At 37.9% G+C, this 288358-nt stretch overlaps 4 protein-coding genes and 1 long non-coding RNA gene across 15 annotated transcripts in view; 1 reads left to right on the plus strand and 4 right to left on the minus strand.

Annotated features, from left to right (window-relative positions):
- Nucleotides 1–15168: 15168 nt before the first annotated feature.
- On the minus strand, nucleotides 15169–18400 carry Myf5 (myogenic factor 5). The gene is given in 3 exon segments (NM_001106783.1): nucleotides 15169–16417; nucleotides 16877–16952; nucleotides 17671–18400. Coding segments are annotated over 3 exon segments (768 nt in total). The 5' UTR covers nucleotides 18172–18400; the 3' UTR covers nucleotides 15169–16226.
- Nucleotides 18401–25230: 6830 nt separating this feature from the next.
- Nucleotides 25231–27075, minus strand: Myf6 (myogenic factor 6). Its single transcript, NM_013172.2, is given in 3 exon segments — nucleotides 25231–25847; nucleotides 26136–26226; nucleotides 26513–27075. Coding segments are annotated over 3 exon segments (729 nt in total). The 5' UTR covers nucleotides 27032–27075; the 3' UTR covers nucleotides 25231–25728.
- Nucleotides 27076–27476: 401 nt separating this feature from the next.
- LOC120093580 (uncharacterized) lies at nucleotides 27477–228801 on the plus strand. 5 transcript variants are annotated; one of them, XR_005486917.2, is made up of 7 exons: nucleotides 27482–27656; nucleotides 65265–65407; nucleotides 82260–82315; nucleotides 103566–103706; nucleotides 104296–104494; nucleotides 104936–105097; nucleotides 105392–128274. It is a non-coding gene; the product is annotated as an uncharacterized LOC120093580 (long non-coding RNA). The 5 variants fall into 5 exon arrangements; XR_005486915.2 differs by lacking the exon at nucleotides 65265–65407 and having other exon boundaries at nucleotides 27485–27656; XR_005486919.2 differs by lacking the exons at nucleotides 65265–65407; nucleotides 103566–103706; nucleotides 104296–104494; nucleotides 104936–105097; nucleotides 105392–128274 and adding exons at nucleotides 135174–135228; nucleotides 224206–224516; nucleotides 228058–228801 and having other exon boundaries at nucleotides 27481–27656.
- Ptprq (protein tyrosine phosphatase, receptor type, Q) lies at nucleotides 46678–229053 on the minus strand. Its single transcript, NM_022925.2, has 45 exons — nucleotides 228931–229053; nucleotides 228499–228610; nucleotides 227626–227852; nucleotides 225318–225387; nucleotides 221390–221589; nucleotides 220047–220296; nucleotides 218079–218207; nucleotides 215472–215618; nucleotides 209266–209438; nucleotides 198508–198688; nucleotides 197026–197187; nucleotides 196744–196923; nucleotides 196026–196133; nucleotides 195494–195775; nucleotides 185281–185463; nucleotides 184482–184583; nucleotides 180761–180881; nucleotides 167997–168157; nucleotides 167148–167293; nucleotides 161391–161559; nucleotides 158983–159276; nucleotides 158459–158734; nucleotides 157938–158089; nucleotides 154109–154250; nucleotides 151443–151712; nucleotides 128237–128560; nucleotides 112122–112243; nucleotides 108524–108710; nucleotides 104265–104509; nucleotides 102196–102262; nucleotides 98285–98443; nucleotides 97338–97560; nucleotides 94951–95024; nucleotides 87403–87502; nucleotides 84432–84560; nucleotides 74109–74135; nucleotides 73363–73444; nucleotides 69812–69902; nucleotides 65761–65837; nucleotides 58080–58214; nucleotides 57763–57888; nucleotides 56301–56449; nucleotides 55604–55739; nucleotides 50170–50293; nucleotides 46678–49680 (listed from the first exon to the last, which is right to left on the minus strand). Exons 1-45 carry the CDS (start codon nucleotides 228985–228987, stop codon nucleotides 49643–49645), a joined length of 6909 nt encoding a protein of 2302 aa, NP_075214.2. The 5' UTR covers nucleotides 228988–229053; the 3' UTR covers nucleotides 46678–49642.
- A 49341-nt stretch (nucleotides 229054–278394) lies between these two features.
- The window catches only part of Otogl (otogelin-like), a 145237-nt gene continuing 135273 nt past the window's right edge, over nucleotides 278395–288358 (minus strand). For 6 of the 7 annotated variants that reach the window (XM_039080122.2, XM_039080120.2, XM_039080118.2 and 3 more), the window contains 6 exons: nucleotides 288250–288358; nucleotides 287708–287812; nucleotides 286144–286263; nucleotides 285016–285061; nucleotides 281335–281414; nucleotides 278395–280362 (listed from right to left, as the gene is read on the minus strand). The exon at nucleotides 288250–288358 is cut by the window's right edge and continues 70 nt beyond it. In XM_039080122.2, the coding sequence (XP_038936050.1) occupies nucleotides 280162–280362; nucleotides 281335–281414; nucleotides 285016–285061; nucleotides 286144–286263; nucleotides 287708–287812; nucleotides 288250–288358 (661 nt within the window). In that variant the 3' untranslated portion in view covers nucleotides 278395–280161. The other variant, XM_039080123.2, reaches the window with a different exon arrangement.

Here is a 288358-nt window from a genome sequence, read left to right on the forward strand (position 1 = left end):
AGATGGCAAAGTCAGTCAAGTGCTTGCCCTGTGAGCGTAAGAATGTGAATCCAGATCTCTAACAGCCACTTAAAGGATCAGGCTTGGCAACAACATCCCCCTCTACACACACTCACACACACACACACACACACACACACACACATACACACACACAGGCATATGTGTGTGCAAGCACTTGGTTATTTTCGTATTTATAGCTCTTTTTTTTTTTCATGGAGCTTCACTTTTACGGTAGACAGAAATGAAAATGTACAACTGGGTCAAAATTTAGACAACAACTGACCACGGAGTACCCATCATCTGCTGATACATCTACAACACAAACCCTATCCGTTGTGTCCGGGGTGGCCTAGGAAACCTCATGGAAGAGGGGTCAAAGGTTTTTAAGAGGAGAGTGCTTATGTGTTAAATTCTCAAAAAAATTAAAACTCAGAAAAGAGTTTTAAATTTTATTATTATTATTAGGGGTGTGTGTGTGTGTGTGTGTGTGTGTGTGTGTGTGTTTGAGAGGCAGAGATAGAGACACAGTGAGATACAGACAAACAGACAGATAGAAAAATGAGATGTTTGAGGATGTGGGTGCCATGGTGCATGAGGGGAGGTGAAAGGTCAGCGGGTGACAGCTTTGTCACCCATTCCTTCCACCCATCTTTACAAGGGTTTGGAGAACCAAACTCAGGTCATCAGCCACCTTGCTGGCTCTGAGAAAAGCATTTTAAAGAATAGCAGACACTGCTACTCTGCTGCCAACAACACAAAACCCATTCGTGTGAGCTGCGCTGCCATTTCCCGGGTCTGTATGCGTTCTCTCTACTCAGAGCAAGCTGACCTTAGCCAGACACGGGTGTCCTGGAAGCGCAGAGCAAGAAGTTCCTGGAAGGTCAAAGCTCTCACGCAGGCTCTTACTCAGTCACTAACTTGAGGCTCGAACACAGAAGTCAGGTCCTTTGCCTTAGTAGGGACAGATTCTCGATCTGCAATTCACACTTTGGAGCTGTCTGCGGGACCAGACTGACACAGGCACAGGAGCTCGGTCTGCAATTACATGATTGCTCGTCTTTTTTCTCCGGATCTGTTGACCCTGGAACCAGGTTTCTATGGGAACAGGTCTTTAATAAACAGCTTCTACACAAATCTCTGTCTTGGGCTCTCCCTGGAGGATACCTGGAGGAGTGGCGAATTCTTAATCTAAGAGATAAAGGGTGGGATCTTTCCCACTTGTGTGAAGCACGAATCTTGATCTTTCTCTCCTATCTGTGCTTGGTGTGTGGGCTACTCTTTTGCGCTGAGTGAGTTTTCTCTTGTCTACAACCAGATTCACACAGCTGCAATGCCTTTATGCATTTTCTTTACCTGTTTTCTGGGTTATATATAACTTGTTTTCCCTACCTCCCGTCTACAGACAGAATATCAAGTCCGGCTACTAACGAAAGCAGGGACAGCAAATGAGATTCTATTGTAGATTCTATTTGTAGATAGAGAGGAAGGCTTGTCCTGTTTGACTATTAAATTAGATGTTTGTCCTTAATGTTTTATGCACCTGACTATCAGGATAATATCAGTGCTTTTAACCCTGCTTTTCTATTTTTTTAATTATAAGTGAATGTCAATGATGTAAAATGGTGACTTGAGGTTTTCCTCTTTAATCACAAAGCATTCACATTTCCAAAATGTGGCAACATGGCTTTTTTGAAATAAGCCTGCCTAACATTTAGTTTGCCAATCCTTATTTAGGGCTCATCTTTATACTCATGAATGAGAATGATCTGTATTTTTTTCCTTTATGATACAACTATTATCTCTCAACCATATAACACTGATCAGGAGGGACAAACTTTGTGCCATTAAATGAAAGAATATGCAACACTGTAAGTTTGATAATTTGTCATTCGATACTAAGTGAGCACGATATTTTCTTCCTTGGGAGATTTGTAATTACAGATTTAGTGGAACACAAGTTGTCTGTATTTTTCATCTGTTTTGAGAAGTCATGCTCTAGGACATGACCCATGTCATGCACTACAGTTACTGGAGCAAGTTCCTGAACAGCAAACTCTAAACTTACAGTGTCCTCTGGAATCCATCCTCATTTCAAATGCTTGTGACAGTTTTCATTGCACTGTAGTGAGTAAATATCTATTTGTTCTGTACTTGGTTTCATCATTTGGCGTTGTTATAAGTTGAGTTTTGAGGGTTTGAAGCTTTTCTATTCTTTTTATAATGTCTTAATTTGTATGAATAGCTCATTAAATTTATTTCTAATATGGTATTTTGAAGTTGAATGTGTCCCACAAGTTTAGCATCAAATTTAGTGTTTAGTATTTCTCCAAATTTATTTTAACCTTTCCTTTACCTTTCAATTATTTAAAAATATGGTTGTGGAATCCTGTAATATGTGGTTTTTATACATGTATAGTATTTATTTAAAATCTAAATAAATTGCAATATGGTCAAGCAACATGATCTGTTACCATTTCTTTCGAATTGTCCAAAATTCCTTAATTTATCTATTTTGAGAAGTCATGCTATAGGACATGACCTATGTCATGCATTACATTTATTGGAACAAGTCCCTGAACAGCAAACTCTAAAATTACAGTGTCATCTGCCTTCATTTCAACATCTGTACAATAATGCCCACAAGGGTCCATTACAGTGCCTATCTGAAAATAGGTTCAAGAAATAATTATCCTTAAGATAAAGCACTACTTGTAAAGTCCCACATATAAGTATACAAACATATTTGAGGACTGAAGGCAAACACATCTTCAACCAACATTTTAGAGCAGTGGTTCTGAGCCTGTGCTCACAACCCTCACGAGGATTGCATATCAGATATCCTGCAGATCAGATATAGCATTATGATCCACAACAGTAACCAAATCACAGGTATAAAGTAGCAACAAAATAATTTTATGGTTGAGGTCACTCCATCTGTTTTGTGAACCACCAGTTTAAAGGGACAGTTTAGAGTTGATTCAGATCAGATGCCTGCTCTGGGGTGAACATCTCTTTAACATTTCACTACTGACTTCTCAAAGGGGTGGAGCACTTCTCGCACTATCTTGGATGCAGAAACCAAGAGTAAGTTAAAGAAAGGAAAGTGTTCTTCAGTGGTAGCCAGGGCCTTCTCACTCAGGTCACATCCTGAGCTTTTGACTTCCTGAACACTATGCTAGTTCATCTCTATCATCTGCTAAATGGAAGAAAGAAAGAAAAAACCACCAACAATAAACCAAACACCCAAATCCAAACACCCGAAGAAAGCTGCTTTGAGGGTCTTCTGCTCCAGAGAGACATAGCAGACATGGCAACTGTGGAATCCATTACTCTAAAATGATGTGCCAGTCAACCTCATTTCTGTGAACCAGTCATACCTTCGGGTAATTCCCACTGCCTTAAGAACATTACTGTTTTCTCCTTAGAAAATATCACACAGCATATACACTTATTCAGATACAGGCAGCATCAGAAAGGTGGGAGAAGGAAAGAGTGAGACTTCATAGGCTGGGATTTGCTTACTAGTTCTCCTTGATTTAGCCAGTAGGTTATTCCTTTTTCTACAAAGACTTGAGTTCCTCAAGGGCAGTCTGCTTTGCCTGGTTTTATTGTCCCTCCACACGATTTCTGGAAAGTCCTATGCCCACTGACGACTCAATAAAGGCATGATAAGAGGTTGTATTTTAAACCCATATATTCCAGAGGGACGCATAAGCAGATGAACTCTGACTAAACCTAGTGCAGGCTTCTGTAAAGGAATGTTGAAGAATGTATTTGTTAAAGAACATTCAGGAGTACTTCCTTCTAAAAGGGCACAGGAAAACCCCTGAAGCCAATTGTATATCAGAAATAGCATCCATTAATCTTTTGCCAAGCAGCATGAAGCGAAGATTCCTTTGAAAGGAATTGCCCTTAGAATGGAGTCATGGTTTAATGTGCTTTGTTTAGGAAACCTTCTTTTTAGGAACCAGCACCTGCAACCAACTGACAATCTCTGCTTCTGAGCACGGAGTGGAATGGATTATGATACCGATGACATTTACGGTCCAATGTTTTAAGAATTAATTTACAATGGAGATGGTTCTTTGCGCAGTGAATACATCACTACCATGAAAGGTTGACGCCTACTTTATCAGCTATAAACCATCAGCTTAAGCCCTTCAGAAGCCAAGCACTGCAGACATGACTCACCATAGTCTGTGACTCAATAATTCACTGGGAAGATCCTTGAAATATGGAAGTTATGTCACCTTAGTGAAAACAAGAGCAAAATCCTACATAGAGATTTAGAGAGAGAGAAATAACAGAAAATGCTCTTGGCCTCTTCCTCCCATGGTCACACTTCATATTATTTTTGATATTTCCATACATTCTACTTAAGCTACAATGCACCAAAGTAGTTTTAATAATTGACTTTCTCTTCATCATAGCTTATAGCCAGGCCATCCATTTTATTAGAAAAAAAATCTTTCTGAAACTCTTAGAAAAATTTACTTGAAATACGCTTTTGTATTCTACCGGTGGTCTTAAAATGTTGCTGGCCACTTGTTGTTATATAAATAATGATAACCTCTTCTTTTCCACTTTTAGAATATTCATTAAATGACTGTAAGAACCTATTAAATGACTGTAAGTTGGTTTCCACTCTAAAGTTACTGAAATATACTGTCAAAAAAAAACCAACCCCAGGTATAAGTATTGATCATATTTTTGAAGATATGAAAGAAATATAATTGTAAAATTGATGGCGGAACAGAAAAAGAACATTTTTGTCAAAAGTACCGGTGCCTATTTTTAGTTATGAAACAGACTGCGGATAAGTTCTTTAATTGAAATTAATATTTCTGTGTATTTAAATTAGTGTCTCTCCCAGATTGCCTGAATATAATCAATATGTTAGGGGAAAGGGTAGTCTGAATGAGGAGCAACATCAAAATAGATTCACTACAATTAGCTTTCACAGGCCTTTCTTAGGTTTTCCCTGGAGCTTAATGGGTTTTTAGTAAGCGTGGTAAATAATCCAGTGTCCACTTTGTATTCATCTCCTTTCTCTCACATCACAGCCTTCATCCTCAAGGTCAATGTAAGGGCATTTCATATATCCACCTACGGCAAGCATTAGATCCACTTTGGGGAATTAGCTACCTGAAAGAGAATTTCACAAGGACAGTGCGGCTATTGGATGTGCTCTACGAGTTGCTTCCCACTAGTGTTCTGTTGCTGCTGCTGCTGTTTGAAGACAATGTCTTTCTATGTGGTCCAGGCTGTCCTTGAGCTCACAGTCCTCCTGTCTCAGCCTCCCAACTGCTGGCATTACCGTAATATGTCACTACAGTTGCTTTGTTTATATTATTTCATTGTTCACTTAGAATACATGTGAAAAAATAAAATGAAATATCACGGGGTAAGGATACCCATAGTTTCCTCATCCAAATAGACTAAGTAAGACTGCGTATGGTCGAGGGAGTATCATTACCTTTTACTGATTATTTAGTGGGAGCTGATAGAGTAGTTCATTGGAAGATATTACAGGAGATCTACTGAAGAGATGCCTCAGTAGTCTAGGTCATGTACTGCTCTCCCAGAGGAGACCAGAATTGGGTTCCTAACACTCACGCCAGGCTGTTCTTACCCACCTTTCCAGCTACAGCCTCACGAATCAGACGCTCTCCTCTGGTTGCTAAGATTATTGCACACACGTAATGCTTACCTGCCTTACCTTCAGGCAAAGCCTCATACATATAAAATTGTGTGTGTGTGTGTGTGTGTGTGTGTGTGTGTGTGTGTGTGCACTATAATGGAAATCTTTCACACATCTTACCCGCAAGTGAACAGACCCATCGAGCAAAGTCATAATCAAGTAGAGATACTCAGTCTCTGGTCAGTGTTTCCAGTACAAGAGTAAATCTGACACAGGCAGATGGTAGCCACGATTTAAGCTCTCAACTTCCAGGAGAGGGACGCGGTTAGAGTCCCATGTACTTGGATATCATGTCATGAGCTTTGGCACAGCGCTTTTCTACTGTTGCAAAACTTTTCTTTCGAAATGAATGACTTCACCAGTATGTTCCAGTAAGAATTAGAAAGGACGATCTCACTTACGCTTCAGTGTCCATAGTGTCAGGATACAGTAAATAACACTGTAATAATAGCAATACAGATTCAGTCCATCAAATCCCAACACTGGTACATTTTTTCAGAATTTTTTCTCAAAATGTGATTAGAAAATAGTTTTACAATACTTTTTATCGTATGTGATTATGCATTTATTGATACTTTAGAAAGTTTTATTGTAGCAGTGCTTGAAATTCTAGCATCTTCAGTTATTAATTCAGAGTTGGGGAGACAGTTTACATGTAACAGTCTTTTACGTTGAAGTAAAATTAATCAAGTCCTTCAAACTAATTGAATAAAAGAAATAATTTTTAGATAATGTATTGAGTAAGTTTAATAACAGGACAGGTTATGACTTCTATGAGCCCTCACATTTGACCAGAAATTCTAGAGTTCTCCAGATTCTTTTAAACCATTCATTTTTGAATTTTGGTCATAGATTTATTGCTGACAGAAACAAGGAAGGGGAAACATTGGTATTCTATGTTCCTCTCCATCCACCCAATTTCTGCCTACAGTGCTTCTCTTTTTGTTCAACCATCTAAAAACCGTATTATCTCTTGAGCCTTTGATTTATCAGGTTTCTAGGTGAAGAATAATCCATTGGGTTGGTACTCTTTCTCTAAATCTTCTCTCGCAGGCCTTAGTATAAATTTGTCTTGCTATGCAAGTCTCCTCCGTCTAAGTAATTCTTCTGGATATTTATATGTGTGATGTATTCTCTCCTCCCATGCTATTCTTCTTGCTAGTTGCACATATAACATTTTCGTCTCCACCTAGGTTATAAATACCTAGGAATTGGTTTTGGAGCCCAAAATACATGATTGCTAATCCTCCAGTGAGGATGTGAGTATTGAAGCCCGGCTGTTAGGATCAAGGAAGACTGCATGTGTGTGTGGGGGGGAGTAGGTTGATTAATTTACAGGGACCTAGTAACTTGACCTGGTCACTGTGACTTCAGAGTTGATTCCCGTGAGCTGTTCTACCCAGCGCCTCCCACGCTGTCCAAGTGTGGTATTATGAGCACCTCAAGGTCAGAATGCAGGTCTTGAGTATTAGCACGAGACATGCACTTATCAAGGATGCTAGGAGTGGAGGCTCTTTAGGTTTTGTCATGACCACGACTTTAGTTTGAGCAATTTTACTTTGAGGCTCTATTTCTGATTAGTTAAGCCAGTCATCCTGGCTGGCACAGTTGTGCCGTGTTGTAATGCTTCCTTTACCCAGCTGTCACATTCTGCCCCAGAGGTGGGTGAAGTGACTCTGATTTAGATGTAGTTCTAAAAGGATTCTTAGATGCTTTGAGTTGGCAACATGTCAATTCAAGACATCTCTCGCTCACACACAGCCAGCACAAAATACTTTGAAATTCTTTATCTGGCTTTAGAGAAAAATTCTTCCCATCCCTCACCTGTTCATAGGCTATTTTTATGTAACTATTTCTAACTCCGTGATTGTAAAACGACGTCTTGTAGCAGATCTTTTTTTCATGATGAGTAGATTCTAAATTTATATTAGACTATTGATACAGTGTATCCTGTCTTTCTGAAAGAGGTTATACCATTTCAAACAGGATGGAACTTTGATCTACATTCACACTGAATTAATTTAAAGAAATTACCATTTTAATATTCATTTGCTTTATTGTCTAGAATTCTTGTATGCATGTAATAAAATCACCCCGTTACTTCCCTATAATTTCTGCCAAATTTGCTCTTTATATGTCCCCTCTCTCTGTGTTTCTCTCTGTCTTTCTGTCTCTGTCTCTCTGTGTCTCTGTCCCCCTTTCTTTTAATAATCCACTAAGTCCAATTAGTGATGAAATGCAGTCTTCCACTGGAGTATAAGAAAGCCATAAATTATCTTTGATCATAATTTCTCATGTTTTCAAGTTTTATTTATAGATTTTTCCCTCAAAGGGAAATATATTTACATCACTAGTAGTGTTTAATTTTAATAACATGGTTTTGTTGAATCGAGAAATTTCATAGCATACTGTTATTTTGGTTACTTTGGAAGATGACACATTCAATGAGGGGCAGACAGGCGAGCGCGATGTGATATGATGTTTTCATATCACATTTTAACTGAGTACACAACATGTTAACCGAAGGAAAGTGTTAACATTTAATTATCTGTGAAATATTTCCAGAGTGAGCTTTGATGTGAAAAGAAAAATAATACTCTAAGAACTGTAAGCCTATAAGCTTGAGGTACAAATCCTACCAACAGAAATTCTTTGAATTAGAAGACAACAAATTATAATAAATAATCTTTAGAATAACACTTTGATAATATTAATTTTTCACTTTCTTCATTATTTAGTGGATCTCTTACTTTGATTCCCCATTCTTTTCCTAGTGATTGTTAGCAATGGCAACTTGGTTAAGCATTCACAAGGAGCAGGCAAAGGATTGTATGTTCGATACTGGCTTAAGTGGAACTCCATGCACTCATCTGGATGGAGAGCAAAAGGATAGTCACTCAGTTTGACGTCTCTAAAGGTTTGATGGAGACATGTCCTGAAATTGTGACAGCTGGATGTCACCCTCTATTTTCAGATGTCTAGAATCATGCAGAAGCTACTTCGGTGGCCAAACCGTCAACTTTCAATGAGGAACACCCAGTGCTAGACACTCAGTGCAGCTTAAAAGACAATGTTACCTCATGCATGGGGTATTATGAAATCCCCCTCCCATTCCTGGGGCATCAGAAAACGGAAATACCATTTGCAAAGTCTCAGTCACTTGATTCCAGGACTTGGTCTTGCCTCAGACTTCCACTGAGCCCTCAATGCTGAATAACACAATAATAGAAGAATTTAAAATGTCTCCAATTGCAAACTAATCATGTTACATACATTCTAAGTGCTTCCTCAGCAAAAAGTAATACCCAACTGGGTAATTGTAATTACAAAGGGAACACCAATGGGTAATACCCAGGTCTTTAAGCAGTTTTAATTCTCAGCTATATGTAATATGTATCAGACCTCATGATAGTTCCATGGAGTCTTGAAGCATAAGACAAGTGAATTTTTAAAAAAAGGTTAATAGTCATAGCTCCATGGAATTGAGATAATTATCATTTTCTGCTTATCAACCAAACATAAATCACGCTTTGTAGTGAAGAGTGTGTGTTCAATGAAAATGCATACCCATTGCTATTGTACTTCATTTCTTTCACTACAAACTCTCACTGATTGTAGGATGTCCAATTTGAAGAAAAAAAACCTTTTGAGCCCCCAAAAATGGTACTCCACAATGTAAACAACCAGGAAAACCCCCAGGATGATTTCACACGTGACGCCTGCTGATCCAGGCATGGTGGTTCTTTAATCCCAGTAGAGGAAGCAGAGACAGAGGCAGGCAGATCTTGAATCTATGTGATTTCAAGGCCAGCCTGGTCTATATAGTGAGTTACAGGACAGCTAGTGATACATAGTGGGAGAGAGAGAGAGAGAGAGAGAGAGAGAGAGAGAGAGAGAGAGAGAGATTGATTCTGACACAGAGAGACAGGAAGGAAGGAAGGAAGGAAGGAAGGAAGAAAGAAAATGATATTTGTTTGCTAAGGATGGTGCTATTATTTTTGTTTCTTTTATCTTACGCTCCAGATAATTAAATTAATTGTTCCAAACACACTGAGGAATTAAAAACAACTCCAATTGTCCTCATTTCTATCCTGTTGTGATCCTATTTTCATCTGCAACTACATAGTTCTCTTCCAATGGTGAATGGTCTAATGAAGAAAATCCCATAGATCAGTATTTGGAAGATACCAAACATGACCCGTTTCCCTAAGGGTCTTCTAGAGCTGGGTCATATGCAGGATTTAAAGACCAAGCACTGGTGAACTAAAGACCTGGGTGTGTATTTCAAGAACAAGGAGACTGGAGCCTGCTCTGTGCTTGATATCTAAGCTATATGATGTGGTACACATCTGCAATCTAGCTATACTAGATAGACAGGAAAATTATTTGAGTTCAGGACTTCTGGGCCATAGAGTACCTAACCTAAATTTGGCATTCATATGGGGATCTCGAGGAGGAGGAGGAGGAGGAGGAGGAGGAGGAGGAGGAGGAGGAGGAGGAGGAGGAGGAGGAGGAGGAGGAGAAGGAGACGACGAGACGACAAGGAAGTTGCTTAAAGAGGTCTGGCCAAAGTCAGAGAGGAGTAGTCCAAAACTGATTCCCGAGCTGAGATCTCTAAAAGAGTGTGGATTTTATACATAAAGTAGAAGGGTTTACAGACAGAAGAGAAAGTGTAAAGAACCATTGTGTCTGAGAAAAGCCCATGCAGTTACAGGAGTGAAAGCAAGAGGGACTGGAAAGCAGTAACTCACGAGAGGTAGACAGAGGTAGAATTGGTGACATTTGTTACGAAGTTTGCTTTGTTGCTATCCTGTGTGCATTAAACTGGAAAGAAAATTAAATGATACAGTTGGATAATTATTCTGAGACAATTGCTAAGAATATTCAGACAATGGAATTGTATAAAACCTTGTCTGTTTCAGTTAGTAACATCCACACTTACTGATTTAAAAAAAAATTGTCTGCTCCAAAAAGCATAAGATATGGGAAAGACCAGACATTGAGACATTTTCAGGTCTGTTTTGCCCAATGAGCACTTTCAGGAGTGTATGTACTCCATGGGGCAGGAGCTGCTCCCATAGGTGTGAGAAGACAGATGCCTGCTTTGAAGAAAATAAAAATCTCATATATTAGTACTCCGGCAGAAAGAGACTTCCTTTCCTCGTAGTTCCAACAAGGGTTAAAGCTGTAGCTCAGGGGAGGAGCACTTGCCTAGCATGCATGATGCCCTAGGAGCTACCCACAATACTGTCAGCAGAAAACAAAGAGAGGGAGGAGGGGAAGGAGGGAGAGAGGAAAGAAGGGAGAGAGGGAGGGATTGAGGGAGATAAAGAGGAAGAGATATCCCAAGACTGGCACTAGTCAAGCAACTTGGGTCCCATGTTCACCCATAAAATGATCACTGTTACCACAGAAGGATAAACACATGGGCAGAGCTGAATGACTTGCTCACTTTTTCACGATAGTGTCAATCCCATGAACTTCACGACCGGAGAAGAGGAAATATCAAGTCTTTATCACAAAATGTGCACACTACAACCAGAAGTAGATAACCATGGAAGGCTAACAAGGTTCCAGAAAAACTTTGGAGCGAAAGAGTCATAGTATAGGGGTAGATTTGTAGAGTATTTAAGGAAGTAAACTAATAGCATTATAGAATGAATTAGACAAGAGTGTAAAAGGACAGGAGAGAGAAATGGCAGAAGTAACCTATGGTGTCATCTACTTTATGGGTCGGTATTGGGATACAAGTTTGGAAACAAAGAGTGGTGTCTTGGTGCACGTCATGAATACTGCATGTAACCTGGCTCCCGAAGCCGTGCAGTGCACTGAGTTACGTTTGATGATGAGCTGAATTTGAAGTATGCCGACTTAGAGATATTTAGATAGAGGTTATCTGCCAGAGCAGGATAATACTGACCAGGACATATTTCAAGACTGTCAAGTGCCATGGGTCATGATAGAAACGCGTCAGGAAATGAACTGAGTACAAAGTAAGAAGGGAAGCGTTCTAGTCACTGTGATAAGCATGGATACAAACTCGTAACTCTTCCCATCACCAAAAGAAGTGGGTTAACTTCCTTCTTTCTAACTCTTGCCTGGCTTTTATAACTTGCTTTACTAGGAGAATTATGGTTTGGATGTACAATAGCCCCCACAATTTCATATGTTGGAACGCTAGATTTTTTTTTTTTTTTGGTTCTTTTTTTTTTTTTTTTTTTCGGAGCTGGGGACCGAACCCAGGGCCTTGCCCTTCCTAGGCAAGCGCTCTACCACTGAGCTAAATCCCCAACCCCGGAACGGTAGCATTTAAGAAGGTTGGTGACAACATTTAGAAAGAAACGCGGACTCTGTAAGGGGTGTGGCTTCCAGAAGGAAGTGTGCTACTGGAGGCGGGCCTTGTGCTTTGTAATCCAGTCCCATTTCCTGCTCATTCTTAGCTTCTGCGGATGCAATGTGAGCAGCTGCCGCCTTCTCTTGCTGCCATGCTGATCCACCCACGATAGAGTATAAACCAAAATAAATAATTCCTTTCTCACGTTCCTTCTTGTTCAACTTTTTTGTTGTTGATGATGCTACAACAGTAAGACAAGTAACTGGTTCAGAAAATACAGCAGAAATATTGATTTTTTTTATTTTATCTTCAAGTTATAAGAAGCCTTACAAATGTCTGCCTGAGTTTCATGAAACAGGATGTGAACTAATTCTGTTAGGTATGTGTTCTCAGGAATTACTGCTCTTTACGGTTTGAATTTCTTATTTGTGTAATAAAAATTCATTATTTGTTAGTCATTGCGTTTTTATTATTTCCTTTTTAATCTATATATAACTATATAACTGGTATATAGTTAGGATTTGTCTTGTCTTCTGCTTTGCAGACAATAATTTTTATTAGACTTTATGAGTGTCATAACTATAGTGGTCAATTTTTATAATCTTACTACAAAGTAAACCACTAACCAACTAAAATACAGATAATCATAATTCTTTAAGTAAATACATTTGATATTCTGTACTTTGTGGGCAATGCGGGTTCATTCGGGGCTAGTATTTTTAGAAGTCCTTTGTTATTCAAGCAGGGCTTTTCTGGGGTGACAAATAGCTGTACATTAATATTATTCCCAGAAACACCACCTCCACATAGGACAGAGAATTAAATTTCCTCTTTAATCTAGCAACTGTTATAACCCTAAAGGGAGATTTCCAGGAAATACCAGTCTTGTATTAAATAATAGTAAGGAAGCCATTCTAAACAGGAATGTATGGCTATTAAAAAGGCACGAATTTCATCTCTCAAGTGGATGGAAACTGAAGACAGTATAGATCTTGAGTATAGCAATTAGCTTCCATATGGTGGCTGCCAATCTCTACAGTCTTCTAGACTTGATTTTCATATGTATCTCAGTGACCTTGCGTCATGGGCATGAGAAAAGGGGAACTCTCTGGGCTCCCTAGCAGGTTTTATTTTAAGGAACAATGCTGTCTCTGTTACTTCTAGAATTTTGCCTGTAGGTTAGTCCTTCAGCTGAGGCGAAGTGGTCTAATAGGAACTCAGAGGGAGCCCAACGAGGTGTTCACTGCCTGAGAGTTGTAGATGAAAAAGAGCTTTACTTCTTGTTTCTCAGTTATGCTGCCTCACCTGCCCTGCAGCTTCCTTGGAGTGAAAAAGTCTTATCTTGGTCTCAGTCATCAGGGGACCAGTTTCCAAATGGGAAAAGACACTTCTTTTTGCAAGAAGAAATGGATGGACTGCAGATAATGTGTTGTAGTGGGCAATTGGCTAAACAGACACCCAGCCTTCCATGTGGTGTTAGAAACGTGATTCACTGAACAATCTGATAGAGTTTTGCCCCTAATAACCATTTGAGTTAAATCTAGATCACTGGGAAAGCTCTAAATACTCTGAAAAGTTTATGAAATAATATGTATACTAATTAAAGAAATGCTTGTTGAATGTATCAAGTGCATTTGCGCACTTGTAAAAATAGATTTCATAGACAGAGTCAGTGTTATTACATTTAAGTAAAAGCTACATTTCGCTTCCTACACTGTCTTATTTTAGCTTTGTGGGGAATTATAAAACTGTATCTTCCTAGCATTTTAATATTTAATATTAAAATTATTGCTATATACTTAATTAATATTAGTTTTAATGTTTAATATTTTATTATAACATTATATTACTTTTATCCTTTCTTTCCTTCCCAAGCTTTTCCATATATTTCCCTCCTCCCTCTTTCTCAAATTCATGGCCTCTTTGAAAAAATTATATGGACACATTCTTATATAGAGAAATATATAATTTTTATATATAGGAATATATATTACTAAATTCAATCTTCTTAGTCCATATAATGTTACTTGTGTGTATATGCTTGCCAGGTTGACCATCGATATTAGGTAACTAGTTGGTGTGCTCTCCCATAGGAAGGCCACTAATTTCATGGAACAGATGTGGTTACATTTAAAACCTGACCTGAAAACCAGAATTTGAGTGAGTTTGTCCTTCCTTAGTTGACTAAGAACAACCGACCTCCACATCCTCTGTAGAAAGAGCAAGCAAAGAATTTTGCATAGTACAAGTTAATAAGTCAAATTTATGTTAAACCACATGGAAGTCTTTATCTTACATCTTGGAGCCTCTTTGAGTAGAGTTCTTATCATCCCACATCAGAGAAAAGAACAATTCTTCTGTGTAAAAGCAGCCATTCTTACTATGATATCACCGTGCTAATCTGGTGACAGTGGCACAATCAGCTCTCAGCTCAGGCCTTCTCCCACCTTTCTATAATGGCTTATATTCCTTTGAGCCTCATGCCTGGGGACAAGCCTCATGTGTCCCATGGCATGAGGCGCACACACACACACACACACACACACACACACACACACACACACACACAATCAGATACAGTGAAGCCTTCTGGAGAACAGGAGCAGTAGTGTCTACATTGACTGATTAGAAATGTAGTTTAAAGCCTTGGGCAATTTTCCATAAAGTCAAGTTAGAGACTGAGTTGGGGTGCCCACTGTAATCCCAGTCATTGAGAGGCACAGGCAGAGTGATCACACAGCTCGCCTGTGAGATTGAGACCAGTGAGGACTACACAGCAAAACCTGTCTCAAAAGATAAAATAAAACTAAGAGGATGTGAGCATGCTCTATAGCTGGCCTCTATTGACATCTTCTCTGTCCCTCATGGTGGCTCTTTTTGTCCCTCTCAGGTGGAGTATTTAGCAAAAAGTGTGTCAGTGGTTATCTCAATTTAATTTTGTTTGATCACTCACTTTTTATCTCAATTTCTTCAGACGAGCTTCAAAGGAATAATAAAAAGTACCTGCCCATCTCACTGATGTATATGTACACAGTTCATAATGTTGATAATGGACCGTCTAAAAGACTTAAAACTGAGGGATGGTTTTGAAGATTTCTTATGCTGACTTTCTAATAATAGGAAAAATATCCACCTCCTTTAAGCATTTTATTGTGAATAATACTATATTTATCAAGTTCAGGCATATATGAAAGTTAATAAAACCTGGCTCATGATTGACAATGTACTATATATAGTAAAATGACATAATATGTTTTAAGATTTTTTTGCTTAGACAAGTGATATTGTCCTGTAAATTTTTACTATATTTTTTCATATACAACTCGACACTGTATGGAATAAAAACAAGGAAAAGGGGGCTTCACTTACTGGGCATTCTTGAAATAAGTTTAAAATAAAAAAGGGTATTTTTACGGTGACATCAAAAAGTCTAAAAGAAATTTGTAAATTATTTTCATACTTATCTATAAGGCCAACTGTATAATCATAATTAACACATACTTAAATGTTTCATGCTCATGATTTGCTAATCTCATTGGGGACGTTATTTTTAAAAGCCAAGAAACAAATTAGTTATTTCAGTAAACAATTTTATTTATAGTGAAATTTACAAATTTTTTATATTTTGAAATTATCCACAATGTATTATTTATTGCTTACATTGAAAGAAGTCTTTCTTATAAGAAAAAGATGAAAATATATATCATTAGGCAGAATTGTTATATTTTCATTTGATATACTATTAACAAAAGATTAAAGAGAACAGCAAAAGTTAAATATATATTTAATTCCCTGTAATGGATTCCAAGCTATTAAAATGCTTTTTGAAGAAAAAAATAGAGCTCTAAATACCAAAGTTATTTTGATGAGCAATATTTACAAAATATATGTTTAAGTTAAAAATTACTATGAGTAACTGTCAATTAATTGCCTCCATTGGAAAAATATTTTTGGAACCATGTATCTAAAGCAAACAAAAGCTAAAATTCAAAGCAAAAAGAACAGGCAGAGGAGAAGTCATTATTGCAGATGGGACTTTGAGTTAAATACATTTTCTTATAAAGTGGCAGGACAGTATTTACAACGGAAAAGCACATATTGTGTGCTGCTTGTCTTCCCTTCCGACCCGGGGCTTCCTTTCTCCCATGTAGTAGACCCTCCTAGCAGGACTGATCACCAGGAGATAGTTCATAATACGTGATAGATAAGTCTGGAACTGGAGGACCCGGGGGTTGCAGGCTGTGAATTGGTGCTGGCAGCTGGAGAGAGAGAAGCTGTGTCCTGAAGAGCCAACTCGGATGGCTCTGCAGACGTGATCCGATCCACTATGCTGGACAAGCAATCCAAGCTGGACAAGGAGCTCTTATCTGAAGCACATGCTAACAGCACAAGGAGAAAAGTGCTTTAAGAAAACTGTCCCCACACAGACAGGCTTGCTTGTGGTGCCCTTTAAACTGTAGGTCAGCACCTTTGACCGCATAGGTCAGATGATCACAGAGAGACTGATGTAAAAATTTGCAGTAAATATCTAGCAATTCCCGAGGGTAGAGGTGTGGAAGACCCCTGGTAATATTTCAAGCAAAAGCGTGTGTTTGTGTGTGTGTGTGTGTGTGTGTGTGTGTGTGTGTGTGTGTGTGTGTGTGTGCATGTGTGTACAGTCTCTCTATTTGTCTGTCTGTCAGGGTAATCTGGAGCAGAAAATGAGCCAAAGCCTCCCCCATTACAGCTATCATTTTTGTTCCTTTTCCAAAGTCTACTTGGAAGGACAGACTGCCATGATGGACTGAATTATGAGACTGAACAGATCTTTAAATGTGTCTGAAGTTATCAGTGCTTACCGTTTGATACATCAGGGCAGTAGATGCTGTCAAAGCTACTGTTCTTTCGGGACCAGACAGGGCTGTTACATTCAGGCTATAAGACAAAACACACAGAAATAGAATGTTAAGCCTTGGCAAAAAGACATACCGACCTAGGGTGAGACCACACCAGCCCCCCTAGCTCAGGAAACCGAATGGTCTTATTTCCCTCCACCGCACTGATTTAGGAAGGGGCTACTGTCTCCAAATCACCAGGGCACCGAGGTCAGTCTGGGTGCTGGGAGAAGAGGAAAACAGAAGTGAAGGGAAAGATGGTGAAATCCCACAGCAATGTGCACTGGGTTAACCATGCAAAATGGATTCCGGCAGAGGGAAGCCACACTAATTCTGGGAGAGAACACTTTCCCAGGGCAAAAACACATTAAAACCTGCCAACACTGGAGCAGAGACCCTCTGAAAAGAATGTATCGACATTTCCTTCCAGCCAGTCCCCAAGCAGGAATTGGTGATGCTAGGGACGCTTTCTAATTCTTTACTGGGTGGGGCTGCTGTAAGGCAGAAATAACAGAACAAACACTCCACTAGTCACGTAAGTGCATGCCAACCTTTTACTACCATCCACATGCATCTGGAACCAGCTAAGAAATCAAACTAAAATCCTGTATGACAATTTTTTTCAATTATTATTTTTAAATCTTTCTGTGAACACTACTCTTCAAGCAATGGTCCCACTGTACCTGGCTTAGAAGAGGTAGTAGGACTTTTCACAAAGACTATGGTAAAATATAGTGGATCTTGGAGTTGAGGCTTACCATGCCATCAGAGCAGTTGGAGGTGGGGCTGGTGGGCTGGGAGCAGCTCTGTCCGGGCAGGCTGTAATAGTTCTCTACCTGCTCCCTCAGCAGCTCCTGAAGACTCTCAATGTAGCGGATTGCATTCCTGAGGATCTCCACCTTGGGAAGTCTCTGGTTAGGGTTGGTTGTGGTGCACCGCTTGAGCGTCTCGAAAGCTTGATTGACCTTCTTCAGGCGTCTGCGCTCGCGCATGGTGGCGGCCTTGCGTCGATCCATGGTAGTGGACTTCCTCTTGCAAGCTTTGCAGGCCCACATGAGGCAGTGACCAGCCTGGTGGTGGCCAGTAGGTGCACGCACGTGCTCCTCATCGTCTGAACCCTGCAGCTTAGCTTTGTGTGCTCCGAAGGCTGCGACTCTTGGCTCAAACTGGTCCCCAAACTCATCCTCAGGGGAGGGGATACAGGAGCCGTCATAGAAGTACTCGGAAGGCGAGAACTGGCAGCTGTCCGTCATGTCCATGTTCTTCAGAGATGCAGGTGGGATACCTGGTTTCAGCAGAGAGGGAGAAACGCCAGTCCCTGGCTGCTGCAGGCCAGCAAATCCCAGGCGGAGCTCGGAGCTCCGGGTTTGGGATTGCTCCGGGTTTGGGATTGTTTCTCTGTAATTAACAAGGACAGACGCCTGTTGGCCAGGGTCGGTCAGTGGCTGAGGTTGGGGCTCTTTATATATTCCTGGGGGATGGGAAGGGAGGCTGGCCCCTGTAGCTGGGCGTTATTAGCATATCCCACCACAACCCCCACAGGGGCTGTCTGAGCAAGCCTCTTGTCTTTCTTCTAGAGACAATTTGTTGTTTACTGGCCCCCTTTGACGATAATGATTTTACTGCAGCCCAATGCTTTCAGTGGCCTTCTGGATAAACTAAACCAAGGGATCACATAAAGAGGTTGGTGTTAACTTCTTGAACTTAATCACAGTTTAACATAACCAGCAGCAGCATCGTAGCAAGACCTTAAACTCCTAAAGGAAACCTAGCTTCTGGATTCTGAACGCACGGTTCTCCCGTGCTTGCTTCTCATTTTCAGGAGCTTTACCTGAAGAGATTGTGTCAGTTTGTACGCTGGTAATAGTTAGTAAAATAGCAAGGTGACATTTTAATGGATGGAGGGAACCTAGAGTATGGTGTTTCAAACCCTGTTTGGATAAAGACCAAAGGAGTGAAGTTCTGTTGAGATGGTCATCTCATGGGCATGACAGTAGCCGGGGTTTCCTATCAGAGGTCTGGCTCTGGCTCTGTCAGAGGTCACACTTCTGCTGCTCTGAAAAAAAGATGGCCTCAGGTGGACCAGGTGAACTTCCTGCATCCCTCCTCTCCGAGCTTCCCTCCTTTACCCACACACTTGTCTGTTGCTTCTTCCTCTGCATCAGGCCTACGCTAATACCTGCACAGGGAGATTCCCACGCCTCTGAATGGGCACCAGCAGCCGTCCAGTTTCTCACAGTAAACTCCCCTTCCAGCATGGGTTTCTTTTCTCCAGAGTCCGCTGCTCCGCCCTATCGTTTCTACAGACTAAACAGCCAGCCAGGCTTCAGGGTAGCTAATTTTCTGCTTTCAGGCCAGCTAACACCGTTACAGATGCGTCCCAGCTGCCAGCTCAGAGATCCTGGGCTAGTGTAAAGTTTCCAACTCCTCTAAGAGTGGCTTCACACACTTTGGTGACAAAAGCCTTTCAGAAATGCCATTTGCAGACAGGTCTTTGAAACTTTGGTGGACGGAAGACAAAAGGGGAGAACTAGCATTCATATAAAATAAATGAGCGAGTACCTCAGGTTTAACTGTTAACCGGCTATCAGATCACGCGAGAGGGGAGATGTTTATTCATATCCAAGAAACACCATTATTTAAGGTCAACGCAAGTTCTCTGGGGCTTCCGACCTCTCTATTTTTGAAGCCTTATTGTAAAAATGGACTGTTTACAGTGTGCCATCCAATTAAGTAGGTGGAGTGACTCCAAAGTAACTCTGTGTGTGTGTGTTTGTGTGTGTGTGTGTGTGTGTGTGTGTGTGTGTGTAGGAAGGGGTTGCACTTACCTTTCTATTCTGATGATAATGATGATGAAGATGATGGTGATGAGGAGGACCCATAGTAAGTTTTCTAAAGCAGCCATGATTGACAGATCTGGTTTCTATAGGGACCAGATCAATTATGACTGTCTGTGAAGGCAAGTACTCCAAGGAAGGGGACCTGAAAGTGTCAGTCACTGCACTTGCTAGCTGCATCTGTCTGTTCCCTCTACCCTGTCCTGTAATCTTGAAGACAGACTTCTTCTGAAAATCAGGTGCGGTCTCACAATGAGGGGCTACTTAATCATCTGGTCAATGGGAAATCCATCTGTACCTTATTGGGGCCTAATTGCAAATGTCTGCCTTTGAAATAAATAATGTATTGGGACAACACTTAAAGCACACACACACACACACACACACACACACACACACACACACACACGAGAGAGAGAGAGAGAGAGAGAGAGAGAGATCTCATTTCTGTGGATGCATCTGATTCAACGCACAGCACATGTGAAAACTTTGTGACACTATTTTGGAGAGGTAGATATTCTCACCCTCAAACTCAAAGCAAAAAGCCATGGAGAGGATCCGATCAGCAACTACACTTCATAAAACCATGGTCTTTCTCTTCCTCTTCCTCTCTTTGCTGCTCCTTATCTCCAGCCTTTTCTTCTGTCCCTTCCCTTCCTCCCTTCCTACCTTCCTCTTCCTTCCTGTCTCATTTTTGAGGTACCTAAAACAGATCAGTGATTTGGATGCAACTGTGGTCCTTACAGTAGAAGCAGAAGCAGTTCTATGCTTGCCGACCTTCTGATTGCTTCCTAGGCAGCCCCTCTACTGTCCTGCGTACCTAATGGCTACTGTCTTGAATCTGCCCTGCGCAGTTGATTTACTGTTCTTCACAATTTTCACATAGAAACTTGGTACTTGAAAGGATTCCGTCACATAAGTTGTTGGTTCGCTCCTTTGTTTGTTTGTTTAAAGGTAAACTAACTCTAGGGCTGAGTAATTTTCCCTTGTCCACACAGGATTTGAAGTAGTTCTTAGAAATGGCTCGGAGCCCCTGGAAATGATCCTGTTTGCTTCATGCAGTCATTCCTGCTCAGTTTTGGGGGGTGGGCTTCCTCAGCTCAGAGAGCAGAATCGCTTACAAACTGGAGTCTTTTTCTCTGGGCTCCCGGGCTGGCAAGCCGCTGTCACTCAGGGGCCCCTGTCAGTACTAGGAGTGCTCAGAGGTTAGGGCTGTCTTTGGTAAGGTGATCTCAAAACAAATTTACCAGAGTGCAGCAGGCTGAGTGGAACTAAAGAAGCAGAGAAAACACAAGCGCGGGCCACTTAATGAGCACCGCTGAGGGGAGAGGGGGTCCGTGTTCAGGGCCCTTTGGGACTCAAGTGCTGAAAATCAGGTCTCAGACCACAAGAATAAAAAATGAGACAAAACTTTTAAACCATTGCCACAGCTAAAAGAGAAGGAGGAAAAAAAAAACCTGAGATAGTCTGCAAAAGGGAAGAAAGCTGGCTCCTGAGATGATAAAGGCCCAGTCTCCACTCAGAAAAGATTCGCTATTACTTCTCAGGACAGACCAGGAGAGGAAGTGAGGTATTTGCTTGAACGTTATAGTAAAAGACAACAAAATCGGATAAATGAAAAAATGATAAAAACATATATTTGGTTTATATAGTGAACATACAGATACAGCAACACACACGTATATACATATCACACACACACACACACACACACTCACATACTCGAATGCACGCTGGAACCCTTTCTCTTTACTTCTGACCCTACCTGCAGAACTCTGCTTCTGCTTGTTGTAGAGGACTTCCCAATGTGCTAAACAATTTTAAATTGTTATCAACTCTGGAAGCTGGGCACACCTATGTAAACACATTAGTACCTGCCAGAGCTGTGAGAAGAATTTGTGGACCAGACAGCTGAGGAAGACATTGGCCTCTGCTTGAATTCAAGACTCCCGGGAGAGATCAAAGGACTCTTTAGCAGCCTTGAGAGGAACGAAGTAGCTTGTCTCTTCCACATTACCTTTGTTGCTGTATATGCTGTAGGGACATTTCAGCCTACAGAAAAGACTCAGAACGGAGGTTACAAAATACTTTCTTTCTGCAGATAGAATCCATCCATCGGGAGCAAGGATCATCTTTGAAAGATTTAGTCAGTGTGTGAAAGTAAATGGTGGAGGCAATATCATGTTATTGTGTGCTTACTCATGATCAGACGATGAGATGCTATAACACTTAAAATTAAATGCTTTTGAAATCTACCTGTGATGATATGAGAAAGGTCTCCAAATGACAAAACCGGTTAAATGTTTCCAAAGAAAGAATATAAATGGTAGAGGGATGTCTTTCTAATTTTAAAAGTGACTTTCATCATCCTGATTTTTCCTGCCCCTCCTAAGAGTTGTTAAGAGCCCCTGGATTTCTGTCCTTCTCACCAGAAAAGAAAAAAACAAAAACAAAAATAAAAACAAAAAAAAAAGCCTCTTGAAAGAGTTGACAGAACATTAAGATCATTCAATATAAACAAATTTCCCCAATGTCCCCTCTTAGACTGTGGTCCTGCTATGATGATAGAAGTTAGCTTGAGAGACCTTATTGATATTTGATATCTCTTAATTATTTCAGTAATAGCATGACAGAAAACCACTCATTTAATATTTGACATTATATGAATCTCTGAGAAGAGATTTGAGTTCAATTCCAAAGTCCTTATCTTTACTAAATTATTATGTCTTAATTTTCTGCTTCCACAGCCTTGTTTATTTTGGCTTTGACCTTGGTTAAAGATTATCATCATTAATATCAAACAAAAACAGTTTAATCACAAACACACCAGGGATTTCATTGGAAATCCTAACATGTCAGCCATGGCACTGAAGGTCACACGAACTCTTTGGAAAATATTTTCTCTATTTAATGAAGAGTCTTTCATGGGCAACCTCACTCCAAACAATTTCTCAAGTTACCAAGCTAAGAAAGATGGGGAGGATTTGGTTTGCAAAGACTGAGTAAAATCCACCCACAAGAAAAGACCAGGAATTGATAAAAAGCATTCTCATGCAGAATAGTTCAACTATAAATTTTTTAATAAATAATCTAAGGTTAATATATTTACTTGGTCAGTCATGACGTGTCAATTGCACGGAGAATCCAGTCTTTAAAAGGACTGGCATAGAAGCACATTTTAGGGCAAATCCTAGATGTCAAGAATATTCAGAGATATAGAATATGTACAGTTAGTAAAGATGGAGACCACCCAGACTGAGCTGTGTTATCTTTTGGTTGGGTAATTTGACTAGTGAATGCTTTGGCCTTTAGTTTGAAAGTCATGCTGTAATTTGGAGTTTACGATCGCACTGTGCTGTGAGAAAGAGGTTTGCAGGAACAATTGTCATAGAGGGCTGGATAATTCTGTGGACCATAGAGGTTCTTATCTTTGCCACGGTGTCTCTTTCTGGATACAAAGTAGTTGAGGGCATGGTCGATTTATGGCCACTGGTAATTTTCCTTGGCTTTGAGTCCTGACTTTATACTCACCAGATGGGGATAGGTGTCTACGCAAAGAATCCTTTAAAATAGAAGTAATAAGCGCCTTTCTCACTGGTGGTGGTCGGATTGTATTAACATGAGACCAAGGATGGTTTGTCCTCTTGCTCAGTCTATTTATTCTCCCTGGCTGGAGTCAGCGGGGACAAGAAACTACGGTTTGGGGTGACATGCCAATTGAGACTCACTAATATAAAATTAAAAAAAAGAATTGATCTTAGTGTCCATTTGTATCCTTTTGATTCAACAGGTAGCATGTGCTATCTGTGAATTTTCATAAGCCTCTCTTCTGTTGTTTTATAAACAAGAAATTGGGAGTAATCAGGAGCAGGATTGGCTCAGGCTGTGTAGTAGCAGTCTGATTTGGTTTAGGTAAAGAGGCCTCACAGAGACTCAATAGTTTCCTAGACCACATAGCCACCTGCTTCCCTCAAACATTTAGAACAGGAATTAGATGCCAATATCAATATCCTCAACCACACACTCCGAGCCTTTGAAGTGTTGTAGAAGAATCCAGACATTTTCGTATGATCAGAAAATAAGTTAGCTAGAAGTACCCCACAGTAATCCACATCTAAAATGCCCCAAGATCCTCCCCCCTTCCTGCCCCCTACCCTCCACTCCCGCTGACAATTCATGCTCAGAAAGGTTCAGATTTTGGTTGGATTTCTGGGTTAAAGAAATTGAACTTCAACATTTACACAAATACTGCAAACTCGGAAAAATCTTGAAGACAGAATATTTCCAATACTGTACATTTTGGATAAGGGATTCTCAACATGTGCTCACTCCAAGAAGGGTTTTAAAAGGGTGGCAAAACAGAGCGGTCTGTCGGCAGAGTGCAGTGTCTCTGGGACGTCTGTGTTACTCAACACAAGGAGGGTTAGGGCATGGATCCCGGCTGGCAAACGCTTGGTTCCGTTTGACTTTTATATGTGAGCTAAAAGAGTGGCAGTGGAGTTACTGGGAACAGTAGACAAGTCGGTAAGTAACAGTAGGTAAGGGGTGAAGTGAAAGTACCCGTCTCAGAATGGTAGATGGAAGGCACAGTTTAGCAGAACCAGCGTGCTTTGCTCTGCCTTCCTTCCCACTGTGTTTCTTGGTGGTCGTTTTTTTCCCCCTGAGGTTACAGGAAAAACAGAGGCGGCACACGTTGTAAAATCTTCATGGAGTAGAGCTCCTGGGGCTTCCGGCTGTCTCTGGGGCTTTGCTATTTGGTCCAGTTAAGAGGTTTCATGTGTGTTGTTGTTGTCTTTTGCTACCAATCATTTAACCCTTCCATCTATTGAAGCAGCACCCCCCCCTCCCTTTCAAGGATGTCCACTCCTCTGCAAGAGACAGATTGCACCTTTCTTTCTTCTTTCTGTTTGGAAAATAAACTCAAACAAAAGAGCACTTGAAGATATTCCAGTCTGCTGGGGGCCAGTCTAGTTCAAGAAAACTGGCTATCCCTGGCTACGTTAGAGCTACACTTGGAAACAGTCTGGAACACCAAGGAGCAGAAAATAAATAAATTGGGCCAAATTAATTGGCTATCTTTTAGGGAGATGAACAAAGAACTCTTTTTTGGGGGAGAAATCGGAAAGATCTTCATATATTTAAAATTAAATTTCAGAGTAAGTAAATCCCACTCAGATCACCAACCGAAGAACAGTGTGGAAAAAGAAAAGGCCACTGAAAGGCGGGCGAGAAGAGACACTTTCTGGATATCCTCCCCCACCCCACCCCATGACAAGTAAAGAATATACACGAAATATTAAAGTGCCCAGTTTAATTGAGACTACGGCCCCAAAACTCATTTTCCTCCCTATAAATTAAGCTGAAAGAAGAGGCCTGAGTAAGTGGCCACATGTGGTATTTAAGTTTAAAAATGGCTATTCTTTAGTTTTGTACCCACACCCCTATGGTCTTTCCGGTTAAATCAGATTAATGCCGCCTTTGTACGTGTAGAAACGTATTAATATTTTAATATTACAATATCAGACTCTCACACATTTTATATACAATGCTTAATTCCACATTTAAAATATGTCCTTTAGGTTTACATAAAAACGAAAGTACTAAGACTATTTACAAAAGTACATTAAATACTCTTAGGATTAAACGTTCCCACTTTGATTTAGACAGGAATGAACTTCGTTTGCAACTGACAGGAAAGGGTCACGTGATCATAGCAAAAGTTAATATGTTATAAAAAACCAACCAAACTAAAAACAAAATTAGGGTTCTAGAGCTAAGCCACTAGCGGTTCAGATAAAATAATAGTTATAATAAAAGCCCCAAGCCGAAGGATTTTCACTTGAGGTGGGGAGAGGTTTCTTTTTTAACACTAAGTCTCTTGCCTTTCATAAATTCTGGGGTCTGTGAGCCCTAATCTAAATGATTAGGCGGAAAGGGGCTCTTCCTGCTGAGCGAAGAATGTTCCAAATGCTGACTGAGTTACTTCTCCACCACCTCCTCCACGCTGGGGAGTTTGCGTTCCTCTGAGGAAATACTGTCCACGATGGAAGAAAGGCGCTGAAGACTGCTGGAGGCTGAAGCATCGACGCTTGCTCCTCCTGAACACAGAAAACACACACAGATCGCGCATGTAGCATCCCGCAGTATGTCCCACAAAGGGCCACCGAGGCCACTCGGGAGGACTGCATCCCTGAGAGAAAACAAAACAAAACAAAAAACAAAACAAACAAACAAACAAACAAACAAAGAAAAACAAAAAAAAACGCCCGGCTTTGGCCCTGCATCTCTGAGCTCGCTTTGAGCTCTCAGTGCTGGGCTAGAGCACCCCTGTACTGTGCTGACCCTGGTTCTTCCAGTACAGCCCAGTGACCTTTCCTTTGTGTTACCTTCCTTAGCAGTTATCACCAGGCCCCTGGAATGATCCGAAACACTTGGCCACTGCGGGCTGCAGGTGCGCAGGAAATCCGCACCCTCAAGCTGAAAGGAAAACCAGAGCAACAGATTAGGAAAGAAACAAATACGGGGGGAGGGGGCAAAGGGTGGGAGGAGGTGGCTTGGGGGTGTCTCCCCTGCTTCCTTGGGCCAGACCGCATTTCCTGCTTAGGGCAGGGGCTCAGTCTTATAGGGTCACTGGGGGTTCATTTTAGAGGGCGAGGGCCGGGCAAGAAAGGGGGTAGGCACCAAGCAGGTGGAGGTTAAGGTCTCCGAAAGACATTTTAACGGGCCTTTTACATTTCCCTGCCTTGGTAGCATCTGGGCTTACAATTTCTTGCTTGGGTTTGTAGCTGTAAGGGTCCACCCCCAGCTCCTGCATTTTCTCTTGCTGATCCAGCCGGTGCAGCAGGTCCTGCAGACGCTCAATGTAGTTGATGGCACTTCTCAGAATCTCCACCTTGGGCAGCCTCTGGTTGGGATTGGCCACAGTTCTACGCTTCAATGCCTCAAAGGCTTCGTTGATTTTCTTAAGCCTCCTCCTTTCGCGCAGGGTAGCTGCTTTCCGACGATCTGTGGGGGCAGATTTTCTCTTGCAAGTCTTGCAAGCCCAGATCAGACACTGACCTGGGCAGTGGGGTGGCTGAAGGCCTGGGGGAGCCAGAACGTGTTCCTCTCCACTGCTGTCGCTCCCGGCTTCCTGGGGCATTTGGTCCTGGCAAGGGGATAGGGTACCATCACTCCCTGGGTACAAAGGAGAGCCCTCTGCCACTTCTAATGGCTGAAGAGTCACATTTTCTCCATCTAAGTAGAAGAAATAGGAGCCAGTTTCAAAAAGGTCCATCATCATGTTCTCCTCCTTGGCCTCTGACTGATCTGAACTGGGTGATGGACTCAAAAAACCCAGAGGAGCCACCCAGATGGCATTTAATTAGTGCGGTGACATAAGTCGACCCAGCTTTATATATAGTAGCTACTGAAACTCAATCCAACTTCTAGCTGTCATGGAGCATCAGTCTCCCAAAGTGATTACAGCTAGTGCTCCCCAGAACATCTAGTTTGAAAGAAATCGGAGAAATGTCACCTCTCAGAGTGAATATGACAGTCCCTAAGACAAACAGGTTAAAACAAAATAGACCCAGAGAGTCGCAGCCGGGAAAGCATTGTGCGTTTCCATTTTGATCACTTTAGACACTAACCTGCTAACCAGGCAACTTCAAAAACAACTGGGGATTAACACTGCCCTGCTCCTCCCCCCTCTCCAGAGTTCAACTGAATTCTAAGTATAGACTCATGATGAGAGAGTTCATAGGCAATAGCCATCGCTCCATAATAGCCTCATTAATATTTCCAATGTGGTTCGGCTCTTTGCTCTGTTCTGCCTGTCAAAAAAGATGCTATCCCTGTGATTAAAACCATTACCAGTCCTTCAAAGATTACATATGGCTTTCAGGCCTCAGCCTCAATAGATGCAGGTAAATAATCTCTTTCCTCTCTTTTACTACATCGGTAAGATGGGGTGGGAGTTGGGCAGTGGGTGAAGGGCGCTCAACATCCCATGCTACTGTAGGAAGTGACTCAGGGTTTCTTTCACTGTGACCTTCCCTTTGGCTACCTGTTATTTTAGAGAGTGCAATTAAAATATGGATTCTATTTCCTTTTCCAGTTAGAGCAGCAGCATCTACAGGTAGGACTGAGATACAAGAAAGAAAAGGAACAGGGAACAAGCCCCTAAAATAGTTACAGTTAAAAAACAAGACACACAACAGTCGCTTGACAGTGCAAATGTATCTTGGAGTAACAAGAGGTGCTGCACCGTTTTGCTATCTCCATTCTCACTATCCATTGACTCCACCAGAGGTGGTTGCTTGGGATTCAGATGAGGAAGAAGCCAAGGTTGGTGTGATGAAACAAATGTTCTTTATTGTACTGTGTCCATGGCCCAACACACACCCATGTCGCTCCTAACACAAAAATGAAGTATAGAGGGCTCCCAGATTTCAAAGAACTCTCTTTCAGTCCTAGATGGGTTGAGTTCTATTTCTGTGTTTATGGATAAGTACTATTTGGACTACTTCAAGATGATAGTGGTTGTTTTATCGAGTTTGGGTAAAGGTTCAATAAAATATTATCACGTATATGACTTATGTAGCATGTAGCTGTGAAGCGAACATTAATTATCGTGTGTAACATAAAACTGTGTTGGGACTAAGCTTTTCGAGGTGAATCAACTACAGCTGGTGTCCCCCCACACACACACCTCTCTGTTTCGCTAGTCTCTTCTTCCCTAAATCTTTGTTTCTCTTTCTTCGATTTTCAATCCTTTTCGAGAATTCTGGAGGGAGTACTTCCACTTCCAATAAATAGCTTTTGAGATAAAAGTCACACTTTATAGTCAGTGCCCGAAAAGGGTGGAAAGTATAAGAATTTATTCTACCTCAATCTCTGGTTGGGTTATGATCCCTATGGCTTCCTTTTTCAAAAACTAAACTAAATTAATAAAACAATGAAAGCCATGCAAAGATCACTTTCATATCATTTAGGAATTAGTTAAAAATTTAACCCAGGATGCTTTATTTAGTCCTTCTCCACCTCCATTGAGAGCTGAACTTTGAACGTTAACCTGGAGCAATTTTGGCTGGTTTTGTGTATTTGTTCTTGTGTAGCTGTGATTTCCTTAACAGGACGGAGAATCATCATTAAACTTTGGGGTGGTAGAAAGCTCTAGAAAGAGAAAGGAGAATGTAGTACTTATTGTGTTATTTCCTGCGGTTTCCACTAGCTGCCTGGAAGGCCTAAGACTGTAGACTGAATGCCACTGCATCTCAGAGTCTAATCTAGCCTGGTCTACAGAGCATGTCTTGCTTCTAGCTACACATTATGCTATGTCATACAGAGAAGACAGACAGTTTGAAAGGTCAACTTTTGAAGAGGGGAATCATAGGGCACTGTTACTCAAATAATTAAAATAGTGTCCTGCACCATCTTCTCATAATTCTGATAATTTTATCTCTTCTTATGGAATTTAAATCCATAATTAATTACTTTGACAAAGGGACAAGAAGTCCTGGTGTGCGACTGCATGTACAGGGGACTGTGAAAACAACAACGTATCAAACAGAAGGGTCTGGGGAGACAGCTCAGAGGGGAAACTGCCTGTTTTGCAGAATAAAGACTTGAGTTCAGATTATGTAAAATACTGAGCAGCGTGGGAGAAGGTGGAGACATGAGGCTCCTTGGGATTGGTGATCCACCAGTGGAAGCAGAAAAGAGCTTAGTGGTCTCTAGAATTAGAGAGTGAGACTTTGTCTCACAAAACAAACTACAGAGGGGAATGAAGAAATAAAATACACGAAGTTGACTTTAGCCTACATTTACATGCATGCAAATAGACACAGTAGTAGTAGTAGTAGTAGGAGGAGGAGGAGGAGGAGGGGGAGGAGGAGGAGGAAGAGGAGGAGCAGCAGCAGCAGCAGCAACAGCAGGAAGAGGAGGAGGAAGGAGAGGAGGAGGAGGAGGAAGTTTTCAACAAGAAGAAATCTTGAATGTTTAAGAGGATAGGTTAAACTTTATTTGACTGTTATATAATGTATTTATACCAAAACATATCACATCATATGTATTCAAAATAAAGATGGAGCATGGTACATACATAAGGTACTTTTATTACTGAAATTAGTAGAGTAACAAGACCAAAAAATCACTAGTAAAGAATTTCAAATCTTGGTCTGCAGAAGGCCTCACTAAGGTAAAAGCATATCTAGAATCTGCTAACTCTAACAAGTGTCAACTGGATGTTACACATCACAGATCTGCTAAAGAGTATGTAAGTGCTCACTTTACTCTATGTATCTTACAGTCAGTATAGAAACATAGGGAAAAAAGATTCTAAATTATAACTAAAAGAGTTTCAGGAAGCTGGTGAATAGCTGCAAAGGGTAGCTTTTCTTCTCGTCAAGTTAAGCCTTTTCCTATTGAATTATTCTCTACTAAATTGTAAAGCTGTCTTCCCACCATCTGGCAGAACTTCTGTAGTACAATAAAATAATATCAGTGTTCTCCTCAACATAAGCAGATTTCTACTTTTACTTCCTACTTTATTCACTAATTTCCTTTGTTCATTGTTTTAGAAGTTGTAGACTGGAAAAGGGGACATAAGAATAAGAAAGTTCTAGCATGAGTAATAACTCTCCTTTCAGATTAGCTTAGCAGGAAAATATGTACTAATTCCAAACAATTAGGTAGTGTTTGGAACTCATATTGTTTACAAAATGTGAGAGGCTTGTAATTGTGATTATATTATTTCTCCATAGAAAACGAGTGAGATACAGATGTTAGCAACCAGTTAGGTGGGTTGGTGCAAATTCAAAGTGTCCCATTTTAAATAGCTAAAGTATGTCTTTTAAGACATTGGAGCCCATAAATAGTAATAAGAATTATATTGTTATTAGCCACCACCTCAAAAAACCCTGAGTTCATTCATCATAAAATTTTACACTAGGTAAACAGTAGAACATCTATCAATAGTTTATTCTGTCATTTGAAATTCATAATTATTTTCAAATGCATTTCTTTTGGTCATTGTCCCTCAAAAGCTTGAATGTGTCCAATTCTTGTCTAAGAAAAGAAGAAGGAGGGCTGGAGAGATGGCTCAGTGGTTAAGAGCACTGACTTCTCTTCCAGAGGTCCTGAGTTCAAATCCCAGCAACCACCTGGTGGCTCACAACCATCTGTAATGGGGTCCGATGCCCTCTTCTGGTGTGTCTGAAGACAGCTACAGTGTACTTATATGTAATAAATAAATCTTTAAAAAAAGAATTTTATTGAAAAAGAGAAGGAAGAAAATGTCTATGGATAATGTGGTAAGTGGCAGATTTTAACTATGTGCTTTTAAGAAGGTTGAGTATTGTGGGAGGAAAGAGAATCATTGGAGCAAGAGTTCTTAGGACTTCCAAGCCTTCATTTTTGCTGTTGTTTGACTGTTTTTTTTCTTCACGAGACTTAGTGATATCTTATAAGTTTACTGTTAGCATTTGACATTAAATAATATCGCACACATGCTGTGTGCATATTCTACAGTGTTTACTCAGGAACTATCAAGACTAGTCCCGATTGATTCACGAGGCTTTAATTGAACTAAATACATTCATCATCCCAAATAGATTTGTAAAATCTTGCACAGAACATGCTTTAGATAAATTTGGAGGTCTTTTTTAAAGATATCAAAGTGAAAGTATTATACGTAGTAAATTTCAGTTTACTGGGGACAGTGACAGTGGCTAAAACACACAGAAGCGAATAGCTAAGAACTTTGAAGGAGAATACCATCCCTTCAGGGTATGCAACAGTAAAGACTCTCAGAGCAGGAAATATGAGGAGGAATGATTTAGGGACAGAGGTTTTAAGATGTTAGGTTGATATTTCTGAGAAGAGAAGTTGAGGATTTTGGAAAACTGTTCTGGCACGGCAGTGAGTGTAGGAAGAAGTTCAAAGAAGCGGTTGCCACAGAGAACAGATGAAGAGTCAGTTAAAGAAGTTTCCGTGGGCTACCACTTGGGGTTGGGGCTACATTATTATGTAACTGGATTCAGAGAAATTACTAGCTGAGAAGATAGACCTCAGGGCTAACGATGGAACAAAATGAAAGGAAACTTGAGTAGAATGGAGCAGAAAAATGGACAGAACGTTAAGACTAATCTGGAGAAACATGGATGATTGGCCCTGGGGAAGAAAGGGAAAGCAGCAGGTCTGTGAGTAAAAGGCAATACTCAGAATCAGCCTTGCCTCAAACTTGCGGACACTGAGAAATATGAACCCTGAGCACCCGGAGCTTACTTAAGCTGCCAGCAATGTGTGCTCAGAGATTCCCAAACACGATGGTTAAAAATAGCGTTGCACTTACACACTGAGAGAACATTTGAGTCACTTCTGGGGACATGGGGGGAAGGGCTTCAACCAAGCAGAGGAAAGGAAAGATATGAAAATCCACAGCTCTACCCTTCCAAAGTTATGCAAAGAAATGGGGTAGGACCTAGATAGGGGACACTGTAGTCATGAAGCCCAGAGGAAGGGGCCCCTGGAAGCTACTCTCTAGGTCTTTCATAGAACACGTCACTCCTTGCTCTCATCACCCTTTAGGGACACAGGCTCCTACCAGTCAGTGTTCCATTTATGCACCAACCCTTATGCTGCCTGTCTCTTCTTTGGAGGCATGGTTTTCAGGAAGATAATAGCGACTTATCCCTGAGAACAACGTATTCTCACGGATCTGTATTTCTAAATTTAAGATTAAAAATCTGTGAACCATCAGTGTTTTTCCAGACTATTTCTTTTGGGTGAGTTACAGATCAACATAGATTTGCTTAGCTCTGAGTAGGTGCTTAGGATTCGTGCCTGAAACTTCCATAACTGGGGCTGTCTTGAAGCCATCAGAAGAAACTTCTATGTCCAGAAAAACACTGCAGATGTGTCCACGTGTTTGTTCATTTAGGAGAATAATGTGCAATGTGCACGATACACAAAGAAAGCTTTTCCTTTAAGAATTACTGTAAATTGCAAATGTGAAGTTTGGTATTAAAGGGGAAGTTTTAGGGCCTTCATTTGACCTTGAATAAGCAAAACACTTTCTCTAAGTTTCAATTAGCTAGATCTTAAAACGATAGCATCATGTCATAAGATTGTTTCAAAGATTAAAAGAATTTCATCGAAGCCGTTCTACAATGTCAAACACATAGCTCATCATAATTAATGGTGCATTATGCAGTCTCCAATTAGAAAGGACAAAATAGATCTATCATCCAAATAAATTCTATGAACAGAATTTTGTTTACTACTGTGTGCGAAATTTTATGCTACATAATTTTTATTTAACTATGTTGCCTTCTTGAAGTAGTACATGAATATGTTGGCATGTTGCTGCTCACGGTTAAAATGTGTCAGATGTGTAGAGTTTCTAGGTTGCTTACATCTTCTAAATGCATGAATTATGATGTTTACAATATCTAGGTTATAGAGATGCCTGGAGTTACTGTCTTGCTAAGATAAGCAGATGTCTCTGGTATAGAATGGTTATCCAAGTATTTTGTTACTGCCCCCCAACTGGCCCCTTATGACATATTGCCCAATTTGCTTGGTGCTTGAATGCTGGGGTCAGAGCCAACTGTGACAAATAGTCACCACTGTACAAACACACTATTCCATAAAGCTTCTTACCAGTGTGGGAAATAGTCGCTTAATCATTTATTCAGATTTACATCTCCCATTGCTTTGAGAAAGCAAGATATTTTCGATATTTAGTTTGTAGGTACGTGATTTAAAAAATACTAAAGCTTATAAAAAGTTTGACTGCATGCAATCCGGAAATTTGTGTAGACATCAAATGGACAGCACATCACACTCATCACAAAGTGACAAGATCCTCTCTGATTTCACGACTAGTGCTAGATATTTAGGTGTGAGAGAAGTTTTGCTCTGTAAACTCACAATGTAAGAATAATATTTTGTTACATTGCCGACACACTCCCATTGATGTTTTTATTTTCTGTAATTAAGTATAAGCTATCTCGGGACTTAAAAAAAAAACTTAGATAATCGTGCAAGGTTTGAGAGTTGCTGCTTTTAAAGAGAGTGGAACGAAAACCAATAATATGTGTACGTACTTATACCTTGTAAAGCATCTATAATTTAACTCTGAATTAATAAGAGTCATAGAACTTGTATTGAAATGTTTTCAACAGTGCTTTCCAAGTACAACATTTATTTCATCCTTTCTAGGTTTTTGTAGAAAACAATGTTTTGAAACAGTGAAGATAGAGGGAAATGTGATGTCAGGGGACAGTGTAATTCAAGTCCTTGGTCACAGGGCATATGTCTATGCTCTCTTCCCCATCACTCCAGCCTACTTCCAGAAATCACAGGGTCAGGGCTGTGGATGAGTAGCGGGTCCTAGTAGATAGGAAGTGTATGGATCCAGAACTAAGGATACTCTGAACATCTGACCAAAAGCTACAGACCACCTAGAGGAACATCTTTCTCAATTGAGTAGAGCATGCTTTCAGGATATCATGATCTTTTTCAATTATCGAGATGTCAACATTCAAATGTGGTCAATGGCTATAAAGAAAAGTAGAACATAGAGGACATAAGTACACGCAATATCGTGGTATCTAGAGATTCTGCTCCTCGCAGTCTGCACGATTCTACAAGAAGGTTTTCTAGGATCTTTCCAAGGAGCAAGTTTAACTTTTAAAAGATACCTATAACTTTGATAACCTCAAAGAACGTTAACTGCGGTCCAATCACATGCACATATTTGGTTTATGAACATGATTCCACTGCGTTAAACACAGCACATCATCATGTGAGTCACTCATAAGAACCTTACCGTCAACTTCCTTTCATATAGCACCTTCCACTTTGTACATTATCTTTCAAAGATGATATGGAATGTATTTCAAAATTTCAGCTAGCCTTAGTCACTCTTTAATCAGGTCTAATAATCAAGAAGAGTACTTGGATTACTATTTTTGTAGTAGTTGACGAGAATGAAGAGAATTAATTCCACACATCAATCTTTTAAAAGGCTAAAACATAAAACACATTAGTCCTATTTCTAAGTCACTTAGAAACAGTCCAGTTTAGGTCTTTCCATTTTCACACAAGGTAGGTACATTGACTTAAAGCTATGTAGTCTGAGGGCAGACAACAACAACAACAATTATAACAACAACAACCAATGTATTGCTGTGTTCATAACACACTCCTTTTTTTCTATGGAAATCACCATAGATTAAGAGGAACAGAATTTCTAGATATGATGGATATTCAATAAAGTCATACAATCAGGGTTTCTCTCAGTGTGATTACTGCAACTCTTCTCACTTTCAACTCGTCTTGGAACTGACCCCCACTTATCAAAACTTTCCTACCAATGGGACTACTCGTTTCTCTCAGCTGTTTTGATCCGGTTCTTTGTCAAAGATTCTTGTGCCTTCATGGGGCTATGTGCAGCAACATGTCTTTAGAGTCATTAGCAAAATTACCTCCAGCTCCACCCCACACTCTACAAATGGGAAAGTTGGGTTGACCTCTTAATAGGTGAGCAGAGCTAACTCAGTCCTCTGCATGAGAAGTCATTGCTTACGAGAACAGTAGATCCGTGCAAGAGCTTCATTTCTTCATTTTCCTGCAGCCATCTGCATGGCTGAGTCACCAAGAGATCTCTGATTACAGTTGGTTCCCAGAATTGATTTTTTTCCCCTTTGAAAGCAAAAGTCTGTGCAAGTGAGATCTTTTCACAGTGATGACTGGGAGCCCAAACAGATCCCAGGCAGGAAGCTAATAATCTTATTCCTTGTGGAAGATGGTCACTGTCACTAGGTGTTACTTGAAATCAGAAAGTCCTCTCCTTGTTAAGGATAGTCGGTATTTAATAAGGGCTGCAGTTGCATCCAGTATTTGGAAATGAAACAAAGTTGCACCATCAAGTAGCTGGCCTTTCCCATGACACAAGCGCTTGTCTCCTCAGTTTTTGTTTTCAGTTACTGAGACTCATTACTTCACAAAGAAGGAATGCAAGAATAAAGGGTTGCTGTGCACTTTATCAATTTGTCCTGCTATTCCTGGAAAAGTTCACGTCTGAGCGTTGCCAAAAAGCAGCAATCATTTTATGGTTGGTGTGCTAAGAAGTGATTGCAATTGTGATGTATGGCTGCTTTGACATTCTTTTACCGTTTGGTTCAGATCAATTCATGTAGCTTAGTTGTTCAGAATATCAGCTACTGTAGAATAGCACCAAGAAAATATTGCGCCTTAAAAAAAGGAGCACCATTCTCTCCAGATATTAATGTTTAGTCTTACACATATGATTTTAAAATAGCTAGGCGTCTCACATTTCCAACCTGTATTTTTCCCTCTTTGAGGATTTGGCATTTTTAATATTTTTCAAAAACGTTAATAACAGAGTTTTTTCTTGTGTCTGGTCTACATCACTTCACCAAATGTTTTTTTTTCATTTTCGTTTTTGTTTTGTTTTGTTTTCTGACTAAAGAAAATCCTAGGTATTTTTCCAATGGAATAAATATCTTTTGAAGATTAAAGTCATGATTGGAATCATCATGAGGGTTTCTGATAATCCTGTTAGGCTATTTTTGGCAGAGTGTATTACCTAAAGTGTTTTATAGTTTATAAATACATTTTCATAATAAGAACCTTAACTTGAGGAAAAAGTGAAGTGTGCTTGTAGAAGATTTTATAGGATTAGCATGAAATTTTGTGATGAAGCACAGATTTAAATCTAGCTTCAGGGGGCTGGGGATTTAGCTCAGTGGTAGAGCGCTTACCTAGGAAGCGCAAGGCCCTGGGTTCGGTCCCCAGCTCCGGAAAAAAAAGAACCAAAAAAAAAAATCTAACTTCAGAAGTGAGTAGCAGGACAGCACTGGGACTCAGGAGTTTTGTATGATCTATTAGAGTAAAAACAATAATACAGACAGAAATAAAGAAAGTGCAGGGGAAAGGAAAGGCTAGAAGGGGAAAAGTGGAGCTGTGAAGTCATTTTGAGTCCAAATTGGCAACTAGGCTGCTACTAAGATCGACCCTTTCAAAAATTGAAGGACTTAAAAAATCAAACATAATTCACAATTGTCTTGATCATTCAATATATCTGCTTTAACAGAAAACTGCTTTAGGGTAAAGTGTCTATCTATCTATCTATCTATCTATCTATCTATCTATCTATCTATCTATCTATCTATGTGTCATCTACCTATCTATCATTGACTTCAATCAATGAACCTACCTGTTCATCTATCTGTCTGTCTATCTATCTATCTATCTATCTATCTATCTATCTATCTATCTATCTATCTATCTATCATCTCCCTATCATTGATCTATGGTGATGAGGATTGAATCTAACACCTCTAATATTGAGCCAAATTGCTAGTAGGAAAGTTCTTTAAGAGGGCTTGGTCCTTGAACCAAATATGAAGAAAAAGTGAATCATAGAAAGCTGGAGCATAATTGTTTGTTTCCACATAAGGAAATGTGGAGTGTGGATTATCACAGCTTACCCAGCTGTCTTAAATGTCTTCTCATCAGGTTCATACCAGTAGCAGATTCTGGATCTATGGTTATTCATATTTTGCCACTCACCCATCACCACCCAATGCTTATTTGTTCACACTAGCTATATAAGATGCAGACAATCATTCATTCAGATGAAAAGACTATCCCATTTAAAATTTACACGGCTCAATCTTTGCAAGGAAATGGATGAGACTATTTTTCAAAATTTTATTTTCTCTGAGAAGAAGTATCAATATCACCTGTTAAGTATTTATTTTTATTTTGTAGTTGTCTCACTTGTGTTGGCAGTTTGCCTTCCAAATTCATATCTAAATCAGTGAAACACTTAATATTTATTTACTGTCTTTGAAAAAATTTACAGTTTCTATTTCAATAGAAGTTCTTGCAGCTTTTACGAAACCTTTGGGAATTACCTATTGAAAATATATTTTATAATAAGACTTCTCTTTTGTTGCTAAAAACAGAGCTTTTGATAGAAGTATGGCTATTAAGGCTCAATCACAGAATACCAATTAGAGGCCACACAGCGTGTTTACCAACTGCTTGTTCTAAAAGCACAGTGGGGTTCCTTCCTTCCTTCCTTCCTTCCTTCCTTCCTTCCTTCCTTCCTTCCTTCCTTCCCTCCCTCCCTCCCTCCTTCCTTCCTTCCTTCCTTTCTCTTTCTCTCTCTCCTTTTCCTGCTCTTCCTCTTTCTGTTCACTACTTCTTTTGTTGTTGTTTTGCTTGTTTGTTTGTATGGTTGGGTTTTTGTTGGTGTTTATTTGTTTTTGTTTTCTGAGATAGGGTTTCTGTGCCTGGAATTCACACTGTAAACCAGGCTGCCTCCAATCTCACAGAGATCCACCTACCTATGCCTCCCAAGTGCTCCGCCATCTATCTAGTGGTGGGTTCTTATCCTTAGTCAGTCATCCAACTCCTGAGTTTTTGTCATCACTAATGTTCCTCCAATGATACATGTATCAATGTATCATTGTTTTGCCTGTCTAGTCGGAACCCAGGATGTGATGTTACCTTACCCACTCTCCACAACACTCTTGAAAGCCGACTCTTACCAACTTCTCACCTTCTGGGACCTTTTGGCTCCTGAGGAAGAACAACTCCCTGTGGGAAACCTTCATCCTTACCTCTTAGTGGGCTTCAATATTTGTACTCACAATGTCTTGGATTTATAGCCAGAAAATATTTTAATAGACCTTAAGACAACTCAAAACTATTTTAATGGACATATTCGCCCTATGAAATAATAAGAGAAAAATTGTGTTCCCCAATACTATTATATAACTGTAAAACAGGTTTCAGTGAACTAAAAAAGTATTTTAAAATTTCCCCTGATCTGCAATTTTCTTCAGAAATTATAGATGAGTTTAACCCCTTGTGTTTTATATTTTGGCTACTGTCAGTGAATTAACTTGTCTCTTTTTGATAGATGGCCATTTATGGCTGGAATATATTTATTTTTCAGCCTGAATTATTTATACAGTTTTACAGTTTATTTATTTTATCTTCTAGGATGTAATATTTTCATAGTAACTACTGGCAACTTTGCCTCCTGTCATTTCTGTTTATTATCGTATTGATTAGGTTAGCCATAAACCTAGATCTCTTGAGTACTTTAAAATCTCTCCAGTATACTTTAATATCTAAGTTTATTTATACATTCATTCTCTCACACTAATTTGATGCTCAGTCACTGTGAAGGCTATGTGTATATATCTATGTGCAAATGTATGAGGATGCAGAAGTCGAGCAGATGTTGAACTCTGCCAGGCTTCTTCGGTGTATACTGAGAAAAGAGCTACCCCCAAATCTAGCTGGTGGGCAGAGTCCTACTCCCTGCTGACCCACTTCTGTGCCCCCGGCTTTACTTGGATCAGCATAGTGCCAATTCTCCAACTCTTTTTAGCCTTGCTTCACCTGTCTGTTATGATACACTACCTCTTACCAAGCGCCTCTCAAGTGACCCGCTACCCTGGTTTGCCACCTGTTGCTCATTACTGTAATCTCTGGACCTGGTGTCAGCCTCTACGCATGTGCACACTGGCAACTCATTCCGGGCCTGCCTTTCTATCTCCAGCACCTGTCTAACACACAGGGCTATCTTGTTTGGGGATAACTTGATACTGTCTCATCCTGGTTTTGAGTCATTAGTTTTGACAAGACCATTTGAAAAGGAGATGCTAAATCCCCATTTATTTCTGCCTCTTTAAGATGTAAAGATAGTGTGATAAAGAGAAAAAATTGCCTTTGGGCCACAGAGAGTATACTTATACACATATACATCATGTACATCATATACCTTATCATATACATCATATATACCATATACAGTTACAGATACATACTGTCAAGCTGTTAATGAAATTTGTTTATGTACGAGTATTAAGAACACTTAAGACTTTAGCTGTTGTGGCTGTAGAGACAGCTAAGCAGTTAACAAGCACTGGGTGCTGTTACTAAGGGCCCAGGGTCATTCCCAGTATGCCCATGGGAGCTGACAACCATATGTAAGTCCAGTCCCAGGGGATCCAACCTCTTTGGGCCTTTGCTGGTACTATACATGTGTGGTGTTCAGCCATACATGGAGGCAAAATACCCATTCACATAAATAAAAATATAGTTAAAACAATGTTAAGAATATAGCTTTTGATTTTGGTGCATCTACAATTCTGTCAAATGGGAAGTTGCTTTTTTGGTGTAAACAACACAGATCATTGTGGAACTATAAATTGCTCAATCACACAGAACTCCTCTTTTGTCAGCTTCTGTTGCTTAAGGTTTTAGATAGTTTCAAGTTCTGTTTCTTAATCTGAATAACTGATAGATCTGAACAATCGATCAGTATAGTACTAGATGACAGTTTTCCTAGCTTCCCATCATCCTTGTTTATTATTGATCCAGAAATGTTTTTCTCTCTGACCAAAATGATAATTATTTTAACATTCAAGTGTTGCTCCAAAAATATGTGAGCATGTGGGCAAGTTATTGCACTTCTGCAAGAGTGAATTTTCAGCCTTATATGTTTACATTCCTCTTTCCTATGTAATTATGTTGAATGAGACACAGGTAAAACTACAAGAAACTTTTTGTTCACGATTACAAGAAGCAAACAGATGGAGAATAGTAAATTCCATTAGAGAAGATCATGGGAAAAATGCCTCAAGGGTACTGAGAAATGTGAAAGAAATGTGGCAGTGAATGTCTGGATTGGAAATGTGAAGGGTACAGTTTAGCAAGCAACAGAAGGCCAGGACTTGCCCCTCTAGTCCAATTGCAATATTGTAACCAACTTCTGTACTTCTCTATTCCTAAACCAATTTGACTTAAGTCTAGATCAGTAGTTCTCAACCATGGGGGTCAAATGACCCTTTCACGGGGGTCACCTAGGACTATTTGAAAACATAGGTATTTACCTTACAATTCATAACAGTAGCAAAATCATAGTTATGAAGTAGCAACGGAAACAATTTTATGGTTGGAGGGGTCACTACAATATGTGGAACTGTATTAAAGGGCTACAGCATTATGGAAATTGAGAAGCACTGGTCCAGAAAAACAGAGGTAGTACTACAGGAAAGGTAATTTTTAACGTATGTTTAATTCAATGGGCAATGAAGAGTTACTGAAGAGATCAATGAAATTACCAGAGCTGTGTATGAGGGGCATACATATGACAAAAAGCTGTAGAGATTTACATAGTAAATAATATGGCTTGGTCAGGACCAAACATAATTCAGAAGAGGCAGCACACAATAGAAAGGATAATGAACAAGATATCTAAATACAAAGACTGTATCATCATTGACTGTGTGATACAATATAATACATAGATTACGGGAAATGAACTAGATATCTCAGTGCGAAGGCTGCACTGGCATTGGCCCTGTGAGGCAATCTAACTACACAGATCACCATAAACTGTTGTAGAAAATTTTCACCCCAATCCAGGATTTCTAGCCTTCCTCGATCATTCAGTTCCCTGATAAAACACACACACAATCTTTATATTTACAATAAGCCTTAATCGGCACTCAAGCTGGCCAGATATCTACCCTCTCTGTTATTAAAATCTACTTTCCTATTAATAACCCTGAGTTATTGCTTACGATGTTTTATTTGAGCTGCTTATAACTCTAATTGGTCAGTCCTCAGGGCCTGCTTTCATGGCTCACCTAATCCATAGCAGCTTGTCCTCCATTCGTCCCTCACCTTCCTTTCCGCATAGACCTCTTCTGACCCCAAGCCCAGGAGTCCTAAACTTTACCTATGTCTCTTTGTCCCAGTGATTGGCTGTTGGCATCTTTATTTACCAATCAGAAATAACTTGGGGGCAGGGTCACATGCACATGGTGTCATTTGGCTGTGTGTGCATACTCCAGGTCTTGGGGGCACACACTTAGCATTACAATAAACAGCAAGGCCAAACCTCAACAACAAACAATACCCAAGAGCATCTGCTTTGAGCACGGGTTAGTGTTCATGTGTGTGTAATAATTAAAAGCTGGTAGGAACAGAGGTGTGGTCATCTCCATGGTGGTCTCAATGTAACACAGCAGGGTATGGTGGAAATCATGGCTCCCTGTGACCATGAGGCTTTATGAGTGTGAAAGGGAAATAATAGAGCCTCATCATAAGAACTGTCACAAGATGAGTCAATTCTTATACATGTTTCAGAAAACTTCCTAGACTTGGTAGTGGTTCTACAAGGTTACTTATGACTCATATAATCATAACAGTTTGTTTTACATATAGATTCATAACACCATTTAAGTATATTCTTTAACAGTGTACAACTCTTTTAATAGACTATGGCATCGATACTAATCTGCTTACTGTCCATTAACTTTATGAACAAACTACACTCTGATGAATATATGTTCATGGGAATCTAGTGAGTAAATGCACCATCTCGGCTATGGAAACTCAGACATTATAAATATTCTGTAGCCATTAAATGCTCTTTCTGGAAAGTACTTGGACTCTGTCAAGTACCATATTTAATATTTAAAGTATCAGTTGTTTAATAGAAATACCTATGGAAATGGAATAAGTAAATAACAAGTGTAAATTAATAATTTTCTCACATTTAACTTGCACAACCATGCTAGCATGGAACTATAATATATTTGTGAAAAAAATCCATAGACATTTCATATGATTTATTCCAACAGCTCAATAGTATATAAAATTATTCACTTTTAATGATTATTAAATATTTGTTATTTCACAATTTCTAAAATGATACCTTTATTAAATGTAAAATAAAATTGTATGCAATTGTCATGTACCAAATGTTCCAGAATCCATGTACGTTGTGGAATAGTTAAATCCAAGTAATTACCAACTACAGTAGCACACATGGTGAGATACTTTTGTGGTGACTACAGCAAACACCCAAGATCTATATGTTGCCAGAATCTGATACATTATCAATTAAAGCCACTATGCTATTCTCATAAATCTATTGTGCAGCTTTGAAGGAAACATCTCCCTCTCCCTTTACCGTCTGAAGCACCCAATCCTCTTAGAACCACCTTTCCACACCTTCTCTGAGATTAACAACTTTGCTTCTGGATAAATGATCTTGTGTCTATGCTCATTAGGAAATATTTTAAATTAAAAAGAAACCTATACAGAATGAACGACTTTACTTGTAACTTAATCCATCAAATCCAATAATGCAGTCAAATGTCCTTCACATCAGAGAGAGGGAGAGGGAGAGAGAGAGAATTAGAAATGACTTGGGAATCCTTGTGTAGTTTCCCAATTACATTCTATGCAATCTCCTGAACTCTATCCTCCCTCACAGTAGAAGTTGTAACTTTTTCCACTCAAGAATTTATGTTTCCTTTAGGATGGTATGTCACAAGTTGTACATAAGTAACAGACAAACTTTAAATATCTTTTCAATATTTGATTGTCTGTTCTTTAATGTGTTCTACTTTATTTATTTATACAATTTACATGAAGTAAAATGCACTATAGTGTAATGCATTTTGCACATAGAGTTCCCCATAAACATTACCCCATCCAAGGAGAAACTGATTCATCATTCTTCACATTTCTTGTAACTTAAGAAATGTAACTTAAGAATTTTAACAGTTGGTACATTTAGTTTTTACATTACCCAGCTCACATAAACATTTGTTTTTCATATTATAAATTAGTTTGACATATCCCCAAACTACATACAAATCAGATATAAGTATTCTTATTTATCTATTTTGTTACCTGGGCCTGCTTTTGGAAATTCTCTATTCTTGAACTATTCATCAATAGTTTAGTAGTATTTTACTACCAAGTTACACTTCATTTCATAAATAAACCACAATTCTTTTGTCTATTGCCAGTGGTAAACACTTGATTTCTCTATTTTTTAGTTATTATAAATAAAGCTACCAAGATCAGTTAAGCAGGTCCTTTCTTGTAATTATAGTTTAATTTCTTTTCAATAAATCATAGGACTTGTGATGCATGTGTGTATGTGTGTATGTGTGTGTTTATGTGTGTGTGTATGTTTATGTGTGTGTGTATGTATGTGTGTGTGTATATGAGGAATGTTGGCTTTTCTAAATGTTTGTTTTTTATTTTTCTTGATAATTTCTAAAATATTAAAGTTTATGAACATTCCTTCTGTTCTGCAATGTGTAATATACTCTTAATTTTATAAATCCCAACATTGGATATTATAGTTTTCATCATTAAAAGCTTCTTCTTCTCCTCCTCTTCTCCTTGGTGTGTGTGTGTGTGAGGTGTATGGTGTGTGTGTGTGTGTGTGTGTGTGTGTGTATGCCACCCATCAAGTGTTTGGCAGGCTCATGATTTCTCTAGGTACTTAGTGCTCTAGAAGGCCCACCTCAGCTCCAGAACCAATGAACTGTGGTCATAAAGACTGGGTTACACAGTTCATTGCAGCTGTTATGGGTGGGAGATAACAGATAACAAAATTGGTGGATTGACTGTGAGCCTCATAGACAGAGCTCTAAAAAGAGTTCAGTATTTAACTGAAGATTTAGAAAAATCTGAATAAGTCTCTCTGTATCTGCAGATGAATTTCATCTAAACCCAGTCAGTTAGGAAGATTGATGAGGGCTTTGCTCTTTATGAGTTTAAAAGGCTGTTTGCAGAGATAAGGAGTGGGAAGGCAAGATCGGCAGAATTTACTCCATACACATATAAATTGATAAAGATTAAATCAAATTAATAAAAAGGAAAAATACCAATTTAACAAATATAGTCTCTTTATAATAGTCTTTTTATTTTCCAGTAACGTTCATATTCCCTGTCTATTATCAAACTTTCAACAGCTATATTAAAAATATTTTTTTATTTACTACATTTATCTGTCTTTGATGGTTAACATGATCAGCTATACAAGATCTAAAATAACCTAAAGGCAGGCCTCTGGCCACATTTTAGTTATTACCTATATAGGTTGACTGAGATGGGAATATTCACCCTGAAAGTAGGCAGCATGATCCTCTGAACTTGGGCCCTGGAGTATATACAAAGGAGAAAGCTAGCTGAGCACCAGCATTCACCATTCTCTGCTTTTGGTGGATACTGTGACCAGCTGCCTTCTCAGGTTCCTGCCGCCATGACTTAACCCACCAAGATGGACTGTACCCTCAAACTGTGAACCCAAGTAAGCTCTTTCTTCCTTAAACTGTGCGTCATGGCATTTCATCACAGCCAAAGAAAGGGTAAATAACATAGCATCTGGGCTTTATGATTTTTTTAAAATTTTATTTGTGTGCGTGTGCATATTTGCCTGTGTGTGCATGTGTGCACGTGAGTGCAGATGCCCACAGAGGCCAGAAATCTTAGGTTCCTGGATTGGAGATACAGCAGGATGAGTCTCCTGATATGGGTTCTGGGAATCAAACTTGGGTCCTCTGCAAGACAAGAAAGTATTCTTTTGAACGCTCAGTCATATATACAGCCCTACAGCATCTGTTTTATTAATGTGTCACGATTGTGGTTATTGATCACATGCATTTTCCTACATTAGGTAATTCATTGTTAGATGTCTTATGTTGTTAGTGAAACATTTTAAACTGTGTTTCATTGGCTTCTTAATTTAAAAAGGACTCGGGAGTTTTCCACTGTCATGTGTTTTATTTTGGTATTTCAAACTTTAGAATTTTGTTGGGGAAAGTCTAGTTTTACTAAGGGCTCAGATTTCTATTCAAGCCTCGGGTAATTTTCTACTCTTTCAAAAAACAGACTCAGAATTTTGAATTTAGAAAACAGTTTTAATAATTTACAAGTCAATTTTGAAAGAATTCATATGTCTCAAATATAGTCCTGTCTCCTAGAATGTGGTACGGTTTTTCATTAACATTAACGTATCGTGTTTCATCCCAGAGTGATGCATTTTCTGGAATAAAAGGCCTCATGGCTACAGTTATCCTTGTGTTGTTTTATTGTGGCTAGCAGAGAGTCTCTGTTCAGCTAACTGGACATTGGGACATGGCATAATTGTGCTTTTCCTTCATAATGGACATTTCACATCATTCAAGGCAGGCCATCTATGTGACTTAAAGAGATACCTGCAGAGAGCCATAGGATATTTTCAACTATGAGGATCTAGGGTTTAAATTCAACACTCACCTTTAAATGCGAACTAAGGGACAACAATTAATATTTTATTATCTTTAACTATTACATAGGACCTAGAAAAGCTTAAATGATTTGGTAAGGATTACATAGAATGATGATATAAATATTGTGAAAAGCTCTATAAAGCACCCAGTTGACTTTCCAATCTACAAATAACTTCAGCAAATATGACATTACATTGGAGTAGGATGTGGCTTTGCAAGCATAGTCTTATTAACAGAGGACAATGACATACTTGAAGACTTCCTACTACATTAGTTTTATTTTCAAAGGACAATATTTTAGCCATTTTTAACGTCAAGTTAAAGTCATCTAAAGTGAAAAATTTCTCAACTCGTTTTCCAAATCACAATTTTACACCATGTATGTGTCTAGATATTTTATTTAAATACAAACATTCCTTTAGCATGTTTTTGGTCACTCGTTTATGAAGATATCCATGGTCTTATTCAGTAGAAATCAAATTCATGTGTTAGCATTTTCTATTCAATCTGTCCATGTGAAACATATAAACAAATATGAAACCATAATCATAAAATTCAATACAATCCTTAAATAGGATGTTTAGCCTTATTGGTTATATTTTCAGTTTCTATTAATCGATAATTTATCTAGTTATGGGCTATAAACTTTTCACATGTCCAACATTTTGTAGTTCTACACTGGATACTATTAATGTGATATCGTTAAAGTTTTTCTTGGCTTATTAATTAAAATAAATATCAAAAGTTTTATTTTCTTCGTTATAATGTGGTCTATTTTTACATTACAGATAAGACAGCCTGAAAAGAGCTAACTCTGTAAAGTTTATTTTATGTTTCAAAACATTTCATGTGTATAATCATAAACATTAGACTATCTCCAGAAGTAGATACACTAGATGCTTTACTCCCTGGAAACTGCATATTCAACAAATCATTTATCCTCAAATACTCTTTATTTTAAAAAGATAGGTATTTTGTTGAGTTTATGCCTAACAACGTTAAAGTTTCAATTATTAGTATCATTTACTTGAGTAGTTCAAGTCATTTTGCACTCCAATTCTCTTAAAAACGTTACTTTGAATTTCCTGAAAGACCTTGTAAATAGACTTGGTTATCCCAATGACTGCACGAGCTTACCAGATACTCTGCTGGACAGAAATTCCATTTTAAAATTCAAGTGTTTGGTGTAGTTTGCAGAGTGTGGCTTGTCCTTTCATGCAGAGGTCAAAGTTTAATTAGTATTTTTGCAAAAGACTGATTATGTACGTTTCCTATAAAGTAACAGGGAAAAAACGGTGCATTTAAGTGCAGCGTGAAAGGCACTACCCACAGCTGCTCCGGTCTCTGGCGAACCATTCAGAGAGGCTCCAGTTTCATTTGCCTCCTATGAAACACATGTTGCTCATTTACTGTACAAATGTGTCGATGAACTTTGACAAACTGGATCTAAAAAGGCTACAGGTGTTCATTTTAATTCACACTCAGTAGCCACCTGTAGAACTACTATCTACATGGGCCCTTCCACAATCTAATTAGGAAGCCATTTGTCTATCCATCTACTCCCGGTTAAAATCTCTTGATGTATTACTAAGCTGTGCAGATATAACAACTTGCATATTGTTTTCTGGTGAAGAATTCAAGTCCTTTTGAAAATCATCTTCACTAATTTGTAGGAGATCTGAAACTATTCTAGCCACACTGTCTTCTATAGATTCACTCTTATTTAGAATATGGGTTGAGGTGGACGGTGATATACTTGGAGTATAAGCAAAAGTGATTCTCATGACTCTCTTATTTTCAGCGAAGAGGCTTTCCATTTTAAAATAATCTGCAGGTGACTTACTAAGATGTTACAGCTCAGTCAGAGCCGTTATAGAAGAGAGCTGGTATTACTCAGTTGCTTTGTGAACACTCACATTTGAGCACACTGGGTAACCCAGGAAAGCTATTCTCATGAATCTATTTTTCAGATATCATAGAACATGATCTGGCCTTTGAACCAAATTATATATTTTTCTTTATTCTTACCACCATCACCATTATTATTTACTATATTTAAAAGTAAACCCAATCAGAACTTTTCATTGGCTACTTCCATAAACACAAAAACCCTGTTGCCTGCCATATATTACCAGGAGAGACTTTAGTGAGACTCGAACCTCTTAGACCTCTCCTCATTGTCATCATTGCTTTCTGTAACTTTCAATTGCATAAACATGCTGATTGGAGTTGGAGTTGCTATTCATTTGTCTATGCTTTTCGTAAAAAAAAACAGCATGCAAATTTCGAACTTATCGATACTGCTTTTTAGAATAAAATATTTAATTGCTTGGAATTCTATATCAATATTAATTTCTGAAGATGCCTTTGGAAGCAATTTTATGTGAATTACATGCAGCATATAAATTGCAATTATGTTGTTCTAATATAGAAATGATTTTATATTAATATGTAATATCTATAATATGATATAATTGTTGATGTCATAATACATATAAAATTTAATTAATATTTTAATCATGCTTCAAGGTAACCCAACTCATCAATATTCATTTCTATTAGTGCTCACATTGTCTGTATGCATAGTTCGGCAGAAATAAAGCACAAGGCATAGTTTTTATCACAGAATTAGGATAATGGATACTATTTAGTTATTACGAATTTGACTCTTTGACAAAACAATTTCGTACAGTTAAATTATGTACATTATTATGCAGAGAGAAGGGAGTTAAAATGATTTTATATTTTAAATGTCTGATTTGCTCCAGCCTTGTGAATTTCTTTAAGTCGTACTAAGTATTCTTCCTCAGATATGACGTCAGGTTATTCAGTGTCATCTATGAGGAAGTTTCTGTTGTCACCACAGAGGCATGCCATTCATCAGCTTCCACACGTGCGACAGACACACTGAAGGGCTTTACTGTCTTTTTTATACATTTCTACTCAGAAACTCTTCAAAACTGTTAGTGTTGAGTGTAAATCTGGCTGACAAGGACTCTGATTCACTCGACTCTGTATTCCAAAACAAGAGTGGGTGCAACCTGTGCCTGTTGGTGTGCCAGTGTAGGCAGGCTAGAATGGTACTGCATAACTTCCTATGTGAGGCTGTACTTTGAAATTTTCTTTTTCTTTTTGCAAACTTGAGATCACAGTACTATTTAAATAGCCTAAAGTTTTCTCGGAGAGCTACTGTGTGCAGAATAAAGGGCGAGCGGTCTCTGCAGTGTCACGAGGTTACTGTTCAGCTGTTCGGGATCAGTAGATGATATCTCGACACTCATAAAACAGAGGATTCAAAACCCAGGGGCGTGCGTGGAAGTGCAGATCATTATGACAGTCTTGGAAGTCGTCCATAAGAAACATCAGCAGCCTGGAGGCCAAAATAACACTACCAAATTAACATCTACAGCTTTTGTTCAAAGTGAAACCCAATACGTAGGGAAAATGTATTCTGAAACAAGTACGCTATGAAATAATCATAATTTTATATTTGGCTTATTTCAAGAAGACTTGAGGACCTCGAAAATTTGTATGATGTATTTTCTTAAACATTTTAATTACATAATATTTAATTCTATATAAAACAAATGACTATCTTATATGAGCATTTTCCTACAACCATCCGTCCATAAAACAGTCAGCCCAGTCAGTGAGGCATGGTCCGGGAAGCATAAAGATTTCCTTTGCCCAGTCCAATTCAGAAGCAAGAGGGATAATGTTGGCTCCTGGGATCTGAAAATTCTATCCTCCTGTTGTAATCTTTGGTCCAAATTTTACATGGTAGTTTCTTCCCATTCAAGCTCAACATCACCTACAGCAGATAGTAAAATGTCAAAGACAGTTGTAGTTAACAGTGCAAAGGTATTTTGGGGGTTATACTTATATCATTTCTGCCTTCCTTATTGGCCCTCAACATCCCACCCCACCCCCACATACTTCCTTTGCTTTTTTTTTTCAAATTCATGGCCTCTTTTCCCCCACCATGAATTGTTGGATTTTTTTTTTTTTTTTTGGTTCTTTTTTTCGGAGCTGGGGACCGAACCCAGGGCCTTGCGCTTCCTAAGCAATCGCTCTACCACTGAGCTAAATCCCCAACCCCTGAATTGTTGGATTTTTAATGGTAAAACATGATCAAGACTGCAAAAGCTATTATCTCACCGTAGGTATTAATGAAATAAAAAACACGATATAGGTACTCAACTAGCTTCTCCGACATTTTAGTAATTGTAGTTATGCTGAAGTTAACAGTCCTGCCGTAGACAGTAAACTAGTGAATTGTGTGTGCCCTGTGTCTGCCCACCTTCCATGGCATCCAAAGAGTCCATCTTCTGAAGTGTGGAGTAGTTAACAAAACAGACGGGCTGATGACCTCCTTTATTTGATAAAAGATCCAGAATGCACTGGTGTAAGAAGATGTACTGTGCCTGGACAACAAAGGAAAAAACACTGACGTGAACGACAGGGTGTCGATGTTTCTTATAAAGTAGGTTATAGGTTATCATGGAAGATGGACTGAATCTGACACATGTGGAGTTAGAAACAGAATTATAGTTTACAAATTATTTTCTTCTTTTCCATCATAAGATTTTGCCAATTCATGTGGCTTCTTAATGGCTCAAGAGGCTGTTTCATTAGATAGTTGCCACTAAATACCAAGTATTAATATATTCTGTCTTGGCGTATGAAAAAGCAGCTGTGTGCTGTATGAAATATCTACATTTCAGCTTCCTTTTTCCAAAAAGACACAATTTGGTCATTTCTGCGTATTTAAAAATACCTTTCTTTTAAAGACAAATATTATATTTACTTGTGAATGTTATGAGTGAGCATTTTCATGTACCAAATAACACTTTTAAAATATATTTGGTAATTCTGCTAATCACTGGGACATTGGTCTGGCCCAATGCCAAAGACTGTTTCTTAATTTGTGAGTACTGGTTGGCCATTGAAGTATCTTAACACATGAGCACCGGACAAAGATTTCTAATGTTCCAACTGCAAGACTGAACCCAGTATCATGGTTAAAGCCAATGCCAACCTGTTGGCATTGCCGCAACGTTGTTGAGACTATGAAAGTATCTATTTTAACCTGTGCCTACTCTTCCCTACAGAATATACCTGGTATTAAAAGAATTATCATTAAATGTCTTAGTAAATATGTATAAAGCTGATTTTGAGAAAACTCTTAAAAATGATAACTTTAAATGGTTAACATTCATATCAGTTAACGTAATGTTTTGAAATGCTTTTGGAAGTTTTCCAGCGGAGTTTCTCTGCTGGAATTTTTTTTTTTACCACTATTAGCAATATGTATTTCTTTGTGGACTCCAAAACCTTTCCAGTAAAGCTTCACCACCAGAAGGGCATCTCTATGAGAACGCTTTGATATTTAGTGCTAAATTCCAATCGGCAATAACAGTTCCTGGAGCACAGCAATTGTGTAATAAATATTTGTTTGCTTGATCTCATTTGAGTTTTGCAGCTACCCAATTTTTACCATTTGAGGGCAGATGTAATTTAGAGAACATGAAAAAGTCATTAGAGATCAAGTTTCGTACTCACAGATGATCAAATTGTCTTTGGCTTTGTTAAGATATGAAGTCCAGTCAGGGAATACCAATTCTACCAAGTTTTTCAGGATGTCCCATGTCATAACGACTATGTTCCTCAAACTTATAGGATGAAGTGAATAACATTATTAATAGAAATCAACACAACACACTTATTTTAAAAAATGATTTATGCTCATGAATTTTTGGATCTTTCAAAAGCACACTTGATCTTGAAGTCGCATTTGATATTGGAGGCTTTGAGCTGTCAGGAACTCATCTTCCCTGCTAGAGATAATGATGACTGGAAACTCTGCCGGGAGAGCAAGCCAAGCTATGAGACGGTCCTGTGGGCTCCAAGAACCTTCTTGTGTGTTATTGCCAAGAAGCAGGGAAATGTCATGAAAATTGGTGTTTCTACCTTTAACAACCATACTATACCACCTTAAGAATTTATTTCTTTTCCTGATGCTCAATTCCCTGGTTCCAGGAATCACAAAACCTGTGCTGGGAGATTTAAAGGACATAACACACATAAAATATGTACCAAAAGTATCATCAGTTATTTTTCCTTCTACCGTATGAGTTTATGCCAGCTAACTTCCAGGAGAACTCAAAGCAGGAAAGAAACTAATCCACATCGACCATTAATCAAGGCATCAAGAGTATTTCAGGATGTAATGATGCTTCAGATCCTTCTCTCAGAGCGGCCATTTGGATGTCTCTTTCTCTTAGCTATGATCTGGGTCCCTTTGGTGACTTTCAGTGGCAGGATGTCGCTGAGCTTCCTGCCTTCCTACTCCTATATTCACTTACTGCAGTGCATGCCAAACGGGACCATCCCTCAGAGAAACTGAAATCACTCCTCGGTGCAACAGAAGAAGATAAGCCATGGCTCTTCAAGCAAGGCAACACCATTTTATAAGGACCGGAGACAGGATTTAGTCCTTCTTTCCTGTTGTTTTTTATTGCAGAGAAAAGCTAGATAGGGTAGACCGTCAGGTAACTAAGACAGATGAGAGCTTCGAAGCACTGATTTTCTGTAAGGGTGGGATGCAGGGAAATCTTGTAGGACACGCACTGCATCCTGGACATGATGCCTGGTGCTTTATAGATATTTGTTTTTACTCAGCGCTGATAGATAGCCCCCTTGTGTAAGTGATAAAGCTCGGTAAAGGAAAACAGCTCCAAGTCTCAGAGCCCAAAATCACTGGAGCTCGATTCTGAACTCAGTTCTGACTGTGAAACGTTCCATGTAAGTAATTGGGAAACTTTGAACACTCTGTTCACCTATCCAACCTGTGTTTACTCCAGCTGGCTAACATATATGATGCAAGAAGTCCATAACATATATCAAGTACTAAACTGGGACTATTTTTTTTAATTGTTCTTGATTGAACACACTGTTCACAAAGTTGCAAAGTCTGGCAAGTGATTCAATGCTTCTTGTTTGAAGAAGGAATCCAGGAAACAATCAGGAATCCACTCTGTCCTAGGCAAGAGATCCAACTACTAATTCTGTCAATACTGTTCGATGCCAGTGTTTACCCTTAATTAAGGATTTGAGAAGAAAAGTGTTAGTTTGCTTTCTATCGTTATTTCTATTTTAAACTAAAATTAAGAGGGAAATTGAGCTTTTTATCATGGCTAAGAGTTTGGGTTGACATTGGAGTCCTTATAAGATCCCAGGATAAGGAGCAACCATCTGATTTGTAGGCCTTACTAGAAAATGCATATGCTGTCTTTTACCATAACAACATGTTATGATGGGGTGAAAGGCTCAGAAGGCTAAAGAGTTACAGACACTCAATGGCTGCGGAGGGAAAGGGAGTCAGTTTTCCTTAAGATTGCCAAAGTTTCATTGGTTATCTCTAAGCCCATGTTCACATACACACACAACACTAATTGGACTCAGAAGTGGTGTGTGTGTGTGTGTGTGTGTGTGTGTGTGTGTCTGTATATGTGTGTGTATGTATGTGTGTGCATGTGTGTATGTCTTTGCATGTGTGTATATGTGTGTATATGTGTGTATATGTGATTGTGGATAATAATTATAGAAAATGAGGATAGCATTTTAAAGAATTACTGAATTTAGAATTATAGAAAATAAATTTATGAGGACATGGTGGTGGGGATTTCATGTCTATAAATGTGTTACACACTGCGATAATAGTAAGTTTAAACTTGTCCAAAGTTGTTTTATCTAAATTAATCAGTGATGTAAAAATTAAACCAAATGAATAGTGCTTTTGAGTTTGGGGATCTGTGGACTATCTAGGTAGTAGACTCAGGAAGGCAGCTCATATCACGTGTCATTTCCTGTCTCTGGAGCAGTTTGAGGGAAGACTGGTACTTAACCCACTTGCTCCCCCATCAGCACACACACAAGGGGATGGATATGGGCGTGATCTAGTTTTAGCTAGCTGGTCCTTCCAGAATTGGAGTGGCAGTGAATGATCCCTACAAAACACTAGAGGTTAAAACATATAGTTTACATACAAGCTCCAATGAACAATGGCATTTTTTGAGCTTCTAAAGCAATATTGTACCGTATCACAAGGTAAAAATAACAGCACCATTAACATTAATACTATAATAAGACACGCAAAAAACTTATAACTTCTTCTTAAACCTTTATTTTATTCAATATGTATGAATATTTCCTCCCTATATGTCTGCACACGAAGTGTGTTCAGTGCCCAAGGAAATCCTAAAAAGGTGTTGGCTTCTCTGAAACTTGAGTTACAGAAGGTTGTAGGTGCTTGGAATTGAGTCCATGGCCTCCACAGTCAGTGCTCTTAACTGCCGATCCATCTCATTATAACTAACTTAAAGTATGCTTAAGGAATATTCTTCCATATTGTTTCTCTTAAGAAACTATGTGCTTATATGAAACCCAAACGATTGCGATTGGCATAAGCTTTAGAGAAGTGTTCCCTCCCTACTTGCTCTTTCATGGTTTATAATTTCTTACTTTGCTCAGACTTCGTTATTCACATAAGTGAATAATTTATTTGTGGAAAACAGAAATAACTTGTGCTGGATTTAAATACTTAAAACATTTCTCCCAATAAGTGCTGGGCATCTGAGGCCGATGGCATCAGTTTCCTAAGACAGGTAATGCAACATGGCGTAGCATCACATCTCTGCGGTCCAAAAATACTGAGAGTCACCCCAAGTGGTAGAAATGTTGCAAAAAATAAACCTTCATGTGGTATTGTCAACGCACAGTCGCTTAAGGGCTCTGAGACCTTCTGCATTCAAAAGTCGGTTCCTTCCTCACACTTAGCAACAGCTCTGATTTCTCGGATTTTGAGAAGTTTGGTAACACTGGTATTTCAGCTTATACTTTGGAAAACATGGATGTGAAAGATCTTTGCATTTACTGGTAGAAAAATCTGGTATTTATATCGTGTATAAAGTCCAGCGAAGAGAAATAGACTGGAGCACCTTGTATGTTTTAGTTAAAGAGATGAAAAGTTGAATCTTAGTTTTAACTGCTTGGAATATCACTTCCCTTCTGGGAACTACTGCTTCCTTGCATATAAAATAGAGCCAGTAAAACCTAGACTGATATTTGGAGACTACATGAAACAATATATGTAAAGGATCTGATATGCTACTAGGGACATAACAGGCATCTTGTGACCATTGGTCTCATTTCCATTATACTGTGTAGTTCATTAATGATAAAAAAACTGTATTATAGCTATCTTATCCAAATTAGTAAGTAAAAATTACTAGTTATTCAGCTGATAACACACTGCAATAATCACTAATACTAATATGTGACAGACATAAATTCATACAAATGAAATACACATGAAAACTCATTAAACTCAATATTTTAGTCATTTTCTTCCAACTGTAGCTTTTAGCGCATTTTGAAGAAATCTCTTTGAATTTATTTCCTACACTTTTCAAAGTCGCTAAGTGTTAAGTACTAAGCTGCATTGTAAGTTGTTTTTTTACACACCCACCAGCAGCCCTAATTAGGATGTACAGTCAGTGAAAGTACCCAGGCATATCTTTAGTCCTCCTATAATCTTCACCTTCTTCCCCTCATTTGACGTTTATAATAGAGGAAAACAGTTTGTCACGATGCGGGCTGTGTCAGGAAGAGGCTCCCTTGTATACATGCTAGGGCTGGCAACCAAGAATTGAGTGTCAGCTGAGGTATCTTACCAGGTTCTGCACCATGCACATTCTCTCGCTCCTCAGTTCAGCTACTAGTCCATATATGTCCACAAAGTCATGGTCATTTATGTGCTGTGTTAAGTGGTCCAGAGCAATGAAAACTCCTGTTCTTCCAACCCCAGCGCTGAAAGGAGGACAAGATTGTGGGGGCATTTGTCAGCAAAGGCTGAGTCATGTTGGTAGTGTAGACAACAGTGATGTATGATACAGATACATTCTGAGAAAATCTCTCTTCTTATCTGGGGCTTACGTTGTTATTTGGAGAGTCTCTGGATATTGATCTTTATCAAGATTGATATTGATATTTATCAAAAAGATATTGATATTTATCAAAACTATGTTTAGGTAAAGGAAAATGCTTTGTTCTGTTGCTTTTTATCAGAAACACACACACACATGCCAACTGATGGGCTGGGGTTTTTAAACGATTTAGAGGCTTCTGTACTGAAAGAGATTTAACTTTGCTTTGCGACACATGAACCTGTCACTACTCTTCAGCCATTTGGACTTTTAGTAAGCTCCATTCTGGTTTATCCTAGCCAATAAAATGCTTAGAAGTTATAATCTGAGATGAATCGAAATCCATCTTCTATAAGAAAATGAAATCGCATCATGAATACAGCAAGGTGTCATCAGACAGTAGAGCACTCCAAGCATTTGATGACGTCCATAGCATCTTACTCACCTGCAATGCACAACCATAGGGGTGGTGTCATGTGCTCTGCTTGTTCGCACCAACTTCACAAAGTGAATCAAAGGGGTGGTGTTTTCAGGAACCCCATGCTCAGGCCAACCAGTGAAGTTACACTGCCGGACAGTCATGCAGTCTCCATGCTAGACAAGTTGGCAGATGAGTGAGTGAAAACGTGACTGAAAGTGAATAGGCCGGACAGAGGTGGCCAATGTCTTAACATTCACGGGTACTTCATAAAGGCGACCTCTTACTAACCAGAACAAATTCCGCTCACATAATTTCTAATGAGATCATTCACTGTTGTAATGAACAGGATTGATGCTGTTGATATAGCCCAGCGGCAGAGTTTTTGCTTAGCACACAGAAGACTCTGGGTTCAATTCCCAGCACAAGATAAGAGAAGAAAAACGAGAAAATGTGTGTTATGGTAGGTTATAAATTTCTGTGTGAATGGTATCAGTAAAAGAGCTTCAAACAGATTTAAATACCGATCATAAAACAGGCTGCAATGGTAACATGAAATTCTGCAGGGATTAGATTTTGAAAAAATTTTTTACATAGTACAAGTACATAAATATATTATCTATATAAAACAAGGGCGTTGAGTGTCTAGTATGTCAGAAAAGGAAAGGCCATATGTGAAGAGGTAGCTATATAAAAATACAGTTGCCGCTGATACGGTCTCTTCTCTGGTAGTTCTGGATTAAGAAGAAAATGAAGAGGCATGAGAAACATGAGAAACAGCTCTCAGAGCCCTAGCATCTACATGAATAGCCGGGCATGGTGACATATTTCTGTAAAGCCAATACTGTGGCAGTGGGCAGGCAGAGTCAGAGACAAGTGGACCACTGAAGCTCATTGGCTAACCAGCCTAAACAAGTTGATACACTTTAGGTTCAGCGTGAGTCTTTGTCTGGAAATATAAACATGACAACCAATCAAAGAAAGACTGTTAGCATTGACCACTGGCCATTTTGTATACTCACCTACTGTGAACCTGGGCACATAGTGCACACAAATCTGTACATAGTTACAGGAACCACATATAACACACACACACACACACACACACACACACACACACACACACACACACACCAAGAAGACTTAGGACTCAGAGACGAATGTTATGAAAACTGATATCTTAAATTATATAGTTTCTTCACATAAAGAAAACCCAGTACTCTAGTAATTTCTTCTTTTTCCTATTTAGGTTTCATCCTGTGAGTTTGATGTTAATTGTTTGACATATCCTGTGATCACCTGATTCAAAACGAGACAGTAACATGTACACCACTGTGCATGCATCAAATTGAAACATTCATAAAGCAATATAAAAGCATGATCAAATGTATATCTATGTGAATAAGGGATAATTCAATAGCTAATTTTACTTTATACATTTAAGTCAGTCATATTTTATACCACATTCACTTCTCTTCTTTATTTTTACCCTTTCAATTTTCAGATCCCTGATGGTCCAGTCGATCTGAATGTCCTCCATAAGCTTTGTAATTACTATGTCTCCAAAGACTGTCACTGGCTTGTTGTCCTCTGGCCAATACTGATGGCATCTGATCTGCATCCAGAGAAAATCAGCAGTCATGAGCCGTTGTAATGCTGTTCCTTACAATCATCAATGCTACTAAGTCAAGGCTGCATAATACACAGATTTATTTGATCACCTACACACAGCACTAGCTAGAATATTCACAAATATTAACATAAACATAAAACAGCAAATTGTTGAAGATATATCATATAACTCACCCGTCCTTTCTCAAAACACTGTGTGAGCATTACTAATGTTTTCGTTCTGGTTTCCCAAACCATTCTCCAAAAATCTCCGACTGTCCCTGGCAATGGGCCTTGGGTAGCAATAAACTCATTTGGACATAAGTATCCCTAGAAGGATATAATTCCACACAGCATCATTATTTATATCCAAGTAGCACAATTTTACTTTTGAGCAATACTAGATATATGTTAGTTGTAAAATGACTTGATTACTTAAAAATATTATTTACCTTTGAATGGTGAAAAATCTTAAATATTCCAACATTTGAATATGAGCTAGAAACCCCCAATCTGTAGTGCTAGGCTTTTGAGAATAGACTGCCTACAGGGCATTAATAAACAGATGAATGAAATAATGTCTCCAGAGGATTAAGAGGAAGACTTATAGATAAGGGAATTGGTATGGAAAGTCAGTCATTTGAATTCACTATATTAAACTTGAATTATTAGATATTCAAGTTGAAATGTCATAAACTAGACATACACAGTTGGGGGTAAGGAAGAAGTAAGTTCCAAGTAGACGATAATATGGCATAAAGTCATCTGAATGGATGAGAGCATCGGGAATGTGAGTTTAGGAGGAGACGGTAAATTCAAGGATTATGATCTTGGCCCTTTCCATTCCAAAGCTTGCAGACCAAGGTGATGAGAGACAATTGGTGTGCAACAGATGAGAGTCAGAACTTCCGACAGACTTAACGACGTTAAGTGCTGACGTTAGTACAAGTTTCCCGAGTAGTTAGCCGGTGATCTCATGAACAGTGGGGTTTTGTTGTTTTTGTTTGTTTGTTTGAGCCTCCATGGCATCAAGCACAATTTGAATAGTCTGGATAGCTATGGAAAAGAATAGAAGGTGAGCACACAGTGGAAGACTGGGGTGCGAACGGAGCACAGCCCTACCAGGAACGTTGGTTATAATGGTGTGGGTGTGTCAACCCTGCACTTGAGGTGTGGAGGCAGGAGGATCAGGAGTTACCTCAGTTACCCAGTGAGTTCCAGGTCCTCCTAATATACTAGAAACACTGTTTCCAAACAAAAAAGAGGAGGATATGAAGGCTGGAAAGATGCCTCAACAGTTAAGAGAGCATTTTAATCTTCCATAGTGCCTGAGTGTAGTTTCTAACACCCACCTCAGACTGCTCACGAGCACCTACGCCTCAAGCTCCAAGCTATTCTCCACCCCTGCAGGCTGCCACGGGCAGCCACCCCAACACAGGCATGCATATAAGTATGTATGGACATACAATTAAAAAGTTCAAGAATCTCTATAGAATGGACATGGAGATAATGAGAAAGTTATAATATGATATTTCTTTTGTAAGATGAGGGGGGTCACAGTATGCTTGATGTCTCAAAGAATAACATTAGTGGGGCGAACCGAAGAAAGAAAATTCTCAGCCTATGCTCTTAGAGATGAGGGATGGGCTAATTAGAGACTAGGACAGTTTATCTCGACCCCGGAAAAAGGAATGAGTCTATAGATGCGGGTGAGGATCCACTGGCAGGCAGCCGTTTCATTGTGCCCATTGAATCGGTGAGATTGCACAAACGTCTGATTCAGGTGGACACGTAGGGCAGGCTTTGGAGCTGAGAAAAAGAAGGAAATAATCCTGAGAGCAAAGACTTGAATGGGTTAGGGCATGATTGAAAGCCTCTGGTTAGTAAATCCGAGTTTAAAGTGGAGTGGGCATGACCGCTTCCCCAATCCTATCTAGTGGAGTTGAAAATTCACACCGAGTTTTCTATAAACAAGATGGGATATCTATCAAGTATACAGACTGAGAGTAGAAAAAACTTCATTAAAGAGATAGAAGATGGAAGGAACAAAACAATGGAATCTGATGTATAAACTTCGGAAGAAGGTGAAGCGTTGGTTGGAATGGAAAAGACTGAAATCCCGATAAGATTTATGGGTTAGAGGTTACAGTAGAGAGGGGGAACTGTCAAGTTCCAGTGAGCTGGGAAGAAAGATTTGGAAGACCGTGGAGAGGCTGCATTGCAGGTCGTGAACAGGTCTGTGCTGTGAACATTGCGATGATGTCAACCAGAGGGCAAGCCATGGGAGAGATCAAGAAAATAATGAGTGTGGCAGTAAATCAACATTCAAAATGGATTTTGACATCACCAAGAGTCAGGGCAGAGGTAGTGTTGGGAAAGCATCAGTAGCCCTGAGGTTAAATCTAAGGATCTTAGAGGTAGCAGTTAAAACAAAAAGAGAAGCGGATAGTGTGTACTATCCTTGATATCATGCACTCAAGTTAGTAGATTCACTGAGAAGGGAGAGACTCAGGCAGTGAGGAAGGAGGCAGCTTTCTCCTTTATGTTTAGTGACTGTGAGAGAGGATGTGTGAGTTAGGTTTGGAAGGAGGCATCTTTAGTGGGAATGAGGATGGATACTAATTAATATTACACACCGTGAACTATACACCATCCTGTCACAGCTCAATCACAAATACATAAAAATGTTATCATCACTTCCAAAGTTTTAGCAAGTATTTACAAAAAGAAAGCCACACTAAACCACCCACATTTTACTGGATGGTAAATCTGCTTTGTCTGCCATGTTTTTGTTGTTGGTCTTTCTTTTTACTTTTGCTGTTTCTTTTTCTTTTTGTCAAAGAGCAGACTTAATTAATTTTTAAAAAAAATGTGTTAGAGTGGGCAAAGGTCTGTGGTGGGCGCTCCGTGAAGGTGTTCTGATCACCTCTCTCACTCCGGGGATGAGTTTTCAATGTATATGTCTTACTTTTTAATTCTCTATTGACACACCAAATATACAGCCCCACTTGCTCTTTGCTTTTCAGATAGAGAAGACAAGCTCCCCCTTTTTTTGGTTAAGGCAACTCAGTTAAGGAATGCTAAGGAGATGCGAAATGCTGCCCAATGGGGAATGCTGGAGACAGGTCCTTCGTATTTTATTAGCGTTGCGGAAACATGCTGCTTCTTTTTACTACTTTAGCTGCTAGTTTTAAGAACTGGCATATAAACTTCACTTCCTCTGAGAAGAGACCTATTAGCTAGAAAGCTTTCCCCAAACTGGAATACACGGTTTAACTGGTTTTAACAATGTATAATAATTGGGAAAAATAAAGTCAAAGTTCGGTCCGTGGGGTTCATCATCATCATTGACTGTACATGGTAGGTTCCATGGCTGCCCTTGAGTTAGTTCCTAAGATCTGCCTGGGGTTACTAACCAAGACGTATAAAGGGGACTATAAGCAAACACCCACTGCAGCAGAAGTAAAGTGCCTTCATTAGGTGCTTCTGATGTGATTAGGTGCTTGCCCACATTAACTTCTTTAAACCTGCAGCAGCCTTTAGCAAAGTGTTTTTAAAGATTCATTACTGTAATTATTTCCATCCCTAATGTCCCCTCCAGTCCTGGCCCCTTCTTGCTGAGTTCTTTCCCCCTTCCTCCTCCTCTTCACCTCTGAGAGGGTATTCCTACTTCTCCTCACCCCAGGTATCCTCCTTGCCTGGGGCATCAAGTCGCTGTAGGATTAGGCACACCCTCTCCCACTGAGGCCAGAGAAGGCAGTCCTCAGTTACATATGTACTTGGAGGGCCATGGTACCAGCCTGTGTTTGCTCTTTGGTTGGTGGCTCAGTCTCTGGGAGCTCCCAGGGGTCCAGGTTAGGTGACACTGTGAGTCTTCCTTTGTGGTTGTCCTTTTTGTTCCTAATTTATAAATACAGAATTTCGGAGTGCCTAGGGTCACAGACATAGAAGGACAGAGAAAGGAGGCCCACCCAATTCTGAAGTCCATGTGCAACACTCCCACCTATGTTGTTAGAAGAATCTGTTTGCTCACTGTATGCGAAGTCCCAGACATTGTAGAACATATCAAAAAAGGAATTTAACTATTGCCAACAAAGCGGTATTTCCTTTTTCTTTTTTCTTTTTCTATATTTTTTTTTGTTTTTTTTTTTTTTTTTCCGGAGCTGGGGACCGAACCCAGGGCCTTGCGCTTCCTAGGCAAGCGCTCTACCACTGAGCTAAATCCCCAACCAGGTATTTCCTTTTTCAATTCCAAATTCACAATTATTTAATCCTTCTTAGTAACTCCAAACATATGATGCTATGGTTAACAATACACACAAATGCAAGTGTGGATTCAAAGCTGTGGAGAGAACATTCCTGGTTTCCATGACTGGCAGCAGATCTTTCCTATTGTCCATAGAGTCTCATTTTACCATTGGTCCCACTGAACTGTTTCTAGATATATTGGTACAATTAGCTGCCTGGGAGGCTGCAACCTCTCATCGCCTTCTGTTCTCACAGTCCACCCTTTATCAAAATTTTATGACCTGTCACTAAGTCCTGGAAAAAAAAACACAATTCTCCAGCCTGTCTCAGGACAGAGGAACCTGGATATGTACTGTTACGTGAGTTCAGTGATAGATCCTGGTTTTAAATAACTCCTAAATGTCACCTGCTCCTCCCTTTCCTTTCCTGGAGCCTGCTTTTCTTCACATAGACAAATTATTTTGCTACCTTTAGTTCTTTTCCCTTGGCTCCCAGATCCAAAGAACTGACATTAAAGCTACTCTGGCCTCTGTCTCTTACTCTTCAGGATGCTTCATCAGCTCTCCCCCATAGGAAGAACAACAATATCAACCAACGAGATCCCCCAGAACTCCCAGGGACTAAACCACCAACCAAAGAGTACACATGGAGGGACCCATGGCTCCAGCCGCACATGTAGCAGAGGATGGCCTTGTCTGGTATCAAGGGGATAAGAGGCCCTTGGTCCTATGAAGGCTCAATGCCCCAGTGTAAGGGAATGCCAGGGTGTGGAGGTAAGAGTGGGTGGGTTGGTGGAGGAGCACCCTCATAGAAGCAGAGGGAGGGGAAATGGGATAGGGGGTTTCCGGAGGGGAAACCAGGAAAGGGGATAACATTTGAAATGTAAATAAATTAAAAAAAAGAAAATATAAAAATAATTCTGAAGTATCACATGTTTTCTGAGGTAAAGGAAGCCCCAATTTGGAGGTAGAGAAGTGAAAAAATATCATGGTATCATTGCTAGGCATTTTCCCTTTGTCCCTGGCATCTCCAGTAAAGGATGTTTTCCTGACAAGTATTAGCAATGCAATACACTTGCACAATACACATGCAAGCCTGCTTTCTCACGAACTTCCTTCACCTGTTCCAGCTTGCTACGTAAGTCACAGGAATTCTTTTTCAGGATTTCATATATTTTAACCTTTTTATAACAGAATACATGTTCCAATAAACTAGGCTTCCTATTTAAGTAAAAGATTGCTTAAACCATCTTTTCTTAAGATATGTATTTGTTTTACATATGTAAAAACTTTGTCTGAATGCATATAAATGCACAATGTGCATGCCCGGTGCCCTCCCATCTCAGAGGAGACTGTCAGATTGTTGTGAGCCACCATGTGCGTGCTGGAACAGAGCCTGAGTCTTCTGCAAGAACACAGGCGCTCTTCACCACTGAGCCATACTTGAAACCATCTTATCCCGGGCTAATACTTGTCTATTGACAACTGTAATATTTAGAGAGAACACTAGCATTTCATTAATATTACTTTGTTATGTCATCTGTATGTTTCTGTCATGCTTAGTAGAACTCCCTGGTTTCCTGTGGGGCAGTGGGCCCCTTCCACAGCCCGCCACCCCACAGTTTCCTTTTTTTATACTTGTCTTTTGAATTCAAACTAGATTCTTCTCTCATACAACACATCCCAATCGCAATCTTCCCTTCCTCCATTCCTGTCAGCTCTGCCCCCGGAACTTCCCATCCACTCCTCCTCCATTTCAGAAAGGAGCAGGCCTCCAAGAGACAACAACCAAATATGACAGAGAAAGATACAAACATACAAAGCAGAAGGCCTCATTCAGAGGCTATACAAGGCAACCCAATAAGAGGAAAAGTTTCCTAAGAATATGCAAAAGAGTCAGAGACACACCTCTGTTAGAAGTCCCACAAAGACACCAAGCTAACAGCCATAACATATGCACAGATGACCTGGGACAGAGTCGTGCAGGCCTGCGCTTGTCACTTTAATCTCTGTGAGCCTACCTTATGTCCTCTTCTAACATTGTCCCATATTTGAAATAACATTACGGAAAATGAGGTATTGATTTGGATCTATTTATTGGCAAGTTGAAAATAACATGACAACTTAGCTTTGTCCTACTCTATAACACTGAAAGACATTTGATCACTAAAACAGTGGTTAGATTTAAAAATCTAGATGTCTGGGTATTATTGCATAAGGTGAGACCTCAGCAGGCTATAGGGCTCAGTATACAGTTGAAATCAATAAGCATAAAATTTCAGTATACTATTTAGAGAAGTTCATATCACAAGGACTCAATCATTTGATAAATGAATAAAACCTTACAATGGTATATTCACATGGTCATTTGAATAGAGACCTAAAGGTCTTACATCTTATCTAGTGAGTGAAATCCATATCTTCTCTGGGCCTTCCCTTAAATGCTATGTAGAGAAGTCTTCACTCCTCCATTATTTAGTCCCTTGACAGTAAGACCCAACATATGATTGTAAATTTAGAGTTAATATTGACCAATAAGGAATTACTATATAACCTACACATACACCACTTCACAACAGCTTAGACACAAAAATTATAGTACAGTTATGTTTGATGTAAGAAAATGAACTAATCATGGAAGAACCTTGAATAAACTGAAATAAATCAAAGGAAAACATCTAAGAATAGGAAGATAATGTAAAACTGGAGAGTGTGGGAAACAGTGGAACTCTTCCAGTATCTGTGGGCTCATGAGAGAATGATGATTGAAACCATCATGTCAACTGAAGCCTGTAGGAAAAAGCATAAAGGGACTACCTCGAAATCGCATAACAGAGTTGTTTAGAGATGAAGTCATCTCCCTTGGGAGAAAATTAATGAATTGAGCCTGGAGATACTAACAATTAACTTCCAATGGTATTCAGACAACATTCCGAGGTGAACCTCTCATTAAAGGACCAAATGTGCTCTTCCCACTCTCAAAAGGTAAGAATGCGCCAGCCAAGCTGGGGTCCTTGATAAATAGAGATTTCTGCGTACCCAACCTGGTGAAGACTATTGTAAAAAATACCATTGTAAGAAAAAGGGACAGAGGACAAACTGGCTTCATTCTGTTTTCCGTCTGACTCCGTAGGAATTTTATCACCCCTGATATGCAAGAGACTACACAGAGTGCATCACAATTGTCTTTATGTTGATCCACTTGTGTCGATGGAGGCTACACGGAATATACACATTACATCATTCTTTGATGGACTCGATGTCTCAAAGGGAAAGGTACATGACAAGTTTCTACACTCTATGAGCACGGCTGTCAGTTTGACTGATGTTCCATTGACAGAGAGATTAGCTGACCTTTTTGTTCGGAGAGTATATTAACAAAGCATGTAAAATGATGCAAAGATGGGGTATGGTAAGAGGGAGAAATCTTCTGCCTGCTCAAACCAGTGAAATAAATAATCAAAAGCCTGTATATTGCCATCTCTGAAATAATATGTGCATCAGGTTGCTATTGGGAAAACATCATTTTCCATTCCATAGTGTTTTAATGAATTTTCTCTCCTAAGGATCTGAAATTTTTAGTCTTTATCCTGTATCAGAACATTTTATCTATGAAAATAGTAACTCACAGAGACATAGCTGGCATTAATGTAATCCGATCCCGGGAGGCTTACGTCGGCTATCAGCTTCACTCTGTTATTATTGTCTGAGGGGAAAATAAGAAATCATAATTGGGTTTCCAAATTCCCAAGACCTTTATACTATGAAAGGAATATAAAAGTTCACAATCTAATAATCTCAACTTATATATGAGTGTGACATTTAAAAAATTTCCCTCAGGTCCCAATGTTTTTATTATACAAAAATATCAATTAATAAGATCGTGGATATACTTATAAAATTCCTACACACATTATTTTAAAATTAACTATAAATGTTGTGCCACATTCTCTAATCAGAAACTTGTTTTTATTGGCTTAATTTTCTACGCAATCATAAATATATTTAGTTTGTGTTCTTAAGAAGACATACAGTATTTAATTATGACTTAAACGGGTCCTACTTGTTATTCAAAATTCTGAACAACATCAAAAAGCTGATAACATAGCTAGAAAACTGGAGTCGTACAACACAATGCCAGGAATAAAATTCCCAAACCTGCAGGTACATCCTCTGTATCTTGAAAGATACAATCTTTTCATATTTTCCCTTTAAAAATTGTATGCTAAGGCTAGAAGCATATTTTTGTCATACACAGTAAAATTTTCTTAGGTTACCAATTGTCACTGATGTAACAGTTTATTTAATATTTATTGTTGTATAACCAAATTTTGATTTTTTTTAAATTAGGGCTTCTGGATTTCATGTTATTTATTTCTGGTGTTCATATCTTTTACAAGTTCATCCATAGATTCTCCTGAAACTTCAATGAATTTTTCTAATTTACATTTCAGTATTTTGGTGTTTCTTGTACTCAGATTTCTTGCTTTTAAGGAAGCAAAGTGTAGGTTTATCTTTTATTATTTATTAAAGCCATTTAACAATATTCCATTCATTTCTCTTTTATTTAAAATATATCATATGCTAGGTTATCTATCTATTTAGGTACAGTTTTAAACCACTTATTCTCTCCCATTGTTTGCTTATTCTTTCTTTCCTATAACATTTCTAGCTATTCTTCTTCAGACTATTTTAAAGAAATATCATCACCGAGTAGCTACTCTGTGCCCAATGATGCTTTTCAGAAAGGAGTTCCAGAAAATTTCTTGGGGATTTCTACCAAATTAATTTTATACCTGAAAAGTCTACTGATAACTTTAAACACAGGAATCTCAAAATATCTTTGACTGAATGATTCCGAGGTTTGGGCTGGCTTGCGCAGCTAAGAGATCTGTACATGCTTCGTCTTTGACAGGCTCTGGGTTATGAGCAATTGGATAAGAAAATAAATAAGGCTTTGTTGTCTCCATGGAGGAAAATTAAGAAGAGGATTGGGTATGAATTTTTACACAGTCTTGAGTAAATCACTTAACTTCTCTGGTTGTTACTGGCCTCCGCTGTATGGTGCAGTTATCATATTTCTGCAAATCATTTATGTGTCAGTGAGACTGAGCTTTTTATGATTTGTCTAATGGCATTGTAGCTAGCCTTGTACTTCAGGAAGGGAAGCCATTGGGCTGCGACTCACTTGATACGATTGTTTATAATGAACTGAGTTAATAGCATGCTAAACTTTTTCTCATGGTATTTGGATATTAAGGTCACAGTGTCCTGTCAGACAGAGATTTGGAAATCACGTCTGCAAGCATTTGCTGCTAATTCTAGTATCCCAAAGCCCTGTAAACTAATATCTTCCAAAAGGCACTGTGATATTTGAAATTCTCCTTCTGACATTACTCAAGGGAAAAAAAACAACACTACTCAAAGTGGGCTCAAGTAAAACTCTAGTGACATATATTCATTCACTGCAAGGAAAGACACATTTTTCCAGTTTTATGTTTTGTGTGTAAGCCGAAAGGCAACACATAACCACAAAATCTTGTTTGCTCGCCTAGTATTTATGTAACTGTCTCTGGGTGGGCTTGTGTGTGAAGATATGCTGTCCTTCTTTCAGACATGGCTATGACATTACAAATGGACTTCTAGTGAGGGAAGGGGAATTCAGTGCCCCAGGAGGTATCATGGTCTTATCCACCCAGAAAGTTATCAGGATTTAGGAGGGAATGATCTATTGATTACACACCACGAGGGCTGAATGCTATCTGTGTTCTAGTACTGGATAAGGTTATTTAAGCGATTCCTTTACCTAATCTTCTAATGGCCGTAGGAGGAACAGACCAACAAATGGTTCGTTGGTGGTCACAAAAGAGAGACAGCCACAAAACACAATTACATCTCCAGAAGTTTTATTATTTTTATCTTAGCCTCAGTATGGAGGCTTGAGACATTTATAATCCTTGTTGTTTTGAGGTTGGACGTTTAGTACCATCAACCACTCTTGTCCCCTCTCATCACAAAAGTAATATGGATATGGACTGAATTTTCTTTCAGTCAAAATGGGAATAATTAACCAAGATCTCATTCCAAATGAATGAAACAATTGAAATTAAGAAGTCAAATTTCCATATTTTAAGTTTAAAACCTCTTAGAGATTAGTTAGACTTACTTAAGTTACATGTGTTGACACATTGCAAATCATTCCCAGTTGTATAATGCAACTAGAACTAAATGTTAATGAACTCATGGTAGTGGCCTTTTGATAAGAATATAATGTTTATTTACAATGAATGCTACTTCGATAAGTATGTTGCAAGTAGTCTGGAAGAAACAGTGCAAATTCATCTAGCAGCATGGGCGTGCCCACTTAAACTTAATTCAAGTTAATTTTTTTTAAGTTAGAAGGAAAAGCATGCTGAGAAAGGTTGTGACTTCAGACTATCAGTCACATTATATTTGTCACCCCATGGTTTTCTCATCTTGCTGCTGAAGTCATTCCTTATGATTCCTTTTGTAACAGAATGAATTTCCAGGAGTTAATGCTGTTTGTCCTTCTTTCTAGTCTACTTCCTGGGCGCTGCAAGGTTCTGTGGAACATAACTCTGGGACCATAATCCTGTAAATCTGGTTGCCTTTGTGGATAATTTATTCTCCAGGACCAGCTTGTGTTCTGTTTCTTCTGATTTAAATTATTTGTGCTATTATCGTCTCCTCTAAATTAGCACTTTTAAAGACCTGTAGAAATTTCCTTAATATGTTTATTTGTTTGTTTGTTTGTTTATTGAAGCACTAGGCTTATGCATGGTTGGAAATCTATCAATGAACCATAGTCCTAGATCTTTGTAAAAACCATTTAGAAATCAAGACAGGGTCTGACTAAGTTGCTTGGGTCTATCTCAAATTCCTTAGGTAAAGAAGAATGTTCTTGAACTTTCAGTGTGCATGCTCAAGCCTCCCAGTTACTTGAGATTATAAGGCTATATCACCCCGTGTCCCAATGTGTATTGGAACAAAGTTTCAGATCATCAAAATTCTCAATTTTTTTAAAATATAAAATGCATTGGATTAGAATTCCATCTACTGGGGGACATTCATTGAAAGACCACAACAGACATATTAGTAATACAGGATGGATATCAAATCTGCCTCTACAAGCCATCCTTAATATTTAAAACAATAACACTGCTTGTTTACTTGGATTGAAAGTGGAGTTGTCCTATAGCAAGGTGCACCTCTGCTTCTCTGCAGAAAAGAATTCCAGTCAACAGACATCGACTCTGATCATCAACTAGTATTTTGCAAGGCATTTTTTATGTTCCATAAGACTACTATTCTCTTAAGGAAAGTTAATACTCAAAGCTAAGTGTTAATTTCCCCTTTGTTTGAGACATGTTCTATAGGAAGATGTTAAAAGGGTTAGATTACAAAGCTAAAAAGCAGCTCGATCTACAGTTTCTTGCACCTGCGTAAATGAAACTTGGGTGAACAAACTGCAAACCATGTAAATTAAGTTCAGTAATTAAGAACAAAGCAAACGTGATACAACTTGAAAGTCACCATTAATGAAGTGTATTATTGTATTTCAATTAATGTGTAGGAAAACATTAAATAAATGCAAACCATTAACATGGTCACCATTTTTGAATACTTCATAATCAGACTGTAAATGAGAATTGCACATACATGGTTTTATGTTCGGAAAGCGATTCTTTGCTCTGTTCCAAGGGAGATCAGCATCAGTTGAGGAGAGATCTTGAAGAAATTTTGGTAATTCCTGTGGGGGGAAAAAGCATTGCAAAGTTTAACCATGGAAAATATTAAATTCTGCCTATTAAGACACAATTTCTTATCTGAATCCTTCATTTGTTTAGTTTGTGTACCTGTGTGTGTTCAAACATGTGTGTGCATCTACATCTTACAGGATAGAGGGCAACCTTTGGTGTAACATTTTCAGGTTCCATAGGCCAATTTTATTTTACTAAAATTCTTTAAATAAGCATCTCTCATAAAACTGAAGCTTGCAAGACTGAGGCTGGTCTGGTCAGTTAGCCTCGGGGTCCTCTCTCTGCCCACTATCCCAAGGTCGGGATTAGAAATACCTGCTACCATAGGCAGCTTTTTATAAGTTCTAGGTATCCACTTCAGGTTTTGATGCTTGCGAGGACAGTCTACTGAGCTATCATTTCAGCCATATTTTTTTAATTTATTTTTAATTTTGTGTATTTGGTACTGGGTATTGAACCCTGAGCCTTATGCTTAGCATGTAATTTCTATTGCAGAGATAGTCTCACAGGCCACATTTTTAAAATTTTTAATTAAAAATTCCTATCATAGATATAGGAACAAGGTCAAATGAGTAGTAAAGATTTTCCATAAATGTCACTGTAACTATTCTGAATGATTTTGGTCAGCTAGACTACGACTTTCCTTTGAGATAACTTCATTGAACTCCAGAGAGCACATGCTACCCATGGCTTCATCAGGTGCACACACTGTTCTTTAATATGTTAATACCCCTTTAGAGGGAAGAAGGGAGTTGAATGATTTATTTTTTGTTTTTTCTCCCCAGACAGTGTGATTTCATGCCTATTAATTGGCACAACCCTGGTCAGTTTGAGACGATGTCAAAGGTCAATATTGCACTCATTTGGCCTTGTTAAATTGATAATGGAATGCGAAGGTGCGATTTAGAATGATCAGACACAGAGGAAGGGCCAGGGAGATCTACTTTTGACATTTGAGAGAAAAACACTGCACTCTAATTTGCTCTTTCTCATGCAAACATCTTTAAGGGGGCCGGGGTGAGAACTTGTGTTGACGATTTTGTTGGGCCAATGATAACGACTCATGAGACTATTTCAGGTTATGTAAAGAAATTAAACCATGCTTTCCCATTTTAATGTGACTATAAATTATTTTTTATTCAAGAATTCTCTTCTCTCTATTCTTCTAGGAATAAAAAAGTCTGAACAGTTGCTCTCACATCAGGGGCGAGGTAGGCAACAACAAGGCTCAAAAATGGTAACAAAGTTAAGAGGCCCCCAAGTAACTTCCTTGTGTCAAGATTTTAGAAGCACAAAAAGAGACAAGAGGAAGACAGACCTGTTTGAAGTTGACTTGAAAATGATACAGTTTGGAATTATTCCACTTACAATTTCCTATTTATAGTTTCAAGAGAGTCTGGTTGTGTAAACCAACACTCAGTTTCCAGGCTGCTAGTTTGAATAGCATCATGATACTGGGTGGTCTTATTCCATTTAGAACATAGAGCCTTGGTGGGCTTCCCTAGGTAGTTCTTCCTGCTCCTGTTTGATATCGTCTCGTGGGAACAAAACGAGCCGATTGCTTGGCCTCCCAATGCCTTTCATTTTTCTCCCTCCCTGGAATACTTCCTCCTTATCTTCTCATTAGAATTCGGCTCATGCTACTGTTCATCTTAGACATCACAACTTTCATTAGTCTTTCCTAACGAGCATTTAGCGTTGATCCCTGCATCTTTAATGCACATCTCAATCATGACACAGTTGTCCTGTTTAAACCACGTCTCACCGCTCCAATTTTTACTCTAATCTGAATTTATACAGGGTAGAGATTATCAGTCTATAACTGATGTTTGTGCCAAGCACTTTTCACCCAATGAGTACCGATTTTAGTATTCTCAATTCAGTGAGGCAGATATCATCTTTTCCCAAATGAAGACGTTGAGGTGCAGAGCGATTAGGTAATTTGTCTAAAGTCATTTAGCTTGTAAATGCTAACCTGATGAATACCAACGTTTCAAGCATTGTTTGCCATAGTATAAACCTTAATAAATAACAAAAAGGTATGAAAATACAACACGTTCTAAAAGATTAGCCAACTTTGTGCATCTAATATATGTTTATTATATATGACAATTTTGATTAAAAATTTAATAAAGCGTTAGGATAACAATGACTTGGGTTGGTTTTCTTGTTTGTTTGTATGTTTGTTTTTACAGAAGAACAACATGGCCTCTCAAAAAAAATTAAGCTAGAACTTTTCTTAATACATAAAAATATATTTGCTAAAACAGCTATCTACCTACTTGGGCATAAATAATTTGACTATGTTTGATCATATTCTAGAAAAATGACACGTTTTCTGATGAAAAATTGAAGTTTCTTTCTGTGTGAAAGCCGAGGGAACTTCACGGTTGCGTTGGTTTGGGAAGTCCCGTCCAGCATTACTTAAGAAGCATAACCAACTAGCAGCAGGACATCCATTCATCTTCTCACAGTTTTTGTTATTACTCCCTGAGAAACTGAAACTTTATAATCCTGAATCACTTAAGCCAATTGTGTGATTCGTTGTTTCAGGAGTTCACACACTAAGAAATTTATGAAAAAAAAAAAAACCAACAATGTAGAAATAGACTTCAGGATACAATATAAAACAAACTTTGTTTCACAATGTAAAATAACTACGCTATCTAGATAAGGTACTAGGAGCCTCAAAATAGATTGCAGATCTAAATTTTATGTCTCTACGTGGTTTCAATTTTAGCGATATGCTATACACAAATAATTGATAAGATATATCAAAAGAAATGTGATAAAATTGTTAACGGGTGAAATTATTTTCAACTTTAAAATAATTTAAACGATGAGGTCTTAGCTTTATATATCTCCATGTGAGATCAAGCATTCGTTTCATAATAAATTAGAAATAGACATTATTGAGTGCAGACATTACTTATCTGTACTGTGATGGGATCAGAAGTAGTAGTAATATTTGCAGTGTCTTTATATGTCAAACTCTGGTCCCTGATCATTTTATACCATGAATGTACACTAGCTAGCACTCATTATAGTCAAGAGTCAATGTACTTATGTGGAATCACATGTCTAAACCTAACACAATCATTTTAATATAAAACTACATTTCCAGCACCATCTAAATGCAAACTAATGAATCCATCACTGTGGATTTGCACCTCCATTAGAGTGCATGAGCAGGGAGCTGGGGCCAGACTGCCATCGCGGGGAGGCCTGAAGAAGACCACCTTGTCCTAACACAGTAGGTGAATACTCTGATCAGGTTGCCGCCAAGGCCACCCAGGGTAACATTACTATCTAAACAATCAACCTGGTAATTGGGTATTGATTATCAAGGCCAGAATCCTTCATGGCCTCGCATGCTTAAAATGGACATGAAATGTGACACAGGAAACTACCGGAGGTCCTGCAATGTTGTGACAACTGCTGGCAACATACCGAAAATTCCTCTTGAAACTTTAGGTTGCTGTTTGTGCAAAGCTCTTCAACGTGTTGCAGGAAGGATTTCTTGCTTATTGGCCTCCAAGCAAAGAAAGGCATTAAATGGAACCACGTTAGCTTGTATTCTTTCTCTTAAGAGAAAGCTTGGGCACTGACTACAAGGTTAACACTTAAGCAACTGTAAAACGCCCCTGCCACACAGTCCTTTAAAGTCACTCTGTCCTGTTTACAAAAGGAGTTCTCCCTCTTTAAGATCACTTTCTTTACGTTCATCGTAGAAAATTCTTTCATTTTTTTTTTCGGTGACTTTAAAGGAAAGATCGAGCATTTTAATGAACAAAAATTTTCAAGTAAATGTGAGGGCATGAAGTTATCATTGACTCCTAAAAGCACATTAATACTTCTTTGTCATACAGAAGAATGTTACACATTAGAAGGTTTTAGAAGATATAAAATATTGCAGTGACCTCATTCTCATAATGATATGGCTTTTAAGCCCCCAAGGAGTTTAAATATCCCCATATTACTTCCCAAGCTAAAATACAGACATGCAGGCTTCACCCCAGAGAGAGAGAAAGCATTTCTCCAGTTACCGTGTAATTAGTCATGCTTTTATGATTTATATCCAGCTTAAAGGTCTTTCCAACAAACGTACAGAGAGAGAGACACATATTAAAAGTCACTGAGTCAGTGAATGTAAAGTTGATACTCAAAAGAAGGGGGGAAAAAGTTCACAAACTTACTTGATGGATTTCCTATAACTAAGTAACCTGCAACAGAGACCGTGTTAGATGTATTGTGAGTGAGAGTAGACGACTCATCCTGAAAGAGTTCTAGATTAAAATCAGAAAATTGTAGTAAAATCGACAATGCATAAGTACATTGTGGTTTCAACTAGCATGCATTTGCTAATTTCATTCTTTTAAAAAAAACACGTTAATTGAGACTATTTTAGCTTCTCCTTCCAGTTATAAAGGTAACGTTGTAATTTAAGACGCTGCATTAAAAGCAGGCCACCTTTAAATATATTGCCTAGAATGAAGAGTTAATACAGACTCAAGGAATATTTTATTTATTTATAATGTGGAATAGGAAACGGAAATTGTTCAAAATGGCATCATATTGTCCGAGTTTCGTATCATGACTGAATTTGAGTTAAAATACAGCCATAATAAATCACACTCATTTCAGCTACTTTATGTACATCTCTGTGATATGTACACATTGTAGACATTTACATCATTGACAACATTATACTCTGAAACATGAAATATTTTAACAGATAAGTAGATAAGGTACAACACACTTAGAGATATGTTCCCTGTCAAAACATCATGCACAACAAAATTTCACAGCAAAAAGCACAAAAGGCACAAATATATACACAAACGAAATGCACAAGTGTGTGTGGGGGGCCTTTTCAAGGTTTTACATTTTTGATAATATTACAAATTATTTACAATAACCTTCAAGGAGAAGTATTTCTTGGAATAAGTGCTTTCGAGACCATGGATGCATGAAACAAAACCATCGGATTGAAGAACAATCAAGACATGATGAATGTTTTGAAAATGATCATCAAGATGCATGTCCAATGGAGAAAAGTTGAAACGAAAAAACATATCTTAGGACAAAAAAGATTGAACGGAACTCATGGGGATGAAGCAGCGGGTATGATGAAGCTGGATATTAGAGTTCAAAGTCAGTGGTGGGTGTACCAAAGAGAAAATAGCTTCCTACATTCTTGGAATGTAAGCTGGTAGGTAGGTCATGCTAACATCATCCTAGCATCAAATGCGGTGGAGACAAGACTGCTAACACTGAGCAGAGGCTTGCTGGGGAACTGAGGTGCTGACCACAGCAGCCTGAGGTGATCTCAAGAAGGCAATAGAGAGCTTCTTACCATAACTTCATGGATCCAGAAGTGGCTGAGTGGGTTGTTAAGTCAGAAAAACTTTGGTTTGGGGGATGTGAAACAGAAGATCTGAAAATGTGAGGCACCGGAGGTCAGAGACATTGTAACACATGTAGTAGAGACAGGTGCAGTAACCAGTGTCTGCTGGAGATGCCTACGGTCAGCAAAGACCAGCAAGAAAAACAGACAGTGACAAGTATGGCTCAGGCCGTCTACATCCCCTAGACTATGGCTGGTAAAACCTTCCATGCTGCCCTGTTCTTTAAAAAAGAATCACCAAAGGGAAATATGTTAGGCAACGGAAATCTTGCTTACCCACACTTGAGGAATGGCTAACGTCTTTGTTTGAGACATTCGTTTTCTTGCTACTACATGGAAATGGGAATCTTGACTTGAGTGTCTAGGACAGATTCTTTACCAGGAAGATGCAGGGTTATTAGGGCTGTACTAGAGAAATTTATTTCTCTTGGAAAATTGAATTGTGAGATGGATGCTACTTTCTTAGGAATTCATGAACAAGGCATTAAGGACATCAGTGCATGCTTGCACACTCTCAAAGATAAGAAATGTGAATAATCAGAAAACATACATAAGCAAGCTCTGGCCAAAAAAATGTAATATTATTCACATGCTTGCTCCTTCATTAATAAACTCTGTCCTTCACTTACAACTTATAAATGAGGAACATATTATTTTTCTAAGGCCATTTTTTCCTCAGTAAAAAATTAGAAATTTGCTCTAATTTTACTCTTTTTCTGCATGACACATTTTTCTGTAGATTCTAAATTTAAATGTCAACTACCTAACTATTAAATTGTTAGATGTTTGTGCACTCTTGCCTCATCTTAAAATGTTCTTACTGACTTTAAATATTGCTCCATTAACAGCTATGCTCTCTTCAGCAGTGTCTTTCCTCCCCCTCCCTTCCCCCTCCCCTCCCCCTCCTTCTCTTTGATTTTTTTTTTTGAGACAGGGTTTTTCTGTCTAGCCCTGACTGTCCCTGGAACTCACTCTGCAGACCAGGCCCCTTTTGAACTCAGAGCCTGCCTCTGCCTGTCCAGTGCTAAGATTAAGGGTGTGAGCCACCACCACTGAGTGAGTAGTTTTTGAAATGTTTTGTTGCTTTTGATCATGACCACAGATCCTCTGCACATGCGCGTTCTCTGCTCCTCGTAGTTTTTCTAAGCACGCTCTATCTTACCTCTACATGTTTTAGTCACAAGTAAGTTCTACTTGTTTCTTAATACCCTATCCAACAGTTAACTCCCAATAGACCTCAGTTAAGGACACAGACTAGAAAATAGCATCTTATTTCTTTGCAATCTGATTTTCAAGAATAAATAACTTTGCACTGTGTGCTAAAGTTCAGGTCATGCATGCATTTATATTCATATGTGCTTGACAGTTCAGACAGGACTAACACGCAGCTTACTTTATAACCTTTACAGCCTTATTTATAAATGATAGTGATGAACCCAATTTTAGATATAAAAATATGAGAGACTTCAGCCACACTCAAAGCAAGTGAGAAAGGCTCTAGCTGTTGTGGGATGATATCAGAATTGAATGGATTTTCTCACTCTGTTCTTAGGAAACTGAATTTTCAGGATGTCATAAACCAACACTTGAAATGGGTGCCGTGATTAGATTTACCAGTAACAGATAGTCAATTCTAAATAAAGCCCCTATCTTTTTATATTATGTCTCCTAACATTAAAACCTAGCAACTGCCAGACTCAGAGAAAGTTAGGAATTGATCAACAAAATCATGTTTGCCTTCTCAAGTGGAGAGCAAAGGAACTTCTCAGCTGTGGTGGCCTACACCTGTCATGGCTGAAGCAGGGGATGGCTAGTATCCTTCTCTAGCCCCAGAAATAGAAGAAAGGGGAGGGAGGTGGATGGTAGATCCTGGTTTGACTTTAGTTTCCTTTCTATCATTCACTTTATCTAACCTCAATAAACTTTTTGTAATTTTTTTCCACAATTACCTTAATGGAACATAAGAAACCAGGCTTCTAGAGTTCTAATATTTTAGAGGTAACTTTTAGTCTACACTTATGCTACAATTATGTAAAAATCAAAATTTTGAAATCTTTCACATAAAACAACTGAAATAGGGAAGATATTTTGGAATATGTAGCCTGGCTATCTTATATGGAAATCCGATTTCTCCCTCCTGGTTTAGTGTATACTGCTCACACCAGTACTATTTCATTCTTGGGTGCTGTATGGCTGAATTTCTACTTTAGAAGCTATTTGCACCCAAGATAAACATTTTCTTTATTGTCAAGATCCTGAACGGTTATTTCTACTAGAAAATATTTATTTGGAAAATGTATAGTTAGAACAGAAGAAAGAGTGGTTCTCCAGTCCTTAGAAGGCTCGGAGTAGTTTTTTTATCATATTGATAATGAGGCAAGAATGTGCAAATTCCAATAATATTAATCCAGAAGCAACAGTTTCAAATAAAGTAATCTGCCGGGGCATCCACACTCAGGTGGAAATTTTCTTTTAATTACAAATTTTAAAACTTTAAAAAACAGTAGAACTCATTTTTTCGTTGGGACAGTACTCACATTCTCTTCTGGTAGTGAAGGTTACTGCCAAATTATAGTCAGTTGCTTAGTGGATAATCAAGTTTGCAATTGGCCTGATTTCTGTAAGATTACTGGCCACTTTTCAATCTAGAGGGCTAAATACATTATTACATAAATCTTTTCATTACATTCATTCTGTCTTAAATCCGATGCCTTTTGGTAGAAAGAGTATTATTTCACAGTTGAGCTCATTTCTTCAAAGTCTATCAAAAACTTAAATTCTGCTCAGATTACTCTACAGACCCAAGGAGGAACCATTTATTTATGTTGGCAGTGGTGATGAAAGACCATATTGTCAGGGACTCAGCTCTCCCCAAAGGCCAATTAGTTGAACTCTACAGGGCACCAACATAGAATCTTCATAGAGATAAGTATCCAATGGGAGTAGAGAAAGCACTCAAATCAGCATAACCTGTGGCACAGGGCAAACTGAAAAAGCTTGTTTTCTCTCCTTAAACTTCTGAGTATGGTTAAAATTTAAAAAACAATAATAATGAATTATTGCTTTGACCTAATACAATGCTTGTACAACAGAATGTGTCCTAGCTATTCAAGTAATGAATCTGAATAATCTATCCAGGAAAATATATAAATTAAATTCTCTAAGATTTGGGAAATGCCAAGTTCTTGTGAACTCTCTAAGTTTTTTTTTTAAATAAGTTTCTACTTGATGTATTTCACCATCTCTAGTTAACCCAGGGTTTTATCTGCCTCTTTGATTAAATTCTGTTGCTTGTTCAAGAAACATCAGTCATATTTTAGATATTACTTAATTTCCCTACCTAGGCTAATGTTGCTAATCTGTTTTGGGCTTTAAAACAGTGCTCTGGGGCTCTTCCAAATCCCTTTTCACCCTTTTGTTCAATCAACCTGTAATTGTTTTGTGGGTCTCAATGTAAATTAAAAATACCCTAAGCATTGGCTGTCTCTCGTTATAGCATCCCATGTAAGGAAAACACAGCCTCCATGAGGGAACAATCAATGCCTGGTTGCTATTCCTTGTTTAGGCTTCTAGAGGAGATAAGAAGGCTGCCTTCACAGAGCTGCTAACCAGAGGAGGTGAAACTCCCTGTGTGGCAGGCATCACATTTTCCTTGTTCCATGGCCTCTCCACATTAGCGCATTTGAAAACAAATTCTTGACAGATGTTTTATTTCACTAACTGTGGGCACAGATTATTTATCTCAAGAGCAACTAGACAGAAGCAGAGGGTAGCAAGAAAGACTGTAGACAGCTGTGTGAAGAGGTGGGCGAGCGCCCTCCGCGCAGACGTAATAGAGAGAAGGCAGGAGGCCTCACGGGCTGTACAGGAAATCGTCTGGCCTTAGCTATCTGCAAGGGTTGCAGGTGAGCAACGGAAGTGCCATGTGAGACCTTAGGAAGCACCAAGGAAATCATGTGTAGAGCGGATCTGCTAGCGTCATATATGGAAACGAAGGAGTTATAGGGAAACTGATTCACCCAAAATCTGAAGTTCAGCTCTTTCAAGGGCAGGCTTCAGTCTTCTTCCATTCTGGGAGAACCCTTGTGGTACTAATTACACGAAGGGGAAACTGCAATAAAATTACTCTACTTTAAGATGATGGCAGCCAGTGAATCTACAGTTCCCAGAGGTCAACTCTTAATGCTGGTTGGAAATGGCTATTTTATGTGTGGTCAATGAAATCATTGATCTAAGAACATCTTATACTACAGACGTTATACCATTAGGGCAAGTTTCTGAAAATATAATATTTCATAAAATTTCTATTTCTATCCATGTCAACTTGCTTCTAAAGCTAAAATAAAACAAGGTTAGTTATGATCCCAAATTTTCAAGAGTGCCTAGAATTGAAAAGGCCTATCCTCTTTTACTTTAATCATAGTGAATATTACATATTGTCAAGTAGAGTTGTAGGCGTCCTGGCCTCCCCTTGCCTTATGGTTTATAGAAACTAAACCTCTTTAATAGGTTGTGATTTTGAAATCAAGCCTTTCCATCCTCTGATTCCAACCATACTCTTCAGCTCTAGGCACTTGTTGTATCTAGACCTCTAACTTAACCATGGACCATCTTGGCTATCATTAATAATGTTATTAGTAACTTCATGCTGCTATACTTGTGCCAGGACACAAAAGGGATTACCAAGCATTAGGAGAGTTCCTGGAAGTGAACGAGGCTGGTTATTTAACAGGTCAGGACAGAAATGAATGTTTCATAAACTGTAGTCAGAGAACAGAGGACAGGAAAAGCCATTGCTTTGGTCCTTACAGATTGACACCTCCACTTGGAGACATCCTCTCCATCATCAGAGGGAAACTTCTACTCTTGTGTCATAGAGATATGAGAACACAATAAGAAGCCATGGAGAAATCTAAATGTCAACCCAGTTTACCATCAAAACTATCCCCATGTAAGAACACAGCACATTCTCATGACATGCACATTGTAAGCCAATGTGCATTTGGATAAGAATTTTACCATAGCAACAGCATGCAGTCTTAGAACACAACAAAAGAAGGAAGTATTTTCCCTTTTGGCCTTGGAGAGAATGGCATATTAAGCAACAAAATGCTCAATATCACATATTCTCTAAAATATACAGCACACCACCTGGCAAAATGAAAATAATCACAGCAGAGCTCCGCATTACCACACAACTTACTGGATGACAAAAATCTCCTTGCGTCTAAAGAAAAATGAAGAGTATCTGGAAGTAAAGATTCGTTATTCATTTAGTGCACAGTACCACATTGTTTATATTTGCTGCTGTGGGAACATAGGCAGTGGTTATTTTGCAGTTCATTCTAGTTGCGAGGCATTGTATTATTGACTCAGATATTTTTTTGACACTGTTTATGAAGATATCTTAAATTTAGAACAGAAATAAAGAGAATGATCAGGGTCTGTCAAACAATCATGGTAATTAACATGGAAACCATTTTGCTTTTAGTTTCTTGCATCCATTACTGTTGTTTTATTTGGAAACAATGTCTCTCTATGCAGCTCTGGCCCACCTGGGATGCACTGTGCAGACCAAATTAGCTTCCAGCACGGAAATCTGTCTGCCCTTGCCTCCTTGATCCTAGGATTAAATAAAGGCTTACACCACAACACCCAGCAGATACTTAATTCAGAATAAAAACCGCACTTGTACAGTTTCCTAGTTTCTGCAAGTTCTTCCCATGCTAAAATGGTCCACATAAAAATAATAACTATTATGTTATTAACCTCTACATATGAACATAGAGTGGAATAATTTGTCATTTTACAAAGAACAGCCACAATGCTAAGTGTACTTTGAGATATAGCTTATAAAGCATATTCATAAAATTATAACATTTATTAAATTAATTTTCCAGTAATGGAATTGGGTCTATAGTTTTAGATACATGGATAAGCCCTATTTGACCAGCTCTTTGTTCAGAACTCTTTCCTGTCTTCCTCCCTCCTTCTGTCCCCCACCCCCACCCCACCCCTCACCTCTTGCTGCTGTCTAGAAACAAGATCTCAGTAAGTAAGCTGAACAAACTGGCCTTGGATTCTGACCAAGAACACAAAAACATTTTTAGCACATCCCTTAAAGTTCTCATGGGATCAATGAGTACTAGTTCATATATTTTGCTTCCTTAAGAAAAAAAAATGGGCAACATGGGAGAATGGATCCTCAAACTCTTTGTGACTCTTAGGGTGGAGAAAATTAAATAACAAATGTTTATATAATAAGATGGGTTTTAAGACGTAAGTGCACAGTAAAAAGGACAAGTGTTAAATAATTTCATAATATAAACCCACAACCCTTCTGCATGATACAGTTCTAAGTCCTTTGACCTGGGTTTTGTCAACCACATAACTCTTAAAATTAACGCTTGTCACCGTTGACTAGACAGTCTCTACTGTTTTCTCTTTTGGATAGGTGAAGTGGTAGAGCACTGACGGTAGTTGTAAGCTCACTTTAACATGGCAGACAATGCTGGCAGTTTGGGAAGATGCACAACCTGGGTAGAAAGCCCATGTGAATTGGGTAGCTTTCTAGAAAACTGAGTTCCTTTCTTACAGATCTTAAAACTTGGGACAAGGCACCCAGCAACTGGGGAGAAAACCCAATCACTTTGACATTTCATTTCCAAAATTAAACGTTCATGTCTGACTTGGAACGCACTCAGATCATGAAACACATCAAAGACTATGAAGGTTTTTAGAACTTCACTGGTGACCAGCCCCATCTAAATATATCTAATGCACTAATAATTTTCAGATATTACTTTTCTACCTTGGATTCATGTATTAGTGACTTTACAAACAGAAAAAAAACCCTTTAATGGTTTTTCTGAATCAAATCCAGCAAATTATGTTTATTATGCACCCTTGGTATTATAACCTTTTTTTTGTATTGTTTCAGGATTGATGGGATCAACTCCAGGAATGGATAAAAGAGTAGAGAGGAAGAGAAAGAAGGTAACTACAGAAGTTAAGCTGTATCACAAGGGAAGACTTTATAATACGAACTCTAGAGTTTACACACAAATAGGAAAGTGGAAAGAAGGGAAATTAATACTTTCAATTTCATTATTATTAGAATAATGATTTTCTGTGATGAAGAAATAAAATATATCTAAAATATTATTTTGCTCTTATAGGTTTTAATGGATAAGGTGATGTGTAGATAAAATAATATGAAATCAATAAAGAGCCACAGCCAAAGATGACCCTTGAATTCTTAATATTACTTAATAAAGATCTGGTAGAGACTTGGCCCATATTCCTATGACTCAAAACCTCTCTGTAGCTGCCAAGAGAGTCATTACCAGAATAAAAGGTTAAAAGGAAAACCATAGTTTTCCGGCCGTGTTGAACGTTAAGAAGGGGAGACTGACTGGTTATGGTCTGAAACACACTGTTTAGAAGAGCAACTTCAGCACAGAAGTTCACAGTCAGTAAAGTGATCTCAGTAATGTCTTCTCTTAACATTTTTGTGTTCTCTATGGTTAACATTTTAAATTCTGATTTACTGTATTAACTTCTAAAGATCTGCTTACTGAGAATTTTTGCTCAGTAAAGGTGGCTCAAAACAAACAAACAAAAAAGGTCATAAAGAATTGTTATGAACTTTCTATCATTCACACCAGGGTTGCGGAATTCTACTACATTTTTCCAGGACTTCAAATTGATGAGATATTTGTTAATCCCACATAAACATTCAGAAAGAGCATGGCTGGACTGACCCTGTGGAAGAGACACAGGAAGTGAGAAAAGAATGCAGAAAGGAAGAGCCAACCACTGAACTTTAGGTGGTCCACAGGGGAAGAGCAGACATTTCTACTATAGAGTATGAGCCCTTAGAGGACCAGGAGGTGAGCAGGGGTGTTGATGCTGTAGTGTTCCCATGATAGTGTTTATTGTGGAGGTTATGTTGGGAACCTATTGTTCTCTTACCTATAGTTTTGCTTATGTAAAACAAACAAAAATCCTAACTGTATACTAGGTATTATAGAGTGCTACATATAAGCTTCTAAAGTTTCATTCTTTGTGGATAAAAGGAGATTGCATTCGGATACAAACAGCAATCCATGTCTAAACGTTAAAATGTTATCTCACAAGCAAATGCCCTTACAATGAAGCGATATTGAATAATTTTCACTTCCAAGAGTTTAGGAGAACTTCCCTAGTCAGCACATCTTCTAGACAGGAGAACAATAAGGAAGCAGATCTGTTAAAGAAAGGCCAACTTTGATAGTTAGTAACCACGACTTATTTTCGATGTTTAAGATTTTAATACCATCTTGTAAAATAATTACAACTTTCAAAATGTCAGCAGGGTTTTGCCAGAGCCTTGCAACAACAACATGACAGCTTTTATTAAGAATTTGGGGAATTATATCAAACAAGTTTTTAAAATATGCTAATACTGTGAACAGTGTAGATGCTTTTTAAAATATGTAGACTTATCATTGTTTTAAAAGTACTTAAGAGGTCAAGTACTTTGATATGATGTTCCTCACTCAGCCCACACATTGCTACTTCTCTTGCTAAAGATAATATGCTTTTATTTTGCATAGTTTCTAAGGCCTAAATGGTTCAGAAATTTAAATCCCATATACAGTTTTGACATTTATGTTATTTTAGACTGAAATAAGGAACTGTGAACAAAACTCTCACAAATGATAAAAACACCATCAAACTTCTAGAAGTAAATTAAATAGACTTCTGTAACTACTTGCAAATATTTTCAGAAAAATCTACCTCGTATTCTATGTATTCTATGAGAATTAGGAAACAAAATGTTAAAGGTTTAATGAGTAAAAATAATGCCTCTCAGGGAAAAAAAAAATAAGTCTTGTTTGAGTATCCAAGTCCGAGCTCGGTTCATTATTGAACCCAAAATGTTAGGAAGATTAAGTGAGTCTGTGCGAGCAGCGAGAAGTGTGTAGAAGACGGAGGTTACCCTTTGAAAGAAGATCTCTGTGACCTGTGTAAACTGGAGCCCCACAAACACTTCCAACAAGCATAGGTCAGGAGAGGGTCATGGCTCCAGGCCCTCTGAACCTCTGCTTGCCCAGAGGAGTGTGCTCACCGCGTTAATCTCTCATCCTTCAGTTCCAAGTCTGCCACCGTGATGAGCTGATCCAGCTTGAATTTAGTGTCGATAATCTCTGCGTCCCGGGGAGAGTATGTACCACCTTCCTTCTGTTTCTGTCTAATTCTGAAAGGAGGGCAGTGCAGTCAGTGCGGGCATGATCGTAAAAGCAGGGTAGACGAAGGTGCCGCTTTTCTTTTGTTTCTTCAAGTAAAGTCATTTACACAAATATTTCTTTCATTGGATGTGACCTGCCCCTCCTCCCTTTAACTGTTCCCTCATTTTATCACAAAGGGAAAAGGAAATGGAAATCACTGAGGAATCTGAATATCGGTCTTAAAAATCAATGTGTCATTGTTTCTTATAATGGAATGCTTAACATGTATCAAATATGGAAATTGTTTTTTTAAATTGCCTCATTTGATTTTTATGGAAATATGAGATGTAAAATATTATCTCTCTTTTATGATCAGAAAACTCAGGGTTAGGTTCAAAATTGGTTAATTCAACCCTGAAAGCCTAACTACTACTACTACTACTACTACTACTACTACTACTACTACTAATAATAATAATAATAATAATAATAATAACAACAACAACAACAACAACAACACATTATTTGGAGACAGCTTTTTGTAGTTCTGGCCGGTCTGCAACTCTCTATTAATCCCTGCTGGTCTTGAACTCACAGAAATCCTGTCTCTGCCTTCAGGCTGACAGTATTAAAGGAATGGGCTACTCTACTTGGCCCACTGACTTTTTAATTTAAGGCCCCTATCTACTCAGTTCTCCAACGTATAGTATGACATATAACAAGGCACTATTTTGGATTTGCATCAATCATTAATACTTTACGTATGTTATCTATGATAAACATTGATGTCTAGGATGATTTTGAGAACAGAAAATGTGACCCTAGCCTCAAAGACTATTGAGTACGTCCAAAAAAGGTATAAAACGCACAGAAAAGTATTGAAACGAGGCAGTCCTTGACTCATTGCTAAAGTATTTTAAGGGCTTACAATCATTTGCATTCAGAGGACAAGCCCACTATGACTTAGTTGCTGTGCAGCCAGATGGGGAGAGAGCAGATGCAGACAGAGTGTCAGAAATCATAAGGCTTTATATTCCCATGAGAACAGATTCCCTTTGGCTGAAAAAAGATACTGACTGGGAGGCTGTGTTGGATAAGGAGAGCCCTTCCATTCCACACACGGGCTAACCAGAAAATGGAAGGTGAAATTCAATTTTAGAGCAAACAAATGGTTTGACTACTGAACATGAGGACTTCTTATTGTTAAAGCCGATTTATCATACAATAATCTTTCCACATTTTCCTGTTGGCAGAGGCCATTGCTTCACATCGAGGTCATTCTGATTATGTACAAAACTCTTACTAAAATATAATTATTTCTAATTGTCTGGAATAATGACTTTCTCTTGTTATCTACTGGCAAAATCTGAAAACAGTATGTGTTACTGGGAAAAATGTCTTCTAAGAGAGACTTTCAAAGCATACATTCAAAGGGTAACCTAAGAGACTCAAGATGAAAAGGATGGCAGATTGGCATCCAAACGGCAAGGGCCGTCTCAGAGCCATTTAGAAAACCAGGCTAGGTGTCTTCACAAATCCTTTACCTTGGCAATTTATTTGATGAACCTCTGTTTTAGGGGATTGGAAGAGAGAATGGGAAAAGGCACGTCAAAAAACACATAAAAGCATGCCGTTTCAACCACCATGTGAAATGTCAGACCTCTAGAAAGTGACGTTCTTATTGTAACAATTGTGTCTTCTGTAAGAACTTTAGGACTTATGTACCTGGTTGAAACAAATTAAACCTACTCAGAGGTTTACATGTATATACAGAGGTTTATATACATATGATATTTATATTACTATAAATATATATACATGCATATATGTGTATATAAATATATGTATACATGTATAAATATATATGTGTATATATGTGTGTGTATATATATTTTATTTTGATTTTATTTCTTCTTTGTCACCTACCAAAATGCTAAGCTTTGTCCATATGAGCACTACAGTAAAGTGACCTCAGGGAGTTGCTGTCACCCTGGGCTCTAGTACATAGTGTTTTGTTTCATGCTATCTGTCTATCTGTCTGTCCACGCACCCACCTACCTACCAACCTACCTATCTAGAGACAGGGTCTCATGTTGTAACCCTGGCTGAGATAGGACTCACTCTGTAGACCAGGCAGGCCCTGAACTCATAGAGGTCCACCTGCTTCTGCCTCCCAAGTGCTCAGATTAAAGGTGTACACCCACATATCTGACTGGCACTGGCACTAATATTACATGTCAGAGCCCAGCAACCCACCTGAGGAGTTCTTACTGCCTCTCTGCCCATCTTCTTAACCAGAAATTCCACAAAACCCCAGACTGCCCAAACCGTTCTATGTAAATGAGATGTATCTACAAGCGATTGTTACCGCCCACCCTCCAATAAGGATGGGTAACTTCTTCAAACAGCTGCTTTCTCTGTGTTACACTTGTCTTGACACTGAGCAGTTATATGTGCTTGTAATAGCCAGTGCATGACAGCATTGGGAGAGTTCCTTTGCTCTTAGTTCCCTTACTGTCCCCTTTTCCTAGTCTAATGAGACTAATTACTTGGTTGCACCTTCTGGTCTGATCCCTTTAAGTTCTTCCTTATTCCTATTCTCCTCAGCATTTATATCAAAACTTTCCTATCAAAATTCCAGAATTTACTTCTTTAAAACTAGATTAGTTCAACTCAGAATGTGTGTGTGTGTGTGTGTGTGTGTGTGTGTGTGTGTGTGTGTGTGTGTGTATTCAGGGTACGTTGGAGTTTTTATAAATTGAACAAAAAGAACACATAAGTGTTTCTCACAAGTGTAACTGCCATGTTGCTGTTTCTTGATTGGTCTATGATAGATACAAAGCCCACAGAGCATTCTGGGACACCTCTTACCTTGCAAATGCAAAAATAGCTGTTCCAAGGAGGATTATTGAGAGGATACACAAAGTGACTGACAGTATGATCTCCACAGTTCTTTCTGAAAGGCCTTCACCTGAGAAAGATCGAAATATGATCACCAACAAGACGCTGGGGTTCCATCTTGAGTCTCAAACCACATACACTGTTTCTTGGCATATTACCTAAGAGTACCAGCCAAACAAATTAAATTTGCCTCCTCCTGCATCTCCACCTCCTCCTTTTCCTCTTTCCCTTCCTCTTCTTCCTTTTAATTTGGGATTTAAGCCCTTAATTTTTCCTCTACATAAACTTTATACCTCTGTGAATTCATTCAGCCTCATGGCTTAAGTTTTCATTTATATGATAAAGACTTAATTTTTTACAAATAAATTCAGCCTTTCCTATGTGATTACCTACCAGATATTTATATTTGGACGTATGGGTATCATTTCAAAATAACTATGTCAAAAATGTGATATTTTTGCTTTTCAATTGAATCCTACTCTCAGTTGAGGAGAACTCTATTATTCTAGTTATGCTGGTCAAACAGAAACCTGAGAGTCACATTTTGACTTTTTTTGTTAGCTTATTTCGCATTGGTACTACCCTTAATATATAATATATTACAAATAAACACATTATATAAGTGTGTGTGTGTGTGTGTGTGTGTGTGTGTGTGTATAAACAGTTGATCTTCAGTAAATGAAACCACAATCTCTTATAGATGTGATCATTTCAAGTGAGACAAGAAAAAAAAGTTTAAAGAACAATATAAGTTCCAAGTGTTATTGGGATGGAATTACAGGCATTATAAGCAGCCTGAAATGGGTGCTGGGTACCTAACTTGCAGTGTAGCAAGCACTTTTTAAGCCATCGAACCTTTTCTAATAGCCTCTGGTCATCTCATTTCTTGCAAGGGATTGCTCAACCATATCTGAATGAATTGTTATAAAATAAATATATGTTTCTCTCTAACTCATATGGAGAAGTTCACACTCACATAATGAATCTGGAGAAATTTTAACTCATAGAACTTAATTTTACTATAAACTGTTTCGGTTTAATATCTGGACTATAGGCAAAGATTAAAGCTTTATCATTTTCTGCTAGATTGGTGATTATAAATGCCATCAAGTTTCTGTGGCTATTGATCTGTGTGGTACACCTGAGGGACCACTGCATTTTAAACAGTCACCACAGGCTCACTGTCTTCAGTATAGCCAGGTCCATTTAAAGGATGCTAGAAGACCAGATATCTCATCAGATATTAAGTATGCTTTCTTATGTACTAAACCCCCAGTGCTTTGTTTCATGAAATTTTAATATGCTATGTCTAATATTCTTGCCAAAGAAAGCAAGAAGAAGAACAAGCTATTGTTGATCAGGTGATGGTGAGACACAGCCTTAGAACTCAGTTTTCCTAGACCACAAAATGAAATTTCAGACTAGATTACCATTTCAAAGCACTGGCCTGAGTGAGGAAATGACATATAATATATTAATAAACAGCATGTAATCCTGTGAGCGCACGTATTACAAAAGTGTCCTCAGGAGGGGACACAATGTACCATGATGGTCGGGTATACTTTCTGATTCACTGCTACGCATGAGTGAGGTCATTTCTCCAAACTCTGTCATACAAAGTGGGATTTTTTTTACATGATTTTCCTCAGAATACACACAAGCCTCTTCCCCACTAGACTTACCATCTGCTAATTGCCTTGTCTTGTTTGTGTAATAGATCCCAGCACTGTAATTTAGAGAAGTATAATAAAAAGCACTAATTTTTCCTAACTATCACCTTCTGATTGGAATGATTATCACTTAAATTCAGAACAGGATTCCACATTTTAAAATGAGAACATTGGGTTAAATGAGAGATATTAATCTCACCCTACAAAGTTTGTCTCCTCATTCAGGTCTCCTCTTTCTAAGCTCCTAGAGTTAATATATGCCTTTTCTCTTATTAAACTACTAGTCTCTTGGGACATTCTAAAACAAAATGAGGAATTAACTAAAAGTTAATTTTATTACGTTATCATTTTTAAAGTAGTGTGTGTGTGTGTGTGTGTGTGTGTGCATGCGCACACGCGCTCGTGTGTGTAGACATGACTGTGTGAAGCCAAGCCAGTGGAAGTAGAAGGAAATCTGGGATTTGGCCTTTTCCTTTGAGTATAAGCTTGGATAACATTCAGGCAGCTGGGCTGGGACCATACTATTATACTATATTATACTCGGACTATTATACTCGGACTTACCTTGCCAACATTAATTCTAATGTTTTAGAAATATGGTTGTCTACGAGGAATGCAGGATAGGGATTTGAGGTGATGCTTGAGTTAGTTAGCATGATTCAGTACTCTCCATTATATATATACACATATGTATATATGCCATGCACATACAGTGGCATTATTGTAAAGCTCAGAATGGGTATTGTCCCAATGGTCAATCATTTCATTAAAAAAAAAAAAGCATGCCCTGAAATGATCTACAAGAACATTTTCCTCCAGTCAGGTTGACAGAGTTTTGAAAGGAGATAAACAGTATATGAGAAAAGGGGGACTCATTTGTGGTTTAAAAAAATATTAAAAGCCATCATCAAAGCTTTGCTCAAGACCCAGCAAATCAAAACATATCTCTAAAACAGGCTTACTAGTGAAACGTTGACCATAAAACTCAAGATGAGTTGGTAAGAAGAGAGAAAAGCTAGAAATAACTTAAGACATTGAGAAGAGAAAATGGCCCAGGGCCACAAGCAGAGGCATCTGGCCCCACTAAAATTGGAAGCAGCTTCGGAACACAGGGATTTTTTCCGACAGTGTAGTACAGTGGTTAACAGGACACCAGTCAGAGTCATGCTGCCTGCATCTGAAAGCTGATCCTGCCGTGCCTTTGCTGGGTAAGATCCACTACACCAGGTTTCTTGCTTATGGGTTAGTATTACCTGTAGGAATGCACACTACAGAATTAAGGGAGGACGCAGGGTTTTATTTTTAAAGCTACTTCCAGTTTTGAATTTGTGTGACGGTGGCAGGTGCCTTTGTTAGTAATCATTTCATATTTCGTACACCCGTTCCCTAATCTGAACTAATCTCCCGGTTGATTTATAAAGTACGCATGAATATTGTCATTGTAGAAATAGGATTTTTAGAAAGTAAATACTTCGGGCATTTTTCACACCTATCTTGAGGTTATCTAAATTCAGCACACACTAAAAGCATCTTAAATATTTCTGTCTGATGGCATAGTTTGTGAGGCTCGCCCCATATTAATATTGTCTTGCTAAATAGATAAATGTCCCCTTTGCTTCTCCACTACCTTGGAAGATGGGATTAGTGCTGCAGATGGCATAGTAACACATATTCTCTCTCCCTTCTCTCTCCTCCCTCTCCTCTTTCCTTCTCCCTCCCCCTTCGTCTCCCCTTTCTGCTCACCCATCTCTCAGCTGTCCCTCGCTCTGTTTCTGTTCCCCTCTCTCTTACACACACACACACACACACACACACACACACACACACCTCCACCCCCTTCCCCCAGCCTGAATACACTGGGGACATTCTTTGCACAGTAATTAAATCAGAAGCGTTAGGACAAAAGAAAGCCAGCAGCGACTGTGTTTGCTATGCAGTTCAGCATCTCATGGTACACTGCTTGAGCAAGGTCCCTCAAAGGTACACACAGGGATGTCTAGTTTTCAAGTCCCAGAAACCTTCTGCAATTAAGCCTTATACACAAAGTATAGTCTACAAGCAGTGCCCCCTGATCTCACGTGCCTTAGGAAGGCTTAAAAAGCCAGAGAGAGCTCATGCGCACAATGAAAATAAGGGTGCCATTGCTCAATCTAAGGTAAAAACAAAACCACGTAACTGTAATTAAAGTGATATACATGCCATTTCCCGCTTACCGGGACAGGCCATAAAGATCCCCCTCAATGTAAGCTTTTCACTAAATTTTAACCACTTCTAGTTGGTTGGTACAAGACAGATATTATCTTGGTCCTTATTTTAAATCCTATATGCTAACCCATGAAGGGCCCCAACTACCACCAGCATGGTCTGCCAAAGCACAGTCTTGGTCAATCAAACATTGGGATTTTAGTTGACAAGCTATTCAGCTTCTTGCCAATGGGATGCAAAGACTACTGAAAGAATAGCTCTCTGGCCAGCCGTGACTGCATAACCTTGGCTGGACTGCTCCATCCACTGAAGTCTACGATTGCCTTCATGTACATGCCTTCGGCAGGCTTGTCAACAGTGCTGGGTTCCACTAGCATGCTGCAATGATGCCATCTGTCCTAACACATGGCACCACTGAGACAGAAAATGGCTGGGCCTTCCTTTGTCATCCTCTGGTTGCACCAACGTATTTATCGCAAGTAGGTCTCCTTGCTTGCCCCACAGTGGCACAATGATGCGTTCCATCTGCGGGCCTTTTCTCATCACTGAACCAATCCGTAGAGTCCTTCTACTTTATCTTCTTTGCAGTGCCCTTTGCCAAGAGTATTTTTTTTTTATTCCATGGCCTCTGCTCATGTCCTCTCCTTTCATGTGTCACTGCTTCAATAGCTCGTTAAACATTACAGGACAAAAGGTAATTATAAAACCACTGCATATCAGGAGGGAATCCCTAAAAGGTCAGTCAGAGAGAGCCTGAAAAGGCTGTCCTAACCTCCATCACTGATATAGGAGTATCACACTGAACTTAGAGCAATTTGTTAATAGGGACATGGGACCCTCCTTGGCTACTGGCAGTCCATTGGCTCTCTCTTTGTTATGTCCAGCTGATGGCCCACTGGTCCCTGTAATGACTTTAATGGCAGCCTGACCCTCATCTTTCATTCCACACCGTTCACATGCTGCAGGCCTCCTCCATCTAGACGGCTTGTAGGCATTGGTGTCTGGAGGATTTGGTGGGAGCTGTCATGTCTCCAATAGACAAAAACCAGTACGTGTTTCTGACACTGGTGCTTGCGGCTCCCTCACTTGATTGTGAGTAGAGGGAATAGAGGGAAAGCCATTGCACCTTGAAATTGTGTTCTAGGTGATGCTCACTCTGGAAAAATATGAGGAGCCATATTCTCGGACTGTGTGCTTCCCGGTTTTGACTGTCTTGCTTCTTAGGGCAGTACTCATCTGTGTCACCCTGGTGTCATAACTAACCTTCTCACTCAAATGACTGAGGCTGGTCTTCCATTGATAATCTACACAAACACTCCTGTTTAGTAACAGGCAAGGCACTTGGCACCCAGACGGTAAACCTTTCTCCTTTCAGCCCCTCTCTAGAAAATACTATCCTCTGAAGAACGTTGAGTTCTGCCTCTTGTCTGTCTTTTGTCTTCCCTCAGGAAATACACCAGAACAAGCATTATTTAGCTGCAGGAAATGATGACAAACTCTGATTATGCTGCTGAGCATGGAACATTCTATCAGCAGTTAAGCGAGGAAATGCTTCACATAATTTCAAAACCACAAGTCAAGTCGGCCTGCTGCCTCATTGTTAATTCCATTGTTGGGTACGATTAGCCAAGACAGATTTTATAGTCAAACACTCTGACCTGAGAGATTTGTTATTCAATCAAACTGGTACGTAGCGTACCTCTGACTCCATTCTAAAGTGTGCAGGGTGTTTCCTATGTAGAAGTGACAGAGGCTGGTTCTTTAGACAGCTAACACCTCCACAATCTGATGGGGCCCTCTGAAAGTGGTGCCTCCCTCCACTCTTCTGCTCCTACAGTCCTCACTGAACTCTGCTGGAGCTCATGATGTACTGAGGAATCAAGATCAGTGCCATGCATTAGCTTCATGCATGGTCAAGAAATATTCCAGAGATGCACTCATCTGAGAATTTTGTCAAGTAGCTTAGAAGTTTTAAAGCCCTGCTGCAAATCATTTTAAAAAAAAGTGATCCTTTGAGTTAAGTTTTATGGAGTTGATAAAGTAAAAAGTCCTTTAAATAATACATACATACATATATATATATATATATATATATATATATATATATATAATCTTTGATGATAACCCACCAAAAAAAATCTATCAGGGACTAGAGACATCACTCGGTAATGAAGAGCACTTTTGATTGCAGAGAACCCAAGATTGGTTCCAAGGACCCACCTAATGGTTCGCAACCATCTGTAACTCCAGTTCCATAGAGTCAGACACCCTTTGTTGACTTCTGTGGGCACCAGGCATGCACATGATGCATACACACGCACACACACAGACACACACACACACACGAACACACACACAAACACACACATGAACATACACACACAAACACACACACAAAAGCACACAAACACACACACACGAACACACACACACAAACACACACATGAACATATACACACAAACACACACACAAGCACACAAACACACACACACACACAAACACACGAAATAAATCTAAAACTTTAAAAACCATCAAACATTGAACAGTATAAACATTAAAATTGTGAATGTTGGCACATTATTTTACTTAAGATTGAAAAAGCTTTTAAAGTAATATATTCTTAAGATTCAAAAGGGAATATAACCTTATAAGAATTAAATTATTACTCTAAGTCACAGAGGTCTTAAACCTTCCTTTGTAGTGCAGTAGTCCTGGGATAAAATGCAGGCATCCTGGCCAAACACTTAATGATTTAAACAGTGTGGGGCTTGGTTCCCTCATTTGGAATTTGGAAGTGAAAAGTACCAGGGTCTCTCATTCTTGGCATGACTGACATTGTGTCAACTGACATTGTGAGGATGTGAGTGAGAAGCTGAAGAGAATAGAAGGGAAGCTGTAGGTTTGAGAAATTTTTTAGGGAAAAGATTATCTGAGGATTTCTCTGTTATGAAGACATTATATCATATTATATTATATTATATTATATTATATCATACTGTATATTTAAAGAACCCAATACCTGTTTGTTTGGAATATCATCAAGAACCAACACTTTAACCAAGTTTATAGCCAATGTGAATAATGGACACACCTGTCTTTTCAAAGAATATTGAAAATATGATTTTCCTTTAAAAGATTGATTAACTTTAAAAAAAGACTTGTACTTGATTTCATGTATTTACTGAACATTTAATAACTGTTATCATCATACAAACACACTGAGATCACAGGTAAAGGCTGGAGAGACAGTGTGGTGGGTAAAGTGTGTGACTTGCATGCAGAAGAACCAGATTTTGGACCTCCAGAGTCCATGTTCAAAGCTTAGCAGGCATGATGGTAGCCTGTACTCCCAGTGCAAGATCTGTGGAGGGAACTAGATAGCTTCTGCTGGCTCTGAATTCAGCAAGAGACCCTACCACAATAAATGGAGTAGAGAGAGAGAGAGAGAGAGAGAGAGAGAGAGAGAGAGAGAGAGAGAGAGAGAGGTTACATCCTCCACATGCACATGGACACAAGTGCATCCTCACTTGTACACTGTGCATCTCACACAGCTAAACATGCATATATATATACATGCACAGATGCTACACATGCATACACAGGAGCAATAAAACATAGATAAACTAAACTACAAAATCTTACCTAAAGTTTTAATAGGGTCAGAGTACTCAGAGTCAGTAAATTGTCCCATGACATTTGTGGCTCTAAATTTAAACCTATAAAAAAAAGTAAAGATTCATTCCATGGTACTTTTTTAGGCAATAGAGAGCAGTATTATTCCCTGATTTATGAGCGTGTTGCTGCTTGTGCGTAGAAAGACTGATTTTTGGGTGCTAATTTTTGTACCCTGATACTTTGATGATGCCTTTGAAGCTCTTTATCAGCTATAGGAGCTTTCTGATGGAGTATTAAAGGATATGATATTATATAAAACTAAAATACTTTTTTTTTCATTTTTATTTGTATTCCCCCTCCCGTTTTTAACTTGTTCTTTTTAAATCCTGCTCACTGCCCTGCTCCAGGTCATGCCCTTCCAGAATCCTCCTCCCACCATCCTCCTTCACCTTCTATTCTATTGCTCTAGCTAACACTTCAAATATTAGGTTGAATAGCTATAGAGAGAGTGGACAATGTGTCATGTTCCTAACATTAGAGGAAATGCTTTGAGGTTTTATTTTTGATGATATCGGCTATGTGTTCCCTGTATATTACTTTTGTCAGGTTGAGGTATGGCTCTTGTACGCCTACTTTCACCAGGGTTTTGTCATGAGTGAATACCTGATTTTGTCAAAGGCCTTTGTCTGTAACCAATGAAGTGATTATGTGGTTTCTTTTCTTGAGTTTATTTTGGGGTTAAGCTCCATTTATTGTTTTACATATGTTAAACTATCCCTATATCTCCAAGGGGAAGCCTATCTGATCAGGGAGAATAATTTTTTTGATGTGTTCTTGAACTCTTTTCAAAAGTATTATATTGAGAGCATCTGTGTCAATATCTGTCAAAGGTATTGACCTGTAATTATAAAAGAAGAACAATTTTCACAGCCCATTATCTTTTCCAAATATTTTAACAAATAGTTATGAAGAAGCAGTAGTTTCTTCAAGAAAAATAAGTTTAGGAGACAAGAATTTAGGACTATGTTACCATGAGGAAAAAAATCTATAATCTATATCAAGTGAATAATTATCTTGCTTCCTGGCTCATTGAATTTGATGGGACACTGAGTAGGATTTTGACCAAAATCATGAACCAGCAGTGTTTGAAAAACATTAAGCAGATAGTTTCACTCATAGATTTATTTAGATAAAGTCATTAAGTATCAGCAAACTGTGGATACTGTAACAAATTTAAAGCAAGTAGTTCCTGTACTTACATTTAGAAATACTACAGAATCAAATGACAAAGACGATATAGAATTGTCTTGTTCACATATATACAAATTAAGAACACTGTTTTCTATTTTCATTATGTACCAAGTTATATTTACTCAGTTTACAAGTTTAGAACAGAAAAAGTATAGAAGATAATCCCTGAAGACACCCAAAATTACCTAACTGAAACTAAAACACGAAAGCCATTTAAATGTGCAACAAATAAATCTCAGTGTATGATTTATTGTCTGACATTATCAAACTCTTATAATAGCATATAATATGAAAAGAATCTATTTAGAAAACAAATATGAAAAAAACTAATAAGAGTAAGTATAAAATTTTATCATCATAAAAATTGTTTTTAAGTTCAAATAATAATCAAAGTTTAAACTCATTACCTTCAAAATAAATAATAGAATATTACTTTTGAATTGCCCAATTTCTCTAAATGTTCTAATTATACCTCAGCCTACAACATTCATAAGGAATTTAATAGTGTCTTAACTAGCATGCCGAAAGGTGAGCCTCTGAGTTTTTAAAAATTAGTAATAAGATTTTGAAGAATCAGTGTTAAGATAATTCTCTTCTAAAATGTAGCCTTGTTTTATAACATCACATCAACAATTAAATAGAAAACAATAACAATGAGTTCAATAAAATTTAATAAAGCACTCACTCAGATGTTTGATGGAATAAAAAAGAAAGCTACTGACTGATATTAGCATCTTAAAAGGAAACCCTATCTAATGGCTAGACAACAAAACCGTTTCTGAAAGCCTGTATGTCATCTATAGTAAATAAAAAGCAAACTACTGAATTCTAGCACATCAGCGACAATGTTCATTACAGAAATAACTAAGTTCTCCCACCTTTTATATTTCCAGTGCCATACCTTTCATCTTACCTTTAAACAACTTAACACAACAACTCATGCTTTCTTTCAAACTCATGCTTTCCCATAATACTGTATGTCTGTAACAATGAATGGATAATGCTCTGTCTACCTCTCCACTGCCAGTGTTTAAACAACCAGGCCTACTATCCATAGGAGATATCGTTTGCTCACCAGAAAGATGGAAGGATAAATGGATGGATAGGTGGCATATACTTAACAAACCTGTACTGTAGTGCATGGTTGACCAAAACATACTTACAAATACTGCTTTTTGGGTTTCAGAGGTCCATTGCAAATTTTCTCTTCATTTCCAGGGATCATACAGGCGTTATCGGCACCTATCACATAGATTTCTTCATTGCCGCTGAACTTTGTCTTTCCCTCTATACACGGGGGATTAGGGAATCCTTCGTTTGTAAAATATGGCCTTGCTTTGTTAAAATATGCATCGTACCACTTTGTCACATTTCCGTCTTGCTGAGCTAGTGGAAGGGGAAAGGGACACCTATCACAAATCACACCAAAGGTGTCTTCACATCAATGCAGCATTTTATGATCCCATCAAGGAGTCAGGCTCTAAACCACAAGGACAATTCAGCATATGAACCTGGACACAGGTATCTGACATACTGTTGTGGGGGGTGATGTATTAGGTAGACCAGCAGTTCTCAACCTTGGGTTGTGACTCCTTTTGCAGGGGTCATATATCAGATATCCCGCATTTTGGATGTTTACATTACAATTCATAATGGTAGCAAAATCACATTTAGGAAGGAAGTGGCAATGAAATAATTCTATGGTTGGGGGAACAGTTACTACAACAGGAGGAATTGTATTAAAAGGTGACAGCATTAGAAAGGTTGAGAACCACTGAGGTAGAAATAAATCATCTTTCAGTCAGATGTCACTACTGTTCACATGTGCAAAGAAGCAATCAAGACACTCTCTTCCGAAAAATTAAATCAATAACAACCAGTATATACAATAAATAGATTATATATCTTGATTAGGCCTTTCCTCACTTGAATTAATATTTTAGATACATTATTACTATAATTAATGATAATATTAATATTCTTTGGATAATCTTAAATTGCCTTATAAAGTCACAAGTCAACTTTTACTTGCTAATCTTGAGTAAATCTTTCTTAGCACTCAGAAATTCACATTTCATGATGTTCTGATGTAGAGTGAAATCTGAGGTACCTCCTGTTTCTGCCACAAGGACTTGTACATTTCTGATTGGCCCGTGGTCATCATTGTAGTAGCATATTGGCATTCTGATTGTGATAGTTGTTGACGTCACAAGCAGTTTTCCTGTGGCATCACGGATAGGAATTGGCTTGGATTTTGGTCGTGCTGGAGCTATAAACAGTAAAATATCAATATATGACTTTTTTCTAAGCTGAAAATTAAAATTCAGAGTCATATTTCACGTAGGTAACAAATAAAATGACAGGACATGCAAATATCAAACCAAATAGTTGTGTTTGAGTACAACAAATTTATAATAATTATGTAATAATTATTACCTCATGAAACTATAGTTATGAATTTGAGAATTGCCTGAAAAATTGAAGCCCCGGTGCAATTTTTATACATGTGAGTCTTCTTCATGTGTTAAAAATACTCAATTTATTAATGCTCTTGCAAATAATATTCAAAATTATTTACATTCACTAACATCTTTCAAAGGTTTATTTATTAATGTCTTCTATGTCTATTAGGGCTGTCTTCATGTCTGCTAAAAGAAGGAATCAGATTCCATTACAGATGTTTGCAAGCCACCATGTGGGTACTGGGAATTAAACTCAGGACCCTGGAAGAACAATCAAGTGCTCTTAACAGCTAAGCCATTTCTCCATCCCACTAACATTTTTTGTGTGTTATTTTTATTTACCGTTTGATTAATTTCTATTTTATTCATGTCAACCACCTGGATAATAGTCTCTCCTTTCTTTGTTAATGTTAAAATTATATGGTAAGATTCATGTGTAACAGACTTCATACGGTTGAGTCTCCTAATATTGATATACCATGCATTGGAATTATTCTGCTTATTGGTTTCTTGTCTGAGTCTTCCCCAGATGGAAACATGCTAATTCATGCTTCTTAGTGACTACAATATTGCTACAGCTGAATAATATTCCTCCAACTACCTGTCTAAACACGAGAACTTATGTTCCTTATAATTGTCAGCATTTTTGTAGTAATCAACCCCATTTAACTTCGTTTGTTTGCCCTTTGGTTTCCACAGAAGAGAGTCCAAGCTGTGGAATTTATGAAGTGTGAATTTTACTGTGTGCATGGAGGTGGCGTAATATATGTGTGTAGGCACACAGGTGTGCAGGTATGGAGGAATGGGTGTGTGCGTTCATGAGGCAGCCTGAACGTGATGTTGCACATCTTCCTTGGTTATTATTCACTTTATTTGACTCAAAACATAAAGAATCCAGCAAATCTGGTTAGCCAACTTGTCCCAGAGATCCTCTACCTCTGCCCCTGTAGTGCTGAATTACAGGCAGTCACTCTACCTGCTTGAATTTCTCATGGGATTTGGAAATTTAAACTCCAATCATCACACTTGTATGACAAAGAATTTATCCACCATTCCATCCCCCAGCCCATCAGATATACATTTTTAACATTAGTAGATAATTTGGAATAATTTCTAAATTACTATAATATTTCATGTTTTACCAAAAACAAATACAAAACATCCCCTAACCAATATTTTTTGGGCCTCTGCTGGTTTCTTTTGTTCTTACATCAGTTTATACGTTTGTGTGTATACATGCACATACATATTTCTCCTTCGAAAGCTACTTATCCAAACTTCAATCTTACAAAACAAAATAGGAATCCTTCAACACTGCCACAGACTTTGCAACATTGTTTCCTCTTACTAGAAGAGAAATAGAGCAACAGGAGTAAAAGGTGAATATCTGGGTTTGAACTTTTTTGACTTCAGTCTGATGCACTCCTTCTTGTGCATCAGATCCAAGAGCACGTTTCTTAGTTGACACATCACGTTGGTATTCTGACAAGAAAAGGTTGGAATGAGATTTGATATGAATAAGGTTTCATGAGAGTAAAATCTATGCGGAATAAAGAAGCAAAGAGCAGGAGTAGGAGGCAAGAGTCTTCACATGCAAATGCCTGGCATAGCAGTCAGAAGATGCAGAGTAGGAAGGGCCTGATAAGAAGAGACTTGGGGTTTTTTCTATTCTGAACCCTTAATGAGGCCAACAAGAGGACCCAAGAGCAAAGCTCAGGAAACTCATTATCGGGTACCACAATCCAACTGTATACTAACTGTGGGATGAAGTCACTGACAAACTCAATAGACCACGTAGCTAAGAGAATCATACGTAGCACTGTGACAGAGAGAAGTTATCTCTCTGGGGCTCCAACCTTCATGTCCGTGCATCTTCTCTGCAAGATGAGGAGTAGAGGTCAGAAGCATTTTGGCATAGAAATGGGGGAAGCGTCCGAAATGAGAAATTTTGGTAAAGTATAAAAATACTGTGTATATTATATTTCTATATAGCATGTCTTTACCGAGTGAAGAAAAAAGAAATTCAGATGGTGTGGCTCTCCTTTGTGTATTCTGAAGTTATTTTATGGAAAAATTACAGTTGAAGCAATGTATGTGCTTATATATTCCAAGACATAGAACTACTAATTTAAAAAATTAATATATATACACATTTTTCTGCTTGTGTGAATGTGTGCCGTGTGCCGTGTGCAAGCAGGGGCCTGCAGGATCAGAAAAAGGGTTTTGGAGTCCAGAGCTGGGGTGCACAGGTCATTGTCCACCTCTGAAGTAGGTGCTGAGAACTGAACCCAGGGCCTATGAAAGGGTAGCAAGTGCTTTGAACCACTGAGCCACCCCTCCAGGAATTTATTAAATAAAATAAATAATGCTTGGAAATAAGAACCCACCTATTAGTCACCAATAAAAGGATAAAAATTTAAAACTGGTAATGATTATTTCATAGTTTTGAGAATAACAATTTTCAGGTACTGTATAAAAGTGTTTTCAAAGATGTTCATTCTTGGTCCTCACGATTAATAATCTACAAGGTAGGAGCTAACTGTCTGCATTTTCTAGACATATGCATGTTCAGAAGACCAAAGTCAAAAGGCCAAATCCAGGACTCAGTCTCGAGAGTTATCCAAACAGAATGAAAGGCTCAGGCTCCTGCCACTGTTTTCTACCGCCCCTTCCTAAGAAAGGGATTTATTACTCTTTCCTTTAGAAAGACACTTATTGGAATTCCGCTACAGGCAGCCTGTGACAAATACTCAAAGAGTTCTCCATTGCTGCTTTCTTTCTTCACTCTTCCTTGCACTCCTCCAACTTCCTTTTCCCCATCTTACCTTTCCTACCCCCAGATCCACTTCTCTTCTGTTTCCCTTCAGGAAAGGCGATCCTCCCAGGGACACCAACCAAACACAGCATAACGAGATACAATAAGAGTAGGACAAACCCTTACATCAAGGCTGGACAAGGACTTTCTCAAACATCTTGGGGTCTTTGCTTTATTTAAGTACTCCCCTATGTGAATCACAAGAAATCATCCCCAAAAAATACTTGATTTCAATATCTGGACAGGCAGTTACTTGTCAAATGGACTTAAATTCCTCTTTAGGGTTTTGTGGTCATTTGCAGAAAGAGAATTTTACTAAAGTATCAGCCAGAATAGAGAGGCGATAGATGGAGTTTAGAGTTAAAAATACAAGAGTGGATGTATTTTCGAAATTTAATGGTAGTCACTGTATAACCAACGACCCAGGCAAAATCAAACTTTTAGGATGGAGATCAGTTCAGGAAAGCAGGTCTGCTCAGCCTAGGCAGAGATGATTTTAGGAACTCTCCTTCCAATTAAAATAAAGTTTTAGGTTACAACCCTTAAAGGAGGCATCCTCTTCAACAATAATTAATGTCATCACTGAGATGTTTAAAGTGTACTTTAATATACACATCATTCCTTAATGTATGCATATCACATGCATAAACACCACGTAAAGGTTAGCCTCCCCCACAAGATTCAGATTACAATCACCATGTGATTAAGGAAACAACAATCTAACGGAAGGCATCTCATCTATACCTTTAATATCCATAGTTATTCGCATCTGCACCTTTGGCCCAGCACCAGCACTGTTGATAGCGTAAACCTGGAACAAAGACAGGCTTGATCACGACTTCAAGCTTCCTTGCTATGCATGTGTAGGTGAACAGGGTTATGAACAATTTTTAAAATGACCTCTCTTTTACAAACAACTTTATGCTGTCTGCTAATTATATTCTCTCAAGCCAATTTAATACCATAAAGGTTAGAGGAACATTAACGATCAAAAATTTCTTGCAATGGATGTTCTGGCACCTAGACCTGAGACGAAATGTTAACTGACCCAAAAGTCCCCATCACAAGACTAGGAAGGCTCTGCTGCTATCTAAATGCACAGGAGGGACAGAGTAGAAAACCACCAGTCCTTACACCACCTCTCCTCTACTCTAACATCTGTTACTTCTCTCTGTAGCTAACACATCTCGCCCTCCTTTAAATCCATATTCAAGATTTTCTTCTTGCTTCTTAGATGAAACCCAATTCCTCCTGCCTCCCCATTTTCCTGTATTAAATCATCCTCCTGAAAGCTGGCCTGTATGCCCTTCTTCACCCCTGCCCCAGAGTATCTGATGCATAGCCCGCATAATGCAGCATATACACATAAAACATTTCTGTTTGTGTACACAGAGGGTGATTTACACAAATGTGAATTCTTTCAATTAGCTTTGTGCTCAGGAAGCTGAAGACCCAGAGTCCTTCCCTTCACCTCATCTAGCTGAAGGAAACAAAGACCACATGAGTGGCCCAACTTCCCTTCACGTAGCAAACACAATTTGCCAAATGTAATATATTCTTTAGAATATGGACCATTTATTCATTATGTTAATAATTTGGAAATGTGTTTTGTTGAATTAAACTATAATAATGTGCAGTATATGACTGCTATATTGAATAGAGCAATCCCATGAAATGCAGTTAAAATAATGGAAAGAAAAATGTAGTGTTTTTGTAACTTTTTAAAAGGGACTATTCAAACTAGGCGATTTTTTTTTGATGATACAACTTTAAATTTAACTGTGATGATGAGTAAAAAGGAAAAAAAAGGACAGTACTTTTTAAAATAGCAAGATGCATAGAAGTTACTTGAAATGCTTTTTAAATATAAATGTTCTTGATAAACTTCAACATTCTGAGATGTATATACTGTAATATGCAAGCAGTTATTTTTTCTTTACAGGTCAGCTGTATTTGGATTATTTCTTACTTTCTATTCTTCTCAAAAGCCAAATTGATACAGTGTTTCTCACTATAACAAATTGATAAAGTATTTCTCACTACAAATACATAGTCCCCACAAAATGTTTTTCAAAAAGCTGTCAAACCTGTCTTCTACTTTTCCCTTGCAAAAGCTGAGTCACCCATTTGCAGAAACTTTCCAGATGGACACAGAAACTAGGATTTGAACTCATGTTCAAGTGCCCGTTCATCTTCTGAGAGATGATACCTCATAAATCTGGGCTGCTTGACTGGAAATGCAAGAACCTCACCCAGTAAGATACAAAACAAGAAGTATTGTTAATCATACTTTTATATCTAAATTGATAATTATGAATACTTGCTGAGTTGGGAAGCTATGCTAGGGTTTTTTGGTTTTTTGTCTGTTTGTTTGTTTTTAATAATCCCTAATGTGTGATCTAACTAAGTAGAGGATGAAATAATTTGGGTATCAGTTCATGCATGTGAACTTGCACACATTTTTGTATATGTCTTATGTCCTTTGTAAAATTAATGTTAAAAAGGATTTAGAGGAAGAAAGTGACCTAATCCTGACATTTTCTTCAAAATTAGCTTTCACAGGGTTCAATTATAGTTTTCTTTTAGGCAGCTGTAGTTCTATGCTTCATTACTCTTTTGTGTTTAACATGTAGTTTCTCTCTTCTTTATTCCTGTGTGCCCATTATTTTTTCAAGGTGCTTAGTTAATAGAACTTGCTGTATTTTAGTGGGAAATATACTGGCATGTGGCATGCGATGGGCTGTACTTTGGAGTGCTGACTTCGTAAACTGACTTAGGACCTTAGCGAACAGTTACAGGCTGTGGATGCTTACACTGATGTTGTATGTATGTCCACCCTTCAAGCCTTCTAGCATTGCAATGACGGAGGTGTCCGTCTTCTGGATAATGCTGAGGTTATGAATCTGGACAGCAGTAGGATCGTCTTCCCGGTAAACCAGTGCTTGGTACACTCGGATGTTTCCATTGGGCTGAGAAGGTGGAAGGAATGTCAATTGAAACTTTGTTACTTCATCTGGTATCTTCTGAAATGTCATATTATTAGGTGGGTCCTTGGGCACTGAAAAAATATCGTTGACAAAGATACTTTTTTAAATGCATTGTTTTATCTCAATATAAAATATTTTTCCTTTAAACTTCTGTTTTAAAAGACTAATTACACATACTATATAAGTCATATATTTTAGAAATTAGAAAAAAATGGTCAAGCATTGACTTTATTTCCCAGAAATTCCAGTGGTGTTTCAATTTATCTTTGTGCCTTGTACATGTGCTCTGTGCTTAGCACTGGGCATTGACTCTAGCCCCTCCCATCACATCTCAGTTGAACCTCCACAGAATTGCACAGAATGTGCTTCCTTGGTTTCTCAATAATTTTATATAAAAAAAATAACACAGATTCAGACGAAGTCATCAAAAGAGGATTAGAGCCCCACCTAACCTTCGTGGAGTTCCCAGTGATGACACAGCTTATGGCTTTTTTCAGTGCCAAGCCAGAGACCAGACATCGAGAACAGAGAACAGAGAATACTGTTCACAAGACAACAGGCCTTATTCTGATTTCATCGCCTTCTCATGGTTTTGTGCGTGATTTACTTTTATGGAATCGTTAGACGTATAGAAACCCGTAAACACCAACAAGGAAGAGGTAAAACCAGCACATCACTTAAAGAAGCTCCCTCCTTCTATGCCTTTGTATTTTACCACATGCCTCTCTGTAATTGCAATTGGTCCTTATCTCTGTTGTCTTGTCATTCTCAGCCTAACAAAAGTGCCACGGTTTTGAGGTTCGCTAGGATTTATGTGTATCAATACTTCACCATTTTCAAATCTCTCTCTCTCTCTCTCTCTCTCTCTCTCTCTCTCTCTCTCTCTCTCTCTCTCCCTCTCCCTCTCCCTCTCCCTCTCCCTCTCCCTCTCCCTCTCCCTCTTTCTCTCTCAGTCAGGGATCATGTAGGTGCAATGCTGAGCTTGCAGAAGGCAGATAACAGCCTGCAGGGTTTTTGTCCTGTCCTTCCAACGTGTGGGATGGAATTCTGGTCATGAGTCTTGGCAACAAATATCTACGCCCTCTGAGGAAGATCCCAAATGCAAGGTCTCCAGCCATAAGAGAAAGGATCAGCAGCCTTGTTTGCCACCAAGAAGTGTTTCCTTTTGTAGCTTAATAGGAAATATTTGACATGGAAAGACATCTGTGCTGCTTATAGTTTATTTTTTATTATCAATAAGGCTAACATTACTATCTGTGTGTATACAAACATAAGTTTTTGATTTTTTATGATCATTGTTGACAATTAATTGCTTAGCCATATGGAGAGCACATATTTCATTTTACATGAGACTGGCAAAATATTTTTCCATGTGTCTCCACTACTTAATGTTCCCACTGGCAGGTGTCAGAGCTCATTTTATATCTTTGCCACTCTTTGGTATTTACTGCTACTTTTAAAATTATTGTGCAATTCTGCTTCAGAGGATGGATGGTTACATGATATTGTGGATTTAATTTGCATTTACCTAGGGCTAATAGTCTTGAAAATTTATCATACTGTGTTTATGTGCTAACCATACCTCCTGATGGATGGGATGTCCCTTTATGTCTTTTGATGATTTTGTAATTGGACTTTTTAATTGCTGAAATGTCTAATACACTAGTTAGTTTTGTTTTGTTTTGTTTTGTTTTACCAAAATTAAAACGCGGCAGGACAGTTGCACACATGGACTCATGCTACTTGTGAGTGCATGTAAAGCCCTGTGAAAGTCCAAATCAGACCAAATTACAACGTGAAGAGGAGAGGTAGGCACAAGGCTCTACCCCATCCAAGGAGTTACTGGCAGCAGGAGCTTCTGGCATAAAAATGTCAGTTTTCTCTTAAACTGTGAGTCGTAGTAAGTTGAGTGCATCCCAACAGAAAGCCATACAGCCAAGAGTATTTGGGCAACGCACATCGTCCTTGCTAGGATGAGGGTAGACATCTGTGGTAAGAGGGAACGGCGTATACGTAAGAAGAGTTGGGGCAAGGGATGGAAATAGGACCAAAGCTCATTGTGTTCAATCCTTAAAGAACTAATTTAAAAATTTAAAAGAATTTTTTTTCTTCTAGAGGACTACTTTAGAAAAGAGGACACTCAGACAGATGGGGTTAAAGAAGTTGCCTGTGATCAGAGTATGAGCAAGAGAGCAATTGTCAAAATAAAATCATTACTCTGTACAATTAATTAATACTCTGTGCCGAGAAAATATTCCCTTATTAAAACTAAACAAACCACCCACAGAAAAGCTTGGTATGTCACTAGCGGTAACAAATTAAACAATAAAATAATAGATGAGAAAACCTCATTTGAAGATTGTAGGGTTACTGTTCTTTGCACCACATCCTCAAGGAATTTGTTCATTATTGTGATCGGAATGACAGGGGAAAGTTTTCTGTGAGGAAGACGTGAGGTGCGGCCTCATGGTGCAGACTCTAGGGCTTTGTTAACTTCAGCCTTCTTGGCAGGTGGAACCCTGGAGCACCTCTCCAGTATGGATAAATAATAGTAAAAAGACAAGCAGAAATTTGCAGCATTTTGCAAAATATCCCATGCTATGTAGTATAGAGTTCTATAGATATCATAAAGCTTAGTTTGGCTTAAACATATTTTTCCACTTGCTTTTACACATTTACATTACTTAAAGAATATTTCCTTTTATTTGTAGAATGTGTTTTTGTAAATTGAGGATCAGGCTTAAAGCTGGTTAAGGCAAGGAATTCTCTCAATATTGGCAACAGTTTCCTATCCCCAGATTACCCACAGCTTTACGTAATGAATCCTATAAACAGAGAGGGTTTTAGTTCATTTGTTTGTCTTCATATTTTTTTCTTTAAATAGTACTGTTAATTACCTCCTAGGTCATTTGTTCTCAAACTGTCTGATGCTGCTTCCTTTTAATGCAGTTCCTGATGCGGTGGTGACCCCCCACCATAAAATTATTTCATTTGTACTTCATAACTGTAATTTTGCTAGTGTTATGAGTCTTAAAGATCTGATATGCTAGATTTCTAATATGCAACCTGGGTGAGTAGGGTCACATCCCACAGGTTGAGAGCCACTGTCCTAGGGCAAGATGATGCAAATAGGATTTGACCAGCCATGTTTTGTGGTGTACATGTAAGTTTATTCACCAACCCTTTCTTCACTGTGAAGTGTGAGGAAAAAAAAGCGAAAATTGAAAGCAAAATATAAATGATCCCTTTGATAGTTGGTAGTAAAAGAGAAGCGAATGGAATCTTTGAGTGTGGGAAGAAAAGGTATCTTGAAAATTAGAGTTAACACTTTGCAGTAAATATTAGAAAACATAGCAAAAGTAAGAGATTCGCTGAAAAAATATCTTTCCCTCCTCTATATACCTTAGAGATAGCAAATAGATCATAGCAACGCACCCCTCCACTATCATTTTCCATGACATATCTGGTAGCAAAGAACATTGAGATTCTGAAGAAAGGAGGCAAGCAGGCCCAGGGGATTCTCTGCATCTGACCCCGGCTTCTCTCACAGTGCTTTGGTTTATCCAAACCGTTCATAGATTAGAGAAAATCTTCATGGAGTCTGATATCCATCAAATAATCACATAATTTGATGTGCCACTTCACTAAGAAAACAATTATATGTGAACTGGTTTTTTAGTACCAAATTACTCAATATTATTAGTCAATCTCCACAACAAGTCAGGACAGAAATAATCAAAATGAAATGTTGGATGAAATATCGTTAGCTGAAGACATTTAGGAAAATTATCTGTTAGGCCCAGTAATTCAATTTCTAAAACACAGTCGATTAGTACAAAAGAGTGCAGTTGTGATGCATTTAATTAATTTCCATATTTACAAGGACTGAATAGTCTATGCATTGCCTCAAAAGTGTTAGCCACCTTTACTTTGTCAATTGCCCTGTCATCGAATTTGTTTATCCTTTTAAAACTGTTCTATCAATGTCTCATAGCACACATCCTTTCTTGAGAAGAGTGTGAGCTTTAAGAAAGCAACAGCCGACTCTCAGTTGACTGTTAGGAATGGTGAGATACGCTCCTTACCTGATTCTAAAGTCGTAATTATCACTTCTGCACTTGACTTCCCATCTGTGTATGCCCGACTAACATTTCCTACAAAGGCTGTGATCACCACAGAATACCTTGTAAATACTTCTAAGTTGTTAATCTCTGTGGTTTTGTTTTCTTCATTTGATTTCAGGAAGGAAATATTAAAGTCATCATCATCTACCTGTGGATAAAGAAGTTAGCAATTAAGAAAGATAACAGGCCAAAGCTAAGTCATGCTGATCTGGCCAATATTTAGCATTTACTTTGAAGTCAAACTGCTCCAAAAAATCCAAAGTACTATAACAATTAATTCATTTGTAATCAGTTTAATAATTGAAAGTCAAAGAAAGTAATCAACTCATCGGGATGAACCAACCTATCAAATGAGTAAGCAAAAGTCACTTGGGCATTGACGAAACTGTTTTCTACTTCAACAGTTGATAGAAAGAAAATATAGGTTTTTCCAACATTTAAATTCCAAACTGCTCAATAAATTCCATTTGGCAACGTACTTACACTGTCTTACTTTCTACTAGGGTGATAATACTGAGTTATACTGCCTTCTTGAGAATTTATAAAGAATAGGTCTGAAGGAGTTGGACTGGAGATTTTGATATATTTTGAAATATCTCTGAAAATTATGCTCTGTAACAAAATTAAGAAGCTATTTAAGTTATATTTATGTACTTTCTAACAGTCTTAATTTGGAGAGGACAACTTCCTTTTGACATGCACACTGATATATTCTGCCCCTTTTAATTTTTCTTTTTCTAATTTTTATTTAATAGTTTTTATCTTTGAGATTATAAAATATTTATGACAGTTCTCCCTTTCCTTCCCTCCAAACCCTTCTACATACCCCTGCCCCCTCTCCAGACTCATTCTCCCTCAGTCTACTTTGTCACTAATCGTTTTTGCATGCATAGTCACTGTTCTGGTCATAATTACAGATCAAAAAGCTTCTAACCTGCCATTGGTAGGTGTAGCAGTGGTTATGGACACAACTAGCTATCAATAGAATAGTCAAAACTCGGGCGCAAATGAGTATCTTTAGGTATATTAAAAGTGGCTACAAGTTCTGTTCAAATATAGTTTGTCTTTAGTTTTCCCATCATTCTAGACATTAAACATGACTACGTTTTTAGAAGCAAATAGAAGGATAGATGGTCATTATGCAAGTGGTCATTATATAGGCATGGGAACCTATGGGATCCCTAGCATCTATATAGAAGTCAGGTAGAACAGGTCACATTTTTTATCCCAGCACTAGGGTAGGAGAACAAAAGAATGCAGATCTCGCAGTCTATCTGGCAACCACTCAGAAAACTGCAAGTGAGAGACCCTCAAAACATAAGGTGAGGAGTGACTGAAGACACCAATGTTGACCTATAACCTCCATGAGTGTGTACACATTGGCACACACACACATACACACATACACAGACACACACACACACAAAACACAAACTCTCTCTCCCATACACACACACACACACAAACACAAACACTCTCTCACACACACACATACACACAAACACAAACACACACACTCTCTCTCTCACACATACACACACACACACACACACACACACACACACACACACACACACACCATGTACACATATAACAAGATTTTTCCTGACACAAATATGAGAAAATTTATAACCCTTCAGGAAATATTAGTCACAGGCAACTGAGTATTACAGGTTTTGCTTAAGGTTAGCATTATGAAGATAATTTTTAATTTGCCCCTCCTTTGAAACACTGAAAAATGATTTTGGAGTTACTCAATTGTTTCTTTAAATTTTGGGTTGTAGGGGCTTTTAACTTAAAGTAGATGCTGCTGTGGCTAATAAATAACCGGAATTGCAGTAAAAAAAAAAAAACCTCATTCGTTGTACAGAATGAGGTAGCCCACTTCTCTAAAATGGCAGAAAAACCTCTTGGCACACACATTCTATTCATTGAGCACAATACCCTTGGTACAAAATATATGAGTACTTAATTAGTTGTCAAAACTTAAATTCCTATAAAATATGGATTTACAATTTTTCTATGTGATTAGGCTCTTATCCATGCTGAATAATAACTATATAGGGCTAATGAATAGTCGATCCCTGTAAGGGAGGATGAGGAGCCCAGTAATTACTCTCTTGGCTTCTGTTTTGTGTTGCTTGCCTGATTACTGCCAAGTGAAATTTACTAACATGAGGTAGATTTTCATAATTCAGGTGACTCCCTTAAATTCCAGAAGATGGCTGTAACAAGGAGATTACAAAATCATCCTACAACATTTTTGTCTTCTTTTCTTTAATTATAGCCAAATTCCAAAGACAATTTCTTTCATGAAGAATCATTCGTAACTATCTTTCTATAATTTGCATTAAATGCATATTCCCAGGGAATTTATCTCTTTTATCCTTTTCTGCTAATGTACTAAGATCTTCACAAATATACTCTCAAAATAAGCAAGAACTAAAGAATGTGTGGGAGAAGGCATTAAAATTTCATTTGCTCTTAACAATAGCAGGGTTTTTGAGACAGAAGTATATCCTTTAAAGAATTCATATATTTACCCATCCCACAGTCTCATCTCCCCTAGAACATATGCTATTTTATTACAAGTTACAATGCTTTCTCTTCTCTGAGCTCTACACATACATGCAGTCCTGTTAATGCAGCTGCATGGGGAAGATTGACTGCAGCTTTCCAGGTAGTACACCTTACAGTCCTACCAATCCACCATGCATGTTAGGTGAGTTTTCAATCTTAATTGTTGAAATTAAGCTGTAAATTATTTTAAATAATTTATTTGTTAATCGATAAATTATTAATTTATTAAATTAACAGACCTAAATTATTTCTCATCTGGATCATTTACTATATTTTCTTGGTCTCTCTCTCTCTCAATCTCTCTCTCCCTCTCCTTCTCCTTTGACCCATTTTTTTCTTATATTTTCCTGACCCTGACCCTGACCTAGATCGTATCCCGCATACACAATACACACTATCTCCCCAAGCAATCAGCCTGCCAGTATAAGAAAAATCTTACCATACCACCGTTTCAGTTATTCAAGTAGAACTATGAACATAAAAATGAGGGTCCAAACCATGTGTCTAGTCATGTCTCAGTACACCAAGTTCTGAGTGCCATGGCATGCGGTAGTTGTATTATTTGCTTTGAAAAAAAAAGATTACTATTCTTTGATATTTCTGTTATCTTTTCCCCTTCATGTTCTCTGAAAATTATTGAAATTTAGCTCTTTAGACCTCATCTGGGTTACTGCTTCCTGAATGCCTCTTCTTTCTCATTCGATGAGAAAAGATCCTTTTACTACATTTTAAACCAAACTTACCAGCTTTCCAATACATGTATCATCTTGGCCCCAAGAATAAATGCAACAAGCACTGGGTTAAGGATACTGTTGTTGAGAAGTTAGTAACTGCATGGTCAACAGCCTAAGCTGAAAAAGCTATCCAAGGTCTAAGAATCATGCTATAAAATTAGACACTGCGTAAATAATCAGAATCATGAACTGTGATCTAGTGTGTGATTTATACTGCCTTTCAGAGTAGGTAAGACCCGCCTTACCGATTTGACATCAATCAGGTAGAATGTTGGTCCAGTTATGACAGCAGGTTCACTCCAGCTGATATTGATACCAAAGGGTGATGTTGCGACCACGTGCACATTTTCAGGAGGACCGTCAGGAGCTACAACGATAGGAAATCAATTACTCTGCCACATTAGTACTCGATACAGCATAAAAGGAAGGACCATGAAGAATGGATAGTCACAATGAATTAATTTTGCATTCATTTGTATCATAAACATACTGAAAGTTAATCATAAGACTAGATTTTTTAAAACCTAGTTGCTATACACAAATGACTTCCACCTAAAATAATTAATTAAAATCATAATACATAATATCTAAATTTGACCTAATATTTCTAAAATAAAGCATTATCATAATTCCATCATTTGACTAAATAACTATCTCATTTAAAAGTAAGTAACTTGACAGAGCTGTTTTAAGAAGACTCTTTCAGAGACATTTGACCATTGAAAAAGGCAAAAATAAATCATAGATGGGAACTATTATAAAATGCTGGCATTGTTTAAACTATCACTCTGGGAATGCTAACTGCGTTCATTTTGTGTTTTCATCGAGGGGTAGAATGAGATACAGCTCTGCAGTCATTCTGGTCTTTCCGAGACACATGAACCTCTGTTGTAATCATGAGGCATCCTAATTTCGAAAATTTACTGCAATGAATCCTGAGGGTGTTCAGTTTGTGAAGCGACTAGGGTGAGGCGATTCCTGAGAAGCCTTTGACATGGGATGAAGGTAGCCATACTGCCGGGCCCAGAGACTCAGGCCAATTGTTCCAATTTAAATGTTTACATCCAAACTAGCAATCATTACTATCCGTGTACTGCCATTTCCACTCTGAGAAGATATAAAATGAGCGTGAGACATCATTTTCCTTAAATAATCTCTAACCTACGGAGAGTAACAAGCTGTGTGGTCCTGTTAAAATGAAGATGTGTTTGACCTTGGTTTCACTATCATGCCTATACTTGATGGCATTTTTTTTTAAGTGTAAAAAACCAGATATGTAGCAGTAGCTGTTCTAGGGGTTGGTATTATAGTGTCAATTAGCGAGACGTGAGGAAGAGCGGTGTCAATGCGAAGGTTAACTAGAAAATACAAACCATCTAGCATGAGGGAGCAAAGGTAAATTTGTAAATGTAAGTGGAGCTGGCAATTGAGGTAAAGCTTCAGAGATGGTGGACTAACGCTAGGCCTTAAGGTGAGGAAGGCTTAAACTCAGGAGGACAGAGTTAGTGAGACTTCTGTAGAGCCATAACAAAGCAGCAACGACACAAATAAGTCTATAGAAACAGAATTGGATTCCTGTATTAACGTGCTTCACTTCCTTTCTATGTGTTATGCTGCACATCTCTTCTCACTTTTCAGGGTCCTAGGGTTTCTATTGCTGTGTTGACATACACGGCCAAATTAGCTTAGGGAGGACATGATTTATTTGGCTTCCTCTTTCATATTCTTGTTTGCCATTAAAGGAAGTCAGGACAGGAACTCACACAGGGCAGAGACCTGGAGGAAGGAGCTGATGCAGAGGCCATGGAGGAGTGCTGCTTACTGGATTGCTCCAGAGAGCTTACTCAGCCTGATTTCTTATAGACCCCAGGATCTCGAGCCCAGGGATCACACCAGGCACAATGGGCTGAGCCCTTCCCACACCATCAATCATTAATTTAGAAAGTGTTGTACGGTAGTAATCTATGGAGGCATTTTCATACTTGAGGTTCCATCCTCTCAGATGGCTTCAGCCTCTGTCAAGCTGACATAAAAGATCTAGAATGCTTGGCCTCTACACCGAAGAACTTGTGTTCATTGTTTTAAATATCAGGATAGCACAACTGAGGGGAGGAGCATTTGTTCAGCACTTAGGGAAGAAAACTCAGGTCAGCGAGGAAGAAGTAGATGCTTTGTATGAATTAACTCAAGCCACTATCAATAGACAAAAATACTGACTGGTGCCATGATATTAAATTTCCCAGGCTCTGGGAAAATGATTTTAATATTTAGGTAATTCCTTATACATTGAGATGCCATCAGTAAGGCTAGAGTATAAGCGATAATAGACTCCAAAGAGACCCAGGTTCTACTTCAACAGCAGATAGGTATATATGGCGCTGCTGTGTTTTGAGTGTGCTCCTCTAAAATTTAGGTTTTGAAACATCACCAAGTTATGGTATTAAGAAGTATGGCCTTTAAGAGATGATGTGAGGTCATGAGAGCTCCTAACACCATGAGTAAGTTTAAGGATCACATACAAGAAGTTTCACAGAGCATCAGAAAATGGAGGTGTTAAAGGAAGAGCAGTATTCATGAAATTAAATAGCAGAAATATTCCCCAAAGAGAAACTTTGAGACCTAGTTGAGCGCTTGACTCTACACTAAAGAACTTGAGTTCATTGTTTTAAATATCAGGATGGTTAATTTTGTCTTCTGCCTTCCACCTTGTAAAGATGTAACATTCCTCCCAACCTCCCCCCCCCAGGGTGTGCAGCTCTCACCAGATGACCATATATTTAGGTATTGTTATTTTTCACTTTTCATCCTCTAGAATTATTAGGAGTGAATAAAAATGCATTCTTTAGTTATTTATTGTAGGCATAATAGAAGGACTATGGTAGAATTTAGGTGGAAAATTTAGTCCGTGAAAAACATTGAAGCACTTTAACAATAGCACTAAAATGCAAAATAAGCCTTGAGTATTCATGGAAAGTGAATGAGGAAACGTGGGCCTGAAGACTCGGAGACTTCAAGGGCACTACTAGAATCTTTTGAGAACCTTCTGGGCAAAAAATCCAAACATCATAGATTGTTATCACAAAGTAGAAGAGGTCACCATAGATTATGGCTCCTGATACCTACTTCATACTTGACGTGTTATGTCCTTCCATTCTATCAAACAGAAGGGCAAGCTAAATGAATTCTCTGAGGTCTCTTACAGGGACCTTAATCCAGCTCACAGAGGGAGGAGCCTTCAAGTCCTACTTACCCCATCAAACAATTAGATCAAAGAAGTAAAACCAATCTCTACAAGCGAGCTGATTCGTCTCTATGAAACGCCCAAGCTCAGAGCTGGTGAGAGACACTTTGGGACAGATACCCCAACAGACAAGTTCTTCCCTTACTATTGCCCTGACATCACAAGCAACCATTGCAAATTTTTCTTTCTTTCTTTCTTTTTTTTTTTTTTTTGGTTCTTTTTTTCGGAGCTGGGGACCGAACCCAGGGCCTTGCGCAAATTTTTCTAACTTAAGGTTGGTGATTTGGGGTTTCTTTCTGTACTGATGTCAGTTTGGTTTTGGAAAGATTTTCAAGAGAATACATCCACATCTTCTTGGTTTCCAGGATGCATTTTTAAGTTTCAGCTAAGGGCAGATCCAGAACCCGCTCCAAGAAAGACCAGGACTCACCAGTACATCTGTAAACCAGCTCAGAAGAGAGCAAAATGCCTTGCTTTGACTTTTTATCTCTTACTGTAAAATGTCAACCCTGCAACCATTCCTTTAATGAAAGCAATCAAAGCACTCACCAGGGAGTGGCAGTGACCCCAAGCAGAGCGGAGAGAAACATGACATTCAGAAATCACTCATGACACATCTGCCCACCCATGCAACTAAATATTTTATGTGCTGTACACTGATCAAACATATTTTTAAAGCAATCTATCCAGCCCCTTGGAGATCTGTGCTAAAATGTCATTTCTTAAACTCTCTAAAGTTGTTCTTCCATATGATTTTCCTTTAAGGTATAATCACTATTATAAATCAAAATTATAAATAATCACTCTAAACTACATTTGCTTTTTCAGTAAGCTGAATGATAAAATTGCCAGTTTTACACAAAAGTAACCCGTGCCGACTGCTTCTGTGAAAAATTTTATATTTCATCAACTCGAGTTATAAAAGATTAGAATTTCTAAATTAAAACCATAAAATGAAATGAAATATATATATATATTTGCAAATTTGCAAATACATGAGTACAGTGTTTGTATATAACAATGTGTATTCTGCTGAAGAAATGCAAAAGTAATTATTTAATTCATAGGAAATTTAAAACAAATGTATAAAACTTCAAAGATCATCCTTTATATCAAGTAGTTAAGTACTTTATCATCTTTCAAATTATATAAGCGCTCAGATATCTCAAAGGCTTTTAGATAACTTTCTTGTAGAATTTATCAAAATGTGAAAAATACCTAATAAAGTATACCAACATTATCTCCTTCTTCCACTGCAATGTCTGATAAACTATTACTGTAGTCACATTAAAAAAAACCCACAAAATTTAGGAATGCTAAGCACTAAAATAAAAGAAGCCAAGAGTGGTAATGCTATGAAGAGCTCAAAGGATACCAGTTTGAAAGATCAGTAAGTTATAAGCGTCCTTGGGAGACGTTGTTTGTCTCCCTGTAAACTGTCACATTCTGATTTAGGATTGTTTGTGAAATGAATCTAGTCACTAATGGGCCAAGATATCACTATAGCCTGTGTCTTATAAATCACAGCAATTTTCTCAGTAGGCATGATCTATCCTTATTCTCATCCCCCATAATCCAATCATTTCCTCTCACAAGCCTTTTCCCCCTGGTTTTCACAATAATGCATTTTCTGTAACTAACAACCATCATTTCCTGATTGTCATGCTTCTATCCTTGCACAGGAATGCGGGTCTTATGTGGGTCAGGGTCATCTTTCCCATCCATCTGTGTCTCCATGCCAAGTGTGGTAGCTAAAAGGTGAGTCTGGATAGACCATCATTTTGCCTAGTCCATATAAGAGTCTGACTTCCCCCAAGACTGAACCGCACTAAGAACCAATACGCGTTGCGGTGTTTGATAGCACACTATCTGTGTGTCTCCCTCGAAGACTTGCGCAGTGTGTTGATCTCAACTAATGCTGAAACCATTAGAGTAAGTGCTCAATTGTTTTAAGTGTGCCACTCTATGCGTGAATTCCCTTAAAAGCATAGGTATTAAATAAAAATAAGATGTGACAGCAGCTCACAAGGTAGAAAATCTGGGACTCTAATGCAATATAATTTAAATGTTCTATATGTCTATTTTCATTCAAGTTTAGCTTAAACTTTGTTTAAAAACACCTCCTCGGCAGTTTGTGCTGGTTCAGGATCTGACGTGCTGGGTCATCGGATTCTTAACAAACACCCTCACTGACTGATGAGATCGATAGCTTGTCTGTTGTAAAGACACTAACTAACTCTAGCATTGTGACCCGGAAGAATTAGCTTCAGGTATTTCTAAAGCAGTGGTCTTGATCCCACAGGGGTCACGTGTCAGATGTCCTACGCACCAGTTATTTATATTACAATTCATAACAGCAGCCAAATTATAGTTATAAGGTAACAATAAAATAAGTTTATGGTTAGGAGCCACAGCATAAGGAATTGTTTTAAAGGGACTCGGCATTAGGGAGGTTGAGAACTGCTGCTCTAGAGACTAGAGGAAATCTAGCTGGCTGTGTAGAGTCTTTGCATCTTGAAAGATCTGAGGTGTCAACAGAAACACATCATTATGTTCGCAATGCAATGCACGGTAAGAACATCTTGCTACCTGCCTCTTTCCAGTGGTCCCATGTGTATGATAACTCATTGCCTTCCCACAGAGCCTAGAATTTCCTTGCTCAGAACAGGATAAGACTGTTAGTATAGACAATATTCCATACCATTTTACGGACCTTAATTTTTGCTGTATAGTTATTCACAATAACCATGAAGAGCAGGTACTGTGAACCTAAGGATTTGTCAAATTACACCATCTAGTAAGTGCAGTGGGTATGACTCATGGATGCTCACACTATTGGACTTTATCATATAATTATCTCATTTAATTTTTAAAGGGGATATTATCTGTCATCATTGCAGACCAGTTTGCAAAAGAAATGAAATGACAGAAATGCAAAATACAAACCGATCACCTTCTAATGTTAACTTTGCCAGATGAATGAAAATATTCCAGTATTCTACTAGTGATTTAGAACAATACATCTTTTTCTAGAATTATATCATATTTACCAAATTACTTTGCAAAATACTGGCTCTAGCATGGCAGTATCTATACCCCCAATAACAGTCCTAAAAGAAACAACCACTGACGCCATACTTCAAACTAAATGAACTGAACCCCGGGGAAGGGAACCATTAATTAATGTGCACCCAGGACAGTTATTTGTTGTAAAATATTTAATAAGCATTGCTTTCTAATGTCAACATACCTCTGGCAATATAGTAACAATGATAGAAATGGGGCTTGGCTAGCTGCTTCCCACTGTCGTGAAGGCTGAGGTGGTAGTTGTGTAGGAGTTTGGAAGCCAGTGATGCATCTAGGGATTTGTGCCTCTGAGCACAGTCACTCTGGAGAAAGAGTGGTCTGCACTACACTCTGTCTTAGCTGTGGATAAACTATGAAGTAATCTTACTGGTAATTACTCTCTCCAGTCTCAACGTTCCACGAAAGCATGAGGAAATGTACCTGCTTTCATTCTGTCTTGGAAGGAGACGTACTCAAGCCGGACCATAAGCAGAATAGAACATGAGCACTAAAATAAACACGGCACTTTTGATCTGTTGTTCATTTGTTCACGGGCATAATTTAGGTAATATAATCATCTGGGTATCATTAAAAACATTCAAAACAAGGGATTAAAACAATTCCATGGTATAATTTGAGGCAACGTGTGTTAAGAAAAGCCCCATCCATCCATTTTTGATTGGAGATACCTGGATTATTTGTTTAAAACGTGGATAAATACACTCAGATCTTTCTTAGACCAAGTAGTTAGGACTGATACTGTCACACGGTAACATTTCTTATAATTTCATGTCACTTTTATTTTTAATGTTGCAGAGAAAAGAAGTTTGTTGCTCATATATATATTAGATTTTTAAAAAATTTTTATTTTTTAAATATTTATTTTCAGCTTTATAATCTGTAAAGATCTTTTTTCTGATGGTATGTTATTTACTAGATTAATTTTATAACCTTGCTGTTATGTCTTTTCAATTATTATTTTGGCAGATGCTCTTCGTAATAATATTTAGCTTTATTACACTCTTGATAATTTCTACACTGCTACTGTGCTGCCTTTCTCCCCCACTCCCTTCCCTGTGTATTTCAGGCTTCTTCGGAAATCAATATGGAGACTAGACTGATGTCAAACTCATTATCTCCTGCTTTCACTTCTCAAGTGCTAAAACTCATGGGTACGAGCCATTATTTGTCTGTTGCTACGTTTATTTCACCCAGAAGGTTTTCCCAGTCCCATAAAGATCTAAGGCCACAGACTCAATGCTACAGATGAACAGAGTACATGAATGTACAGGCCTGCAGTCTTTACGGCTGTGTCCGTCCATTACATGACCATACCTTAAGGTTCCTGTTGCTATCGTTGCTCTGAGCATTGGAACCTATAGCTTTTATTTCAGTTACCCAGCTATCCTGAGAAAAGTAATTATCACCCAGCTGTAAACCCTGCGACCTACAACACAGACTGGCCCTTAAGATATACTGATGTAACAATTGCTCAACTGTTACGGAAGTAACCAATCATGTTTTCATGTTATTTAAGGCCCAGTCCATAAAATGGAAGCCATGTAGGGTACTGCTAAAGTAGAGCCTGAGATTAGATAGGTCAGGGGTGCTAAAGGAAAATCACCATTATTCAGCTAAAGGATCACAGCAATAAAATGACTCTTAGCAGCATAATGCTATATCCATAGAGCAGGGCATCACTCAACTCTCACCCGGAGAAGCTTCTTGTGGTAGACAGGAGTTAGCAGAGACCTACATGTGGACACTGTGCAGAGAATGTGAGACTTTGGAGGACTCAATCCTAAATGAGATCACACCCTTTACCTCAAAGCTCATAAGAGCCCAAAAGATTTTAAGAGTCAGAGGTGGATGCCACCAAGAAAACTGTTCTATCCAGACACAACAGGGCTGGTGCACATGTGAACTCAGTCTGAGAAAATGCATGAGACCTGAACCAGTTCAAACCACAAAAAAGTTCCAGCAAGGAGAAGGGGAAGTTTATTCGAAGTTCAACCCCGAATCAAGAAGCTATTTGCAGTTTATATCTGCTAGAAGGAAAATCAGTTTTTCCTTTTTTTTTTTTTTTTGGTTCTTTTTTTTCGGAGCTGGGGACCGAACCCAGGGCCTTGCGCTTCCTAGGTAAGCGCTCTACCACTGAGCTAAATCCCCAGCCCCAAATCAGTTTTTTCTAAGGGAGTCTTACTGGTATTCCAGGTCATGCTCTATTCCCTAAAGTACTCAGCCAACACAAAACAGACTCCATGTGCTTTTTGTTTTTCTAGCATTTGTTTGTTTTAAATTAAATATATTTTGTTTTGGTTTTGCTTGCTTGCTTGTTTTGATTTTTATTCTTTGGGTTTTTTTTTCAGAGAGAGTGGGAAAGACAGAGAAAGAGACAGGTGTGGGGAGAGAGAGAGAGACAGACAGACAGACAGAGACATACAGAGAGACAGAGAAACATGAAACTGGAGGCATAAAACATAAATGGTACTCTAATTACTGAAAGATAGGTTTTACATATAGGCAAACAAAAACATCAAAAAGATTTTGGCCTAGAAGTGGTGTGGTTAAAATTAGAAAACAGGCCAGGCATTTAATTGTCTTTTGTATTGATCTAGAAGATGAATATGAAGACTGTCCTTAGAGACTTCACTAAAGAAATTTAAATTAAAAAGACAAGAAAACTTTAAACAGGAAAGCCAGTAATGACTCACGGAGACTGAAAAAAAGCCAAAAATATAAATTGAGAATGATTCCTAGGCTGCTATGAGCAACAAGCAGAAAATCAGTGGTTTAATGTGTTGAACCAGGAAACAAAAAGGAGGGAATGGTTAGCAGTGGGGCTTTGTGTCTCCATTTGTGTTGCTTTCTCATTGCTTGCAGGTACATTCTGCAACTTAAATTCAGAAGAGTAAATACATGGCAATCCATTAACAATTTTCTCTCCACCACATTAAGGTGTGCTTTGTCTTCTTGTCTTCTTTTGAGTTTGTAAAGTTACATTCCTTAGAACCTTCTTTGATGAGGCATGTTTTGTTGAATTTTTTTAACCTCACAGATGTTTGGGTAGTTAAAATTCCTCATGAGTATGGTATCCTGTGGTTTTCACAACCTAAGCTCTACCCCAGGAATTTTCCGTCCTTGCAGTCTCTCTGTCCTGGTGGTCTATAGGAGATGCACATTATGCGATTCCTGTTTCAATCCATACTAATTTCACACCCACACTTCTTTAACGTTGAGTATTCCCTTAATAATATGAATGCCTATTGAAGAGCACAAAGATTTCACAGACCTTTATGTGATACTCTCCCATCCCACAACTCAAATTTAGGATATGGATAATTGGGAGGCGGGGGAAGGATGGATAGAATAATCTGCAAGTTAATGTTTTAAGTTAAACATCTCTGCCTTGTAATTGTGTGCTTTGGGCCTCGGTATATACGTGGAATGAAATGGAGAAGTTGTTACTGCAGTGATAGTTTAAGGAGAAAACATGTTTGCTTCCAATATGGAGATCTGAGGACAAGGGAGAAAGAAGTGTTAGTTTGAATTGGCTGGGTATCATTTCCTTGGTTCACTCTGGTTTCGATTTGTAGATTCACATTCAGAGAATAAGACAGTTTAGCTCCCAGCTTGCGTTCTAACTCAGCTCCAGAAAGCTTCTGTCCTGCTCTTCTTCATAAGCCCAGAGAGATTCAATACTAACTTGTGATGACTGGTCGACATTTTTGTTATTCAAATTCTGAACAATTTAATTTCAGACTACCCACCAAGCGCTCACTCTTCCTTAAGACCTCCAAGTATTAATGAGATGTTGGATCAATAAGTGCTTAGGCAAGAGTTAGAACAAAACATATTCATCTGAAACATTGATTTTTATATTGTTATTTGGGGTTTCTTTTCCTTGAATTTAGGTCATAAGTTATATCATGAAAGAGCATACCATTTTCTAATTGGAGATAATATAAAACATTAATTATTTTTATCCAGATTATCTGTTTTTTTATAAAATGTTTGTTTTTGACACACAGAAATCTAAGCATTGTTTAAGTACTGCTGCAAAAGAGATTTTTGTTTGACCATTCCAACTTGTTTGTTTCTGGATTTCTGAGTCTCAATATGAAGCCCTGCTTGTCCTGGAGTTCATTGTGTGGATAGGCTGGTCTCAGACTCAGGACATCCACCTGCCTTTGCTTCCCATGTGCTGGGATTAAAGGTTTGTACCACTATGTCTACCTCAAATTCCTTTTTGTTTTAACTGTTATTTCACTGCACAAAATTTTATCCACTACTTAAAATATAACTATTCTTTAAGATTTTTATCAGATTGCTCTAATGTTTTGTATTTTTAATGTTATTTCATGTATACATGACACATGTAGCAAAGTTATATGTGTGTTAAATACCTAATGCATGTAGTGTGTATTTTTTCTATGTTATATAGGATACATATGTTACATACATGTAATATATACATATATATGATGTGCATATATATATATATATACACAGAGAGGGGGGGCTGTAAATACCCACACTTTTTCTTGACTAACTCAAACTGAAGGTAATATTTTTGCATGTGTTTCTGCAAACTTAATATGGTGATAAATCCTTAACAGGTAGGAAGTGACTGTAAATGGGGTACGGAATAATACCACTCAACTAGAAACTCTTGAGCAGAAGGAATGTTAAGAATCCAACTTCCTAGTTTTGTCTGCCACATTCTGAATGGACGTGATATGTTTTCTATTCTAATTACACCAATTCTACAGATTCAGCACATTCAGGACGTGTACTTCCTGATACTGTGAGCAGGCAGAATCAGGCATTTCATGATAAGCAAGCTACTCACAGGATGCAGGATGCACCCTTCGCAGCAGAGGACAGTCAGAAACAGGCATATTCTAACCCAAAGTTATAAACGACCAGGCACGATATGAAGTGTTTGGGCTCTACAACCAAATGACCTGCATTAAGTTGAACCTTGCTGTTTTAACCAAACATCAGAGGACCTAATATTTGGGCCAGAGGTAACTTAGCTGCTTTAAATAATACTCTCTTTATTACACTGTACACCGTAGCTGTCTTCAGACACCAGAAGAGGGCAACGGTTGTGAGCCACCGTGTGGTTGCTGGGATTTGAACTCAGGACCTCTGGAAGAGCAGTCAGTGCTCTTAGCCACTGAGCCATCCTTCCAGCCCATAATACTCTCTTTAAATAATATTCTCTGCTAATTTCCCACTATTCCTACCATTCATTTATCTTGTATTAGTCAACTTCAATCACTGTATAACTTTTTCCAAGAACATACAGTTTCTGGTGTGGAATGATGTCATTACGCAGGCGAAGGCAGGTAGAAGATAGAACGAGGCCTGTCATTGGACGAGAGGGAAGAATGGGTGGGAGAAAAGTTTGAAGGAAGAGGAGGAGACTGGAACGGGAAGGGGAGGAAGCCGCGGAGAGAACATGGAAGCTGATGTTAAGATTCCTCTCTGCATATTTACAGGTTGTTAAGAATATTCTTAAGGGATGGATGTATACAGGGTTTTGTATATTTAGGTGGGAAATTATATCTTATCAATTAGATCAGAAGTTATTGTGTCGTGTGTTCTTTATATGGCGATTTAAGTTTAAGAGAGTTTGTGGTGGTGGAGACACTGGGCCGCTATGGAATTGAGATGTATATTTCTGACATGGTGGCAGCCTGCCTTGGGAACTGGGTGGGTAGAGAGATTGTTGCCAGGCTCAGAGAGAGGCCATCAGTAGTGTGATATGGGACGGAGCAAAGTGGATGAGAGGCTTTGCTGACCGAGATGAAGATATCTATCAGATGTCTTTGGGCACTGCGGTGCGGAATCTAGTGCAGGCAAAAGACAGCTTTTTTAATATAATTTTACAGCAACATTCTGGGTCTTTAAAGTTGATTATTTTTTTGAGTTGAACGTTCCACTTTCTGTCAAAATGTAATTTGTGATTTTTACCTACCGCTAACAGCCAAAGCACCTTACATCCATAGCTTCACCAATGTTTTTGTAACTATGTGTCAATTTCATTATGCTTTTAGTTTTATGGTGAGAGATCAGAGTCCTGAGAAGAAAATCTACTACTGCCATTTTTTAAAAACCAATAGAATTTCTAACAGTATTCTGAATATTTCCCCTTATATCAATAATTAGCTGTACTTTCCCCCTCAGCCAAGATGTTTCTTTTTGCATCAGATGGATATTATCATAGGAGCCACAACTGGCCAAAATGCAAAGAACAGGTAATCAACCTCACTTAGTTTAATTTATAATTCAATCCTATACCTAAGGTTCAGGGAACACCACAGAAGAACATTTCAAAAGATTGTAAGAACCAGAGGACTGGGATTCTTCTATGAGATAGAGTTTTGTAGACATGATAGGAAAGCTGTACTATAAAATCTCTTTTGGTTTCCTAAGCAAGACTTCTATAGACAACCAGTTGGTATGCCAATGGATATTTCTTAAGGCGTCAGCTCTGTATGAAGAGCTATAAGCAATTAATGACTGCGCAAAGAGAAAGAGAATCAGTTTTCTCCAGAGATGTTTTTGATCGAATATCTAATCCCAAGTGATCATCCCTGAACATATATACGTAAGAACAACATCTGTGTGTGTGTGTGTGTGTGTGTGTGTGTGTGTGTGTGTGTGTGTGTGTGGTATGTCTGTAACAATAATTATGGAAAGAATGGTCATGAATTTGAATGGCAGTCTAACAGGATCCTGGAGGAGTTGGAGAGAGAAGAAAGTAGAAATGATGTAAACAGAGTGCTTGTATATGAAATTCTCAAAAAAATAATTAAAAAGAATAACAATTTGTTCTCAAATTATAGCATTTAAAGTAAGTATTATTATTGACTAATCATTAACTGGATGTAATTTGTTGCCATATTTCTTAGTGTGTGTGTGTGTGTGTGTGTGTGTGTGTGTGTGTGTGTGTGTGTGTGTTTTAGCACTGGCATATTATTACCTGCATTGGAAAACAATTCCTTTTCCTTATAGTTTAGTTGGGAAATCCCTATAGAGTGTCTACTGTTGTCAGAAATCATCCCAGATATATAAAGACATATTAACAATCAACAAATGATAGTTTTAAAATAACTAGCTAATTTTTATTCACTGTAATATGGTGCTATAAAAAACTTCATGGCTACTTTTAATTGAGTTGTCATAAATAATTCTATGGACAAATCATTAAGAAGAAGGCTATATGAGTATTTCTTTCTGTTCATGGTAAGAAAGGCAAAGCACAACATTTCATCCTAAAAGAACAGGGACTTTTAGCAATAAAAATACTGTACCGTGAATGGCAGGAAAAGGTAAGGAGGAGTGGTTACAAGTCACCTATGTTAAAATTAAATAGTCCCATAGCACAGGCCAGTCAAGTTAGTACACTTAGTTGAAACTAATTAGGGACAGTTGTAAGGAAAAAAGGATGCTGTCTGGATTCTAACTTTCTGTTAGCAAATCAATAATAGCAAATGGCAAGGTAGAAAAGAAGACTATGGGGAGATTTTGTGTTTAGATTATTCTTACTTGGAGAGGTTTATCAGACATGCCAGCCTAATGGAATCAATCATATAAATATACTCATCTGCAGAACCTGGGAGCTTTGGGGACTATAAATAGAGATTTGAGGATAATCAATGTGGAAGTTAAAGCCATAAGACAGAAGAAGGCAAAGCTAAGATCTCCTGGGAGCTATGAAATATTAAAGAAAAAGACAAGTAGGAATCTCTGAGTGTTACAACATTTAGAATTAATAAAGCAGCATAAAAAATAAGCAAGAGAGTCTAAAAAAGGACTGACAAGAAGGTCGGGAAAAATAGAAAACCTAAAGTGGAAAATCTTCCGGAAACAAAAGCCAAAGTACTAAGGAAAAGGACTTGGATAAGCAATGTGCTGAGAGCCAAGTTTGGAATTCTACGTCAAGTGTAGAATTACACTAAACAACATTTGTTAATCGCTATGACAAAAAATGACGCCAGACACTCCAGGGAACTGTAACAAGAGATACGTTCAGGCGATCAGACAAAGACTCTAGATAAAAGTCTATTCTATTATCTATAAAGGCCCACAACAGATCACTAAAAATCCTCTGTGTGTGTGTGTGTGTGTGTGTGTGTGTGTGTGTGTGTGTGTGTGTGTGTGTGTGTGTTTCTGTCTGTCTGCCTGCTAATAGCAAAATTCTTTTAGGAAGATCTATTTTAATTTGAAAGGCATCTCTGAATAAGAGCCTTGATCAGGAAAGGAAGATAACACTATAAATTCTGTATTTAAAGGGTGTTGTGTCTTTTTTTTTATTAACTTGAGTATTTCTTATTTACATTTCGAGTGTTATTCCCTTTCCCGGTTTATGGGCCACCATCCCCCTAACCACTCCCTCTCCCCTTCTTTATGAATGTTCCCCTCCCCATCCTCCCCCCATTGCCGCCCTCCCCCCAACAATCATGTTCACTGGGGGTTCAGTCTTAGCAGGACCCAAGGCTTCCCCTTACACTGGTGATCTTACTAGGATATTCAATGCTACCTATGAGGTCAGAGTCCAGGGTCAGTCCATGTATAGTCTTTAGGTAGTGGCTTAGTCCCTAGAAGCTCTGGTTGCTTGGCATTGTTGTTCATATGGGGTCTCGAGCCCCTTCAAGCTTTCCAGTTCTTTCTCTGATTCCTTCAACGGGGGTCCTGTTCTCAGTTCAAGGGTGTTGTGTCTTAATATAAGATGTCCCTGACAGGTTCATGTTTGAATATTTCATCTCAGCCGCTGCCACTACTTAGGAAGGTTGTGGATCCTTTGGGAGAAGGAAGCTTTCTAGGGGAAGTACATCACTGGAAGGCCAGTCTTAAGGTTTTATGGCCTGGCCTACGTCCAGTTCTTGCTCTGCTTCATGACTATGAATACAGTGTGTCCAGTTATTGGCATGCTCTGGCCACCATGCCTTCCACCTGATATTGGCTATATCTCTGTGAAACCATAAGCAAAAATAAGTCCCTTCTTCCTCAAGTTGCTTTGATGAGGAATTTTATTGCTGGATATAAAGTAATTCAGACAGAGGGCGTATTACATTGAGCAGTATAAGCATGGGAGCCTGTGTTACTTTAACATGCTGGGACTAGGGCAAAGATGGCTTTTCAGAGAATATCTCTGTAAACCCGGCATTCAGAATGTGACTCATAAATCATTTACATTTCATGGAAATCTGCAAATTTCTATGAAAACAGGATTCAGGATAAATAATAAAAATTTATTTACTTAAGTATGGCCAGGTATTTTAAAATACGAAATTTAAGTTCATGAGCAATCTCCATGAATACCAATGATTAGAAAAACAGCATTTTAAGAATGTTTCCCTGAATACAAAAGTCCTGAACTATAAATGTTATTGAGAGATTATGCTTCTTTGTATTCTTATATTTTCTTTTCCATATATTAAGTTGGGTATTAGACACATCATATTTATTTTCCCCAGAAACCCAGATCCATTAAGGTCATCACGAATACAGTGTGCATGTTAGGTATGTTTGTGTGGGTCTGAACTCAGTAAAAAATTTTGAAAATTCTACTTAAAAGCAATAAACCAATATCTGTGAAGTGAATGTGTACAGCATCAATTGAGGGCAGTATACATCAATCAATATGGCTGCCCTCAAGAGAGTGTTCCCATAATTCTTTGTTGTTATAGAAGACTCTAAGATGTTGACACAGTTCTTGTAGTTAAAAAAAATCCCGGGGTTGGGGACTTAGTTCAGTGGTAGAGCGCTTGCCTAGGAAGCGCAAGGCCCTGGGTTCGGTCCCCAGCTCCGAAAAAAAGAACCAAAAAAAAAAAAAAAATCCCTAGCAATCACTGAAGTTTAAATTTCCATCCATTTCTCTTTAAATCAAAAATAATTGTGTTATTGCATAAGTTCATTTGCATACTAACTTATTTTTACCTTTAGCGAGTTTTGTATACAGTGGAATAAACAGAAATCACTGACATTGGAGCTAGCATAACAGAAAGCAATATGAAGAGATGACAGGACAATACTCACGGCCGGGCAGCGTTTGTGTAGAAATCCATTCCGAGGCATTACTGTACCCAACATTGGTGCTAGCAGCCACTTGGAATCTATACCATCGAAACTTCTTTAACCCATGCACTGTTTCTTCTGTTTGGTTTGCTTCATAGAGGTATTGATCTTTCTGATGTTCAATACATTCTTCAGGTTCCCATTCTCTGCACTTCTGAGGACGAAGTTGAGTAGTTATCTTGTAATTTTGGAAGTATCCAAAGATAGTATCAGGTTTTGTCCATGTTAGTGTTGCACTAGTTGACTGGACATTAGAAAACGCTACATTTGTGGGAGCACTGGGAACTAAAAGTAAAGGGAAAAATTACAAACATTACAATGCAACCCATGGAGCTCAGTCACATGATCGCAGCACTGAGGTCATTGTCTTCACAGTTAATAGGCGAATTTCATGTTGATTCTTTGGGGGTCACTATTTCAAAAAAGAAAGGGACAAGTGTTTTGACCAATTTTCATTTATAACTTGACTGCACAACCCACTCTTAAATGGTTTATAGAAAAGTACTCTGACTTTACATAGAAAATATTGTATTTTAGTGATACAATGATATCTATGCTATCATCCTTAGAATTTCCCTAGATATGGCCTGTATCTTATATTTATTGATCAGTTCCTAAGAAAGATAGTTTATTTACTTAAGTGTCTGGAAAGCAATAAGTGCATTCTTTATAGTGTAAGCTTTAATTAAAAAACTGTTTTAAATAAACAAGCTTACTTAATGAATCTATGTAATTAATCGAACTCAATTTATATTACATATAATGAAAATTGATGCTTTCTGTAATGCCATCCAACACAGAGGCATTAATGTATGGAGCAAAGTAGCAATATATTGTCTGTCCATCTAGTACGAACTGTGTGTTCTTACTAGGAGCTCTACAACACTTTAGTTTGCTATCTGGGAACTATCTATCTGATGCTAGGCCCACAGTTAGGGAATCAGTATACATTAAAGCTCATGTTTCTAAGGCAATTTATTGGAAAGTAATAAAAGAAAATTACAGTTAGAACTGTGAAAGATCAATATGGTGAGTAGTCCTGGAACGGTTCTCAAGCATTCCTGCCTATGCATACCTTCTATCCTTTATTAAGATGATATAAAAAGAATGATAATGATTTTTCAAAATTGCCTGGCTGATGAAAATTATGACACTATTCAACTTAAAAGTAAAGTTAACAAATGCTCAAAGAAACTACTCATTACTAAACATGTCAAATTAGTAAAATGTCTGATAAATATGTGAAGATCACTTACTGCTATGGATAATGTGACAGGTGTCAAAACTATAGTAAAAAAACAGGACATAGATCTTTTCTCAGTGCAATTTATATTAAAGAAGGATATTTACAATAAAAATACAAATAAGGTAAGGACCGAAGAGTTGACTCCGTAGTGAAAAGAACTTTGCTATTCACATAGAAGCCCCTGATTTTTTTCCCAGCACCCATAGGGTTGCTTACCACCTTCTTTGAGTTCAGTTCCAAGAGATCTGGTATCTTCTCCAGGCCTTCACAAGCACAAGAGACACATACAGTGTACATTTTTGCACACACAACACACACACACACATACACAACTGTAAAATATACAGATAATGTTATATATAATATATTGGAAGGCGACCATTGATGTAGGAAAAAGTAGGAAATGGAGGAATGACATATCAAATGCAAAGCTATAAAGTTCCTGATAAGAGTAAGGGAAGGATTTGTGTTATCATTTCAAAGAGGAATATCTCTTATGGAGGGAACCATGATTAAAGTGCCTACTGTGTTGAGATGATGTTTTGTTTCTCTGTTAAAAACAAACAAACAAAACAAGGAGCAAAGGGTGGCCAGCCAAGGGGTGGTCAGCAGGAGGGAAACTCTGAGAGCTGCAGGCCAAATTGTGTGCGTGACTGCAGAGTAATGTTATGGCTTTCCCATGAGCAGAGAAAAGTCAGGCTTCCACAGGTATCCACATAACCATGACACAGACTAAGGGAAGACAAGGTGGGAAAGGGGAAGTAGTGATCAGGCTTTGTAACATCAATGCAAAGGGCCCCTGTGGCCAGGACTCAGATGATAGCTGAAGGGAAAAGAAGTTGTCAGATCCAGAAGACGTCTTGAAGGGGAGATGACAGGATTACCTCACATGTGACTTGGAAGTTGTAAGAAAAAGAAGGAGAAATGAATGCTCCTAGGCCCTGGGACTGAGAGAGTTGAAAGATGAGAATAAATCAAAAGATGGGAGCTCTGGGCAAGGAGGAAAGTTTGAAAGGAAGAAAGAGCTGTTGTTGTTGTTAAATCATTTTATTTGTTTATATTTCAAATGTTATCCCCCTTCCTGTTTCCACTCCATGAACTCCCCACCCCATCCCCATCCCCTTTGCTGCTTTAAGAGGGTGTTTCCCCCACCCACCCATCCAGTCCTGCCTCATCCCTCCAGCATTCCCCTTCTCTGGGGCATCAAGCCTCCACAGGACCGAGTGCCAACCCTCCCATTGATACCAGATGAGGCCATCCTCTGCTACATATGTAGCAGGAGCCAGGGACTAGCCCATGTGTACTCTTTGGTTGGTCCCTGAGTGATCTGGTTAGTTGATGTTGTTCTTCCTATGGGGTTGCAATCCCCTTCAGCTCCTTCAGCCCTTCCCCCTAACTCTTCTATTGGGGTCCCCAGGCTCAGTCCATTGCAGATATTCAGAGCCAACCATTAGACTGAGCCTGGGGACCCAAGAACAAGCTTTTGTTTTTAGTAGGGTAACTATGAAATTTCTCTCCAATACTCAACCAAAAGAGAAATGATACATGGATATGTAAGTGTGGAGTTCTGTTAACAGCATGGATGCTTGATGTCTTAAATTTTCAAATTACTCATAGTATATATGTCACTGAGAGCTAATGAAAAATTTTGATTTAGTTCTTAAATTTTTATTAAAACATCTTCAGATGAGGTACAATCTACGTATTTGTATTAAAATGTAGATAATAGAGGATATACATTACTAGAAAAGGATTACTACATTATTTAAAGTTACAGAATATGCTTCCATTGATTTTAAATATTAATACTTAACACCAAATCTTATTGCATAAGGATATTGCTTTAAAAATAGAGTATGTTTAATCTTTACATATTATGAAAAGCCGGCAATCAGAGAAAATATTCTGAAGAAATATATTTTGGGTGAAGCAGTTTTAGAATTGGCTGAAAAGTTAGCAATTCCATGGATTATTCAAATCTTTCAGTGACTAATTTTAAACTGAGGTCATCTGAGCATATTTTTAAAGCTTCTAACATAAAGTGTAAATGTCTTGAGGGCTCAGGATAAGTTTCCAGAGAAGAGCCTGCATGTGGGACAGAATTTCTCAGATTGTAACAATGGCGATATCACCATTGTTAAGTCAAGTTTGATCTAATTTTAACAAGAGCAAAACTGAAGAATTGCACAAGGGCTTAGGGACTTTTCCTGAGGGGTTTTCAAATAGCCTTGTTGCAATGAAAAGTTACCAAAGTGTCACAGTGTGATACTCAGAAGGGACATTTTAACAGGGGTAGCCTTGCAATTATCTCCCAGAAAACAAAAATTCACACAACACTTGATTTGTCAAGGAAAGAAGTTAGAAGGTCATAGCAGGGGTGAGCATTGATTTTTTTCATTAATAATTTATTTACTTGACTTCCCCTCCCTCCTCTCCTCCCAGTCCTGCCCTCTTTCCTCTCATCCCCCATCCCTTTCCCTTTCTCCTTAAAGAAAAGGAGGCCTCCTTGGGAGAGGATGGAGGGAGAGAACTGAGTGTAAGAAGGATGGGCTAGGAGGGGAACAGAATTGATCTAGCGTGGGGAGGACTGAAGGAGAGAGAATTAGGAGAGAGAACTGGAATCTTTGTGTGGTCTGGGAAGCATCTCTGGGATGCTAGAAACCTAGGGCAGTGGAAACCCCCAGGAATCTATGAGGTTCATCCTAGCCAAGACTCCTTACAATAGGAGTTATGGAGCCTGAAATAGGCACCTCCTGTTGTAACCAGAAAAGACGTCCAATGGAGGGATGGAGACAACAACCCACCCGCAAAACCACTGATACAAATTTGTTCTGTCTCCAGGATGTGCAGGGATAAAGAGGAAGCAGAAATTGAGGGAATGGCCAACCAATGACTGGCCCTTGAGACCCAAGCCTTGAGAGAGATCCCACTCGTAACACTATTAATGGTATTTTTGTCATACTTGCAGACAGGAGCCCAATATAACTGTCATCTGAGAGGCTTCACGCAGCAGCTGATGGAAGCAGATGAAAAGACTCACGGGCAAATATTAGGCAGAGTTTGGAGAATCTTGTGGAAGAAGGGGAGGAGGGATTGAAGGAATCAGAAGTATCAAGGACACCACAAGAAAACCTGTAGAATCAACTAATCTGTACCCATGGGACCTCACAGAGACTGTACCACCAACCAGAGAGAATGCATGGGACAGATTTAGGCCCACTAAACATATGCAACAAATGTGCAGTTTGGTCTTCATGTGGGTCCCCTAACAACGAGAGCAGGGGCTGTCTATGACCCTGTTGCCTACCCTTGAATCCTATTCCCCTAACTGGACTCCCTTGTCTAGCCTCAACAGAAGAGGGTACACCTAATTCTACTGCAACTTAATACACCCAGCCAGGTTGGCATCTACAGGAGCTCTGATTTTTATCTCTGCATTGTCGGTTAAATCTGTAGGGTGAGAAATGAATGGCAAAATCATCAATTTTTAGAATTTGAAGGAAACTTAGAAATCAATGATTTTAATCAACTAGTCTTGTTATATATAAAGGTGGCTGTAATATTGCTTATACATATGGCTTCTTGTTTTCCAAACAGTGATTCCCAGGGATAGAAGGGGAGTAAAATTGCTGTTTAATTAAGAGTCCACATCCATATATTTTAAAATAAAAGAATATCCAGTGGACCTGACCATGAGTTCTTGAAAAGTAGGACAATTTCTTTGGTTGTTTTAGAGTAGTAAAGAACAGAATTGAAGAGATAAATTCAGTGTTTAAGTAGAACACTAAAAAAAGACCTCTATCCCTACCTCCCTATAAAAGGGAGCCTCAAGATAAATCACATGACTCAGATCTGAGAGCCGACCAACCAAGAAATAGTTAACTGGGGACTTCAAGCAACTGAATTCTACCACAATTAGAGAAACTTTGAAGAGGACTCTGAATTCCATTTGAAAATGTAGTTTTTGGCATTTTGAATTGAACTCCAAAAACTAAGTGGAGAATCTGACACAAAATGCCTGGATTTCTGATCACAGCATTTTAAATTAATAGTCTGCATTGATTTAAGCCACCATGATTGTGATAATTTATTATAGAGCAGTGGAAAATCCAGCACCATTTTCTTTTACAAAATGATCATTCACTATTTGTTCAACTCCTGATAGAGAAATAGCAGAAGAAAGAGAACAAAACCAAAAGCAGGGCTTTATACTGAGTCTAGAAAGAACTCTACTGGTTTACAGCTTTTATTATTCAGAACTGACACTCACTTTCCCATAACCTTCAAGTCTCCACTGAAAAATGTACTCTAAAGTTTAGTCTGTTTCCCTCACAGTTTAACTCTCATATTCTGTATAAAATATCCAGAAAGTAGAAAAGCCCATGAGGTCTCAGCCCTACACCAAGATCTACCAGCAACTGAGGAATGTGGGGTATGGAAAAAATAGTCATCTCCAGAGTACACTGATTGGCTGTCCCATACTATGTCCACTCTGAAATCACACATGTCAGGAACATTACACAGATTGAGAAGGTTATATTTAGCAACACATGTATATGATTGTATATGCATATATGTATGCATCTAATCACAATTAATGAAAAAAAGAGGCCATGAATTTAACAAAGAGCAAGGAAGAGTATATGGAAGGGTTTGGAGGTGGTAAGGGAAGGGAGAAATCATGGAATTATAATCTGAAAGGTAAAAAATTTAGAAAAAATGTTTACCTATGTCAATAAAATATGAAATAATAATTATAAAATGACAAGCTACCATACACATAAAATATCATAGTAAATATTGGCTTGTGTCTACCATGACCTAAGCTAGTCATTTAATAAACATTTTTAATACACAATTAACTGAACACATAGTATATGATAAGGTTTTATTTAAATGGCTTGAATGAGCTCTATTGCTGAGAGATAAGTTAGTAAGAAATCAGACAACAGAAGTAGCATGCTGTATGAATAACATCAGGTTATAGTAAGACCCAAAGGGAAAACAGAGCTGGACATATTGAAAACATTGGGTGCCCAAGAAGGATGGGAAGAGAGACAAATGGACACCTGGGCAGAAATGTGTGAAGCTTTCTAGACAGATTGAAGGTGTCAGATATTTGCCTAAGTACAGTGGAGAGATGATTCATTTTTAAACACAGCCAGAATACAGCAAATACATAGGCGAATGCCATCATTAAACCACTGAACTGAGAACGGGACCCCCGTTGAAGGAATCAGAGAAAGGACTGGAAGAGCTTGAAGGGGCTCGAGACCCCATATGAACAACAATGCCAAGCAACCAGAGCTTCCAGGGACTAAGCCACTACCTAAAGACTATACATGGACTGACCCTGGGCTCCAACCTCATAGGTAGCAATGAATAGCCTAGTAAGAGCACCAGTGGATGGGGAAGCCCTTGGTCCTGCCAAGACTGAACCCCCAGTGAACATGATTGTTGGGGAGAGGGTGGTAATGGGGGGGAGGATGGGGAGGGGAACAAAAAAATTTTTTAAAAATGTTATTAAAATTCATATTGCTCCTTGTCAAATTCATTGCCCATTTTGCTTGGGAGCCAAGTACTATGGCCAAGGCCCTTTTCTTTTAAAGTCTACTACAGCCACTCCTCCCATGTTTTATCTTTTCCTCACAGGGTTTGTTAAACCACTGGAGGTGAAGCCAACCAAGGATGGGAAGCCAAGGTCCAGGTAACTTAGGCCTTCAAGGGCAAGAGACTAAATATGTAAACTTTGAAGAAGACTCTGAAATGTATGTGAAAATTACACTGAAGAGCATACACTAGTCAATGAACTAGAAAAGGCAGAGGAACTTCGTCCTTTCTCATCTTTGTCAGGAGGGGCAATTCCTATCTGTATCCATAAGAGTAACATTTTCCTTCAACATTCAGATATAATGAAGTGAATCTTCAGTAAGAAAATTCGATGCAGGATAAATATTTCAGTAAATTACTGGTTCACGGAATCTAATATTCCCAGAGAAGGGAATTTTAAATGAAGTCATACTTTTGTCTGACAAAGAAACAAAGCCCAGATATGGGGTTTTCTTATTTGGGGTAGGGGGAACACAGGCTCATATGCTGTAGTCTATTCTGATGCAAACCATCAGATAGCCACACAGACTCAACCTTGGACAATATGGGACCCCAGCATGTATTAGAATAAATTATAACTTATTGAAATGGTCTGTTTATTTTGACATGGCCTCAAATATAGCACACATTTCTTTTTATATTAAATGTAGAGCTAGAAACGAGGAGCTAGAAATGATCAGACTCCAAATAGATGCTGCTTTGCACAGATAATGCATCCGAGGGCAGCTTCACAAATACTCATTTGTGGCGAGCAGTAACCCTCGCTTATACCCAGTATCTTCACTTTTGATGAACTGTGTATGGCGCTGGACCATTTCAAGGCAACCGCCCTATTGAATTACAGATACAAAGAGGATTACACTCACTTTAGCATGGAAAATCAGATTTCCATTCTTTAAGAATGACGGCAAACCTCAAACTCTTTCTATTCCACAGATGGTACTAATTTGAACACATCATGGCCTGTTTCCTGGCATAATCACACAGCTTGCTTAAATTTTTTAAACATGACTGAACTGTGATGAAGCGATCACAATCGCAAAGGTATTTAGGAAATTAGTTTTATTTATAAATTATTTGTATCAGTATAAACATGTTCACCACAGTTGAAGAACCTATATAACTATGTAAAACTTGATACAGATTTTAATATCCCCTGGCCTTCAAGGACTAAATTACATTTTCTACTGAGAAAATGAAAGTCCATGTAAAATTTAATTATTATATTAATTTATGAGTGTCACATTTTCAAAACCAGCCTCCTTTACAGGATTCTGATAATAGTTTTTTTTTTAAATTTCTCATCATCTGGTTAGGTATACTAATGTGCAAAATCATTTTAAAACTTATTTATTTTTAACTATGTATTTTAGAGCTTTATGCATCTTAATAAATATTAATACATAGATTCTACACTATCTGATGATTTTTATTTAATAAAATAAATAAAATATATGATATATGAAAATTAAAAATTAACTTAATTTTCATAGTTGGTTAAGAAATGTTTAGTCTCTAAAACTTTTATGTGATCTATTTTAAACAATGCATTACACAAATATCAGTGTGCTAAAAATAGCATGTGGTTCAATATTAATATTAAAATTTGACATATCAAACTTCAGTATACAAAGTATAAATTTTTACTGACTTGAATTTAATCAGTATCATTCATTACATATTTATCTTGAATTTTGTAGTTTTTAAATGCATAGGTTCTTTTTTCATACTCAATATATATTATATATTTCTTATATACAATGACTCATTTTATAGAAACTATGCTAAAGGATCTATTGAAGCATGCAAAGATCAATAGAAGATATTCCAGCATCTTGAATATGGATAGCCATATATAAATGGCAATGAAATGTTTTCCACAAGATGGTAATCATCCTAGATAGAAGAAAAATAGTCATCATAAAGTCATATTAAAAACAATACTATAAGGTATGATGTTATTATTGAAAGGCAGTGAAAGATTGGAAGAAGAGTTTAAATTATGACCATAGGTAACAGATAAAAATCAACAGAAATTCATTGGTAAAGAATAGAATTGAACAACGTACAAAATATGTAATATAGCTGGTATTAATGAAAAGTAATTTTTAAATATGCATTATTTACATTTTGTATGCATTCTATTCATGATATTTGCCTGAATGTGTGTGTGTGTGTGTGTGTGTGTGTGTGTGTGTGTATTGTATGTATGAAATACCTGCAGAGACCAGAAGAACACATTCAATATCTTAGAAATGGAGTTATAAATAGCTGTGAGTTGCTATGTGGATGCAGGAAATTGAACCTGGGTCTTCTACAAAATTAGCAAGTGCTCTTAATTGTTTAGGCTCTTCAGCTCATGAAATGCAAATTCTATAGAAACTGGTTACACATTGTACATGTGAAATAGAATTCAGATCATAATGATAAAGAATAATTATAAATAGCACCAATAGGAAATACAAACTAATGTGGTGAGATATTTGGTAGAGAAAAAAAAGGAAACACAATTAATTAAATGAACCCTGTATTAGGCTAGTCGATAATATGGATATTGCGGAAATAAACCATGAAATTGACTCTAATATAAAAATAATTCAAAAATAAAATCAAGATCATAAATTTTATAACCATAAAGATAAAATAAGTGAGCAAAAATGCAATCATCTCTGGCAAAGAACTATAATTCATTTACATATATACATATATCTTCTCCAGAATCATATAAAGAAGGTACTGTTTAGTGAACAATGTCTTTAACAAGAGCTTTATACAGTAAATAGCATGTTTAATTTGGCTCTTATTATGATTCTCAGTGTAGGTGGATGCAAATTTTTCCACTTAGTAAATGGATTGCTTTCACTATTTGTCATACTGTAATACAAATTCTCATCACTATGGTTGTCTGCCTAATTTTGAGATATTGGGATAATCGGCACACATTTAACAAAATATGCTGTACAAGCATGGCCTAGATAATACTACACAGTGAGAAGAAAGCCGCACGACAGTAAGCTGAATTAAGCCATTATCAACAAATTATTAAAACAGTGGGAAAGAGACTGATAAAGTATCTACAATGAGAAAGTTTGCAGTATCTGTTTTAGTACCTGCACTGATAAATGGGCAAATAGTGGTCCGGGATCCCATGGAATCTGGCTACAATATCTCTAGTCTTTAGGCCAAGTATTGTGGAGCACATGGTTACATTAAAATATATTAATAAAACTTCTCAGAAGAAAGTCAGTTTTTGGAGAATGGTACAATAAAATGTCATCAAAAATAATCAGCATGGATGTAAAATAGCATGGTTTATAGAGTCATTAGCTTTTATAGTTCTACAATAAGTCATAGCATGAGAGTATCTATTAAAGTGGTAATTTTGATACAAATTGTCTTAGTCAAAGAATCATCTCTTAAGATCATTCGAATCTATAGCACTTAAATATCAAGTTTAATCATTGACAATAATGACCAATATAGAAAGGGGTAGTGATTTGTAGGGATTTGTTTGGTTGAAGGCGTATATATAAATAAAATATTAGCTTCATGTCTTTTCAGCAGAACTAGAGGATTTTTTGGAAGGAAAAGCTTTGGTGTGAAAGAGGCCATGTAAAACCAAACTGGGAAATACCTTTACTTGTATAAGTGATTGAATTATAATCGTGAATGAATGATGAGTACTTATAGCATCAGAACAGCAGGCAGTGAAGACTTGGGTACTTTCATATGTCAATTTCAATGGCCAGTTAAATAAAAAAATTGCCAGGAGGACCTCAGGTTAGACCATAATCCCTGACCAACAATGATACATAATGAATATTAGTATAACTAAGGGATAATTGAACAAAATTAATCTATGTATTGATTGAATGAATGAAGTTCAAAAAGATGTGTGGCATAGTAGTAGTCCTAACTGAATGATTATGTAAATTTTTTCTGCCTTTTGAGAACTACATTTCTACAAAAAGAAACACTGATTGAAAGATGTACACACAAAATTGCCCTGCCTAGATATAAACTGTAAGAAAGTATTCATAATAGGTAATTAAGAATTTGAAATCCTTCCAAAAAAAAAAAAGAATTTGAAATCTTCAGGACCTGTGATAAATAAGATGGAGAGGGGGAGGGGAGGAACAATAGACTCTCTAGTTACCGAAACATTTATGAACAGTATGTCTAATAATATATACAAATACACAAAGATTATTAAAATGTAAGCATATATTCCATGTACTGATCACCAGTGTTCACTGTGATACTCTACACAAAACACTTTGTGTAATTAAAATTATTATTAGAATTATAAGTATAAGTCAGATACATATATTGGCAAAAATAATTTTGGAAAGATCCCAAACTAATATGAATATATTCTAGTCTCTATGCTGGATAACTTTAGAAAGCTCTGACCTGATCATCTTTTTATCAAGCTTATTCCTCTATGGATGCAATGTTTGAATTATCTCAACTAAGGGGTATGTAAAAGTAGGCACTTTTGTTTAAGTCTATTAAAATATAATTTAAAACAAGTTTGAATGGAAACCCCACGCATGCATAGATAAATCTTCTTGCAGAAGCCATAAGGTTGTGAAATAAAAATCCTAGTACTGGGATGGAGAGATAGAATAGTGGTTAAGAGAACTGTTTGCTCTTCCGAAAGACCCAGGTTCAATTCCCGGCACTCAGATCGTGGCTCACAACTGCTTATACCTCCAGTTCAGGGGATCAGATGCCCTCTTTTGCTCTGCAGCATTCTAAGTTCATGTGAAACAGATAAGTTCACACAACTACATGCATGTTCACATAAAAGAGGAAAAACTCCTAGTACCAAGTAGGCAATACCCCCCCCCATGAGTTGTTGTTTGTCAGAAAACCTACAAAGGGCTTCGAACAATACAGAATATGCCCATTGTTCTTGCTTGCCCACCAGAACTATATGTTAAGACCCTGTTCCTGAAGGTACTGCAAACTTTAGATGCCAGACAGAGAAAAGCCGTGCTAGAATTGAACTGCAAGTATGCTTCATCCTGGCTAACACTGGTATTGCCAGAGGTGATTTGAATACTGACAGAGAAGCATTAACGACCCAAGCTGTGGAGCCCATGACCTACTCACTGTAAGGATATGATGATTACATAGCAACAAAGGGTATTTTTATGATTTTCTAAATCTAAATACTCCACATAAGCCGACATTTGCCTGACACTGTAAGTCCAGTCAGAATCTCCATGTGTTCCTAATTTCTGGTTTAGCAAAATTGATATAGCAAAAAAAGTACCTTGTGAAAATTTATGTTTATATTCATAGACAAATGCCACTTGCAGCATTAATCGGAGAAATGTCACTTATTATTCTACACAGAGACTCATAGCTGTTGAAAACAAATACAATAAATGAAAGTTTAGTGCTCAGCCCTACATGGAACATTTATACTAAACTTTCTTAGGCTCAGGAAACACCAAAGAAGAGAAAACAGAAACTGAAATAGCCCAAAGATAGGGAAAAGATATAATAAAAATGCTAGCTTCAGGGCATTATGTAGCCATTCTTAATGTGATTTTATTACAGTTGCAGTTGGCTGAACTGGGCCAGAAGACTGATCCTGTTAATAGACAGCCATCAGGGAGGAGCTCATAAGTCAAACTTTACCCTGCTGCACTATTGACAACTGATGGGTTCTGTAAGAGAGACAGCCATTGCCTTCAGTCATGTATCAAGCTGAGTTCACCAGGCTCCATTGGACAGTTTACAAACGATGGTTACTAAGTTATCCTTATTGAAAACGTAAGTTCAAGTGAAGTTATGCCACTTGGGGTAATAATGATTACCCAAAGAGCCCTAGACTATCTGAAAATCTTCACTGGGCAGATATAGGAATCGTCCATTATAGTTTTGGTCAAGGAAAACTAAGACACTTCTTTATCAATATAGACAGTCAATATCATTGTCCATGGCTGCTACCCAGAACTTAAAGATAAGACTATTGCTAAACATGTCATACAAAACTATGTTATCATTAGAGAAAAAAATATATCTCTATAAATATTGTTACTTAAAAAATACTAATGGCGAAAGTCATATTCTATATTTTATCCTAAGCAGGCAGCTAAAGTAAGTTAACTCCATTAAATCGATAATGAAGAAAATCAAAGAGAACACAAATAAAGTGAAAAAAGACTAATAAACATTAATTCATAGTATGGTTATTTGAAGAAAATACATAAGCATTTAAATATTAGCATATATGAAGAGAAAACAAACAGCTAACATCACAGGTGGAAGCAGGGCTAGCATTATGTATGCCAACAATCACTAAGTAAATTAATATGACATCTCAGAATGAATTGAATTTCTTGGAAAAACTATCTTAAAAAATTGATGTGGAAAACATGACTAGTCCTACCCAACTATGATGCATATTAACCACAACAACCACCAGCTTAGCACAATAACCCTAAAGGTTCAATAGTGGTATGAATGCTTTGACTGCAACCTACAGCCCTCCAATTGGACTTAAGACCCGCTTAACAAGAGAGAAATCAGAAGCCAGGTATCCTGGGACTGGAACCCTATCAACTCCCTAGAATTGTGATGGATCTTGGAAGAGAACCTCAAACAACCACTTGACTAAACCAGCACAATCGATACCTAACATTCTAAGTATTTATTCTTATACCCACAGAAAGTGTAGCTCTCACACCTCATCAGGGAAGCTGCCCATTTTAACAGAAGCCACAGGAAAAACCACAAGTGATCAAAATGCAGAGTTTCAGAGCCCAGTCCTAACAAATACAACTACAACACAACTCTTGCCACTAAAGGGAAAGAAAGGGGGAAAGGGAGAAAAGAAAGCAAAGAGGGTGGTACATTTGGAGGTATTCAAAGGGAGGTAAAACTGATATAATTATATTATAACCACCCCAACATATCTTTAACAAAGAAAGTCAGCCTATCAAGTGAGAAGTAACTTTTGCTGAATATACATCCTGGCTAGGACCTTAAATGTTCTCCAAAAGGTCGATAAGACCAAAGGACATGGTCTCCAACCTGTAGTGCTATTGGAAGGTGACAATAAGCCATTACATATATGCTCTTGAGGTGGGACTCAACCTTTAGCTTTCTGTCTTGGCTTTCTGGTATCCATGAGGTAAGTGGCATAGTCCCTTCTTTGATCTTCTTCATCACCCTGTCCAAAAGCAATGTGTCAACAAACTGGTGAACTGAAACCCCTGAAAACACAAGGCAAAATAAATTCTTACTCTTAAAGTTGTTTAATTAAGGTATTTGCCTGGTTGACAAATAGTTGGACTAGCAAGGAAACTTATATCCAACATATACAGGAACTCCTAGAACTGAATGTCTAAGATAAACACTCAAAGTTAAATAACATTTATTAAAGACTTGAATGGGAGCCTGTACAAGTGAGATATGGTAGCATTCACGTTATCTATTCTAGTATGATTGAACTTCTGTTGCTACAGTTGAGTGACCTTTTCTCCAGGTCAAACTTCTTGCAAAGATATGGTAATTATGAATAGTTATATAAAGTAAAAATTCCCCTGTTGGTACTCTCATCATGAAATCATTACTTAAATGATAGATCAATGATAAATTCAGTAACCAATCATATTCATTTACTTCATTTATTCTTCTTTTTTTTTCATTTCAGACAAAGGCAAAGAATTACATAGTTAGGAAACTTCCTTGTCTCGTCACAGCAAGTTCATGTGGCATAAGAGGTCAACCAGCATGGTGGCAAAGCAGTGTAGGGATGATACTAGATGTAAATGACGATCCCTTACACATGGAGGTTTTGAAGGAGGTTGACTAAGGAATGTTTACAAAGCTGCTCCACAAGAACTTTAGATTGGCTACCAGGACAACCACTCGATGCAAGCTGGACGTATGTGAGGGCAGTGGTTGTACTGAAGAAAATATAAGATGGCGATGTATAGCCTTACAGTTAAAAGAGGCATTTCAAGCAACGTTCAAAGATTAAAATATTGTAAGGTAATCCGAACTTAGAAAACAATGTAACAGTTGCCCAGAACACAGAAAATATTCTATTTACATATCTAGAAAATGAAGTAAAAAGCCACTCTTGATAAGTTTTTGCAAAGAAATAAAACAGAAATTTATATCAGATTTGGTATGCTACGACAGTCTCAGGACTGGGGAGGCTGAGGCTGAGGCATCACGGATAGACAGTTGACAACAAACTGAGCTGCTTTCCCTGACACACTGAAAAATGTAAATAAGTAAAACACTGGTTATTTTAACGTGTTAAACTGTATTATGCTAAATGATAACCATTATTTTTAGAAGGGCTGTAAATAATTTTATCATTTTTATATATACTTATAGTCATTAGTGGGGTGGTTTAAATAAGTACCCTCCATGGGTTCAAGTAGTTAAACACTTGGCACCATGTGGCAATGAGTGGTGTTTTGGGAGGTTGAAGAGGTGAGATCCTACTGGGATTATGTTGTCACTGAAAGTAGGATTTGAGAGATTAAAGCCTTGCTCCACTTCAGGTTCAATCTCTCTGCTTCATGCTCACATAGGCAGATGTGTGCGCTCAGCTTCCAGCTGTCAGCCATGCCTTCCACCATGAGTGACTCATCTCTCTGTAAGCATAAGCTCAAATAAATTCTTTCTTCTGTAAATTGTCTTGGATCTTGTGTATCATAGTAACAGAAAACTGACAAATACAGACAGTTAAAAGTATTGTACCAAACACAATGGAGATCAAAGGTCAATGATAGTCTGTCCCATTACTAAGATTGCTGTATTGGAGGCCAGGCATATCTTTAATCCTAGAACTCTGAAGCAGAGGAAAGTGGATCACGGTGAGGTCAAGGCTAGCTTAGTCTACATAGTGAATTCCAAGTCAGCCATATTGATATAGTTTAGTATATATAGTAAGAGCTATGTAGTAAAACCCTGGTTTTTTTTTTAAAGACTATTAGGAGCCTACAGTAGATTGCAAACACTGATTTCTGATAAATATAAAAACTCCATGAAAGTACAAAAATTTATTCATGACACTAAGTTCAGAACAACTTGGATGTCCACAAACAATGACTCATAGATAATGGGATGTTTCTATGATAGAAAATAATTTAACAACTAAAATCGTTACTGAGATTATAACATTATGAATCTCTAATTGATACTGGAAGGACTAGGGTGTACATGAAAAAGCACACACAGCTTAAGAACAAGTCGAGTTTGTCTGTTCAGATGAACATGAGGATAGGGCTGCCTTGAGGAGTAGGTGTGCAAGAGGAATTCTGATGGAAGGACAGTCTACATGTTGACTGGAAGTAGTAAAGTGGGTGGGTATTTGAAACTTTCAAACTCACCGAACTTTTGCAACTAAACTTTGTGGATTTAACTATATGTAAACTGCATATAAACCATAAAGTACTATAAAACTGAAAAAGGGGTTTTCTTTAAAAGTTCAGTAAAAAATTCTAAGTATGTTTAATTTGTACATTTGACAGCCACCAAAAATAATAGATGTTGATGCCTCTGGATATTTTATAAATATAGACTTTAAAAGGAAAAAAAATAGCATGAGCTTTAAGATAAATCTAATATGTCCACATCAAAGGAAACCTGAGACGACCATAAGTATATCATGGACAACTTGGGCCATCGTTATTTATGTTTAATTTGCAAGTGATGTACATAAAGGGCGATTGAATGCAAGACAGCACTTAGGGATCATGGCTGGTGCATTTAATTGGCAACAGCATAACATCCTAAAGGTAAACTTCATATTAAATTTGGAGTTTATACCTTAATAACATTAAACCCCTATATAAAAAATATCACTAATGGACTTGCATACAGATAGTTTGGAAATGAAGGCAGGCTTGCTGGTTCGTGCCTGTGATCACAGCCTTCTGAAAGCAGAGGCAGGAGGATGGTTATAAGTTTGAGCACAGCCTGTTCCAAATATCAAGTTCCAGACCATCCAGGATTATAGCAACTCTGCTTCAGAGACACAATCAAGCGAAGTTATAATGAAAATTAGGAAGAAAAACATGTACAATGGAATTAATATAATTAGTAACAAACCACAAAACTAACCACTAGTTTTAACACATCCCTTAAATGGTATAGATTTAATTACACCATGTAGATTTTTTAGTACCTCTCTAATACTGCAAGGTAGTGACTCTTCATAATAAGGTCTGTAATTACAGATTCAATAAAAGCTTTACCCGATGTTGTAGTAAACATGGTGAAATTAAATTACAATCCTAATACACTAATATACTAATAAATAAAAGCTTTTATTCAACTTTAATTCTAAAAGAATCTTATTGTTGACAATATATATTGTCATACATTAAAAAGTAAGATTCTTCCTCAAATTTGCATTACTGTAAGCTAAGGAACATTAGTATTTGAAATTTAATAAGTTGTGATCACTAATGTTTGTATGGCTTATATGTTCAAATCATTTATATCACATTGATTTTAACTTTATTCCAAATTAACACATTCCTTTTGAAGCATGCCTTGCTCAATTCATCTTTTGAATACTTGAGTAATATTTATACCACTCTTAAATGTCATTTGTACAACCCATAATCTCATAAAAGCAATAGATTGATTCTTGAAGCTTCAAGTACTATATTTACTAGAAAGACAAAGAAAACACAAATTTTATGCACACACATAGCTTACTTAAAACTGGAAGTAAAAAAAAAAGAACCAGAGAAGAAAATGAGGGAGGAGGTTGATGTGCCAAGGCTGGTCAGAAGAGTATCAGCTACATAGAGCAGGAATGGAAAATAAAGTAATAAGATATGCCCCAGTTCCTAAATAAGTCTTAAAACATGGCCCAAAGAACAGCTGGCTTTAGCTGGAGCTTGGACGAAGCCAAGAATGGCTGCCTGGAGTTCACTTAATGAAAGATCTTTGAGTAACAAGGAGGGCGAGGGGAATTATACATAGTAACCCAAATTCACTTTTTAAAATTGTGTTTAAAAGAACTTCTAGATTTAGAACTTGATACCTAAGACTATTTGAAGCCATCAAGTATTGCCCCTTTGGAACTGATCCCACAATGCCATAGTGTTTTTATACCTCTCCTTATATTGGGTTGTAGTGCTTTCTGTTTTATAGAACAAGCACAAATTGTTTTCCTACATTTTCAAACCATATTTGAACAAAATTGTGCTTATCCTCATCTGTATAACTGCTAAGGAAGATTTTTAATGAGATAATTCTCATGACAGAATCAGTCTTCTATTTTACCTTGTGAAATCGTGGGGGAGAGCAATTCCAGTAAATACAGGTAATGTTCTAAATTTCTAAGTCAGGGATGCTCACAAGGCAAGAGGGCTGTTCTAGACCAGTGCCCAGTGAGTCCTATTTCTTTGGCTTTCTTCCACCTGCTTACAAAGCAAAATTGCTGAACTTATTTTCTAAATCCACTGAAGGTCAAACATTCCATAATTTAAAAAATCTAAAGCACAATAAATATATTTGCTTTTTTATTCTTTTTTAAAGGCCCTCATATAGCACCTTATATCCATCAAGTCCTGTCTACTGGAATGCGTATAGAGACCAACACAAATTAGTTTCAAAAGGCACCCTTGGATGGACTTGGAAGGTGGCAGATTTGTACTTCCCTAGTTTTCTCACTGCTAACAACAAAAAACTGTAAGAAGAGAGATTTGACAGAAAGACAGATGGGGAGAGCATCAAAGAGGATAGATGGGGGGTGGGTTACAGTAGGAAAGGAAGGATTAAGGTAAAAGACAATACAGGAGTCTAAAAGACATTTTTTGAAACGCCTTAATGATATTGAATACTTTGTAGGTTACTTTAAAACCTCAATAAAAACCTGCTTTGTCAAAGCAGGGTGCTGTTGTAATCATAGTGCTGAGGGGTGGAGACAGGAGGATGGACACAGTAGAGAGCCAATCTGGCTTACTGGGGAAGCTCCGTGCTAGTAAGTAGCCCTGCCTCATAAGACAAAGTAGACTCGCCTGCCGAGTGACACCTGAGATTGTCCTCTCACCCTGACATGCTCACTTACACTCATACATGTGTTTTATGTACACACAGGGAGTGGGTAGGAGGAGGGAGGATGGGAGGGAGGATAAAAAAGTCGGGGAGAGGGAGAGAGGGAGGGAGGGAGGGAGGGAGGATAAAAAAGTCGGGGAGAGGGAGAGAGGGAGGAAGGGAGGAAAAGAGAGAGAGATCCCTGGAAAAAATGCATGTCAGGGTTAAACACCAAGCAGTAAAAGAGTGAGCCAAATTTGATTTCTTCTTTTGTCAGGAATAACAGCAGAGCCTGGGACTCAGAGCTAACTGTACACTGTGACTAATTTCCCAACATAAATTAAAAGCTCGCAACAGCTATAAAACTGCTTCTGTCTGAACAATGAGTTCCTAGCAGTTACAAACATCTCATCAACAAGCAGTTCGTGTGAATCCTGATAAAAATTAGATACCTAACGAGGGCTGTAATCATAAATATAATTATATACTAGATTCAACATCTGATTTCAAAGATGAAACATACTTTGGAAGCAGAAATTAATATTTCATCTGAATGGCTCTTCTTAATTACAAGAATTTTTACATTTGACTGGGATAGAACAGTTCTATGTTTGCCTGATGGGTATGTGGGAATAATATAGAGTGGTGGAGGAAAAGCTACCAAAACAATGCGAATCATTTGTTTCTTCCACAAACATGGAAATGCCTGAATGTCCAATTCCTTCAGCCAAAAGTTTTAGTAAACAAAACCGAAATGTCATGGTGTAAGTAAAGAGCAAAGAGTAGAATTATGTATATTGTTAAAAATGCTATGCATTAAAACGAACAAACAGGGTGCTAATTTAAAAATTCTGACTCTGGAAATATGGAGCAAGGTTTCATAGTTATTCATTCTGACATGGATCGGAAGAGCAAAGTCTTGTAATGGGAGCACAAGAAGTCAACCAAGATGTCGATGACCAACTGTGTCTTTATTTACTACCCTTCTAGGTGGACTTCCAAAGCAGAATTAAGATCTATTCAAAGTCTTGAATATATAATTGTGACAAAGATCTTACTCTGAAGAAAGATAGCTGTCTATCTAATGGACAGTGAGTTTTGGCTGTATCTCTGCTCTGTTAACTGAATATCTGTTTTGTTTTCTTGAGTGGTTTTAATTCAGAACGCAACTATACATAATATAAAACAAGCGCCCTATCCAGTTTTTGAGAGTCTGGATTTCTCATTTATTTTAGAATGATCACCCTCCCTCCCTTATTCGCTCATTCTCTGAAACTCTGCTCCAGTTTAGTCTGCTTATGAGATTTTTTGTAACCTGCTGTTTCCTCATAAAGACCATTTATGTGAACATGGAAATATTTCTTCTAGCAATAATCTGCTTTTCTCCCACTGAGAAATTTTGTGTCACCTGCTATTGGACATGTACAAAGCTGTTCGTCTGTCCTCAGACATACCTGTATACTCTAGTCCAGTACGTCAACATATTTAAAGTGGTGGGAATGCCTGTGTGCTTAGCTGTATGGAGTCAGATCCCTCAGCACTTGTAGTCTGGATAGAAGATTGGGCTACAGTCCAGGAGTCTGGAGCACCAACGTGTGGGATGTCATTGAAAGCTTTACTAAAAATCCTACATTTGATCAGAACTTAACCAATCTGTAGTAGGTGCTTAGCAGTAATTCCTAAAATGACTAGATGAAGTCTATTGTATTAAATAAAGAAAGTTTTATTAGTCACATTGACTACATAGGAAGAGATGCTGAAGGTAGGCAGAACATAGAACTAGAGAGAGACAAATTCTAACTGCTGATAAGTTCTGGAATAAAGTTTCTGGTGTGTAAGATATTTGCACACATGTGCAAGCACGCATGCATGCACAAACACACACACACACACACACACACACACACACACTTTGCCTTTTAGTATCACCTCTATGTTTCAAATAGTGAAGTGTCTTTTGTAGGACAGACATACACTGGCAGAACATAGGAATCTAAACTGTATAGATCTAGAGCCAATGCAGCTGAAGTCCATGACTGGGAAGATGAAAGTGAGGAACGGGCTGGACGAATGTGGGTGACAAGAGTTCTGCAGAGGCATTCTAGGAAGCAGCAAAGCCAGCACACACACACACACTCTCTCTCTCTCTCTCTCTCTCTCTCTCTTTCTCTCTCTCTCTCTTCTCTCTCTCTTCTCTCTCTTTCTCTCTCTCTTTGTCTCTCTCTGCATGTGTCTCTCTCTGCATCTCTCTCTTTCTCTCTCTCTCTCTCTCTCTCTCTCTCTCTCTTTCTCTCTCTCTCTCTCTCTCGTCTCTCTTTCTCTCTCTCTCCCTCCCTTTTTAGAACCCGAGTGCTACCATTGTATGATGGGCTCTTGGCTTTCAGCAATCCTCAGTAGTTTATCTCCTATAAGTAAATATTTTTCACCATAGGAAAACTGGTAGTTTCAACCCAAGATGTATCAAAGGTGGCAAAGCAGCTGTGCCTATCGTAGAAGGTAAACACATAGCTATTTTCCCGACAGTGTTCAGCAGCTAGAAATTTGAGTAAAGAGTAGGATCTTTTCAGAGTTAATGATTTTCCTAAGAGAAAGATCACAAAGACATGGTGTGGAACCTAAAAAGCGAGAGATGCTATTGCAATACAGCCATTCTAACCTGCAAAGGAAGGATATTGAGGGCTTGGAAGGTGAGTTGGAATTGAGTAGTTACTGACACCAGAGAGGAGGGAGGGCCTTTCAGAGTTCTGAGGCTTGTAGCCTCAAGGGTTAGAAATGTGGAGTTGAACTAGTGATGTGCTGTTCACTGGGGTTGGGGCTCATAAGGAGTTTCCATGATAAAGTGTATGTGATGTGGTAATGGTTATGAAGATACACCACAGCTCTCATTAGGGCTGACAACCAGAGAATTGTTACAAAGAACAAGTCCAGCTTTTTATTCATGTAACAGGCAGAATATGGGAAAAGGTAGAAAGACAAATCTTACAACATGAAGAAGCACTGCTGAGAAATTGTGACAGTTTATTCTTGTAGACTAGAGTGAAGTGACAGTTTTCTTTTACTCAGATAATCTGAAAGATAGATCCGAGGGTTTAGGAAACGGAAGGCTGCACATATCCCTGATACTGCAAGCCTCGTGAGTCCACAGACGCATCACCAATGTCAAGAAAAAAGTAATCAAGAAAATATGTTCTTCTCGATGTCTCCCTTAATCCCTTCATTTAAGTAATGATAAAACACACTCAATATGTTAGTGGGTTTTATATTTGTACAATTGTCTGTTTCCTTCTTTCGACCTCCCATCCAGGTGAAGAAGGTTAAATGTTGGCACTGAGATCACAAGAGTAAGCTAAGAAAACATAGGCTATATCTTTTTATCAATACCTCTATATCTTCACATAAATGTACTTTTATATCTTTATAAAAATGGCTAGGAAGGTGACTGAGTATGAACCACGCTTGTCGTTCAAGTCAGAGGATCCGAGTTTACGTAGAACCTATGTAATGCTGCTTGGACATGGTGGCCTAACTGTAATTCTATAGTTTGGAAGGAGGAGGAGACATGGGATCCCTAGAGCATTCTGGTTAATTACAGTGGCCATACTAAAGATCTGTGTTCAATTGAGAGATCCTGACCCAATACAGAAGGTGTACAGGATTAAGCAAGGTTCTCGATATCAGCTTCAGGCATCCATAGGCACACACAAGTCTGTGTTTAAGTGTATGAACTCACACACACATCCACAAAAACACACATAAACATTGATAGGCAATGTCTACCATATACGTCTATATGCCTACCATATAGACATATTAATAAAAATAATTGTCCTGTAAATACTGTCGGCAAATGTCTGGTATTATTGAGGAATAGATAAATGTTTCAAATTAGTGACCAGTTTCATACTATTTCCTGTTAGATCTAACAGGCTAGTTCCTTGTTTGAAGTTTCCAGTTTCATATCGATGAACTGTTCAGGCTAGTTACCCATTTATACTACTTACCTGTTTCATCCTTGATAATTCAGGTTAGCTACCCTTTTTATATAAGTTGCTTGTTTAAAACTAGTAAAGTAATGCCTCATACTGCCAGGGGTTAGCTATTCCATGCAATTTATCACTCCACACTAGTTACCCGCTTACCTGTTAGTCATCTACTTCAGGTCGGCTAGTTGTTTGTGGTTAGCCGGTCTTTTCATACGGTATTAATTACCTACTACAGCTTGGTCGGTTATTTCGCACCAGTGACCTGTTTCAGGTTAGTTAAATGCTCCACGCCGGTTACCTGTCTCCGGGAGTGTGCTGATGTCACACCTGCTTTCATTGCCTTCGCCGGCTGACGTTGACGCTCTTACTTCAAAGACGTATGACGTATTGGCAAGAAGTTTTGTGAACGTGTACGTGGGGTCTCTGGGGGAGACTTTGGTAGAATTCCCTCCAACCGTTATCATATAGTGAATAATTATTCCATTTGCTTTTCTCGGTGGGTCCCACCTCACCGATACTGACTGCCAGTCACGTGCCACGCACTCTATATTCCGTACAGCCTCTGGAACTTAAGAGGAAAACATTTGCTCAAAGTTAAAATGTATACACAGATAGTAAATTGTTCAACTATGCAGGCAATAGATAAGATGAGATTCTTACAAACAAAGAAAAACTACACATTTAAAATGTCAAGTTTTCCAATATATGTGTAACAAGTTTTCAACATAAATGACTGATGGATCACGTTCTCTACTATATCGCTAGTGTTTACAACGTTGAGCATTGGAATGCTTTCCTAGGTCCAAGCAGCCAACACATCTCATAATCTCAGACCTGCATTGGCCTCACATCTAGACAGTCACAAATACCAGTTTTCTTAATCATGACTGTGGAACCTTCTCAATACTTGTGACTGAACATTATTCAACATAAAATGGCTGACCATCACTATTCGAAGCCCAACAGTGTTAGGAAGCAAAGCAGAAATGTTTTATTGGAGTTCTTTGAAAGATCATGGACTGTTTTAGAAGTAGTTGGAAGGACTGTTTAAAGGATCTCAGGTTTTTCTACTCACACTTCTCTCAATCTACTTGAAAATAACTTTGATCCTCTGGGGTCCATTCTATGTAGGTGACATGAATGAAGAGTAGTAGTATGCTGTCCATGAACATGATTATATGTCAGAGACACTGGCTACTTTCCAAGGCAATATCCAATAATGTCCCTTAGTTTTAGTATTAATAGAAATACTCCATTGTTATGGTAAAACAAGGATGGTGGGGAAAAATAACCATCTGGTTAATTCACAGATTACAAACTGTTCACAGTAGAACAAAGAGAGACTCCTATCCTACAAATGTGATTTTAAAGAGGCTCGAGAAACCTGTAGCTTATCAACAACCTTACTCTGAACCGAAGTGTATCTCTCTCTTTTAAATCTTTCTTCTGTTGAAGGAAAATATCAATTGCAGGAAGACAGTTCTAATATGTGTCTGGCATATGCAAATCAAAGGTTTGGGAAATGCCTACTTAACTGATTCTGTGAATCCCCCAGACAAATAATAAAACAACTAATATATGAAAATGAAAATTTTCTATTACTTTTCTAATCCAAGCATTATGCTTTGTGACATCTTTATGTTACTGCTAGAAATATTAATTTATGCAGTAGTTTATATATCATAATCCTCAACTTTTATTAATTTTGTGTGAATAGTATTAAATATTTTATAGGTTCAAAATCTTCAGGTATTTTCCTTCAAGATGATGCATACTTCCTCTAGTCACTGCCACCAACTCCTACCATCAACAAAGATGGCGTTCCAATTGGGTTGCTCACTAAGTTTTGAAGGCGCATTCTACCTACTCTGCCTGGATCATGGCTCCTTCATGCAAATAAGGGGATATTTATGATAATATTTAGACTGAATTTACAGCAGGTGAAAACTCTCTAATAAGTAAAATCTAATGGATCCTTTAGAATATTTTGGACCATTCCTACAACGGATGCAGCTAGTGTGTGTTTCTTTACGGCGGAAAGCTCAAAGGAGTTCTGAGTCCTCGTCAAGGTTACACAACCTCCAAGCCATGGAGCTCAGATTCTAATTCAGACACTGATTGCACAGCTTGAACCTTATCCCCTGTAATACACGGGATTTGACATGTCTGTGGGCATGCTGAGAAAGACAAGCTCAAGTGTCTGTAAGTTCGTGGGAAAATTACTGACTTAGCATCATTAGCATCCCATCTCAGTGTGGTTTTCATTAAAAAAAGTATATTCAGAGCTGCTCTGAACTGACAAGAAAAGGGATTTTTCAGCCATTCAGAAATCATTGTTAAGAAGAGAAAAAAGGAAGAGGGGGTATCTTCAAATATATGACCTAGTTAGTAAAATGAAAGGGGCACGTTTAACCCTCCATTAAGTAATTCATAAATGAGAACTATTCACGGCCTACACAAAGTCTAGGTGTGGCCCATACAATTGTGCGCAAATGCAACTAGCTATGGGCCTTATGAGTACTTCATGTTACAAGGGGATTCTTTGAAGTACACGAGGCAACACTGACTCCTCCTGCCTCTCAAATCTTCCAGCTCACCTCCTGAATTAAGAAAGAAAAAAAATCATTGTCACAATTCATGAAAATTTAAACACTCACATTAAAAGTGACTGATGGGTCATTTCCTTCTCTTCGCAGCTCCACAAAATGAAGTCCTACCTTGTCACTTCCTAAAAAATGTAGCCTTTTATTTTGTCTTTCTCAGTTCCAAAGGAAATGTTATACATAAATATATGTGTATTGATGCATATATATTATTTTGGATAGAACCCAGCCATAGAACATTCAGCATCGGAATTCAATTTCCCTTTGAGCAGAATGCTAGGAGCACTTTATCAACCAGAAAGGGACGGTGAGAGTCGTAAATATGAGAGTAGACATCGAAGAGGCAGAAATTGTGACTAACCAGACTCCTGGGTTGTAAATTCCACCACATTACTATACTGATTGCCATTTCCAACTTTGGTAAATGCAGACACACTGACTGAGTAGGTGCTAACAGGCTCCAGTCCCTCAAGTTTGGCATCAGTCTGAAGACCTGAAATATTCTGAAAAAGAAAAAAAAATCCTTAGCCACAAGACATCTTCAAATACTTTTTTTCAATAATCAACAGATATGTTTGAATATCCTGCATACATTTCTTTTACATTTAACCTAGGAGTTGATGACTACGAACAATTAAAATAATTATTAACATTTTCTACTTGGGGATATGATGAGCTTATGATACCAGGAGGAACTTGGTATCATTTCAGTCTTGAAAAACCTCACCCTTTTTGTTTTTGAAGTTTTATTTTATTTTTTTTTTTAGAATCACATACTTATTAACTTCCTTTCATCTTACTAAGTTAAAATTTCAAATTTAAATAGAAGTTATAGCCAGTCAGTAGCATTCAGGTTTTCAAATCCACATTCTGATATTTCCTAATGTCTACCAACTTATCCGTATATGTTTATTTATCTATCGGCTATGGTGTTATAGTCAGGGGGAAGAAAGCCACAAACAAAACACAGCATCTGTTCCATAGAACTTAAGTTGGAGATGTCAAGCAGCTCCTAAATTTCTATTCTGACAAAATATTTAGGAAAACGAGGTGGGGGGGAATGGCAAGGGATGATAGTTGACCAAAAAAAGAATATGCTTTTAGACAAATTTCCCACCAATCGTAGGAAATTTTACATGAAAATATCTCCTAATGAAAGTTAAGGGTCAAGCTAAGGCACTCTTGTGGAGACTACAACATTATATGGAGGTCAAAGGTCGCCTTGTGAGAGTCAACCTTGTCCTCTCAAGAAGTGGTTTTGGGAATTGGACTCATATGGTCAGGCTTGGCAGCAAGAACTTTTACTAGCTGTGCCATTGAGCCATCCAAAGTCCTATGTTAGCCGCATTGATATTAACTCTAGAGTTCCTTTTTAAAATTATCTCCATGGAAAGCAGAAATATTTAGGAATATATGTCTACAGACTGACCACATGTGTATGCAATAATAATTAATGAGAAAGGAATTTATTAATTTGAAAGAGAGAAGGAGGCTATATCTGGGTGTTTGGAGGAAGAAACAGGAAGGGAGAAATGTTGCAATTATAACGCAAATTTATTTTTAAAAAAGAAAATAATCTCCAGGAAGTCACTAAATCTACCGGGGCCCATTCTCCCACCTCTTCATATTTCACACTTACTATTTACAAATCATGTTGATAGATGACCTGTAGATTACAAGAACTAGTAAACAATGGTCTCTGTCAGCAAAACTTTAACTACAAAATGTGTTTCTTATAAGAAATTAGGCACAATTCAAATTCATTTTGATATTGATTCAGAGGAACTAGTGGGCAGATAAGTGGATGGACTTAAGGGTTTAGTCAATGTAATAAATTAGTGTATTGGCTGTTGAATACATTTACACAAAAGAAAGTCTTTTAAAAGCTTTTTACTGAATAAATGACTTCTTGAAGCACATCAGACTGACCCAATTTTCCAAGGGATGTCACTGTCCCAGTGTGGGTTGATGAGGCTTCAGTGGCACTGGGATGGCTTTAATGCTAATAAGAAGGCTTTAATGCTATTCTGTCTCCACAAAGCCACAGGCCATTGAGGACAGAGAAAAGAAAGAATGAATAGGAACATAAAGTGGTCCTAGCAAAGAAAGTTGATAAAAACATAAACACAGTACCAGGGAAAGCCAGACAGAGTGAAAAGAGCCGAAGCAGTAAACAAACTACTGTGAGAGGGGGGTGACAGGAGAGCAGATTTAAAGGAACTTGAAGGAAAATATTAACATCTAAAAGGATTGCAAAATAATGACAAACAGAAGCAATCAAATGTAGTGGATTATTTTAAGATTAGAACCACTTGCTCTATACACAGGCAGGTCCAAGGCCCCTTGGCACATATGTAGCAGAGGACTGCCTTGTCTGGCCTCAGTGGACAAGAATACCCAGGGCAGGGGGCAGGGACACTCTCTCAGAGGCAATGGGGAGGGTGGATGCTGGTGGAGAACTCTGGGAGGAGGTATGGGGAGAGGGAGCAACATTTGGGATGTAAATAAATAAAATAATTAATAAAATCCCCACTTGCTCTAAAACTATATACTTAATATTTTCTGGCATAAAATTGTAGATTTCATGCTAATGAAATATTAATGGAAAATACATAATAGAAAAAAGAATATTTAAAGATACTGAAATCATATTCAGGCAACAGTATATATTGCTCTTTTGTACTCAAAGCTACCACGACATTAGAGGGAATTTTTGTTCTTTTCCTAATCTGTGTGGTGATTGCTAATGAACTTATTATATGCCTGGAATTGTTCAAAGTATTTTGTTTGAATTTACCCTTATAATCTTCATTAATATATAAGGATTATTTTTAATCTAGTTCTTCATTTGAAGGAAATAATCTTAAGAGGATAAGCAACTTCCAGAAAGCATCACTGTAAATCTCCATGGAAAGATTTAAACCAGGTCCTTTGGGGTCAGCCTTGGCTTTACTGTTCTGTTCAAGGTGTTTATACTAAAGATCATCATTCTATGATCATCATTCTATATATACATGTCTACTCCAATGAACATGCAAAGTAATCTTAAGGGTGAGATTACTCCAAGAAAATTACTTCTCTTCTGTGAATATTTTCTGCAGCCCATTCAGGCAGTCCAAAATTATGAGGAAACTCTCAGCTTAAACTTTGAATAGATAATACTCGGGTGCATGCTCGCGTCATTAATACAGGCTTTACAGTTCTGGGAACCGGTCCACATTTAGGAAGTTACATAATGCTTAACCTTTCAGATAGTAAAATACTATGTTATGTTCAGGAAGGTAGACATCTTTCCTGATGACGGTAATACATAATTGAGTTATGAGTGTTGTTTTTGATTTTCTGCTATTCACTTTGCTAGCAGCACATTCTAGAACACTGCCATACCGTAACAGTAATTTGTGAAGTCTACGATGTTTAATGTTACTCTGTATTTTGCATTCTTCTTGCAACTAAAATATCTCAGGACTTCATTTGTTGTCATAAAAGAAATACAACTTTCTTAAATAAATACTAACCAATTGTAACATACTTTGCCAATCAAATGCTAGTATGTATGCACCTATGTTTCAGATACATTGTTCTATTGAATCTTTGCATATTTATCACTGACTATATATCCTAAAATAATGGAAGAAGGGAGAGATATTGAGGATTACAAATGAATTACCATGGAAATTCAGAGAATGAAATTTTGTTATAAAATACCAGGTGGTATAGTAGCACATTTTTATGAAAAAGTTATAAAGGTTCATTTGATACTTTTTTCCAATAAAGAGAAGTATATCATGTAGTAGGTTTTAAATAAGCCACACAAATTTCTATATGTTTCCTAGCATTAATTAAACAATACAATTAGTTCTTAACATGTAGAAACTGTGCATATAGGTAAAATGGTCTTGGAAAGTATTCAGTTTTGACATCAAATGCCTCCCTATATTTTCCGGGAATAAATCCCATATTTCAGGAAAAGGGATTTTTAAATAAATATCATTGTCCAATTAATTACTGCAGTGCTTGTCGTCAAATCCAGAGCTTTGTACACAAGAGGCAAATACCCCACCAGTGAGCTTTTTCTCTAAACGCTCCCCTTGATTAAATCAGTAGTTCATATTTTCCTGCAGCTTGAAACGTTTTTAATTCAGTTTCCAAATGTCTGAAATAAATATATGCTATTATAATCAACCTACCTTATAAAATACAGTATCAGTCTCATGCTCATGAATTTTAAAACTATATACTTTTACAATACCGCCAGGAAGAGGACTTGGGCTCCATGTCAGCCATACAAAATCTGAAGTGTAGTTGATTAAAGTCAAATTCTGGGGAGGTGCTAAAGGCGCTGCAGGGAAACACATAAAACTCGTGTTCATAAAACGCGTAGCACAGTAATACTATCTTCATTCTAGTTGCTTGAAGAAACTAATTCAGAAAGAATTATAAAATAACGACATGTAATTCTAGAAACGAATACTGTAAGTAACACTGCTCTGATATCTACAACCCCACGTTTCAAATAGCTTTAAACAGAACAGGTAATTCTGAAGCTCGAACTGGGGGAAATAGAAGGAAAATGGTCAGCAAGTAGATGACTGACTGTAAGTTGGCTACAAACAAAAGATCCAATGGTCTTCATTGTTCAGGCTGTTCCTAAACACAGAGCACAGGCTGAGTAGAGAAATCACTGGAAGCAGCTTATTTTCTGGCTTACCTGACTCATCTGTGTAAAAGAAAAGAATACTGGAAGGACCGAGTCCTTTCATTGTTCTTGCAGCAGCAAAAAAACTATATAAGGTAAATGGCGAGAGTTCTTCCAGTACTATGTGGTTACCGGAAGTGACGAAAGTATGGTTGGCGTGGGGTCCTTGTAAAGTTAAATGGTAACCTAGTATTGCACCGTTTGGCTTTAATGGGGGATCCCATGATAAGAGAATGGAGGTAGAAGAAAGATTTTTAAAAGTGTTGATTATTGGTGGAGTGTCTGGAACTATAAAAGAAAAACAGAATGTTAATGAGACAAAAACAAATTTCCATTAGTAAAGAAGACACTTCAAATGTAATTGGACTTAATTTTGTGAGTGGCTTTAATTTTAAGCCACTTAGAACTTACTATGTCTCTTGGAAAGATAATTACTTGAGAAAATAATCATAGGTACTGATTTTTAAAAGCATATAAACAAAGAACAATCGTACAAAAATAATCCATATAATAAGCAATGGCGGGGTCCTTCCTACCGTCTTCTTCCGTTTTGATGTGTAGTTGGGTAGTATAGGTCTCAGAGAATCCCTTTTCTGTTGACGGAGTGATTTTAAATATATAGTCAGTATATTTTTCCAGATCATCAAAGTCTATGCTGTTTTCATAGGTAACCAGAGGTGGTATCATGTGCCGTGGGGGACTTTGCTGTAAATTCAGTGAAAGGTAGTAGAAGACCAGGCCATTTGGTTGGGATGGTGGCTCCCAGCTCACATGAATTGCAGTTGATGAAATGGACTCAAAAGTCAGGTTTCCAACAGGACCTTCAGGTACTGAGGTAGGTAGCGATCAGAACAAAAAAGCCATCAGTTAGCCCAGTTATTAAAATTCACAAATGAATTTAATTACTGAAACACCATCACTGTCTCATACTGGTACATTATTTAAATAAAGATAGATGCATATTCATATAATATAAAATTATTCAAAATAACTGTCATTCTTAACACAAGAGTTCTGTTACTATCATATTCTCCTGACTTTCCTTTCTTACCATGTGGGGATTAAAAGTGTTTACATGCAATGCATATTTCTAAATAGAATCAATAGTTTAGTAATTATCTAAATAATGCTTTTACTTTCCTTATTCCAAAACTTATCCTAATTGAATATACAGAGAATGATGTTCAGAGTACGTGAGAGGGCTGGAGAGATGGCTCAGTTATTAAAGGCTAAGCTCACAACCAAAAATATGAGAACGTAAGAGACTTGCTCAAAGTCATGTTTGTAATGAGAATATTTAAAGCTAAGATTTTCTGATTCCCAGCAACTAGACATCTCTAGCCAACAAAACAACAGCCCACATTTGTATTTTAAGAAGTTATTCCACTTATAAAATTTTAATTTTTCAGAGATCAAACTAGGCTGGATATAAAATCGAAAGCCCCAAAGGATGCAATGAAAAGTAAATCGTTATTGCTTATGGTGCTTTAATTATAATTGGTAAACTGTTATGGGTTGTAATGGTCTTGGGAGAGATCTATAATTAATGAGTGTCTAAAATGATATTGACCATGTTATGCTAAAAGTTTTCGTTAAGCATTCATCGACTGCATAGTTTCACATGATAAGTATATTCTGTGGGTGAAACTATCCACTGTCCAAGTTATTTTTACCAAGAACAAGTAAGTTTTTTTCCATGTATATATTGGTAAATTAATGATTTTTTTTCTAACATTAAACACTGAGATTTAACACGGTAGAAGTTAAGTCACAGTCATTTCGCAATAAGATCATTGAGAAGAAAGTTGAGGGGCTGGAGAGATGGCTCAGCGGTTAAAGAGCACTGACTGCCCTTCCGGACGACTTGGGTTCCGCTCGTAGACACCACATGATAGCTCGCAACCTTCTGTAACTCCAGTTGTGGGGGTTCCGTGTCCTTTTCCGCTCTCAACTCCAAACACACTATACACTCGCACACACGCAGGCAAAACCCCCATACACGAAAGAAACAAATCTTTAATATTAAACAAAGTAGAAGCAGAGGCCACGGGAAATAAGCAGCAATCAATCCACTTTCCATTGCTTTCTGAAAACTGAAACTGAAACAAATAAAGAACAAATAAATGAATCACATCAGGTGTCTGAATAGACATCATGGTTTTGTGCCTGTTCAGCATGAACAGGATTCTGAAGAAGCTGTCTACAAAAAAAATTCTTTTAAAGACGATTAAAGAATCATTCACGAATTCCTGTGGGTACTTGAAATCAGAGAAGAAAATTAGATGCTGGGGATTCGTTTAAAGCAACTTCAGAAACAAATGAGCAGACATATGACACATGTCATCCAGGCTTGTCGGAGTATTGTTCCGTGTCCATTCCAGATGATTGGAACATATCTCAGAGCAACAGAATGAACAGGATTTTAATGAATAGGTAGGTACTAAGGAAGCCAGCGTTGAGCCTGTCCACTATTCAAAAGTTATTTTTACCAAGAAGAAGCAAAGTATGCTTACTATTGGCCAATTTATGACTTTCTTCTCTCTACCTGTTTAAATGTGTAGCTACTATAAAATATGAGGGGAGGAACATGTGGTACTTCTCTAGGATGCTGTAACAGAACGAAATGGTGAAATGAGATTTAGCATACATTAGATACGAAGTCATAGAAAAAGCACTGGACTCCAAAGCACTTATAAAGGAAGAATTCCAGCAGTGAAGAATTCTCAGCAAAGTGTTAATATTTATCTCTGTCAGTCCTGTGAAAATAATAGTATAGTGGGAAAAAGTAGAATAAACTGTAGTAGTTGTTAAGAGTTCAAACAAAATTAAGCTCCTAGGAGAAGTAAACATATCTAATATCTGTCCACACAAATAAAAGTTCCAGACATAACTATAAGATTTTTAATTTTTCTGATTAAAGATAAGGATGTGTTCATTTACATACTGTCTTGGTCTGTGTATACATGAATTATGTCACTGCTTTTATTCCCATTTCCGACTGAAGTACTTGCTGTTAGCCAAAATGTATAGTAGCTGAATATTGCCAGTCTGTATATCCTTGCAGACACTGTCACATTGTCAGACTCCTTGGTTACTTGAAGAAGTGTAAAGTTCTGCAAGGCAAACACAGTGTTTTAATAATTCAGAGGGTGCTTTAGTATGCACAGAGGTTGCAAAAATAGTCATTGACCAGAAACTGCTACTGTCTTAGTAATTTCATTCTTAGAAGAGACAACATGAAGTGATGTCATCATAAAAACCAAACTTGAATTATGTTTGTTTTAAAAGCGGAATAGATGGTAGCAGTTTTTCTTACCAGATCAATACATAAAATATTAAAGAGAAAATGCCCTGAGCTTTGCAAAGCAGAAAATGTCATATGGCCAAGAGAGAAGTCATAGCTATGTTGACCGAGCTTGGGTTTCCCTTTGAAACTTTCGGATTTTTTTTTGAAGCATTGGATACATTCCAACAGATTTGAAAACAGTATAACAGCCTTACACTCTCTTCTTCCCATTAATAATAATAAAAGTGAGAAAGTTTTTGCCTTATCCACAGATTCGAACCATTGCTCTTATCCGTCGCCAGTGACTCTTCATAGGGAAAAAAAAGCAGTTACTACACTCTTATGTAGAGAGTAAAAATAAAATTAATTATTTTTTCAGGATTTAAAGAATTTGTGTCACAGTTTCCTTTCTGGACAACATTTAAATTATATATATATATGTGTATATATATATATATATATTCTAAAATAAAAAATAAATTTAAATACCATCAATTTAGCTAAGAATGACATACAGCTGACTGTGACTCCTTTGTGGGTTCTTCTTTCTTCCACCCTTCTCCACCCCTATTCTCTCTTTCTTTCCCCCTCCCAACACTGTATAAGAGAGAAAACATGATCAAGAGGAAAGGAAAGAGGTCCCTGAATAAAGTCAGGGGGCAGAAAGAAACAGGGCCACATTATCATTAGTCCCTGCTGATTAGCAGAATCAGTTCCTTGGAGCGAGTTTGATCTTAACCATTAGGTTATCTAATTACTTCCTCTTGTTCTTTTTTGCTCATGACTACTTAACAAACCATAACCAATAGCAACCAATAACAATCAATAACCACATCCCACCTCTAGGAACGCCCCTGGCATTTTATATATCCTCTGAAAAGTCCCTAGAATTTCAGACATCACACAATCACAGAAACTATCTGCAGCTTGCAAAATCAAGGCTCTGCCAGAGCCTGAGGCAAAACTTAGTCAGCAGCTGTGGTCAATCTGAAGCAGCCCCATATCCCCACATTTGAGATTAAACAAAAACACATTCTAATAATATTTCTCTGCTTTTAAAAGAATCGAAACTCCAAGATTCTTACTGCACTGATGCATCTAGTAATTTCAGCGCCTGGAAGATTGAATAAAGGGAAGCTCAAGGTCAGCCTCTACTAAGTAGAGACTTTCAGGAAGCCGTAGCCACATAATGAGACCCTGTCTCAATACTTTTATAAGAAAGTTTGTGTACAGTGAGAAAAATGCACCATACAATTTACAAAAATCACTTTAAATCTTACAGACCTCAACTCAAATATGGCAGGCAGTACATGACTGGACCAATATCTAACCTAAAGTTCCCATCTCTTAACAATAACATAGGAATAACTGTTCCCACTTAATAGAGCTCTATAGAGGATTAGACTCCAAAGATTCACACCAACAAATTAATACTGTGCCTAGTCACGATAAAAGCAAGAATGATTTGCTTAAATAATTAACATGGGGTATTCTAGTTGATTAAGTTTTTAGTCAGGATGATTCTACAGTTTGTCAATTTGAAATTCAGTACATTTTGTGGGATTTTTTTTAAAACATCTGACAGTACAACCAAAGAGTTGCTTTGATGTTGTGGTGTCTTTTTTGAGAATAGACTTGTTAAACATGTAACAATTTCTCAGAAAATGTGATATATGAGCTTGGATGCCTTCCAATATCTCAACTTTACAGCTAGAATAGGCAGCTTATATAAGTGCAAATTACAAGTATTAATTACTGAAAGATTAGCTGAATGGATTTTAGAGGGTTTTGAACAGGAATAGGATTTAGTCTAATTATCTTTTTAAAATCACAAATAAGTAATTGATTATTTCGAATCATTCCTGTTGAGTGTATGACTTAGCACGCATAGACACGAAACAAATTCATAAAACCTTAGACTTTATCTAGGTGAATGCTCCATTGATTTCCTCACCTCCCCCCCCCTTTTTTTTGAAGTGATAATTTTTTTTATTATTAACTTGAGTATTTCTTATTTACATTTCATGTGTTATTCCCTTTTCCGGTTTCCACGCCAATATCCCCCTAACCCCTCCCCTCCCCTTCTTTATGGGTGCTCCCCTCCCCATCCTCCCCCCCATTGCTGCCCTCCCCCTAACAATCACGTTCACTGGGGGTTCAGTCTTAGCAGGACCCAGGGCTTCCCCTTCCACTGGTGCTCTTACTAGGATATTCATTGCTACCTATGAGGTCAGAGTCCAGGGTCAGTCCATGTATAGTCTTTAGGTAGTACCTCGCCTTTTTATTTTTTTGGCTTATAGTATCTTTTGACTACGATTATCTAATGAAACCTTACTGCAAAATTCATGGAAGCGTGTCCAGAAGGCACCTTACAGATGCTTTCAGATTCTATTATCAGGAGAACTTATTTTAGCACTTTTAAATACATATGGCATTCTGTCATACATTATGAAAACATGACACACAATAGCAGGAACTGAGTAAGAGGTAATTTCCCGTACTGAACATAATGTGCGATGTCTGAAGACAGTAAGGAGGATGATTGAACAGTAGCAAGGTGTTTAAAGTCCTCAAGAAATCATGGAAAAGCAGCCTCAGTCCATGCTTAAATGCTTCTAGATTCTAGCTAAGTGCTGAAAATCTTGTTCCATAGCAACAATTTTATGTTATTTTAATTAAAATATTTATCGATCATCAAACCTATGCATGAAACCATTCCAGGAACATAGAGGGAATATAAATGTTATAAGTCCCATTTTTTCAAGATGTTAGCTATGGCAGAAGGATCCTAAGACTTGGACCAGATGTCCAGAATAGGAGGCAAATAAAGCATGTTAAGTGTGGGGGTGTCCCACACAGCTCCAGCAGGAGGAGAAAGCAGAAGACTAAAGCTAATAGACATAAACTGCTACGTCGTTTTTCATCCCAAGTAATTTTTTTCTACCAACTTAAAAAACAACAGATAAAGAAGACATGCTACTTTGAACAATAATTTTAGGAGTGCATTAAAGCCTGGGCGAATCTCAAGCCACATGAGACTGGGCTTCTAAAATGTTTTAACATCATTAGCCTGTGACCTCCTGCAGCTGTCACACTTAAAAGCCTTCTTAAGATTACTCAATAGGAGATAACCTGTTATAAGACAGATGAGTTGAAAATGGGATCATGCTATATACTCAGGTATGAATACAAAGTTTTAGAAGGGCATGCTGACACCACAGGAGGACAGTTGAAAATAAGGTGCAGTTATAGACAATGAGAACCAAACTGTAATTGCGCACACACTGCAAGTAAGTTGGATAGAAGCCAAACCATTGCTAAGATTTCAAATGGCACAGTTTTGTGATACTTCTTTAAAAATGCATAAAAGTGGAAAAAATCTTCAAGGTGGCCACCTTTCATGGTAAGGAGAAATAATGCTAAGTCTGTGAGGCACTCTGTGGTAAAAAATAATAGTCTTGCTTCTTACCAGATTTCAAAAAGAAACCTTTCAAAAAGAAAAAAACAGACCTTTCTTTTAGTCTTTGTTCTTAAGGTATTTGTTTAAAATATTTGTGTCTATAATTATATGTATATCTGTACTTATATGTCTTTTATAAAGTAATTCTCTTATTAGGTGCAAAGTTATATCATTCCATTTAAACAGAATGTGAATATTGATCTGGTCTCTGGATATTGGGTTCTGATGCCTTGCCTTCTCTGGAATTGAGTTCTGATGCCTTTGGCTGTGGTTTGCAAAACTCTGTCCTTGTCCAGTTCCTCAGTAGCCCATACTCAGCTACGGATGAACTCAGCAAGGCCTACTACACAGCCTAGTCCTAAAGAGTGTCAATCAGATGTCCTGACTCTGATTAAGCTAAATATCCTAATCAACAAGTGGACCTGGGCCATTCCAAAGTATCTGCCATCTTCTTTTAATTAGGACAACACCCAGAAATAAGAATTTATAGTCACAAGCAATTCAGCAAGGCATTTCTTCCAGTAAAAACCTTATGTTGTAAATTATAGCATTTTTTCTAAATTTCTGTTTCCCAGATGATATTCCAACTCCCTGACTGTGACTGAATCACACCACTTTTTTAATATATTAAAAATATGAAAAAATAATCTAGAGAAATAATATAACATTTTTGGGCAAAATTGAAAATATCCCTCTAACTTAAATTCATCTTGACTTTTTCATTACTTCTATGTTCACATCCAAGATAATTCCTCTCTGCAAACTACAGTCCCATGACCTACATTCAGCAGACTAATAATGATAATTCAGCAGCACTAATAATGGCATTGTGACTATAAAAACTCTCTCCTCGATGATAAAAAATATTTCAGTGGAAGAAAATGTACTATATTCTAAATATTTGTCTTTATAACCACAAGTAAAATAAATGTAGTCCTGGAGCCCTCATTAATGTAATTTCACTTTCTAAAGATAACCTTACAGAAAAGCATAACCAACCAAATCGCATAATCGTGGAGGAGGCCAGACTCAACGGATACAGCAAAAATGAGAGAAGATTGTAAGAGTTAGACAATCAGACAAGTTTGCTATAAGATTGTGTCTCTTACTAATGTCAGAAGATATATCCTCAAAGTCTCATTCATGTGACTGCCCGAATGTGAGCTGACCAAAGACAGTATCAGCAGACATGCCAAAGTGAAGGGGGAAGTCTGTGAGGCCTCAGGCAGAGAACCACAGGAAACTAAGCAACATGGAACATGGGTTAAAGAGTCTTCTCTAGGGAAGAAAATACCAACTTCTTAACCAAATCAAGTAATCAGCCCTGAAAATATACATTCAACTAACATTATACATACTGAGCAGGATACATTTACCTTTCATGGATATATACATATAACAGATAGATAGATAGATAGATAGATAGATAGATAGATAGATAGATAGATAGATAGATAGATAGATAGATAGATATAAAAATAGAGGTCATGGATTTTCAAGAGAGAAGTAAAGAATTTATGGGATGATTTGGAAAGAAGAAAGGAAAGGAGATGATATAATTACAAAATCAAAACTAAAATAAATAATTGAAATATTCAAGAATATTTATTCACTGAAACTGTCTATGCTGTACACATCAAAATTAAAGTGGGTTTTTAGTTGAGTAGATCAGAGTAAATGAAACCATTGTTACTTAAAGAGAAAAGGTATTGTAGAAAATAAAATTGATTTTTTTTATGTGGGGCCAGTTTTATTGATGCTAAGAGACGTAAAACAGAGAGAGGAGAGAGAGAGAAACAGAGTGATCAGACAGAAAATTAAAAATACCTAACATTTTATTATTATTTGATATATCGATGAAACTTTTATAAAATTTATCTATGCATAATTATCAATACAAATAGTCCACAATATTAACAATATTGTGGTCATGAAAAGAAAGCCACAGCTCTTACCTGCACAAAAGTACCTGAAGTATTTTGATAATAAACAGAATAATATTGTATGATTCCATTAGGTTTTACAGGAGGAGTCCAAAAGAGAATTATCGATGAGGAACTGAGATTCACATAGTGGACATCGTTGGGAGGATCACTGGGCTCTATAAAACAGGCAATTCAGAAACTTTGCAGTTATGGCCAGAAGTTAAGTTGGAGTATCTGAGTTCTCCAGCAGTTGAGAAATTGAAAATGGGCATAATATTTTTTAAAAGCCCTTAAATTAGGAATCGTATCTACGTGAGTGCAGAAATGAAATGATACCACACACCAGGCTTCGCTTCTACTCTTTTCTCATATGATAGCTACAGAGAGTGGGTTCCTGCTCATAAAGGCTCTAAAATATCGTCACTGCTCTTGATTTGCAGATAACTTCATAGCCAATTTCTATTACAGAGCAAATGACGATGAAGTCCTACTTTAATGGACAGTAATAATAAAATAATAATAAAATAAAATGAAATGATAAAAGCTAAAAGCAGTGAGGAAGCCAATGTGTCATGTAGTTTAGTTTGCTACATTTAAGCTTCAGGTAAAATGTTGATCATGTATTAAGTCCTGTGATGAATCCATCTGTGGATGCTTACTCCTTACTCCTCATAAGAACCCTGAGATTTCATAGACCGTTTCCACTTTAACAATTGGAAAATTGAAGTACAGACAGATTAATTCTATCACTCAACAGCACACACATAGGAAGTAGAGGCAGTTTTGTGTCCAAGGATGTGTTTTAGGCTTAGTAATACGTTTTGATATTTGATGGCTTTCGAACTGTTTGTTCTTTGAATTGAGGTCCTAAGGACTCACCTCCCTCTGGTGTTCGAAAGTTAATGATGCTGCTTCTTGCGTTCCCATCGCCAAATCTGGTGCTAGCTGTTACACAGGCACCGTAGTCAACATTATAGTCTAAGTCAGACAACACCAGTGATGCTTCAGTTGCATTAATAGCTCTTAGAGATGATTTATCCCTAAGAGAGACAGAAAAAAATGTAAATTGCCATTCAGAATAAATGCCACCACATATTTTTTCAGGATTAGTACATCAAAAATATGCAGCAGTGGTATCCAGTAATTCGTTGGCTTAACTTGATAAAGATGCTACTTATTCTGAAATTTTGAAAATAGTACATTTCAGACTACTTCAATAAATTAACTTTATTAGCTTTCAAGTATATTTAGTAATTGAATCACATGTTTATAATGATGACTGGCTTGGACCAATTTTATTGAATCTTGGGCTAACTCAACTTTATTAGACTGAGAAGCATCTAGGAAATGTCTGCCTCTGGATATATATGACAATGTATCTTCAGGGAGGATTAACTCTCAAGGGAAGATAACATGAATGGGTGACATTACCCCAAAGGTTGAAGGACTAAGTAGAAAAACTGTAGAAAGGAGAAAGTATAAAGTAAATATTATAGAGCTCTGCCTTCTGCCTGGCCGACATGAGGTGAGATGTTCCTGAAAAAAACACGTAGCACGACAAAATTGACTGAACCTTCTGAAACTATGAGCTAGGAGTCAATTACCACTACTACTACTACTACTACTGTTGCTGCTGCTGCTGCTGCTGCTACTACTACTACTACTACTATCACTACTGTTACTATTACTACTAGTAGTAGTGGTAATAGTAGAATTCTCTCCTTTCTTAATTAGTTTTGCTCGTATTTTTTTTTATTTCTAATTATGTATAAGCATGAGTGTCTCTCTGTGGGTATGTACATGTGAGAGATGGGGATCAGAGGTATCAGGTCCTCTAGAGTTGCAGTTCCTCGTAGTTGTGAGCTGCCCAACATGGGTGCTGAGACCTGAACACTCAGTTCATGGGTGCAGTACACTCAGTTTAACTCTTAGCAATCTTCCCAGACCCTTTCCTCGGGTGTTTGTCCCGTAACAGGGGACCAAGCCAGACATCTGAGAATGCTGTGGATTCAAAGTTACTTTAGCACATATTGCACACCAATGCTTTCATTGCTCACATATTTTGTTCTTTCTAATGCTGACAAGATCATATTTATGTTATTATTTAGTCAGGTAAATCCCTTTTTCATATGTTGTATAAGGGTGAGTTTTACTTCTATGCCAATTCAAATAAGTTATAAACAATGCTGAGCAAAAATACCTTCCTGTGTTTTGTTAGTTTGGAGACGGGGTCTTAGGTAGCTCAGATATGATTCAAATTCGTGGTATCTGTAAACGCCTGATTCTCCCACCTCCCTAGCACTACTGCTGAGATTACTGATATATCCCCCAAAGGGAGTTTGATTGTGTGTGTGTGTGTGTGTGTGTGTGTGTGTAATTATGTATATAATTACTTAATAGAAATGGCCCCAAAACAAGGTGTGTAATTTACAAAAAAAGATAAAAAACCAGAAATGACACCTGTTACTTAGTTAAAATATTTAAGATACTTAAGAATGCTACGCTGACAAGGAAGTAAACTAGATCAATTTAGACTCAGAACTTTCTAAGTCTCAAAATCTAACAGGGAAAAATAATTTTTATAAAGCATTAAAATGTTGCAAAAGTGTAACGATGCAATTATATTTTTAGTCACATTAACTTAGTTGAACTGAGTATTAATTAGTATTTAAATCCAAGAATAGATACTTATGTCGTAGTTCTAAAATATCTATTCACAAACGAATGTGCTTTCTAAGAATAATAAAATTATTAAAGAATATAGGTAAGAGAGTAGTATCACAAAAAGTGATGTCTCCCACAGTTTCATATTTTTCTTCTTTGGAAACATAAAAGTAAGTAGATTTCCCCTGTGAACAGATGTTCCTTCTTTTTCAGTAAAACATTTGAATCCTCAAGTTTTAAGAGAATAACAGAGCTTGTGTGAACTACTGGTATCCACAGAGATACATTTCAGTCTATCTTTGCTGTTACAGAGGCGTTAATTTAATCCAAATGTAAGCACTGGTATCTGAAAAATAATTGGATAACTCATGAGAGTGGAAAACAATATGAGTTCAGAGTGTGTGACTAGAAACAAACAATACCACTCTTTCAGAAATAGCATCATGGTATTTTAAGAAATTGGGTAGAAAATAAATGAGCTTAAATAAATTTATACAGATCACAATTTCACTTGAAGGGTTTACCATAAAACCAAATGAAGAGGAAATAGAGAAGAGAGGGAAGAGGAATGTCACTGAGGACAAGCCTGGCTCCTCAACTCTTAACGGCTGCTAGTTTGTGAGCGGCACACAAGTCTCTGGATCAAGTGCAACATCTCTGTCCCTGAGAAGCCATAAGTGAGCAAATCTGTAGCCTAAAGGATTCACTCCTCCAAGATTTGACACTATTGCCATTGTGATTATTACTCTTGTATTGACTGGGTTGGTTTTTGTTTCATGTTCTGTACCTATTAGTTTAACATCTAATAGAATTTCTTCATATATGCCCTTATGTACATCATGTTAGTTCTATTGTCTCATATGTTAGTAAAAGTATTTGATAACTTTCTACATTGTAATTACCTAATATAGGTACACCATGAACACATGAATACTTAGCTATTTTTGTCTTGATTAGTCTTCAATAATCTTCTTTCTCTTTTTTTAGCTATTACTAGTGATAAAACTGTGATGACCCCTAAACAGATATCTCTTTATTATAGTCATTTTATTTCTTCATTTTAAACTTTGTGACCCATTGAGTCAAATGGTTTTGAGTCTTGTCTTAGTGATTGTTGCTTCTAAATAATTACTATTCTGATTTTTAAATTATTGCAAGAGTCACATTAAGAAAATCTGAGAGTATACACTAGGTAAACTCTTACTGTTGATCTGGATACTGATAATTTCTCAACTTCTACGAATCTAATTTGATACAATTCTCTAACTTTTGTTTGCATGTCCCTGAACATGAATGATATTATATTTATGCTCACCTGTGTATCCATTACATATAGTCCACTTTTAAAATAAGCTGTTCACACATCTTACCTATCTGCTATTACAGTTTTGCCAGTGGACAGCGTGCATCAAACATAGATGCTGTTGCTAATTTAGAGATGATTATATAAGACCAATGTTCACAAGAATTTAGCCTGGCTTAAACATCTACAATGTATGAGAAACTATCATAGACATTAATATAATAACATTTTATCTTCAAATCAGAGAAACAGCAACAATTTCAATATAAAACAATTCATTAGGAACAATGTGATTTCTCCAAGAACAGGACGATAACTTTTTATTTTCCTGCAAACATTAAAAGAAATATTTTAAAGTGATGAATAATTAAATTATGACCAAAGTCTAGGAAAAGAAGATGTGATAAAGCCAAAAGTGTAGGAAATTGTTAACGTGAAAAATCATCTGCACTGTTTATGTGTAGAACAAGGAGTTGAGGAGAATGGGGAAAGGAGAAGACTTAGAAGGTACATAACCCTAATATATCCAAAGTCAAGAGCACGCCATATTTAAATGTATGAATGTTGCTCAATACTGAATCTAAAAGAGATACTTTACATCATTCAAGAATAAAACTGGGAACAAATGTAAAGGTAGTCATCTGCAATTGTTTCTATTAAGTTTAATTCTTAGCTTAGCAAGGTCTTTTAAAATATTTTTTTCATATTTCAAAATAATTTTAATTTGCTTTGGAATAATTCTGAAAAATGTTATGTAATTTTCTTGCTTTCACTTGTGAGCTGTATGAAGAAAATGAATGTATTGAATTAGCATCAGTACAGTCTTAAAGACAACACTACTTCTCATTTTTACATGTAAATTATCTGACTATCTTATAGCACCTAGGTTAAAACCTAATTCTAGAGCAGTGGTTTTCAACCTTCCTAAGACTGTGAACTTTTAATATAATTCCTCATGTTGTGGTGATTCCCCAATCATAAAATTATTTTTGTTTCTATTTTTTATTAAATTTTTATTGTTATAAGCCATAGCATAAATATCTGATATGTAGAATATCTGTTATTTGACCCTGTGAAGGGGTTGTTCAACCCACAAAGGGGTCATGACTCATAGGTTGAGAAACACTATTCAAAACCATGAGACCAATTCTTCTTTACCAAGTTCTTTGTTTCTGACAACATCAAACCCATGCTAAATGATAATTTCCTACAACAGAAACAAATGAATATCTGTAATACCAAAATTACTTGGCTAGACTTAAACAGATTTTCTCATTTTTTGCAAATATATATAAGTAGACATACTTTCCTAGTCAAGGTTGAAACTTATAAAAGGAAAGTCTTCGTTCTCATCTTCATCATTTGATGCTTTGTTTCATGTTGGTAGTCCTAATTTGATGTTACATTCTACATATCTAGTTTATAAACTATTTCTGTTATTTAAATATTCTAGTCTTGTAGAAGAAAGTTAATCTAGCAACATGACTGCTTTGGCAAGGGATCACATCCAAAGACCTAGTCTATGTGATACAGCTGAAATTCAAACACATCACACACCTTTAATTCCTCTGGCTAGAATACAGACAAGCCCTATTACACAACACTGATATCTAATAATGAAGGTAAGGTTATTTTAGAGAAGGAAGCAGCCATAGTTGAGGGGCAGACAAAGTGATGAATCAGAGAAAGATCTGACAAATAGAGTCAGAGATAGGATATACCCAGCTCTCATCAGAACAGCACAGGAAAGAGAAGCTGTTTAAGAGCAGAACAAGGGGAGAGAGTCAGTTAGTTGGGAGTCAGTGCAGTTGAGGTGCAGGCAGTACAGTGAGTGCAGTGCAGTGGAGTTGAGTTCCTTAGTGAGTTGAAGCAGTGCAGTGCACAGAAGCAGAAGTTGAAGCCAGAGAACAAGGAGCCAGAAGATTAGAACAAATTGCCAGAATTAGTATGAAGCTAAGCAGAGTAATTCAGTGAGAAACTAAGGGAAGCCAGATTAGATCAGTCAGCTTGGAGAGGCATTTGAGTTAGGACATCTGATTTGAACCAGCCAGCCAGAATTCAGAAAGAAAGGATGAGCTCATTCAATATTAAACTTCTGAGATGCCAATTATATCAGGTGAATGATAGATACTTTTACATAGGCTCATTCCTTTTCTCACTAAGTACTGATAACCCAAATAATGTTAATATTCATTTATTTCATTCTTTAGGAAATCATTTCCTAATATAAACTAGCATTTGTTAATTAATTTTCCACTTGTTGGGGTCTTACTGGAGCTTTTATTTGATCTTGCATTTAACAACTGCTTCTACTTAAGCTTGTTTCTTTCATTCACTCAATATACCACAGTAGTACGTTCCATAATGCTGCCCGCCAATGTCTTAAGAATCATGGTGACTTTATTCTTCATAAACTGTCTCCATTGAGATACTCTCTGACTTATTAAATAATATTTACTAAAAACATTTCAAAATGAGAACTACAGTTAATAAATACCCCATGCTCTGTGCTGGTGTATATGAAATGCTTTCAACTTTGGATATTTCTTGAGATATGGAATAACTATGAATCCTAGGTTGACCTTGAACTCATGGTTCATCTGTCTCAACCTCCTACCAGTGCTACTTGTATTCTTCTATTAAGTCATTTTCAATAGGATACATATCTTGTAAAACAATAAATGGGACCATAATAGTTTATATCATATAAAAAGTCATGTATAAAGTGCTTATATTATGTATGACATAGACCCATACATTTAATAAAGACCTGTACTAGAATTGTTTTAAAACCCCAAACAAAGACCTTCAGCAAATAACTTTAAGTTATTTTATATTGCTATATCATTACATAATAAATATGCCTACAATAACTTTAAGGTTCTGTACAGTTTTTATTTCTATATGTGTGTTAATATATATATCTGTCAAACAGTGATTCAGTATTGTTCCTCATAGTGTTTGGGAAACAAAATATGTTCAAGGTAAGATTTACATATAAGCTAGAATAACATTACTTTTACTCCGTAATCTTTTACCTATACCTTGTAGAGTATTGCCTTGGCAACTGTGGAGAAAACTATCTCTCAGTTTTTCTAACACATACAGAGGCAAAACTGTTAAACAAATCCAAGCGGAACTTAAGAATATATCAAGTAAATTAGCTTTGTATGGCTTTATAAGAACATTGTGTATCAATTCCAAGGGCATTGGAAGAATATATTATAGTATTCTAATAAAACTGTTTCATTGATATATTTGCCCTCAACAAGGACTGTGTATCATTGAAAATTCATAATTTGTTGACATAAATGAGGGAAAATATTACATTATTATATTGATATAATGAGCATTGTTTCATGATGAAAATTTTAGAGGAACAAGTTATTCTAAGTTGTAAAAGATTAAAATAGATTTCTGAATAATTCCTCTACAAACTGTGACTAACATGGCATTAGAAGCAAAATGAATACACATCAATCCTTATGAAGAATTTTGTAGAGAAATCTTCATGAAAAGGAAATAGTCACCCAGAATGTTAACACAGAATCCTTCATCTCAAAAACACACTAAAAGAAAAAACTGTCCAGGTGGACGGCTTTATGAGAATTTGAAAATATTGTAACTGGGATGAAGGAACCTGAGAATCATGGGAGATGAAGGAATTCTAGCACATCTATCCATGTAGCAGACAGCATTTTTGAAACCTTTAAGCTTCAGTGCTTAATCTGTGGGTAGTGACTTCTTGTGGGTCAAATGACCCTTTAACAGGGGTCATATATAAGATAACCTGCATTTTATAGATTTACATTATGATTCATAACAGCTACACAATTATAGTTATGAGGTAGTAATGAAACTAATTTCATGATTGGGGGTCACCACAACATGAGAAGCTATATTAAAGGGTCACAGCATTGGGAAAGTTGAGAACCACGGCTTTAATGGAATCACACAAATAGCTACACATCAGAGGTATGAAAGAATCCTGTCTCTCACTAACTTGAATCCATGTATAGTGAGTGATGACAGCTGTATCATACTTCCCACTTAAACTGATAATAGCAAAAGAATAAAAGGGTAAAAAACTATGACCTCTTCATAGTCGTACTGTCTAAAGCATTCAAGAAATGTCTTAGTAAAAAATTTATGGAAACTAAAAAATACATTTCTAACTACTTCATTATTATTCACATGTTTCATTATAATGTAGATAGGCTTCTTGAATATATTCGATTTATGTGAAATAGTCACCCTACCAAAATAATTATTTACTGTATAAATTGCATTATTCTTTTTTTTGAAAGGACATTTTTCTTTTTTTAAGATTTATTTATTTATTTTACATATAAGTACACTGTAGCTGTCTTCAGACACACCAGAAGAGGGCATCAGATCTCATTACAGATGGTTCTGAGCCACCATGTAGTTGCTGGGATTTGAACTCAGGACCTCTGGAAGAACAGTCAGTGCTCTTAACCACTGAGCCATCTCTCTAGCCCCAAATTGCATTATTCTTAGAAAAAAAATAAAAGATTAAGGATTAAATTGTAAATCTTAAAACTATACTTTTTATTTACTCACTCAACAAAAAAATAATAAACTTTCAATCAATTGTGAATAACAGATTACTCTAAGGGGGTGATTCTGATGTTTTGATCAGGAATCTCTGTGTAATACTGAAGGTCCTGTCCCCAATTGGTTCTTGATCAATCAAAAAAGATGCTAGCAACTAAAGTTCAATAAAGTTCCACCTCTAGTCTTTCAAATAATGAATTTTAAGTAAAATTTATTGTTTATTCACGTTACAGCTACCTGATATTTATATTAGTTATGTATGATATACATCAAAGTTCTACAAGTTGAAGTTTTGTATTCAAAAAATAGTATATAGGGTATATCAACAATTTCCTCCAACAAATATTGTACATATGCCTTGTGCACACTAACTAGCCAAAGGGGCACAAATCTTACACAGACTTTGTGGAACAGCCACTCCTGTCAACGTTAGTGAGGTCTAGGTCAGCCAAGAAATAAACTTCTATTGTGCTACACCACTGGGATTTTAGAGTTAATTTGTAAGTTCATCACAATGTAATCTGCACGATTAATGTATGTAGACTGCTTTCCATGAGTCTGTGGTTTTTTCATACATTTATTAACTTCTGATCACATTTGTGATTATTAATTTGTTCACTGCTTTCTCTTACTGCTGGCAATTTTATAGTTAGGTTGTTTGATCTTTATTAATACCTCGTGTTTTCAATTGTTATCTATTGAAGGTATTCCAAATAACCCCATTTTATATAGAATTTAGTGTGTTTTCACTTATTAGATTTTTTATTGTAATATATCAAATAAATAAGAAGATGTTAGTGGCCAATGAGCTAGGCAGAATAAATTGGACTTGAAGTTTTCCTGCAAGCAAGCTAGCAGACACAGGAAAGGAGAAAATGTTTGTTTGTTTGTTTGTTTGCTTGCTTGCTTGCTTGCTTGCTTGCTTGCTTGCTTGCCATGATTTGGAGAACAAGCCATCAGCCATGTGAGATATTGAATGGAGTAATCATCACAGCTTCTTTGACTAGGCCTTGGGTAGCATGAGGGCAGAATTAGTGTGAAAAGCTAGGAGTGAAAAGAAGGCTGTGATAGCCAAGAGAGGCTTAGAAGAGCCCGGCCATCGAGTTAAGGCATATCAAAAATGAGCTAGTTTGTGTGTGTGTCGTTCATCGGCAGATCCAAGGGAAACTAGGTAGGGCTTGCCCGAAGCTTAAAATGGTGCAGTAGGAACTACATGCTACAGTTGAGTGTCTTAAATTAAACAATGTATAAAGTAGGTCTTTGTAGTGTGTGAATGTAGACATGCTATGTGTTTTGTCTATGTCCCTGTGTGTGTGCTTGTGCATTTGATTAGAAAAGTCAAGTGTGTTGGCAACTTTTCTATATACCTTTTGATACTGAGAGTCTACCTTATGGTCTGGAGAGAAGTCTCTGTGATTAAGAGCCACAGTAGATTCCCAATATCCACAAGGAGGTCCACAACCAACTAGTTCTAGAGAATCTGATGACCTCTTCTGACCTCCTCAGGCACTAGACACACATGTAGTACCCAATCATTCATGCAGGCAAAACACTCATATACATACATTTTTAATTAATCAATTAATTAAAATTTTCATGTATGGTATGAGTCTCCCAAATTTTATAACCCAGAGTGAGAAGATGGCTCAGTCAATAAGAATGTTTGATGTGGGGTTGGGGATTTAGTTCAGTGGTAGAGCACTTGCCTAGCAAGCGCAAGGCCCTGGGTTCGGTCCCCAGGTCCGAAAAAAAAAAAAAAAAGAATGTTTGAGGTGTAAACATGGAGGCCTGAGTTCAAATCACCATGCCCATGAAAAATGCTGAGCATGTCTGTGTGGGACTGTAAGCTACCTTTCAGTGAATGTATATGTGTGGAGTCAGGCATGACAGAACATTTTGGCCAGCCAGTCAGGTTAAAGTACTGAGGTCAGTACTTATGATCCAAATTGACTACTGCAAAAAACCCTGTCCCAAGGAAATAATATAAGGAAGAATTGAGGAAGACAACCCATTTGCCTTCTGCAGTCTGCATATACATATTACACAAAACAAACACATGTATGCACTTTACATGCATGTACCCCCCCCCACACACACACACATTCAGTTTTTTAAAGAAGGATCCCTTGCCCTGTGTCAAGAAAATGGAAATTTACTTTCATCATGATTAAAAAAAAATTCTGAGAGAGGGACCTAAGTGGTTTAGCAAGTTTCTCAGAGGAGTGATGAAAGGAACCAAATAGATTTGGGAGGGAAACGTCATGAAAGAGGGAAGGCTTCTTCTTGGGGAAAAGGGAAAAGTGGAAATCGTGTTGAAAATCTCAAGCTGGTGGGTGTATCACACTTTGCAGCAGGGTCTAAGAAGTTCTGACACGACTATCCAGAATGACAGGAGGACATGGAGGGAGGAACCCTGCAGGCACTGCGCCGTTACAGTCCGGGGTTGAGGGGAAAAAATAACTGAAATAGTCTAGTATTTGAGGGTCAAGACAGACGAGGCAAGAAGACCCAACTATTTGGGTAAGTCTCAAGAAAATCAAGAATAAAATAGAAAATGAAAACTTTCAAACCAGGAGCTTTTACTGTGAGTCAGTGTCAGATAAGCTCTCAAAAGAGGCCAAGTTTAGTGAACTGCAGTCGCACACACTGGAGACATTGGGACCTGGCTTTTTCACCCACCTTCTCTTGTACTCAAGTCTATCTTGACAGGAATCACTGCAGAAACACCTCTTCAAAGATGAGTGAAAATGTATTCACTGGGGGGAACTGAACTTTGAATTTATCATTTATTGGATTAAACCATGTCCACCGAATGTGAAAGCATGAGTTATGTGAAATGTCTTCACAGTCTTCAACATCATTACAAAAAGCATAGAGAACCAGCTATTGAGAATAAATGTCTTGTTTTATACATGTGACCCTGGCCTTTCTATAAGGTTAAGTATAAAATATCTGCCACCATTTATTTTACAAAGTTCTCCTACATTTATGTACTTCAATATTAAAAACAGAAACTAGAATTATAGCAAGGATCTTAAAACAGGTGGATATTATAGATCATCACACACCATACCCAGAAAGAGATAAATCTGGTACAGTCATGTGGTTTGATCCACAGTCCAGACTCGTGTGTGCTGTGTATTATACTGAGACTCCTGGAGGTTTTGTGAGGAGAGACATGGTCACAGTACAAAAGAACTTGTTTTATTTACATTCTACCAAAACTTCAGATATCCAGGATTCAACTTCCATGGTTAAAACATCCAGGATCCATTAGTGATTTATCTGTTTATTATTTGGATTTTTATCTCCAAAACCAATCTGGGCTTTTCTTCCTTAAATTTAGTACAATGCTGCCCACCACTCCAGTCTACTACCAATATGATCTCTTGCCTATGCTACTGAACAATCTACTTCTTGTAGTCTTGCTGACAATTTTACCTTCTACAATCCATTCCCCATAGAGGTCAGATTGTTGGAAATGCTCTGGCAGCTATAAGTTAAAGGAGAAGGAAAACCAAATTGTCCCTATGACTTGACATCTGAGCTTCGTCATGCCTGGTCACAATTTTACTCTCCATAAGGAGCCCATAAGTCTTATCAACCTGACCCCCTCTCTTCTTCAAAATGACAAGCCATGTTCCCCCATAGGGGGAAGTAGAGTCAATATCAGCTCCTGTTGGAAAGGTCCCTATAGATCAACACCAGACAAGAGGCATCTTCTGGTTATTCAGATCACAAAGTAACACAACTTTATGAAGAAGCTCTCTTCTTTCTCCTGATGTTTTCTGGTTGGCTTGTTTATGGTACACAGACCAGTTGTATCTTAACAGTAGACTCAGAAGGCAGGGGCTTTAGAGAGTAGAGAGGAATTTTACCAATATTTCTGCATAGATGAATGAATGAATGAATGAACTAGCGGAGAGATGATGGAGTAGAATTCCTTCCTCATTTTCCTTACTTCCTTCTCACTAGCATCTCTCATGATATTCCTACTGTCACCCAAACTAAGCAAACCAACCATAAATCATGTATTTTTACAAGAAATATAACCTTTAACAAGCACTATGCACAAGATCTACAGAGGAATTACGGGATAAAAATGACAATTTAGGGAAAAAACTAAAGCAAAAGCTTTTGAAATAGGGCAGTGTCTTCCCACATTGGTTCTTCTTAAGTTAGAAGTGTAAATACAAGGGAGTATCTCTTTTTAACAAAAGACTTTATAAATTTTATTTTCTTAGTTGAAATAACTTAAAAAAATCTTTGATGTGTGTTACATGAGTTGTGGGTTCTGTTTAATGATATACATTAGATCAAAATAAGAATTTTATTCTCCTGGATTGCCATAAAGGAATATAGCTGTTTGTTAACTCATAGGACACACACTTTGAGATTTCATCAATTTCGAGACTGATGGGTAAGTACTTAAGGTTAAAATAACCAGTAAATCGCTGCTTATCATCAATGGAAAGTTGACCTTAGTAGATCTAAAAGCATATCTTTGATTTAAATTGTAATTGAAATTTTATATAAGTATATTTGAAAATAGTTATGCAAAGTTTTCTTTTTAAGAAACTTTCAAATAGCCAGGTATGGTGGTTCATGTGTGTGGTCCCAGCTACGTGGGAAGCTGAGACAGAAGGATCCCCTGAGTCCGGGAATTCTAGGCTGCAGTGAGCTATGCTGTCCGGTGTTTGCACTAAGTTTGCATCCTTACCTTGACCTCCTGGGATTAGGGGACCACCAGATTGCCTATGGAGGGGTGAACCAGCCCAGCTTGGAAACAAGCAGGTCAAAGGCTTTCCAATATTTTAAATCATACATTTGTAATTGTGTAAGTTTATCATCCAGGCCTTCAAGAGTATACATTTAGTACAGCTTTGAAAAATATACTTTTCTATTTTAACTGCAAGGATTTTTGTTTGCTGACCAAGTGCATAATGTGAGGTAAACTTAGTTCTTAATAAAAAGCATTTTAACCCACCTATTAATAATCAGGGCCCTAATGCAGCATCACATTCTGAGATAAACACTACATTCCTATTATATTACGAATTAATATTTGTTCTCAGAACTACTTCCAAAAAATCCTTACCAGACATAAACTGTGTAATAGAGGATAATTCCATTTGGCTCCAAGGGTGGTTGCCATGACAACATCACGGTGACACCAGACAACTGTTTCACAGAGAAGTTCTGAGGAGGAGAATCAGGAGCTGGAAATTTTTAACAAAGAATGACACGTTTCATTAAATAAATATGAAAAATGTAAAAATAAAGGTGTACAGATCTTTCTGATAAACTCTGTGGTAAATGAATCATTTTCAGCACTTCTCTCCATAGGCAGAAGAACCTGATTGTTTATGTTCGGATAAAATGATGAAAGAAGATTTTCATGGGGCTGTTAGAACATCTGCTCCTGTGATTCAATGGGAAAAAGTATTTCATGAGAAAATACAACACGGGTCTGTCACCATGACTCACTGACTGTTTAAGAACATTTTGGTAAAATATCATTCTCTAATAAAAGCAAATGTTTTATTGGGGTGCATAAATGTATCACATAGTAAAAGATCTCCCCAGATAATGAAGAATTGGGAAAAAAGATGTATTACATTCAAAGAATGATAATATATTTTGAAGGAACTTAGAATGGCTGACCTCATCCAGACAAATGGCATTCCTCAACCCCAGATGTGTCAGAAAACACTAGAGTAGGATCAAAATCTAGTTAATAAGTCTTTATATTTGAACGGGTTTCACAGGAAACTCCATTATAGCAGGTAGGATAGCACACTAAAAGAAAAATGGTTAAAATTACTCTCAGTTTTCTTAATTTTTGAGAATAGCTTATTTCATGGAGTTATTGAAGTGGTGACAACCATGGTTGCCATTTCTGTTTTGTTTTCTTCTGCTTTGTATTTCCTCCATTGATGCGGTCATGTGATGTTGAGTACAGACATCACATGAGTCTGCACTCCGTTTAGATACGTGCTAATAATCACTTCAAAGAGAATATTCTTTCACTTATCAAAGCAAACCCCATACACACTCTCTTAGCATACGTATAAAGTATCATTTGTGTTGACTTTTAGAGAAAAGGATGTCCGTCAGAAACTAGAAGTAATTTAGATACAAATATCTAGCAACTCTACATTTTTGTTCTATAATAAGCATTAAAAATCTTGGGAAGAACATGTAAGTGTGTGTGTGTGTGTGTGTGTGTGTGTGTGTGTGTGTGTGTGTGTATTTTGGTTACTTTTATTATCCAATACAATCTGGTCAAACTGAACAGGTTAAATTCCACAATGACCTGAGTCCAAACTCCTCCATGGTAGTAGGAAAGAACTAAGTCCCAAGAGTCGTACTCTGACTTCCATATAAGTGCAAAGTGTACACAAATGCATACACACACACACACACACACACACACAACAGTAAAAACTAAAAATAAATGGATTTTTAAAAATTAAAATTATTTACAACATAATCAATTTAGCATGTCAGAGCGTCAGTGCACAAAAGTTCTTCTGCTATGCTCTCCTCACTCACTTCCTCCTCTTCTACCTTCCCTCAGGTCCCAGCATAGACAGAATGCTTAACTCCACTTTCCCTGATGCCCCAGAGTAACTTAATTTCCTCTTTATGCCTAGTAAATAATTTTTGGAAACCCTTTCCAGCAGTAATTACAATTATACAAATTATTTGTTTACATATTTGTCAAATATAGGTCACATCTGCACTGAAAGCTTTCTGAGTCAAGGCATATAACTCAGAAAATTCATCTTCCTCAGGCTAGTCTCCACTTAGTAAACTTGTTCAAGAAGGGGATGAAGGAATGTTTGTTCTTTGATATATACAATGTGGTCAAGAATTCAGGTGAATATTTCCCTATTTTTGTCAGCCTATTTTTAATGACTTATATGATTCAACTGTAGAACTCAAGTAGACAGTCTGCATTCATACAGTTTAGATATCCTACTGAGCATAAATGTTCACTGGCTTTGATTAAGCCATAACAGATTTTGAGTTGTCATGATTGGGATTTTTTTGATTAAGTCAGAACTTTAGACAAAGATACCATACCCTGAAAGGAACTGCAAAAATGATTATTAAATAAGCAAAGCTAATCTATGAAAAAAGAAGAAAATAGAGAAAAGGTTAAATATGTAGCAATCATTGTGAGGATAAACAATGATGAGATAATCTTGACCCATGACCCCAAGCCTTCAGAGACTTTGACAAGTCACTGTGCACAGTGGTAATGAAATGTATTACTGCAAACAAAATGAGAGTGGTGCAGAGAAAACACACTGTCCCTCTTAACACTCTCCCTAATGACTTATTCTAGATTCTGAACACCCACAGGGTACAATCCCCTTGGCATGATGGAGCTCCGTGAGAAAAGGAATGGAAAAAATATACCATAAACATATATGCTACCTCCTTGCTGACATGACATGATAGTAAGGATTCCTTCTACATCAAAAAGCCAATTGCTTCAAAATATATAAATAGAAAAACTAAACTCCAAATATTCTTCCAAAGCATATCTTTCAGAGTCACTTTCTAGTGCAATATACACCTGTGACTTGCTGAGGAGTCCCAGAAGAAGGGCTGATTTTACTCAGGTTCTGAAAAATGTATGAAAAAAATACAGGAATTGGAGTGGATGGAGGACCCCAAGAGAACGTGGTCCACTAATCAACTAAGCAGGGCACATGGGAGCTCACAGAGACTGAAGCAACAAGGATAGGGCCTGCATGGGCCTTCACCAAGTCCTCGGTGTATATAGGATAGATGCTAGCTTGGTGTTTTTGTCTTTGTGGGACTCATAAAAGGCAGAGTGTATGTGTAGGACTCGAGCTTGCTCTTAGGACTCTTTTCCCCTCGTTCGGTTGCCTTGTCCAGTCTTGATAAGAGGGCTTTTGCCTTGTCTTATTAAAGCTTGTTTTGTTGTTCCTTCTTGGAGGTTTGTTCTTTTCGGATGGGAAACAGAGGAAGAGTAGATTTTGGGGATGGTAGGGGCAAGCTGAGAGGAGTGGAGGGAGAGGAAACTGCGGTTGGGACTTACTGCATGAGAGAAAAAATTTATTTTCAATTTTCAAAAAAGAATATTAATATTAAGGGTATTGCTGTAGATAATAATTTGATAAAACTGAAAAATATAGACTGAGTGTATTAATCATCTAACCCTAATAACATAAGACATGTTGAAAGTTACATAGATTCTACTCCAAAACTTCTGTAAATGCCATAAAGATTCTGAAAACTGTTGGAGCACACAATATTCACTATCCAACCTAAAACTAGATTCTTAAGAGTCTCCCATAAAATTGTACTTATATTTGCATAGTATAGTTGGCTCCAAAGGCAAAAGAAAGGAGCATTTTTATATGATTTTACTTGATGTAAATCTGTCTTGTGTATCTGCTCTTTTTTTTTTTTTTGGATCCATATCATTTATTGACTGCTCATTGTCAAAGCTAGATATGTACCAACTTCTCAGACATTAAATACCTTTTGCAGGTAGGAGTGTCTGGAAGGGAAGCTTATTGGCTCAACCCACCTCTAGATACCTCATTAGCACAGAGAACTCTGTATGTATCTGCTCTTATACCATAACAATGAAATATTTATATAGTATTGATACTGTATATAACTTATAGTGTAGGCGAATAAAATTTACACTAGGTTTTATTCTGCATATGTCCCCAATCTATGGACAGGTTACCCAGAATGCCCCATTCTGATCTCTACAGGTTCCTTGGAATGTTAAAAATCAAAGTATTTCAGGATGCACTGTAGAGTCTTACCGTCTTCCTCGGTCAATATGCTTATTGGCCTACTCCGAATGCCTTCACCTTTGAGTGTACTAGCAGACACCTCGATTACATAATGGGTATACTTTTTCAGTCCTGAACAGAAATGAAATAGATAAATTAACTCAGAGAATAGATCCATTAATAATATGCAAAGAGGTAAACAATGGGATGATTCTCAATTCAACACTCTTCCAAAAGTAAAAGCTAAATAAACTCGGATTGATTCTCAGACTAAACATCTAAAAGGGGCCTGCAGAGATGGCTCAGTGCGTAGCTATGGAAAATTGGAGACCTTAGTTCAAATCCCTAGACTATATATAACGCTAAGCACAGTACTGTGTAACCAGAACCTCATTGTTGATGCAGTAAGATGGGAGATACAGTCAGGACATCTGCAGAAGCTCACAGGCCATCTAACTTGGCACATGCAGTCCAGAGGCAAACAACCAAGAGATCCTGCCTCCTATGAGGAGAAAAATGAACACAAACACTCGACATCTTCTAACCTCCAAAAGAGTGCAATCACACACACACACACACACACACACACACACACACACACAACATCCCTTCTGTTGTGAATATAAGATATGACATTGTAGAAAATGCCACACCTAGAGTATTTTCATATGACTATCATAAATTCTCACATTATTTTGTTAGAAATAATGTTCTTATTCCCAGTAATATAAATAACCATGACTAAGTTATTTTAACCTATTGGGTTAATATCTTGTGGTCATGCTGTCAATCAGAAAGGTAGATATCAAGAAGTAGAATTGTATTTTACCTCCAATGGTTTGAGTCAAAGAGGTTGTATTTATAGTTCTTGCCTCATGGCTATTACTTCTCTTGAGGTAAATTGTGTATTTTTGTATGATGCCGTTGGGACTCCTTGGGGGAAGGAAGGATATCTCAATCTCTCCTGAAGAAATGTTTTTGTAAGTAATATTTTCTGGTGCACTATCAGGCACTAAAGAAAAAATTGAAGATATAATTTTATAAAACGCTTGTACCCTAAAACTGCATGGATCAAAGTTTCTCACAATTGCAAGAAGATCTGTGAACACAAACATTAACCATGGAATGACAGTATGCTACACGTTATAAACACAGTGCAGTTTGAAGAAACTTTAGCAACTAAAAAATGGAGAGATCATCTCAAAGGAAAATACAAGCTATGATTCCTCAGAGGAACTTTATATAATTTTGGAGATGTTTCAAATTGAGATTTTTATTTTCACACAATGAATACACTATTGAGTCCTAAGTACTGCATAAAAAATAACTTGAATCATTTTTACATAAGAGATTGGATTGGCATTCAAGTCCAGTCGAAGAATTGACAAGAGCAAGATGAAAGCATGTTCAGACACTTGAAACCCAACAGAAAATACAATAAACATATCTTAAATATGCTAAATTATAAATAAGAGAGTGTGGTTGCATTTTGTGTATTTTAATGTTTTTGAGATGATAGACAGGGGGAATGTTGTTTATTATCATTTTAAAAATATTTAATGCAGTTATACATATTATATGCATATGTGTGCTCCTAAATATATATAAATATAAACTACTCAGTCTTTATAATGTTAGGTGTATGTATATGATCTCAGGGTAGCCTTAACTATATTCTAATTTTTTATCTTTATATCCACAGATAGGTGTTTTTCTTACTTTTCACAAAAGAAGCATTTCTTTGCAACAGATGGGTTTTAAAGAGCATATGTATCAGAGGGGAATGTTCAAGGTTGCAACAACAGTGGTTTAAAAGTTCCTTCAGACAGCAGAAACAATAATAACAATTCAAAGGAGCAATTAAACAATGCAAACAAAATATCTGAACATTATCACATTTTATGGTTCTATTATCAGACTTTTTTTTCTCTCTGAAGACAGGAATTTAACCGTTTTATTATTGGTACTGCAAATATAGTAGACATAAAATTACTACTGACAAACATGGAATAATAAAACCCAGAAATCCCTGAAAGCACAGATACAGTGATCTCTCCTCAGTGCGTGCCAGTTAGGCGCTATCACAGCTAAGGCATTTAGAGAAAAGCTGACGCAAAAGTGAAAACATCCTAAACTTTGATAAAAAAATTAAAATTCAATCCATAGACATCAGGAACAATGGCTTGCAATATAATCCTACTGTCTCTTCCTAAGGATTCTAAATCTTTAGTACTACCTGAAACCAATCTGCTGCAGTGACAAAAATCTTCAGCAAGCACCTTAACTTCTTTTGTCATCTTCTGTATATAAGTAAAAGTTTGAGTCTAGTGAGGACACGGGCTCCAAGGATTCAGAGATACTAAATTTGCTTTCCTTTCATAATCCCAATAACACTTGGATCTAGGACCTGAGAAGCTACAGTTATGAATCCTCTTTCTGAGTTCAGCTACTTTCTATTTCCCTCTTCCTGAAGAACCACAGATCTTTTACAAGCCTCGTTCATTAGGCATCACTGAGGCACTCCCCTAAGTCACATGCTTAAACAGGTTGCATCTTATACACGATAGTCTCTTGATACCACATCTTCAGAAATCTTAAAGAGTTTTATCATCCAAGGAAACTAGCTTTTCCTCTACCACCCTTAGAGGTGTCAACATCCGCACAAATATTATGTTCAATCCCCTGAACTCTGCATCCCCTGATCTCTTTAACCCTAATAATATTTTCTTCTACTTCAGCTTCAAGTTGACTTTCATAGCAATATCTCAGACTTTGTGGTTCGGCGATTGTCAATCTTCCTCCATCTGTCTGCTACCTCGTACCTTTACAGGCTACTGATTCTTGCACTCTTGATCTAAAAAACTCTGCCTTTACCCAGTTTTCATTGCCCATTGTCTCTGGTGTGTTCTTACTTGCCTACACTCAGGCTAGTCCCCAGCATCTTCCTAAATAGTCCACAACCATCTTCACCAACTTCATCTTCTGCCTTGCTCATCTGACTGTCTCCATCTATGTATATGACAACTCAATCATGCATGAACATTCCAAGCGGAATATCTGAAAATGGCTACCAGAAAAACACCAATGAAACATCTTTCCCCTTGGAACAGCCACTTAGGAACTTCTACGCCTGAGATCATGGGTATCTCTTTTCAACACTGATTGCCAATATTTCTTTTAGTTACTTCAGTCTAGAGACCAGAAAGAGTTCATATCCCAAGAAGAACACAAACGCAATTAGAACAAGAGCTGAAATCAATGCGATAGAAACAACAGCAAAAAGGGAAAAAAAATAATATAAAAAAAACAATGACACAGAGTTGTCTCTTTTTTTGAGAAAATCAATATGATTAATAAACTCTTATCCAAACTAACTAAAAGGCAGAGAGGGGCTGTCCATATTAACAAAATTAGAAATAAAAATGGGACCATAACAATTGATACCAAGAAAATTTAGAAAATCAAAAGTAGATCCTTTAGAAATCTGCCCTTCACGAAATTTAAAAAAAGGGGGGATAAATTTTTTGACACATAGGACTTACTGAAGTTAAATCTGCTAAGGAATTAAACAGTCCTATTGAATAATAATCCCTATGGAAACAGAAGTTGTAATTAACGTTTCCCAACCCCTCTAGCCCCAGTGCCAGATGCATTGAGCACATAATTTTACCAGACTTTCAAAGAGTTAACAGCAAAACTTCTCAAATTATTCTACAAAATTGAAACAGAAGAAACATTGCCCAATTTATTTTCTGAGGCCACGGTCATCCTGATACCTAAACCACACAAAGACTCAATAAAGAAAGAAAACTCATGAACGTAGATACAAACATTCTCGATAAAATACTCGCGAACCAATTCCAAGAACACATGGTAAAGATTAAGTAGGCTTTACCCCAAAGATGCAGGGATGGTTCAATATACAAAAATCAGTAATGTAATCCACCATATAAAAAAGAGAAGAAAAGTAAAAACCCACAGTGATATCTCAGTAGATTCAGAAAAGACCTTTAGTAAAAGTCCTGTAGATATTAGGTATCCAAGTGACATAACACAACATAATAAAGGTAGTTTACAGCAAGACCATAGCCAATACCAAATTAAATGGAGAGAAACTCAAAGTAATTCCACTAAAATCAAGAACTAGACAAGGTTGCCCACTCTCTCACTTATTCAATACAGTAGTTGAAGTCTTAGCTAGATAATAAGACAATTTAAAGAGATCAAGAAGATAAAAGTGGGAAATGAAGATGTGAAAGTTTCATTACTTTGAGATGTTATGATAGCATACATAAGTGATCCTTAAAATTCCACCAGGGAGTATTTAACAATTATTGACTGCAGCAAGAGGGAGAATTAGACATGGGTAGCCTAATTGATTATCCAACATCCAGGGGTCAGTCTTGAAATCAGATACATAGAAGCAGCACTTAACAGACTTTGTGTGTATTTGTGTGTATGTGTAAAACAATAATAATCAAAGGGGAAAGGCCATGAATTTGAGGAGAGTAATGAGGGGGTCCATGGTTGGAGTAGGAGGGACTGATTTTAGGGAGTAAAAGAAAGATGAGAAATGATGAGATTATATTTTTCTTTTTTAGATTATAACTTAATACAACATTTCTCCCTTTCTTTTCTTCCTTTCTAACCCTCTCTTATATCCCCTCCTACTCTTTGAAATTCATGGCTAACTGTTATCATATGAATATGTATATGTATGTGTGTATATGTGTATAGAAACATCATATATCCACAAAATTAGACATATATTAACAAAATCAGAAATATGAGGTAATATAAACAGACACCAAGAAAATCCACAGAATCAACAGAAGATATTTTTAAAAACATGTACTCCATTGAAAATTTAAAAATTTAAAGGAGGGGGGTTGGGGATTTAGCTCAGTGGTAGAGCACTTGCCTAGCAAGCGCAAGGCCCTGGGTTCGGTCTCCAGCTTTGAAAAAAAAAAAGAAAAAAGTAAAAAGAAAAAAAGAAAATTTAAAGGAAAAATGGATATTTTTCTTCATACATACAGATAGACATATATATATATGTATATGTATACATATATATATAGAGAGAGAGATATGATATAGACATCTAACCTGTTCAGATCATATAATGTTATATGTATGTATGCTTTAAGGGATGACCATTTTGCACTAGACAACCAACTAGTGTTCTTTTTCTTACAGAAGACCACCTTCCCTGCTCCCGTCTTTACTCTGTTTCCTATAGATTTTAGGTAAAGTTGAGACTTTCTCCATTAACACCTCATGAACTTCGTTTATCCAGTTTGGCAGGTTCATTGGTATTATTTCAGTCAACACATGCTTGGGCAGTCATGTTGTTGAGATTTTATGGATATACTATCAGGTATTACCTCTTAAAATATTTCTGCCTCCTCTTCAACAGTAATCTCTGAACCTTCGGTATGGAGGTGTCTTATAGATGTATTTATTAAAACTGGGTCCAGAAGCCATAATACATAGGTGAGAAGCAACCAAGATTCCTATCCAACTATGATGCCTATGAACCAGATCAACAACCACCTGACACAATAACCCGCAGGTACAGTAGTGCCACAAATATCTTGGTGGTAACCAACAACTCCTCTACATAGACTTAAGACCTGTTCAACAGGAAGGAAACCAAGCCTGGCAGTGGAAACCTAGCAAACTGTTCTGTGCTAAAAAAAAAAGTCATGCTTTTAGAGGAGAATCAATGACCACTAATTTTCTAAACAAGTAAAATCCCTGCCAATGATAAATAAACATTTTCTCCTGCTTTAAAATATTTTTATTAATTTATTCTCTCATATATTACATTCTGATTACAGTTTCTCCTTCCTCTTCTCCTCCCAGTGTTTTCCTGTCCCTCACCTCCTCCTGACCCCCACCTCCTTTTTATTTATCTATTCCTTCTCGATTTCCTTTCAAAAAATCACCATCCTTCCCAGAGATATCAACAAAACAGGGAATATCAAGTTTTAATAAGACTAGGCACCTCCCCTCAAATTAAGGCTGGATGAGGCAGCCCAATAAGAGAACAAGGGTCTCCAAACCAGGCAAAAGTATCAGAAACAGTCTCTGTTCTCTCTATTAGGAGTTCAACAAAAACACCAAGCTACACAATTAATACACACACACACACACACACACACACACACACACACACACACACACACACACAGAGGGCCTATGTTAGACCCACTCTCGCTCCCCGAATGTCTGTTCAGATTCACTGAGCAGTGCACCCCTATGAGTCCAGATTAGTTGAGTCCGTTGGTTTTCCTGTGGAGTTGTTGACCAACCATCTGACTCCTACAATCCTTCCTCACCCTTCCTCACCTTTTAGTAGGATTTTCCAAATGTTGCACAAGAAAATTTGGTTTTATACTCACAGATAAGTTTAGTCTTCACTATCATCAAGAAAAATTTCCTTTGCAACAGATGTTCTACACCCGGATACCGGGAAAGGGAATAACACTCGAAATGTATATAAAAAATACTCAAGTTAATAAAAAATAAATAAATAAATAAATAAATAAATAAATAAATAAATAAATAAATAAATAAAATGTAAAAAAAAATTCAGAGTTGTGGTGCCTAGCTCCAAATACACAAAACATAACCTACGGCTCAGAGAACATGTGGGAGGGGGCAGAAAGAATCTAAGAGCCAGAGGGTACAGTACTTTGCTGTGACATTGTAATTCCTGGTAGTACTAGAAGTAGTGTGAACTGGACAAGGATAATAGCGACACACAGTCCAACCTGGAGGAGAAAAGTCCATTAGACCTTCCTTAAACATGCACAAAGAACTGTAGCAACTGAGGAAATCTGGGAACAAGATAGGAAAGATCATACCAGCTGGTTTCCCATTGCCAAAGAGTCAAACTTGAAAACATACATACCTGTAATATTATATAGACTAAACTAAACATTTTAAAAATAAATGTGAGGGGTATAAATATCTATCTATGTATAGATCTATCTCTCTGTATGTACATGTGTGTGTCTCTCTAGCTTTCATTTATCTATCATCTATATTTGTCATCTATCTACCTATTTATCTATAATATCTATCATATCTATGTTTCTATCATCTATACCTATCCACCATATCTGTCATCTCTCTCACTCTCATTCTATCTCTCTATCTCTCTATCTCTCTATCTATCTATCTATCTATCTATCTATCTATCTATCACTTATCTATCTCTATACACATGTATGCAATAACTAGTAAGAAAAGAGGCTATGGATTTCAAGGAAAGGCAGGGGCTTATGGAAGGTTTTATAGAGAAAAAAGGGAAGAGGGTAGTGATATTAAATTACAATCTCAAAAAAATTTAAAAGATGGAGATCATGCGTGGTACTTGAAACCTAACTAACTATTCAAAGCTTGTGAAATCATGGTTTTTGGTGAAGAAACAAAATAAAAACCTCTTACTTACTAAACCAACATTATTCCTCACTGAAATCCATAAACGTTTGTCCTTAACCCACAGATAAGTGTAATCTTGACTACTTATCAAAGGAACGTCTCTTTGCAACAGCTGGAGGCTACTACAGGAAATCACACTCAATAAACATATTTGTCAAATCTATGTAATTACATTTCAACTAAAATATCACTCTTTTTAAAGTAATAATTTTAAAAATGATATAATTATATCATTCCCCCTTCCCTTTTAAGAAGAAAAAAATCCTCTAATTATAAAGGGTGGGGAAAGCTATTTAAAATGCTGTGGAAATAAAATTTTAATGAAGTATAACTTGAGACTTTGAAAGACACTTTGCAAAGGTGGGCCTCCAGCATTCCTTGGCTGCTATCAGTAACCAGGACAAAAATATGTCCCTGAACTCAGCATGACAGTCTTCATATTTTATTCATTTTTTCCCTAGGAGATACCCAGAGCTGAGTCGTCAGGCAGAGGAGTGACTCACTGATTTTTGAGGGTGGAGACACTCTGAGAATTTTCTCCTTTAGCATTCAGAATACTCACAATGCTAATAATAGCACAGTAATACTTGCCAGTTGAAATACTTCAACAAGAAATATAATTTGATTTGTGGTTATCATAAGGAATGCCGTAACAAAAATACCCTAAGACAATTTGCTTGGTATATAAAATTGTAAAGTAAAAGACAAATTTAAAGGATTTATCTATTCATATGTAAAAATTCATAGTATTCTTTCAGAATTTGGTATAAATCTGTGTCATATTCATTAGTGTTATTTAACCAAGTCAGGAAAGTTTGAAATAGTTATTTAAAGGCTTACCCTAAAGAAAGATATGTGGTAAGAGGGAAAGAGAATCTGTCTATGCCATCAACGGATTCGTTTTTATTGATTTTCCTTAGGTTGGTAATTACTGTATACTAAGAAAAAGAAAACGAACCTAATTTGTAAACTGCACGTTCTGTAACGAAAGCAAACCTACACACATCCACACTCATTCCCGCACGCACACAAAATCAGCTTGTATCGATCGTCCCCGTTTGAACGCCACAGATTACTTCCAAGAATAAACTCTAATAATCTAAACCTGACGATATTCTTGAATAGATTATTAATTCTCTTCTTTGTAATTATCAACATTATTACATCAATGAGTTATAACAACAGCAATACCTAAACCCTAAGTGAAGCGTGCTTTTTTTTGTGAGAAATTTTATTTTAATAATATTATTAAATTCTAAGAATAGACAGATTGCTATTTTGAAGTCATTCTTCCTCAGATGATATCCTAGAGTTCTTTTAAAACCCTTCTTATTCTGTCAAGGGAGATAAAGCTAGTAGCTCAATGGGAGCTAGGGCATCTCTCTGGTACCCACTGTCTTCTTCTGTACAGATGGCAGATGTGCAGGAGTTGTGGAAACTACTCCTTCAAGGGAGTGGGCCTCTCGGGCACTCAACACTATCCTCCACGAGCTGACCTCCAGCTTCTCAGAAGGCTGTCAAGCCAGCTCTGTGTGACCCACTAGAACAGGTGGGCCCGGAAGCTCAGGGATAGGTTTTCCCATCAACATTGTTATTTCATAGCTAGATCAGGAGTCTAATAAATGAACCCTGAAATGGGGCTCAGGAGACCAACCCTCAAGCCTTGACTTTACATTATCCACTATGATTTATTGGTTATTTTATTAAAATAGTCCTACTTTGCCTTGTCTTTAGAAAGTTCAGCATGCTTTTTTTAAAAAAAAATTTCTAGAACTAAAATTCTCATTTTAAATCACGTCTCAAGTTAAATTCTTGTATTCAATTATCCCTGCTTTAGAATTAAAATCGTTTGACAATGGATTGGAAATTCATTTACTTTTTCCACTATGAAGTAAAATATCACATGCCCTGCAATTTCCAGAAAACAATTGTTTTGTAATTCATCTTTAAAATGTGGTATATCCCTGATAAGATAATCACTTAAGAAATAAAATATCTAATAAGCAGTTTGCTTCTTCAAAATCACAATGGAGTAGAAAAATCATTTTCTTCCCCATGTTATTCAAAGATTAGATAGCCAACCACCACCATAAGCTGTGAGCTCCTCACTACATTTTATAATTTTCCAGCATGTACTTTGAGAATTAAGTGGGCTTGGTTTCAATTGCAGCTTTATCACCAGACAGCTGGCTGGCCTTCAGCAATTAAATTCCCACCAATTACTATGAACTTTAGGGAAATATGAAACCATTTTCCTCTATACTGCTATATGTTAGATAGGTATTGGAACACTGTAAATGTTTGCTGAATGAATGACCCTCTCAGAGCTTCAATTATTAATGACGGAAAACAATGGCTTAGTGTTGTACTCTACTCCACGATTAAGACAATCACTTACAGGTAAGCCATGAACAGAAACTGTGACACACAACAGGCTTTCAAAAACAAACCAGATCAACTAAGACAACAACAACAATGACGACAACAACAACAGCAAAACAATTGGACTAATGTAAAATAAAACCAAGTCACAAAACAACAATTATCCTCCTACCAAAAATCTGTCTTAAGGTTTAATATTCATAAAAGCTACCAAGCAGGGCAATATGTAATCTGATATCAATTAAGTCTCAAGGGTATAACAGCCCTGGATGCTACATAGTACTCCTTTTGTCATGCTGTATAGTACTCCTCTTGTCATTCTTAGTACTGCAGCTGTAATTATGACCATCCTTCTGTGTCTACAATGTTGTGACTTCTCATTATATTAAAGCTGTGTGAAGATCTCAAGAGATGACTCCCAGTGTCAGTAAACTACGTGCGAAATTCCTAGATCTCCAAGGTTGAGGACAGAATTTCACATTTGTTTCTGGATAACTAAGTGGGATTGGAGATATTTGACTATTTGTGACTTCCAACATGGGAAAACTCTGGAGTTCAGACTGAAGCCAGTCAGTCTAAGCTTATTCATGTAAATGTGTGGATAAAACAGTACCTTTCAATTAGACCTTACTTAGCATACATTGCAGATTTGACCTACTGGGAATAATTGCTCCTCCAATCACAACAGAAATGACAAACCAAGATTACTAGGTAAAATATTTATCTTGCACTAATTGTTCAGTCACAACGGAAACTGGGATACACATGACTTTTTTTTTCATTTTGCTTGTGTTATTTCTATATGCTGGAGTATCTGTCCACCGCGACTCCACATGCTTATTCAACAAGCTCTACATAATCATTCTGCCCACTCTACACTCATCCAAACACAGTTAATCTAGTCTTCTGAATGTGTCTTTGCTAAAGTCTGCAGGCACATTGGGTGAGTCTTCGGTATTTTTTAATGGTCTTTTATTTGAACAACTCACTGATCTTTTAGTAAAAAATCTTTTATACTGGAAATTAGTTTTTAAATTTTTAAGCACCTAAGTCTAGTCCTTATATTTTTCCAGAAAAATGTGAATACATTTCTTTTACACTAAAATTAAGAAAGAAGGTTTTTTTCTTTTTCTTATAAAAATACAAACAACAAAAAATTGTCAGCTAGTTTATTACATAAACAATCTAAGGAAACAAACAGGAAACCTTACCAGTCTCTGAAGTCCTTACAGACAGCAATGAGGATGACTGATTGCCATGGCCAAGTCTGGTATACGACCGGATAGAAATATTATAGAGTGTGTAAGGTTTCAGGTCACTTATAATGATGTCTGTGGTTGAGGTGTTTTTTACAAACAAGGTGTCTGCATTTTGGTAAAGCACCTCATAGGCAATAATGATCCCGTTAGGTTTTTCAGGCGGGGACCACTTCAATCTCAGTTCACTTGGAGACACACCAGTTACTTGGACATCTTGAGGTGATGATTCTGGCTCTGGGAAGAATAGAGCAAAAATTTCAAACCATGTTCTTTTCGTGCTCATTGTTTTAGACACTGACACGGCCATGAAGGAGAGTCAGTAAGAGAACAATACCCTTCCTTTCCTTCCTTCCTTCCTTCCTTCCTTCCTTCCTTCCTTCCTTCCTTCCTCCCTTCCTTCCTTTCCTTCCTTCCTGCTTTCCTCCCTTTGTTTTCTTCATCCCTTCCTTCCTTTTTAAATTATAAACATACTTTATATTCTTACCATCTTCTGGAGTTCTCACAAAGATGTCATTTTCTTCTGACAAAGAACTTTCCCCAACATGAGTTGAGGCAGCAACCCTCATTTTGTATCTTGTATATTTCTTCAACCCTAAAAGATAACAGATCTATGGTTTAAAATCTTCAAAAACTAACATTCTTACATTAGTGCCGTTTACCATAGGGACACTGTAAATACTTTATTAAAAGAAAGGACTGGCTGGCTCTCTAAGTCAGGTCTCATATACTCCTACTCTCCCAGATTCCTTGAGCTGTAAGGTTTTCCATGGAGATGCTATCAGTGATCTTTCCTGTAATGTTAAAGCAGTAACCTAAAGCCGAACAAAAGGGGGGGGGAGTTTTGGGCACACAGCAAGGAAAATTGGCACACACACCCTGTCAATTGAATTATCTCAGCTGGTTTTCAAGTGAGTTCACTCATTCAAGTCCTCAATAATAAATCATTTTCATTTACTAAGTATAATATTTCTTAGGATAATTGTGTGCCTGTAAAAGCTTTGAGACTATCCTTTTAAATTTGTGTAAATAGATGTAGGTAGAGAAACATGTTGCATTGTTATTTCCATAAACATTTCTAAGATACCCAAGTAGCGCACATCAACAAAATCCGGAGTGTGTCCTGGAACATTAAAGGTGTACAGAGTACACATTTTCCATCAGAGGAGTAGGAGGGCAAAAAGAAACACAACTTTTCCTTCTACCTGTGATGAGAAAGCTGTTATCTACAGTGGTCATCTGGAATGCTCTGTTTGTGTCCAGCTCCGTTGCGTAGATTGTGTAATGAGTGATCTTTCCATTGGGATATTCTGGAGGATCCCAATACAGTAAAATAGATGAAGAACTAATATTTTTATAGTTTATAATTTGGATGGAGCTTGGCACTTGAAAAGAAGAGTGAACAATTAATGGGAAGAACAAAGCCGAAGGCTTAATAACATAAATAATATTTTGAAGCAATTAATTCTAAGGAAATGCATTTGTACCTTGCTCACGTGTCCTAACAGTGAGGACCGTTGGTGGTCCTTCGCCCATGATGGTGAAAGCAGATACGCTAATCGTGTGCTCAGTGAATGGTACAAGCCGCCTGACAACGTAAGACAGCTGTTCGGCAGTGATGTCGGTCATATACTGATTCCTGGTGGTTACTATTGAAATCAACGGGAGAAAAAAGGGATATTTGGTTCTACCATCAAAATTAATTTTTTCTCAATACACCTATCAGGATATTATCCATTAATATCTTCATATATTTTCATATACAAAATATAATGGAAATATGACTCCTAATAAATATGAACATTTCATGAATTCTAGACTCCCCAATATCTACAAACATCTTGCTGTCATAAAATGTTTTAAAACATGTTAGCACTATTTCGAGAAAAAATATATAACATTCCAAGAAAGACTGGCTGAGGGTTTTTGTTGTTGTTTGCTTTTTTCCTGAAAGCAAACACTAGGCAACAGTATAAGAAAGAAACATTATAAATTTTAATTGCATACTTCAAGAAATGACCACTTTATTTGGACTCAAAATTTATTATACATTTATTAGTCCCAGTGATTGCTTAAAGCAAGTATTCTTGCTTAGTACTTAACTGACACATGCGTGTGCCTACAAAAAAGTCCAAGATATTTAGTTTATTTATAAATTTTGCCTATGAAATTTTAATGAGGAACTAAGCTAAATTTGAAATATCCAGGGGAGCAGCTGTGTGTCTTGATGCTTTAGTGCTGCCTCTCCTGGCTTTGCAGAAGAAGAGTAAAGATGTGTTGAATGAAATGCAATTTTCTTTTACTAATTCTATCACGAATAGAAGAGCGTGTTTTTTTTATTTTGGAAGGAGGCAAAAACCGTATCATAGAAGAGAACATGAAATAAATACTATTCCTACCTAACACTTTCTAAAAACCAAAGAAACACTAGAACGTACCTTCAGTTTGCCCTATATTATACCCTCCTTTTAGAAACAGTAAGATTCACTGACCCCTGAAGAGCAAGTGTAAGCACTAATGACAGCACCACATACCAGGGACACCTACACCTGTTTATTGCACCATGCGCTAGAGTTGTAACTTTCTGACCTATTTACCTTTAGTGACATTTGAAAACCTATTCGTCAAAGGCTGTGGAGACCGTGAGGCCTGTAAATGATTTGAAGATATGTTAATCCCTCCCCATCCCACCTGCTTTGGCAACTGTAATAACTGATTGTCTATGCAGCTCTTCTAGAGACTCTAGGGTGCTACTTTCTCTAGGAAGAAGGTCATGTGGGTTAGAAAGGGCCAGCCACTGCTTGTGTGGCATTTCCATTTGTTTCATGAGGGTATCCGACAGTAAAAAAAGAAATATCTGACTCTAGCCCATGGACCATTAATAACATGGTTGAACTCTCAGCTTGGGTTCATACCTCTGCTAGATATTGGTTTCAATGCGCCTTGGAGAGAATTAAAATTTTACCTACCAACTGGTGAACTTTGCTCTTCAGCTCTAGTGCTGGCAGGAAAGTCATTGTGTGGATGGCTGTTGTATATGAATGAAGCCAGGGAGTGCAGGTCCGAAGACATTTCTCCTGAGCCCTCATAGAATCCTATCATGGGGTCTACTAGGTTCATTATTTCTGGAGACATGGGGTTGCTTATAGACTGTAATTAAAAGTTGACATTGACAAAGAATGAAACTCAATCAGTTCTTTATGACTTCAAATTTTGTCACTTTGGAATTATGCATTTTAAAAGAAAAGAACATTTCTATAACTATGGTGTTCTTCACTTTTCAAGATTTTGTCCTTAACTGGAACCCTGCACCATGGTAACATACTATGATTACTCTAGTGCTTATTAGATCGATATTTTAATTTGGAGAAAAAGCGGTACAATTTTCAGACTTGTATTAGTTTCTTTGTGGTATAATTAGATATTTTCATGCAAAGGTTTCATACTGAAATATTTTAAGCTCTCATTCGACAAATATTCTGAGCACATTATTAAAATGGGTTCTGTTTCCTTCTCTAAACATCCTCACTTGTGTACTCCTCATGAGTTTCTGTTAACAGTGATATTTTAATTTATTTTCAATCAAATAAATCACAGACAAAAAGGTAATAAGTTTGCAAGCAGGGTTTATAGTACACCTGTCCATGGTTCTAGGGTATATGATCAGTAGCTGTCCTTGTTTACATCTCATAATGAAATGCATACATGCCAAATCCACCATGGTGACAGATACTGAAGTGAGACTACCAAGCACAGATTGCAGATGTATATCGTAAAGATGGGCTCAGAGGTAGCTTGATGTCACTTCACTTTGTGGATCCCAACCCAGGATAACAGATCAAAATAGAAAACAGGAAATATGCTTTAGTCAAATGTCTGTATAAAACATTAAATGAATTTTAACCACTATTTAAAAAGAATAACAGAAATATGTGGACTTTGGATTCTAATTTGAACATACTGGTCAACTTAGGCATTGGAGATGAGCAGGAACATTTGGTTATGGTGTAGATTAAATAATGTCAAGACAATATCAATAAGTTCCCTAGCCTTAGCCATGGGTTATTATATGGATGAAAATGTCCATCCTTTAGAGAACCAGGCTAGGTAGGCATACAAGAGGAAGAGTGATATGCAGTCGGGAGCTCATTTTTAAATAGTTGGTTGCAAGAAAGAGAACCAGCTGAGCATGATAATAGTAGCTGAATCCAGGTTGCATTGATGAGCTCTTACCACGTAATTTTTCCACTTCTATATCTCTTCGAAATTTCCCAAAATTATGTCTTTTTTTAAAGTACTGCAAAACACCTATTTTAAGTCAGCAAGCACTTCTTGGCATCAGCAATAGTGACTGGGTGGCAACATATGGGATGGATACCCAGGTGGCACAGTCTCTGGATGACCTTTTCCTCAGTCCTTTTTCCACGATTTGTCCCTATATTTCCGCCCATGAGTATTTTGCCCTCCCTTCTAAGAAGGACTGAAGCATCCACATTTTGCTCTTCCTTCTTCTTGAGCTGAACATTTTAAATTCTGCTTCCAAACTCACTTCTGTTTATTACCAATTAAATGCTCTTATGCTTTCAAAATTAATAACAAATTGTCTGTGCTCTGATTATTCCTATGTACTCGGAATACCTGCCCCCTATTTACCTCACATGTTTCGATTGTCTTTCCTGCTGGAGCCAAAACTGGGTTTTCTTTTCCTTGCTATCATTAATGCCTTCAGTATTTTTAAAGTAATAGTAATAGTAGATGCTCAAGGAAAAAACTCAGAAAGTAAAAAATTTTGCAGTAGTATTCACAGATTATATGAAGCCCAAGAAGAAGGAAGACCAAAATGTGGATGCTTCTGTCCTTCTTAGAAGGGAAAACAAAATATACATGGGAGGAAATACAGGGACAAAGAGTGGAGCAGGGACTGAAGAAAAGGTCATCCAGAGACTGCCCCACTTGGGGATCCATCCCATATGCTGCCACCAAACTCAGTAACTATTGCTGATGCCAAGAAGTGCTTGCTGACAGGAACCAGATAGGGGTGGCCCCTGAGAGGCACTGTCAGAGCCCTACTGATACAGATGAGGATGATTGCAGCTAACCATTGTACTGAACAAGAGGACCACAATGAGGGAGTTGGAGAAAAGACTGAAGGAGCTGAAGGGGTTTACAACACCGTAGGAAGAACAACAATATCAACCAATCAGACCCTACCAGAACTCCCAGGGACTAAACCACCAACCAAAGAGTACACATGAAGGCATGCATGACTCTAGCCTCATATGTGGCAGAGAATAGCATTGTCCAACATCAGTGGAAGGAAAAGACCTTGATCCTGTGAAGGCTTGTTTCCCCAATGTAGGGGAATGCCAGGGCATTGAGGTTGGAGTGGGTGGGTGGGAGTGGGAGTATCCTCAAAGAAGAAGGTGGAGGGAGAGGTGTTATCAGAGAAGAGGGAAAAGGGAATAACATTTGAAATGTAAATACATAAAATATTCAAGAAAATAAAATTATAATAATAAAAAATCTACAAAACATATCATTTAAATGCGAAGTTTTCTGAGAGGTTAAAGATGGGGAAATGATTTAAGGGAACTTCCAGCTTTCTAAATATCATTACTAAAATTAATAAAATCATCCAGAAGCTAGGAAGATGACTGAGATAGTGAAACGCTTATTGCACAACCACAAGGAACTGAGTTCAGATCTCACTATCATGTACATAATTGCCAGGCAGCATGGTAGCCTGCATGCAATTTCAGTGCTCAGAGGTTGAGACAGGAAATCCTGAGGACCAGCTGCCGAGCTAGACTAACTTTCTAAGTTGCACTGAGTTCATTTCAAAGATCTTACCTCAATACAAAAAGTGGAAAGAGACTGAGGGGATGCCTACCATCAACAAGCTTGTGAACATGTGATCATGTGATCCCACACATATGTAACCATGCTTTCACACATGCACATGTAGGATAAAAACAGTACTAGGGGACAGGTGGGTACAGTATATTTACTGATCAGCTAAAACCAAGAGTCACAGTTCAGGGAGAGACCCAGTCTCAAAGTAAGGCATCCAGATATCGACCTCCAAATAAACATAAATTGGAAGATTCACCCATAGCAGATACATACACACCATCACCACCACAGTCACCACCATCATCATCATCGTCTTTAATCTTGGCCACAAAATAGTATTTTAGGGAAAATTAGAGGACACCCGTAGTGTCCATGTCATCCAGGTGAAGGCAAGTACAAGATAGAAGGAGGCCTGTCATTGGACGAGAAGGAAGGATGGGCAGGAGAAAAGTTTGAGAGAGAGGAGGAGACTGAAGGAGGCGGATGAAGCATCAGAGAGACCATGGAGGCGGATGTTAAGATTCCTCTCTGCAGTTTTACAGGTTGTTATGAATATTCTTAAGGGACGGATGTGTATAGGACTTTGTATGTCTAGGTGGGCAATTATATCTTATCACTTGGATCAGAGGTTATTGTGTTGTGTTCTTTCATGTGGCGATTTAAGTTTAAGAGAGTATGTAGCAGCTGGAGACACTGGGCCACCACGGAATTGGGATGTACATTTCTGGCACGGTGGCAACCTGCCTTGGGAACTTGATAGATAGAGAGATTATTGCCAGACTCAGAGAGAAGCCATTGGTAGTGTGATATGGGATAGAGCAAAGTGGGTGAGAGGCTTTGCTGACCGAGATGAAGGTATCTACCAGATATCTTGGGGCACTGCGTTGCCAAACCTAGTGTGGGGAAAAAAAGAAAGCTTTTTTCAATAATTTTACAGCAATGTCCATAGGACAGTCATATTAGTTAAAGAACCTGGGAAAGAGAACATGAAATAGAACAAAGTAAAGATTTTTTGAATTCTCACAGCTCGTTTGAGTTCTGACTCCACAGGGAAAAGGGGAAGGATATGAATCACAAACATATAATTCAGAAACACGCTGATATTTGAACCAATATGCTATGTCAAAACCACACAGCTGCTCCCACTCTCAATCCCATGCCCTTTGAAAATCTACCCTTACAAAGCACTATGGACAAAATCATGAGGTAGCACAAAGAGCTTCACCTTCAACTGTGATTTTGCATTAAATCTCTTAATAGCTTCTACCACATGTCAAATAAATTATGGAGGGACAACCGTAGCATTCCATCAATGAACCAAGATAAGCCTACCTGTGAACAAACTGCCATTTTGATGTAAGAATTGGCTTGCATGCTTTTGACTCTGAATCTCACACCCCAATTCTAATTTTCACTGGAAACTCTTTCTTAAACCAGGGCAATTAAATTGAACTCTGGTTTCCTATCAACCAGAAATGTCATAGATTATCATTAATTATTCCATATTCAGAATAGTTCTCATACATATCATTCAAAATATATACATACATATGTATATGTGTGTGTATGTGTCTGTGTGTGTGTATGTTATATTGGGTTTTTCTAGAGAGAAAAGACAGAGCAAAACTGACTAGATGGAATTAGACTTTTAAAAGAAAGAAGGAAAAGAGGTAGAAAGAAGGGGACACGAGTGGAAAAATGAAGCCCATTGCAACACATAAGTTTGATGCCTACAGAGTCTAAACGACTGGACTTAGAAGTGCTGTTGTTCTTTATTAGGTAATTTTGTTACAAGTCTTACTCTGTACATTAATAGATGTTTAGCAGAATCTCTGGCCCTTACCCCCTAAAACTATATTCCCAGTTGTTACAAAGACAGTGTCTTCAGAGAGTATCCTATGTTTAAAATAAAAAAGCAAAGTTGCCTCTAGTTGAGAACCACCAAGTTAGGGAATGTCACTATCCATCAACATGAAAGGGCTAGCATATGTTAGGGAGGAATCCTTGGAATTTATGTGAAAGACCCGGAAGTCTGCAGAGTTAAATTCCCAATCCACCTGAATAAACCAACTTGATTTTACATGTAATAACCTCCATTGCAGCGAGCGGGATTTCTGTCAACTTAGACTCACTGGAGTCTGCTGAATTGAATTAATGAAATGTTTGACATATTCTTAAGAGAATCTTCTGTTTCTATATATCATTTATGTTGCTATCAAAAAAAGGGAATAAAAGGAATGTTATAGTTAACATGTTTGAAAGCATCCTAAAGGATGCTAATTTGGTGGACAAATACTTCAGGTTTTAATCAGGTTTTGCCCCATCTGTGCTCAATCTTGATAAGGCAGTCCTATCTCTTCATCTTCCTCTGTCCAACTAACTAGGTTCTCACCTCTGGTTCACCAGGCAAAACAGTTGATAAACTTGAGAAAGCCGTAGAGTGAAAAAAAATAATCAGAATTAATTTTTGAAATCTGTGATGCTAGCAACCAACTGGAAAAATGCCTCAGGCTTTACCAAAGTGTAATATTTAAAAAAAGCATCATTTTATGGAGGGATGTGTTTAGAGGTCTTCAGACCAATCCTATGAGAATATGATATCCAAAGTAAATTAATTTTAATTTTTGTTTTAAAAGGACAAAATTTACACTAATGGAGAAATTAGTTCTGCTGGGCATGTTCCTAGTTTAACTCAATAAACAACACTGTGCTAAGTTTGGAGAAAGGCTCATTGCCCCCACACTATGATATTAACAAAGAAGAGGGACTAGGCAAAGATAATCTGGAAAGCAGAACTAGTGAAAAGAGGAAACTATTGCTTAAGGAAACCGTGTCCATCTACATTAAAAAATTAAATCTTTCTGTATTGGTGCAACACTATACAGAATGGCATTTTAAGGTACCATATATCAAATGAGATGCTGAACACTTGTGCCCAGGAGATATCTCTTAATCACACTGATCAAGTTTAGCTCCCTTCTCTTGCCATTTGATCAAGTTAATGAAACTGGCAATATAAGAATGAGTTAAACTAGATTTTCATGGTTTCTAATCCCCAGGAAGCACAATAATAAATATTCTAGAGAAAGGAGGGCTGGACTGACTAGTAAATGTCATCAAGAAAATACTTCAGTCCAAACAGGAAAAGAATAAAACTTCTTATTCATCCATATATGTTTTAAGTTTAGAAGAATATATAGAGCCTCATAATTGCTAAAAACAAACAAAATCAGTGTGCCTGTAGTGAACAGTATTCAATGTTTTAGAGTATATTGGCTAGCAGCTGCTTCTGTGGTTCTAATACCCCATTACCACAGTTAGTAAAGTATTTAGTAAAGCCTGAATTTCTAATTGTTGGTTAAAAATATTATTAATATTTTTAGAACATTACAGAAATTCAAATACACATTGAGAGGTTGAAATAAATGTCCTCCAGGTCTGACATTCAAATTTCAATAATATTTTTCTAGTGTTTGTTTAAATATCAAACATAGTATTATAAAGATACTTCATATTATTTTTAATAATCCCTACGTCTAAGAAACAAGAAAATCACAATGGGACAGTAGAAAAGCACTCCAGTGACAGCGATGATTCAGTGAGTCAGAATACAGAATACTTTAGTTTTTGTTTCTTTATAATTTCACCATCATATGTGCCCTGTGAGCAGCAGCTGTTTCTGCCTTCCTTTCTCCAAACCTCATTCCTAAGCATTTGAAGCACTTACAGTTTGAGTTCTATATTTAATTTCTGGCATCACTGAATAAAGTGCCTATATTCTGTGTTAGACTCCTTTGCCTATGATAGGGAGGGGCTAGGTGACTTAGATACATACACGTCTTCTCATCACTTCTCAGATCTCCTGAGTTTATGTTCATAAACTCAGTAACATGCTAAGCACCAGAGCATATGTGAATCTACAGTGAATGTCCTCTCTGTTGGCTCCTCAATATCTACCTCCTGCTGCCCTGCTTCATATAATCTCCTCCCCCTCATGTTGGTGAGATGGGACGTGTTGCTGCTATGAAGATGATGGGATGTAACCACATGATATTATAAGACCTTCCTTTGCTTGTTTGATGAAGTAAATGGCCAGATTGAACAGGACCTAGACAAGAAACTACAGTATCTTCTATGAGTAAAAGGTGACACCAACTAAAACAGAAAGCCAATGGGAAGCCAAGGCCCTTAGTTCTGTAGCAAAAGGAAAATTAACTCTGCTAAAACAACAAACAAGTCTAGAACAGTCTCAGTCAATCTTCAGATAATACCACACCTCAGCAAACTCCATTGACTGCGGCATTAGGAGACCCTAAGGAGAAATCTTGATTAATCTGTTCTGCACTCTGGCTGTCAGGAACTGTGATATCAGGAATGCATTGTTTGAAGCTGCTGAGTTTGTGTCAATAGTCTCTCAACAGTGGGAAACCAACATAATGAGAAAACAATGGAGACCCAGGAAAGGGACAGCAATACTAAGTGAAGGTGGGGACACAGAAAGAAGACAGATGCTTAACCATCATGCTCTGAAGGTAGACACAGCTGGCTATGTGACTATTGAATATTAAAGAGAACGTAAGTTGAAGAAGAGTCTAGAATTTCAAACTTTCATGAATAGAGTACAATAGTGCCACTATCCTAAAAACAAGTCAGAAACACAAGTCATAAATGCTCATTTTAAAGTCTTCTGAATCAGTCCTCTTAAAGAACAGTTTTAAAGACAAAAACCAGCCCAAGAGATGGAGTAATTCTCAGCTCATAACTTGGTTCTCAAGCAAGCTATAGGTCAGCCTCTCTTCAGACAGTGTCCTTGTCACATGAAAACTGTTAATTGCCTTGGCCAACTTTCTTCTGGGTAGCCTATGAGGTCACCATCCTTTCAGTCCCACCTCTCTATTGCTAGGATCCCAATGGAGCCTCCTGTTTCCTATTGTTCTATTATTCATTGGGGGAGGAGTTATTTGGCTTAGTTTCCTGTTATTTTGTTTTAACGGGGTGGAATTTAGACACACTTAAACCCTGGTAGAATCATCCTAGGTAGAAATTCACAATGTCAGAAATAAAAGGTAGAAAACACGTAACCAATGATTGCCAATGATTGGTTGGTTACCAAGAGGAACCAATGATTGAAAATGTGAGATCATTTTTAACAAGGGCTATATTCAGTGTACACGGTGATACACACCCGAAACGTGGAGACCTGATTGATAATCAGCGAAAGAAATAAACAGACCAACAACTAGATAGGAAAGTGTTAATGATATGTAAGGGACCTGGAAAAAGAGCTCCTGAAACATGTCTCTAAAATACGTTAGAAAATAGTAAGGACAGCCGTTAGCATCGCTAACAGCTATAATCATTTAAATCTAACACATGGCAAAGGTGCAGTATATAAAAGTAGATTAAGAATTAAGCAACAGGTGGTATTAAAAGATGTACAGTAATGAAGGCAGAAGGATGAATCTAGGAAGGAACATATATTGATTTAGGGAAGAAATGTGTTAATATATTGAGAATTGTTAACAGTATTTATTCCCTGTATTTGAAACTGAGGTCACGTGTGACTCCTAAAGAGATTCCAAAAATGTAAAGTGCTCTTGAGACAGACATGGGGTTGAACAGAAAGAGAGAGCACCTAGTCTGAGAGATACCTCGACAAGAAAACAAGATAATCAATGGGGATATTAAACCAGGGGTTTTATCTTCTGTGCTCTACTGCCAACCCTGTAAGTCATGTATGAGGGCAATATGAAATGGGGAAGCATGAGCCGGCAAGATTACTCAGCCAGTTAAGCAACTGTCTGAAAAGCCAGAAGCCAGAGTTCAGATCCTCAGAACCTAAGTTCAAAGGTGAGCATGATGACATGCACCAGTCTTTCCAACGGTGGGAAGAAAAGAGACAGACAGATACAGATCCCTGAAAGCTCCCGGGGCAGTCATCTTTGCTAGTGCAACAGAACTCTGGACCAGTTAAACATCCTGCCTCAAACAAAAAGTAGACATCACATAAGGACTTCTGTGTGAGTGCACGGTTCAGGTATATGTTTAACCACACACACACCCCACATGTAAACACACTCATGCATGTACACACATACACAGATACACTTTAAAAACATGAAAGTAAAAATTATAGTTTGACTTGTCCAAGGTCACAGTTGTAAAGCCCAGCAGAGTCAAGGCAAAGATCCAAGGCTCCTTGGTTTGGACCTGGTATTTCCTCCATTCCTCATCAACACTTCAAAGTGGAACAATAACCAACCACGTGAAGAAGTAGAGTATCTGAAATGGATCTGATATAACAAGAATTGATCTCCACCCCACCCCCTGGAGACATGAGAATAGAATGGCCCTTCTTCTTAAGGAGCTGAGTGTTGAAAGGTCAAATGCCAAGATTACTTCCAACGAGTCACAAATATTAGCACTGAACTTACTACATGTCAGCTACAAGCTGCTCTCTTTACATACATCAGCCATTACACCCACATCATTGACCCGTAGTTATAGGATCTCGTGTAATTCCTAAGTCTCAAGTTCAAGAGTCAGGGCACCTTCTCCAGGATTAAGCCATCAATAATGTCAGAACTAGGGACTAAGCCCTAACCATTTGCCTTCTGAACCTACATTCTTAACCATGCCATCTTCTAATAGCCAGTACCATATTTAAATACAGATTGAATGGCTCTAATTATCAACTTCTTTCTGCTGTGTTACAGGACCTCACGCTGGCCTTTCCAGAACCTTTTAACTTCTAGAGAAAAACAGGTGTGTCTGGCTAGTCAACAAATGGCATTAGCAAATTTGGGAAACCTGTCACCTGGTTCAAAGAAAACTAAGCATCTATTTTAAGATGCTCTCTGCAGCAACAAATGCTTAAGCTTCTGCTCTTTGATGAGATGCCAACTAGAATATCAGAAACCATAAAACTCACTATTCATTACACAGAAGAAAGGACACAAGATAGGACTGAAGTTCAACCTGGGAATGAATGTTCTGAATCGCTACATAGCATTGACTACCATAATGAAATCAATGCCAGAGGTAAGGGAAGTCTGGTCCTAGAAACAGAGGAACTGGAGAGAGAGCATGTAACACCAATACAAAGAATAGCAATTCTGCACTGAAAACAGCAGACGCCAATGTCTTCATAAGTATCACATATATTTCTAATGGCCTAATGATTGCCACTCTGGTCCTAAGTACACAGACTTAGCATGCCAACATGACAATAGAAGAAATCTGGGGACTTCAAGGGTCCTCACTGGTGGGTGACTGCATTGGCCAGGGCAATACATCAGAAGTACATTAGCTGCCTACACTCCCTAACAGAGATAAGAGGAGAAAATAAGGTAGCCACTGTGCTTAAATGCAATGTTAATAAAGATCAAATCCTCTCATGTTAAAGGAGCACTTGAATTTCTTTATATTTAGTTGCATGTTTTCAATAAGAAAAGGCAGTGCTGTGGCCATTAGGTTCTTTCGTTCAAAATAGAACAAAATTATTTATGGACAGCAGTCTTTTTTTGGCAACTGTTCTGAATTATAAGCCTCTGAGACAACATTTAAATTATAATCATAGTCTCTAAGCAACATATTAACTGGATGAGAATAATAAAGGCCACATACAGAAGTACCTTTAGTCCTGTGTGACAGTTCAATAGACATTTTTCATATGAAAAGAGAATAGTAACACTCAACTAACGAGGCCTAAAATAAACTGTGATCTACTCAATATCTCGACAAATCTCAATTTATTTTAAGTCCTGGTAGCAAGTTTGTCAAAACTTAATGGGGAATTTTGACAAATTGGCCAAGTGACCAGTGACCAGAACCAATGGATTGGGCTCAGCAAAACAGGGAATAAAAGTTAATACCTCATCTTGTCCTGTGAGCAGAGTATTTTCCAAAACTACTCCTGTCTCTAGGACTGACACTTTCACACGGTACTGGCTGATGATTCCGTTTGGTTGTCGAGGTTTCCTCCAAGTAATTCTTATTTCTGTGGCTTCTACCTCTGCGATCTGTAAATCAAACACTGCTCCTGGAACTAAAGAACAGGGTTTTTTTTATATATTAGAAAGAGTAAATACATTTTCAAATGCAAAGTACTCCCTAACTCCTTAGCCCATGATATTAGATGTATAAATAGCTCTGGGAAAATTGACTAGAATTATTGCTAACATATTAAAATTAATTGTGGCAAAAAGATCCCCTAAATGTATGGAAATTTAAAACTAATTGTATGCATAGTCTTCTCAGAATAGGAGGGACGGCATAAGATGGAATCATTTCCCCCAAAGAAAAAGCCACACAACGTTTCTGAAATCATTTCTGGACTGCGGAGATGCTCAGGGGCAGCGGTGAGGAGTGGGGGAAGGACTTGTCTTCAAGCCTGACAACCTTCTTGAGCTTCTCAGATGGATCCACAGAAGTCATGATGAAAGGAAAGAAAGAATAGACTCCCCAGTGTAGCTCCCTACGCTCTACAATCACAGCATGGTAATACGCAGTCCTCCATGAGTTCACACACAACAACAGCAATAAAATAATCTTCCCAGACAAGCTCTTTATAAATAATTAATTCCTACTCCAAACCTTGATGTCTTTACAAAAATTATAACAACATACCCCAAACCAGTAACAGGCATGCTCAGGATACAGTGAAATGCGGTTGACATGAGCAATTGGCTGCCTCTTAATTTAATGCGTGAACTTGTGTGAAGACTCGATTGAAGTTTGTCTGCTGAGTTTACAAGTTAGCCATGTCAAGCTAACTTTTAGGTGTCTTTGCATGAAGTAGTCAAAACAAGACTTATGTATAAGATGGCGGAGAGTAAGATCTAGACAACCCAGTGCTGGGAAGACAAGGAACGAAGGGTAAATAATGCTGGGCATTTTATCATGCTTTTGAGTACCTGACAACCCCCCCACACACACACACACCCCTCCTCACCTATAGGATACATGATTTTTATTTTCCTTCAACTCCCATAAAGTTACTGTAAGGATCCAAAATCAAAAGAACTTCTAAGATACAAGTTCAGGAATGAGAAAAAGGTTGGACCCCCAGTGCAGAGGAATGCTAAGGAGGGTGGATGGGGGGGAGGCACCCTTATGGGGGAGGGGGAGGGGCAGCTTATAGACAGGAAACCAGGAAAAGGAATAACATTTGAAATGTAAATAAAGAAATATATCCAATTAAAAATAAAGAAAAAGAAAAACCCATCTCCTTTCATGATCAAGATAATGAAATGATCATGATCTCATTTCCTTTGGCCATCTCACAGTGGGAGAGGGCTAGCAAATTTCAATTAGAAGAGAGCCAGCCACACTATGGCAGATTTTGCCCCAATAGATTGTTTTTCTTTGTCTCCATGAAGTTATCAGTACAGACATCACCTAGACAATGTAAAAATATAAATATTTCTAGTTACTTAATTGAGTACTTTCTGACTAAATTCTGGTGGTTACGATTCTAGTATCTAGCATGAGCAAAAGCTGTAATCAAAAGTGGGAGGGAGGCCCAATGTCATTCGCTACAATTCTGAGTCTGTAATGGAAGATAACTCTTCAGACTCTTTTCCCCGCTGACTTTCTGAGGAAAGCATAAATTTTGGTCTAAGAAAGATGTTAGAGATAGTTCTGGGGTGGGATGGAGTCACTCATCACCTCTGAATGCTCTTGTCACTGCTCTAGGCACCGGCCAACACGGGGAAGAAAGAGGCAGAAAGCCCTGTCCAACAGGCCATCTTTCATAAAAGTTGTATCTTATTAAAGTTATTGTTTTGAGCACTTATGTTGCTAACAATGTGTTTACTTCTGTGTATACTGCAAGAATATAAAAGCCTTTCCAGGAATTATAAACAGAGCAACAGACATAGCCAAACGTCTCTTTACCTTCTTCTGTATATTGTTTGGGAGTTGCTGTGTAGTGAAGACCTTAGACAGCGTTGTGTAGTATGAATCACAGAAGAGACCAGGCATTTTTCCATTAATTTAAATTAACACACAATTCATAACTGAACGTTTTATCCAATCAGGCTATAAGTCTACTACTTGAAATATAAATGAATTGTCTCACACATATGTGTTAACACAAATTAATATAAAACAGGCAGCTGAATAGAGTGTGGTTTCATGAGTCTATGAAAAGAATGATTTAAACTTTATCAAAAGGGCCAAGTACTTTCCAAAGTACTTATAATCTGTGAAACTTCCAGGTTTTTCACATTTTCACCAGCACTTGACATTTTTCCAGCCACTGTAATTGTTTGGCAGTAGGGTCCTAGTGTGATTGTAATTTTTATTCCCCAGTCACTAGGGAATTAAGATGCTAAATGCTTCTCATGTTTTATTTGAAAAGCCCTCCAATATTTTGCTTATTGTTTATTGAACTAATTTAAAAAAAGACAAACGTTTGCATGAAAAAAAAAGAATTGTCTCTTCCTGTCTGTGAAAGCATAGTAGGAACACATAAATATATTAATACCGTAGAAAATTACCCATGGATTATTACTGTCTCTTAATATGTGAGCCATGTTTGTGAATAATGGCAGTTTATGTATATTAATCAACAAAACTTTAAAAGCCACATCATGACCCCAATGTATTCTATTGTAATTCAAGTAAAGATTAAGGGACTACTTTTTTTTTTTTACTACAAAAAACTTAGTGGATGAAGGAAGTGGGGCAGACAGCACCGTCTTTCCTCTTTAGAGAGACACTTAGCTTGTATCCCACACACTCTTACAGAGAAACCAGAGATGCATGGATTAGGTTGATCCCTTTGAGATCGATACAAAATTAAAGGAAGCTCAGCACACAGTGCAATTACTCACAGTGCAGAAGCAATTCTTAGGGAGTTAGCAGCAGAGACTGTGTCATGGTCAAAACAACGTATTTGCGAGTTTTATGGAAAAATAAGGAATAAACAGACACAAAATGACTAAAGGCAATTCTGGGTAATTGAAACATTTTAGGTGAAAAGCTATTAGAAGTGAAATGGGATGATCATACTGTAGCAAAGGAAATACATGAGGAAGACGCTGTCCATAACCAAATCTAGTCAAATTAAACTTCTATTTAAAAAGCATGGAGAGAACCTTAAAATTAAAATCCAGGAGGATTCATAAAAAAAAAAAGTGGCGAGACTCCCGGTGGTTTGCCAACAATTATATGATATTTGGAATATTGGACCTTACTAAATTACTATTTACCTTCTCTTCATGCCTATTGAATAAGCGCTCAGGAAAATAGAAGTGATGTGTGTATAAAAACCTTAGGTATGTATCCTATAAAACTAATACAATAATAGCATATTTCTCTGATGACCAAATCTACTATGGGTCTTGAGAGTCTGTGATAATGAAATCAACCACACTGGGATATTACAGACACAAAATTTTCTGTTCGAGATCAACCCAGCATTTGTCTATGAATACTTGAAAATTGGTAAGAACCCTAGATATTTTTACTAGTTATTTTAGGAGAAGTAAGCTAGTTATAATTATTTTAAAACAAACATTAAACACTTTTAAGATATGAGGCAGTCAATAAATAATGTTAATTAAAATACAACCCACCTTTTAATAATAATAAATGATAAAGAATAAAATTCGGATCTCAGTTCTTACTTGACTCTAGCTAATGCAGTGAGCCATTTCATTGCCTCACACAAGTTTCCTGATTTTTTTCCCTTGTTTTTTCTCTGTGTAATGGCCCTGACCTGGAACTTGCTCTCAAGAAAAGGTTGACCTTGAAACTCACAGAGATCTGCCTACCTCTGCTTCCTGAGCGCTGGGATTAAAGGCAAGCATCATCATGCCTGGCTAGTTTTACTAGTCTTTTATGGTACAATTTTTAGTTATTGGGAGTAAGATTAACTAATGTCAGAAGGCAAAACATCCTGCAGTTGCTAAAGCATTACATGAAAGCCCTTCTTTCTGCTGAAGGAATGATCATGGAGCCCCAGGAAAGAAGGTGGGCTTGAGCAGAGACGCCTCATGCCTTTGCAGCCCCTTTGGTGGGGCTCCCTGTAGTCAGTGGCTACCCTCTAATAGCCTCTAGAATGCAGTCTTAAGGAAAAGCAGCTAATGGAGATAGGAGGATGAGAGGCAGGACAAATTGCTTCTCAAAGTCCACAACTAGAGTCATTTATTCAAGATAATCTGGTGTGCAACACAGCCCAGTTGAAAACTCTGCAAGTGGGTGCATAGGGATCTATGCATTTGGGGAGTAAAAAAGTGACCAAATAAAAGGAAATATATTTTAGGGGATAACAAATCCAAGCATTGTTGGTTGCCACATGTCATCTAATTCTTTATCTTAGTCAAGTGCTGGGGTGCAGGATCAATAACAAGAAGAAAATATTTCTATTTGTTTTGCTTTGATCCATTTTGTGCTGCAGAATGAAACTGGACCCTAACGCATGCTAAGCAGGCACTCTGCCGCTGACCAGCTATGTCCCTACCCAGACAGTTACCTAAAAGTATAGACTAAGTTTGAAAGCCCCTAAGATAGACTGGAAAGCATGCAAAAGATTGAAATGCATTGAGTTGTATAAGACTAGGAAATCAGATTGGTCAGGTGGCTCCGGGAGTAAAAGCACTTACTAATAAGCAGGATCGCCTGAGACTGATCCCAGGCCCAACGGTAAAAGGAGAGAACCAGAGCCCACAGCAGAAAGTTGTTCTCTGACCATCTCCACACATGCCCCTTAGCATGGAGGCATGCACACACCTGCGCGCGCGCGCGCGCGCGCACAGACACACACACACACACAATAAATAAATAAATAAATGTTTAAAAACACACACACACACACACAATAAATAAATAAATAAATGTTTAAAAACAATAGTGGGTCAAGGAGTGGCTTGAGAAAACCTCTGCTGTGTATTGTAGCCATTCAAAAAATGCTCTTAGCTTTCTGGGAAATGCTCAAAAGTGCTTTTTGGAATAAATTAGAGAAAACTTTAGGAAAATCATACAAAAGCAAAGGCTCTTTGGATGGGGAAAACACTAAACTCTTAACATCAACCAATGAATCCCTTTCCCTCATGAATGAGTATACATTCCCATTTTAATCTACATATTCAAATTCTGAATATGTATAGGATATATGTACACAAAGATTTTTTTCAGTTGACATAGATAAGCTTAAGGTTTTTGACAGTTTTTCAACAACCTGAGTATCAAAATTTCCTTTTTTTTCCTTTGAAGGGACAGATGCTTAAAATTTCCTGATGGTTGCTGCCCTCTAATGGTCTAATTCGCAAGTGATAGAGTAATGAATGAACGCCCAACTGAATTATGTAGGTAGCTGTGTGCACATATATGTTTAAATATGTCATCAGTTATGGTATGGTGGCTACCACACAAACTCCAGAAACTTTGTGTAGTGTTAGTTTATTCTCAAGCATGGTGACTTCTATGCCAGTAATTGTATGTGAATAGCAGTGAAACCATTGAGCAAGTTTAGAATGAACCAGGGAAATGTTAAGTCGTCCTTTAGGAATACATTTCACCCAAAATATTGTGCTTAATAAACACACTTATTATAACTTCTTGAGATATATGATCTTCAAGTGTTCTGTAAGCTCTGAGAACTTTGTATTTTGTTTACCCACCAGGAAGCCTTACTAATTCAGAAAAATGTCTCATCAAAATACATTGTTCTGGGTGGTAGAAATATAGGGATTTCTCTGGACATGACTTATGTGAGAAAACACATTCAATGTCTGCCAAATACTGTCATTTAGCAGTATTACGTGTGTGTTGTTAATTTAAGACTTCTTGGTGTTCTTCTAAAAAAAGACCACCATGACTCTCTGCCACAGTGAGCACTGTCTTCTAAGTCCTCCCTGCTTTGGGTCCTTTCCTTCATGAAGCAGGCTGTAGGTTCTGATATTCTAGAGAGCACAGGCTCAAAATGAAGTAGATAGTAACTTAACAAGGAAAACAATGGGATTTAAGTACACACAAACCAAATTTCTCCTTGAAATCACATGATACCAATTCAATAATATTCACAAGCATTTCAAATGTATCGCATTAACCGTATAGAGGAGAAAGTTCTTACCATCTGGGGGAGTAAATACTGAAAGATTTGACTTGGGTCCAACCCCAGCACTGGTTTCCGCAGCAACATAGACATCGTACATTGTGAATGGTGTGAGATGTGTAAACGCAAACCGGAGGTCTTTCGTGCTATTATCCAAAATCCGCCCTGCAAAAAAGCAGAACAGACCCATGGGTTTTATGGGTATTTCATGGAATACATAATCATTTCATATCATGTATAGAAGCAAGGACGGTAATCAAATTGTTAAACAAAAATGTTGTTATTATGGATGAATATATTTGAAACATTTGCTTTAGTTTGATATAAATTTAAACAGTAGACACAACATGGAGATCTCTGGGCGAATAAAATAATTTTTCTTACATTACAGATCCCTGTTGAGTTCCTTTTTGGTTTTGATATACTTAAATGGGCAACAGAGGTGGGTGATCCGGTTCCTTTGGGATACTGTTTGTCTGACACACACAATGCCTGGGTTAGATCCCCAGTATATTATAATAATGATCATGAAGGTGTGTATATAATTCAAGATTTCTGAACTTGGAGGTGGACACAGGAGGGTCAGAGAGCACTATTGCCCTGACTCCTTATATAAAGTCCTCAGACTTCAAGCTCATGTCAACACAATATCTCCTAGCCTCGGGCTACTCACTTTCATTCTGTATCTGTTGTAGCTCTTAACTCTGCACTACCAATTTAGTGTGTGGTGATTTTATTAACCTTATAGATAAAAGTTAAATTATAAAGGTTTCTTAAGTAATTTTCTGATCATAAATATTATCACCAATAGCGATAAAAATGTATTATCTGACTTTCTTCTTCTTCTTCTTCTTCTTCTTCTTCTTCTTCTTCTTCTTCTTCTTCTTCTTCTTCTTCTTCTTCTCCTTCTCCTCCTCCTCCTCCTCCTCCTCCTCCTCCTCCTCCTCCTCCTCCTCCTTCTTCTTCTTCTTCTTCTTCTTCTTCTTCTCCTTCTTCTCCTCCTCCTCCTCCTCCTCCTCCTCCTCCTGCAATGTGTTTCTATTTGAAGTCCTGTTACTCTACGACCTGAGGCAACATTACTTTCATCAAATCCACCTGTCAAAGGGTCTCACTGCTGACTGTGTTTTTACCTGGTTTGAACGCTCACCAATGATGCCCACTCTCTATCCACTCAATGTCATTACCAGGAGCAATTGCCTCACATAAACCATACATGTTCTAAAACTGCTCTTGCTGATGGAGGAAGAGAAAACCTGTTCCAACTTCCATGATATTGACCCTGACCACATTCAAAATGACACTAAATTGGTGCCTTGCATTTTCTCAGCTTCTATAGGCAAGTGGACTTGCCTTCTCAATGATTGACTTAGCACTTTCTCTTCAGACTTTCAAACCCTTCTGTCTCCTCTTCAGTCTTAGATAATGGTCTTGTTTCCCATTGCATGAAATACTTAGGTCAGGAAGAGATCAGCTGCCTGAGGAGTCCCTCTAGCAGTACTCTGCCTTACGATAGGCATGCCATATTTGTAGGTTAATCCAATCCCTGTATTTAAGAAAAATACCTTACCTCTACCACCAGAATCAACTTTTCAACAAATCTCACCCAGCTTATGTCATTTTTTTCCTTTTGTTTTTCATTTTTAGAAACCTACTAATATTATTCCTAACAAAAATGAAATTTTCAACTGTGCTTGCTCCAACCCCTACTTCCCTCTCATTTGCATTTTTCAATATTCAAGCTTCTAATTAATAGAAGATATATGTTATCTAAGAGTTGAAAACTAATACCAAGTAGAAGAGTTGTGTGTGGGGGTGTAGTTGTGGGGTGTGTGTGTGTGTGTGTGTGTGTGTGTGTGTGCGCACGCGCGCACAGGCACACACACGTACACATGCACCGGGGCACAGGAAATGCTCTATCTTTTACTTTTAGAACCTTAACGTATTTCAGATTTTTAGTAGCAAAAGTTATTTAGAAATGAGTCTACTCACATGATGTCTACCACAGAACCTTCACAAGGAAAGGATTTGCAACTTTAAGGTGGGTTTTTTGTTTTTTGAGGGTTTTTTTTTTTTTGGTGCTTTCAAATAAACATCAGTATGACATTTATGTTATTTGATCATTGCTTGAATTAAACTTGGGCAGTTAACTACAGGATCTCATATCCAGAAAAAAAAGCTGCTAACTTAATATGCTTCCCATAGAATATCAGAACTCCTCTAGTTACCTCTGACAAGAGGATACTCAAGTCTGCTTATTTAGAAGATGGAGAATCCATTACCATTTAAGGCCACCAACAGCATTTTGAATAACCGTTTCACAGCAGATTTAACTTCACAATAATTTTGGACATAGTACAGGCAGTGTGTCCAGAGATTGCTGAAGATTATAAGTCGATGGTTTGATTTAAATGGAAACCTGATTTGTCACCAGTCTAAAGTTTTCTTGACCATAGATAGCACCTAACATCCTTATACTCACTTGTGGTTTAAAACGGATTAATGATTTTCTCATTAATCTATCATTCATATCAATTTAGGGTCTTTCTGGGAGTTTAGAGTTATATATCATCCATGTATTTTATATATTTCTTCTAAAAGGTAAAAGCAAAATTAACTAAGTCTTACCTGATGGCCCATATAATTCAACTCTGTAACTAAACTTTCCTGTGACAATAGTTGGTGGGTCCCAGGAAATTGAAAAGGCCTTTCCTGTGACATTCCCCATTATACAGTTTTGGGGTGGTCCTTCAGGCACTGAAATTATTACAGAGAAAGTGATCATGTAATATATATTAAGATAAAGAGAGATGCCATGTTTAGCAAGTAACACAATATGAAATACAAAAACCACACACACACACACACACATACACACACACACACACACACACACACACACACACACACTCCAAAGTAAGTTTACCATGAAGAAAACAGAATAGTCTAGAACTGAACAGTTTGAATAAAATGTATGAAATGATCAGATGAATCTCTTTCGACAGTTTTCTAATGTACTAGTACAAATCATGGTGCTGTTGTCTTTATTTTATAAATTATTATAATATAATTCTTGCCAATGTCATGTTGTCCTAATGTAGCTATATGCATAGTACTTATGTATAGTCATATATAATGTATAGTACATATATTCAGTATATATATATATATATTTCTTTTTAATCAATGTGAATTTTGACTTGAGAAAGGCTTTTTTTTCTGGTGGACATATAGGTGAAAAGATAAAACTTTTATGTTTCACATAAGTATTTATCTCTATCTTTGTTCTAAGAAGAAATGTACAGATAAAAGATTTTAATATAAAGACAAAACTTAACATGGGAAGATAAAACTTAACATTTAAATTTTGAAACATATTAAATGTTTTGGTATGTATTATTTTCTTTTATTGAAATGAACAGCACTGAATATTTACTCAAAGTTCTTATCCAATAAGTTTCATTTTATATGGTTTCCATGAAATGATTTTGTATTGTACAGGGGATAGAAAAGGAATTAGAGTTATAAAGATTCAAATGTAGTTATTTCAATCAAAAAATAATAGTTTCAAACTAACATGTGAAAGAAAATAGTAGAACCTGACATATGTGCCTTTGGGCAAGAGGATAATATTCTTTAGTGAAATTACCTTACATTTAACTTCTAGTGTCCTCAAAAATATATATGGTATTATTAAGAAAACTAAAGTATCAGGTACATACAAAGTTCATAATATCAATGCTAACCTGTCAAGTTATATGTTAGTATTCACATAAGCACATGTATAAATTAATTACACTTAGAAATATGACCTCTTGGGACTGGGGAGATGGCTCAGTGGTTAAGAGCATTGACTGCTCTTCCAGAATTTCTGAGTTCAATTTCCAGCAACCACATAGTGGGATCACAACCATCTGTAATGGGATCTGATTCCCTTTTCTGGCATGCAAGGGTACATGCAGATAGAGCACTCATATACATAAAATAAACATAAATCTTTACAAATATGAACTCTTAAAAGTTAATAGTAATAATGATGGGTGATTGCACTCATTCAATCCTAAAATCCCATCACACAGGTCAAATGACTGCCTATATTTCTAAGTATTATTTACCTTATACATATGTGACAGATTACTATTGATACCTAAACTTAGTATGCACCTGATATTTCAAGCAAGAGAGACACTGTTCATAGAGATATGACTGAAATCAGACATTAATCAATATTCGCTCTGCTGTTTCAGGTAGTTTCTTGCAGCTCTGCTAATAGCAATGTCAGTGAGGAAGACTATGGATAACTAAGTTTTGTTGGAAGGGCATAGACAATTAGGAGAAATTACAGAGGTCATGGATGGATAAATGCCATTCATACTATCTGACGAACCCCCTCTCTCAAGTGCCTCTTTCTTTTAGATGTTTAGTTTAGCACTGGAGATATTCCCAGTCGATGCCCATTGTCTATCATGGGAGAAAGAGTTGCTTAAAGGAAAGTAAGGTTAACAACAACAAAAAATTCTGTGGACAGCACGAAAGATATTCTTCTATAAATGGCTTCGTGTCACGTTCTCTTTTTCTAACAAAATCAAGCCACACCTGATTCTGGCGTCCTAACAATGGTGCTGTCAATATATCCTGCTTCCGTGGTAACGGCTGAGACTTCAAAGAGATACGTTGTGTAAGGTCTCAAGTGAGTCACCACAAAACTGATGGGCTCCTTCCACACAGAGCTGATCTTACTCCGTGCCGCCGTGCTGGATGACTGTGTGGTGCGAACTGTAGGTGTCACTCTACCCAGGGTTGGAGAGGGGCTGGTGGTACTCCACAAGAAAGATTCGCTGTTCTCCTAGTGAGGGAAGAAAAGCACAGTAGGAAGACTCACATGATATCTCTGGGTAAACATAAGAACACTACCCACTTATTGTCTTTATAATATAAATATTATTTCTTAATGTGAGTGAAAATTTTAACAAGTTAATTTTCATAAGAAATTGCTAGGTTCTTATGGCTAAACTATTGGGACAGATGTTGCTGATTCTATCACATTAGGACACATATATCTAGTCTATTCATTATGCCTCAAACTTGAAATCCTACAGAGAATTTAAAGTAGGATAAAATGCAGATAAAACAGCAGCTAAATCATCAATAAGAAGTTTTAAAATTCATGTTAACCCAATAGAGAAAAAATAACCTAAGATAATTTCTATGTGTGTTCTTAACTGTTCCTATCATTTTAAAAACATAAGTACTTAAGTAAAACAAGACGACAAATGTTACCTTCCTGGACATTACAATGCATGCGCATGTGTGTGTGTGTGTGTGTGTGTGTGTTCAAAGGGATCTTAATTTGAAGGAGAAGATTTTTAGACTTCACTAAGCTATTTAAAACAAAATAACGTTGTCTGGCTGTTTCTCCATTGTTAATAACATGATTAAAAAGAAATCCCAAAGGTGACTTGGGAAAGCAGGATGTGAAGAAAAACCATGGTATCTCCGAAGGTCTCACGTCAATGACGAAAATGGCAATATTTTCACAAAGATATGCCACCAAGCAGCCCACCAGTTTGACCTAACATTGACTATGTATTTCCCTACTGGTGCTTTCCTCTATGACACATGGACTTACGGCCTCTACGCCAGTTGGGATGACACATTCACACCTTGGGTACTTATAAAGTATCTGCCCAACTGGAACATGCAGCCTACCACATAGTCTATTCTCACCTCTCCTTCCCCCACTGCCAAACCAATGCTGCCCCATGAATGAAGTCTTTTGTGCTATGCCCTAGAGGTATTCTCTTCACATCTGTAATTGCACCCCTGAAATACAGTCAGTTCCACATAGCATGACGCTATAGCCTAAGAGGATACCTTCACAACATATGAAAACGTGAAGAGGTAAACATAATAAAAATTTTGGTGTGTGTCACACTCACATTACATTCAGGTAATTTCCCAGACAAAATGTCCTCTACTCTGAGGGAGACATCCTTGACTACTATGCCACTTCTGGCGTGCTTGACGCTGATCTTGAAGCTGGTGATTTTGCCATTTGGTTGCCGAGGTAAATACCAAATCAAGTTTACTGCAGAGTAGTTGAGAGCTTCCACTGTGAGGTTAACTACTTTACCCGGAGCTGGAAACAGGAAAAGGTTGGAGGAAAGGGGAAATTGTTGTAAAACTTAAGATGCTGTTTACATACTTCAGGGATATTACATTTCCACCTGACATGAAATGAAATATGTAACACCTTGAATAAAATCAACTTTCTAACTAATTAGATATGTATATGTTTGTGTGTTTGTTTCACCTCAAAATGTTTTACAAAATGTGTCGAACCACGAGTACTTCAGAATTATTGGTCCATCACATCTATTCATTCAATAAGCATTTAAAATACACATGAAAACTATTAAATCAGTAGATTTTTATGAATAAAAAGCAAGTATGGGCTGAAATTTTACCTCCTTAAATATTTTGGAATTATGTAAGCACTATAGAAGTTGAAAAATCATAAAGTCAAAATAGTAGCCAAAATACACAAAATTCATATCTTAAAATTTCATAAATATGTAGTGTCTAACATCAAGTAGATATATATTCAATTAATAGTTTATGGGATTTTTTTGAGTTTTAGATATCCTCAAAATCAACCTTTTCTACAAAATTTCTCATCTATTATTAATTATCTATGATGATAATCTGTATGCTTAGTTTCCATGACAGCCATATTACATCAGAATGTAAGAAGTGTGCACATAAAATAGGTATGCAAGTAAATAATCAAGATCTTTCAGATTATAGAATAAAACAAAAATGATTGAGATCAGATGACATCCAATAATAACGGGGACTAGTATTAAGATAATAAATGGTTAGAATTTTCGTTGTGCCTAAAAACACCAAAATCTGCTTTGTAAAAGAAATATTCAAGAAGTTAGGTCCTTAGAAGAAAGGTTCAATACAAGTTAGACAATGAGAATGAAGAAATTATGAGCAAAGGCATTTTAATGACAAAAGAAAGTTACCACAGTTATTGAAAATGGTTACTGGTAGATAAAATAATAAGTGGAAAACTTTCTTATGGAGAATCGATGAAATAAGGTTGAAGTTTGTTAAAGATTTAATATTCAATTTATTTGGTGTATATGAAATAAAATAAAATAAAGGGACTAAAATTGCTACATACATTATACTGTGTAATGGTAAAATTATTTCTTTTCATGAATATTAATCCTTTTTAAACTTTTCTCATTATAATGATAAGAGTGTCCTTGAATATTTATATATTAATGACAACTTTCACACAGGCATATCCAGCTGGTCCTTAAAAGAGTTGTAAAGAGCAGGGGTTGACGTCTCTCCTTTAATCCCAGCACTGAGGTGGCAAAGGCAGGCAAATCTCTGATTTCAGGCCAGCTTGTTTTACAGAGTGAGTTCCATGACCACCAGGACTACACAGAGAAACCCTGTCTCAGATAAATAGATAGATAGATAGATAGATAGATAGATAGATAGATAGATAGATAGATAGATAGATAGATAGGTGGGTAGGGGTGGATGGATAGATGATAGAAAGATAGACAGACAGATGATAGATAGATAGATAAATAGATAGATAGATAGATAGATAGATAGATAGATAGATAGATAGATAGATAGGTGGGTAGGGGTGGATGGATAGATGATAGAAAGATAGACAGACAGATGATAGATAGATAGATAAATAGATAGATAGATAGATAGATAGATGATAGAAAGAAAGATAGATAGATAGATAGATAGATAGATAGATAGATAGATAGATAAATGGTTAAATTGAAGGAATTTATAAGCTAACCCCCCTTTTGTTACATTCTGAAACTTGGATTTCAAAAACAGAAAACCATAGCATTAATCAAATAACAAAGTGTTAGTAAAATCTTTCTGACTTTCTCTAGTTAAATACTCTACTTCTTAATCATGTATATATATGCATACAATTATTTATAGATTAACTATACAGAGAATGCATACACTTTGATCCAACTATAAGTTTACTATAAAGTACCAAAAGTCTTACGTATCAAAACTTTGGTGTTTGGTTGGTTGGTTGGTTGGCTTTGATGGTGGTGGTGTTTAGAGTTTTTGTTTAATTTTATTTTGTTATGCTTTGTTTCCTACATTACTATTTAGACATTGAGCTATAAGTTATCCATTCAACATTTAAATCTGAAATAAATTTTATACTTACTTGAAAGAAAAGATAGTTCCCTAGAGAGTTAAGTACTGGGCTTTTAATGTTGGAGGCCAGAATATTATTCATTCAGCTTGGTTTCACTGATTAGCTTGGATGTATTTCTCTTTAGACTACTTTTCTTCATCAGAAAACAATTTATCTTCATTTGATAATTACACATTAAATGTGAAGAATTTAACATCTCTTAAGGCAGTAATTCGATTGCCAAATGCACTACATATTTTCTTCTATACTAACTGTGGTAGCCTCTTGATGTACTGGGACTCATTTCCAATTACACTTAGCAACTGGGAGAATTTTACTTTGACATATATAACACCCATAATGGGAAAAACTCATAGACATTATTGTATTAATCTAATATACCTGGCATATTAATTCACATATTTGTTTGTCTTATCCCATTAGAATATAAGATATTGTTAAATAGTTGCTAATTGGAGAGACTATTGTATCACTATTTCTCTATTCACTATTTCTCTTTATATTCATTTGATTCTAATTGGATTACAGGGTATTTTGGTCATCCAAGGAGGAAATGAAAATGCGTTGAGCAGCAAGATCTACAGTGGATTAAGACCCTGGATACATTTCACAAAAGTACTGGCAGGAGATGCTGGTAGCCTTGGATATTACTTGGAGGAAGGAACAGAAGAGATGATGGTGACAACAAAGCTCCTGTCAGCCACAGGAGGAAGGGAGATGCGTCAGCTGGTTTGATAATGCCTGAGTCTTACAGACTGATATGCTGATCATCAAAGTCTGCATTTTCATGTCTGACATCGCAGAATGCCTGTATCACTGGTGCTGATGGTGAAAGAGATGTAAGCTTACATGGAAAAAGCTGATTATATCTCTAGATGGTCACAGAAACATATATGCATGGGAAGAATTATGGATGAGTAGTCAGTGTATTCAAATATCCACAGAGGTGTCCTATGCATTGACCATGATGGCACCTACTTGTGAGCCTAGCAGTCAGAACACTTAGGAGGAACATCCAAAGTCTAAGGCCAACCTGGATGGCACAGTGACTTTAAGGCTAACCTGGACTGCAGGGAAAGAACTTTCCTTAAATAAATGAGTTAAATTAAACTAGAGTGGTTGGCCTGAAATAATAATAGGTGCTTCTTCATCGGGTGTGTGTGTGTGTGTGTGTGTGTGTGTGTGTGTGTGTGTGTGTGCGTGTGTGTGTGTGTGCATGTGCATGTGTATGTGTACATGTGTGTGTGCATTGTGTGCATGTATGTGTGCATGTGTGTGTGCATATGTATGTGTGTATATGCGTGTGTCTATGTGTGTGTGCTTGTGTGTGCATGCGTGTGCATGTGTGTGTGCATGTGTGTGCATGTGTGTGCATGTGTACGTGCATGTGTGTGTATGTGTGTGTATGTGTGTGTGTGTGTGTGTGCGCGCGCGCTTTCAAATGTTCTACCCCTGAGATGATAATTAGAAAGAAAACATTTTTCAGAATACTTTTACTGTTATAAAAAACTAAAAGGAATTCAAAGGCCATTCTCAATAAATTTATACATTTTCCATCATAGTTTCATTACATTCCAAGTTTTCAAATAATAAGAATTTGTGATTAAATTAATTTAGAATTAATGATTTAGGAAAATTACCACTTTCTGCAGTTTGAAAAAGAAATGGGTCACTAAACACTCCGATGCCAGCACTGTTTTCAGCAGCAACCTGAAACAGATCAGGGGTTTTATGTTCAATTTCTTTGCTTTGTAAGTACACAGAACCTTAAATAATACAATGTCCATTTTCCTACAAGGTAAATTCTAAAGCAATTTTCCTGTAATTCTTACAATATTCCCCAACTAAAAAGCAACATGTGGGGTGGGGAGCATTTCATGTAATCAATCTAGAAAGAGGTCTGGCCAACATCCTTTAGATAAAAAAACAACAAAAAACAAACAAAAAACTGGACAAAAGAAGTCAGTAGACATGGCCAGGTTCATACAAGAAATAATGGTAAAACATGAATTCAGTTGAAATACATGTTCCAAAGCTCAGTCTTTAACACCATGTACTGTACAAAGAACAGACTATACATATGACATCAGACATTAAGGTTCACACTGTATAATTAGGGAAATGAGTACTCAGAAAAAGTGTGAGTGAAAAAATAAACATGCTTAATTTACAACATAGAGTACAAAGTCAAAAATTAACAGGCACACTAACTAATTTTTATTTGCGTGATTTAATGAGATAGTTCAATAGGCAGAGAAGACACTGCGAATGTCTTTGAAATTCCTAAGCCTTTACAAAACTCATGAGTGGGACTTGACAATCTTGTAGCTCTTCCATAGATGGGAAACTTTAGACAATTTGCTTAATTCTTCTAAGGCACGTGTTTTTCCCATATTTGACTGAGAATAATAATTCACCTATGTCACAGGGTTTTTCCGAGACTCACTGAAATAATATACACAGAACACTTAACAGACTTTCCCCATAGGTGTTAGTTATACTGCAGATATCAAATGTACCATGCCAAATTCTCTTTGGAACTCATCAATGGCTAACATTTATTTGAGGAGAGCAAATGTTACAACATGATTTATGAAGTGTGAGATGAAACATAGGCTGGAGGCTTCTTAACAAGCCTGAAATAAGAGAATTCAGAGAAATAAAATGCAAACTCATAAAAAGAGATCTAAGCAGAACTAGTCTGGGCAAGTTGACTTTCTCTCAACAATAATTTCTTACATCACATTAAAATTTGTAGGAAATAAATTTTGCAGTTTTTAGGTGTCAAAACCCTCCTTATAAAATCTGTCCTATGGTGTCTTATCATTGGGAAGGACCACCACAGTTAGTAAGCTTTCACAAGTCTTCTTCTCTATGCTCATTCATTTTCAAAACTCAATCAAAAGATGCATGTGTTGGAGCTGGGGAGATGGCTCAGAAAGTAAGGGTGTTTGCCCCCCAAGCCTGACAACCCAAGTCAGAGCTCTAGAACCTTTGAGGTAGAAGAAAAATCAACTCCCGCAAATTGTCCTTCGACCTCAACACATGGACACATGTTCCATGACATGCATGTCCCGCATAGCACCATAAATAAATAGTAAGTAAATAGATGAATATCTTCTAAAGAGAAAAGATTTTTTTTAAGTTGGAAAGAACAAGAAGCCAAAAAGATAGCTCTGTTCTTTACTCTCTCATCTACAAATGTCATAGCTATCCCCTATTAGCAGACATTTCTATTTAATCCAACACAGTACTGCTTTATATAAGTTCATCTTTATTTAATATCCAAGTAAAACATTAAATCACGAATCCTTAATGTTGTAAAGTATCACATCCTTTTAGAAACACAAAAGAGTAGGGTTCAGTGAACCTTCATTGAGTGAAACAGAAGTGAACATTGTTTTTATAAAACTGTTGCTTCCATAGGTTTTAATCCGTTACCCAAACGTTAAGTACCATGCATCCAAATGTAACCGAGTTAGAAAAGAAACACCAATGCTAGATTTAAGTCCCATTAAAAAGAGAAGTATTTTAGTCTGGGATATTGGATTAGTGGCTGAGCATTTGCCTAACATGCAGGAGGTTCTGGGTTCTGTCCTCGCCCGGTAAAACATTTAAAATAATAAATAAATGGCATGTAATATTTTTCATTTTTGAAACCTAAAATAGCTACTTTAAGCTCAGTTTGCTTTCTGTGGAAGATAATAAGCCAAAGCTTTCTTTTTAAAAGAAAAATAGATGGTATGTTAATGCTCATCGACATAGAGAAGAAGAAAGATTGCAAACCTTCTCCAGGCTTTGCGTATGTGTTTGAATGTCGAGCACATGATAACGTCACTCCTAAGCAGCTCCGTTTGTTCAACTAGCAGGCTTACAAGGTGGACGAAACTCTCACTTTCCTCTGGGTTTACTATTTCAATACTCAGTGTCCACTCACAAAATATTTACCTTAATCTCATATGTTGTTCCAGGATTAAGGTTAGTGAGAAGAACCTCCAGACTGTCTGGCTTCGCTCTCGCTCGGGTATATGCTGTCTGCATCCATGGACAGACTTCCTTGTACTTAACAACATAAGATATGATTCTTCCATTTGGGTTAGGAGGGGTATTCCACGAAAGGAGTATCCCAGCAGAGCCAACTCTCTCCCCGGCTAGGAAGACTGGAGGCCCCGGTTCTAGTTTAAAAAAACTCATGTTATTAAATGATCAGTCATTCTATTTCCACCAAAAAAAGAGATAAATGTTTTTAAAAAAGTATTTATAATGTAAACTTTTGAAGTTCCCAGAAATCATTATGAATTTATTCTTCCTACAGCTTTGGGGGGGGGGAAGACTAAGTAATGAATTATTTTCAGTAACACCACAAACATTCTTTTCCAGGAATGCAAAGAATGGAATGCTATAAAATGCTACGTGCCAAACACACTTCTGATGCCAAGTCATCCTTTGAAATGCTTTGTTACGGCAAGGCTTACCTGCATGAAGTAAGAACAAGACGCAGCCTTACAAAGTGAATAGCTTTTAACGTAAGGAGTATAATGAGTTCATTTTCTTGACTCCAGTAATCCAAAAGTCACCAATAACAGACTATCTAATCCACTCCACAAACAAAATTAGTTACCTTTTCTCTTTGAATGTAAGGGAAACAAGGTTTCCAGCAGAACACAAATTGTAAATATTTTCTTAACTTTCCATTTCACGTTAATTACTCTATACTGATTTCACACATATAAAGCAAACTGCCGACGTAAATATTTCTGTCCACCAGAGTCATGAAGAATAAATACATTCAATGAGAAGAAAGTTAGAACAGGGACTCACTTGTCACATTTGTTGCCAGTGTTCTACTCACAGGCGAGCTGTAGGTCGTGGCAGAAACTGAAGATAGCGTTATATCATACCCAGTGCCATCAAAAGAACTGGAAACATCAACCTAGAATACCAAAATTACATACCACATGATTTCTGAAAAGCGAGTTAAAAGAATAAATCTAGCATCATTTGAAAAGCTAAACTGTACTGAGCAAAGTAGCAAAAACAAAGTTGCATATCACCATAAAATATGAATTTGTTGTATGACTGGTTACTAACCTGAAATAAAATAAAAGCTCACAAAACATCCTATGTGATCAGACTCTAGACCAATATTTCTACCTACGCCAGCACTTTGTCAACATGGAAACACTAACATCTTCAAAATGTCTACAGCCTATTACTGTAGTCCCTTATTTTTTAAGAGAACACATAAATTACCTGTGACTCTGAAGTTCCAATGAGAAGGAAAAGGAAAGAGAAAAGAAAATCCATCATTATTACATTTTTTCTAGCAGCACAATCACATTGATGGCTCTGGAGAGAAATGTTGCCTGCATTAATGATTTAAAGTCAGATCCCCCTGGCAAGTACACAATTAATGAGCCTGGATTACTCAATAGCTCTGCCCTTCCTTTGTTAAACTATTCATGAACTCTTGGATGGATGGCTGTAGGTTCAGTACACACACACACACACACACACACACACAGAGAGAGAGAGAGAGAGAGAGAGAGAGAGAGACAGACAGAGAGAGAGAGACAGAGAGACAGAGAGACAGAGAGACAGAGAGAGACAGAGACAGAGAGACAGAGACAGAGAGACAGAGACAGAGCCAGAGTCAGAGAGAGTCAGAGACAGAAAAACAGAGACAGACAGACAGACACACAGAGACAGAGACAGAGAGAGAGAGAGACAGATGATAGGCAGAGAGAGAAAGAGAGAGAGAGAGAGAGAGCACGTAAAACACCAGAATGTTGAAACTTATACTCATGAATTTGACATTTGATATGATTATGTCTACACTCTATGCTTTTAAAAACCTCTCAAGGAAAAAGTTCAGGAGTTTTGTACAGGAATTTCCTGCCAGGGCCAAATATAAATGCATGCAGGCTGGCCAAGTGCAAGAATGAAAACTGTACCTGATATTCTCCACCTCCAAGATCTGCGATAGTAATGAAGCCACAGCCGGGAATAAGATCCACCAGAAGCCTCTCCTCGCAGCTCATGGCTGTCTCCAGGGAAGAGAAAAGCATCGTGTAGACATAATTAAGCCTTTATGGTTTCCAGGGATTTCCAGTTCTGATACTGAAAATTTAGAGGTTCAAATACAGTTGATTTTTTTAATGTAACAAAAAATTGAAAATCAAGAGCCTACAGTTACATTTTTTAAAATAATCAAATTGTTAGAAAGCAGTGACTACTGAGTGCCCTTTATCCACAGGTGTTAAGAAAGTGCATCTTCAATGACATTTACTTTCTTAATTTTTCAATATAATTATAAGAGCTAACTTATGAATTTATTTCTGTCCCTAGGATATTCCTTCGTTTATATAACTTGTTGGTTAATTTGCTTGTTGTTTTCAGAGTTTATCTTCTATGTGAGCATTAAAATCATTTTAAAATTCAATGTAGACTACCCGATTGGCTAGATAGTTTTTCACAGAGGATGACTGGGAAAAATGTGACAGGAATTCATACATTTCAGATTAATGTTCAACTAATTTTTAAACGTTAGTTTCCATACTGGAAATGGAATAATGACTTTTTAAATGATAAGTATCAATTGTATTCCCGGTTGCAATCACATTATTCTACCAGTCCTTCCACTCTTGTTTCTGCTGCCTGCAATCATTAACCAGAATTTCTACACAGAGTGCGCTGCTGACGAGTTAGATTTGTATCCTGCCTTATCATTAGAGCAGATTTCAAACAATATAGGCAGAACAAGAGAGGTGATAAAACAAATCTTGTCAAAACACACCTGACACAGACCCAATCCAACACCGAAAAGACGGTCTGGAAGAATCTCTAAATTCCATTTGTCATTTCAAAGCTTCAACCCTATAGAAGATTTGACAATGTTATAATTAAAAATGTAGACTTCATAAATTTGAAAGTATAACTTATTTTTCAGTATTTTTCTTCCTATTTATTTATTTTAGTGTGTGTGTGTGTGTGTGTGTGTGTGTGTGTGTGTGTGTGTGTGTAATGGTTTGATTAAAAATGTTCCCAATTGACTCAGACATTTGAATATTTGGTCCCCAATTGGTGGCATTATGTGGAAAACCTTAGGAGCTGTGGCTCTGTGAGAGAAAGCATGTCACTGGAGGAGGATTTTAAGAATTTAGGAACTCTCCATTCCTGGTGCACACTCTCTGCTTTCTCCATGGGGTAATAGATGTGCACTCTCCCTTGATCCCATGCCAGCTCCGTTTCCAGGATTCCCTGCCGTTATGGGCTCTCATCTCTTGGAAACTGTAGGCCCAAATAAACTCTCCCTTTATAAGCTGCCTTAGTCCTGGTGTTTCCTCACAGCAATAGAAAAGTAACTAAGACAATGTATGGTGGTGGTCATGGATGACACAACACACATGTGGAGGTCACAGGATAACTTTTAAGAGTCAGCACTTTCCTTCTATGAAGTTGGTTCTGGGAATCACATTAGATCGTGAGACTTGAAAACAGAAACCTTTATCCAGTGAACTAAATTTTAAGCAAGGTAATATTTAGAAGTTTATCTTCTCTACAATACCTTCATCTGATAACTCTTCTTTCTTGTCGTACACACTTTCTCAACAGTTCAGACATTCTCCATTTAATGAGTCCTACTACTTACAAATACTATAAACAGATAAAAAAGATCAGAGAAAACGCAACTTATGATTAAATTATTTTGTCGTGACTATATGCTGGATCACTTCTAGGTCATTCAGTTCATAAACCCAACCTAAGTCCTCTATATTCTCAAATTATAGAGAAAATGTAAATTAAGTTGATGTATGCCAGGAATCCCTACAATTGAGAGGTTGAACTAGTCTCATTCTGTGGCTGTGATAAAAGCTCTGAAAAAAAGTGACTTGAGGAAGAAAAAATGTATGTGAAAATCAAAAATGCAAAAGGCGCCTAGCCCAAAACATAAAGGAAATCCAGAACAAAATAAAAAGACCAAACATAAGAAATACTACGTACAGAAAAGAGTGAAGACTCCCAACTTAAAGGGCCAGTAAACATCTTCAACAAAATTATAGAAGAAAACTTCCCTAACCTAAAGAAAGAGATGCCCATTAACATACAAGAAGCCTACAGAACTCCAAATAAATTTGACCAGAAAAGAAATTCCTGTCACATAATAGTCAAAAACACCCAATGCACAAAACAAAGAAAGAATATTAAAAGCAATAAGGGAAAAGGGTTAAGTAACATATAAAGGCAGACGTATCAGAATTATACCAGACATCTCAACAGAGATTCTAAAAGCCAGAAGATCCTGGACAGATGTCATACAGACCCTAAGAGAAAAAAAATGTCAGCCCAGGCTACTGTACCCAGCAAAACTCTTAGTTACCATAGATGAAGAAACTAAGGTATTCCATAACAAGCCCAAATTTAATCAGCATATTTCCACAAATTCAGCCCTACAAAGGATAATAGATGGAAAACCCCAACACAAGAAGGGAAACTGTACGCTAGACAAGCAAGAAATTAATCTTCTTACAACAAAACCAAGAGAGGCACACAAACATAATTCTGCCTCTAACAACAAAAATAACTGGAAGCAATAATCATTGGTCCTTAATATCTCTTAATATCAATAGACTTAATTCCGCAGTAAAAATAAACTTTAGAACAAGTAAAATACAAAGTGGAAGTACACAGTGCCATTGCCAAGGGCTTGGTATTCTAATTCCCAAAGAATTTATGCAAAGTTGGAGGCTTCAGGCAATATTCACACAGATCTATTAAAACATATTAAAAACTGAGAGACTTTCAAATTCCACTTATATTTTCTATGTAGCAACACTATCTGATAAACTTCAGATAACACATTTAAGTATTTCTGGGGTTAAACCATAGGTTGGGCATAATATATTTTATGTCTGAAAGATAACGTAACTAAACTTAAGAAATGTAAAACTAAAGGAACTCTTTGAAAGCTCAAGATACACTGGGAGCTTTTATACACTTGCAACAGATCAAGGAACAATATCAGTGAATACTATTATTTCCTCGTAAAATGGTAAATGAAGTTAGGTAATTTCACCCAAATCTCATGTGATTAGGTAAATAACAGAGCCAAAATTTAGACCCAATGTAATGTCTCCAAGCTTTAATCAACACTATAGTTAACATTTCTAATTTTCACGTTGTTAACAAGTATCAGCACACCCCTATCCCCACAAAATATCTTGAGCAGGGTCACATTTAGCACCAAATATGGTGATCTATTACTCTCTTTTTTCAAATTTGGGGTCCTCATTTAAGCTTAAGAGACTCAACCTGAATATGTCTTATAACAAGATGCCATATATTTAATAAGTTCCTCCAGTACCCAGAGGGGTTGGACTTGAATTGTTTTATCAATCCCTCCACAGAAGATTTGCCAGAAAAACCCCAGCAACACAAAGGAGTCGAACACTATGATGTAAGGAGAAGGTAGTAAGAGATAATAAAGGTGAACTGGGTGGGTCTGAATTGTCAATGGAAAGGACAGTGGGAACAATGACCTAGAAGCCCCTCCAGCTAATTCACACATCTTCCTCAGGAAAGAGCCACATGTGGACATTATTAAACACATGTCACTGAAAACTAGTCTCTGTGTCATAATCATAGTGAAACCCAAGAGAGAAAAGCAAAAATGCATAGCTCTCATACAAAAGACACCGCTAATATTGTGAAGAGAATCAATGAATAATAAACGACACACTCCAGCTTTGTCTCTCTTTAACAAAACCCGGACTAGGTCCTGAAATTGCTCATTAAAACTTTGAGGAAAGAAGCGCAAGGCCCTGGGTTCGTTCCCCAGCTCCGAAAAAAAAAAAGAACCAAAAAAAAAAAAAGAAAAGAAAAAAAAAAACTTTGAGGAAAGCCATGAACTTTAGCTATTTCCAGTTCTGTCATCTGCGAGTTCCCAAAACCTGGATACTTTCCTTATAAGTCAACGAAAGCTAATTATCTTTATTCTTCTTTCCTCCATGCTCTAAATCAAAACAAAAAGAATAATATTAATTTTATAAATTTAGACATTATTTGCCTCAATAAACAACTGTTGTGTGTTAGAAGTAAAAATAGTTTCCTGGACAGACGTGCCCATCCATCTTGTGGGAGGAGAACTGTCGTACTGAAAAAGGAAAGGCATGAAATCGGCATGCAGTTCAGAACTTACTGATTCATAGGCACCCCTGGCAACATCCCTTGCTTTTCTGGAGTGGGAAGATAAAGGAAATGAGTAGAATGCAAGGAACCTCAGGTATGAGACGGGTAGTAGCAGAAAGTAGCACACAATTACACACGAATATTATTATCTTAATGGGGTGCTACATTTAGACACAGTGAGTTATATTAACACATTAATGAAGGATAGAAGGGAAAGAACTTTATGTTATCTAATCATAAAATTATGTAACACTTTAATAGAATTAAAAACACACAGTCTCTTATCTCTGAAAAGGCATGTTAAAGAGTGCGCACTCATCAGAACTCGATTGAAGTAAACATAATTTGTGCCTTATTTGAACTTGCAAAGGGTGTTTGGAGACCTGGGATGATAAATTTTGTATGAAGAGAGAAACGATCCCAATTATACAAGTGCACTTCACTGAGCAACTGGGATGTGGTTGCCCAATTCATTAAACTTTAACAAATAATCTTATTGATTGCAAATGACTCAGGTAACCACCCGTAGCATAATGCTTACCATAACAATAATACAAATTCTAAATATCAATATGCTTGTAAAAACTGTCTTTACTTAATAACAGATACATATTTTTCTATCTCTGAAGAGCACACAGTGAGGTACCCTTGTGAGTGTGTATAAATTCCATCTAACAATGGATAATTTTATTCGGTCTCAGTGTAATATGTGGAAAGATCATTCTGCATGCCATTTGATTTAAAATGTAAAATTTAGAACAGAGAAATGAGAATCCTTTACAATTAACATTAAAAATTTTTGACTATTTACCTCAAAATACCTGTACTGAATAAAAAAAATGATTTGAATCATTGTATTAAGGATGAAATCTTTCATGAACGATCTATTATTCAGGATGTCTCTGTCTTGGATGACATTTACAAATGACAAATAGAATGCCCACTCCTGACCTTGTGACCTTGCTAATATAGAATATCCTGTCCTCTTTCCTTTGAGCTTGACGCTACCGGTTAGTAAAAGGTCATCTCAAGTTCAACTTATCTCTGATAATGTCACTTAGGATTAATATCTGCTTTCCATAAGCACCACAAACATATGGAAATGACTGCATATGTGGTGTTCTGTTGCCCAGCAAATACTTACTAAGAACATACTAAAAGTGCAGCATGATTCCAAGAACAATGTTATTTTGCCAAAACAATAAAGGACTTCTGGTTGACCTTCCAGTGTTGGCGCCCACTGACAAATGACTATGTAAATAAACAAATAGGATAATCAAATCACAGATGCACTAGAAAGAGAGGTTTTATCTAAATTTGACAACCGGAGAGGAAGATAAAATTATATTTGAATACAGAGAGCAATGATAGGGGAAAAGTTAATCAGATCCAGATGTGAAATGCCCAAGCAAAGTGAACAAGCTTGTCATTTACAGGGGATGTAGTTAAATATTTGAGGAACAGAGTCATAAACAGCTACTACATAATAACTCAGTGGGCTGGAAAACTAAATAAACATCAGCCAGGAGAGGTCTCCGAGACCATAGTTCAGCTTGTATTCGAAAAGCAAGTGGACAATTTAAAACCAATGCTATATGAATGTTAAGGAAAATGGCACTCAACTGTTAGAAGGGAGATTTGAGTCACCTAAGGTGCTGGTCTTCATAAGAAAAGAAAGAATGAGAAAAAAATGGATGGACTTGGAGTCTGCTTTAGAGGTTAAGATGGCTTCCACGCTCTTGAAACTGAGCAGACAATTTTTTTTCAAACACTAGTGCTATGGCCAGAAAGGATTCGTGAATCACAAAAAACCACCAAGGAGCCGATTCTGAGGTAGTCGCACTAGGGTCTCTATTTACACTCAAACTTGAGCCGCACCACCATCTCTGACAGAGCAGGATAGGAAGGGGCAGCCCAGAGCCTAGTTGTAGGCCAGCGTTTTACAGAGGCAAGGAGGGGGTATGTGGTCTGATATACTTCTGATTGGGGAGGCCATTATGACCTTTAACATAAATGGCTGGCGCTGGGAGCCAACCATAAACTTAACTTCTGCTTTCTCCCTGATTGGTGGTTGTTAGGAAGTGAAGTGTCGGGTGGCTTGTAACCAGGAGGTACAGATGTGTTGGGGAATAACCTGGAAAATGGTGCTAGGTACCAGTTTGTTAGTTAAACTTGAGTCCAACCTTGGTTCAATTTCTCCTAAGCTAGAGTTTGAACCCAAAAGATCTGGTCTCTCTCACTAGGAAGATGGTTCTTTCTAAAATATTTAATGAGAATTTTGGTTTCTTTAAAAGCATAGAAATGTTATGGGAATGTTTTTTTTAAACTCCAGGTTGCTTCAGATTGTCTGCAGACTATGATCTGCCTCAAGCTCTGGCAGGACACATTTTTGCCAGCTGCAGATAGTTTCTGGAAGTATATATTTATAATCCCGGAGAGTCTTGAAAGTGTATAAAAATTCTAGAGCCCCGAGAGCGGTGGCTGCTGCTCTTCTTGTTGCTGCTCTACTGATGATAGTTGCTGCCATTGCTGGTTCTTGGTTGCTGGTTGCAGGCTGCTGGCTGCTAGCTGCTGGCTGCTGGCTGCTGGCTGGAAATATCAAAATTGCCCCCCAAAAAACTCATGCTCCTCATCAGCAGGAAGAAGTTTGATGAGATCAGTGCTCCCTTCTTTTCCTCTAGCCTTAATGTTGGGGAATTGGAAGGGATAAGGGTGGTACAAATAGGAACACATAAGGAAGCCAAAAGTCAGATAACAAAAATATTCTTTCTTTTGTGCATAGCCACAGTTCTCAGCTAACCAAACAAACAATTGTAAAAGCAAAAGAAATTTCCCATCCTGGAATTTGCAAAATTTGCATTTGCTGAGTATCACCTCACTGAATTTTCTCAAGCAGTCTATAAAGCCCTTTCACAGGTAGGGAACCAAGACCAGAGGATGACTAACTATAATTATAATTATGACTAATTATAATTCAGGGATTTGCATTGGATGGACATAAAAATCAGAATTCAAAATGTAGAATCCGTGGCTCTTTCATACAATCCGCCCCACCTTTTAAAATCACACATAGACTGACCAAACGTTAACATACCAAAATTTCATTGATCGAAATTTTGGAGTTATCACATGGAGTCTTGAAAGAGGAAGCTTCAATACACAACTCTGGGACTAATTGCTAAACACTGTAGTGTCCTCAAGAAAACAACATGAGGTGGTTAGCATTTAAGCATCTATGGTAGCAAAAGGCAAGCTTGTGGAACACAGTAAGACTTCAAAAAATGTTTTATGAGACTTATTCAAAAAATATCATTTCATGCTGATAACATCAGACAGGCTTCATAGAAGACATGGGATTTGAGCTGTGCTTCAAGAGAGCAATTTTTGACATGCTTCCACTTTATTACTAAAAACACATGACAATATGTTATCTATGGCTATTGTCTGCTTCAAATGTGTATCATATGAATGGGAAATGAGTTTCTAACACAAAATAGAAACCAGAGGTAGCTAATACGAAAAAAATTAATGCAAACTATGTTAATGTGTTTAATCTTGGTTAGCAATTCGAATTTTTAATTTATATTAGGATAAAATGTATTACTTAAATTATCTTTATTTCTTTTTACTTTTGAAGTTTCTACCAGAGAATTTAAAGTTTACTGTCTCTCATTTCTGGTTCACTTCATAATCTGTTGCACAGTAGTGTTCAGATATAGTATAGATTTACTTCAGATTCATAAAATCCAGGATGAAAAAGCTGAAATGGCAAAGTTCTGTGAATGTTGACTGATTGTTTGTTTGTTTGTTTGTTTGTTTTGTTTTTGCTTGTTTTTGTTTTCCTGTGTTGTCTAAACTCACAGAGAATTCTTTCTGGCCTTAAATATAGGAGGGAATGGGGTTTTGTTTTGTTTATTTGGTTTTTGTTTTGTTTTGTTTTCACACTTAGATACATATTGCCTTCACTTCTCTCATGGTTCTGAAATTCCTCAGGGGATATCACTCTTGTTTCACTCTCCATGATTGGGAAAATAAAGTCAGAAAGATATTTCAAAGAAATACTAAGCAGGACAAACTTTTGGTGTGTAATGAATTTCAGTTTATCTACATTAATAAGTATTACTTATCTTTTGAACTCAGGATGCTAGACAAAGCAAAACAGAAATTTATATTTGTAGTTGTATAGTAAGCTTCAGTATAAGGTTGTCTTATTTAAGGTTTTACTGCTGTGAACAGACATCATGACCAAGGCAAGTCTTATAAGGACATTTAATTGGGGCTGGCTTACAGGTTCAGAGGTTCTGTCCATTATCATCAAGGCAGGGGCATGGTAGCATCCAGGCAGGCATGGTGCAGGAGGAGCTGAGAGTTCTGCATCTTCATCTGAAGGCTGCTAGCAGAATACTGGCCTCCAGGCAGTGAGGATGAGGGTCTTAAAGCCCAAGCCCACACCTACTCCAACAAGGCCACACCTCCAAATAGTGCCAGATCCCTGGGCTAAACATATACAAACCATCACAAAGATTGTTCTTGAAGAGAGATTTTATCTAGGCCCCCCTAACGCTAATAATACCAGGAGACACCAACTCACCTCCCCCTATCTTTCTTGAGCTGTTATCGTGGTAAGCATCTTTTTCCCATATTTGCAGTTCTGCCTGGACATAACCACCATAAGAACAGGAATGCACTGTTAGAAAATGATCTTATCCAATATTGCATAATGAATCTGTTGAGTGATTGAACTCTGTCTCAAAGGCCATTCCATACATCAGTCTAAATGCCTATATAATACAACATTATTTTTGGAAAAAAAATCTCATTTTTGCCTTCCTTCTATACTTCAAACTACAGTTAACTGAATCATTATAAGACAGAGGCCAATTACATGTTTTGTCTTATTGAGTCAAGATTGGGCATCTACATCAGTCTAGAATAATCACATTCTAGTACTTGGAGGTTTAGGTAGAAAATGCTGGGGGGCTGGTCATATGCAACCTAAGCCTGTAAGCTGAGTAGGGCAATCTTGTCTCTAACATTTGGTCTGTTAGCAGGGAAATTCATCTTCAGGAAAATGAGTTCAACAGCAGCAACAACAACAACAACAAACTCCACCTCAACAATTTACACAAATAAGCGGAAAGAAGTAGAAATACAGGAAGAAAAATTGTCTAGATTCTCAATGACATTTTAGCTAATTTCAGTTGTTCCTAACATCCAACCTTTGTTTTCTTCCTGGTACTCTGTGTCAAAATAACAGATTTTCCTCAATGGAGACAATTTCTCAGGTTGTTGTAGGTTATTTGCAGGTATAGGACAAGACTCTTGGGCATTGAACAGCTTAGTTCTATTATCCCTGGGCTAGCCTGCACTCAGTGCTACCGGGCTCAGCGGCCTCATGCTCAACTCTCCACAATCCACAATTCACTATTTCTGTTTATCTTGCCTTCTTGAAAGTCGGATAAGAGTTTCTACTTATATTTGAATATCAACCAAAACAACGTTTTATTTTTATTATTTTTCTCCTTTTTGTGAAAAGATCTAAATGTATTTCAGGCTTGTCTGAAATCCCCTACATAATGGAATTGTAGATAATGACCTTCAGCTAATAAGATCTCTGCCTCCATCCTTCGAGCACTGGAATGGCAGGTGAGTGTCACCATGCCTAGTTATGCAGTCCTGAGATAGAACCCGTTTGTGCACAGTAGACAAGCCATCTACCACAGAGCTACTGTCTGAATTACTTTTCTCTTGGTGTCAGAAAAACACCAGCCAAAATCAACCTTGGGAAGAAAAGATTTATTTGGCTGACAAATTATAGTCATCATTGACAGGAGACAAGTCTTGGACTCAAAGTAGGAGCTTGAAGCAGAAACCTCAAAGGAATACTATTTCCTGGCTTGTTTCTAGGCTCCTATTGTGCTGTAAACCTAGACACATGGGCATGGGGATGATACTGTCCACAATGGGCAGTGCCCTCTAATATTGTTTAATAATCAAGAAAACATTCCAGTGAGATGATACAGGTGGATATAATGAAGACAATCCCTAAGTTGAGACTTCAGGGTGTCAAGTTGACAATGAAGATTAGCCATCCTACACCCTGTCTCATTCAGCCCGAACCTGCATCGAGTTACCTCCTTTTGAGAAGTTATTTTTCTGCTGGTGAAACAAATCATTTCAAGCCAGATTAGGTTATATTAAATGAAGATTTATTGGGAAGCTGCTCTCAGGCATGGGACTTCACTGGAGAGAGAAGGGGGAGGGAGGCAGGAGGGGACCAAAATGTCTGGATTACATAGGGAAGGGTAGTACAACTCCTGGGCTGGAAACTTTAGGATTAGGAGCAGAATATGCCAGGTAGGGACTGAGGAATGCTGGAAGAACCTGGAGGCCAGGTCGGTTTGACATATAAAATATGCACCTCAGTCCCTCGTCCCGGGGTCCAAAACCAAACATCCCAGCCTTTTGTTGATTATTAATGAGTAAGGGAGGTGTAATTGTCTATGACTACTTCCTGCTGACACTGGGACTCTGTTATGTGGTGGGAGGCAAAATCTAGAATGTTAGCCATGGCTGGGAAGAGCTGGTTGTTTCACTGCTGTCCAGGTTGTGGGAGATTCTGTGGGTAGAAGTGTGTAGGCCCAGTTGAAGCAGGCTGTGAGGCTGGCCTGAGAACCTGTGGGCAGCTGTGCTGGAGCTTTCCTCAATATAGGTTCTGAGAGCTCATCTGGATTAAGGGGAGAAGATACAGATGAGTTGAGGGAGACAAACATTTGGGGGATATACATTGGAAACTCTTAGGCCCCTGGTCTTGGTAGTTGGAGGAGGATTGGGGGGTCTCAGGGCCAGGGAAAAGGAAATAGACCCCACCTTCAGGAATAGGCAAGTGGGGAGGGAAACAAGCTGTTAATTGACAGTAGTTACTTTGACTTTATTTGGCTGTGGGAAGTGGATTTGAGAAGATTCCCAGGAGCTTACAAGAATATTTTTAAGTTTACAAAAAGATAAATCCTACATAACATGTGCTTACCCACTTTAAAACAACCTCCTAGACCTTTAAACACTTTCCTAGAAGCTTTCAATACACATACACATACACACACACACACACACACACACACACACACACACACACACGTTAGAATATATATTAATATATCCCTTTGTTCTAGATTCTGTAATACATATTTCTTTTTTATTTATTGTATATATTTATTATATATGAGTACACTGTAGCAGTCTTCAGACACACCAGAAAAGGGCATCGGATCCCATTACAGCCCTCTCATGAGCCACCATGTGGTTGCTGGGAATTGAACTCAGGACCTCTGGAAGAGCAGTCAGTGCTCTTAACCACTAAGCCATCTCTCCAGCCCACATATTTTCTTCTAACTGAAATTAACTTTTATTCCCATAATATATTTTAATTCTGTTTACTTATTAATATCTCCCTACTTCTACATGTATCTGAGGGATCACAAAGAAAGAAAGATACGAAAAGAGAAAACTATTAATAATTTGTTGAGGACAAAATACAAACTGAAAAACGAGGCAGACAAAAGCAAAAAGCTTCACATCACCTTAAAGTTAGAAACTCGGTGAAAACTGTACACTTAATGAGGTGTGAGCCACCCTGAGCCTTACCCTAACTAGGGACATGGGCACCTGTTCGGTGTAGCAACCTAAATACACAATACCATGCTGGTGTGTAATGAATGCTCAAACTGTTTATTTTCCACATGATGTGACTATGGTTGCATTTTTTAAGCCCCTCTCCCTCCCTACACATGTCAAGTTCCAAGACTCTCACACAACTGATTAAGCATCTGCACTTGAACGAACATTATTGCAACCAGGAACCCCCACAACTTAAAGGGATATTTTACTTGATTGTATATGTCTGGATGTCAGGCATCCATGTCAATGATGCTTATATCTTGGTAAAGGTTAACTGACTCCAAGTCCTCCAACTCAAAGACAGTGTCTGCTATTTTTCACATGCAGGGACTTTTTTTGTAAAATACTAGTAGGTATAAATAACCAACACATTCAGAAAATATTGGGTATTTTATCATAATACCACCTTGAGTTTTGAGCACTTTCCATATTCCCAAATAGTTTTGCACTTGACTTCAATAAGGTTTCTTCACCTACTTAAGAATAACTGTCCTTCTTTTCCAAGTGGGAGCTTAATTGTTTTGCCCAGGGCTACCTAACCAATATGTGAGCAAGTCTGGAATATTACTAATACACTCACTGTCCGTGCAAACCAGTGCTCCTTTCCAAAGCTGTCAGCATCCACGTTTGAGTCCTTCATCTCTAACGAGGTTTTTGGCTCTAAACATAGCTATTTCCTTTCTTTTTAATCCTGCAGATTTTTAATTAACTCCAAAGTGAACTTACCAGTGCTGACCATGATGACAGTCAGGCAAACTCCTTTCCGTTTCTCTTAGTCATAACACTAATTAAAAAGTCCATCCCCGGAGAAATGCTACTAAATTGGAATGCTCTCCAGGTTAATGAAAAGCCACTTATTAACACATTTATTTCAGAAACATTTGGAAAACTGTTCTCTCACACCATCTGCAGAAATAGCTTTATTCATGTTCTCTGCTTTTTTTTCCTCATTGTCTATTATGAAAAATGCTTTTTTATGGCTATGAACCAGTGGCTAAACTATATTTTCCTCACCAAGAAATTGCATTTAAATCAAAACTTGATTTTATCTCTATGAGCAGGAAAACGCCTTGAATTATTACTGATTTGCAGTGTTCATACTACTGTGTGCTGGTATTAGCTGTTTTGAGTTCTTAGGATAAAACTACCTTGAAATTTGTTCCAACGTTTGTTTTTTTAAATACATTGACATAGCATTCATGAACCTCCTCACACATGTAAAAATGCTGATATTATGGTCTAAGTGAGTTAATAAAATTGCTATTCAATATTGACACATCTTTTAGTGGAAGGCAAACTATTTTCTTACATTAAGTGTCCACGGGATATTGAATGTTAGCTTCGTCTAAGAATTCCACCTCAAAGCCAGGTAATAGGTCCTATTTCTGGTTTCCATTATGGTTCATAAACTCAGCTTCACTTGGGGCTACATCACTTAAGACACAAACAAAAAAATCCAACATTTATAGCATGAAGCACCTGCTTTAAAACAGCGCCCCCAAACATTCACACCATTTGTGCTAATCCTCTGTAAACACAGAGGGTAGCTAAAGTATTCTTTTGCTCTGCCCAGCTTATACAAGTTGAAAGTCGACAGAGGAAAAAAACCTCAGCAAAAATAATTTTAAACTCTGAAGTAAAGGTGGTACGTGTCTCAGTAGTGTTATGTCCAAATGTCCCTAAACATCTAAAGTACAGGGTTGTGCAAACACAACCTCAGAAACATGAAATTATTCATACATATCTTAAGTAGATTCCAAACTGTGACAAAACTCGTCATCTAGAAAAGTAATTGAAAATTTAAAAACATGCCACCCTTCCTTCATAAACATCTTTAATGTAATATATGTTACATGTCTTTCTGCCTCCTTAACACTTCTCTGCATAATAAAGGACCCGAATTGTCAACACATTCTTCTTCATATTATTTTGAATGCAGCAAAAGAGTACCAGCCACGGCAAGTCATTAAACCCCACAGTGTCAGAGTCAATGGCAACTAACAGTTGATAATCTTAGTGCATGCATACATGACAACTTATATATTCTGCATGCTTTTTTGGATCATCTTTCATTTCCTGCGAGTGCCACAGTGTAAACTGCCATCTGCTGTCGGGACGCATACTTGCACCATGAGAATAGTGACCCATATTCAACTTAATGGAACAATGGAGAGATTAAAACACAAATGGAGCCCAGACCCCGTGGGAAAGAGACCTCACCGCCTGGTCAGGTGGGCACTCCTAAGGCTGCAGAGCGGAAGAGACCACCAACACTGCCCACCCCTGCCCATATCCCTGGCCCAAGAGGAAACTGTATAAGGCCTCTGGGCTCCCGTGGGGGAGGGCCCAGGAGCGGCAGGACCCCTGCCTGAGACACCATCGGACCCTGAAGGAAACAGACCGGATAAACAGTTCTCTGCACCCAAATCCCGTGGGAGGGAGAGCTAAACCTTCAGAGAGGCAGACAAGCCCGGGAAACCAGAAGAGACTGCTCTCTGTACATACATCTCGGACGCCAGAGGAAAACACCAAAGGCCATCTGGAACCCTGGTGCACTGAAGCTCCCGGAAGGGGTGGCACAGTTCTTCCTGGTTGCTGCCGCTGCAGAGAGCCCGTTGTCAGCACCCCGCGAGCAAACTTGAGCCTCGGGACCACAGGTAAGACCAACTTGTTGTTGCAAGAAAACTGCCTGGTGAAATCGGGACACACAGAAGCAGAATTCCTCTAGGAACGGGCACGTCCTGTGTTTACCGGAAGTCCCAAACCCGCGGATCCCGGCCCGCAGCAGCTCTCTGCTCCCAGACCCGGTGAGAGAGAGACCCAACCGCCTGGTCAGGTGGGCACTCCTGAGGCTGCAGAGCGGAAGAGACCACCAACACTGCTCACCCCTGCCCACATCCCTGGCCCAAGAGGAAACTGTATAAGGCCTCTGGGCTCCCGTGGGGGAGGGCCCAGGAGCGGCAGGACCCCTGCCTGAGACACCGCCAGAACCTGAAGGAAGCAGACCGGATAAACAGTTCTCTGCACCCAAATCCCGTGGGAGGGAGAGCTAAACCTTCAGAGAGGCAGACAAGCCTGGGAAACCAGAAGAGACTGCTCTCTGTACATACATCTCGGACGCCAGAGGAAAACACCAAAGGCCATCTGGAACCCTGGTGCACTGAAGCTCCCAGAAGGGGCGGCACAGGTCTTCCTGGTTGCTGCTGCCACAAAGAACCCGTGGGCAGCACCCCGCGAGTGAACTTGAGCCTCGGGACCACAGGTAAGACCAACTTGTATGCTGCAAGTGACCTGCCTGGTGAACTCAAGAAACAGGCCCACAGGAACAGCTGAAGACCGGTACAGAGGAAAAACTACACGCACGAAAGCAGAACACTCTGTCCCCATAACTGGCTGAAAGAAAACAGTAAAACAGGTCTACAGCACTCCTGACACACAGGCTTATAGGGACAGTCTAGCCACTGTCAGAAATAGCAGAACAAAGTAACACTAGAGATAATCTGATGGCGAGAGGCAAGCGCAGGACCCGAAGCAACAGAAACAAAGACTACATGGCATCATCGGAGCCCAATTCTCCCAGCAAAACAAACATGGAATGTCCAAACACACCAGAAAAGCAAGATCTAGATTCAAAATCATATTTGATCATGATGCTGGAGGACTTCAAGAAAGACGTGAAGAACTCCCTTAGAGAAACACAGGAAAACATTAATAAACAAGTAGAAGCCTACAGAGAGGAATCGCAAACATGCCTGAAAGAATTCCAGGAAAACATAAATAAACAAGAGAAGCCCATAGAGAGGAGACACAAAAATCCCTGAAAGAATATCAGGAAATCATAAATAAACAAGTAGAAGCCCATAGAGAGGAGTCACAAAAATCCCTGAAAGAATTCCAGGAAAACACAATCAAACAGTTGAAGGAATTAAAAATGGAAATAGAAGCAATCAAGAAAGAACACATGGAAACAACCCTGGATATAGAAAACCAAAAGAAGAGACAAGGAGCTGTAGATACAAGCTTCACCAACAGAATACAAGAGATGGAAGAGAGAATTTCAGGAGCAGAAGATTCCATAGAAATCATTGACTCAACTGTCAAAGATAATGTAAAGCAGAAAAAGCTACTGGTCCAAAACATACAGGAAATCCAGGACTCAATGAGAAGATCAAACCTAAGGATAATAGGTATAGAAGAGAGTGAAGACTCCCAGCTCAAAGGACCAGTAAATATCTTCAACAAAATCATAGAAGAAAACTTCCCTAACCTAAAAAAAGAGATACCCATAGGCATACAAGAAGCCTACAGAACTCCAAATAGATTGGACCAGAAAAGAAACACCTCCCGTCACATAATAGTCAAAACACCAAATGCACAAAATAAAGAAAGAATATTAAAAGCAGTAAGGGAAAAAGGTCAAGTAACATATAAAGGCAGACCTATCAGAATCACACCAGACTTCTCGCCAGAAACTATGAAGGCCAGAAGATCCTGGACTGATGTCATACAGACCCTAAGAGAACACAAATGCCAGCCCAGGTTACTGTATCCTGCAAAACTCTCAATTAACATAGATGGAGAAACCAAGATATTCCATGACAAAACCAAATTTACACAATATCTTTCTACAAATCCAGCACTACAAAGGATAATAAATGGTAAAGCCCAACATAAGGAGGCAAGCTATACCCTAGAAGAAGCAAGAAACTAATCGTCTTGGCAACAAAACAAAGAGAATGAAAGCACACAAACATAACCTCACATCCAAATATGAATATAACGGGAAGCAATAATCACTATTCCTTAATATCTCTCAACATCAATGGCCTCAACTCCCCAATAAAAAGACATAGATTAACAAACTGGATACGCAACGAGGACCCTGCATTCTGCTGCCTACAGGAAACACACCTCAGAGACAAAGACAGACATTACCTCAGAGTGAAAGGCTGGAAAACAACTTTCCAAGCAAATGGTCAGTAGAAGCAAGCTGGAGTAGCCATTCTAATATCAAATAAAATCAATTTTCAACTAAAAGTCATCAAAAAAGATAAGGAAGGACACTTCATATTCATCAAAGGAAAAATCCACCAAGATGAACTCTCAATCCTAAATATCTATGCCCCAAATACAAGGGCACCTACATATGTAAAAGAAACCTTACAAAAGCTCAAAACACACATTGCACCTCACACAATAATAGTGGGAGATTTCAACACCCCACTCTCATCAATGGACAGATCATGGAAACAGAAATTAAACAGAGATGTAGACAGACTAAGAGAAGTCATGAGCCAAATGGACTTAACGGATATTTATAGAACATTCTATCCTAAAGCAAAAGGATATACCTTCTTCTCAGCTCCTCATGGTACTTTCTCCAAAATTGACCATATAATTGGTCAAAACACGGGCCTCAACAGGTACAGAAAGATAGAAATAATCCCATGTGTGCTATCGGACCACCACGGCCTAAAACTGGTCTTCAATAACAATCAAGAAAGAATGCCCACATATACTTGGAAATTGAACAATGCTCTACTCAATGATAACCTGGTCAAGGAAGAAATAAAGAAAGAAATTAAAAACTTTTTAGAATTTAATGAAAATGAAGGTACAACATACCCAAACTTATGGGACACAATGAAAGCTATGCTAAGAGGAAAACTCATAGCGCTGAGTGCCTGCAGAAAGAAACAGGAAAGAGCATATGTCAGCAGCTTGACAGCACACCTAAAAGCTCTAGAACAAAAAGAAGCAAATACACCCAGGAGGAGTAGAAGGCAGGAAATAATCAAACTCAGAGTGGAAATCAACCAAGTAGAAACAAAAAGGACCATAGAAAGAATCAACAGAACCAAAAGTTGGTTCTTTGAGAAAATCAACAAGATAGATAAACCCTTAGCCAGACTAACGAGAGGACACAGAGAGTGCGTCCAAATTAACAAAATCAGAAATGAAAAGGGAAACATAACAACAGATTCAGAGGAAATTCAAAAAATCATCAGATCTTACTATAAAAGCCTATATTCAACAAAACTTGAAAATCTTCAGGAAATGGACAATTTCCTAGACAGATACCAGGTACCGAAGTTAAATCAGGAACAGATAAACTAGTTAAACAACCCCATAACTCCTAAGGAAATAGAAGCAGTCATTAAAGGTCTCCCAACCAAAAAGAGCCCAGGTCCAGACGGGTTTAGTGCAGAATTCTATCAAACCTTCATAGAAGACCTCATACCAATATTATCCAAACTATTCCACAAAATTGAAACAGATGGATCACTACCGAATACCTTCTACGAAGCCACAATTACTCTTATACCTAAACCACACAAAGACACAACAAAGAAAGAGAACTTCAGACCAATTTCCCTTATGAATATCGACGCAAAAATACTCAACAAAATTCTGGCAAACCGAATCCAAGAGCACATCAAAACAATCATCCACCTAAAGAAATGTTCAACATCTTTAGTCATAAGGGAAATGCAAATCAAAACAACCCTGAGATTTCACCTCACACCAGTGAGAATGGCTAAGATCAAAAACTCAGGGCACAACAGATGCTGGCGAGGATGTGGAGAAAGAGGAACACTCCTCCATTGTTGGTGGGATTGCATACTGGTACAACCATTCTGGAAATCAGTCTGGAGGATCCTCAGAAAATTGGACATTGAACTGCCTGAGGATCCAGCTATACCTCTCTTGGGCATATACCCAAAAGATGCCCCAACATATAAAAAAGACACGTGCTCTACTATGTTCATTGCAGCCTTATTTATAATAGCCAGAAGCTGGAAAGAACCCAGATACCCTTCAACAGAGGAATGGATACAGAAAATGTGGTACATCTACACAGTGGAATACTACTCAGCTATCAAAAACAACGAGTTCATGAAATTCGTAGGCAAATGGTTGGAACTGGAAAATATCATCATGAGTGAGCTAACCCAATCACAGAAAGACATACATGGTATGCACTCATTGATAAGTGGCTATTAGCCCAAATGCTTGAATTACCCTAGATGCCTAGAACAAATGAAACTCAAGACGGATGATCAAAATGTGAATGCTTCACTCCTTCTTTAAAAGGGAAACAAGAATACCCTTGGCAGGGAAGAGAGAGGCAAAGATTAAAACAGAGACTGAAGGAACACCCATTCAGAGCCTGCCCCACATGTGGCCCATACATATACAGCCACCCAATTAGACAAGATGGATGAAGCAAAGAAGTGCAGACCGACAGGAGCCGGATGTAGATCGCTCCTGAGAGACACAGCCAGAATACAGCAAATACAGAGGCGAATGCCAGCAGCAAACCACTGAACTGAGAATAGGACCCCCGTTGAAGGAATCAGAGAAAGAACTGGAAGAGCTTGAAGTGGCTCGAGACCCCATATGTACAACAATGCCAAGCAACCAGAGCTTCCAGGGATTAAGCCACTACCTAAAGACTATACATGGACTGACCCTGGACTCTGACCTCATAGGTAGCAATGAATATCCTAGTAAGAGCACCAGTGGAAGGGGAAGCCCTGGGTCCTGCTAAGACTGAACCCCCAGTGAACTAGACTGGTGGGGGGAGGGCGGCAATGGGGGGAGGGTTGGGAGGGGAACACCCATAAGGAAGGGGAGGGGGGAGGGGGATGTTTGCCCGGATACCGGGAAAGGGAATAACACTCGAAATGTATATAAGAAATACTCAAGTTAATAAAAAAAATAAAATGTAAAAAAAAAAAAAAAACACAAATGGAGAATCTGGCCAACAACAGGCGGTTAGCAACTCCATTGTCTGGCCCCACACCCACAAAGAATGCAAAGAATGTGAAAATCCATATGGGGGAGAACGGAAAAGGAGTCATAGACGATGCCCATGATATAAAACTGAGAATAGTCTAATAATTATTCTTAAAGAGCCAGAGAAGTATATGAATACTGAAGCATATAATATGCTTGCGGTCTTTGTACCGGTGTGTATTTCTTGAATGTTTGGAGGAATGTCATTAAAGCAGTTTCAACCCCAATAGAAACAGTGTGCAGGTGGCCAGACACAGGACAGAGAACTGGGCTGTTTCCTGTATGTATTTCTCTACCTATCAATTGAAAAGAATCGGTTACTTAGGTTCACTTTAAGAAGGACTTCGCAGCTTACATGAGCAAAACGGCTCAGGCATATTCAGTTTCACTCCCGTCTGATGTAAGAATGCAGCAATATTGCTTTCAGCACGAGCAAATCAAATTTAATTCCTCCAAGTGCCCTTAATAATGTACCATGAAAGCGGAAGCACGGTTTATGCATGTGATTCCATAAAGCCACTTCCAGACGATGTCCGTGAAGAGTCAGTCACTCTGCTTTTACAGACGTTCGCCAGCACTCCAGACCTATTCAAACATAAACCACACAAATAACAAATTATTCTTGGATGTTTTCTAGCTGTCGTTGTCGCCTTTCTTTTACCCTGTTAAAGAAGATGAAAAGAGCAGCAAAGGAAAGATAATAAAGTCTATCAAGCAATCTAAATCCAAATTCAAAATATTTCTTTATATATTCAATGTCAGTTTCTGAAATGTTCTAATGAGCTCCAATTAGTGTGAGTCCCTTTAAGTGCCATTGTAAACATCTAAATAGGGAATAAATAGTACACTAAAAGGATAAGGACTCGATTGCAATTTTGTGAAAGGATGAATATGGGCTAAAAGAGTGGTTTCTAACCTGTGGAGTCGTGACCTCTTGGGGGTTGAACAACTCTTTCACGGGGGCTGCCTAAGACCATCAGAAAACAAAGAGGCTTGCATTATGATTCACAACAGTAACAAAATTAGTTAAGAAATAGCATCAAAAATAATTGTATGGTTGAGAGTCACCACAACGTGTGCGTGCGTGCGTATTCTGAGGGGTGCCAGCAAGAAGCCTCATTGGATAAGTGTGCTTGACACCAAGGTTGATGACCTGAATTCTATCTCTGGAACTACCTCAAGAAAAGGAGAGCAAACCTAGAATTTGTCTCCTAACTCTTACTCACATACTGTGGCGTTTGCTTGCTCACACACATACAATAAAGAAAAATAAATAAACAAATGCACATTTGAATGTAATGAGATGACAGTAACTACACTAAAGTGATATAGAATTAATGAGGTTTGATGGTATCAAACTGGTGTTATGTTGTGGGAAAGCAGCTTCAATAGAGCTAGAAAGGGTGACAGTTTTGAGAGAGTGACAAATGGTGACAAAATGACATGCGCAAAGGGAAAATTTTATGAGAAAACGATGGAGAAACCGTTTTCAGATTCACATTTCATGAACACTGTGACATTTTGCTGTGGCATTTATTATTCTTTACCCCCTCATCTGTACAACTACCTCGAATTGCTATTTTATGTAAATTTGTAAAAAAAAAGTGAGTTAAAGTGAAAGAAAATCAGTATGAATCACTAAATGCAATTTCTTGGTACGTAAAAGCCATTACAGCTTAACAAATGCTAATTTCAAATAGTCAAAAGATGAAGAAAACTACAGACCAGTTCTTTATGGTCAAATGGTGGCATGGGGAGCAAGTGCAGGTTTTATAGTTGTACAAGATGCTAAAAAGCGGCCCTGAACGAACAGTCTACCTTTTATAATCTGCTTAAAATTAGTGTCTTTCTCACTCTCGGACTGATAAAGCCGCTGAAAAGGGTGTTCAAATGCAAACTGTGCTTTGTTAATGGACAGATAAAAATTCTTCAATTTTGTCATGGGTTAGTTCTGCATGTATACTGAAACAGTGGAAGTTCCTGCACCAAAGTGAGAGCCGTAAAATGGCTGTAAAAAAAAAAATCTGGAACATGACTGCATTAAAATGTATAGAAGCTGAGAAATAGAATGTATAGGAATAAAGTATATAAAAATAGAAATGAGTATTCGATACTCTGCACAAACCAGAATCAAGAACATGTTCGGGCACAGTGGCATAAACTTGTAATCCCAGCGGTCAAGATGATGAGGCAGGGGAACCCTTGTGAATTCAAAACCAACCTGGGCTAAACAGTGAAACAGAATGTCCAAGAAAGTTTGTGCAAGTCATAAAGTGTCTATTCTTACTCTAGCCACATCAAGCATATTTATTAACTTAGCTCCACTGATGATGGGACAAGGTTGTATTCTGCTGCAAATGTCAATCCTGCTGTTAAGGTCAATCGTTGTTGTTGTTGTTGTTATCATTATTCTATAAACTCGGCTATCTTTGTCCCTCCTTCGGGTGTAATAAGAAAGGCATCAAATAGTCCAGCAAGATTACAGAGTTACCACAACTCTCACAGCTACTGACAATCTGAAGTCAGTTGGGTTCCGAAAGAACAAAAGGAGCGATTGATGATGAACATTTTCTACATTTCAGGAATATTTCTGTCTCTTGTCTAGCTGGTTCTAGAATTTGTGAGACTATCAAATGTCCGTGCATTATGCTTCTACATCAAGGGATGAGAAATAACATTTTGGAGATTATATGTACAATGTTCATAATCCATTTTTATTTTCCTGTTTCTGAAGAGTATTCTCAACAAGTAAGATTCTATAATTTCTTCATTTACATCTTCTTAATTATTATACAAACATTTCTGATGGGTGCTCAAGTAAATAAAGCCTGGTTCCTAGTCTCAGAAAAGAGATGGCGAACTAGAATCCAAGATGTTAGAGCTGAACTGGAGACACGCTAAGCAATTAGTTCAGAGGATAGGTAAAGACGACCAGGTTTATGTTTAGTAAAGGATTCCCAGAGTAAAAGGTATTCTGTTTGGCCCTTTCAGGAGACTACATGTTTCCCAAACGACTATGTGTGAAGATGAAGGAATTCCAGGTAAAGACAAAAACATGAATAATACTTAAAAACCAAAGTGGACACTATGTGGGGAGTAGTTTGAAATTCGTTCAACCCCTTAGTTTCTGTGTGCTCTGGATTTCTCATCCCTAAATACATAGGCAGTGTCTACACTTTATAAGTTAAATAAAATTAACTAACAAGCAATTATGATCGGAGCAGTGCCCATGACGTGGCAGGTGGCAATCAATGTAGTTAACATGTGGGGTGCATTTCTCTGATGACTAAGGATGTTGAACATTTCTTTAGGTGCTTCTCGGCCATTCAGTATTCCTCGTTTGAGAATTCTTTCTTTGGCTCTGTACTGCATTTTTAATAGGGTTATTTGGTTCTCTGGAACTTCTTGCATTCTTTGTATATATTGGATATTAGCCCTCAATCACATGTAGGATGGGTAAAGATCTTTTCCCAATCTGTTGGTTGCCGTTTTGTCCTATTGACAGTGTCCTTTGTCTTACAGAAGCTTTGCAATTTAATGAGGCCCCATTTGTCTATTGCTAATCTTAGAGCACTGGTGCTCTGGTCAGGAAATTTTCCCCTGTGCCCATGTGTTCCAGGCTCTTCTCCACTTTTTATTCTATTAGTTTCAGTGTATCTGGTTTTATGTGAAGGTCCTTGATCCACTTGGGCTTGAGCTTTGTACAAGGAGATAAGAGTGGCTCAATTCGCATTTCTCTACATGCTGACTGCCAGTTGAACCAGCACCATTTGCTGAAAATGCTGTCTTTTTTCCACTGGATGGTTTTAGCTCCTTTGTCAAAGATCAAGTGACCATAGGTGTGTGGGTTCATTTCTGGGTCTTCCTTTCTATTCCACTGATCTACCTGCCTGTCTCTGTACCAATACCATGCAGTTTTTCTCACTATTGCTCTGTAATACAGTTTGAGGTCAGGGATGGTGATTCCCCAGAATTCTTTTATTGTTGAGAGTAGTTTTCACTATCCTGACTGCTTTGTTATTCCAAATGAGTTTGCAAATTGCTCTGTCTAACTCTTTGAAGAAGTAAGTGGCAATTCTGATGGGGATTCATTGATTCTTCTTTCAGCAAGGTGGCCATTTTTACTATATTAACCCTGCCAATCCATGAGTATGGGAGATCTTTCCATCTTCTGAGATCTTCTTCGATTTCTTACTTCAGAGACTTGAAGTTTAAAACAACTCTGAGATTCCTCCTCGCACCAGTCAGAATGTCTAAAATCAATAACTCAGGTGACAGCAGATGCTGGCAAAGATGTGGAGAAAGAGGAACACTCCTCCATTGTTGGTGGGATTGTAAGCTGGTACAACTACTCTGGAAACCAGTCTAGTGGCTCCTCAGAAAATTGCACATAGTGTTACCTGAGGACCCAGCTATACTACTCCTGGGCATACACCCAAAGATGCTTCCACATATAACAGGAACACGTGTTCCACTATGTTCATCGCAGCCTTATTTATAATATCTAGAAGTTGGAAAGAACCCATGATATCCTTCAACAGAGGAATGGATACAGAAAATGTGGTACATCTACACAATGGAACATTACTCAGGAATTAAAAACAATGACTTTATGAAATTCATAGGCAAATGGACGGAACTAGAAAATATCATCCTGACTGAGATAACCCAATCACAAAAGAACACACATAGTATGCACTCACTGATAAGTAGATATTAGCCCAAAAGCTCGGAATACTCAAGATACAATTCACAGACCACATGAAGCTCAAGAAGAAGGAAGATGGTGGATGCTTCAGTCCTTCTTAGAAGGGGGGGAACAAAATACTCACAGGAGAAAATACAGGGACAAAGAGGGTAGCAGGGACTGAAGAAAAGGCCATCCAGAGACTGCCCCACCTGAGGATCCATCCCATATGCAGCCACCAAACCCAGTTACTATTACCGATGCCAAGAAGTGCTTGCTGATAGAAGCCTGATATGGGTGTCTCCTGAGAGGCTCTGTCAGAACCTTTCTGATACAGATGAGGATGCTTGCAGCTAACCATTGGACTGAGTAAGGGGACTCCAATGGAGGAATTAGAGAAAGGCCTGAAGGAACTGAAGGGGTTTGCAACCCTGTAGGAAGAACAACAATATCAACCAACCAGACACTCCAGAGTTCCCAGGCACTAAACAACCAACCAATGAGTACATGGAGGGACCCATGGCTCCAGCTACATATGTAGCAGAGGATGGCCTTGTCTGGCATCCATAGAAGCCCTTGGTCCTGCGAAGGCTCATTTCCCCAGTGTAGAGAAATGCCAGGGCATTGAGGTGAGAGTGGGTGGGGAGGAGGGGGAGCATCCTGATAGAAACAAGGAGAGAGGAAGGGAGATGGGGGAACCTGGAAAGGGGATAACATTTGAAATGTAAATACATAAAATACCCAATAAAAACATAGGGTGTGCAGAAGAAACAAATAGTTCTGGACATGGAAATGCTGCTTCTACCACAACTATCTGTGAGAAGCTCTGCATGCTAGGCCAATAAGGTCAGACCATATCCCGAAGGCAACAGAGGTTTTGAATGGGCATATCATTTGATGTTTAGAAACATGGTCCTGGCAACCGTTTGAAGAAAGAATTTGTTTGCATCTCCCACTCTCTCTGACCTCTGCAAAAGAGTTTTAACTCTCTGTTGTGCTATTTGGAACTGATTTGATTCTTTAGATGACGCTGTTTATTTTATTTTCCTTCAGGTAAATTTGTATTTCTATTCTATTTGTGCATTGGCGAGATACATTATTCAGTATTTTCCTTAAGTCTGTCTTTCTTATTTAGCAGATGCCTTCTTCTAAAATACACATTTTGAAAAGCATTCTCTTCCTCTAGAGAATAGTGGGGTTTTTTTTCAGTTCTCTTTGTAACACCTGGTTTAATATAATGAAACTTATTCTAGGTTGTTAAGTAGCTGCTAATTCTGCTCTGCCACTTTACCCAGAGCCCCTACTGTGCGGACAAATTTCCACACCGTCTCTAATTAGCATTCTAAGACATGAAATCTGGGCAGTATCTCCATCCGTTCGTCCAGCTGTAAGTTGTACCCTTCTTGCCTTTTCCGTCCTGGGTGGTAACGAGGAAGTAAGTGGTCAATAAACTTCCCATAACAGATTCCATATGGTACCTACTGGGTTTCAAGGTGCATTTACCCAACTCTCCTTCTCCAATTATATTTTTTTCCATCATCGTTTGCAAGGCTCTGGGTTTTTCTCTTTAAATTCCATACAACCCTCCTCAGTTACAAAGGCCTTACAATAATTATGGCTTTTTCAATGCTGACATCCAGAGGTAACTAATCCATCTGGATTTGTGGACAGTGCTCTGTGAATGCTTCCAAATGTATCTTGAGCAGGGATTAAGGGAGCCAGGGATAGGAAATGAGTGGCCAGAATGACACGGGACCAATTGTTATCCATACTCTTGGTGTTAAAGAATTTTTCTAAAAGAAACAAGAAGTAGGCATAGTCTAAGGTCAGTGTTAAAAGGACCTGAAGTGAGTGCCTCTCCCTCTGCCTCTGGTGGATGAGCATAGGGTTTCCTAGAATCCTACTTATCTTGGGAAAGGGACAGACAGACTGAAACACAACCAAATGGAAACAAAGTTGTGACTTGCCTTCAAAATACCTGGAATGTACATGTAATATTCTGGTAAAAATAATAGCAAACATTTACGAACCGCTCACCGGTTTCTATCCTTTTGGCTGTGATATCTCTCTTCATGTATCTCTATTAAAGCAATGAGAATATCAAAGATTTTTATAAAATTTTCAATGTGAGATAAATAGAACTAGAATAAGCCAAAGATTTTTAAATTATGGGCAATGTAGAATGAATCTGGGGGATTTTTGTGTTCTATCACAAAAATATCTCTACACAAAGATGGAAAAAAAATGGAACCCAAACATCAGGTGTTTTTTTTTTTTGTTATCTTTATTAACTTGAGTATTTCTTATTTACATTTCGATTGTTATTCCCTTTCCCAGTTTCCAGGCCAACATCCCCTTAACTCCTCCCCCTCCCCTTCCATATTGATGTTCCCCTCCCCATCCTCCCCCCATTACCGCCCTCCCCCCAACAATCCCATTCACTAGGTGTTCAGTCTTGGCAGAACTAAGGGCTTCCCCTTCCACTGGTGCTCTTACTAGGATATTCATTGCTACCTATGAGGTCAGAGCCCAGGGTCAGTCCATGTATAGTCTTTAGGTAGTGGCTTAGTCCCTGGAAGCTCTGGTTGCTTGGCATTGTTGTACATATGGGGTCTCGAGCCACTTCAAGCTCTTCCAGTTCTTTCTCTGATTCCTTCAACGGGGGTCCTATTCTCAGTTCAGTGGTTTGCTGCTGGCATTCGCCTATGTATTTGCTGTATTCTGGCTGTGTCTCTCAGGAGCGATCTACATCCGGCTCCTGTCGGTCTGCACTTCTTTGCTTCATCCATCTTATCTAATTGGGTGGCTGTATATGTATGGGCCACATGTGGGGCAGGCTCTGAGTGGGTGTTCCTTCTGCCTCTGTTTTAATCTTTGCCTCCCTATTCCCTGCCAAGGGTATACAATATACCCTTCTCTTTTAAAGGAGTGAAGCATTCGCATTTTGGTCATCCCTCTTGAGTGTCATGTGTTCTGTGCATCTAGGGCAATTAAAGCATTTGGGCTAATAGCCACTTATCAATGAGTACATACCATGTGTGTTTTTCTGTGATTGGGTTACCTCACTCAGGATGATATTTTCCAGTTCCAGCCATTTGCCTATGAATTTCATAAAGTCATTGTTTTTGATAGCTGAGTAATATTCCATTGTGTAGATATACCACATTTTCTGTATCTATTCCTCTGTTGAATGGCATCTGGTTTCTTTCCAGCTTCTGGCTATTATATATAATAGCTATGAACATAGTGGAGCGTGTGTCTTTGTTATATGTTGGGGCATCTTTTGGGTATATGCCCAAGAGAGGTATAGCTGGGTCCTCAGGTAGTTCAATGTCCAATTTTCTGAGGAACCTCCAGACTGATTTCCAGAATGGTTGTACCAGTCTACAATCCCACCAACAATGGAGGAGTGTTCCTCTTTCTCCACATCCTCACCAGCATTTGCTGTCACCTGAGTTTTTGATCTTGGCCATTCTCACTGGTGTGAGGTGAAATCTCAGGGTTTCTCTCCATTTACTTAAACATCAGTTCTTTTATTTCTTGCTCCGGACTGTAACTTCAGCGGAGACTACACAGACATTGCGAAGTCTTTTCTTCCCACTTTGCACGGCCACAGCTCTTCAGGATTTCTCTTCCTCTCTGCCCAAGAAATAAAAATCACAAGCACTTTCACATGACTCACTGATTTCAACCAATGTCAACATCCTTGATATGCTCACTCCACACCATTCATCAGACTTGCGGTTCCCATTTTCGTGAAGAGGAAAGAGCTTGAAAACGTTGCAGAAGGTGTGAGCTGCTAAACCATGGAGCTGCAATCCCACCCCGGGCAACCTAGCCCCAGAGTATCTGCTCATAAGCACTTCCTGCAGAGAACACGTTTTAAGGTGTGCATAATCATAGCTGGAGATTAAGCTGTGTTATTTACTTTCAAGACGAATTAGAGATGCACGCAGACAAGTATGTTTCAATGGGAGAGAAGTGCACAACACAGAAATGTGAAACGGAACTTCACATTGTATGACCGTTCCAGTTCATTGAAAGGAAAGAAATTCCTTTCCATGCTTGACTGCTTCAGAATATATGGAAGAAAAAGAAGTGCAGTGTCATAATGAAGAGACGGGGTGGATGTTAAATGCTTTTTCGGAGGACTACAAGGAAAATACTTAACTTCTTAAATAGGCCTGTGCAGTTTGGGACAGACTCATGTTTTCTTTAGGACTTTGAATAAAGTAAATGTGATTAAAGGAAAGAAATCCAATGCTAAAAGTGACTCTCAAGCTTAAAAGCAACAAAAAAAGTTAATAATACCCAATATCAGTGCGAGACATAGCGGGTCTCCCAAAGGATAGAGAAATTTCCCCATAGGAGCAGCAGTGCAGGAACCAGGGACACCTCGCAGACGTCTAAACATTTGGTGCTCTCCAGATGGACCAGGGAGGAGGATTACTCTGCAGTGTTCGTGAAAGGAAGCTCAGGTCCATGATGTGAGCAGTGATGAATATGAATCATGAAAACCCCAAATAATCAAAACGACACTTGGAACTATACATCACATGAGAAAATGGGCAACTCTCTGCTCTAAACTCTACTAATGCAGGGCCTGGTGGCACAGGCCTTTAATCCTAGCACTCTGCAGGCAGAGGCAGGCAGATCTCTGTGAGTTCAGGGCTAGCCTGATCTACAGTTCAGGACAGCCAGGGCTGCACACAGAGAGCCTATCTCAAAAAAAAAATTCTACTAATGAAAATGTCATTATAAATGCCATTATGAATACTAATAAGTGTCAATCTATTCCGGGGTACATAGATTAAAAGTCAAGTCTTTTCCTAGAGAAATTTCAAATTACTCCGCTTCAAAAGAATGTCAAAAGTTTTATATTTCAGACAGAGACGGACTAAAACATTTAACCTGGCACCCTCAAGTTAACGAATCGCATGAAATTTTGTCAGGAACGGTGTTTTAAAATAATGGCCCCAATGCTTTAAATGTTTTCACAGACAAGACAGGAAAGATTAGCATCCTCTAACTTCACACCGCCAATAAGTGAGAGACTTAAAACGCCAAGTCATTTCACCAGCGCTCTTCTTGCCCAGGAGCATTTATTCTGTGTACTGTCGTTTAGACACTGAACAAATTCTTTATGACGATATACAATTTGCAATTTTTTTCTCCTTTAGAACAAAAATAGTTTTTCTTTAAAAATACACTGGGGGAAAATGTGTCAGTGCAGAGCCTAAATCTGGTTTCAGGGGTAGGCAGTGAAATGGAACTCGTTGTTGGTTATTCTTTTACACAATTGGTGCACGACTTCTTGGATCCACTCACTGTTCTGTGGGCCCAGGAAGCTCTTCCTAAGCATTGCTAACGCTCACCCTGCTACTCAGGCTAAAACCCAGGTCTCTCGCTTCTTTCAGGACAAGCAGCGCAGAATGTGGCCCTTTTATTTGACAAACTGGGAAACAGGTGGATTTTCCCTCTAGACCGCCCACACTTCTGCTTATGTCTTTTGCCTGGATTACCAAAATATCCTTCTTGACAGGCTTTCTGCTTGCGTTTCCCTCCCCCCTTTTATAAATCCTTTTTATATGTATTACTAAAGGAGATTATTTTGAAACACAGGTCAAGTTATATAAGACTTTCGATGATTTCCTATCTCTAAGAAATATCCCCCAAAGCACTGGCAATCACAATCGTTAAGATATGACCCCTGGATATCTCTGCACAATTACCAGTCCCCCCCCCCCGCCCGCCTTTCTTCCTCCTAAATAAATACGCTACTCAAAGACACCATTTTTTTGTTGTTGTTCTTCTTCTTCTAGATCACAGCCTTCATGCTTGCATTCATTCCCAGAATATTCTTCTATCATGTCCCATGCTGGTACCATTTTGTCCTTTGGGCTTCTATTCAAATGCCTCTTCTTTCATTTACAGTCTATTTATGGCACATTCCTGGGTACATCCCATCTCTCTTCAACTATCCCCTATATACTGTTTTCCTTTTTAATCTCCTCAAATTTACAAATTTACAAATCATAACCAACAAATATTATTTCATTTAAAATTTTCAGTGATTTTTTTATTGGCTATGTTAATCATAAGTCAGAGACCAAGAAGCAATTTTTTGCTATTCCCAAACATTTTACAATGTTAATGTACACAATGTCAATAATCCAGTAAATATGTGTGCTATTATCTTCCCTTGTTTGCTAATATAGAAATGAAGGCATAAGCGTGTTGAATCCATTGCTCAGAGTTACTCAAACAGTGAAACTGAGATTCAAATCCAGGAAAGACATTTATACTTTGAGAAATTGTGGGATATTTTCAGGTAAAAAAAATATTTAAATAAAAGTAAAAAGCAAATTGCTCCAGGTTCCAAGTTACTGAGTGACCTTAATTAAGTGATACCTGTACCTTAACTTATAAGCAAGTATCAAGGAGTAATTACAGTCCCCTCCACTTAATCTCGTAAGTATGGACAGCATTGGAGCCTCATCAGATACACTGATCAGTCGCCAGCTCACTTTGACTGCTGTGAATCACTGCTGTTACTCCAATAGTGTATGCCATTCCAAGGATGACGTCATCAATCTTGAATCTATCCACTTTGTTTATAAAATGCTTTATGACACAGATTAGATTTTAGTGTGGGTCTCCTGGGTATCTTCTAAAGTTTTCCATTGAAAACATAGACTGTTTCCCCCAAGTTTCCAGGTTTGGCACAGTCCTTGGAGGTAGAGTAATCCCTTACAGAAAAAAAAAACAAAGAGATGAATGCCTCTTGGCTTGTTTCCATTTTTTGAGGTATTGAACAAAAGTATCCCAATTCAACATTAAAGTCTAAAGTAAACTTAGCAAATCCATATAGGAATATACCTTGAAAAGGACTCTTCGGAGTTGGTCTCGTTTGCTCTGCATTCGTATGCTGAGTCCTACGCTCCAAGATCATGTTGCAGTCTAGACACGATCATCATATTGATCAGTGTACTGTAACGAATGCTCCCCAATAATTTCTGCTTGGCTCGTAAAAGGCTAGAGCCTATTACTGGGAAGAGGAGAGAGGAAGGCAGGACTTGAGATCCAGGAGAGGGGTCTCAGGTAGGGACAAGGAGAAGAAAAAGGCTAGGGGAAGATGGAGGTTACCATAAGGCAGGACGGACCATGAGCACGTGGCCAAGAGAAAATTGCCTCAAGGACACATGTGAGCAGAGCAAACAGAGCAAGACTCTAGTTGGCAAGCAAAATGGGGCCCATGGCTCGAATGTAGTTAGAATAGCTCAGAACCTGTCCAGTTTAGGTTCACAGCTCAATGATAAAAATACCAAGTTTCTGTGTCTCTTATTCAGAAGCTATGTGGGCTAGAGCACCCCTCCTCAATAAAATCACTTCAAAAAGACTCTAATGTTGAGAAAAACATCGTATTATGTGGCGCATTTATTAGCAAGACTAAGTATAAGCATCATGATTTCAAGAGAGCTGCATTATAAATCCTCAAGCCCTTGGCAAATTCATCAGCTAATTGAAGAGTATCATCAGAGAAAGCTTCCATTGTTTGAAATGAATCATTCATTTATTAACTCTGTGTGTGCACACGCTGTTTATTCATCCCTCTTCCACAGTGGCAAAATGCATCTATGAAAAATACTTCTGTGACACTTACATTCTAAGGTGTGGAAATTGACAATAGATAATACATAAAACAAAAAGAATACATTATATAATACTTTATACCTAGATCCTAGAGAAAAAGGTGAGCCAAAATGAGTGTCAGCATGGTGGTGTTCTGGGGGGAGTAAGGTAAGCCATCTTATTAAGTAGAGATTTGAGGTCAAGGGTTCATGGGAAAAGAAATAGAATTTTTATCAAAGTGTTTAAGGAGGTAAGAGAGGTAGGCACACATGTCGATCTGGAAGAGGAACATTAGAACTCAAGAAATACACATGCAAAGGCTTAAAGTTGCAAACTACCTAAGGCAGTGGTTCTTAACCTGTGTGACTCGTGGCCTTTTTGGGAGGTCAAATGATCTTTTCACGGAAGGGGGTGGGAGCTTCGCACTTTAGATATCCAGCATGTCAGATGTTTACATTATAGTTCATAACAACAGACAAATTACAGTTATAAAGCAGCCACAAAAGTAATTTTATGGTTGGGGGTCACCACAATATGAGGAATAGCATTAAAGGGTCACAGCACTAGGAAGGTTGAGAACCTTAGTTTCATGGTGCACCTAACCCTCAAGAGACTGGAGGCCCCAGGGAGTTTGGATGTCCGGTGTGGTGGGGGTCTGGGTGTTGGGGACATCCTTGTGGAGACAGGGGGCGGGGAGGAGGTGTGGCATGTGGAACAGTCAGAGAGTGGGCCAGGAGGGGAGTAAAATCTGGAGTGTAAAAAAAAGATTAAGTAAAAAGAAGGAATAAAAAACGTATTTTTACAAATCCTTGGCATATGGTGACAAGGAAGGGTATGCATTGCATGAAGTTCTTAATGTAATATATAAAAAATGGCAAAGCGTGGAGTCTGCTTAGGCTCTTCCATTGAATCTAAGTACATGTGGTTCCTTGTAGTAGCTAAGAGAATGTTTCAACCACCTTCTGTTGTTTTCAACAAGACAATAGCTCGTAGAGGACATATTTATTCTTTTATGTTTTTTATTTTCTAAAATTTCAAGTCAAGGTCTCACTATGTAGGCCAGGTTGACCTTAGACTCCTGGTCCCATTGCCTCAGCCCCTCAATTGCTGTGACAGATATGCTGTACCACACCTGGCAAAAATCTTTGTTATTTTCTTTCTTATTCGTGGTGCTGGGGATGTTTTTCAGGGTCTTATACATGCTAGGTGTATAAGAGGAGAAAATGTCTCCATAAGACTGGGTTATAGGCAAACCTGTGGGACATTTTCTTAATTATTGATTTATGGGGGGAGGCCCCACCCATTGTGGTTGGTGGTCCTGGGTTCTATAAGAGAACAGAATGAGCAGGCCATGAGACATAAGCCAGTTAACAGCACTTGCGTCAACTCCTGCCTCCAGGTTCCAGTCCTGCTTGAGTTCCTGCCCCCACTGCTTTTGATGATGAACTGCGAATGAAATAAACCCTTTCCTCCCCCCCACCACCAAAAAGAGAAAGTTCCAACCTTACATGGTTTCGCTGATTTTCAAAGTTATGAAACATACAGAAACAGATAAGAAATCAGAAGGTTCTGTATCATTCAGGAAGAGAATCATTGGAGAATCTTCATTGTATTTTATCGTAAAAGCTGAATAGGTATTTCAACATATTTCCTTATCTGGTTTCTCTTGTGGGTTTTATAACCACAAACTTCTCATAAAATTGCTATTAACTTTATTATAGTTCTATGGCCTTATTTCACATCCCAGTGGGCTTTCATTCTCAGACAAAACAATAGATCATTGGCTCATGCGTAAAAAGGCAGTTGTAGGATTTTAAATTTGTTTAATGTTTTTCTTTAAATAACACTTTAAAGAGTGTTTGCATTTCTAATAATCACTTAGTTTCAGAAATATTTGATATTGCATCTGTTTTGGTGTTGGTTCATATCTTTATCAATATGAACAGCACACATGCCAGGTGTGGAGGTTCGTGCAAGGAGGATTCACTGAAGGAGGCAGATGCAGGAGGATGACGAGTTTGAGGCCAGCCTAGGTTGCACAATTTAACTTCTCAAGAAACTGTGACTCAAAGCAGGGTACCTGGTCTTCTGCCCTCCATATCACAATGCCATCTTTATAGCCAGTGTTTAAATTGATTATTATATGAAATTACCAGATAATAATAGTAAACCAATTAGAAAACTCACCCAACAAAATTCCTGGAATGAAATAACTTCCGATCTTTATTTTTATGAAGGTGACTTTTGAAAACAGGTGTGAGAATTTACTATAAAGAAAGGCTTACCAGAGACAATACGGAATCTCACATACACAGAGATTGAGGAAGGGCCTTGAAATAGGTCGCAGAGTTTTCACGGTGACAAGCAGTTGAATCTTTCTATGATCTCAAAAACTCTGTGACCCTCTACAGTAAAGTTTTAGTGAATAAAATGTGCTTTCCGAGGCATTTTTGTGCTCTGCGCTTAACTTCGTCTTCCTGGGCTCTGCCTGCACGCTGTCTTAGTCTCTCCGATCCCGTGCGTTCCCACAGCTCTGTCTAAGCCTTTCTGACTTTCCTCTCTGACTACTAGCTGCCCTTTTCTGTTTGCAGGGTCCTTCTCCCTTTCTAGCCCCACCTGTTGGCTAACTCCTTCTCTTTTGTTGTAATCCAACGTTTCATGCATGCAGTCCTCCGTGATACCCCTGACCCTGGCTCTGGGTTAGCTGTTCTTTCTCTGTGCTCCCTGGTATCCAGGGTGACACCCACATGACGGAGATTCTAATGCTGTATTAGTACCGTGTGGCTTTGTGTGTCGGAAGTTCAGTCCTTCTCATTGTTCTGTCTCTGGTGCCTATCACACTCCCGGATGCCGAAACACAGCTCACGGTGTGAATGATACAGTTGTTCGTCCCCCCTCCCCAACCTTAAGAGAGTAGAGCAGCACTGGAGTCCTAAATCGTGGACACAACTCTTGCATATCAGATTACAGTCAATACATACAGCAAAGGACCCAAAAATTAACTGCACAGAGCAGTCCTCGCGTGCTTCTCTTTGTTCCACCGTTAATCAAACCACGACACCACCCCAGGGTATATTTCCTAACAGTGCACCTGCCAATTGAAGAGAAAACACCTTCCTGAAACCGTAAGGTTTATAACCAGCCTTTTGACAGTTGAAGGATGTTTTGTCAAAATCCAAAGAAGATAAAATACACACTGTCTAGTACCCAGCTAGGCAAATATTTTCTTTCGTCTTTGTTTGGTACATGGACCTTGACTTTTGTTTTTGATAAATGTTAAACCAGACTTGCAGTTATTTCAAAGAACATCAAATATTCCCAGTGAATATAGGATGTACACTATGGCTGTGCACAGAAAGGGTTTTGATCCTTCCTAGCTCAGCTTCAGGGTATATACATTTTAGACGGTGAAATTCTGTTATTAATAAAGTTATTCGCACAGAGCATATTCAATATGGACGCACACTACTGTTAGGATATGTGCTTTTCCTGTAAACTAATGTTTTACATTCTATACATACAGTGTTAAAGAGTATAGATGTAAAGATTAATTTCATGACAGACTAACAATTGTTGTCTACACAAGATTCAAAAGTGTCTCATGTGACTGGAAGTGAATTTTCCCAAACGCCTATGATGACACTGCCCCCTAGAGGTCAACTCACCACATAGCAGGAGAACTGATTAAATGGATTAGGATTTAGAATCCACTCCTATACTTGTGATTCGATCCCTATGCAACTGTGAAAATTTATACCCCTAAATAATTAACACAAACTTCAGCAAACTAATGTTTTAAAATATGCAATCAACATTTTAAAAATGGAAATGGACACCTATCCAAGTTCACCTGCTCACACATCAATTCTCGCCCACCCACGCTTGCCCACCAATGTTTACCCAGCCATGTTCACCGGTGACAACCACAACAGGTTTCTCTGAACAATTTAAAGATTCTCTATCTGTTACACAGGGATGATCCGCTGATGGGAAACAGTGGTAGAAAAAGGAGATGATCATGAAGGAGAGAGCCAACTGGCTATAGTGAAAGAACTAGGGATTGGGTTTTTCAGCAAACCACTGACCAGATGGAAGTTTGTGAAACATTCCACACTTTCAGAAAACTGAAGAAAAATGCCACACACACAAGCCCCATTTTATTCATGCAAAGAAAACCTTCAAATCTTTCTGTCTTTTCATAAGAACATAATGAGCGGGGAAGGGAGGGGAAAAAAAGAACATAACGAGCGTTTCTGAAGCTCATCAGAGGAAGCTGCATTAGTAATGATTTGAGTTGGGTAAGGCTGTAAGTCGTGAAACAGACGAGATGTTCTCACGCATATCAACACTGGACTGATCAAAGGAAGACCACAATTAAGATACAATTAGCCCAAGAATCTGATGCCCACCGAAAAGGCTGACAAAACTGGTCTACAGAAATATAAGCTACGTCTAGTATATGAAATAATAAAGGAACGTTTGCTGAATTGGTGAAGTCAGGACTAACAGACAATTGAATGAATGTAGACAAAAGTTTCATTTGTCACAATAGCTCTTTATTTACCTGCACATCATTAAGACCAGTTTGTGTAATTAATTGATTCTTTGACCTAAGAGGTAAAATGAAAATATCCTTTCTGTTCATTAATTTTTGAAATAATGTCTACAAGGTGTGAAAACGTGAGACTGCTACAATGTGACTGGGATATCTTTTCTGACATCCTGACACTGGTAATTCTACAACAGTTATTTTTTTCCTTGTTAACACGAATGTACGGAACAGAACGTGCCATGTCAGTGATCGGTACAACAATACAATGTCACATAACGATCCTTATTAACCTAGGTAGTTTTAACAGTGCAACCCCCAACATCCTGTTTATTTTACTCTCACATCTCCCAAACCAATAAAAATGTTAATGCTTTTATTAATCAAGTCGGAAATGAATTGTCACCAATTGGGACCGTTTTAACGTAGCTTCTGGAGTTACGTGTGCAGAATTAGTGTGCAATTATAACTCCATGAGAACAAGACCCAGATGTTTTCCTTTCTAAAGGCAACCCAATTTTAGATTTATTTTTCTTACATTTTTAAATACAAGATGATCATGCAAAGAATTCTATTCTTGTTCTTCTGGTGTTCAATTTCTAGAAAAAAAAGTAGGAATGGCTGCTTACATTTTATTTTTTTGTGATGTGAAGTAAGAAAGGCTGGGGACAACATCCAGTTTGGGGCTGATGTGTACATCCATTCATGGTTAGTACTTAGTTCAGTGTTGCCTCAACCCTACATCTCAGGGGTTCTTGACAACATCCTTGTGTATCATTTATGGACAGTAGATGGATGAGAGAGAAAAGATACTTTACATTATTAAATATAACTCGCAAGATACTGTGAAAACATACCAGCTAGTGTTCTTTATTATTTTAGAAAGTAGAGGGTAGAGCTGGTTAGTGACTGTTTCCTTTGAATTTGTTTTTGATTTACACATAAGGACACAAAGGTTATACCTATCTATGAGATATTCTGTTTTATATATATATATATATATTATTTTTTATTAACTTGAGTATTTCTTATTTACATTTCGAGTATTATTCCCTTTCCCGGTTTCCGGGCAAACATCCCCCTAACCCCTCCCCCCTTCTTTATGGGTGTTCCCCTCCCCATCCTCCCCCCATTCCCGCCCTCTCCCCAACATTCACGTTCACTGGGGGTTCAGTCTTAGCTGGACCAAGGGCTTCCCCTTCCACTGGTGATCTTACTAGGATATTCATTGCTACCTATGAGGTCAGAATCCAGGGTCAGTCCATGTATAGTCTTTGGGTAGTGGCTTAGTCCCTGGAAGCTCTGGTTGGTTGGCATTGTTGTTCATAAGGGGTCTCGAGCCCCTTCAAGCTCTTCCAGTTCTTTCTCTGATTCCTTCAACGGGGGTCCTATTCTCAGTTCTATGAGATATTCTTTATGTCACTGCATGTGTCCATTGCATAATCAGGTTAAACATGCCTGCCTCAAACACTTGTCACTTCTCTTGGGTGAAAACATCCAAAGTCCGGGGCCCTGCCTTTTTGAGAATGCAGTGCATAACCACTGTCTGTGGACATTACTCCTACTTGATTGCAACTTGGTACCCACTAGTAAATCTTTTCCCATCTCTCCCTCTTCCCTGCTTTCCTCACCTTCTGCAAAACACCATTCTACTCCCAATACCTCTGAGAGTGACAGTGTACTTTCCACAGATGAGTAACATCATCTGACATTTGGGTGCAGAGTGGTTGACTTTGAGTCATTTTCTGTCTTTGGTTTATTTGAATAAACTAGAGAACCTGTCATGACATAGTTTCTTAAGTTACAAAAAAGAAGAAAAGAAAAAAGGATTTCAGTTTCAAGAAACTGATACTTATCAGCCCTCTGGATCCCCGGCTCCATATTTGTAGACCCAATAAGACTCAGATCCAAGATATTTAGTAAAAGTTGCATTGTTCCTTAGGCAATGCAGTAGTGTGTGGCATTTATACTGTGTTATATATTCTAAATAGTCTAGACCTGGCTTAAAGTATATAATAGTACACATATACGGTATATGTAAATATCATGTCATTTTATATAAGAAACTTGAACATCAAAGATTTGAGCAAGCACAGCATGGCTGAGTTGAATCTCCCTCCACAGACACAAGCCCCTGTTTATCACAGTCTAACAACCAGCTTTGGAATGTTTCGTTCACCGTGCCCTTTCCCAGAATTTGATCGCTTCCATGTTACCAATCTCATATTTGTAAGGAGTGGAAGCGTCTGTCATTTATATGTGCACAGAGATGCAATACCTGAGAAGGAAATGTTCTTATAACTTGAACCTGACACTGTTATTCCCTCTAATACATCCCCTATCTTCCCCAGGGACAGAATCAAGTCAATTGCCTCTTGACTGTTAGTTAATTACTATCAGGGAGACAGACTACAAAATGTCTCATCTTAATAACACAGTGTCACTGGAGCAGTATGATAATTGATTCTCTACCTGGAAAGTCAAGTATGCTTAGTTTAATCAAACGTATATATTTAGCTTTGAAACTAAAGTATTTGACATCTTTAACCTGCGTGTGTGAGTGTGTGTACGTGCTCACATGTGCATGTGTGTGTGTGTGTGTGTGTGTGTGTGTGTAGGTGTGTGAGAGAGAGACAGAGACAGAGATGGAGAGACAGAGAGGAAGAGAGAGACTTTAAAACTCTGTCTTTTCAGTTTAGATTGCTCATCCAGGTGACTGTGAAGACATTAATGAGTACATGATACGTAATACTCTCTATCTAATAAATTGGAAGCTTCGGTACTTTCCAACAAATAGGAAAATAATTTGCTTCTAGAAATCATTTTAATTGAGTATGAAGAAAGTGCCTGAAATAAAATGAATTACCGGGACAATTACACAAAATTACATCTCATTGTGCAAAACCATTTAACCTCACCAGAGGAACAACTCGAACGCCTACACTGCTCTTGCTTTGGAGGTAATCCCTCCATTCTAAAATGACACCGTCAGTGTGAAAAATATTTCAAATGCTGTTGATAAAATTGAAATTGAAGTAGAAAAACATGTAATGGGAGTTTCAACTCATTTTACTCTAAAAATATTTTTACCTAAAAACCTGTGTGGCAATTCTTATGAACCCACCTTTCGTGTTAGACTCAATTAAAAAATATGCCCACCTGAGCTATCAGCTGTAGAGTAAAACCCTGTGTCAAAGTCTTAGTAAAGAAAGGAAAGGAAGGAGAGAACAAACAAAACTCAAACAAGAAAGAAAGAGAGGAGGAGAGGGGGAGGGGGAGAGGGAGGAAAAAGGGAAGGAGAGAGACAGAGACAGAAACAGAGACACACACTCAAACACACACACACAGAGAGAGACAGAGACAGAGAGGCAGAGACAGAGAGACGCAGAGAGACAGAGGGACAGAGAGACAGAAAGAAACAGAGACAGACAGACAGACAGAACATACACACACACACACACACACACACACACACACACGCAGAGGGAGAAGTGAGTGTCTGTGCTTGATATACTTAGTTCTCAAATTGTGCATGCTCTTTGGTTAAAAACAGGTCCCCAGAATCCATTCAAATCAGCACCCTGAAGCAAGTTTCTTCCTACAAAATCCTCTTTGGTTACTACTAAGCAGGTGTGTTTGCCTTAGAGAAAACACGGGTCAGTTAAAAAGAAATACCTAACCATCCAATCATCAGACCCTTCCATAAAATCATAACGCTTTCACACCTCTCATTTTACTGGCCATCTGACGTAAGTAAGAGTTCTGTTCTCTGGTTATCCATCCCCAAGTCTCCGCATACATTAGAATGTTACCAACATATGCTAGGAGGGCTGGAAATCTAGAATGGAAGGAGTTTGCTGTCCCTTATGGTGCAGACTCTGGCTGTAGGTCACAGTGTTTACCCCTCTGGTGGAGAGGGACGGACCGGCTGTTCGCAAATGCGTTTTTCTAAGCATAGTGAGCGGAAGGCAAACAGTGAGATGACTAGGAATTTCCATGTGTTGATGCCAACGTGGACAGGAACCCTTCAAGCAAGAAGGAAAGGTCTGAAGGGTTAGCAAGTCAAAGAGCAAGGTTTGCACACACGAGATACTTGCAGCCTTGAGGCCCCTCAGTCTGCCCTGACCCGACCCTGTGCAAGGGAAGTTCTAGGTCCTCACCATGCACAAAGAATAATCCAGGTTCCACCTCCCCCTCTTTCCCCCTGCTCTCAGAGCTGGGGCTCTTCCGGGTTATTATGCTTTCCCCGCCCACAACGCTGTCTCCGGGGGTTGGATTGAGTGAAAAGTCTCCATGGAGACCGAAACTGAAGAGGGAGGAGTGGGAGGCAAGTCCCCAAACATCCCAGTGGAATTGTGTTCCATACTCACAAAGGGGGGGAAGCGGAGGCGATGAAGGACAATGCGAGTGAAAACCTGTCATCTTAAGAAAATTGCAAAAAGAAACAGATCACGAAGCCTAGCTTAGGGTTAAATTTATACAGGTGGCTTTGTAGGTGTGGGAGCAGTAAAAGCACCAAATTAGACAGCTCCATGGGTACAAAGAAAATTATTTGGAGCAATTCAAAACTGCCATGGCTACCTCTCCAGCAAGAATGGTGGGAGAGTCTTGGCAGTTGTAAGGGAGACTTACTGTTGCCAGGAGAAGGAGAGGAAGAGAAAGTAGTGTGGACCTTTGATCAGTTGCAAGTCTGAGTTAATAGAAAACTAGGTGCCCTTTGCAGAGATAGTGGGCGTAGGGCAGTTATAAATGCAATTGCTTTCCCTGACAAACAGAAATCTACTTTACAAGGTTTCTTAGGAACGCCAAGTAAAGTTTATCGGTCAGAGTCCGTCCACCCTGAACTGGTTCCAACCTGTCATCTATAATATTGTCACCCCCATGGCCATTCCGGGTTTGGTACCTAACAGTATGGACCCATAGTCTCTTTTCAGCATGGTTGGGGAGTGGCAGGTGGGGAAGTGGCAGGTGGGGAAGTGGCAGGTGGGGAAGTGGCAGGTGGGGAAGTGGCAGGTGGGGAAGTGGCAGGTGGGGAAGTGGCAGGTGGGGAAGTGGCAGGTGGGGAAGTGGCAGGTGGGGAAGTGGCAGGTGGGGAAGTGGCATGCCCGTGTGCTTTCCCCTACAGAAGGTGGCAAGATTTTAACTTCATCATCTTCATCCGGACCTGCCTAGATTTCAACTCCCCCAGTTTTTATCTCAATCACTGCTCAACCTCAGACTTCTTCACAGGACCCCTGATAGGTCAGCCACTGCGAGTAACAGACCACACCACCCACTTCTGAACGTCTGCTTTCTAGAAAACCGTTCTGCTGTAGTATAAATATTGACTTCTATGTGTGTTTATCTGTACCTAGATTAGGAGCCCTGAGACAGGAAAAACTACCTGATATCAGCGGTTTTACAAATGAGCCATGCTCGAGTTGGACAGAAGGTTCTGTGTACCTTACCAGTCTTCAAAAGAGCAAATGGTGCGAAAGCCCCGTGCTATAAAAATACGTCATTGCTTTTGAATTGGCATTTTGGTTCTGATGGACATAATCAAATTTGGAAGCCATCAAGTGATCTAAGTAAAGTTTCCTATTTATCTTCAGAAATTCACACGTGCGCCGTGTATTGTGATCACATACACACTCCTGTTCTCCCTTCTTTTTTGTATCCTTTGGTTCAGCAAACCATGACATTTTCAATAAGTGATCATTACCGTACTTAAACCAGTCAGTGGCTTTGCTAATCAACAGGCAAAGGTCTTCAATATTCCCTTGCACTTTAGAGAAGCAATAACGATTAAAGACAACACTCAAAGTGCATAGGCCTTGACAGTGACGGTCGTCTTAGGATGTTAACATGTATGTGAATCTATGCCATTCATCGAGCTCTTTAGTCTGCCCTCTTACTCAATATTTAGACAGTTATCGAATCTGCATATCATAACCACAAATCGTTTTAAAGTATTTATTGAGGATACCTAGGCTTCAAAACTTTACTGTTATTCTCTATGTAATGAGAGCATTAATTTTAAAGCTTTGAATGATAATTTTCCACAAAGACTCAAAAGCCTTTTAGCTTCTATTAAGAGCTTCTTTTCTCCTGCTGGGAATTACAGCCCCAAGATACTGAATCTGTCTTTTCTCTCCTTTTCAGTGTAATCCGATTTGAATTCATCTCTAAAAGTAAACGTGTTTACCAAACTGTTTTAATTTTAAAAAGGATAGCCATAAACAAAAATGAAACAGGTAGGTTAATGTTTCACAGAATGTATCTCTATAGGAATTACCATGTGAGAAAATAAAATTAGGCAAAAGAAAAGGTCTAGTGAACATATAACTAAGTTGACTTAACTGACAACCCTTATGCCATTATGAACAGATATCTTTTATTATTTTAATGACCTTCTCTTTTCCTGCCTAATAGGAGCACAGGGAGGTGACGAAGGAAACCAACTCCCAAACAGCGTTTGTTGAGAAAAGCTTTGATTTAAATATAGCGAGTGGAAGGCCAACAGGGAGATGTCTAGGAACATCCATGCATTGATGCCAACTGAGTTGTTAATTCTACTTCACCCTCAAGGACTTTAAGAGGAAAGAATAGACATATATCTCTCAAGACACGGGTTAAATATATTAAGATATTCATTTTTTTAAATAGAACGTTGTGGTGGTTTGAATGAGAAATGGTAGTCTCATTTATCTAAACAACGGCCCTTGGTTTGATGGTGCTGCTTGATGGTGGAATCTTGCTGAAAGTCCTATGTCACTGGGGGGCAGATTTCATGGTTTCTCAGCTCACCCCGCTTCCAGTTTCATCTCTGTCTGTTCTGTTTGTGGTTGAGGATGGGATCGCTAAGGATCCTGTTCCCACCTCCACCTCTGCCGCCTGCTGCCCTGCTTCTATCCATAATGGACTCTAATGCCCTGAAACCATAAGCCAGAATAAAGTAATTCTTCAGAAGTCAAAATAAAGTACTTCTGTAAGTCACCTTGGGTAGTGGTGTTATAGCAACATAAAACCAGCCAATATAGATACCATATAGCAAGTATATTTCAGCCTTTGAAAAATACACAAGCAGGACCGCAATGGAGGAGTTAGAGAAGACTGAAGGAGCTGAAGGGCATTGCAACCCCACAGGAAGAACAATATCAACCAACCAGACCCCCAGAGCTCCCAGGGACTAAACCACAAACCAAAGAGTACACATGGAGGGACCCATGGCTCCAGCCACATATATAGCAAAGGATGGTCTTATCTGGCATCAATGGGAGGGGAGGCCCTTGGTTCTGGGGAGGCTCGATGGCCCAGGGTAGGGGAATGCTAGGGTGATGAGGCAGAGTGGGCGGGTGGGTGACCACCCTCATAGAAGCATGGGGGAGGAGAGGTTGTGGAGGGGAAACTGGGAAGAAGGATAACATTTGAAAGGTAAATAAGTAAAATAAACAATTTTTAAAAAGAAGAAAAATATGTAATGAAAAAAAAGAAAAATACATGATGTTGTTTGAGATAAGGTTCCCGTTTGTAGCTCAGTCTGGTCTAAAATCCACAATCCTTCTACCTCAATCTCTCATGGACCACCATGTCTGAAAATTTTTAAGTATGAGTGTGGTGTGTGTGTGTGTGTGTGTGGTTGTTGTTGTTGCTGTTGTTGTTGTTGTTGTTGTTGTGAATCAAACCCTTTGCCCTTGCATGCTAAACAATCATCCTGTCACTGAGGTTTGCACATAGACCATGGTTTCTTTTTGTAATTTATTTTTATTGGATATTTTATGTATTTACATTTCAAATGTTATCCCCTTTCCCCCCTCTCCCACCCCTCTCTGCCTCCCCCTGCTTCTGTGAGGATGCTCCCACTCCTACCCATACTCTCCCTCCTCAACACCCTGGCATTACCCTGCACTGGGGAACCAGCCTTCAGAGGACCAAGGGCTTCTCCTCCTACTGATGCAAGGCAATGCTACACATGCAGCTGGAGCCACGGGTCCTCCATGTGTACTCTTACCAGATAGTTCAGGCTGACCTTGAACCTGAGATGTAGCGCTGGTCATGATCCTCCGGACTAGGCTTTTCCAGTGTGCAGCACCACAGACCCAAAAATAGGTTTCTCAGATTTTGAACATTTTTTTAAAAAATAAAACCTTCATCAAGATGAGATAAGACAGGGAGAAAGACAAAACATAAACAAAAGATCAAAACGTATAATTTATAGGAACAGGGCACGAGGATTTGAGTCCCATTCTTCCTCCCAAAATGGCACAGGAAATAGTTAAAATTCTTTTTTGATTTAATTTTTAAAAAATTGTATCTTATCCTAGTTCTTTGATCACCAGGGGGTAAATGTAAAATGTATGTGTACACTGGAAGACTCTGGAAGGAGCTGGATTGAGAGACGTAAGGTGAAACAGGTGAGATATGAACTAAGAACCAGCCATTGCTAGATAGCAAGACATGCCCACCAGGGAAGCCCTGCCCCATAAGGGCAAGAGCAGAAGCAGCAAGTTCCCTGCTAGTTCTTCACCTGTCATGCACAGCTCACCTCACAGGAAGTGAAACCCCCCTCCTTGCCAGTTTCTTTACCTAGTGTTCTGGGCCACTCGGGATGGGCTGTGCTTCTATGGAGGTCAACAAATGCCCAAAAGTAAGAAACCCAGAGTTTCTCGGGAGGCACAGAGGAGGGAAGGAGTCCATCTTCTTGTAACAAACAAACAAACAAACACCACAGAAAGCCTTGGTGCTCACAGACAGGTGAAAAACCAATGCCTGGGCCTAGGCACACCATGCGGACTCTCTGAGGTTTCTGACCTTAGCAGCTGGGTAGAAAGGTCAGTACTGAGGCCCAAGAGTGCCCAGTGCTGCTAGATGTAGAAGGATGAATGTGATCAGCGGCCCAGCAGCCCAGCGGCTGGCTTGAGCACATTGAGAATTCACTGCCTGTCAATCGCTTTTCTGACTCTTCAAGATGGCTTGTAGAAGTAGTAGTAGTAGTAGCAATAGCAGTAGCAGCAGCAACAGTAGTAATAGTAGTAACAATAGAGCTTTTCTCCTATAAATTGGTTTCCCCATTAACATTGAACAGGTAACTCCAGTCTTTTGCATTCTTTGGACTTCTGTGACCTCCCCATTATTTTTCCAGCTTTAGCCCCTTACCATTCTTTCTTGGCCTCCTTCCTTGCTGTTTTTATATGACACCTTAGTGGCAGAGGTCTTTCTACTTAACTGCAGGCCCTGTTTCCCTTTCTCTATATTCTTGCCTTATTCACTCTGTCCCAAGATCAGCCTCCCTCTCCTCCTAATACCCCCCCAGATCCTCCTCTATTACCCTCCTTTTATCCTCTGAAAAGGGGAATACCCCTGGGTGTTACCCTCCACCTTCCCATTCCCACCCCCTGACACACACACTCCTGGCACATCAAGTCACCACAGCACTGGGCACATCCCCTCCTTCTCAAACCAGACAAGGAGGCCCAGTTAGGGGAACAGGATCCACAGATTCACAGAAAGTTCCCATTTCAGTTGTTGGGTGATTCACATGAAGACCAAGCTGTACACTGCTACATATGTGAAGGGGCCTAGGTCCAGCCCATTCTACCTCTTTGGTGGTCCAGTCTCTGAGAGTCCCAAAGGACCTAGATCAGTTGACTCTTGATTTTCCTATGGAGTTCCTGTCCCCTTCTGGTTCTTCAATTCTTTCCCCCCGACTTCCACAAGAATCACCACGCTCTATCTGATGTTTGGCTGTGTGTCTCTGCATCTCTTTTCATTAGCTGCTGGGCGGAGCCGCACAGAGGACAGCCTTGCTCTGCAAGCACATCAGAGTATCATTAATAGTTCCAGGGTACTTTTATACAGTTCGCTAACAACTCCTATGAGGAATCTCTCTTCTTGACACGAGACCAATGGATATGAGCACACACTAATAATTTCATGCAGTTGTTTCATAGACCAGGCAGCAGGGTGGAAACTGAATTCTCAACATCTTCCTTACCCACCCAGCAAATCCCTCCATCCATCCATCCACCTCTTTAATCATCAGTTGCAGAGAAAGCCTCACAACTCTGCACCACAGTGATAACCTCATCATTTAGACTTTATCTCTAAAACACGTCTTAAACTGTAAAACATTCTCTGTGCGCCCTTTACCATTTTCCTCCTAATCTATTTTACCAAACCCTTCCTATTCGACTTCCCAGCCTATTTAACCCACCACATCTTATACCCTCAAAATCCTCAAAATCCTGAAAAAGAACGTTAATAGGAATTAGATTCCCAGACAGGCTCACTTCTCACCAAAGTCTTTGGTGCACTGCACACATTGTTTAGAAACATTGGATCACTTGATGCCTAACTCGGCCCGTGTGTTTGAGACCGTCCCCTTTACTCTCCACCCAGTCCACATTAGATTTTGCTGTGCGCTTATCATCACGCCATCTCACTTCCCTTTACAGAACTTATCGGCATAGAATTTATCATCCTAGTCAATTAAATAAAGTCGGAAACAGAGACTAGTACCAAACACTGTCACTCATCTCTGGCAGCAAAAACCACTGATCTCATGGAAGGTGGGAGGGAGAAACAGTGACGCTAGAAGCTCAGAAAGATAGATGGGAAAGAGGATGGAAAGACTAATAACAAGCACCCGACTACGGCTGAACAGGAGACGGAACCCTAGTGTTCTACAGCACAGCAGGTTAGCAACGATTTACAACAGCTGATAATCTATTTCAAAGTCACTATACAGTCGGAAAGTTCTTTACAGAAAGAAATGACAACTATTTGAGAGGAAAAAGTGCCCTCGATTTTATTATTACATCACTTTATCCATATGTTAAAGTATCCTACTGCATTCCATAAGTAAGTTATGTGTAAGTTATGTGTATTTTAGTAAGAATTTGATAATGAGATATAAAGACTACCCTCAGCTGAAGAAATGGTTCTGTGAGTGAAGAGTTTTCCATATAACCGTGAGGTCCTGAGTTTCGACTTCTATAACTCAACTAAATTCTAGAGATTGGCTCACATGAATATATTCATCTGTTTCATCCACAGTCACAACATTACACCCAGCAGACTTATACAACTTATTCCATTCTTCCTGGTGTGATTACAAAGTATGCTAATTAAAGTTGCTAGCCTTGGGCACACGCCATTTTGTGTTTGCATGGATGTATTTTCTAGGATGTATTTCCTGCGTAGGATGGTCAAACCCAAACGGTCCTCCCCTTTAATATTGATTTATGTTCCTAGATCTTCCATAGGAAGTTTATAGTTTTTAATCAACAGCAATAACATAAGAGAAATTTATCATCTCACAGTCTTTTTTAATTTTACAAAGTATGATTATCTTAATATTTACTAGCTCGATGAGAATGATCCTATTTTAGCATTCATTTTAGAGTCCACCCTATTTTTCATTCCTCTCCGAGCAATCTGCATGTGGCACCCTTTTTTCTGGCCTTCATTTCTCACCTGGTTTATGAGGCGCTCTTTGCTTTCAGGGCTGTCAGTTCTGTTTGTGACATATCACCATTCTACCTTCACAGTTTTCTTCCGACATTCCTTATTTTTGTGCAGATTTTCCTTGTGTCAAATTTTCTTATTAAACTTATGCATCTTTGTGTGGAGGCTGCTGTCTATTAAGTCAAACTTAGAATAATCCCCCCCCAGTACAAGACAACAATTAATTTCTGCCCCATTTTTCTGTTAGAACTTCTATTGGTTTATGCCACATAGAAACTATGGGTTCGTTTGCAGTTTATTTTGGTGTCAGTGGCTATAAAAGCCCAAATAAATTTTCGTTTGAGTGACTGTTCAACTGTTCCAACAGCTGCTGCTCAAAAAATAGAACTCCCCCCCCCCCAAAGAGCTACTGCTGGGCAGTCCACTTCCCCCAGATCCTACCAACTTTTCTCTTCCACGGCCTCTGCTGGGAGGTGGTCCTTATTAAAAGTAAGTTGCAAAACATGTATGTGTCCAAGCAACCATCACTGAAAGTCTGTCTTTGCCCTTCTGAAAACTTGAGAGATACTTTACACTGTATTCCTATAAATTTTCAGACCTTCATCGAGATTTCTTTCACATATATAACTAGTTAAGGACTGCTTTCTTCTTGAACTCCAAGTTTCACAGAAGCAAAAATTGTGTCTGGCTTGTTTTTGCCTCTGTCCTCCCTGTTTTGAACAGCACCAACCACATCACAGAGCTTCAACAAGTCTTTATTTTGTTTGTTGTTTATATGATAACAGAAGAATATTTCTCTTCTCACCACAAATAGGCTTACAGATCATTTAATATTTAATAGTAGATACTCATTTAACAGAGGGCGGAATTCAAAGGAAAGTAATAGATAGTATATATTACAAATTTCTGTTTGAGACACAAAGTTTTTATGTAAAATGTTAATGTATTTAGACCAAATGTTCAACTTGGTCTATATGCTAATAATAACAGATACAGAAATGTTTATATCTAAAGAAAACACTGATATTAAAACAAGCAATGTAAATCATTTTCATTTACAGCAGACATTGGGATGTTCCAGATAATACTTTTACCCACTGTTACGCAAGCATGGAGGTCCAAGCGCCTCATAACTGCAGTGTCTTAGAGGCATGATTTTGAAATGGAAACATTAATGTTTGAAAACAAGCCACATAGCCCCAGCCTATTAAGCCCCAACCAAGCACTGACTTTTGAAATGTTAATGTCCTTTTATTGACATTGAATTTCACTGTCACTCACAACCACACTAAGACATTCTCTTTTTACTACAGAAGAAACTCAAGTAATTATATACTCTCTGGTAGAGAGAATTTGGAAGTTTGCAAAGATCTCAGAGCAAATCATCTGCTAATGTCGATGGTTTGCTGAAGTTTCAAAGAGCAGCATTCCATCCTAACATTATGAGGATGTTCGGATAACTGTAGATCCCTTCACTGACAAAGCAGCAGCTTTAATGGCAAAATAGCTCTCAGGTTTCTTGGTGTAATGATATATTTAGAAACAGTCCCCAGTGATAAATGTTAACTAAAGTAAATGTTAAATAGTAGCAATATAATTAATAATTTTAATGGTATAAAAATATAGCTCCAGGTTTTCCTCTATATAATGAATGACACCATGCTTTTCTTTTTCTATTATTGAAATAACTACTATTGTATGCATGGCATTCTAAAAGGATATTGGTCTTTAAAACTTTTTGATCCTATCCAGTACTTTTGAATAATGGAAGATTCTGTGACTTTAAAATCACCTTCCTATATCCTTTACAATAAAAGATCATGAAATCAGAACCAAAAATACCCAGAAAGGAGTCCAGTTCCTAACATAAACCCTCCACATTGTCGCTACATTGTAGACGTCTCAGAAATGTTATGGTGCTGTCACAGGTTAAAAAAAAACAAAACAAACAAACAAACAAACAAAAAAAACCGAGAGGAATCTACAGCAGCATCCCTAATATTTGTTGAGGTGTTAACTAAGCCAACATCCTACAATTCAATGGTTATCTCTCAGTGAATCACAACTACAACTAATCGCATTGGTAAGTCTAGAAAAGAAATGAAAGTCTACCTCAGTTTGGACAGCATTGGAAGACTTTGCAAATCAAAACAAACAAACAAAAACAAAAAATCAACAGCAGAACAAGGGACCACAATGGAAGGCATTCTGCATCACAGTCTTCTATTTTACAGCAATACTTTAATTTGTCCTACCCTACAATTTGAAAGGTGACAGCATTTCAGTTAAAGAACTTGGAATAATTTAACTCGCTAAAACAAAACAACAGATCTATTTTTTTCCATTAAGACTACACACATCTTGAACCCACTGTTAGGTTGTCAAATCCCAACAGTGGTAAAGACACATTAGAGAGTAGAAGTCCGCCATGAGCCTAAGTAACAGTGAGGAAAGACAGTGTTGCTTGACAGGACTCTGTTGCCTAGCATTCTTCAAACGCAAGAGCTCAATTCCACTGGCACGTGCAGTCTATAGGCTCCTGGAGGGTGTACATAACCTCAGTGCCATTTCCCGAGCAGTGCAGCGGCACCGTCAGGTTCCGCACTCCATTTTCACGACAGCACTTGCAGAACCTCAGGTGACTTTCGACGTTGATGTTATATATGGTAGCTGATGGGCATTTTCCATCACAAGATGCCACACTAATCTGCAAGGATAGGTGATGGGAAAAGAGATCTGCAAATTCAGCCAATACTGGCGATTCTTTATTCCTTCACAGGGTCAGTCAGAGCTTGTATTTTTAATGATTTCATTACCCAATCTTCTATGTGTATAAAAGATTATAGGCTCCAATTGCATAGGTAGCAATGAATAGCCTAGTAAGGGCACCAGTGGAAGGGGAAGTCCTTCGTCCTGCCAAGACTGGACCCCCAGTGAACAGTATTCTTGGGGGGAGGGTGGCAATGGGGGGAGGATGGGGAGGGGAACACCCATCTGGGGGGGGGAGGGGTTGGGGGATGTTGGCATGGAAACCAGGAAAGGGAATAACATTTGAAATGTAAATAAGAGATACCCAATTTAATAAAGATGGAAAAAAGATTATGGAAATGTTACATTAGAACATGATTCATACCTACACCGAAGGATGTTACACAGTTGTACTGAATAAAGCAATGCTTACATAACTCACTTGATCTTAGCCAAAAGGCCGAGAAGCAATGCTTACATAATTCAAAGAATGGCTTGCACATGCAAAACTGAATAGATACATGGAATAACTTAATCCTAGTCCAATAATTCTATTGTCACTGGTATCGTGTTGTGGTGCACGTACAGCATAGAATTGAATGTGCCATTCTAAATGGAGTAAATTAATAACTCAGTAAACATTCCCTGGGCAAAATCACAATGTTAAATACAAAATATAGTCGAAGACATGTAGATCGAGTACTTATCTCTCCAGATTGCAATCATCATTTAGAACAATTGATTGTTTATGCGAAGAGTAATTTATAATTCAGAAATACAATATTTTAATATTAGAGTGCAGGAACACTCTGAAAGTTAAATATTGTATGTCATTTTATTTAGAGCTCACTTGTCAGTACCACGTCAGTGACCCACCGAGTTCCAGAAACACGCATGTGCTTTATGTAACCACAGCTATTCTTCTACTTACAGAGCTCTGGCTTACACAGTCCTGTTTCTTTATGATCGATTTAATGATCAGTTTCTGGCATATTCTTTCTTCTCGTTTGCCTGGAAAAGAAAAGAAAATGTATTTATTCGTCAAAAAAGCCCTTGTAAGGGGTGGAAAGAGGGTTAAATTGTTAAGAGCCCATGCTGCTATTCCAGGGAAACGGAGTTCCCAGCATCCATATCAGAAGGCACACGACCCTCTAACTCCAGTTCCAGGAGGCACTGGAACCCTGGCCCCTCTCCATGGACCACACTCATATGAACATGCGCACACATATACGTATACATATAGCAGCACATGGTTTAAAATAATAATAAATATTGAAATTTCATGCAAAATGCTTCCTTAATTTAAATATAAATGGAATTAGATTGCAAAAGGATGTATTTATTTAAAACATATAGTCAGTATGAAATTGTTTTTCAAACTCTACTCTTAGATGTTACATATCCAATATCTATTTTCTCCCTCCCTGTAGCTTATACTATCTAAATTCATAATTATCTTCACTTTTGGCCTCGTAATCTTAGAATAATCATTATCATTAGTCAAAAGTGTTACAAATGTGGAATAATGAATTTTTAGATTTAAATACATGTAAATATGTAATGTGTAGAAATAACTGATTAACACACAATTTTTAAATAAAACTGAAACTCATTTTGTAAGTATTCATTAATATGCTAAGTGGTAAAATTTAATTACTTGTCTGCATTATTGTAACACATGAATGATTCATAATTTATTCTCTGGCTTTGAAATGTCCTCTTTAATTTCAAATTTAAAAAAAAAAAACCTTATAATCATTCATGACACAGTTGCATGTACCAATATGCAACTGAGTATTACATTATGATATACCCAGGAATGTATACTTAACAAATGTTTGATAGTTAAGTGTGAATCAGGACACCAAAGGCCAGGATTCTTATCTCACTCTGCCACTGACTTGCTTTGTCACTTTAGGGAAATCACTGACTCATTCTGTTCTGCATATGGAATGGTAGAATCACAGTATCAATTTTCATATGACTTTACCCATGAGAGTCTTAGAATGCAGGCTGACATGAAATTCCAACAGTTAAAATTAAGCTACTTTGATTTGAGGAGAGCTGGGTAGCTAAGACTGACTGAAATAAAACTGCTCTTGTCAAAGAAAAACTAATTCAATAAGTATCTGGGACAATATTATTCATTATTGGTTAGTTGAATATTTTGTTCCTAGAAATATTTCCTATGTATTCCTCACAGATTTCTTTGTAGTATATTTTCTTTATCACAGCACACGTGACAGTATCCAAACTCCACAATCTCTACGACACAACCTGGTCATTTAGAATCCTAACCTTTGACAAAGACTCTCTAATGCCAATTCATAAGTTACCTCACATTTCTTAACGCAGAACTAAGTTGGCCATTGTTCTCCAGTGCAAAAAGCTTGGCAGAGATGAGCTATGCTGGCCTATATCTATTATTGTTTAATGGGATCTCTTGCTCTTGATTCTACTTGATTTCCTAATGAATTCTGGAAGCTACCCCGTCCTCCAAGGACTGCATGTGGCCATGTCAAAACAGGCTGAGGAATACTAGTTTATCCTATATCAGTTTAGTCACCCATATTTCTTTTCCTGTCTCCCCTCAAAAATAAACACACTAACTTGTCTATAAACTAGTTTGGTATTATGGAAACAATTACAATAGCCTTGGCTTTGATTATGACTGTGCCTCTCTCTTGTATCTAAAGGAGCATTTAGACTCCAAAGCTGTCAAGGGAATAAGTAAGAATATATAAATACAAGCCTTTAAGATTCTACAGCTAAACTTAATTCTTGTCCTCTTGATACAATACATAATCAAAAAACATCAGCTCACATGGCATTCAGAGATTACTGAATACAAAATTGTTCACTTTCAACAAAGAGTAAAATGTCATTGGATGGTTTCATCAGATTCTTGTAGCTAAAATGTATGTTACTGTATTCCCAAGACCAAGTATATTTCTTGTCAATTGAATTGTGTCCCTCAAATCTTCTGTGTTCAGTAGAGCTGTAGAAGCTTTACCAAGGCAATCAGAGATAAAAATGTAGATTATAATACAATATGACCAGTCCTTATAAAAGAGGAAGTTTGGAGAAACGCACACACACACACACACACACACACACACACACACACACACACACACACACACACACAAACACAAACACAAATGGAAATACGATATAAATGTGAAGACAATATCTATAAGTCAAGGACAGAGACTCTTCCCTCACTGAACTCATTAGAGAGCGGCTCATCAACACCTCAGTTTGGGAATTCCAGATCTGTGAGACAATACATTCCGAATGTTTATTATGTGATTTGATTTGTGAGATTATGTGTTACAGTAGACCTAGAAAGCAACACAGAAAAATTGACAAGTTGTAAATAATAAACATTTCCTTTTCTTTTTTTTTTTTTTTTTTTTGGAAGAGGGGAAGTCTTATATATGACTTAATGTTGGGCTCATACACAATGGAACTAAAAGGTTGTTTAACTTCTTTGAGCTGAAAATCAGATTAATTCCAGAATTTATTGTGGAGGACTTTTGTATCAAATAATACTCTGTATGTATATACTCATGGGATTCAGTCCATTAGGATTCTTAGAAATCTCATCTGAGAATCACTTCAGCATATATCTGACAACCCATCTGTCTGTCATGACATCAATAACCCAAATTATAATTCCCCCCAAAGAGGAATTTACCTAGAGGTGCTTTACCTCTAGATAAATTATAAGTGTCTCCACATGTAATTTTTAAAAGCTCCTAATTTTATATTCATATAAGTTGATATTTTCAAAAATAGGAATGGTGTGTTGCACAAATAGTTCTCTATTCTAGTTCAATCTTTTAATTATTCAAAATCACCACAAAATAAATGTAATTAAAAACAATTATAAAATATATTATAGGTATTTAACTAATTACTATGAACATTTCTAATATAGGATTAAAATATAATTCACTCTTGGCATTTTCCAGAAATACAGACATATAGATTTGTTCAAAAGGTCTGAAAATACTCTACTCTCCTAAATGTCCACATTGGTGTCTTAGTGTCACCTTATCATAATCTACTTAACTTTGTGTAGTTGAACATATTCCAAGCAAAGTAGGCCATAGTGAACTTGAGATTCAAACCTATTAAAATCCTAGACCAGAAGCTGGAGATGTGATTCAACTGTGAAGATGACTGGCTGCTCTTCCAGAGGATTTGGGGTTTGATTCTCAGCACTCCAGTTCCACAGAATCTGATGCCCTCCCTTCTTTTTGACTCTACAAGAAGGTCCTGCATACAAGTGGTGTTCAGACACACATGCAGGCAAGACACCCATGCACATGATATTATTTTAATTTTAAGGAAAATTTTAGGCTATGATTTTTAGAAAATGCCATAATAACAAAACATCCAAGAATGAAATAATATTTATCTAAATAAAAGTGTTTATGTACATCACACAGTATAAAGGGTTACAGGATATCAACCACGCATCACAAAAGCATTTAAGCAGCAGACTTCATGAAGGATATCTTTGGAACAAACTGTTAGAAGAACACCACAACCATACAACCCACAAAAGGTAATCTATCATTGCATGGACTACGGCTTCACTTACAGATCTTGCAACAGCCTTCATTATAAAACTTTACAATGCCTTCATTCTAGGAAGAGAAACAGGCAAAAGGTAAAACATACAGTGTCTATTCATTTCCTCTCAACTTGAAATTGAAAGCCAATTCTCACAATATTTTATCAGCTACCACAAAGTCTTTACAGAAAAATAATTAAATGTTAACAAATCTTAATAAGAGTTTCTTACAAACAAGATTATCTTGTTAAAAGCTGAATTGTCTCTTCCTTAATACAAAAAGTAGGAAAAAATGCTACCAAAGGAATACTTTTACAATGCTCCACATATTTTTCAGATAATAAAATAATGAAAGTTATTCTAGCTAGTTGTCATTAATTTTCAACTCCAAAAATAATTTAAACTATATTAATTAGATGAATTAAATCTCTAAATATCATAAATGTTAGGATTATCTTTTTCTTTGAGAAATTTTTATTTTTCAAACAAACCCCATTTTCCAGAACTTAAATATAATTTTAGTACACATGAGAGCTTGCTAGATGCCATTATCAAAGACTATAAATACAGAAGAAAAATCAGGGAGCCGCTGCTATTTTTCTACACAACAGAATAGCTCCCATTCTTCATTAAACCTCATAAATTCACTATTCAATGAATACTAACACTAACACTAGAAAGAGATTGTTTTAAAATAAAATCATAACAATTTAAAAATCTGTCTTGATATATTTTGCTCTGAGAAAATAAAATGGAGTAAAACTATAGAATCTGAGGAAAACACCAAGTCCTCCAGTGGCCTGTATCTGGGAAACAAGGTAAATGTCACTAGCTGTGGAGGCATTAGTGACATGATAAATCAATGTGTCTAAGAGAAAAAAGACAAAAACTCAATTAAGTACCATTTTATCTATATTAAAAGTGAGCCTGGATTTACTCACCAAAGGCCTTTTCAATTACCCTTAAATATACATGTAAAGACCTAGAGACAGCAAATTATCTATTCTGAAGGAGTCAAATTTGAACTCAAAATAGCAAACTGAAGAACTATAACAGAGATCAGCTGGAGCGTCTGTAGGATCTCAGAAAACATATTAATGCATACTTCCTAGATAACAGTTAATGCAGAATTTCCACATATGATAAAGTACAAACCAGTTTGCATTCAGTTTCATTAAAAGGAGGGCAGACCATGCTGTAGTTTAGAATCATTGCCCCCTCCTCAGTATTAACACATTCGTATGTGCTGCAGTTATGGTTCCAAATGCTTCCCTCCTAAGAATAAAAGAGAAAGTTACTATGATACTTGCTAAGATCTGTTACATTACTTAGAATCTCTAAATTAATTAAATCTTGATTTCATCAAATCCAGTACGAGATAGAGAGCTTCTTAGAACATTAGCATTCCATCTGAAAATGTCCCCAATTTTACTTCAAAATTACACTAAACACACACACATGCACACATACATACATCTACACACACACATGCACACATACTTGCATACATACATGCACACACACACACACACACACACACACACTCAGAGTACATGTTTGTGTGTGTTTGGTTTCATAATGGAAATGAGATGTTAATATGAAATAAAGCACCCAGAAGGAAAGAAGTACATAGGTAATTATTTCTACTAAGTGATCATCTAACAATCCAATGTCAAATGTCACCCTTCGGTATTTATCTCTAGTAACAAAACAACAAACCACCCCCTCACAATACCCCTTACTTCATATTTTCTTTATTTCCTTTTGCTCCCTCATTGCCAGGTTTAAAAGAAATCATTTGCATTATAATGCATGTTGGGTTATACTTATGATTTAACAGTCAGTCAAACTCTTTCTTGAAGATTTCTTGTAGAAGGGTAGAAATTAAGATAAACCAAATCACATTCTTTGCTCTAGGTTGGTGGTTCTCAATCTGGGGGTTGCTATGACTCCTAATAGTGGTAAAATTACAGTTAGGAAGTGGAAACAAAATAGTTTTATGGTTGGAGTGGGCACCGCGACATGAGGCACTGCATTAAAGAGTTGCAGCGTTAGGAAGGTTGAGAAGCACTGCTCTAGGTCCTATCTCAATTTATGATTAGCTGCACATATTCCAAGAACCCCAGTCAACAATCTTTAAGTTCTGCCAGGCACAGTGGTGCACACTTTAGTCCAAGCCCTTGGAAGACAGACAGGTCATAGCTCTGTGAGTTCAAGGACAGCCTGGTCTACAAAGCAAATACAGTATACCCAGAGCTGTTACACAGAGAGACTCTGTCTCAAAACAACAAAAACAACGATGATAAATTCATAAAATAATAATATCCAATAAATCAAAAACAAAATTTAACAGCTTCGGGAGAATACTAACTTCTACTATTCTCATAAATTACTAGATACCATCCTTTCCTGAAACTAATTTCTTATATCTGGAAAAATGTGAAAGTCCATATTAAAATTACCTTAGGAACAGGATATGGGAAAAAATTACCTTAGGAAGCAACTTAAAAATATTTTATAAAATTATCAAAAAAAATCAAAACTTTTAAATATAACAAAATATATTAATGTGTAGGGAGGTGTACACTATGAATAGGTGTGCAATGTATGCAGACATGTGGCAGATGACATTTTCTAATGGTGCAAGAATACCACCTTAAGAAAGGGCCACAGAGGATTATTGTCCATAAGACATGGTTTAGGGAATAAAAATCCATACCTCATATATAACTGATGTTCCATTTTCCATATGAAATTTGCAGGATATATTTTTACATGTCCCACAGCAATCATAATCACTGGAGGATGGGATGTATATCTGGTGCTGAATATAATAAACGGGCATAGTATTAGCCATACAGCTATACAAGCATTTTAGTGCATTAGCCCTGAAGGTGTTTCCAACCCTAACATACTCTCTCTGATTATCTGTAAGCATTCCTGAAGCTCAAGATGAAGAACTTCAAACAATAATTTACTTTAAACAGCCAACTTAGAAATGAAGGATGTGTTGACCTCTACCAGTCAACATTCATCAAGCAGGAGCAACAATCTTAGGTCAACCAAACTGTACGTGACAACTCTGGAAACTCAAGGGTGCAGAGTAAAGTGAGTGCCAGCATTAAATACACATCTCATAAAATAATAGAGTGTTAAGGAGATACTCAAGTGTTGAAGTCATAAACTATTTACAAGTTCAAATTCTCTAACTGAAAAATTTCAACTCACGGGATCTTTAGAGCAACTTATAAGAATACTTACAACATCACAGTCTTTGGAACAGTTCACCATTGTAACATTCAAAGTATGAAAGTCTGTATAGTTATCTTTTTCATCCAGACATTCGATTGCATAACAAAAGTCCTCTTCC

The sequence above is a fragment of the Rattus norvegicus genome, chromosome 7, assembly GCF_036323735.1.
Source record: "Rattus norvegicus strain BN/NHsdMcwi chromosome 7, GRCr8, whole genome shotgun sequence".
Classification (NCBI taxonomy): Eukaryota; Metazoa; Chordata; class Mammalia; order Rodentia; family Muridae; genus Rattus; species Rattus norvegicus.

Coding starts and splice junctions, on each gene's coding strand:
- Ptprq (NM_022925.2), bottom strand. CDS start 228,987: ATGATGGATTTTCTTTTCTCTTTCCTTTTCCTTCTCATTGGAACTTCA. Junction 195,776..196,025: donor TGTGAGAACTCCAGAAGATG/GTAAGAATATAA, acceptor TATTCTTCCCAG/AGCCAGAATCATCACCTCAA. Junction 112,244..128,236: donor TACACAAACGCTGCCCGGCC/GTGAGTATTGTC, acceptor CTATCGTTGTAG/CTCCTGACGGTCCTCCTGAA.